This window comes from Manduca sexta, chromosome 19 (genome assembly GCF_014839805.1).
Source record: "Manduca sexta isolate Smith_Timp_Sample1 chromosome 19, JHU_Msex_v1.0, whole genome shotgun sequence".
Classification (NCBI taxonomy): Eukaryota; Metazoa; Arthropoda; class Insecta; order Lepidoptera; family Sphingidae; genus Manduca; species Manduca sexta.
This window is the reverse complement of record NC_051133.1, coordinates 6,466,619-6,754,976: the sequence shown is the minus strand read 5'-3', so window position 1 is coordinate 6,754,976 and position 288,358 is coordinate 6,466,619. Positions and strand designations below refer to the sequence as shown.

At 33.2% G+C, this 288,358-nt stretch overlaps 18 protein-coding genes across 31 annotated transcripts; 10 read left to right on the top strand and 8 right to left on the bottom strand.

Moving 5' to 3' along the window:
- The first annotated feature begins 24,996 nt into the window (after positions 1-24,996).
- Positions 24,997-26,625, top strand: LOC115445648 (phospholipase A1). Its single transcript, XM_030172001.2, has 2 exons — positions 24,997-25,361; positions 25,477-26,625. Exons 1-2 carry the CDS (start codon positions 25,220-25,222, stop codon positions 26,424-26,426), a joined length of 1,092 nt encoding a protein of 363 aa, XP_030027861.2. The 5' UTR covers positions 24,997-25,219; the 3' UTR covers positions 26,427-26,625.
- Positions 26,626-53,963: 27,338 nt separating this feature from the next.
- On the top strand, positions 53,964-76,614 carry LOC115445630 (D-beta-hydroxybutyrate dehydrogenase, mitochondrial). 2 transcript variants are annotated; one of them, XM_030171970.2, is made up of 8 exons: positions 53,964-54,087; positions 59,506-59,634; positions 61,199-61,378; positions 67,632-67,835; positions 69,566-69,719; positions 70,637-70,824; positions 73,811-73,984; positions 74,817-76,614. In XM_030171970.2, exons 2-8 carry the CDS (start codon positions 59,524-59,526, stop codon positions 74,973-74,975), a joined length of 1,170 nt encoding a protein of 389 aa, XP_030027830.2. In that variant the 5' UTR covers positions 53,964-54,087; positions 59,506-59,523; the 3' UTR covers positions 74,976-76,614. The 2 variants fall into 2 exon arrangements, with proteins under 2 accessions (XP_030027830.2, XP_030027831.2); XM_030171971.2 differs by having other exon boundaries at positions 53,972-54,206.
- Positions 76,615-86,039: 9,425 nt separating this feature from the next.
- LOC115445624 (DNA fragmentation factor subunit alpha-like) lies at positions 86,040-90,207 on the top strand. Its single transcript, XM_030171962.2, has 2 exons — positions 86,040-86,788; positions 87,179-90,207. Exons 1-2 carry the CDS (start codon positions 86,313-86,315, stop codon positions 87,291-87,293), a joined length of 591 nt encoding a protein of 196 aa, XP_030027822.1. The 5' UTR covers positions 86,040-86,312; the 3' UTR covers positions 87,294-90,207.
- LOC115445625 (guanine nucleotide-binding protein subunit gamma-1) lies at positions 90,198-90,727 on the bottom strand. Its single transcript, XM_030171963.2, has one exon. It carries the CDS (start codon positions 90,630-90,632, stop codon positions 90,420-90,422), a length of 213 nt encoding a protein of 70 aa, XP_030027823.1. The 5' UTR covers positions 90,633-90,727; the 3' UTR covers positions 90,198-90,419.
- A 1,016-nt stretch (positions 90,728-91,743) lies between these two features.
- On the top strand, positions 91,744-95,019 carry LOC115445631 (prefoldin subunit 3). Its single transcript, XM_030171972.2, has 5 exons — positions 91,744-91,947; positions 92,040-92,138; positions 92,489-92,731; positions 93,493-93,647; positions 94,123-95,019. The coding sequence occupies exons 2-5, from the start codon at positions 92,070-92,072 to the stop codon at positions 94,226-94,228; spliced, it is 573 nt and encodes a 190-aa protein (XP_030027832.1). The 5' UTR covers positions 91,744-91,947; positions 92,040-92,069; the 3' UTR covers positions 94,229-95,019.
- A 1,234-nt stretch (positions 95,020-96,253) lies between these two features.
- On the top strand, positions 96,254-100,961 carry LOC115445628 (E3 UFM1-protein ligase 1 homolog). The gene is made up of 6 exons (XM_030171967.2): positions 96,254-96,493; positions 97,258-98,243; positions 98,484-98,922; positions 99,529-99,987; positions 100,176-100,387; positions 100,667-100,961. Exons 1-6 carry the CDS (start codon positions 96,411-96,413, stop codon positions 100,783-100,785), a joined length of 2,298 nt encoding a protein of 765 aa, XP_030027827.2. The 5' UTR covers positions 96,254-96,410; the 3' UTR covers positions 100,786-100,961.
- A 7,262-nt stretch (positions 100,962-108,223) lies between these two features.
- On the top strand, positions 108,224-119,558 carry LOC115445616 (monocarboxylate transporter 10). Its single transcript, XM_030171952.2, has 4 exons — positions 108,224-108,240; positions 108,438-108,762; positions 112,866-113,990; positions 114,074-119,558. Exons 2-4 carry the CDS (start codon positions 108,513-108,515, stop codon positions 114,133-114,135), a joined length of 1,437 nt encoding a protein of 478 aa, XP_030027812.1. The 5' UTR covers positions 108,224-108,240; positions 108,438-108,512; the 3' UTR covers positions 114,136-119,558.
- A 1,617-nt stretch (positions 119,559-121,175) lies between these two features.
- Positions 121,176-124,984, bottom strand: LOC119189805 (solute carrier family 22 member 4-like). 3 transcript variants are annotated; one of them, XM_037440429.1, is made up of 7 exons: positions 124,895-124,984; positions 124,434-124,719; positions 123,441-123,544; positions 123,208-123,362; positions 122,679-122,847; positions 121,975-122,110; positions 121,176-121,474 (listed from the first exon to the last, which is right to left on the bottom strand). In XM_037440429.1, the coding sequence occupies exons 1-7, from the start codon at positions 124,900-124,902 to the stop codon at positions 121,343-121,345; spliced, it is 990 nt and encodes a 329-aa protein (XP_037296326.1). In that variant the 5' UTR covers positions 124,903-124,984; the 3' UTR covers positions 121,176-121,342. The 3 variants fall into 3 exon arrangements, with proteins under 3 accessions (XP_037296326.1, XP_037296328.1, XP_037296327.1); XM_037440431.1 differs by lacking the exon at positions 124,895-124,984 and adding an exon at positions 124,789-124,888; XM_037440430.1 differs by lacking the exon at positions 124,895-124,984 and adding an exon at positions 124,795-124,888.
- Positions 124,985-124,992: 8 nt separating this feature from the next.
- Positions 124,993-161,036, top strand: LOC115445632 (organic cation transporter protein). Of its 7 annotated transcripts, none has more exons than XM_030171975.2 (4): positions 124,993-125,165; positions 134,008-134,092; positions 151,609-151,720; positions 153,294-155,699. In XM_030171975.2, exons 1-4 carry the CDS (start codon positions 125,160-125,162, stop codon positions 154,792-154,794), a joined length of 1,704 nt encoding a protein of 567 aa, XP_030027835.2. In that variant the 5' UTR covers positions 124,993-125,159; the 3' UTR covers positions 154,795-155,699. The 7 variants fall into 7 exon arrangements, with proteins under 7 accessions (XP_030027835.2, XP_030027834.2, XP_030027840.2 ...); XM_030171974.2 differs by lacking the exon at positions 153,294-155,699 and adding an exon at positions 158,902-161,036 and having other exon boundaries at positions 125,077-125,165; XM_030171980.2 differs by lacking the exon at positions 124,993-125,165 and adding an exon at positions 133,666-133,806.
- A 135-nt stretch (positions 161,037-161,171) lies between these two features.
- Positions 161,172-164,143, bottom strand: LOC115445635 (protein sarah). Its single transcript, XM_030171988.2, has one exon. It carries the CDS (start codon positions 164,002-164,004, stop codon positions 163,333-163,335), a length of 672 nt encoding a protein of 223 aa, XP_030027848.2. The 5' UTR covers positions 164,005-164,143; the 3' UTR covers positions 161,172-163,332.
- A 480-nt stretch (positions 164,144-164,623) lies between these two features.
- Positions 164,624-165,685, top strand: LOC115445626 (histone deacetylase complex subunit SAP18). The gene is made up of 2 exons (XM_030171965.2): positions 164,624-164,852; positions 164,999-165,685. The coding sequence occupies exons 1-2, from the start codon at positions 164,778-164,780 to the stop codon at positions 165,401-165,403; spliced, it is 480 nt and encodes a 159-aa protein (XP_030027825.1). The 5' UTR covers positions 164,624-164,777; the 3' UTR covers positions 165,404-165,685.
- Positions 165,686-168,025: 2,340 nt separating this feature from the next.
- Positions 168,026-173,482, bottom strand: LOC115445627 (extensin). The gene is made up of 2 exons (XM_030171966.2): positions 173,376-173,482; positions 168,026-169,261 (listed from the first exon to the last, which is right to left on the bottom strand). Exons 1-2 carry the CDS (start codon positions 173,388-173,390, stop codon positions 168,221-168,223), a joined length of 1,056 nt encoding a protein of 351 aa, XP_030027826.2. The 5' UTR covers positions 173,391-173,482; the 3' UTR covers positions 168,026-168,220.
- A 7,028-nt stretch (positions 173,483-180,510) lies between these two features.
- LOC115445629 (organic cation transporter protein) lies at positions 180,511-243,301 on the bottom strand. 2 transcript variants are annotated; one of them, XM_030171968.2, is made up of 7 exons: positions 243,006-243,301; positions 186,320-186,498; positions 184,895-185,229; positions 183,535-183,855; positions 182,762-183,392; positions 181,988-182,115; positions 180,511-181,674 (listed from the first exon to the last, which is right to left on the bottom strand). In XM_030171968.2, the coding sequence occupies exons 1-7, from the start codon at positions 243,106-243,108 to the stop codon at positions 181,608-181,610; spliced, it is 1,764 nt and encodes a 587-aa protein (XP_030027828.2). In that variant the 5' UTR covers positions 243,109-243,301; the 3' UTR covers positions 180,511-181,607. The 2 variants fall into 2 exon arrangements, with proteins under 2 accessions (XP_030027828.2, XP_030027829.2); XM_030171969.2 differs by lacking the exon at positions 243,006-243,301 and adding an exon at positions 211,885-212,201.
- A 10,618-nt stretch (positions 243,302-253,919) lies between these two features.
- On the bottom strand, positions 253,920-256,166 carry LOC115445644 (ribosome production factor 2 homolog). The gene is made up of 5 exons (XM_030171997.2): positions 256,009-256,166; positions 255,729-255,944; positions 255,243-255,516; positions 254,716-254,857; positions 253,920-254,234 (listed from the first exon to the last, which is right to left on the bottom strand). Exons 1-5 carry the CDS (start codon positions 256,029-256,031, stop codon positions 253,942-253,944), a joined length of 948 nt encoding a protein of 315 aa, XP_030027857.1. The 5' UTR covers positions 256,032-256,166; the 3' UTR covers positions 253,920-253,941.
- Positions 256,167-262,659: 6,493 nt separating this feature from the next.
- LOC115445618 (organic cation transporter protein) lies at positions 262,660-272,667 on the top strand. 3 transcript variants are annotated; one of them, XM_030171956.2, is made up of 5 exons: positions 262,660-262,784; positions 269,361-269,745; positions 270,464-270,871; positions 271,040-271,283; positions 271,945-272,373. In XM_030171956.2, coding segments are annotated over exons 1-5 (1,467 nt in total). In that variant the 5' UTR covers positions 262,660-262,783. The 3 variants fall into 3 exon arrangements, with proteins under 3 accessions (XP_030027816.2, XP_030027814.2, XP_030027815.2); XM_030171954.2 differs by lacking the exon at positions 262,660-262,784 and adding an exon at positions 268,911-269,056 and having other exon boundaries at positions 271,945-272,667; XM_030171955.2 differs by lacking the exon at positions 262,660-262,784 and adding an exon at positions 269,021-269,139.
- Positions 272,668-273,562: 895 nt separating this feature from the next.
- Positions 273,563-276,771, top strand: LOC115445619 (organic cation transporter protein). 2 transcript variants are annotated; one of them, XM_030171958.2, is made up of 4 exons: positions 273,563-273,755; positions 273,868-274,219; positions 275,323-275,730; positions 275,807-276,771. In XM_030171958.2, the coding sequence occupies exons 2-4, from the start codon at positions 273,873-273,875 to the stop codon at positions 276,492-276,494; spliced, it is 1,443 nt and encodes a 480-aa protein (XP_030027818.2). In that variant the 5' UTR covers positions 273,563-273,755; positions 273,868-273,872; the 3' UTR covers positions 276,495-276,771. The 2 variants fall into 2 exon arrangements, with proteins under 2 accessions (XP_030027818.2, XP_037296201.1); XM_037440304.1 differs by lacking the exon at positions 273,563-273,755 and having other exon boundaries at positions 273,914-274,052; positions 274,136-274,219.
- Positions 276,772-278,220: 1,449 nt separating this feature from the next.
- LOC115445621 (lysocardiolipin acyltransferase 1) lies at positions 278,221-282,662 on the bottom strand. The gene is made up of 7 exons (XM_030171960.2): positions 282,372-282,662; positions 282,133-282,239; positions 281,770-282,055; positions 280,687-280,883; positions 280,284-280,462; positions 279,609-279,712; positions 278,221-278,634 (listed from the first exon to the last, which is right to left on the bottom strand). The coding sequence occupies exons 1-7, from the start codon at positions 282,421-282,423 to the stop codon at positions 278,390-278,392; spliced, it is 1,170 nt and encodes a 389-aa protein (XP_030027820.2). The 5' UTR covers positions 282,424-282,662; the 3' UTR covers positions 278,221-278,389.
- A 38-nt stretch (positions 282,663-282,700) lies between these two features.
- Positions 282,701-285,265, bottom strand: LOC115445620 (organic cation transporter protein-like). The gene is made up of 3 exons (XM_030171959.2): positions 284,208-285,265; positions 283,726-284,133; positions 282,701-283,640 (listed from the first exon to the last, which is right to left on the bottom strand). Exons 1-3 carry the CDS (start codon positions 284,522-284,524, stop codon positions 282,890-282,892), a joined length of 1,476 nt encoding a protein of 491 aa, XP_030027819.2. The 5' UTR covers positions 284,525-285,265; the 3' UTR covers positions 282,701-282,889.
- Between the last annotated feature and the right edge of the window lie 3,093 nt (positions 285,266-288,358).

Below are 288,358 nucleotides of genomic sequence, written 5' to 3'. Positions count from 1 at the left end.
CTTCTTAGTATTTTTTTATATAAACTAAATTGGTGTTTCAAAAAAGTATTTCTGTTTAAAGAATGGCTAAAAGTACCTAAGAGTTTTATATAAAGTACGCCTGATCAACGGAAGCAGCTAAGATACTAATGAAAGATGTATTTCAGATCGGATATTTGAAATTAAGAGAGGAGAGGATTTTTTGAAAATCGACAATACAATCTTAGCTAAAATACGATGTCTAGAGAAACGACCTTGTAAATCATACACGCGTGTTAATTTCGTAATTCGTAGTACGTATTCTATATAACTAATTAACTATTGATATGAAATATTATATCCGCACGAACTCCTGCACTTCCAACGACAACGCGACATTTTAAACATTGTATCAATTCATTTCCTATTGATTATCAGATTCAACTTTCAAACATATTTATATAAAACACATTTAAATAGTCATGGTCATCGTGCGCTGAACCGTAGATAGCATTTATAATGATGGCCTTTACCCACCCACTCTATCTGATTAGACGTACCTACTAAACTTAAGTAATACTTAATTGAACAATTAGTATAGAATTATACAGGGTCATTTTGACATTGCGTTACTAAATGAAACCGCATACTCGTCTTCACCTTTTCTGACATTGTGCTAAAAATCATCCATTAATAACTTATATTTTCACCAAAAATGCTGGTTTTAGTTTTCTGTTTTTTTTATCATTTTGTAGTTTAATGCGAATATGGTATGTATGGTATGTGCGTGGGTGTATTTCTGACTGAAAGTATGATGTTGTCGCTGCAATGAATTCCCTTAGAGTAGTAGTTGTGGCTTTAGGTCGCGTAAAATTAAAATTACCTTTTATTAATATTTATTTTGTATGAAACTTACACTTTTTTATTTTTCATCTAAAGCTCAAGTAACTTATTGTAAACTGTTATTTCCAGGTGGATAAGTATGTGGTTTCATTTAAAGCGATGTGAAAATGACCCTGTATAAAACTACATTTCTTTTTTTTTATTCTCCACTACCAATGAAAAATGCAGGTTCTTGTGTTACTGAGATTGGATTTTAAACTAATTTACTCACTTCGTACATACAAACGAACGTGCCGACACTGCTGCATCTGGCTGGAACATGCTTTTAAACTTTGTTCCGTTGAAATTAATTACCGGATAATATTCCAACACCGACCCCAAGTGGGTGTTACAAGCGAACTATACGTCAGAATACCCGTCACAGGTAACTTATAACCCTATATACCTATGCTCCAACGTGGCTTTTCATCTTTGAAACGGTAAGCCGATAATACTACTTGTTGTAAGAAACTTAATGTACACTTATAAACTCTGTGTTTTGCCAAGTCTTTTCCTCGTTTGTAATAGCTTAATTCCAAGAAATGTAAACTACCTTAACATTAAACTCTGGGTATTACGTTATTTACGCCGCCTTATAAGCAGCTATTCCTAAAGTATGCAGTGAATCATCACCTTCAGGTTTTCACATTAAATATTTTATATACATGAAAAGTTAATTGATGTATATGGTGCCCTTGAAGGTAACTTTTTGGCAGAAGGCCAATAAAATATGGACAAGTGTATCACCTAATGGAAAGAGATCATTGCCACCCTTGAACACCCATAATACCAAAAGGTTCCCGAATGCATTGCTGACCTTTAGAAAATGAAATTGGAGGCAGGAGTAAATGGTATATGAGCTTATAGCATATACAAAACGGCATTTCAACTGCTATCTTCTATTATTAAAACATTAAACTCAAAATACAGAAGTTTATTTTAAGACGACCTCAGCTCTGGGTGACTCCGTCGAAAAGACTCTTGTTAGGATAAAATTGAAAGAGGTTTATTTATTCACCAATGTCGCTAAAAATAATCACGGCTACGGAAAACTGACATCTTCTTGTTTGTAAATCTAAAATCTTCTCTGAAACTGTACACTAAAGACACTATCTATACTTATAATAAATCTGTAGAGAGGTCAATTCTGTACATGAAATATATTTCCAAAATAACTATCAGGGGGTGATTAGGGATCGATACTGATGCCAAAAATGCAATTAGTAAAATTTTTGTCTGTCTGTCTGTCTGTCTGTCTGTCTGTCTGTCTGTCTGTATAACCGTTATAGAAACAAAAACTACTCGACGGATTTTAACGAAACTTGGTACAATTATTTGTCATACTCCTGTGCTGGTTATAGTATACTTTTCATCACGCTACAATTAATAGGAGCAGAGCAGTGTAGGGAAATGTTGGGAAAACGGGCGAAATTACTCCATTTTTTAATCTTCCGTCGCGTGTGCAACCTTAATGGTTAAAGCTACGCAGAAATCATGTATGACGGAAATGTTCTCCTTAAAATTATGTAAAAATATCCCACGACAGCATATGTCTATCTTTTATGGTTGACTCACAATAACACGTGTAACTCCCGATAGCTTAGCAGTTCGAAGCATTCTTATTATATTTGTCTTCTCTTACGTTTATAACACTCTCAGTCATCCCTAATTAAAAAGTTAACATTATTAAATATTTCATAAAAAGAATCATAGAAATCGGTATAGAAACACCAAAGTTATACATGAAATACACTAATAATAAGCCATTACGTGTGAATACTGAATCATGCTATAAGATTCCTTCGATTTCACCAGGATCCCATCATCAGACCCTGACCGGATAATCGGACTACCTGCATACCACCATACATTAAAAAAACATCCCGACAAATTGAGCACCCCCTCCATTTTTGAAGTCCGAAATCCTCGCGGGCGAAGCTGCGAGCGGAAGCTAGTTTAATAATAATTTCATAACTATTACAAAATGACATTTTTGGGTCGCAATGTTGTAAGGGAGTGTTCATTGAACAGGAAAACGCCAAAGGCCAAGAAATGTCGTTTTATACAGAACGAAAACCTTCGAACTTTAGATAAACTTGTGTATCTCACTAACAACACGTATATTATTTTATTTTGTGATAATTAATACTACTTGCCTAAATTCTGATGTGTTGTAAAAATATTATGTATGTTTTTATATTTAAGTATTATTATATTATGATAAATTTGCATACCAATAATTATTGGTAGATTGATGTATTAAAAAAGGAATGGATAATTTGTTTTCATTTACTATATGTTGAAATGTCAAATAAATAATTACAATTTATAATGAAAAATCTTTATGAAAATAAAAATCAGTAAATGACAAAATGTATGCACACGTGAACAACAGAACACCCCAATAAACGTTGTAATGAAAATAATAAAGGCATATTAAGATCCATACTTTATATTCATGCAATTCATATCCATGCGTTCCATATACAAAATAGTAATCAATATTCATACTAACGTTATAAATGCGAAATAACAATGTTACATTTTTAAGACTAACCTGCTAAATCTAATTTGATGATTCTTATATATTTTTTGACAAACAGGGCCGTGTGACGTCATCACCCAAACGAAAAAAGTGAGACAATTATTATTTATTGATGCTAACTAGCTAAGTGGTACGTACAATTTTACAAGCAAATCTAAGAGTGTATGTGCCAGAATTATACCTCACGTGCACAACCTATTGATGTAGATCAATAGTTTTCTTAACATCAAATATATTTTTCTATTTTATTTATCTTGAATATTGATGATGTCAATCTATGACAAATCACTAATAAAAGCAAGTGTGTCTCCACTCTCTCGTCGCCAAACGGATATACACAAGCTGATTTCAGACCGCCACACGCATTCGCATACCTCTATGTCGAGGTCTACACCTTGTATGTGGTGGCAGCTATCTTGGCGGATGCAAATATCTTACCACTAGCTAGCAGGTATGGATTGTTTGTAAGGTATGGAATACTTATTTTTTTTTTTGTTTAATGTGCCATTCCTTCAAATATTCACAAGTGTATACTTAGTAAACGAAAAAGAAGAAAAAAGTTATGTAAATTAGATAGTTTTTACCTTAGCCATCAATTTATCATTTTGAAAATAATACTTATTTATGTTTATTATTAAACATAATATAGTACTTGAAACTTAGCAGTTACTATAGATTTGATTTTACTAATAAGATAGTATAATCGATGGTGTCGATAGTTGATATATTATTTTAAGCAATTAACCAAAAATAAATTTATTGTTATCTGAAATTTAACTTGTAGGTCACAAATCTCTTTTCACTCAGATATCGTGTTAAACGTATTCACAGAAGTTATATAAGGCGATGTTAGTGACGCCTATTCCCTGACAATTATTATAATGATTGATCGCAGAGCGTATCTACATAGGGAAGGTACGGGCACAAATACATCGACTTCAATTTTCTTTCAGATCAATATATTGCAAATTGTAACAGGACTGTAAGTATATATGATGTTATTAATATGTATACTAGAGATCTTGGATCAGCTTTTTTTTTATTTATTATAGTTTGAAACTTATTTTTATAACATAAAAAAGGCAGGAAACTAAATCTATAGATTAAATTTGTGTTCGGTTTGTGTGTTTTTTTTTAAACTGTAATATAAAAACTTAAACGGACTAAATCCTATGAATTAAAGCATAAGATCGATGAATATGTATAGTGTTCCTTGGGTACATTAATCTGAGGATAGAACAATTCTGTTACGATAAATTACATGGCCAGAAAAAGGCAAAGACATATAAACATGAAAAGACATTATGCTCACGTACGTCATACATTGGCCCTGTAAACTTTTAAATAAATATGAGTATGGAGTTCATTGGCATGATACAGAATAATCATGAGATTGCAAATTGTCAAAAGTACATTAGAAAAAATAAAATAACATTGACCTTCTAAGGGTTATTTTTTTAAATGGCGATCTCATTTTTATTCTCTATTTGTTTTGTATCTGTTATTATTACTCGACGTTGGCAAAATCACCGATAAATAAATGGTGGCAGTCACAATATAAAAGAAGAAGAACACCTAAGAAAGTGTGTAAGTGTGGGCCTGCTTGATGATTACTTTAATTAAAATATAATAATTACTAAACTTTAATAATACCTAGTATTATATTTTAATGATTTTTTTTTTAAAATACCACCCCAATTTAGAAACTGATAACTTTACTATTTATAATACCATTGCATTTTTTTTACTTTTGCATAATTATATTTAAGTGGAGTAAAGCATCCGGCGCTTTCCTTCACTTCCTGAAAAGAAAATAATTAGCAAAACTGTCGGCTTCATCTATTGCTTCGAGTTGTTTTAATAAAAAGATGGATAACAAAATATTCCATAATGAATTTCGTACTACTGCTTTTAAATTCAAATGCTAAAACTGAAATTAATTTATTCTGTTTTAAGTTAAATTATTATGAATAATAATAACAATCTGTCAGACTGAATTTTGATTTTTTTACTTAGCGAACATAAAACATAGAAGGCGTCGGATTATGATGGCGACACACCATTGAATAAAGCTTATACATTGGAAAAAAACATTTATCACTAGATTTGGAAAATCAACCCTGCTATGTTCCCATACAGTTGACCACGGCCGACATGGCTTGGATATCGATTCTTAATTGATCTAACTTGTGTTATTTCTATAAATACGAATTGCATTGATACAAAGATTCTTTCTTAAAATATGTCAATTTATAAAAATATCATAGATGCCTTTGAACCAAAATGTACATTTGAGCATATATCGGATGCCGGTTGCGGGCTAGAAATCTGTAGAACCTCGTGTAAACTCAGATTATAGTATCAACATTCACTCAGGTGCTATTTATGGATGGTCTACAAGCATCAGCTCAGATTCTATCGACGGCCAACTTATTGCCGTGACGAATATAGATTAGGTGATCGAGTTGTGATTAAGACATGCGCCTTGAGCTGAATGGCTTTTGACTTAGGATTCTCTGAACTCTTCATTTGATTCTCCTTTCACGATATTTTTCAGACTCTTCTTTACAATTAGTTCTACAATTTACTGTACAGAACTTGGATTCTATAATAATTTTTTTATAATAGATTATCTTCATGTTTTGACTCAACTTCCTTTATCATTTCGTGTTTTTGTATTACACGAAGTCTTATTTATATAAAATATCAAAATCGCCGAGTAGATTGATTCTTTGTGGGAATTGTTGGGCTAATAAATGGAAGATTCACCTCCGCAGCGGACTCAATTTGCACAGATATTGAAAATTTTATTCAGCTGAAATAGAGGTGTCTTTGTACGATATTTTCCACACTCGGTGGCGCTTTTTGCTTAACAAATTTACAATAAAAAATGCATTAATATATTACGTATTTTTGATACTTAATTGCATTTTAAAGTTTTAAAAAGTACATTTTATTAATTATATAAGGATTTGTAAAGCCTCTATTTAATATTTAATAATTGTTTTTTTTTTTAATTTCTACCTTACGCATGTCTAAGCTCGTTTTGAATATTTTGTATCTTATTGGTAGTTTGTGGAGTTTGGTAATATTGCGTAACCATTTCTGACTCGGAATAAACGTAAGAAAGATAATTGTGCCTTAAATCAGGCTCCGCCATAGTTATACATTAGGCAATCTAAAAAATATGGTTAAGTAATTTGTAAGGCTGTTTACTGAGTATTAAAGACCACGAAGAACACTATAAGCGTAAAGTTAAGAATCTTCAATATGCCGACATTCTTACTTTATTTTTAATTCTACATAAATACCAACTAAAAACTAAATATCCTTAATTAGAAAAAAATTACAAACATAACATATTTATTTAATTTTGTAATTGATTAATATTTATTTATTTTTTTGTGAGATCAGAATCTTGTGTTTATGACACAAGATTAAAATAAGTATGTAAATGGGGTTACAGCAGTTATACAGGTGATAAAGATACCATTGAGAAATATGGCACTGTCATAGAAATTAGAGGCATTACACAAATTAATAATGCCGAGGGCAGAGGGACGGTCTATTGACATTGACGTCAGGTATATTAACCCAAAACATTCGGTACTTATGATAAACATGTCGTGCTTTTATATTATCACAGTATTGTCGTTATGGTCATTAAACTAAAACGAAGGCGCGCTCGCGCGCTTTTGTATTATCATCCACATCAGTGCAAATGAAATTCAACTAATTAAACCACGCGGTGTATGTTTAAGTGAATCGAAATAAATTGAAAGCTGTGAACTTACTTGTTAAGCGAAAGCAGTGGAGATGGTGCGTGAATGTCGGTGTTCACCAACACAGTTATCGCAAGGGCACCGCGAGTGTTGTTGTGCCGGCGCGGTGGAGGCGGTGGCACGGGCGAGCTCGGCAGGGGAGCCTGCGAGCCGGGACGTTCGACTGGTGCGGCGGCAGGCACCTACTGGAGGCGGCGCGTCGCTGTCGCCGTCGCCGCGCCAGCCCGCGCAGCCCGCCCGCCCACGGCTGCCTGCTTGCCGTCACGCCACTTACCCCACAATCTTTACATCACATTATATCGCACCGAATTATTCTTCACATTATATTCCAAATATCAAATTGTTGATAATTTCCAATCGATTTTATTTACTGTTAATAACGGATAATTATTTTTATATTATAATTTTAATGTCACTTATGCTCTCCGTTTATTATAAAACTTCATAGTTAGTTATGGATTGTGTGTATTTTTTTAAGACGATGTTGAGGATAAAATGTTGGAATTCGTGACATACCATGTTTAATGATAAATGTTTATACAATGAAATTACTTTTAAAAATCCTGACTCTTAAAACAAAGTCTTCTCTATTTTAACACATGCTTACGTACAATTTATTGATTTGTCTAGTTCACCATGACGTACATTTGAGATGACTAAATCTGACAAGTCTTTTCAAAGAGATACATCTGGAATTCTAATATTTAAAACGAAGTGGTCCATAAAAGCTTTTTTTAGTCCGATTAGTACAATCCGATAGTACAATCTCGTGCAAGCGTCGAGTACAGCCTTCGACAAAATCTCGATACGTGCTAGTTGTTTTTATACCCATATTAAAGCCACATACTTTTATGGAATATAACTCATATTTATTGTATATTTTCCTTACTTTAGTAAATAAGAACACTGTAGTAATTTGCTCGATTAATACATATATATGAGTACTTATTTTGAGTTTTTTTAATTATTTTTGGTTCTAGAAAAGGTGTTCAGCCCAGTACATAAATCAAACCACCTCTGTCAAGCAGGAAATTTAAATTTAGTTTACACTTTATGCTTTAACTCGATTCGGATGCGGCATTAAAATGATGATCACAATTGTTATATTTACCGTAGCTAAAGAGCTTGAGATGCATATATGGCCTACCAATGACGATATATGCACCTACTACTACTAACTACCTAAAATTTGACTCTTAGTTTAAGTCATGCAATTAGCATTATAATAATACTTTCACACACAATTAATATGGAGTTTGTGTAGATAAATGTGCATTTATCCATGTGAAGCGAGGAGAGATTGTAGTCTCTGAAGACATATATTCTCAGAGACTGTGAGACTTAAATCCCTTTCTAAAACTAAGTGCAAATATCTGGGTGTGCCTGAGGTACTGGGTATTATAAGTGCAGATGTAAAACAATCGGTGCGCGAACATTTCTTCAGGTGCCTGAAAAAACTACTCAACAGTTTTTTTCTGGTAAATCGCGCTCTCAAAGATTAGATTATGCCAGAACTCGTATACACTTTTGAAATAATCAGATACACTAAGACCGAATTGACGCCCTAGACTCTACTGACAACACGCATCAACCACGATCATCGATGATGGGATTGTACATCTCGCGAAGATGCGGAGACCGAGAATTACTTAATACTAAAAACTAGCATAACCGCAAGGTGTGCAAGCTTATGGATTATTTCCTTAACAGTGAATTGGACATGCATAGGATTGTAGTTATGGCGGATAAGGGATTTACTCCCCTCTCTTTGGTGAAGGAGTACTGGTGGAGGCCTTTATTAGTGGGTATTAGATAACGCAGGGTAATATGGAATAGCAAAGCCCAACCAGTGTAGGGCTTTGCCTTGATTTCTATTGGGCCGTTCATAAGCCTATGTTCATAGGCCGGTCTTGATGCGGACCAGCTTGCATCTGTATTTTGACTACCTCTTGGTAATCGCATTGGGGAAATTAAGGATATTTTTTTTTCAAAATAGACAAAGTTAACAAAACGACCAATTATAGTAATTACATCCTTAAGGACGGTACGTTCGACATCTGTTGGCCATGCCATCATCCTGTTGAATCAATCAGGCATATAATTTCCGGTTGTTAATATCTTGCTGAGGACGAGTAGTACTTGCATAGTAGATACAATCTAGCAAGCTAGATCATCAACATAGAAAATTAAATTCAGAATCTCTAGCGTCGTTTTCCATGGGTCCATCTTAAAACCTTTGGGGGAGGCCGATGTTCAACAGTGGACATCCTGAGGCTGATGATAATGATGGTGATGAAGGTCGTTTTACAAACTTTCGTGGATATTGTTTATTTTTATTTCATAAAAACTTGAATTACCTGTATCCACTCAGTCAATTTTATTTCTTTGTCACTATCTTTAAAATGGTTTTGTAATTTGAGGGCATACTCGAAAATTTTACTAATGTACCGCTACAACATATAAAAATCACAGGAGCTTTTAACACAACAACCTTGATATATTGCACGCTGGTTCATTATAAGCCTCAGCTTAGCCTTTAAGAAGCATAGATGGATATAATTTTCGAGGATTTAAGGTAGTCAAAATTGCAAACCAAAGTTTGTGGTAAATAATGCTTTTAAACACTTTGTAATGATTTTGAAATTTGGCTTTTCGGAATTAGATACGTCTTTATATATATTGTGATCTATTCAAACTTATTCATAAGCTAGGTAATTCTTAGGTAGCTTAGGTATTTTGACTCTTTTATCCCGGCCAAGTATATTACGACAATTTGAACTTTATAAAAATATGAAAAGCAAAGTAAAAAATTACCGAAAATCACTACGCCATCCACTAATCAATACGTGAGAGTTATTCAAGTATTTCTTGAGGGCCTCTGGACTTCTGTTGGTCAATCTAAACTTGATAAAAACACGAAAAAGGAAGTCGAAAACTAACGATAATGATAGGGGTCTGCTAGCTTTACTGTACAGTGATATATCACATATTATGACCTAACACTATAGTGTTAGGTCATAATATGTGATATATCACTGGGTTGAAAATTATTGTAACTATTACTAGTTCAACGTGAAGTTTGTGTTAATTTTGTTGTTCATTAGTATAGTATAATACAAATCCTCAAGATATATCAAAATGTTTACTACAGAAGTATTAATACTGCCTCGGTGGCGTAGTTGTATTGCATGTCCGGTACAATAGCGCTCTGAGGTCCTGGGTTCGAATCCCGGGTCGGGCAAAGTGATATTTGGGTTTTTCTGCTCAGTATCAGCCCGGAGTCTGGAATTATTGCTCGATATGGCGATAGGCTCGCCCCCTATCACATCATGGGACGGAACATACTTGGCGAAAAGTGGGTGCCTTAGTATACCCCTTCGGGGATAAATGCGTGATGTTATGTATGTATGTATTAATACTCCGTGGGTGTTGATGTGTTAAAGATTAAGTATACCTTCTTCTCTAGAGATATTGCTTTAGCATGAACACATTATTATACATTACTATAATAAGTAGTAATATACATTATATTAGTCGAAGAGAAAATAGACTGAAATATCAGTATGTTTTAATTTGAATTGGTCGGGCTGTCTTAAAAGACATTTCAAAAAGTAATTAAGTAAATTATACTCTGCTTATACTAAAATAAAATAAGGCATCAACATTTTCAACTTTTAACAAGCACATTATTTATTTACTTATTTTACGAGACTACGCCAACGAAACATGGATTTTACAAAATAAAATATGTACCCGCTCACATTTCTAAACCACAAATAGTCCAGATCGTACTTCGAGAAATCTAGGCGACCGCAAGGATCAGCTCAAAATGCAGCTTCAATCGGATGCTCCATAAAATCCTTACACTTTTCGTTAAACTGAATGTTATTTCAGTGTGTTCCTACATTTCGAAGGAGCGTTGACGGGTAACATTAGAATAGATTATATAATGTTGCAGAAAGAAATTATTAAGAAATATTTATCAATACAGTCTGAGAATACTATTCTTAACTCTATGAGCGCAAAATATGTTAGAATATTGTAGATAGTTTGAGATGTTTACGCAATTTGGTAAGACATAAATGCGACTGGAATTCAAAGCGAGTGCAGTCGGTGGGCTAGTTAGTCTTTCTTAACGAAACAAAATAGACAAATGTTGTTTTATATATTAATTAAGAAGTTAAAGTTTTGTATAAAATCTAACCCTCTTATTCATAGACGTTTTTTATCTAACGACCGAGTAAGGCTGTGATAACAAGTCTGTTTGTCAGTGCTGACGGCATGGCAGTCTTCGCAGTGCGTAGACGTAGGGCCGTTGTGATTGGCTAATATTGAAATACAACAATAATAACCAATCACAACGGCCCTATGTCTGTTTCTCAGTGCCGCTGGGCACTGAGAAACAGGCTTGTTATCACAGCTTTACTCCGTCCTTAGATAAAAAACGTTTATGAATAAGGGGGTTAATGTTTAATCAAAGTTTAGCTCTCAAGAATATAAGCTAAGTGAATACTGTTGTGACTTAAATATTTTTAACAATGAAATAATATGTCTGGAGAATACTATTCATAGTCTCACTCTGGGCGGTTTTCGAAATTTTCTGCGATGCCAGTACTGCTGTGATCAAAATTATAATTTGCCACAAACCGTAAAAAAATGCAATATAAAGAATAATTATTTTATCTACACAATGAAGCATATTTAGTAATGTAGTATCTAAATTGATATGTTAATTTCAATAGCTTTATGTTCTGCTTGCTTTACCTGACGGCCCCGCCTGCGATCAAGTTTGTTCCTTGGACATAAAAGCTCTTGTTGAAATAAAAAAATCAGTAAGACTCCTGGGTAATGTGACTTTCTATTTGTGAAAGAATTTAATTCTAAGTTTTAGCGATTACCAGTGCTAGTACATATGTATCTATGTACGTTTCAAAACTTTTAATTTATGTGCATAGCATCACACCTTTTTCGCTTTACAGAAGTTGGCAGAGGTGTAACATCATTTTGGCTGTTACATTAAGTCCCTCATAATAGGGAGCGAGCCTATTTTCATTTCCCGTACATTTTAGACTTAAAGCGAATAATAATAATAATAAATAATATCAGCCCTGTATTATATACTTGCCCACTGCTGAGCACGGGCCTCCTCTACTACTCTACTACTGAGAGGGATTAGGCCTTAGTCCACCACGCTGGCCTAGTGCGGATTGGTAGACTTCACACACCTTCGAAATTCTTATAGAGAACTTCTCAGATTTGCAGGTTTCCTCACGATGTTTTCCTTCACCGTTAAAGCGAACGATAAATTCACAAAGAATACACACATGATTTTTTAGAAAAGTCAGAGGTGTGTGCCCTTGGGATTTGAACCCGCGGACATTCGTCTCGGCAGTCCGTTTCACACCAACTAGCCTTTATAAAGTTTTTCCTATTCGAGGACTGAACTCTAAACCTTTTGACGGAAAGCGTACCGTGTATGCAATACTACGCAATACTTGCGCATCCGAGGGTTCATAGTATTAGTAAAGATTGCAATATTTGACAACGAGATCAGTCCCTTATTATAAAATACCATCTGTAAAGTTAAAATGAACGTGAGACCTCCTGTTATACTGATTACGTTCACACCTTCATGTCATTCTTTTATTTCCACGTGAAGCTTCTAGATTTATTTATGATCGAGGATCATCTCGTTATTTTAGATATTTGTTTAGATTTGAAGTCCGGGACTATTTGACGTTTCGAAGTTTGCTAGTGGTTTGTGATTAACATGTTACAAATCAGGATGATAAATGCCACGCATTACTAGGCTATGAGTTCTGGTGTTATGATTGTTTATTAACATTCGCAGTCGCGTAATCAGCTAATTTTATCTTCAGGTCTCTAAAGTAATATAAAACAATACATATTATTATACTACGGTCAATTTATATGGTTATTACAACAGATTTATAAAGATAATTATGTGTCATATTAACTAATATTACCCCCTATCTCATTTAATATAATTTTGTTTTGTACTAATAAAAGTGTCGTATATTTTATTAAGTATCGCACCTGTCTGCTTAATGAAAGTGTCTTATTACTGACCCGCTTAATATAACACATTATATTGTTTCATACTCGTAACAAGATCTTAAATTAAGATATATTTACCTACTATTAAAACACCCACGAGTCCGAGTGGTTATCCGATGTAAAATATTTATTTCATAACTTTTAAAAAAAATATGTTTTGGGGATTTATTGTGTTATGGATTAAATTCTACTTCCTACTTATATACGATTATAATTACAAATATGAATATTTGTGAAATTGTTAGAATTTTTGTTAGGAATAAACATATAAATGCTAAATGGATTTAGATGAAATTTGAGACGCGGATAGATCATGTCTTGTATTAAACAAACAAAAACTACTTTTTAACCCGATAACTTGCTAATGTGAGAAATGTTTGGTTTTTTAAATAGATGGCGTTGGCATCGCAAAAATTAAACTTTGGATCGCTACAGCATTTTTTGTAACGGGAATGGCTTTTCACGTGGACGCAGCCGTGAGCAACACACAGTCCATGATTGACTTGAATGTTTTTCGCTTAAAATCTGAATATATTTTTAAAGAATAACTTTTAGAAAAGTATATTTTGAGTTAATACTAAAAGAATACCAAGCGTTCAAATGTTATAGGTCAAAAGTGACGGACGCAAAAGCACCGAGGCGACTAGTTCAACAAAATATGAGTTGTGACAAGTTTTAATTGAATGTAGACCTCATGGCAATAGTCGTGGTCGCTCGTTCAGCTTTGGTTTACCTGTATTGTACCCAAAACCGCAGTTGTAAAAAGTTAAAACTTTATCTAACGCTGAATCTAAAAAAGTACGCTCGAGTTTTGTCTAAGACCATCCTTTGAGATTTCTATCAACGATAAATCCTCAGTAAGCAACTATTTGCTACATAAAAACTGGAACATTGATAACATTATTTATGAGAAAACTTCATGGCTCGCGTAAGTTTTGGAAAAAGCGCATTTAGAATTTATTGTTTGTATGTATGTTTAGGTATAATAAAAACTTGGTGAATAGATTATTGAACTATATAATTGGTTTATACAGAAAAACTGGTTTACTCTACGTTGACAAAAAAAAGAACTTGACAAAGAAAATTTATACGATACTTCGTTAAGTCACATTCAAATAAGTATTGTTATTATCTTGCTAGGATTCATTATAAATATCTTAAGCGATGAAAATACATTTTTTTCCAGTAGAGGGAGGGCGGCAAATATGTCGTTCGTGCTAAGTGTAAGATAAGAAAGTCTTTCAGTACGAGATAAGTAACAATAGGTAGTGTAGAGCATCGAAGATAATTAAATAAACTAGAACTTCTTGCTATTTAAAAAATGTTGAGGGGCTGTTGCACAAGCTTCAAGTTAATTTTATTGAGCTGTTATCATAACAGCTAATGTATATAGTTTTAATTTTGTGTGTCTTTTGTATTTGATCGTCTTGTACATTTATGTGCCGAATATCATTTACACAGAAGTTATGAAACAAGCCCTTAAAATATTATTATTTTTTGTTTGTTTTCTTTACTTTTCCTAATCGCTTAGAAAGATATTTTTGGTTACTCCGCCATGGCCACTTTAATTCAACAACAAGGTACGTCTATACGTTAAATTAAGTCTTTCTGAGGAGTTCCCCATTCCGAATTTTCTCACGTAGAACACCGAAAGTGCTTTGTTTCATATCTCTTAGAGTCACACTACGTTTTATTATGAAGTATATTATATGGTTAGTATATACACGAACTGTTCAAACTGAATGCTAAAAGAATTTTCCTCTTGAATTTTATGATATTTAAACTTATAAAAGTTATGTGGTTACAGATAGTAAGTACACGATAAGAAGAAAATGTATCAACTATTGAAGATGTATCAGAGTAAAATATATAAGAGAAAACACACAAAACACACGTTACATGCGTCGAAAATGAAATATAGACATTTAAACATTAATAATATTTTCCATGTTAATTAAATACACGGAGAGTAATTCGATCAACGTACCAACGGAAGCCGACCAATTACTTCACCAGACAGTTCATTTATCGAGGAATTTAGGTATATAACAACACGCCATGGCTAATAGGAGCGGAGTATTAATGAAAAATGTTGAAAAAATAGGGAAAATCTATTCCTTTTGAAAGTTTCCGTTGCGTACGCAATAATCATATATGAAGGAATTGTTGCTCTTAAAAAGTTCTAAAATATGTATCATAGTCCCCCGCCGCATCTGTCTGCCTGTCTGAATGCGATAAACTCAAAAAAAACTTAAGAGATTTCCATGAAATTTAGTATGGATAGTTTAGATAGCTTAGATGAGACCTTAGGACGGACATGAGTTACTTTCTGTCCCGGAGAAATATTAGCGGGACTTTTATCTTGGAAAAATTTATCCCGTAACACTTTCTGATGCGGGTGGAGCCGCGAGCAAAAGCTAGTTTTTTTTATAATAGCTATAGAACAGCAGTTTTCACTGTTGAGATGTGGGGGGAGGGGGGTCGGGGTACACAAACTTAGCGTTCAGGCAATTTCACAAATAGCTTTTGCAAACAAATATAGTATTATTGTGGATTTTACACAGGCGAAGGATCCCAATTCCATGAACTTGCCACCGGTCTTTATGGGTGTAACTACGCCACTGATCATTAAACACCAATTAATAACTTAATCCCACTCATAAAACAACATTAATCTAGAATGTCTGATCGTGATGCTAGATCATGTATAAAGAAAATGCATAAATGGATTGATTATATAATTAACATTGACCTTTGTTCCTTTAAAACATAATGCTCTAAAGCACGTGTGACTCACAAATCGGGATTTATTTTACGAGCATGACAGTTAGTTATATAGCAGTCTCACGTATTGACCGTCTCACATTGTCTCTAAATACGGTACTTAGGCTATATAATAAAACCTTTTATTATTAGCCTTTCCTTGGATATTTTGACTGCTTTCCAATATGAGATAATTTAGTACGAATGAGGCGCTTCGATTTAAAAAATTGCTGCCGAATCGATGGTTTTGTAATTACAAAATGGACATTAGTGTTTCCTGAGTCTAAAATTCTATTGTGATACTAGCTAGATATCAGATAAACATATCAACTATATATGTCAACATAAAATGATGTGTAATCATGTATTCTGTATGTGTAGTATTTTGAATAATATTTGTATAAATACATATAAAAATTTAGAGTACTGCCTCTACATTCGTTTTTTTCCTTATAATCGGAATAAAAAAGACGCGTGCATTTATCTCAAACTATTTTTTAAACGCGTAACTCCTTTTCCAGATATCACTGTGATAGACCCATCGATATATATGTAACGATGGACCACTTTTCGAAAATGATTTTACCTTTTAATATTTATCTATATCTTCTATCTATATCTATACTTATAATAAATCTGTAGAGAGGTCAATTCTGTACATGAAATATATTTCCAAAATAACTATCAGGGAGTGATTAGGGATCGATACTGATGCCAAAAATGCAATTAGTATAATTTTTGTCTGTCTGTCTGTATAACCGTTATAGAAACAAAAACTACTCGACGGATTTTAACGAAACTTAGTACAATTATTTGTCATACTCCTGTTCTGGTTATAGTATACTTTTCATCACGCTACAATTAATAGGAGCAGAGCAGTGAAGAGAAATGTTGGGAAAACGGGAGAAGTTACCCCATTTTTTAAGCTTCCGTCGCGTGTGCAACCTTAATGGTTAAAGCTACACAGAAATCATGTATGACGGAAATGTTCTCCTTAAAATTATGTAAAAATATCCCACGACAGCATATGTCTATCTTTTATGGTTGACTCACAATAACACGTGTAACTCCCGATAGCTTAGCAGTTCGAAGCTTTCTCATTATATTTGTCTACTCTTACGTTTATAACACTCTCAGTCACCCCTAATTAAAAAAGTTAACATTATTAAATATTCCATAAAAAAGAATCATAGAAATCGGTATAGAAACACCAAAGTTATACATGAAATACGCTAATAATAAGCCATCATGCGTGAATACTGAATCATTTTTTTTTTTTTTTTTTTTTTTGATCCTGTCTTACGTTTGTTAGCCTGGCAAGGGCCGGCTTATACAAACACACCGGTCTTGCGGGTGCGTGCTTTAGGCACTGCGAGCCCTTAAGTGACCATGCTGAGGGCGACCCTCTAAAGGGTCACGACCTCGGCTCAGGACGGCCACTGAGAGAGGATGTTTTTGGGGACATCAGCGATTATGGAAACGCGAAAGGAGCGAAAAACGACCTAACCGTCTAACATGTTTACATCGGCGCCCGGGCCGGAATTATCAGAAGGGTCGGGAGGACGGGGGGACGCGGCGAGGTCCTCGACGGCGAGGACGGAGCAGCGGTCGTGTTGAGTGTTTGAGCTTTTAAGCAGCTCGTGCTTTCTACGTATTGCCAGAGTTATATCGTCCTCTGGATCTGATAAGACTGAACGCGGTCTTCTCCATTTGGCGCGGTCAAATGGAGTGTATTTAGAATTTAGTCGGATTAATGGATTCGGGTGATTGACCGCCTTATCGAAATAGCGTCTGCTGGCCATGTGCATAAAGTGCCTGATGGTCGGCATATCGGTGTCCACGTGGAAGTTGCGATTGCGAACGTACCACGGGGCGTCGAGTGCACGTCTGAGGAATTTGTTTTGTAACACCTGCAGACGCTGAAGTCGAGCAGGCGGTATATGCGCGAATACGGGGGACGCGTACGTCATGATCGGTCTAACGCACGTAGTAAAGATCCTAATCTTGTTGCGGATAGACATCTTACTTTTTCTGTTTAAGAGCCAGTGGAGCTGGCCCATCGCGAATGCGGCTCGCGCGCGTACCGCATTTACGTGTGGGGCGAAGGTCAACCTCTGATCAAGGATCACACCTAGAGATTTGACCTTATGGGTCCAAGGGATGATTTGGCCAGACAATCTAACTGAAGCGTTAGGCGCTTCTTTCTGAAGCTTCCTATGGAATAGGATAGCTTGGCTTTTGGAGGGGTTAACAGTGATGCGCCATTTGCGAAACCACTCGCCGAGCTGGTCGGCGGCGGCCTGCAAAATGCGCACCACATGTTCCGGTTCTCTACGTGAAGCGTAGATCGCCGTGTCGTCCGCGAAGAGCGCCAGATGGGCGTCTTTGTATTTAGGAATATCGCTAGTATATAGCGAGAATAGAAAAGGTGATAGCGCGGAGCCTTGCGGGACTCCGGCCGAGATGGTATGACGAGAGGAGAGGGTGCCCTCGACACGATATTTGAAACCGCGATTCGACAAAAACTCTCGTATGATGTGCACGAGCTGTGTGGGCACGTTGAGAGTGTACAGCTTGTACAACAAGCCGTTGTGCCACACTTTGTCGAATGCTTTCTCAATATCGAAGAAGAGAGCACCGGTATAGAATCCTAACTTAAATCTGGAATAGACATGCTCCGTGATGCGGAGTATCTGATGCACGCAACTGTGCCTATTTCGAAAACCAAACTGCTCTGGAGGGAGCAGATTGTGGGAGTGAGCTACTATTTTGAGACGGTCGAGGACGATCCGCTCATAAAGTTTCCCTATCGTGCTAAGTAGGCTAATGGGCCTATAAGAGGCCGGTTCTGACGCGGGTTTACCCGGCTTGTGAATTCCCTATCACGACTGCTTCTTTCCAGGCCTCAGGAAAGTAGCAGTTCTGGAATGCTGCATTGAGGATGTCAGCAAGAATCTTGACCAGATGCCCCGGTAGCATTTTCAGTAACCTAGTGGGGATACCGTCAGCCCCGGGGCTTTTCGCCTATTTAGTGCCTTGATCAGAGTGACGACTTCTTCGATCGTCACCGGCGCGAGGGGGTCGGGGGGCGCGTCGACGTCCGGGTCGATTGTTTGAAATGGTCGCGGAATAGGCGGCGAAGGGATCGCGTTCCTACTTTCGACAAAAGTGTCTACCGCAACAAGATGATCGTGGTCTACGGGAATTGTTTCGAGCGAGCATTGAGACTGCAGGGTGGAGGCTAATAATTCCGCTTTCTCGTCGTCGTCAAACGCGGGGCGTTGATTCGGACGATTGAGTGGGGGAAATGAGGCCACATCCTTTCTCTTGATAGAGCGGACCAGCTTCCAAAAAGGCCATGTGGGTCGGTTGGATTTCCGACAAGTGCTGCTCCCACCTCGAATCGACGGCGTCCTTTACGCGACGTCTGGCCTCACGTTGGAGGTAACGCGCGAGACGCCGTCGATCCGGGGAGGGTCAGACACGCAGGCCTTTAGTGCTGCGTTTCGCCTCCTCAGCACCCATCTCACGTCATCGGGAAGATGCCCTTGACCGTTGCCGGTCTCGGGCACCCTCTCGGAGCTTTCGCTCAAGACGTGGTGTAGATGGTTGGTGAAGGAGCGAATCGCGCCGGTCGTTTCCTCGCGAGTCACGATGTTGGGCGGAATAGAAGAGAGAGCATTAGATGAAGTATCGGCGAGTTTGGTGCTCAAGAGCCGCCAATTCGTCGACACTTTCACCCTGTCGTTAGGACCTGTGTCTGAGGGACCGTTATGGGGGCCTAGATCTAGGATCACAGGTCTGTGGTCTGAATCTAACTCGTGTAACACTCGCAGGGAACGCACGTTGAGACATACGTTCCTTACGAGTGCTATATCTAAAATATCTGGTCTGTAACTATCGTCTACGAAGCTATAGTGCGTGGGTTCAGAAGGAACCAGAATGCTCATGTCAATCTCGTCAAGACAGCTCTCGAGTACCGCACCCCTACCATTGGTAGAGTTGCAGTTCCAGAGAGTGTTCTTGGCGTTAAGGTCGCCCGCCAGAAGGACGGACTCCCCATACTAAGTAGGGTTACAAGTTCGTTGGAGTGAAGCTCCTTACTGGGAGAGAGATAGGCCGAGATCAGAGTGATCGGCGGGTGTCCTGTCATAGAAAGCCTGCACACTGAAGCCTCAATGCTGCTCAGGCTTTCGGGGGGGTCGAGAGGTATGCAATGCAGGGACCTTTTGTAGTAAATGAGAGTGCCACCTTTAGGGCCATCGGTGCGATCGTTTCGCACGAGATTGAAATTGGGGAGTTTGGGACTGCGTTGGGAGGGTTTGAGGAACGTTTCCTGGAGGAGGAAGACGTCCAATTTATGATCGCGAGCAAAGTCTGAGAGTTCGGCTCGTTGGCCGCGTATACCATTAAGGTTGAAAAAGCCCACTCTGAGGGAGCGAGGCTTGAGTCGCGATGGGTTATTTCCGTTTGGAGAAGCCATTACGGAGAGAAAATGGATTCCATGGTGAGGCTGGAATATGCGCTGTTGCGCGTTATAAATTTGGGCGAAAAGGACTGAGTCAGAGCGGCCCAGTGCCTTCATTTTGGACGAGCAGTCGTGGATCAGCGCGTGGAGTTCGATAATCTCTGGGGAAACCAGAGAGAATGAAGAAGCCGCGCCGCTAGACGCCGGAGTCGCCGCCACCTGGGGTTTGGATGGTGCGGGAGCCTTCGACTTGACTACCTTGGAAGAGGTAGCCTTGGAGGTCGAGGGCGTTGGGACGGGGAGCGGGAACAGTGGCCGCCGCTGCTGGTGTTGTGGCCGGGGTGGCGGGAGATCCTCCGGGAGAACCACCGCCCTGGGCCTGGGGACGCGAGTCGGCACGTACCGTGGCGGGAAACCACGGGTTACGTGTCGGGGCTGGGGCCAAAACGAATTTTTCGGCCTGAGGGGCCTTGGCCTTAGGGGCCTGATTGGTCCTATAATTGGACTTGTATTTGGGTGCCCGTGGGCACCCCGGTAATGGCCGGATGGCCAGATTGCCGGCAGTTGGTGCACGAAGGCGGCTCCGTGCACTGGGACCTATCTTTCGGACGCGGGCACTCAGACGTGCCGTGCTCGCCGAGGCACTTGACGCACCTGGCGGGGGAGGCGACAGCCACGCGAGTTGTGGCCATACTTCTGGCAGTTGTGACACTGCGCAACCTCGCTAGTCTTATGTGGGGTCTCGACGGTGAAGCCGCCAAGGCCCGAGATGTCGCGAAGCTCGTAAAGAGCTTTTACATCCGCGGGGGTAGCCAAGATGGCGAGGACCATCTCGTACTGTATGCCACGTCGTGACAATCGCGATTTACGGTGCATCCGGTGCACCTCTAGGGCTGCGATGCCCTTGGCCTGGAGGCCTTGTTGGACCTCGGCGGCCGACATTTGGAGGGGTATGCCACGGATGACGTACCTATAGCGGCGCTCGTCCGGGAGCGCAAAGGTGTAATAATGATAGCGTTTGCTATCTAGAAATTTAGTCAACTCGCGGTGGTCGCTAATTGACCCGGGCTGGAGGGACAGCAGTTTTTGGCCACTGTTCCAGGCATTGGGCGGGATTTTAATGCCCCACGGGTGAGAGCATCAAAAAGGACTGAAGGGAGGCCCCTTCGGGAAGTTGGACATTGACCTTCGGTGGCTTTTAGGCCCCTTAGGTTGGGTCGGTGGCGACGAATCCGTCGAGCTAGCGGGCGCGGGCTGGGAAGCCGCGGGTTTTGTTTGGGCGCGGAAGGCGCGGACGGCGCAGAAAGGCGCTTGGGGAGGCAGTAGCGTCTGAGCTACGCTGCTTTTTCCTGCGCCCGTTCCTCACGGTCGTGAAGCCGTCGTCGTCGAGGTCCGACGACGCGGCCCCAAACTGCGATTCGCTAGGGGCAGGAGAAACAGGTCGCTTGGACGCGCAAGCGACGGGGACGATGGATAAGACGGGTGCGCCTGGATCGGAATCCATGGCGAGGTCGGGATCGACGGCGCCGGCCGGGCTCCCCGGGCGGACTAGGTCCGTCCGAGGACACGGCCGACTCCGACGAGTCGGAGGAGGGGCTGACGCAGATGCGGCGGTAGAGGTCGCGGGTGACGCGGGTGAAGCGGGTGACTCCGGCGAGTCAGGCACCGCACGGGGGGCGTTGGCAACCACTAGGGAGTGGACCAGGGGAGCAGAACATAGGGTCGCTCCTAATGTATTCGGCGAGAGTTGTCAACATGGCGTGTTTAGCCTTGTTGACATCCGCCGCCGGCTCGTCAGTGTCCATAGGCCTAGATTCAGCCATTGCGGGCGAATCCGGGCCTAGGGGCACTTAAAAAAGAATAGTGAAAGGGCCGCGAGTGGGTTCGGGACCCGGGTGCGTTCCGCCTGGGAAAGAACCCACAAGAAACCAGGCGGCTATCGCACAGAGAGCGAACGCGTGATTTTAAGTGAAACGAACAAACGTCCCCGGGTGGGTGTGCCCGGGGTTGTGTGCGTGAGTGACCCTCCCCGCCGGGAGTAGGCGAGGGGGGATGTACTTAAAATTAGGTGTGCCCTAAGCTTGTATCCCTTTGCCAATCTTAATGTGCGAAAGGGTTCCTAACAATCCGTGCGACGTAAACGGTATTGGACCTTTTTAGGGGTCCGCACGCTCAACCGTCACACGGGATGGAGTGTAAAGGAAAGGTAGGGTTGGGAAGGAGATATGCGGGGAAACTGTGGTGTGTCTCCACAGCTTCCTTGTCCGCACCGTCCGGCTTCGCTTTAGCCCTGAGGGGCGCAGCGCGGGCCGGGAGTCACCGCTAGCCTCGGCTTGTTATCACCGTTAGGTTTACCACCGAGCTAACCCTGAAGGGGCAAAATTGTCGAGAAACGATACAGAAACGGGTTTGACCCTGTCCTGAGAAGGACGCGGCCGGACCCAAACAATGGACGCAGGTAACAACAGGGACAATGCCCTATTGTTTCCTTTGTCCGTGGCGTGCAGCGAGGTCGCTGCGGTCGTTCCGAGCAGGTACTCGGAAACGGGACAATGGCTTTACCGAGCAGGTACTCGGTAAAAGCCAAAGGGACCGCTCGAGTCGGGTGCTCAGAGCGGAATGTGTAAAAAAAAGCGGAATGTGTAAAAAAAGACTGAATCATGCTATAAGGATTATTTTTGTATATATATAAGGTCGCGAACGCACAGGCAGGTGGCTTGCTTGGCACCTAGAGGCTAGCGAATCACCTAGCGAGTAGCTTCGTAAAACGAACATTCTCGAACGTTCGCGACCGGCTCCATTTTTGAAGTCCGAAATCCACGCGGGCGAAGCTGCGAGCGGAAGCTAGTATGTAATAAAATAACTGCGTAATTTTTGCACTGACGTTTTCAACCCTTGAAATAGGATTCCATATCTCGATGGCTTTGTGTAGAAATAACAACATAATAATAACAAAGGGTCACTGCATGTGTGGGTAGAGCGGACCACAGTGACACTGATAGTCGAGGTTATTAATAAATGGTCGAGAATCGTTGTAGATTTTCTTCACCTGAATGATTGTACTGCTTCACTAGGGTGGTATCTATTGCTGTTTTTTGGTATTTACTAGTGAGTAAATACCAAAAAAATAATTGGCAAAATTACTGTTGCTTTTCATACAAACAGTGAGGTGGAAAGTACAAAAAATAAAACAGTGGCGTGCCAAACGTGAACATGAATGTTTATAAACAAGAAACGCACCGTCATCGTCAAACGATTCCAAAAAAGCTACGTACTTCTGGCTGTAGGTTACGCAATGTCTCCACAAATCTTTGATGGATATCTTCCTTATCGAACTATATATTATTTAAAATACTAAAAATAGGAAACGAACAAATTGCTAAGTTATGCTCGCGGCTTCGCCTGTTTGTAAGGCCTTTCTGGAATAAAACGTACTACTGTATATTTATGACTGGCTCGGTGGCATAGTTGTACTGCATGCGCGGTATAACAGCGCTCTGAGGTCCTAGGATCGAATCTCGGGTCGGGTAAAGTGATTAAGTGATTTGGGTTTTTCTGCTCAGTATCAGCCTGGAGACTGGAATTTGAGCTGGATATGGCGAGAGGCTAGCCCCTATCACATCATGGGACGGAACACACTTGGCGAAAAGTGGGTGTCCTGGTTGTGTCTCTGCATACCCGTTCGGGGATGACTGCGTGATGCTGTGTGTGTGTATTTATTTGTCGAGCAGTCGCTGTGTCTACTTCTAATAAACATTTAAACACCGTAATATCCTCAAAAACTTTCTCTTTTCTGGTTACGTACTTCAAAAGGAACCCTTACAGGGTCATTTTGTTCTCCGTCTCTTTGTCAAGAGTTATTTTGTTAGAAACGTGTAAAGATTTCCAGTACAAATATATTTCAAATACTCGGACTCACAGTGTCTTTCACTTGTGAAAAAATCAAACTTGTAAGTCAACGCGATCACAATATATGACTGTGTATGTCGCATTTTTTGCGATTTCACAGAAAAATCAAAACCTACAGTACAGATATTTCCCGTTGACTTAGAATCATAAAATGCAATGTCTTACAAAACTTACAAAGAAAAATCTAAAAACCGTAAATATTTACTTTAATAACAAAATAAAATAAGTTTACTATAACAAACTCATTATGTACCGTGGGTTACAGTGTCTAGAGATCGAACGCAAATTAAGTTTGTCGAATATATATACAAATTTGTATGGAGCCTTTGGTGCACGAGTCCAACTCGCACCTGTCCGTTTTTATATGAGGTAGGAATTAGTATTATAGTATTTTACTTCACAAATAAATCAAACAATAAATAATATCGATGTAGGTTAATTTCAAACGCATAAGCCTTAATTTGTTCAACTCAATTAGCTACAACACACCAAGATATCAATTAAATACATAACAGACGAAGTTAAATCTAACATAGTGTGCAGGCAACGCGAGTGTATACTTAACTTGTTGAGTTTGAATTAATCCCGCATTCAATTTTAACGCGTTTCGCAACAGTGACGTGTAGGAGCAGTATTTAATAATCGCTTGGTGTTTATTGATAAAAAGTAGAGTAAAGCGGTCAGTGGCCTTCTGACAAGCAGTGCGGCGTACGTAAGTCAGAGCAAGTAGCCCCCTCCACCGGTTGCCCCTTGTAAGTCGGCTGCTTGAGACGGACCTTTCTCTCTTTGCGGACAGTGACACAGTGACCGTGTTAGCGGTGGAGGGCTCGGGCCATGCACCACCATACTGTCGTAGTGCCGATAGTGGTTGCGGTGTTCCTGCAGGCCTCGGCACTAGCGGCGACGGCGAGAGTGCGCCGCGCCGACGCTGACCTCACCTTCGCCGAGACAGTCTATGCGCGACTGTCAGGTGCATGTGAGTGGACGTCCTTTGCCTCCAATATTATGTGCTAATAATACATGCTTGTGATTGTGCTTGTGCGCGTTCATTTATCACACCGCAGTTTTAACATTTGTTTGTACGTTTACAGGTAGAGCACTCATAGACTTGAGCTACAATACTATGACGGATCAAAATTATTTGATAAAAACGTTAAAAATTGTTCAGTTGGACGGCAATTCGATGAAAATGTTTCCTATCAATGAAGCATACGTAAATTTAACAAAACCCAGAATGTTTGATATTTCAAAACAAACCAAGATTATTATCCACGGATATAAAGATCATTCACAATCAGCGGTGCCCATAGAATTGGCCAAGGCGTATAATGAAAAGAACATTTTCAATGTATTATTATTGGATGCGGAAGAAATCATGAATAAAAGATATATGACATGCGTGCATAATACCCGTCTAATGGGTAAGAGATTAGCCAATTTACTAGCTAACTTAGAAAATTTTGGAGCTAATGCTGAAGATTTTCATCTATTGGGTATTAGCCTAGGTGCACACGTCGCCGGATGGGCCGGCAAATATTTCCGACAGTATAAAGGCCACAGTTTAGGTCGCATCACTGGCCTCGATCCAGCGGGACCGTGCTTTTCTCATGCATACAGCGATCAACGGTTAGACAAAACTGACGCCAAGTATGTCGATGTTGTGCATTCAAATCGACTCGTTCAAGGAATAATCGAGTCGCTCGGCCACGCCGATTTTTATATAAATGGTGGGGGTCCGAACCAGCCTGGCTGCTTTATGCCATCATGCAGCCATTTACGGGCTGCTGAAGTTTATACAGAGAGTGTTATGACCCCGAAATCCTTTGTGGGAATTCGTTGTCAAAGTTGGAAACATTTCCAAGCAAATGCGTGTGAAAAAGATACGTATGCAGTGATGGGTTATGGATCCTCAACGACCACCAGAGGAGAGTATTATTTGCGGACTATGGGACGGCCTCCTTATGGCCTCGGTATGGATGGTACTAAAAATTCGGATTCAAGTGTTGATGATTGGTTTACAAGGACTTTAAATATACCGTAATTTTAATAATTTTTATTTTAGTTGCCATATTTATGATGAATGTGTATAATAATAATATTGCATTTTAGTGCAATAAGTACAATATTCGAGCGTCGTGTGGTGCAATGCTGTGTATGATACTTAAATAAATGGTCTGGGTGTTGTTATGACCGTTTGGTCGTAGTTGTAATATATGGGGACCGATTTGCTTGCCCCTCTACTGTGTTGTTTATTAATACCTACTTTATTTAATATTTAAAAAAATATATGTTTAGAAATTTTTAGTTTCATAAAAGATTAAAATTTCATAATACACAAGCGTAGAAGCTTATTAAAATATTACAACTGCGTTTAAATTTGGTTTGCGAATTTAAATTAAATTTGTGATTTCAACCAGTGACAACTTTCCAAAATCTTAATAAGCATTTAAGGACTAAGGCGGCACTGAAGGTCATTTTTTGTAAATTGTGTTTTTATAGATTTGCTAGAAACAAACGAGAGGCTCAGATTTACGTAATCGTTTCACAAGATCTCTTGAAATTCTGCGACGAATGTAAAGCGTTATTGACATCGCGGAACAGCGTAATCCGACTTAAAATTTTATTCGTCTCATGGTTGGCAAACAATCGTTCCACTTCACAGTAATGAGAGGCTAATTTTATCGCTGCCCTGTTATTGGATGCTTTGTATAATATTAACATTTAATAAAATGTACAATGTTGCTTCGGGGATTCAATTATATTATGAGATAAGAATGTTAAAGAAATATGAAAAACATTTGAAACAGATTGTGCGTGGGTATTATGGGTCATTACATTCAACAAGTACACGATTAAACCAACGTTTAAACTGAGAGGTGTGAATGTGGAAACGGAGACTCGTAGTTACCGGTGCTGGCGTCTAACTGGTAAAATGACGACGGTCATGCGCTCCACACAACGGAGATAACTATCTACCACCTCACTATTCATGAACGTATCAAGGAGTTTTGTTGGGGGACTAAATCTGTGTACATTTACGACGAAGCATAGTTTTGTGGGACAAAATGAAATCAATTCGTCATTAATCAATTAGGGATAAATATTTTGAAAGTATACTTAGAAACTATTTGTGAAGGGGGCTGTGTTTTCTAGATTTCCTTGAGTACGGCCACGCAATAAGTCTGCACACCCACCATTCTCTAGAAGCCATTAACACTTGCAAAGATAATAATATGATTGTTGACATTTAAGTCTTTGTCAAAAGGGTGTCCAAATGGATAATCTTCGTTTATTTCCACAGCTGCACACCTACTTCTTGTTATTAATTATAATCGTTACTATCATAATAAATGAACAAATATAGTATTCATTATAAGGTTTTCTTATATCTCAAGTACACCTTACAAGGTGTACTTGAGAAAAACAAATTGCATAAGCATATTTCGTTGTATTTGAGACACATAATTATTACCACGAAAATATGCTTCATACTAAATGTATATATAAAGTCTGTAGCAGTAAATTTTCAAATTTAGCAAAGATAACGTATATTTTATGAGCTTTTTATGTCGTTTATTCAACGTGCGACGTCATTTTAATATCAGTAATCTACTATGATGCATACAGCACATATAATTTAGTACTAATCGCAAATAAATATAATATATTAAAATGCTTTTAGTATTACCTTAATACAATAAAACCGACATTGACCACTTTGGAGATATAATATCAAAATTGGGGAATAGTATTAATGAGATACTAATTTAAACAATTCCGATGTAACTCATGATTACACAGAGTAAGTTTTAATAATAGACAATGAAATATAACTATAAAACACCAATGACATTTTGTTTAAATTAAATTCAATCCACTCTTTAATGAAAATACACATTTTATTTGATATTTCGTAGAACTTTCTAAATTTTATCAAACATTGATATAAAAATATTAAAAACGTTTTTAATAATGATCAGTCTTTTTGTAGTAACCGCACAATATTATATTATTAATTTAATTGAGTCTTATATATTAATAAACACTCTGGGATTTATCATCATAACTACAAAAAATTTACTAAACTTTCTAGAACATTCGAGAACTACCTTCATAAACATATAGGTATACAATAATCACGTGTTTACTAACTGTTGCAATATACAAGCTCAAGGAATACTTCGCAGCCGATTGTCCCAGAGCCCCAATTTGAATACTTTTAGAAACAGTCATGATATTGAATTTGCAACTTAGTGCTTTATATTGCAATAGTGAATTTATGAAGTACTAATGTAATAGTTCGTAATGAGAAGGAACCGAATAATATAAACAAAACATAGACATACTAAGTACAGATTCTTGTCCGACCTACAAGTTCAGTAATTGGATGTTACAGTCAGATGTGAAAAAGTGTAGATTACTTTTGAATAAAATACATATTTTTTTAGGTGCGAATATGAGACTATTTTTGCGAATTTCATCACAATCTTGGTTTAATTTTTACTCCCGACGTTGAAAAGAGATAAACCGGATAATAAAGTAGGTCAAACGAATCTTTTTATATAAATGTGATATCAAAATCAAGTTCTACTACTTTTTTATAGCTAGGAAATTTGTTGCAAAGCGAATTATTTACAGTTATTTCGTATGAATAAGTAAATCAAGGTGTCAACAAAAAAATAGAAAATATATAGCACGCTATGTAGTATAATATTATGTATAATTCCTAAGTAGAAAATTATCTCCTACTCTAGTTACATACGATAATAGTAAAAATGAAAATATTTGTATTTTTATTAAATAATGGATTTGTTTGAAATTTGACACAGTTAGAGCAAGTTCTAGAATAACATTATAGACTTTTATCCCGAAAAAGTGCATAACGATAATATTATTCCGGTAAATTATTTTACCGAAACAATATTGTCATTGTAATTATTTTCATCTGCATTTTATGTATTATCTGCATTTATTATTATACCAGACAAAAACTTGTGATAAAATAAAGATGAAAGAATGTTGCTAAAGATAAATGTAACGAAATGTACTAAATAAAATAATTATTATATCTTGATACACAGCGGGAAAAAAAACATTTGCGGCAGAAGTTTTGTAAATTGTAAATGAAATAATAGCGAGGTAAGAATACATAGCCACTATTTTAAGGTGTATCCACACGAAACGGCAGTGGCTTCAAGCGATGCAAGAAATCGCGGCAAGATATTTTTTATAATACGAAAGCGTTTGAGGTGCTTTCTTACTACTAAACTATAATAATATGATGCACAATTCGCCAATACCATACCCTGCTACCATACCAATGCTGCTGCCGCTTAATGTGAATACACTATAAATAAAATGGCGATAATATACGTTCTTTAGGAACATGTGAAAATATGTGATACTATGATAGACGACCTATTGATGTAAGTTAGACAATAAATTGTAACTTTTTTATTTTCACCGTTAATTGTGTAATTTCTATGTCAAAATACTTGCAAGTTTTTGTCTCCTAATTAGATAGTACCTTTTTTATGTAGTATAAAATCATATTTAAATAAAGATCGTTTATTGTATATTAAAGAGGAAAGAGAAATGTACTGTTAAAGTATTTGTAGTGTCCAATGAATACACTCTAAACAAATAGTCTAGATTGAACCATGTCTTAGGATGATAATCAGTGTTCTATTTCAATCATACTTTAATGATTTCATTCAGCTAATCCCACATTGTGTCTTAATCTCCAAAGATCTTGTAGGTGCGTCACAGTAACTTTTTATTATAAATTTTGAGAATCGCTGCTATAAGTCAATGTTTCATTATATAGGTATAAAAACTACATATTAGATAGAAACTGAAATTTCTTGAGGTAATTGCAAAAGGCCTCCTTATTAAAACAAAGCTATTAAGTTAGCTTGGGTGTATATAACGACTGCTTTGCGAGAGGACTAATTGAGCAGAATGGATATTACGCGTCTTCTACGGATAACTAAATATAAAGTTTCGGGTTCACACACAAATATGAAACTTTGAGGAATTAACTTCGCCTAATTAACTACTGAAGCACACACACAAAATCATATAGCTGACACATTCATCTATAAACTTATAGAGGTATAATATATAAATAGCCTGTATAATATCAAAAGTGCTAGTGATTTTGACTTTAATAGGTACCTATATTATAATTCACATATAATAAATATTTTTATTATGTAGGAACCTACTTACGTTATATTTATATCAAAACATATTTAACGTGGACTAAGTTCGTGATTTTTTAAGTTAAAAATATTTCATTCTGTAGTTATTATAGTAGATTTGTATTCAGAAGGAAATCTACATCAGATCGATTACAGAACACCAAAAGATTTATTGGTTTTACGATTAACCCTCTTCATGTTCTCCTATAATTATACGTGGATTCAAAAGTTTCTATAATTGTTTAAGATGTTTGCATGATTGTTGAAAGTAAGTTCGAAAACCTCTGAACGTATTTAAAGAATATTGACACACGTATAGGTTATTTTTATCCGGCAAAAAGTCAGTAAAAGTTTTTGGACAAAGACTTTCATGCGAACGGCAACGTAAACAAAACCTAGTGTCAAATAAACGATCAATTCAATATAAACTGTTTGTTATTTTTCGCATCAACACATTAGGGTTGGCAGCGGTCGAATAAATACACTATTGTTGTTTCTTCACCGCCGTGACCAATTTTAAACAACATTACTAAACAGAAGGTAGATATTATATAAAGTAATAACATTAAGGCCACACTCGTTCCTTTGAAGACATTTTTAAAACTTGATCGTAACAAAGGTGACGCAAACATAACATTTCTATTTTTAAACTTTATTTGTTATCAAAAAGTTTCTGTGATTATTTTTTGTGTATGAGATCTTAATTTCTTTATATATATATTTTTTAATTGCGTTACAATATACAGTTGTTTATGAGAAGAAATCGTAGCGCGTAATGTATAAACCACTTCCATCTCAAGGTTATTGTTGCCGTTCTATTTTATGTTCACGCGAAACTTTCTAGGTACAAGTTTATGCCTAACATTTTTATTATGATCATATATTTTTTTCGTCCGCAATAAAATGAACGCATTATATACAAAAGTAGATACTCATGGCAGTCATTTCCGTCGATGATGATCATGACGACAATGATATTAAATATGAATTTACAAAGATAAATGAATAAAGAAACTAAATGAATAAAATGCTCACTAATCTGATTAAACTATAAATTATTGGCAATAAAATATATGTTTTATATTATTAGGAGTTTATTTAATAGTTTTATGAACGACGTGTTTGATAAACAAATGATTTATTTATTTAATAGTTAGGTAAAACACTTTACATAATATTATTATATATTATGTTTTAATGTCTTTTATTTACGTATGGGTCGTAAAAAATAAGAAACAATCTTTCAAATGGCTTATTAATTTATAATTCTAAAGCGACTTTAAAGAAAATGGAGATTTACGAAGTGGAAAAAATAATTCTAAATTAACCATCATGTAAATTTTATTTATTCTGAGAAACAATTGAAATATAATTCATAATTTATACTGTCAATTTTGTATGCCTCTTAACCTTCAGAAACTGATTTTACAGCATAGTATAGTAGTGTTGTTCTGTATGGTACAGTCACTTCTTAAAATTTATTTATAAAATATACATTCACTCTTCATACATACTATAGCCACCAAGATATTTATTTTTAAACTGTATATTATCCAAACAATAAAAGAAACGAGTAAGTATTGATTTTTGGGATATTTGAAAGTTGATAACTCATCATGAATCACCGCTCACATTCACCTACACCTCCTCATAAATATACTGCATCCAAATGATTGCGTTAATATAATCTATGATATACTACGCAAACGTCTATGTATTTCAGTAGATTTATTATTGGTCATTGTGTGCGATGCAAAAGTATTTGTTTACATTTCTCGAATGACATATAGTGCAGTGCCCGGAGGTTTTAACGTCGGATCTCTCAGGGGGTGAACGATTTTTTATATAACCTACGGGATATTGTTTTTTATGCTCTAAATTGCAACTTCTACCTATATTATAGTGTGCAATTAATTTTTTCAATGTTATATAAAAAATATATGAGAGCATAATAATTTTTATGAAAGTATAATTTTTTTAGTTATATGTAAAATTTTACCTAAATAGATAACATCTTTTCAACATTTTGTATACTACAGATTTATCTGAAGGGTCGTAGAGACCTTGAGCAAGTAGTCAAACGTAGAGGGGAGCATGGCAAGTGCTACTTAGACTGCGTACTACTCTATGCATTTTTTCTGGCTAGTTTAGTTATAGGTGTGGTGTCCAGTAGATGTTGTGTGCATGAATAGTAAAATTCTGTGATTTTGTTGAAATTTTAAAAAATTATCAAAGTTGTTTTTTAATCGGCGCTACTTGAAAATCCTTACATATTTCTACGCAAGTTTCATAAATAAAGGTTTTTTTACAAAGTGATTTTTATTATATCCTTTGGTAAGTAATATAATTAAAAAAATCTAGTTCATTATTATATGATTGACTAAAGTAAATAAAAAATAATCATGGCTAAAATGCAATAAATCTATTATAGGAACATTTAATTGTTTTCTATTCTAGCTTTCGAGTAACGCATCAACCAATGACCAGCAGCATTACTGATGAGCATATCTGTATAATATGAGAAAAATTGGGTTCATCTTCCGGAAAAAGCGTTGCAGATCTTGGGGAAATTGTAAAAAGTAGTAGAGGAATAACAACTCTGAGAGCTGCCTGAAGTGAGCGAAAGGATGGTTTGTTGCCACATTTGCAAGCTGAATGTGTATATGATCATTTAGGTTGTAACTTACAATTACTTTACAATGAAAAAATGGTCAGATTTAATGTACAATTTCACTTCACAAGCTTACCAATACAAGATTGCACCAAAATGGTATGAATGAACGGTAAATATCATCACCATCCAAAACAATTAGCTATCATTGTTTCAGAGAGCACAAGGAATCTGTAACGAAAAACACCTAGCCGTTGAGCTACAACATGTCAGGTACTGCGAGTCAACAAGCTCCAAATTCCACGCCGCCATCACAGAACCGAGTGAAACCAGCCATGGTTAAACATGTTCCGGTTGTATCACCATACGTAAAAAGAGTCACCGACAAGATTGGCTATATCCTGAAGCGTGGATCAATTAAAACTTATTTTAAGCCCATTAAGATTAGTAAATTTTTACCACCTGTCAAGTGTCATATACCTCCGCAAGAACCGTGCATATACAAGACATATTGCAACTGTGGTCTTCCTTATATAGGCCAAACGAAAAGGAATATGGGAACCCGCGTAAAAGAATATATAACTGATGTAAAACACCGACGCTCTACGAAGTCTATAGTTGCTCAACATTCTGAAGAAGGTTGCAACCATTATCTGCAACTAGACAAGCCTCAAATCCTTGCCAAAATACACGAATTCATGCATAGGAGTATTGACTAGGCTATTGGAATTAAAAAAACATCCGAATTTCAATTGAGAAGATGGTTGGAAGTTTGCACAAACCTGGGATCCAGTTCTACATTTAATTAAATCGGAACCCGAAAGACCGGCTACCAGACTTTAAGACACTATGAGCTAATTCTGCGCAGATCGGGCCATTAAAAGCTAAAAAAAATTAATAGTTGTATTATTGTAAAATATAGGTTGATATTGTAACTTTCACTTTGCGGATGACCACACCTCAGTACCCCCGTGACCACGAAGGCTGCAACGTCAGGAGGAATTTATAATATAAAAACTGTGATAAAATCCGAAAACTAGTTTAATTTTAATGTCTAACATTCGCGTAAATATAAAAAATTGTTATACTGCAATCATATTTTTTTTTCTATTATAAAATCAAATGAACAACTTTTAAATAGGTAGAGATTGTTATTTATATTATTAATGACACATTCCCGCAAAAATCATTTAATTTCATCTTCGCCTTGAGAATTCCGAGGTTGTAACGTTTTTAACGCCCCAGGCACTGCACTAATAATTTATGTTAAATTTGTACAGGTTGACGCCATAAATGGGTTTACACCTAATATATTTTAAGCAAATGAGTATTTTTATCAATTCCTGATGATTCAGAGAGCGCCACATTGTGATTGATTGAATTGCGACTGCTATAGTACTGCAAATGAATAGGGTAACGTCACAAAACGCGAAGTGTACTTTACCTCTTCACTGGATATTTTCTATGCTAAATAAATTACGCAAGCACCATTTGCGTCACGGGCATTTATCCTTTTTAAATTTAGAATCTCTCTTTTTTATCTAATGCAAAAATATTCGGAATACGAATGTAGCCGCTCGAACACCATGCCAGCACGACGAGCCAGTCGGTTACGATACGCCAAGTCGAGAGGCAAGTCTCGCATAGTTCTTTAATTTTACAAAACTCAATCCGCAATCGTTTGCCTTGACCGAGCGAATTAGCATTTGTGTTTAATAAGTAGTTGCATAACTACGTTAACTTCTGTAACGTGCTATTAGACATTACACTGAGAAACTCCTACCAACTATTGTTTACAAAGTAATACATAATATATTGTTTCAAAATTTACCTGACGAATAGCTAATTGCACTGACTAAGTTGTCGCAGTTCATTATCATTGTAGAGCGCAAGTTGCTCTACATTGTATACCAATGTGGTTTGCTTAAAATTATCTTTTATATTTTAACGAAAGGTATCGGAGCCATTGATACCCCACCTTATTTTAAAATGTTCATAAAGTTGTTGCATGAAGGAATAAAACCGGCCAAAAGCGAGTCGGACTTGCGCACCGAGGGTTCCATACAAACCTATAGGTATATAAGTAAAAGTTCACCCATCATGACAATCAAGTCATAGTTATGGTATTTTTATTGCAAATTTAAATTCATAACATTACAATATGGAAAGCTGGAGAAGCATAAATTACAGACAAAGGTCTTAAAAAAATGAGGATTTCGACATTTTTCCTTTATATGTGCTGTAAAACACTGCTTCATGCCAAATTTCAAGGTTCTAGGTTGACTGGAAATATCCTTTAGGTTTTAATTCCTTTGCGAGTAGTTGTGAGTTTGAAAATATGCGGCTTAAATTGCTGTTTATTTTGATTGCGTTAACATAGAAGTTTATTTTTTTTTTACAGCTTAAAGGAATTACAGACCTATGTATTTGATATGAATTTCAATTTAATACCTCTACGCGTTCATGAGGAATGGGGTAGTAACTTAAAAATTATTAAAATTAATTTTATTATATGAAATAACAAAAAAAATACAGTTTTCGCAATTTATCATTTATCTGTACTAAAAGACGTTGCTTCGTACCAAATTTGAAGATTCTGAGTTCACGGGAAGTACCCTGTAGGTTTTGACTCTTTTACGAGTTTGCGAGTCTTGACAGACAGACGGACGGACAACGAAGTAATCCTATAAGGGTTCCGTTTTTTCCTCTTGAGTTACGAAACCCTAATAAATAAAAATCTTTGATTGAATTGCAATATATTTCTTATTTAATATTAAATGAACTAACAAAAGTCGTATTGTCTTTTTGCATTACCAATTTTTTTTTGCCTGGGCCATTTTAGCGAGGTAGATGCCAAATTACCCCATAATATTACCAATATCAACCTAAGTATGTATGCTATTCACAAATAAGTATTGATTACGTTCTTATTGTAACATAAGGAAAGACTATTTTTCCAAAAAATCAATAAAGTAAAAGAAACAACATAAAAAATTATATAAGGTCACTGTCCCGAGGTCCTATAGATTCTTTTAGCTATATTCAAAAACCCTGTGCTTTAGGAACTGTTGGCAGATGCAATTTGTGTTTGTAGGCGCATAACCTTACACAATTTGAAAGAGATTGGTAAAGTTTTAGTATGATTTTTGAAAACTGGACTATGTTAGGTACCGGGCTATGTTCGGCTATAGAATTTTAATAAATTGTAAGCACATCAACTTTATCCCAGGAGGGATAAGCAGAGGTGTAACCAGGTCACCCACTTTTCGTCAAGTGTGCTCCGTTTCATGATGTGATGGGGGACGAGCCTATCCCCAATCGGGCACACATTCCAGTCTCCGGGCTAATTTTAAGGACAAAAACCCAATATAACATTTCCCGACCCGGGATTTGAACCCAGGATCACGTACCGCGGTGTCATATCGCGAGCGCAATACGATTACGTCGGACAGTCCATTCTTTAATACAATAATTGAAGAGAATAATATATCAGATGACTATTATAATAATAAAATGTTTAGCATAATAAATTGAGATAAAGTTGAGGCTTAAAACATTTTATGGTTTTAAAATGAAAAATCACTTCTATTGAGTTTTTGTACCGTTTTACATAAAAACTCAATAGAAGAGATTTTTCAGATGTTTGTTTTTCCGTGCGTTAATAAATCAAAAAATTTGGACAGTTTGATATGAATCTTTCATTGTAAAGACTTTCAAGTTCTTAGTACCATCTGTACTATAAATCATAAGGTTTCTGGACAGAGAGGCGACAAAAACATCTACCATTATAATATTATATTGTGCGTTGAATGAACGAAGAATAGATGGACTGGAGAATGAAGAGTGAATGGACTTTATTTCTAGCATTAAATTAAGTAAATAGAATTTGAGTGAGTGGCATCCCATGCATCGCAACTGTTACGCACCAAACTACATTCATTGTCACGTACATCGTGTGTACAAAAGGTTAATAGTATTAGTAATAGTACAATAGGTTTTCTAGGCATTAAGTATCGTATCATGTGCATATTTTTATATAAAAGGGTAGAATTAAGGAATATGTGCGTTTGCGTGTTCTGCTGTGACGTCAAGTTCAATCGTAGTATCTTCGAGAGTGCGTCGAACTAATACGGTACATTAACACAGTTTGTTTCATATCCTAAACGCCTAAGCCGATTACATCAATTGGCATACCTTTGATTGTCATGTGTCGTCAAATGTTCTGAATTGTTCCTCGAACTATTTCAGTATAAAACGAAAATACGGTGGTGTCCTGTAGTTATGAATAGGTATGCTTTTTAGTGATGTGGATAACTTTCTACGTTTATATTTGATAAACGTAGAAATTTTACATTTTTGATTAATGTAATACAAGGTATTAACCACCTACAATATAGTTCGTGAGAACGTGACTTTAATAAAGTTAAGGCGTATACTTTAAGAAATCAGTGTGGCAGAAATTATTCATATTAAATATCTTAGTAGACTGAAGTATATAAATATAATCTAGTGTTCTTTATAACATTGACGCAAGTGCGATAGGAGGCCGGAACTCCAACAACATTTATAATATTCATTATAAGAATTTACTAAAAATAAGACCGCATAGCATTTTGGCATTTATATGAAGTAGTGTAAAGTAGTAACACTTAGCTTAATATAAAATGTTCATTGCTATAATGAGAATATTCAAAATAAAATCACTATATAAATATTAATTAATTCATTATAATTTAGTTTAATGTACAAAAAAGTATCACATTATAGATATATATAATGTGATACTTTTTTTGATTTTACTTTGCCACTCGGCCTTTTTTTTTTTTTTTTAACGTAGGTAAATCATCAGATGACTATCTCCCGCTTTGGGATGGGCGGGAGGGCGTGTCAGACTTCTACTGACTAAAAACCTACGGTGTTCCCATCCTTTGCCTATGTGCCTAGGTCCAAGATCCGATGGCATTGAAACCTAGGCAGGCACCGGCCCTAAAGGGCCCCGTCAATGACACTGACACTGCTCTTCGAGGCGCGCGTGGAACACTACGCGCCGTACACACGGGCCGTTGGGGTGTTTCGGGCGACGAGTTACCCAATGCTCGTCACCCGACGGTCCGCGCCTACGGAGGCTGACGATCCTCAGCAGACGTTTGACGCCCGCGTCTTGTACGTCTGCCGTGGCGGATGGGACGTTGGGCGCTTTGGCGCCGTAGCCGTCCCGCCACCTCCTTTGCGAGCATCACGTCCTCGCAGAAGGAGGTGACTGCATCCCACTCTCTCTCGCCCCGGAGTATGGCTTCTACCAGGCCCCGACGCGAGAGGTCTCCGCCACCGATGGTGCCACTCGCCCTTATCCCACTTTTGTTGTAGAATCGGGGCGATATACTTTTCCACGCGTTATAATATATAGAAAGGACAAATGGGAGATATAATAAATCAATGCCACTTTTAAGTATAAATTCTTATTAGACCCTTTATTATACATTAGGTCTCACAGTCACATCTAAATAATAGTGTATTTTATGTCCCGACTTATCTAATTTTTTATTTACGAAGAATCCTACACAAACGAAAAATATATCGGAAAATATATTTCTCCTTACGGTTAATGTATATATAAACAATACTATACATACATAAACATTTCTGCAAATATAACAATTATCTGATTGTGTACAAGATCAAATTGATCGAGCTGAAAATAGCGTTTCACATTCTTTAACCTCAATCGTGAGATTAACAGAGCAAAACATTATTCTGTGGATAACGTTTCATCTAACGTCTTCAGAATCTGGTCGAGGGTGTTTATTTTTTATTTTGTATCCCTATTCATATATGCTTTTGAAGGCGATCACATCTTATATGAATAGTAACATATTCTGTGAACCCAGAAAGGAAATCCAATGAACTAATGCTACGTTTTGAAATTATATGAGATGAAATAGCAAAATAAAAAATTGGAGATTTTTTAAACAATATTTATTTCGAAAATAAGAACGTCATTCTGTGTGTAATGTGATACTTATTTTTGTGTTATAATTTTCTCTATCGCTTCTTTTATTTATGTACTAAACAAGTTTTTTATTACAAAAATTTAATGCATAAGGCACCGCTGTTACAAAAATAGAATGTTATAAAATGATCCCTAAAAAAGGTAATTTTTGGTTAAAAATTACAATGATTAATAATTTTAGTTTTCTAGTGTCCATTAGATATTTCATACAACTTAATAGTTTTTACTATGTTTTATTGTTCTTAATTAATTAATCGTTGACGAACATTTAGTATTCATTGATGAATGTCAATCATATATAGTATTTTTACTTACTACGTGTCGTGTCCATAATTATATGCGGGATTAATGAAATGTTTATCTCGTCATGGTATTGTGATTTACATACAAAAAAAATATGTATCTGACTGCATATATATAACGTCTTATCTTTTTTATATGCCCATTTTTGTACACACACATCATCACGCATTTATCCCCGAAGCGGTATGCAAAGGCGCAACCAAGGCACCCACTTTTCGCCAAGTGTGTTCCGTCCCATGATGTGATAGGGGGCGAGCCTATCGCCATATCCGGCTCAAATTCCAGACTCTGGGCTGATACTGAGCAGAAAAACCCAAATATCACTTTGCCCGACCCGGGATTCGAACCCAGGACCTCAGAGCGCTGTCGTACCGCGCATGCAAAACAATTACACCACCAAGACTTGTGCATCGAGATCTCGGCCCAGCGACAATGTTTGTGTTTATTACTAGTTATTATGATCATCGAGATAATGACATTTTGTGTAAAAAGAAAACAAATCGCTACATATTATAATTTAAAATTAGAGTTTTTTACAGCGCAAATAGATAGAATAGCACCGCGCGGCATAAAGTACTTAGGCTTTGCAGTATCTTTAAGGAACAGAACCCTAAGAATAATTAAAATAAATCAAATAAAAACAATTTAAAATGTCAGATAATATTATAACATCATATAAGTGGACTAGAGAAATGCTATGACAAAAACTATAATATTATAATGAAGACATTTACATAATCAGTCTTACCTATAAAAAAATCTCAAAGCTATGCTTAGTTAAAACACAAATTTACTCGATCAGCTGTAAGTCAAAACCCTCCATCTTGCCCCTCAATTAGGTTTAAACTAGCAACCAGTAATGTTATTGACAGCTATTTAAGCAATTCTTGACCACTTTTTAACGCTAAAATAAGTTTATAAGTAAGGCTGAATATATTTAAACACGTTATAGCCGCTTTGTCAAAGATGGTTATCCTTTGATCCGAATTTGCAAATGTTACACAAACTAAATTCAATGTAGATTAATAAGGCCGCATATAAACTGATATAAAGCTTAGTAGAAAATAAGACAATGTAACGTAAACAAGATTATAACGCTCGCAACACTTCTGCAAGTTTCGTCATCAACGTAGATTTAGATGTTACAAGAGACGGCATTTAGCAAGATTGTTGTTTTCAAAGAAATCTGAGAATTTACAGTTTAAACATAACTTTTAATTAAAGCGGAGCGTTCAAATATAATCTTAATTATTCAAGAATTATGTATCGTTATAAATTTAGAATTAAGATAGATATTAAGTTTTCGATAACATTTGTCTCAAATAAATTGGAATATAAAGTGCACGTCTATAATATTTTTAAATAAAAAGGAGCGAATAATAAATTATTCACTTTCATAAATCAGAGTATTAATAACGTGAAAAAATCAACACTGCATACAATATAAGCTCTCGCTTTCATATCCGAAGGGTTAAGCAGACACAAGCAAAGTGATATAGAAATTGTATACTCAAAACTATATTGTTCCCCTTGATCCCTTAAGGGGCAAGTCTATCTCTATATCAGATACCAACAAATAATATTTCCAGACAACAGATTTTTATATTTGTAAGAGAAATCCCGCATATATTTTTTTTACCTTGAAATCGATTCCCGATCCTTACGATTCACAGCTATAGCCGCTATGACTAAATCAATAGAAGGAATATTAATAATTTCGATTGATTGCCTCAGTTGCGTAAGGTGTATTACGGTACGATTGTAGTATCGAGATTTCAGGTTCGATTCCCGGGTTGCTAGTTATTTTGGTTTATGCTATTCAGTACCAGCCCGGAATCCGGAATTTGTGCCCGATATGGTGATAGGCTCACCCCATCATATCATGAGACGGAATACGCAACACGGAAATTCGGTGTACCAGTTGCACCTCTCTCTTCGGGCATAAAAGCGCGAGCGTGTGTGTGTATATGAATGTTTTTGACATAAAAATCTAACGTCACGGATACGCCGGCTTACTTTGTAACAATTGTTAACCAAAATACAAACAAAAGATATCTTGAGGGTAATAAGCGTCATCCTCTAGTTTCGTTCAATTAAAGCAGCTTCTTATAATTAAAGGAAAAAGAAAAAAAGACAATGGTTGTAAAGTTATTATGGTCGGAGTAATATCCGATTTGTTTTGAGTTACAAAGAAACATCACTAAATTTATTATTATTTAAACCTTTAAAGGATATTTGCGAAATGTTTATTCTGTAAAGAAATAGTATACGTCACAATGATCTGAGATAAATAGCAAAAGTATTTAATTTTCATTTATATTCACCCATATCCCTTTATTTTCAACTCCAGGTATTATTTTACGGCTAAGCAAAATCGATTCTATGTGATTCACTTTAAAACCCCTTCTTACTTTTTAAATAGGCCCTGCATAAATCACGATTCAAATTCGAAAACGATTTTATAACCAACTTCGTAATCAGAAACATACATTGCAGATACAATTGATGCAAGTTTGTTATTTCAAAAGCGATTTGTGCTATTGATTATATATCGTTTTATTGCATAACAGCAAATAAAATTATACAAAACATTACATAAAAATAACTCTTTAGATGTGTGTCACAATATTGGAAGATTTTATTTTACAACTTTTACATAATACGGATATTTTATAACATTTACGATATGATCATTGCGATTTCAGAGTTAAAAGTAATGCAATCGGCAGCCTTTATTATATTACTTTCCTTAAACGAAAAAAGTGAGAGACGTCAATGAGAAATGACCTCGATAAACGTCAGTATATCGGTGTCATTAATGTGCACCAGTCTTTGCACGAATCGGACCATTCGGCTGAATATTGGAATTCTGATTATCAGCACGTAATTACAAGTTTCTTCGACCATTGTTTACAACAAATTGTCTGTTGTATAAAACTTACAGTAAACTATTACTTTAGTTATTGGGTTTAAGGATTACTCCTAACGAGGATGACATTTAAAGAACTAACAACAATACAACAGTGTTGTGCGTAAATACACTCACGCTTGGAAAGGTAATTACCATGGTAGGTAGGCGTTTAGTTATTTTAACCGCCTTCATAAAACTTCCTTGGAATTGATACGTATAATCAATTTATATAAAAACAAACCATCATTTTAGAAGAAACTTACCGTTAGCAAATCTTTAGTAACAAAATCTTACATATAAACGTAGACTTTTGCGTCTAGTCTCTCAGCGCGAGGCTGATTTCCTGTGAAATTCACTATTTGTGGCATTTTACCTAGCATTAAGATACGTGGAGCGCTGACCTCATTGCGCAATGGAACCTGGTTTCTTGCCAGGGTTTTAATCATTACAATAGGTACCAGTGAGCAAGATATTAAAGGATTACCTGTTAGATTGTCGAATAGCTTTTTATTATTCATAGTGTTGATATATAAATGTAGATATTTATTTTGTCAATATAACTTTTAATGGAAATCGTAATAGGTAGGGGGGTGTAAAACATGCATGGTGACTAGATTTTTTATGCTTACTGTAATATGCTAGGGGATAGGTCAGTGAGCGTCCCTGTGATTAAATACCGCTGCTCGAGGTGCTTTTGCCATCAGTTCTAATACTCTGTAGCCACATTAATATTACTCTCTAACGTGAGCCTAATAGATTATAAATATTATACAGTATTAAATAATTTAAAAAAAATGGTTTGCGTAGTTATTATTTATTAGCAGTCATGAAGCGAGTAGATATAAGGAAAACTCTTAATACTAAGTTACATAATTAGATTGTTTTATACGTGCATAGTACATTATATCACAATGGAATCGAACACAACTGTTGCTGTGCCACTTTCGTGTGAAACAATGGATGATTCTTCGTAATAAAGTGATATGCACCTAAAGTAGTCTTTGTTTTATTGCAATATTTTGATTGAGGAACCTTGTATCAAACACGCAATGTTAAGATTAAAACCCTATTCTGTTTAAAAGGTAAATTGCTATGTTGCAATGTCAAGCATTACTAAGCCTACAAAAACAAAAATCCCTGGCCTAATCTCTAATCAGTAATCTCTATTCTTTTTAGATTCTCACGAATCTTTGTGGACGCTAAAAAAAACTTCACATCAAGTGACCGATTTACTCATTTGCTGAATTTGTAATAAAAATAGTATATTATACGTATTCATGTTTATTTCAAACATGAAGTTGGTATATCTTAAAAAGGATAAACAATAATTTCGTCATCCATTTCTATTTCTTCTCAACACTTTCTCGGTTACATGTAAATCTATTTTGACAAAACTTTAGTTTCAGACCCTGCGGTAGGGTTCAAGACAGTTTGAAATTGCACTGGATAATTCTAATAAGGGTCTCCTCGCTAAAAATGTTCATGAAGTGTGCGCTATTTTGATATAATTAAAACTCTTTAAACATATTTATAACTCGTATCATTAAAACATGATCGTATTATTATAACGAGTAAATTTAAAAACCAACTCAGAAATATTTCATAGAATTATTTTAAGTATACATTTATAGAAAATTACTATAAAAACAAATAACATAATTTACATAATATTATAGTCGAAAGGGTTAGCAACATAGACCCAAGGCCCATTTGGTATATCCAGAAAACAGAAATTACCAGCAAATAATGCAAATATTTGTGTCTGTGGCACGTGAACTTTGACTTTTAGTAACGAACCGACTTCAACACCGCACAGTTACGGCTTTGCTGATCGATCCGGATTGCTTCCACTTGCCTGAAAATTTCAATAATATAAATGTCAAAGTTTGTGGAATTATATATACTGGGGGTAGGTCTCTGATATGTGAGAGTCCGCCTGGGTAGACACCACCGCTATGTCTATTTCTGCCGCCAAACAGCACTATTTAATTACTGTTGTGTTCCGTGTCTGTTGTGGAATACCGAATATTCTTTGTATTTCAATGTATTCATTATATGTATATGTATTTACTATATCCGAACGGCAAGCTCGTCTCGTTATTTAAAGCAATAAGAAAAAAAATGATGTATGTTAGGAATTCAATGTAACGACACATATATGGCCATTGGCCACGCATTTCTCGATCGGATCATTTAAAATGGGGTTTATAATATTGTTTAACATCCCTATTAATATGCTACAAATTTTATCATATTTATTCTTATATTATACAAATCTGTGAGTTGAAGGAATCCAGAGCGAGAAAGAGTGGGAGTACCTTTAATATATTGTTTTGAATAGGAAGAATTTTATTTACCCTAGTTTTCGTCCCACTTACTTGTTTATTTACGCTATGAAAAACACTAAGTATAAAGTGATTCATGATTTGAAAACTGACTCATCTGTATGACGACAGAACCAGGCGTCATAGTCTAGTCAGTTTATGTAATCTCTCATTCAAATATCAAACTCGATTCACCCTACATTTGCCCATTGTACTCGCTAACGTCTGTTAATACTAATTCTACATAAATTTTATGATCGCACGTATTTTATGGGATAGTAATAACCTCGCAGGTATATCAAACATCGAACGCCTTTGTCTAAAACAGGCTTGTTTAATTTTGAACAACCGACCGCTTTGCCGGCGCGGCGTGCCAAGCGGGACGCTATCGCCATTAAACGACACGACTTGCGTCATTTAATTAGTTTCAGAAGCGGTCCTTGTAAAGACCGAACAAGATCGCCGTTACAGCGCCTGATTGTTTGGTCAGATTGAACTTACTTACGCTGGCAACGAAGCAGTTGAGATGCAGTTGAGACATTTTTTTAACAATGTTCAAAAAACATGTTTTTCACATGTAATTTTCTGAAAACTTAATTATACTTTGCTTATTAAAGTGGTATTTATATTTGTATAAATATGTCTGATTAATATCTAGTGCGTAATTATTGTGCAGCAGCACTTAAATGCAAGTACGCCGCAACACACTTTTTGAAGCACGTTGTAGAAATGAATTGGCTTAGCTTTTACTTTTTATAAAAAAAAAACATTATTGGATTGTAACGTTAGAGAATCATAAAAATATGAAATTATTTTCATTTATAGTTTCAAATTAATTAATTGCAAAATATGATTTAATATATAAGCCCTAATTAACGTAATTTCTTATTTAAAGCCTTAAATAGCCATGAATAAATATTTAATAGATACTATAGTATATTATTAATTTTTTATGCCACGTACATTAAAACAATTAGATTAGTTGCAGTTTGGAATAAACAACAGTCTTGTAAAAAGACCAAATTCAAAAACAAGTATGTAGATGACTTTTGTAAAGCACGTTCCGTTTGATATTGCAATCCAAGTAGTAATTATGGGTAGCAAGGAAACTACGCCTTAAATTCACTTATCAAAGAAAAGTGCAATACGTTTAAGTTGAGATTGAATTTTTATTCATAAAGATGGTAAAAGTAAAAACCACTGCGCTAGTTCTTGGCTTAAGAATGGAAGAGATTTACATCTTACGGCGTCAAAAAATTACTATTTTGTTTTTTATGCCTCGATAAATAAGGCTACTATATGGGAAAGGTAAGTTGCATGATTCAAAAACGTATAAGTTTTCATAAATAATTTTACACCCTATTATAAACATGTTAACAGGACTGTATATTATCTTAAACAGAACCAACAGAGGCTCTATCTGCTAGGCATACCGTTTAAAGTTAGATCTTTAAAACCTTTTGATAGAAACAATATTTTGTAGACATTTTCATTTTCATATACCGCTTAGGGCTGAGGTGAAATAACATTCTAAAAAAAAATATTTTTAAATGAATCTCTCAAATAGGTTATATAATAACATTTTCACCGATTATATTTTACAAAATTTGCCTGTATTCATGGAGAATTAACTGTTTAAATTTTATTAAACTCGCAGTGGGGCGCTATGTTGAAAATGTTTCGGACAGGTCAAGTACCAATATCGAGAGTTATTCGTGCCATTGAAGGGTTAAACCAATTAATAAATCACATTGCTAAGGTAATTGCCTTGACTAAGTTAGAAATAAAATTGAAATGTTTCCTGTGACATAAAATAATGAATATTTAAGACCACCTGCGCGTTTATAACTCCCGCGTTAACTGTTAACACAGAGTTAATTGATTTTATTTTTTTTGCACTTCTAAGAGTAAAACCATGGGCTAAATTATTAATTACGAAGCTCCCAATTTCAGGAGGTTTTATCACTATTTTTAATGGCATATTTATGTTACCGACAGTCTGTTTAATCCGGTATACTATAAAATACCTAGGTAGCGTATAAAATACCAAAAAAATGTGTAGGTCTTGTAAGAAATATACTTTATTTCTCACTTTACCTAGGTATAGGTAGAGTGAATAGAATACCTAGGTATTCTATACATTAACGAATACGCATTTAGTAATGTGAGTAAAAAAGTTTTATGCATAAAGTCCAAAGAAGCTTACTCTTAACACAATACTTCCTAAACCACCATAATAATAACGTGTTTTATTTGTTGTCATTTTAAAAGTAGGCGTAATATAATATTGATAAATACAAACCTATTGGGAATTATATAACATAATTTAGGTAAAGTATGTAATGATCAAGAAGATACATAACCTGGCTTGGGTAATACTTAAAATACCTAAATTCTACAGATTTCCGGTACCATTTATATTGGAAATTATATAACATAGAAGCAAAGAACTACTTATACCATGTAAACAAGATTCCTTCAACACAATATTATCAGCTATTCTTACAATAAGAGAGGTTAGAAATAATAATAATAATAGCAGGCAGATGTTCTTTTGTTCCCTAATGGTCCCTTGGGTATTTGGGTATTAATGAGAGTACAAAAAAGTATTATGAACCTTATAAACACACGTTCTGATGACGTTGCAATGGACATTGCTTAACATTGAATTTCTTAACATTTTCGCTTATAACTTTTTTATTTATAGTTCTACGACAAAAGTTACTAGACTAAAGTTGTAGAGAATTTAATTTGCAACAAAAAATGTTTATCCATTTTTTTTGTCAGATAAATAGTTTAAGAGATACATCGTAAAAACCATTCCAACCCCTATTTTCAAGATGGCGGCCGTGGGACAAGGGTGGCGACCCCACAAACTTGGTTTTAGCTTTAGACAGACCCCCCCTACACTTCAAAAAAATAAAATTGCGTCCTCTAAAAAACGCAACCCCAAATGTAACTTTTCAATGGACTAAGTCAGTTTGATAGCCGGATAGGTAGGGTTTTTTTTACTTTTTTTCCTATATGGCGGAATACAGCCTGATTATATTAAGAAAAATAATTATGCAATTTACTGCTGTGTATGAGATAGAAGAATACTTACGTTTCATTGTCATTCGTTCATTTGTATTCGCAAGGTAAACTCCGAGTTAAAAGTTTATGTATACTAATCTTGAGTTAACAAATTCGGAGTTATTAAATATCGAAGAATTAACCTGCAAGCGGCTTTTATGCGAGTGTATTACATCTTTAGACAATATGGAATTCGTGTCGTAATTTCAAATTTAAAAAATATTTCTTGAAAATATCAATGTAAACACATTGCATCTGAGGGCAAGTATATTATTATAAAGTAATATAAGTATTTTTTTAGATTCCAGTCAGTAAATAACACACCGATTTCTCCAGGGAATAGTTATAATTGTAGTTGCAACTTAATCGAGACTTGGGAGAAAGTTGGGAACATTTGCGGAGTTTTGTTATGTCGTAACGTCGTGGTGGCTCGCCGACACTTGTTGTAAATATCTAGCGCGGTTGCCGCTTTATTTTATTTAAATAAATAAGTTACGTCAGACAAAATGCTTACTTTATTATCGTTTATGTTGTTCACAAAGGTTATTCATAAAGTTAATAAACATTTCATACTCACCAACATAGATGTTAATAAAGCTCTATAAGATTGCATGGATGCATGTCATAAGCGAACAATGATATTTGCCTACATTATATTTTTCTATGAATTCTTGAAGGTAACAGGACAATAGGAACTCGTATGAGACGAGATCTTTAAGGTTGACGTGAATGAGTTAATAGTCTCTATAAAGGGGTATGAATAGGGATTAGTAACTTCATCATTCTTGAAGGACGGGAATAGATTCACTGTGACATCTAAAATGACGATTTGAAAATATTTTCGTAAAAGATAGATATTTATAACTATATTTAAAATACATTATACTCGATCAGAAACTTATCGTAATATGAAGTAACTGGGTGATTAGTGCAGAGTGAAAATTATTTCGGTAGGCAAGCGCCTGGCACCGGTTCAATCAGATGAGCGCGAGTGCGGGCGCGGGAGCGGATAGTTTCGTAGTGTTTTGCATACGTGTTCAAACCGACATTCTCGACTCCACACTGCGACAGTCGACATACTTACTGAAAATAATATTATCGATTGTGAAACATGTTCCATGTTCTAGTCACGAACGTTTCGGAATTATATTAATTGTGTCTACAGTCCTTTAACGTTATATTTGTACCAAAAACATTTCTTGGCTGCGTTTTCATTATTTTTTCGTACAAATTACTAATAATTATGAGCTTTGTATTATTCCCACAGCTAGTCACGAGCCTCTTCAGTGATTAAGACTTGGGGTTTTTGTCTACAGAAGTCCAATGCGGTTCCAATGTAGGTACTATGAAAATTATATGTGCTACGTGAAATTTTCAATAATGCGATTTTGCTCGCAATATTTTTCTTCTTTGGCTATTAAAAATAAAGGTAACTTACAATAAATTATCACTTAATATTGAAACATTAAAGGTGACTTTTCTGGGTATCGATCCTGAGACCTTCGTCTGCATAAGGGTTAGACTCTCGACGATTATTATTTGCTTTGGTCAATTATAACATAAATATTTTATTTAACTTATTAAAAAATAACTTTCAAGTTAGCATTCCTTGTAATTTTGCAAAAACTTTAAATTTAAGTTTAAGCTAGTTAATAAAAACCTCGCAGTGGAAGTCCAACTAGTACAACAAAGTACTTTAACTTTACTACAGAACGTAAATTGCGAACGGAGTACTAAACGAAGGTTTATTTAAATTTTATTTTTAACAATAGTATTTCTATGTCAGTAGTCACACGTATGATTGTTGCTAGCTACAACCGTTGCTAGGATTATGCAGGCGTTGTTGACACTTCGTTGAATTAAGAAATTGCTGTGAAACAAGACTCAGGAGATCCAATCTTTGTACCTAAGCCATTGTTTTCGATCTAGGCTAACATAAAAGATAGAAACTCAATAACTCACATTTCTTCAAGTTCCCTAAATGATACGCTTACTAAACATGTTTGGTTTCTTTTATGCAAAATTATTGTTTTACAGAAGTATAAAACAAAAGAATCCGTACATAATATTATTTCTATTGTAGTACAAAGTTGTAATCTAAAGGAATTTTTAACAACGTGAATAAAGTTTCACTGTGCGTTTATTGTTTAGCCAAAAGAAAAGGTTCATAATATAATGGCGACTGAGATTCATGCCGTTTCAAGCTTACCGCATGTTACCAAGCAGCAGACCGTTGGTAGAATCAGCCAAACGAAATTTTTAAAATAACTCCTTAACAGAGTTTTTTATTAATTTATGCAACCCTTTTAATGTTCCCCAGGTTCGAAGCCATAAAGCAATTCGATTTAAATATAACTCTCCGATAACTAGGCTATTATTTTTAAAAAGCATTCTGCGGAAAAAATTCTGAACGAAGTAGTAATTTTTAATGCAAACTTTTTCGAACAAAAGCAGGGGAAGTTTATTTTCCTTAAAATAAGAAATAAGTTCATTACTCAAATTAAATTTATAAATACGCCGCCCAACATATCACGTAACTAAAACAAAAATAAAATTTTAACAAACGTCATGGATCCTCTTGCCGTCAGAATAAATGAATATATTCTCCTTATTATTCGAATATTTTCTATATTAAGGGCTTCTATTTTAAATAGTTCATAGTATTCTTACTTTTTATGAAGTTTTTGTGTCTCAATCCTCTTTGAAAAGCTTACTATCACACTCAGTCTTATTTAAATTTCTAATGTAAATAGGGAATTCCAATCTTACGGATGGTGTTTCCGTACTTATAATTAGCAACAGCACCTATACGTATTGATTTTTTAAATAATTTGACGTTTTCTTGCGTTAAGATATGTAGGGAATATACGCATGGTAGGTATACCTACCTATATTTAGGTATAAATACAATATGATCATATCATCAGATTTTTATACTCCAACGAGATTAGCCATTCGTTCGCGTGTTAAGCTATGGTAATTAAGTTCTATGGTGGTCATAAATCGTAACAAGTGACTCAAAAATATTAATAAGAATTACTGTACGCCTCTTCACTGCGCTTGTCATCCTGAAATATTTGTGTGCGAAATATCTTGTTTTTATTAATAATTACACTTGTTACTATTACTTTAAATAAGAATACAATAGTGCTGCGTGGCAATAGAAATAGGTACACCAATGGTGCCTACCGAGACAAACTCTCATTCGCTGAGCTACCAGATACGTAACTGCTTTTTATACAAGGGCATTGAAAACTTCCAATTATTTTATTTATTTTAGCAGGGGTGATTGACTTCGCTCTATCTGATGTTAAGTGAACTAAAATCTAAAAATAATTTTGACGTACAGGAGATATTGTGATTGTATACCTACCTACTAAATGTTATGTATGTAAACCCTCCTGAGTGCGCGATAGCGTAGTTAAGGATGATATGGCTATCAAGTCTTGTAGACCCAAATCCTCTCCTCACCTCTAGACTTTTTGAAGTGATGTGTGTATTGTATATAGATAATTATCGCTCGTTTAACTAGTGAAGGAAAACGTTGTGACGAAACTTACACACTTAAGAGTTCTCAATAAAAAGTTCAAAGGTAGGTGAAGTCCCCCAACCCGAACTAGGCCAGTGAGGTGGATGGACCAGGGCCGAAACCATCTCAGTAGTAGAGTCGGCCGGTGTTCAGCAATGAGCAATATATAATAGAGAGCTGATATTTTAAATATTATACCCTTCTTGCTATTGCCTTTGTGACTATGCCTGTGATACAATATGATATCATAGCGACACAGTTATTCACGTATATTACAAAGTCATTTGGTTTACTTTTTCTGTCCAGCTGTATGCAAGGTATCAACCAAATTTGGGGCATTCGGATCTCTTGCAAAGTAATTAAAAAGATAGGTATGCTCTTTATTTTGAAACATGACCGAAGTAACGAAATATTTGAATTATAGGAATACATTTCGTTTTTTAACTATTTACTGCCCAGTTTTATATGCAATCAAATTTGCTTGAGTATGTTGGCAATTTAGGTCTTAAATAAAACGCAATGGAGACTAAAAGCAATCCTGACCGTGTCCAAACTACGACGTGGGAGTAAAACACATTTGTGCATTTATTAAATGTTTGCTTTGTCACACATTCTTATTTTGTAATTGATTGTTGTAAACATTTATAATAATGTTAAATTTCATTTAAAGACAAATATTATATACGTACTTACGATTTAATAGAAGGTATGTACAATAAATGTTAAGGAAAATGATTGTTAAATATTTTGTATTCATGATGAACTTATAATAGAAATATAATAATAACGTAAGTAGGTACTCAGAGATCGTTTTATTATTTAAGTACTTTAGGCATTGTACATCGAAAGTCGATGCCTCTTTGTGTGTCTGATATAAAAACAATATTAATTTTATTATAAGTAAAATTCATCCAACATAAGTGTTTTTATATAATTTTATACCGAGATATTCGCAGTATGAAAAATAAATAATATGCGCTATGCATTTTTATTACACACGTGAAATCCGCTAACATGTCATGTCATATGCACAACATGTAAAGATTTTAATTTTTGCAACCAATTTGTACGCCGATGGAGTATTGCTCCCGATAATGTATTTTTATGAAATGTATGGCATTTTTTATTTTGAACGAAATGAGCGAGTGGCATTTAGATAATTTCTGATAAACTTTCTGTAAGTACTAGGCGAGTTTGAAATACTACTCTATATATGTACATAGGTATGAACATATATGCTGCGGGAGTGGTAAGCTAATATTAATAACATTTTCTAATAAAATTGTATCTATTCTCGATTAAGAAGTTATTATCTACATTTATAATACACTAACCCACTTGTCAAAAATAAAACAGCATCTGGATATAATCCGTGCAGTATATTTAAGAAATTGATAATGAAAAGAGTTTAATGGTTTACAACAGCTTTAACGATCTTTAAAACTGCAATATTCTTTTGTGCCAATTGATAGTGATAAATAGAACCGAATATAAATTATAATAATTGCTTTTTAATCTGTATTGCATCCTGTTGGTGAAAATATAAGGATCTGGTTTATTATTTTAATAATGTTCAGGATTCAAATCGCTTAGATAGATATTCATAGATAAATTATTCTTAAATAAATATTCACTGACACCCAGTGTGGTTATGGTTTAAGTTTTCGTGTAATATTCAGAAAAGCCTTCGATGATCTGTTCCGGGTCTCTTTGATCCTAGAAATATAATTACGGTTCCTTACTTCAAAAGGAACTCTTATAAGATTACTTCGTCGTCCTTCTGTCTGGCAAGACAATTTTTCTAAGGAACGTGTAAAGATAACGACCTGAAATTTAGCACATACTTAAGTATAAGGTTTTTTTCAGCTGTGGAAAAATCAAACTTGTAACTCAATCCGATCAAAAGATATGACCGCTTATGACGCATATTTTGCTATTTTACAAGGGAATCAAAATCTATGGAGTTTTCCATTGGCCTAGAATCATGAAATTTTATAAGAAACAGTACTACACAGCACATGTACAGGAAGATATCTGTGAACCGCAAATATGCAAATTAACGACAAAAAATAAAAAAAATACTACTACAAACTTATTAACAATAACCGTGTGTGTGAAAAGTTAAGTTTGTGAAGTTTAAACTTATATATGCTTAGGATACCTAACCTACAAGTTTTTACGGAACTCTCAGTGTGCGAGTACAACTCGCCCTTATACGTTTTGTTTTTCTTTTACAACACCTTCATTTTATTTTTTACCGCTACGTCTTATTTTAGGCTATATTAAATATAGCTTTTCTAATTTTCTGAGACTTACTAAAAAAAAATTCAGCGCAAAACTCTATTTATATGTGTTATTTTGACACTGTTCAAAAACATTTGTTGTGAGGATAAATTAAGTATATTGTTTATAAAGTAGCTTTGTTTTGAATACACATCGTGCATTGGGAACATTCAATGTTTTAATGTTTCGATATCGCCAAAAGCATTCCACTTTTGAACGTTGAGTGGGGTACCTATCTGATTTTACAGTCTGTGCGAAAATGTAGTAATAAATAATAATGCGCATGTGTTTAATTTTAGCACGTATGTGTGTGCGTGTGTGCATACGCACAGGCGGCGGGCGTTTTTGTACAGTGTGAGTTGGCGACCGACTCGCGCCGCCCGCCCAGACTTGCGCACGCGACGCGGCACGATCTCTGTCTCTACCAACCATAACATATTTTCTATCCAGTACAAAGTACGTGCTATTCTATAAAAGTATTTTTTTAACCAATTAAAAAGTTTGTTCTGTAAATCAAAATTATTATGTTAAATTAAGTGATAAAAACGACATCGTGTAAGGTATCAATTTGTGGTGTAAGTGGTTTCGCATTGCAGTAGTGTATTAACGGTAATAATGAAAAAATATCGGATGTGTTTATAAGTTAAAATTGACACACCATCCAATTTTTGAACTAATAGGAAAATTACTTCTATTGTTTTATTATATTTATCAAAAATGTAGGTCAGTTACGATTTAACAAAAAGAGCACAATCAAAATGGGTAAAAAATCAACAAGATATATGAAAGCCTTTGAAATGGATGAGCTTAAATATCAAATAACGAGAAAGCACCAACTACCGGTATTATTAAGATTATAATTAACGTTTGTTTTTACTTACTTAGTTGTTTAGTTTTTATAAATTTGTAATAGTTAATAATAGGTAGTTTTTATTGTGTTAATTTTTTGCTCTTTGTTTGCTCACTTTAAGGCGCAACTTAGTTAATAGAAGCTTAGAATAGAAATAATGATTACATGCGTAACCTCTCCGGGAGGTAGAAATAATAACGCCCATAAATATTAATTGGTTAAATTTGAATGTAAATCTAAACACAACAGAAAAGCGAACTCAAATATTTTACCATATTCAAATAAAATTGCAACAAAGCAAATAAAGGCTGAAGTTCAAATGGCAGCGAAAAGAGGGATTTTATTTAGTAAAAAACCATGTGCTAATTGGTATCGTAACAGGGGGATACAAAAGTAAAACTCATTGATTTTTAAACGTGTTCTCGATTACGTCACGCCGTACAACAGCGCCAGTTGTTTTAAATACGACTGCACGAAGAAAATCGGATAATGATTTTCGGTTTCGCTTGTATACTTATAGATGTTATTTTGTGAAATATTGATTATATGTATTATGTGTATTGAAGTCTAGTCCTTTAATGTAACGGCTTATAAATATGATACTGTTATTATTATGATGATTGTTAAATATTTTTTGGTCTTTAGTGTTTTTGGGGGCGCTTTCATTTTTTTTTATTTATTGCTTTTCATTAGTAAGAAATAAACTCAACACAAACGCACTATATATACTTCTTCCAGTTACTTGAATCAAAAACCAATCTATTAAAATATATCTTTTACAATAATAAGAAAATTAAATAAAATCCCTTAGACGAATATTCCAAATGAAAACTGCGACCTTTTTGAACTCGGTATAGAAAGGAATCGTAGGCAAACACACGTTTCCCATGAAAAGTTGTCATTTTAGTAGCTCTCTGGCAAAAGAGACGGAGGAAATATCATATTGTAAAATATACTGCCTTACTTTATCATAAAAAGTTTACTTAAACAAGCCAGTATTTTCTTTATAATATTTAATATACATATACCTATGTTAACTTTGCGTACTCTTTGGATAAAGAGCATTCTCTCATGTACAAAGAATTATATCAAGCAGTATTCATTGATGATAAACACTACGAAAACTGTTTAAATTAACCTTCCTATATTACATTTTACTTCAATAAAAATGGCTATATTGTGATTTGTATACAGGGTCATTTTGACATTGCATTACTAAATGAAACCACATACTCGTCTTTACCTTTGCTGACATTGTGCCAAAAATCATTCATTAATAACGAATATTATCTCCAAAAATGCTGGCTTTAGTTTTCTGATTTTTTGTCAATTTTGTTGTTTAATGCGAAGCCGTGTGCGTGAGTGTATTTCTGACTGAAAATATGATGTAGCCACTGCGATGTATTTATTCTCTTAGAGTAGTAATAGTGGCCTTAGGACGCGTAATTTTTTTTTTTTTTTATATTTATTTTGTTCGAAATTTACACGTTTTTTATTTTACGTCTTAGGTGCAAATAAGTGTATTTTAAAGTGTTGTTTCTGAGTAGATAAGTATGTGGTTTCATTTAATAACGCAATGTCAAAGTGACCCTGTAGATGTAAACATAACAAAAGACAGGTTTTTACAAAATTGTATATTTTGAGCGATTTTTTCAAAGGATTCAGAAAGCCGTTCAAGTACATAACATTCAACACAAAAAAAATGTTTAAGAAAACGGAACAGAACAATAAACAATTGTTCTTTTAATTGGCTAACTTTTATGAAAGTACGTTTTCAAAAGAAAAACGAAGCACTGCGAAGGGTTTTGTTTCGAATGCGACATAAACAAGCGTTATTTCACAGAGTACCCGCTCTGATTTAGAAACGAGCCTTGTGATACTCGCATATACATTTACTTGATTCTTTTCGTGAATAATGCATCTCTTTGTATTCAATAAAAAAATAATATCCAATTTATAATCAATATTTTATAATAATTTAAAAAAATCTATGCCACCGAATGATCTTTGGACCAAGGTATGAATTTAAACTACGTTACAGAATTAGCTATTTTTTGGGTCTATGCCAATTCTCTGATTCCGTCATCGTTATTGATTTCCAGCATTTATTGACGTTCAATAAATAAACTTTACCTCCGGAGTCCGTGGTATGTATCGAGCTAATACTATATCACTCCACGAAGATATCTTTAATAATAAACATTTTCATGGTTCAACCTAATAATATTGTAATATGTGCGAAAACTTGTGTGTTTGTGATTCAATCACGCCTGGAATATAGGACCTATGCAGATATTTTGTGCCCTAGATTAATAATAGAGTTCTATTTTATTTTGGAAAAAGGATTTTTATCAAACAATTGCCATTCATGTAAATTCAAAGGATTAAAGAATAAAAAGTTATTTGACAAAGTTATTACCGCAATAGAATTGAATGCTTTAAAATTTGATGTCAACTGAATGACTAATCAAAACTTATACTTTCAGTCACACTATAAAAAATTCAGAGTGAGAGGAAAACCACTGAAGACGTAAATGATACATTATTTTGTATAAGGTAATCATTTAAAAAAGTACAAATAAATACGTTATGTTATACCTGGTATACTAAGATCGTGTAAAGCGTACAGTACAATAACTTATAACACAAAACCCTTATAAGTCACGAGCCCTACTCGCTCTTCACTTGTTTTTATATTTTCACAACATTATTACAAAAAACAAGAGTCTAAATGCGTGCGCACAGAACTCAATTTCACACGGCAAAAAGTACACGTATTTTTATTATTTCGCCATATTCAAGGTTCGTGTGGTAAAAGAAAGTGGATATCTTGTGCTTTACGTATCGTCAAAACTTAACTTAGTGTTTCATAAATGACGTGATAGCTTGGGGAAAACAAAATCATATCTTCCTTACCACTTTTATGCTATTAAGTTGTTTGATAAAATATATTATTCATAAAGAAATATGCTGACATCTAAATGAATACATATTAAATGAAACCTTAAAATAGAATTGAAAGTTTGAAGTAATGACTTGTAGAATATTAATCATTCGATCACGGCGTTGGAAACAGTGCGAATTATTTCTATTTTCTACATCATCAAATATGTAAAACAGATTCATCCGGTATTCGAACGACAGCTAGTTCAACTAACACACTATATAAATGCTACAATATCGTTATGCACCAAAGATTATCTACATTATATCAATACTTGCCGATAATTAAGCCGGAAGATAATTTAAAAAACATTATAATTGCTTAGTTACAATTCATACGTAGTAAAAGCATTTATATGACGAAATTTTTCAAAGAAATAATATAACCTACCTCTTAATTATGCTTAAATTTCCCACCGGATCCACAGTTGGCCCGGCGCACGTCAGCTTTATATAATTTCGGCACATAGGTACTAAACACGCATTCGTTTTATGATCACGTTGAATTTTACTTAATTTATTTGCTTTTGACTCGATATATTCACCGACTATCACTTTGAAAAGATTTTTCATAAATACGATACAACGGTGCTGTGATTATAATTGTATTACTGTTACTAGTAAATTCCAGGAATTTAATATAATAAGAATTAATTCTGCGAAATTGGTTAGAGGGAAGAATTTCAAAGTGCTAACAATAATTTACTTAACAATATATGATTCAATATAATATAAGTAAGCAATGATCGTAATATAAATAAATACCACACATATCATTTCACTGGTAGATTTAAGCATGTTTGAATAAAATACACGCAATTTAAGTGGTTTGTACACAATTTAGTGAATAAATAAATTTGTTTGTCTATGACGTTAGCTCATTAAACTTAAAGACTGTCTAAGCAAACATAAAAGAAACAGTGACTTTATTACTACCAAATTATAATTATTATAATTAGGAAGATATTTTTATTAGAAATGAAACAAATGAGCAATTTAGTAACCTAATGGTATGTGATAGGGCCATAAACATATACAATACTTAATAATTTTTGCAATCGGTATCTAGTACAAGGATGGCCATATTATAATACATACATACATACATAACATCACGCATTTTATCCCCGAAGGGGTATGCAGAGGCGCAACTAGGGCACCCACTTTTCGCCAAGTATGTTCCGTCCCATGATGTGATAGGGGGCGAGCCTATCGCCATATCGGGCACAATTTCCAGACTCCGGGCTGATACTGAGCAGAAAAACTCAAATATCACTTTGCCCGATCCGGGATTCGAACCCAGGACCTCAGAGCGCTATTGTACCGGACGTGCAATACAACTACGCCACCGAGGCATTATAATATTTCCTCTATAATCTATTAATCCAGCTGATTTAATATATTTAATATGCAATGGCCCAATGAGTAAAATAATTACGTGTATAAAATATTTTGAATTTTATGGAATCAATTATTTAGACACCTACAATGATCAAAGATATTTTGTTAGTTCCCATCAATCTGGTGATAGTTGTATTGTTTGTTTTAAATAGATCCAAATAAAATCTTTTTCAATTTAAATCTCAAGTAACAAATTGGCAGGTATAACGATTACAACCCTTAAATTACAGCTACGATTCGATCAAACGTTGAAACGACTCCACTCCCACGCTTCGTCTATCAAAAATCATATAAATTTGGCACTGGAACGTTTTAGGTCGGCACGGTGACCGATCGCTTAAAAATAAACGCGTGTCCGACCGACCGCGGCACGTTGCTCGCAGCTCGCCTCTCGCTGCCACACTCGACAGCAATTCGCGACATTTACTACCGCTGCACTTTCTATTTGTGACCCGGCACCCGGGCTCCCAGGGACATACATATCGAAACATCTATCACTGAATTGATACCTGCACACGCACAATAAATTCTGCAAGCAAAAACATACCGCCAGCCGGACGCGTGCTCTTATCATAGTTAAGCCGCTTGGCATGTGTTTTATTGAAACAATAACGGCGTTTTTTATTTAGAGTCGCAACCAGGTGTAGATGAAGTATTAAGAGAATAATTGTTGTCTCCAGCGCTGAGCTGCGTGAACAATGGTCGCCGGCGACGTAACGCGGCGCGCCTCCATAACCGCGCCCTCCATGCATCGCCGTCCATCGGCACGGCGCGGATCACTCATAAAAAGTTCACAAACACAGTCACAGGTAAGCTCAAAATATATTCGGCCTGGTACCTCGATAACATTTACAGCGAACCTTCATATCGCCACGTAATAAATTGGTGCATTTGAGTCTAATACCTTTTCACCGGACACGCTCGCCCACCTATCACGTCCCGACAATAAAATTCAACAAAAAATGGGTTTGAATGAAAAACATTTACGGCAATGTTGTATTTCCGAACCTTATCCATGTACATTATATATAATTTTATTTTACTCCTTTATTCAGAAAGAAATAGACGTTACTGTGAACTGTCGCAGTATTAAGGTTATAATTTACAGTATTTAACACTATCATAATGTTATAATTAAGAGTTAAATTGTCCCATTCTCCACCCAGATTTTTTTTCTAATCAGTCAATATAAACCCATTCGCTTATCACGTAAAGATAATGCTTATTAATAGTTTTCACTACCAATATGCATTATATTATCGAAATTCATTCTGTAAATTTTGCAGAATTCCTCACGACGTATTCCTTTACTGTTCAAATAAACGGTAAATAATTATGTTTACACACGTAAACGCGAAAAGTCAAAAACACGTTTTTAGATCAAGCTTCATCTGTCATATTTTTTTTATATCAAATATAACCTAGATGTATTTAGCATGTGTGTGGACAGTAAACATAATTACATTTTCAAAGCATAAATTGGTTGCTTACAGATCAAAAAGAAACTAACCAATAGTGGCAATTGCACTAGCCCTTTGAGCTGACACTATTATAATCATTGGTTGTGTAGATATTTTATTACATTACAGGCTTTATTCTAGCTTTTTCTTTAAAATATAAAAACTAAAATATTCCTTTGTACTATTTAGTATAACTAAGGATTTACTTTATATTCAAAGAATAGCAACTATGTAAAAACAATCTCTATCTTTTTCTCTTACTTAAATTAATCAAAGATTTTATAATTTTTTTATATACAATATAAAATAAATAAGAAAAATACTCATAATTGTACTTCCAAAAATGTATAATCGTAATCTAATTTTGTGTAATATTCATATTCATAATTAAAATTACATACAACGTAGAGCAACGTAGGTAAGAAAGAGGAAAAAAGAAAACATTAACATTATTTCTAGAAGTATATTCTAGACAAACGACGTCGACTGCATTATAAAATGTGGAAAGATATATTTTTATAATGTTATTGCTGCATTTTCTGGCACTCTGAGAAAAACAAAAATATATTCGTCTTCGAAAGGTTAGAGTATTTTAATACAGTACAAACATTTGTCTCCGCGCACTGTTACTCACAAAATCCTTTGAAAGAAAAGCAGATGTGCATCCAGCTGACCTAAATGTCTAAAGTGAACTTTATAAAGGAATATACAGTATTTTAAGGACATGAACGGTGTATAGCTATTTTTAAATTACCCTAATATATATTCTTTTGACTCGATTTTATTATACAATAACAAAATTTGATGTATTTACTCAAGTCCACAATAATAGTTTAATTGTACTCGATCTTTTTGATGTTAAGCGGACATTACGTAAGTATGCCGAGAGTCTATAGGAGAGTGAATTTTGCAGGAGGTGCCATGGGACATAATCGATCGATGCGCGTTGCCGATAGTGCTGTGCCACGCGCTCGCCGTAGTATTGTCGACTGTTCTAAACGCTCTACATCTCAGCCAAATATCAGTGTTCACACTGTTCCTCTGGTTTGCCATCTCCGTCACTGGGTCACTGTGGTTCTACCACAATTTACAGGTAATTATCAATATTATAATTTATATGGTTAAAAAAGCAATAAAAGAAATTACTGATTCTATCTAATCTATTTGCCAAATGTAATAAAAATCGGTATGTTCTGTATTGGTTTCTTTGATGATATTACGTAATGTTACATCTTTACCGACGTTTATTTGCCGCTCGATCATCTTCAATCCGTCCGATTTTACGCTTAAATTGTTATAAAGATGAACACCGAAGGGAAATGATCAATGAAATAACGATCAATGATATTATTAAAATACCTACCTATTTGTGATAAATAATAAAGGCAAATTACAAGATTATGGATATTGAAGTTAAGAATATATTTACTAAACACATCATTTTAATAATATATTGGTCTGGATCGAAGTACGTCGAATTGAAGAAAGCAATCACTATATTTTAATCACATTAAACACAATTAAGGTCAAACGGTCAACTATAAATAGGTGACCTTTTTCACTAACTTTTAAATAGAGATGCAGCGGAATAAGTTAAGCTTGAAAGACCGTATAAAACCTTCTTAGCAAAGTTTATTATAATTATTCTAATTAAACTTCTTATCTAATGCCCGACGATATGATGTATAGAGGCGCAAAGCAAACTTTATTAACAGAAGAGCAATTAACACGGTAGAAACATTTTAATTACAAGTATAGTAGGTTTTCGCTTCTGCACATCTCCATATGAAAAGGCTTCTATATTCTATAAAGAAAACATTTGTAGAACCTTAATAGACCCTATGAATATTCATCCACCACAGTGTGCCAAGCTTTTACAAGCAACAATTTAAACTTCCTTCGTGAGGTTGTGTACGAGTTTACTGAAGAGTTACTGAAATACCACTAAATCGTTTCTGTTATGTTTCACAACTAATTGTGAACGCCGCAAGTCGGTCAATAATGAACATATTTTATTTATGTATGTTTCACGCATTTAATATTATATTTGTACGCATTTTTTTTCTTGTAATAAAGAATGATGAATGTTGGCTCGAAGGCATGTACATAGAATGATATTACGAAGGTCCAAAAGTTTCCAGCCTACCCAATTTACATTAATCGGAGACTTGAATTTTTTATGTCATTATTTTACACGATTCTTATGACCTACCCACGTTAAAAAAAAATATATTTCGTTAAATAGATAGGGGTGCGTAAAGATAGACTATCGCAAAAAAAATCGAATAAAATTGAGTATCGTGCTGTGATCAAATTCTTGACAAAGGAAGGGAAAACACCGACGTAAATCAAACAACGTTTGGATGCCGTATACGGACACTCTTCTCCTTCGTATTCAACGATTAAAGAGTGGGCGAAACAATTTCGTTTAGGAAGAGCATCAATTGAAGATGAACCGCGTCCAGGACGACCTTTTGAGACCATTACAGATGAAAACATAAAATTTCTGGAGGAGAAAGTAATGGAAGACAGACAACTGAAGACTAGAGAATTATCAGCAATGACTGGGCTTTTCAAAACTACAGTGCTTAGAATCATGCATGAACATTTGGGAATGAATAAGGTTAGTGCAAGGTGGGTTCCAAAACTTCTTTCCGCTGTTCAAAAGCAACAAAAAAGTGAAGTGCTGTAAGCAGTTTTTATTCCTTCTTGAAGGTCGTCAGAAAGGAGTTTTGGATTCGATTGTTACTGGTGACGAAACTATGGTCCTTTACCATGATCCACTCTCAAAAAAGGAATCGATGGAGTGAGACCGCTGTTTCCAAGACTGCAATCAGGGAATGCGGCTTCACTGAGCTCGACCATCCATCCACCCTATAGTACCGACTTGGCCCCAAGCGATTACTATTTATTCTCAAAATTGAAATCTGACCTGCGAGGAAAAAAAAATTGACACTGATGTCTTCATCAGGTGACATCTGCAGTTTTATCACATTTTGAAGAGAAAAATTCAGAGTACTTTTTTAAGGGTATAGAAATGTGAGTAAAGCGTTGTGAAAAGTGCATTGAAAAAAATGGAGACCATATTGAAAAAAATTAATAGTGCTTTTATATCAACCCTACATTTTATAGCTCAGGCCAAAAACTTTTGGACCTTACTACTTACGTATATTAAACTTTACCCTGATTTAGTTATGTGGAGATTTTTTGTAAAATATTTAATTTGGACTTATATTGTATTATTGTTAAGCCAAATTTTATTTTACAAACCTAGATCTTACAAATTTATCACGCAACGGGTAATAAAAAGTAAATATTATAAAAAAAAAAAAGTTGTTTGCATTGTTTTCCTACAGTCTAAAGCCAACTATGCTTAATACAGGTGTATATTATGTATAAGTAGCAAAGCCAAGAAAAAATCATATAATATAGTATTAAAGAAATTTCCTTTAAGAAGGTCGTTAACACCCACGCGATCTCTTTTGCCAGTATCCAACGTACCGCTACTCCCACTAGATCAAGATTAAATGCCAAAACAATCTTAAGCGGGAACACACTGCGAACACCGCTTTTAAACGCCCTGAAAATTCTAGTCCCGCGCGTTATCGCAACATGTCTCAATTGAACACCGACAGTAGGCAGGTAACAAACACAGAATTCGTGAATGAAAATAAAATTACACTCATTTAGAAAGTTCACACAAACACTTGAAATAATACAAATGCTTGTCATTGACACCTGATTTAGTTCCATATTGAAATAATGCAAATTCAGAGTTACGAAACAGTACAGACCGGCATGTCTGTCGATTCATAATGGCGTTAGATTGAAATGAGACGATTTACTGTCGTATCACACAAACAGCCTCACCATGGACTAAAGTGAAAACAGGGACAAAAGAATTACTTGGTTAAAAATAAAAAGGAAATGTGATCGTTCAATCCGCTGGTATGTTTCCTCCTAAAATAGTTAGAGGACCAAGACATAGTAACCACCATAACTTTGTATAAAATCTTAGTTACGACTCATAGCTGAGGTTGGCACTTGGAAGCCATTATTTAACTAAGGATGACTCGTGCGTAGGTGGACAAATGTGCAATGTTTGTACGAAATATTTTTACTAATACTTTGACCAAATAGGTCAAAGACGTGAACAGTGAGCTGTCAACAACAGTTTTTCTTAATAACAACGAAACTAACTTCATAAATTTTATTGGTGAAAGTCGTTGCTATCATTAAATTCGTATTCGTTCTCAAGATAAGGTTATAACAATGTTAATAACAAATGCTTCATAAACAAGGAGAGTTAAAAATAACAACAAACTAAAATAATAAAACCCAAAACGAATTTAGTTCTTTTTAATCAGACGCACTGAATAATAATAAGTTAGCTCAAGAATAAAGTTAGTTATGATAAACTTAATTGCTTTTGCGTAATTCAGTAATTGAGAATAAAAAAATAAAATATTTGCATTATTCATAAAAAAATTATGAAACAAAGCAAGTCGCGCGGCTCTTTTATCTGTGTGTGTCTATCTGTGACGTCACTTTCTAGGCTCACGTAAATAGGCTGATATGGATATATTTTTTTTAATCTATGTTGATATATTCTTGAGATGTTTTAATGTATAAAATTTACAAAGGCTTTTGGAAACGTCATTTTAATGATTTCAACTGGTTCGTTATTAATTTTATTTGGACTACTATATACTAAATTTCATTTCCATTTTCAAAGTTTTACCTTATTTCCGCCCAAACAATACTTTTTGGGTAATGTCTGTCTCAAGTTCCACTTTTCTTTTAATAAACTTTGCTATTTTCGACATAGTTGTCAATTGCAATATGTAAATTTAACATACACAACGGTGTCCATCGTTTACATGTCTGGTAGAAAATAGCTTTCTTTGTCCTTATTTAGGGTTTAAATTAGTAATATATATGTCCTAAGTATTACGCTATGCTTAAGGCTTCAAAAGGATAAGATATAATAATATATCCAAAAATAAAGATCTCACAATGTTATTTTACTAGTTAAAAGTATATTTGCGAGTTTAGGTCATGATATATCAGTGTATTAAATTAATAAAATGTTTCTCTCTTTTATGGAAAATAAGTATACAACCGCGAAAGATTATCTTAGAGAGCGCGCCGCTAACTTTAATAAAGTTGGTATATCAAAAGGTATACAAATCCATTATATCTAATATAAACTTACTGGCTTTTCGCTCTCGTAAAAGTCGGGATAGAATTAGCCTTTTGCACTTCGGCATAATAAATAATTATACGTTGGAACTTGCCTAAAAAGAATTTTCAAAATTGAAGCAATAATTAAGATCAAATTCTTACTCTTGAAATGTTTTAATCTTATAAAAAATACAATTTTGCGACTTCCCTAAATTCTGCAACATGCAGTTCCCGTATAGCACTATTAACGACAAGATCTGCAATTAAATTTCTTGCTGTTTTGCACACCTATTAGAATGTCTATGTACCATCGAACTGAACGAAGAAAGGACTTGCGAGGTCTAGTTTCATTAGAAATATGAAGCATTAAAATTGACGGCTTGTGGACTCACTTTGAGTCTTGTGGGATTATCGCTTTAGGTGATACATTTAAAATCTGTGTTCTCACAATCTTCTATACATTGAAATTTATTTTTATCCGTAGACTAAATTTAATAGCTACAGCTAAAAAACGCATCGTTGAACGGATGTCATGCGATCGCCAAGGTATAACGCAAGGTGTATACAGTCAGCGTACTATTTGTAGAAAGCAGGAATGTAGATAACCAAATGTTTGGTTATACCTATGTGTACTTAATATTACATATACGTATTATCAATGAGTATTAAATATTGGTCGCGGCTCCACGGTATGAAATATATTTCTCGCAACAAAATATATTATTTACTGTTTGTTAGGTATTGCAAACATAATTGTTTTTGTTAATTTTATAATACACGTTACGCGCTATATTCAAAGTAGAAGCCAGTTAAAACTACTCCATATTTAATTTTAGAATGGCTCCGTTTACTATAAAATGGTCTTGAAATGACATCAATTGAAATTACAATATGATTCTTATACAAGCTGACAGTGTTCGTGCATTTCCAATACTAATAAAAGATTTTTCCATGTCGAAACGTATCCGCACCAGGCCATGAAATAACTATTATTACATGATATCGTATAATATTACCCCTAAAATGTCTGTGTGAATGTGTCGCATTATAAATTGCCAAGGAGATTGCAACAATTGTACCATTGTGCCAGCCGCTATACTTGCGTCATCAATCCATTGGAAGGTCCGATTTAAAATAGGTTAATGGTCGTGTTTTTACTGAATAGACAGCAGACGCTGGTGAAAAAATATTCATGGTGGTTTCTTACAGATTTACATCTTATGTTCGATGTTTGCAAACGTGGGTTTGGAGTGTATTTAGCTTTATAAATCACAAAGTTTTCTTAGAGAGTAAATTATAGTCAAAACGTGATGCAAATAGCGCCCAGAAAGCATACAGATATATTGATTATATTATTTTGATGTTTTCTATATTTACCACTAACCTAATGAATAAATAAAATAATAAATAATAAATTTCATTGCTTAACTTACCCTCTAAATCTGAAACTAAATATACTTAAGTAAGACGCGATTTCTTATAATTCAGCCACGTCGGAAATCCCATATATAAAAATAGGGTTTGTGATTTGTGCGTGACCGTGTTTGGGGAGAAGAGTGGCAGATTAAGAATTAACGATCAGGTAAACCTGAAATAGTTAACCTCGTTCATGCCACCGCGTCACGCATACCCGCGAACATACATTACAAATGTTTAAATAAAATATTCACTCAACAGTTATTATAACGGCCATCAATCAAGCTGTCGTCGTCTACTTTCGAAGAAAACTTAATTTCGTCGCCCGCCCATTATTCCTATCCAACGGAACGTTAATGCCCTGATGAGATATAATTAATTTGCAGATACAAACAATACCACGTGACTAAACCCTTATTAGCAAGCCTATTTGATAGCATCTAGTTGGTGCCGTGAGAACCAAAAGTAGACTACTTAGTCTTCAATATTTTGCTCATTTCCATTATCTGAGCGCGACGTCTTACACTTCAAAGGCCATCCTTGGAAGGCATTAACTGTTATTGCTTTTGTGTTGATAAGTTCCCCGAAGCAAACTGATCTTTAGTTGTCTTTATTGGTATTGAATAGATTATCCGACTTGATAACCGACACTGGTATATTTTAGTGTTCAATTTTACAAATCTACTACAAACCTAGCTTTTATAGCAACAAGCAGAAATAAACCTTTGCATAAACTTTGTGAACAGGTAACAGCGGCAGGCAAAGCGGTTCTCGTGACCGGTTGTGACAATGTACTCGGTAACGCACTCGCAAGAAGGCTTGATGACATGGGCTACCACGTTTTCGCTGGTTTCCAAACTAAAGCAGGCAACATCGATGCTGATATGCTCAAAGAAGACTGCTCTGGAAGACTTCACACACTACAGCTTGATGTCACTTCAGAAACACAGGTACATGAAGCAGCTAAATTACTACTTGTGGAAGGATTATTTGGATTTAGGTGATTTGTAACCACTTATTACATTAGACATGGTTAAGTTCGTTAAGATAGTTTTTTAAATATATAAACAAAATAGGTATAACTATGTCATATTTTGCAAAGAGTATCATAGATCATTTAATATCTGAAGTTATACTTAATATATTATTCTGTGATGTAAAATAATAAATACCTCAGTCTGCTATGTATGTAAACCTATCTCTTACTTTCTAAGTAATTTTCTTTGTGAATAGCTTCCAGCTAATACCAATTAAAGAATATAATAAACATATCAAATTAATTCAGCAACGTAAAAGAAAATGTTACAACCGTGAAGTCAGCCCACCCACGCTTATACCATTGTATTGCGCTAAACACGTTACAAAATGTACTAATTTGACTACATTACAATTTGTACCTCTCTATTAATTAACAGTCACTTTTTCATTCACATATTTTCTTTGACACGGGCGGGACATTATGCGCCAAGATTTTTATGTTCGCTATCGTATTTAGTCACATTAGGTACAATCAGAAACACCGTCTGATCGATGCGTCTGAACTTGTTCAAAGATTTATTGCCAAAATTTTACACAGAAACAAACAAGTCTGACACTTCTAAATTTGCTTTACATGATGTTTAAAATGACATCGTTATCTATCAATGTTTATTTACAAACATTCGAAAGTATATAATAACAGCCCTGTATTATATACTTGCCCTCTGCCGGGCACGGGCCTCCTCTACTACTGTGAGGGATTAGGCCTTAGTCCACCACGTTGGTCTAGTGCGGATTGGTAGACTTCACACACCTTCGAAATTCCTATAGAGAATTTCTCAGATGTGCAGGTTTCCTCACGATGTTTTCCTACATCGTTAAAGCGAACGATAAATTCACAAAGAATACACACATGTTTTTTTTTAGCAAAGTCAAAGGTGTGTGCCCTTGGGATTTGAACCCGCGAACATTCGTCTCGGCAGTCCGTTCCACACCCAACTAGGCTATCGCCGCTTCGAAAAGTATATTTTCCGTAAAATTAACTTAATTTTTGTAATATATAAAATTCAAATTTAAATAAAGCCGATATATACAGATACACCAACATTACAAGAACAAGTTAGAAATAATATTATGTCTTCTATACTAGGGGTCAATGGAGTCTTAAATGTATATTGGTTGAACTTGTTTGTCATATAAACAGAATTTCATTATTTAATTGTGAAACAATAATTAGATTACCCAGTGAGGTCTTTTTGCCTTGGTCCAATAAAAACATGCTAAATTATAACGTAAAAGATGTCACAAAATATCATAATATAACCATTGTCCACGCTCGGAATTGCTCAAATTAAATTACATCTCAGCGTTTATTATTGTGAAATTACTTTACGAACTATGTAAAAGAAGGACTCTGCTTCCTCTCTGCCTAAACAATTATGGTTCCGTTTGATCCCTTAGATTTTGTTTACTGAGCGACCTTCAGACATCTTAGGAATTATTTACTAAAATTCGCTAAACATATAATTAACATGTTCACATAAATTGCAAAACTAATAACCTGCCTCTGCGATGTTGAGTGTGTTGATGTGTTTATACGCGATATGTTTTACACAATACAAATAACAAAACAGTAACTGTGTCGAACTCTAGCGATAAAAATCGGAATCATTTATGGAAATGGGTTTTCTTCGTTCTTTAGATACTCTCGGCTTCGTTGTACATCGTGGATCACCTGCCAGAGGGCGCTCAAGGCCTTTGGGCGATTATCAACTGCGAGTCGTGGTGTGCCCTCGGCGAACTAGAGTGGGTGCCTTTCTCTGTCATCAAACGTTCCATGGATGTGAACCTTTTGGGTGAGCCTTTGTTTTACTTTTCTCGTCACCGCTTCACTAGATACCTTTAACTAATACTAGATGGCGTGCGTCATTCTATATAGGTATAATATTGTTGTTAAAAAAAGATTATATTTTGTTTATTCGTTTATAAATTGATTATGAAGTGTTTTAATATTATAACAATTTTTGAAACATGTTTCGTATTTTCGTATAGAAATAAATAAAAAGTTTCAGTAGTTAATACATCGGCAGTGATAAAACGTGATTATGTGTATAATATACTTAATTTTGATAATTAATTTGAGTTCTCAATTAACGCGATGTATTGCCTAGAGACTATAACAGTTAACAAATTGGTAGGTTCCGCCGTGTGGCGGAATTGCTCCATAAATCTTTGTCAGTCACAATCACGTTTTTCCTTTTACTTGATTAAACAACAAAACGTAAACGTTTACTTTACACTACGGATCCATATTTTAAATGTATGGGACCAAACGTATACCTATAATATTAATTGCGCGTTATTTCTAAAGAATAACTGCTGGTGAAGATGACTAGGAGAGTTCTTTGTTACTTACTAAGTAATTAAAATATAATGAGTCAGATGTGCGTGAGGCCGTAAATTTGTACTCAGTTAACTTGGACTACGCTAGTTTCAAAAGCGGCTATATTATTTTATTTATTATGCTAATTAGAAGAACAGAATATTGTGTACTTACCCATTTTACTTTTATCTGCTGATTTATTATATTTACTAGTAAAAATATTTTTTTTATTTACAATGTTAAGTTTAAACCGATTATCGGTAACATGACTAAACTTCTAATTCATATGTCTTCTTGCTGCTTAGAGGCTTTTATAGACGGCTGGTATTTCCATAATTTGTTGTTGAATAGTATTTAAATAATCTAACTGATATATTGATACGGACATAGGTCCCGCTAGACTGGTGCAGGTAATGCTGCCGCTGGTGCGGCGTGCCCGCGGCCGCATCGTGCTGGCCTCGTCGATCCTCACCCACGTCGCGGCGCCAGTCCGCGGAGTGCATGCCGCCTCTCTCGCCGCTCTGGACGCAATGGCCGCCTGTCTTCGCCGCGAACTTAAGCCCCGTGGGGTTGATGTCGTAAGTATTTATATCATAATTTTATAAATAATATGTGTGTTAATGCTTATAGAACTATATACTTTATCCAACCACACAGGAAAGGGTATATAATTTACACATTTAATAACTATATACCTATGCCTAGGATATTGTTTCTTGCATAAAACATCTAATATATTAAATACATTTTCTATCAGGTTTTACTAGATTTATCTTGTTAGACTACTTTAAAGTTTAAGGTACGAACTATTAGCACTTAGCATCAATAAATTTAATGTTGCAAACACGGCATGAATGGATAGATTACCTGGTTATTATAATATACAACTAGGGCAATCTTGTTAACTATAACTAGCTCAGTATACATACTTTTGTCCGCGTTTAGTCCTTTAGTTAATTACTGCCTGCTATCCGCTATACCAGAGGTATCATCGACATCTGCAGGCGTTTGAGGTAGGAATAAATCATAATATACTTACTTACCTAAAATACCTTTAACGACACCATCATTTATATGCTACAATTTAAACAGAAATTATTTTTTTCCTCGTTGTCGGGTTTAATTTTTTAATTTGAATATTTATTTTTGAGTATGTTGCTAAACTCGTTTTACTTTGAAACGCGGTTCGTGTATTATTTATGAACCCATTTTTTCTCAGTAACCTCATATTAAAAAATACATTTACGTAGAATATTATGTACAACTTACAAAGTGTTAAATTACTGACGCAATCCTTAACGGCATCTGTACGATGGCACCGCCATATATTTTATAATTTAGAATATAAAATTCAAATATTTATTCGGGAGCTAATCACTAGGTTAAAATGTAGGTTATATGTTAATCCAGGACATAGTCTATCCTTGTGCCAAATTTTATCCAAGTGCGTTCAGCGATTTCTGCATTTACTTCAAACAAACATCCAAACATTTACTATTATAATATTAGTGAGATACGATTAGAAGTAACATAAGACAAGATCCATATAAAATAAGAAGAGTTAGGTGATTTTAAAATTTATCTAGAGTGGAGTGAGGCAATGTAAGTAAGTTATCTCTATCTTCGATTTGTTTAGTTCTTCTTCCCAAAGGAACATAGTGCTAGCACTGGTTATTATCAGTTTGAAGGAATTGGTAAAGTGTAATTACCAACCGTTATCTATAAGATTAACATAATAAATACCTCGGAATGAAAATCGCAGTGAAGTACCAATTATAGTGTTTTAAAATCCGAAACTGGCTAGTGGATAATAGATATTGCGATTATTTATGGACATTTGTAGAGCTTCACAACAGAGAAGCGACATACTTTTCTCTCATTTAATTGCATAAAAATCCTAAGCGTAATATAAACGGTCCACGAACGGATTGCTTCAGTTGGTCCGCTGATCGTGTTAAAACCCGTGTAAGACTCGTTCTCTACCGGCATAAAATAATTGTATGAATATTTGCAGGAATTTCGACTGTATGCGCCTATCCTTAAAGTTCAAAAAGCCTCTTTGAAAAAGTCATGTTCTGATAAAACGGCGAGCTTTATGTAAGGCATAGGAATTATTCTAAAGCAGAAATAGACAAACGTCGTAGCGTTACTTAGATTATAATAATTAAATAATTTTATGAGTTGCTGTTGCTGTTCCACAACAGAACTTATGCAGTCAGTAGTGACTACCTACTTGATAAAATTCATATTTATCTATATCTATCTATACTTATAATAAATCTGCAGAGAGGTCAATTCTGTACATGAAATATATTTCCAAAATAACTATCAGGGGGTGATTAGGGATCGATACTGATGCCAAACATGCAATTAGTAAAATTTTTGTCTGTCTGTCTGTATAACCGTTATAGAAACAAAAACTACTCGACGGATGGACGGACGGACGGTTCGCGACCGGCTCCATTTTTGAAGTCCGAAATCCACGCGGGCGAAGCTGCGGGCGGAAGCTAGTGTTTAAATAATCATAATATTAGGTTATGTTAAAAGCCATGTTATTATAGCATTATTTCCTTGACCAGTAATAACGCTGTAATTGCTATACAAATATATAAGTACTCATAGCAATACACTCTATGTCTTGATTGACTGATTGCGTTGCATTATACACACATTAGAGCACGTTCATTCATATCATAACTGGCAAATATAATAACGACCATACTTATTTACAAATATACTTGTGAATTATATTGTTAACTCCAATTCTACTGGAGGCCATTGGCTACCCGCAAAAATTCGAGCGAAACGTTTTATATACTTATTACTTAATGATTTGGTTATTTACTAATTTCATAAACTATCAATTGATTCTTATACCCATACTATACTTTACTGTCGCATGACGTAAAAAAATCCTTAAAGTCATAGTGTGAGATTAAACCAATTTTAGAATTATGGCAAATTTCGATAGTCACCAATCATAAGAATTCAAAGTATATCGAAATGATCCCTTTGAGGACGGCTTCACAGTCTGATATGAACCATTCATATCTTTATTTGCACAAAACGACTTTTTACACTAATTACTATTTGATCCCAAAGCGCTGAGCATAATCATTTCAACTGCGATTCAGTTCACACATCCGTGACAGTGTTCATTATGGCAATGGATTGCGATTTGTGCTTCGTGCAACATCATCGATAATGCATGCAGCTGTGTGTCTGTGATGTGTATCTGCAGGCTGTTATTTGACAAAGTATTTTGAACGTTATTACTCTCTCGTAATTTATAGTTTGAAATTACATCAATCATAAAATATTTTGATTAATATTACTATATGAAACAATTTACAAAACCATTATAAGAAATTCTAATAGTTCCCTAACCATTAGTAATATTCATAAAATTCGTGTCGTCGTTTAACAAAATGTAAAAGCCAGGACAGAGTAATAAATCTGTCACGCAAATTTTTGTATACATCCAAGTAAAATTATGATCCGTAGCAATATAAAATATTTATCGTTTGTTTATATCGTAAGTTTAAATACAAATTCATGTTTTAGGTGGTGGTAGCAGCCGGTGAGTATACAACTGGTAGTGCCTGGCTATCGGAGGAAAAGCTTTTGGAACAAGCTCGTGATATGTGGAAGCGACTGAGCGATGAACAAAAGGGAGCTTATGGCGAGGACTACTTCGAACAAGCTTTGCGCAGCCTCGAGAAGTACACAAAAAGCGCTGTAAGTGTCTGCCGCAAAACGTGACAATGCTTAATTTTACAAACACGCTACGCTCTACCCATTAATGCCGAAAACTTAAAGTTTTACAAAAATAATCGCTGCTGTCAGTAATTATTACATTTTATTAACATTGTTTGTAATTACCTAGTTTATAGTTGGATAGGAACAAGTGTATCGAATCCGAATTCATCTAATAGAATGAATGTGCACGATTCCAATAGATTCTGGAACTAAATGCCTAAAGATATTTTGCAGATCGGGATGTTTAATATCATATAAAACCCATAAACAAATAAGCGGGAATTGTAGGTATTTGTGTGATTTCATGAATTTATGGCTGTGGGCGTTGAAATCAAATATATAGATACGCGTAATTGGATTTATTCCAACCAAATTTAAAGCTGACATTTCAACGACTTGAGAAATTTCCATTAGGTACCTTCTCACTCGTACAGTCGGCAACTCAAGTATTCTCTTTTCACCCACACACTCACTCACACACTCACTCACACCCTTACGTCATTTTATTGCTGAAACGGTAGACAGGTAGCGGTAGCAACTAATGCACCCATATTATGTGATGTATATTCCGTTTCATGATGTTGGAAACAAGGTTTTCAAGGTGACGAACCTATCGCCATATAAGTCACAAATTCCAGACATCGAGCTCATACTCAATACAAAAACCAGCCCAAACCGATATTCGAAACCGAGACCTCAGCACAGTAGCCATAATGCGAACGCAATAGTACTAGGCCACCGAGGCAGTATCTTTTCATAAATTAAAGGTAAAGTTTTATAATTGTACAATGTGCTTATTTGTTCGGATCAGGATGCAGATCTGTCGGCGGTGACTCGGGCGCTGAGCGACGGTGTGACGCGCACGTTCCCCCTCGCTCGCTACACTCCGGTCTCCCCGAGGGAGAAACTGAAGTCGTTACTCGCCGAACATATGCCTCGCTCCCTCTACGAAGGCTTGTACACCGACTAAGCGAAAAACTTGCTCATTACTATCGGCCTCAGATGTTACACTTCGTGGTTGTAGAAAAGTTTCAGAGACTCGTTCCAGCTTGTTCATTTATATCACATAAATTATACTAGTACTCTATTTATAATGAAACAGTGATATGATAACAATATTATGCTAATGGTACCTCAGTACGCCCATTCACTTTGTACTTTAAAACTTTCCTTAGACTTATCGCAAACAGTTCCAACGAATAAGTTTAGATGAAGCCTTCGGTCGAACTCATGGTGTGAACCTTACAGTAAAGTCTTTGAAATTTAGTACAATTTAAGAAGTGTTTCTTAGGTCAAATTAGCGCTCAACAACCATACGTATAGGAAATGGATAGGACTTACAATATTCCTACAGCCTAATGAGTTGCTATCACGAATCAATTAAAATGACCCCAGAAGCAACAAAATTGCTTATTGCCAAACGAGATCGACTATTCTCTGTGTGCAACACAATAGAAGATAATTTCATTGAATAATAAACGGACCCGTAGGCTTTGCCTTTGGACATGTACCACTGGGTAAGGCTGGTAAAAGTCTAAAAATATAAAAAGTCCGTAGGCATTGATAAATGGGCGCAGAATTTCAGCAAACCCTGTGTAAAAGTTATCCAGGCGTTCGATTAAACCGTTTAATGGTGCCGTTTTAATTAAGGGCAGAGCTAACGCCATTATTATTTTTCGTCCGAAATCTTGTTATTGTATCAGTAGATAAAATATTATGTTTGTATTATGAATTGTTTTTGTAAAAAAAAACTAGCCATTTTGGTTTAAATTGCTTGTTGTATTTTTTAATCTTTAAGTTGTTTAACTTCATAAAAAATATGTTGTCATCTGTATATTTATAGTATATTTGTGAGTTGAAACATAAACATCAAAGGTAATGTTAATATGAAATAATCTTAAGTTTATCGGTCAGTGCCTGGCGATGGTATCAATTTATTGCTCTTTTTAGAATATCCGGATAGTAACACCTAACTGAATACATAATATCTATTTGATATAGGTCAGTCATTTGGCACGAGACCAAATCTTACATGCACATACGAGTATTTCAGTATTCGGCTGATACATTTTAAAAGTGAAAATATGTTATGATTGTTTATTTCACAATGACCATCGCAAAACAACCAAATAGTTATTAAGTTAAATTGCTATTAAAAAATATAGTTCTACACTTTTATGTCATCTACTAAACTAGTCATACCTGTGAAGTTGCATAGCATACGATTCTTACATAGGTTCTTTTTATTTGTGTACATAATTACGATGTATGTTTTATTAATGTTATAGTAGTGAACATTGTTGTTCGATCGAAAATAATTTTAGTGAGTGAATGTAGGTAACCCTTAATATATAGAAGGGGAATCTTCTATTTTAGTAAATGTATAATCTGTAAAATAGTAACAGCAAGTGTACCCAAAATATTATGAAAAATGCAGCCAGTAGTGTAATACAAGTTGCGAAGTGACTCCGAACAACCATCTGCATTTTGAGATGCATTTACGTGCGACAAAAACACGGACCGACGGTAAAAAATTACCTACAAAATATAGTTTTATTGTGTGACATCATTTTTATGTGACATGTCGTTTTTATTAAAATAAATCAATACATGGTTTTTTATTACATACATTGACACCTAGATGAAAATGTAATTAATATGTAAACGCGGAATGCAAATCGAAACTTCCTAATATTCTTTTTATGAATAATTTAAACCCTTTTAACTATATAAGAATATATTTTATACAACGAGTAAATAACTCACATAATGTTAGACCTTATGACTATTCATTAAAATATCAACACTGCCCAGAAATTCAAATAGAACGTAGGTACGAAGTACCTAGCACATCCCTGCATTTTTAACCCTGAAATATTAGATCGGAGTCTTGCAATTTCCATTAATAACGCTGATCGCAATGTCCTATCGTACCCAAATATACTTGGTTGCACATTTGTATCAACCTAAATCCACTCTCGCATACGACGGATAGAGCTGCCAAAAGCAGCCATGTGGAATTCGGCTCGTAGGTAAATCGATCTCTATCAAAAATAAGTGTTATCTCAATTAGCTATCTTTCCCAATAACTCACGACTTCAGATTTAAAACTTTCATAAAAATGTGAAGCCGATAGAAATATTACAAGTAAATACGTACAGATTATAATCATATTTTCGTCTAAGATATTCATTGTGTTTAGACAAAATGACATTACCGGTGTAAACAAAAATGTTTTTAGACTAAGTTTTTTTACAATTTACCTTTCTCAAGAACGTTACAGTACAATAGTTGGTATCTACAGTTTACAATATAAGTACCTCATGAATTCAGACTAATCTACTTGTATGAGTACAAACATTTTAACAATTAAGGTTTTATTTTTATATACTCTTATTACGCTTTGTCAAACTTCTCGAAACCTGTGGTATAAGCAATTTATAGTTAGCCATCTAGCAGCCTGTTGACCCACTTTCGGCCACTTTTAATTTCTTTTTGACATGGTTTACCAAATATGCACATTGCACTTGCACATGCTCTATTTTCCACCCTTAATTAATTCAGGAAATTATTTTTGTTGTGATAAGTGAACACTTATTAAATTCATATTTTTTCAAAAGATAAATTCAATAAAAAAAACATTAAAATTCAACAATATCGTGCACAATATTACTTTAGCAACTGATAGTTAGGATATACTACATAAAATTATTGCGCACAGTGCGTATTTTGTTGCAAAGCCATGTTCGGGTAACAATATATCTGTAATTTGATACACTTTTAACTCTCTCATCTTTGTAGAGCGGAGTGAACAATTTGTGACGCAAACTGTAGACACTAATCGTATTTTACGTAGGTACGCTTTTCAAGCAATCACATGAGCAAACTAAAATAGAGTTTACTTATCTACAATACAGAATGGTAGACATACATATCTGCTTACCTTCGCATTCAGTTTAGTTAGGAAACAAACCCTCATATGCAAAACATTAATCTCAATTTATCGGGCACCTAGATATCGGTTTTCGATACAAAACCTGGCTTTCTGCGGTGTGCTGGGGCAAATTGTGCCATATTAAGCAGAGACGTAATGTGCCCGCGAGAGCTGTGGCTCAGATGACCTCGACCTGAATACTATGCTACAAAGGTCATACAACTGCATCACAAAGACTCGGTCACACGAACAATAACTTGGGAGTTTGAAACAGTTTTCATCAGAGTTACGTAATACTTGTACATACGCAAACGTATCAAGTATAAATTAGGTGTATTATAAAGCATAGGGAAAGCGGCTGGCGTGACACGTGACGCACGTACTAACTATATTTTTCACTGCTTCTAGATAACGTATTGAAATAGTACTATAGTTCAAAACCGACCATCTTCATGAAAGGCATTGTTATAGCCAATGGTTTTATGAGAAAAAATATAGAAGTAATAATATAGAAGTCAAAATTCTAGTACTACCATTATGACCAATATATAATATTTTTACAGTACTGAGTGATAACACAGACTGGTTATCCTCATTAAGGCAACATTTACCTCTTTATATTGAATTTGATATGTCCGACAATTTAACATTATGATGTGTACATGGCACCGAACTGTTTTGTTTAGGAAAATCATGAAAAGTCTCAAATGACCACAAATTGTAGTAGCTGAAGCAAGGTCATTCAAACTGGTATACACTATTGCTTTTCTTTCGCTACTTGCTGACATATAAGTAATCAAATATAATGTTTATTTAATATCTCTTGTGTCTGGTTTCTGAATAGACACATCATACGAATATTAGGAGCGTTCATGTACTAATACTTATAATAAATAGACAAGACGTGATGATTGTCGACAGTCGCCGTCATGTACCTACCTGTTGTAATATTCCGCTGATGCGAGAATCTTGTCGACGCAACTTTATACTACACCGTGGAGACCGCCCACTGCCTGCCCAGATACATATACAGGCAGATTTATTTAGCCAGAGATCTGCATGGCAACTGCCCATCGTAATTCTCAGGTGAAACAGTTTTTTAACGTATTCTATTGCATTAATTCAAGATTTTTGACAAACTGATTGTTCCGTTAATATATTTTTCACGTGTTAAAATTTTATATCGTGCTTATTGTCTAGATATCACAACTTACCAAATATAACAAAAAAATATATAATATATTCAAGTTTGTCATATATCTCCAACTCAATTTGTATTATTATTCAACTTCCAAGTACTATTCACGCGACGTCGGGTCGCAGAGACGTAAGTTTGTAAGTAGTTTATAATAAGTCGGATCAACCGAGGTGGTACGCCACATAGCTCCTAAGGAACTGCAAACATATTTTTATTTAGATCTTGTAATAAGTATAAACACCTATTACGACTGCAGAGTACAATAACTCGAGTTTAAGTGAAAATGTATGCTCAATATACTTACATTACAATGTTTTATACTCCAATTCTTTACATTATCTGATTAAAAAATGATGTGATCAAAAAGGAATATGATGAAAATCACAGTTTTTCATAAAATCTAAAAGCTATAATGAGAAATTACTATGAGTTGTCCAGCTATATCCTGTCACTGAGTTTTCTGCAGGTTAAAAAAGAAATGCGCTCACCTCCGACCTTTCGTTTTTTCCATCAAAAGTCCGCAATACATCCACAATTCCGTAGTAAAATGTTCATAGGGAGTGGTAATCACTTACCTTGAAGTAAATGTCTATGTATGTATTTTTTTAAAATGATAGATGGCCCTTAGTGGTAAGCGCTAGACAGATGGCCGGGAAAATGTTTCAAATCATATTGTACTAAAACATGATAGATTATGAATTCAAACACATTGGGTGGTTGCCTGTTTCTAGACCCACTTTTGTTAATATAATATTTTACAGAGTGGCTAAGGATATCCAAAAGAACACGAGTAAAATACAAATCAATATATTAACTCCGTATAAACATACAATTCGTTGAAAACGGTATATACAGTCCTACTCTAGTAAACTAGTCTTCTACACAACATTGTTACCTCACCGAATCTACATTCAAATTAGATAAAAACGAGATTGTGTTTACTGCGAGATAAGAATTTAAATTATTTTACAAAACGATGAACTGTAGTTACATAAATTCGGAATAAATAAAAAAAACATGAATTAACTTTAGAAATTAACCGGTTACATAAATCTAAAATACACAGATTTTTTCCTTTACCAGTTTCAGGGCCCACCTAAATTTTAAATTAATAGATAAGTATTTGTTTCTTGACTACGAATAGATCACAAATATCACCACTTGGTTTATTTCTGTCAATTAGCAACGATATGAATAGACTCTTCTATTCAAGTCTAAAGGATAATGTAGCTATTGTAATTACTAAGGCTTATAACTCAGGGTAATAAGCGAAGTCAGTGCCATGCGATTCTTTGTAATTAGAACTTCTGAGTGTCATCGCAATTGTTTATGGCTAAGCGTAGGCTTCGTTAGGTTCTGTCAGGAATGTGCAGTAGGCACATTTTCCAGCATTCAGTTTTATCGTTGTACCTACATACGGGTTTTTGATAATCATTTCCCTAAGGAGTTTGATAAGGGACTAAAATGAAATGTTTGAAGTTTTTTAAGGTTTGAATTGATATAGAATTGAATAAAAGTACTTAAATATAATGTTACTTATTCTATCACTAGCTTCCGCCCGCAGCTTCGCCCGCGTGGATTTCGGACTTCAAAAATGGAGCCGGTCGCGAACGTTCGAGAATGTTCGTTTTACGAAGCTACTCGCTAGGTGATTCGCTAGTCTCTAGGTGCCAAGCAAGCCGCCTGCCTGTGCGTTCGCGACCTTATATATATACAAAAATAATCCTTATAGCATGATTCAATATTCACGCATGATGGTTTATTATTAGCGTATTTCATGTATAACATTGGTGTTTCTATGCCGATTTCTATGATTCTTTTTTATAGAATATTTAATAATGTTAACTTTTTTAATTAGGGATGACTGAGAGTGTTATAAACGTAAGAGTAGACAAATATAATGAGAAAGCTTCGAACTGCTAAGCTATCGGGAGTTACACGTGTTATTGTGAGTCAACCATAAAAGATAGACATATGCTGTCGTGGGATATTTTTTATATAATTTTAAGGAGAACATTTCCGTCATACATGATTTCTGTGTAGCTTTAACTATTAAGGTTGCACATGCGACGGAAGCTTAAAAAATGGAGTAACTTCTCCCGTTTTCGCAACATTTCCCTTCACTGCTCTGCTCCTATTAATTGTAGCGTGATGAAAAGTATACTATAACCAGCACAGGAGTATGACAAATAATTGTACCAAGTTTCGTCAAAATCCGTCAAAATCCGTCAAGTAGTTTTTGTTTCTATAACGGTTATACAGACAGACAGACAGACAAAAATTTTACTAATTGCATTTTTGGCATCAGTATCGATCCCTAATCACCCCCTGATAGTTATTTTGGAAATATATTTCATGTACAGAATTGACCTCTCTACAGATTTATTATAAGTATAAATAGAAGATAGAAGATATAGATAGATAGATTAATTCAATTTTATTTAATGTTTATACGATAACACCTCTATTTACCCACAAAAGAGAAAAGATTATGTAAATAAACTTTTGTTTATAAATGAAAATAAATTATATCAACTTTTTAGAAATTCATCCCATATGAGCTAAAATAATGGCCTAAAGTTAGGATCCAGGATCGTAACTTATGAAGTTAGATAGAATATGAAAATTATATGGTCACATTTGTACAGTATAACCGGTGGGAAGTTCCACGGCTAGTAATTTAAGGAATATATAATATATTTATTAACATCTGACATCCCCATAGACTTCTAGGATTTAGGAAGAAACGATAATAATACGTTACTTAACTTGTGGCTGACTTGACATAAACGGTATAATATGGAATTCTTACGAGACATTATAAACTTACTCACGGTGGAAAAGATCCATACTTCCATACTTGTAAATGCGAAATCCTTTTTGCTGCGCTTTCACGGCTGAACCGTTTAACGGATATCAATGAAATTGGCTATGAAGATAGTTGGCGACTTTTTTCCGGGAAATATATAGCGGCACTTTCGTGCCGGAAAATCTTTTACAGACGGACGAAACCGTGAGCAAAAGGTAATACAAAATAAATTCACCCGCTTTCTTAATTTTAAGCAATGTGGTGTGTAGCTTAACTACCCTCTGATTTAAATGCCTGTTTGTCATGGGCATGATTGGATGCTGCAAGTTGGAATTGAGGAGGAATGTGGTCCTCTGGTGTTCAGTAGCGCGGGAGGGTGCACCTGCCGGAGTCGCTGTCTGCGCTGCAGCTGGGCGTGCCGAAGGGCCATGTTTGCACTCGACGCGTGCGCTCTTCCGCCCTCGAACTCCACGTACAAAATGTGTGCTAAGGTTTGCGCAGGCCTTAATATTATTTCCGAGAAGGTAGATATTATTATTTTCAACCTGCAGGAAGTTTCCAGAAGTCGCCCACAGGTTTATTGAAATCAATTGTTAAATACCTACTTTGTCTATATAACACGCTTTAGTAAGTACCTACTTTTAGAAACTGTTACGGTGTTATACGTACCTATAAATAATTATTGATGTTAATAAATCAATAAATATTTTATGTTGTACGTATAGTCAGCCAAAAAAGTAGCTGCTTAATTTCATTAGTTCACCGCTTCTACACATTAACTTAAACCGAAATATAACTCTTGATATAAATAAAAGTATAATTTTAGTGAAAATGAAAAACAAATTGTTGTTAATACGGAAAAAAAGGGTGAAAAATTTTAAAGACAATGTCAAATAATTAACTTGTTTAGCTACTTTTGTGATTGCAACAAATATGTTGCTTATGTTACTGAATGTTTTTAAGCTTTTGTTTTTGTATAAAGGCATTTTATACTAAAACAAAAGCTTAAAAACATTCAGTGGATTCGTTCATCTCTAAAATTAACAATATTCAAGTGGCATCAATGTCACTCATAGACATCTGGTTCAAGTGTAAACCATCCGCCCCTGGCTACTCTTCAACACATAGAAAAGAAAATAACTTGTTATTTAGGCACAAAGGTAATATGAATATATTTATCCAATGCAATAAGAGCACTGTGGCCTCTATAGCCATGTTTATTTTAGCACTCCAGATGCGTCGTTATTCCACACGTGTAACTTGTAAGTCCGTGAACTCCAGTAATGCATGTTACTACTTGGTGCATAGATATTAACATAATATTATTATTACCTAGACGCCACGCTGTGATCGATACTGGCTCCATATCACATCATGGAAAAAAATACACACGTCGAAAAGTTGGTGCTCTAGTTCCATCTGTGCCTCCTGGATAGAGTCACGGTTTTTATTCCTGAAGAGTGCCAACTCTACCTTTTCAAGGATAAAAAGCGTGAGTGTGTATATAAAACTAATTTGAAGCTATTCAGAGAAGTGGGTATATATGTACAAGACAGGTGATCTTGAATCTGTTATAGAATATTCAGTTTTAGACAAATTATTATCGAAGTAGGTACTTATAGCATTCATTGAGAGATTAGGAATATCAACGTTTGGAAAATTACCTTATCTTACTTCTTATTTTACTCTCTTGCTAATTTTATAAATGTAAATCTTTGTGAAAACTTTTGGATCCTTGGGATGTTTATTTGAAGAAAACGTAAAAACAGCTGAACTGATTTGGATAAAATTTGGCACACAGATAGAACATGTCTTCCGTTGATATATACTTAGGTAGGTAAGTAAATTGCTTATCTTGAGAAATTGCTCCCATGAAAAATATTTGGATTTTAATCTGTTTCTTTAAATATTAGATGGTGCTGCTGCCGTATACATTAGACTTTCGTAGTGGGAAAGGCTATTCGACAGAGAAACCGCGAGTAACTACTAGTGGTAAAAAAGAACTAGTTCAATAAATAAAATGCATGGAGCTAGTACATAAAGACAATAAACAGGCGTCCTTTCCTTCTTCTTCTTTTATATTAGGGCTGCCACTGTTTATTTATCGGTGATTTGCCAATATCAATTAATAATAGCAGATACAAAACAAAAAGAATCAGGCGCCTTTTTATATCTTAAAGATAGTTTTTAATACTGACAGAGCCCTAAATACCCCAAGCCTAAATTAACTCACCTAGTAGTTGAGTAGGTAACAATATCTTAACAATACTAATACATTTAGTCATAAAGATTGTAGGTATTAACTGATGGTCACATTTTTTGGTCCATTGGATAAGTCAGTAAAATTCATAAAAATCCAAATAAATTTAGAACTGCGAAATATCAAATTCGTTTTCACACGCCTAGATGTAAGAAAACGTTTTTATAATAAGTTTATTAAGTATATTAATATACTAAAAAACATGAATAGGGGATACCCAGCAATTCACTAATACCATGGCAAATGCAACTGTATAATTATTTGTCATGTCCCTGAAGGCTTACTATTGAATGAAACGAAATTGAGATCGCTTTTACATGTCATATTATTCAATACATATAAATAATATTTAGGTACCTATGGAATAACAAAATCTCATGGTGTACTGGACCGAAAGATCTTTTATAACAGTTAAGGCAATTTTATATTTTTCTATTAAATGGTTAAATGTACCCTACACGTGTGATAGACAGTCCTCAAATGGGACAATTGTGAATCTTATTATCTTAATATCGAGTATTATATATATGTCGTAAATCAAATGGTGTTAAACCTAAAGAATTTCGTATAAAATTTGAAATGATATACTTGTACATTCACTCACTTTATAACAGACGAGCTGCAACTATAAATAAAACCGATCTACACTAGTTTACTATTGCGCCAACTGGGTCAATTTTGTTTTCAATTTCATTCACGAGGATTGCATAATGTAATATTCTAAACAATGAATATTAATAACACATGGGTATTATAAGCAATTGTATTATTTTTCTCATGGCTGCACCCGTCTGTTTATCTATTTTAAAATAAAAGTTATAGCTATTACCTAGTTACGTAAGGATTCTAAGTGAATCTAAAGTCAAAATTCAAAACAGAATTTTCTTTGCTTCTATTTAAATAAGTTTCTTGTTTCGATTAAATTTCGTTTATATACCATCCATCGGATAATTATTCTTACCTTGTTTGACATATTATCCATTTTTAAACTAACAGAATATTTCCAGCTATTATTGTTTCTGGAAATCAACTGCTCTCCTCTACACATCATGTTAGTATGTTTTTTTGGTAAATTTAACCATCCATCCAATATTTTTAAAAGCATTTTAGGCTAGTTATAGTTATATTAATATTAAGATTCCGTCAAATATACTTAGTCTGCTACGCAAGTACAACTGGAAGCCAGAAATAGCACCTACCTACCTATGAGTGTATAAATATTTATTATATGGAATATCTACGCACCTGACGACTCTCTAACATCGTAATTAATTATATTAAGTATAACTCGTTAAATGACATAAACTAGTAAGTGCCTACGTATACTTATTTTATATAGCACAGAACAGGTGATCCGTACCTAAGTTGCAAATTGCATTCCCGAGTAGGCATGTAAGAGGGGGTGAGAAGGAAAGGGGAGCATATTGATCCTGGCTTGTCGCGTCGCGTTCTGACCGATCGTGACCCCACGACCGGCCTTGTGTACCTGCCCCTCAAATGTCCTATGTTGATCGTCTGCACTATCAGAATCATAAAAACCTAACATGATTTAATTTTTTATATAGTAGTAATTTCAATAATAAGTCCTAGTCCTAAACACTAGCCTTGTAAGTAGGTAGATAATAAATGCTTATGTAAATAAAAAAATCATACATATTCGTTTAGAATATCCTTATCTACCTAGATTAAGTACTCATTTGCATTTTTATGTCGGCTTGCTAGCTACTCACAATATAATAATATAATATCTAATATTGTACTTACTATATTATCTTACTTCAGTCTATATCTTACTCGCATCATGAAACCCGCCGCGAGCGGTATCGCGCGGGAGTCGTATTCAGAAGGTTGCTAGGGACAGTCGCTCACATGAAAATATAAACCAACAGTACGCCAGAGGAATAATATTTTTTTTATCTGTGACCGAAAATAATAATCCGCCAATATAATCTTTTTTCTCCTGGCAATTGCAGCTGTCATTGTGGACGTAATTTTTGTCAGATTTCGTCCGTGAAAATTTGGAAAAAAGGAAATTGTTTAGAAATTCTAGAAATCTACGTGGAAAAAATTAAAACATTATTTATACATTTATTACATACTATAATAATGGAAAACGATATTAAGCCTTACAAAATATGCGACGTCAATCGAGACAAAAAAAAGGGTATTGTGGCTTCATCTCTCGAGGACTTGTTAACAAAAGTGCCGGAAAAATTAGGTTTACCATCGGAAAATTTAACAGTCGTGTTGGAATTAGATGGAACGGAAGTTGATGATGAAGAATACTTCTCTACGTTGGACCCGGACACATCACTTATGATTTTGCATGGTAACGAAAAATGGGCACCAAACATGCCCAAATGCCAAGTGTCCCTAGACCAGACCGACGACGTTGCTCTAGGTGATAAAGGACAGGTAGCAAGCCTTGTAGGTCGGCTGCAACATAATCTCTGCCACATATCTTTGCTTGGTGGCCAAGACTTGGAGTTATTGTCAGATATGGATCCAGACAGTTTAGCTGATATAGTCACAGACAGAGATAACCGAATAATTTTGGAACACATCAAGGAAGCTTCAGGGAGGTAAGTGTGGCATTTTTTTTTATTTAACCTGCATTCATTGCAAGTAAACACATCGTAATTAAAACCATTTAGCTGTGAAAACCTTATAATTAAATTTAATTAGAGTATATTGAGGTAGATAAAAAAACTGTCGCCTAATTTTTTTTTTTTTTTTTAATGAATAATATTCTTTATACTTTCATCTTTAGATGTTACAAATAAAGAATATATAAAACCTCAAGTATACTTCTCTTCTCAACTTACACTTATTTATCACTTTTTCTATGACTTAGACATAGAAAAAGTGATTTTAAATACAAATCTATTTACGATACATACTGTTTATTGGCGGTTTGCAAAATTTTCACCAAATTTTAATTATTTATTTAATACATTTATTTTGTTCAACAGGATATTACTTGAAAAACGTCAAGCGCAAGATGCTATGGAATTATTAAAACTATATCATCAGAGTGTAGCCAATGGTACTGAGGATGTATCGTCACCTAAACAGGAGAGAGTGTAGAACATCACCCACCAGGTGCAGTGGTAACTTAAACAAACCCTCAATTTGTTTTTAAGGGATGGTACATCTCAAAAGTTTACAAATTACTTTGATGTACATTCATAAGTTCCCAATATATGTTATTTCTTCTCTACCTTCCAACAGTGGGTTTAGGTATAATGTATTCTATGATATTTTAACCTTGTCCACAATTCAGTAATATTGTCTTAACAAGTTGACTGTGGTATCAAAAAATAAACTATTAACCAGTGTGGCACACCACACACCCAGTATGTTGTCCTATACTGGTGTTTTGGCTACTCTATGCGAGTGAGTGAGACAGTCTTAGGTAATTTTTTTTCAATGCTCCAGTTGTGTGCAAGCCACACAACCATTGTACCCAAAAGAACACCACTGTTGTGTTAGGTGCAGTAAATGTACTAATATAACGGATTATGGTCAGACTATAAAATTATTGAGCCTATATAAATGTAGGTGAGAAAGAATAATAAATAAAGAAAATCATTTAAAAATAGAACTTGGATAAACATAGTTAATATTATTTTGCATTCTGATACTGTATGATAATCAGATTTTGTTTTCTTTGATAAATGGGTATTATAATTGAAACTGCTTTTTTTAATAATATTTGTGCAAAGAATTTAGTTTATTTGCTGTTATGCTGACTTATTGAGGGCATAATTAAAATAATATTGGATCTCATTTGTATAAGTATGATATCAGACAGATAAACTGACCTATTTGTAATGTTAGTAAAGTTTAAGCAAATAGAAGAGGACATAATGTAGCTGTTAGAAATAAAACGCTAATCTTATGAATTTGAGCTGAAATTGAAAATAATATTAACAAAACATTGTAAGTGGACAGTATTTAGTCACTTTATGTATATAATTAAGTACTTAGTGTAATATTTAGTCAGTTACACAATGTTAACCCATTGTTTTTTACTTTAAGATGTTAGATGGCAGAAAGAAATCTCTCTTTCAAGAAAACCATTATTTGTCTAGTTGTTTCTATTCATAATTATTATTACTGCTATGGCTTATACTTCCCTACAGCCTTAAATAAGTCATCACCAAGTTACATACATAATATTTTGCCATAGTTAATTTCTTTACACATGGAAAGGTATCTAACAATATAATCCATCCCTATTTTTATCTCAAAACTACATAATATTCAGAATGTGCTTGCTGCTCATTTGATAATAAAGCACTAAATTAATAAGTTATATAACACCATGCACTCACAGATTTTCTTCTTTTAACTTAGGACAAAATTAGGCTCATTTGCTTGTCTATTATAGACTGCAAGTATTGTATTAGTTATGTGAAGGGAAGTGGCTGAATTGCATGTGGTTATTGTCACTGTAGTGATTAAATAAGACATTGCTCTATATATACTGTATGTCTTTAAAATAATCTGACAATAGATATGCTAACTTGTATAAGCATTTATGGCCTTTGTATTTTTAATTTTGTAAACTTTTGAGAGACAAATTGCCACAAGGTTGATAATCAACATCAATTCAAAAGACTGATAGTTGGTAAACATTTTTTTTTTATATAGTTTTACCCTAGTATAAGATTTATTCATTTAATTCCAAATTTGCTCAAACATTTTACAAATATTTAATAAGTTTCCCCATGTTTAAACCCACTGCCAAGTCAACAAAACTAGAAAAATTATACTTTATCAATTTATCTCATAATGGTAATAATACTACAAAAATTGTATAATAACCAGAGTTACAATTCTGTTAGTGTACATTTTTCTGCTTATATAAACTCTATGTATGTGTGATGCCAAATGGTGGTGAAGTTGTAAGCAGGGTTAAGACGTTATATAAAGAACAAAAAAAGAATGTAAGAAAACACTTTTGGTTTAGAAAATCTTAAACATTCAAATACTTTTAGAATATTAAAATATCCCTAGAGTAAGTATTTTAATCCCAGAGACTAAAGTGACGATTTCTGCATGTAGGAACTTTAGTTTAAATCAAAAATTATTCATCATAATACCAAGTATAAAAATTAAACAAAAGGTGTACAATAGCCAATTCCTTTCTAGTATATGTGTCAGATTAATCTCTGGGACTCAAACACTAACTGTAGTCTTACTAATCTTTCAAGTTATAATCACCGTAATAAATTATAATCACATTTTTAGTTGGAATAATTATATTGGCATTTGTCAGTAAAGAAATTAGAATTATTGTATTCCACATATAGGCAAATTTCTGTTTAAAAAAAAAACAAAAAATCTAATAAAAACTGTAGTGCACCAGCTTTCTTGTAAAGCTCTGAATTTTTTATTCACTTAAAGTATTGTACAGTTCTAAGAGTGCTAACATATTTTTTGTGTGCATTTTATACATTATTGTTTTCAAGTATCGCAATTTTGTTAGTTATGTAGCATGTTGTGTTGCTATAAAAACTAATAATATTGTAATATAATTCACATTTCCCATGCAGTCAGTTATGAAAATCAGTGTTAAATATAAGTAATAGACAGTAAGTAATGCATATGAAAAACAACACCAAATAGATATTATATACTTTCATAATGAAATTATTAATTTATATTGTAATTAGTATAAATAGCTGCCATATAATTTTTCTTATGGAAGAATATATTTTGCTCATGAAAGAGCAACATAATTTGGGTGATACATTTTTGTACTTTCTTTTTATTGCTTTTGTATCTCTAGATATATCCATAATTATGAAATTACAACCAAATATTGGAAATAAAGTAAGCACATTATACAAGCTACCTTCTCACAGAAATTTAATTATTCCATTTATTCCAATGCCTATTTAACTTGGAATTGGAGGATTTCTACATATGTAATAGAGGAATTGAATTATAACTTTTGATTTTACTATGCACAAATAAAAAAAGTTAAAATGAATTAGTTTTATTTATTTCACAATAATTACATGTGTTGGAAATTATTCAAAAGATGATGTGCTTAGAAATAAATTATGAGAACAAGCATACAATTTCTCAACGAACTTTACAATTAGCCTTTGTGTTGATTGATAACTCACAATGACATTGAATAAAAATATGCAATTCCTGTGTAAACAACTATCACACAATTATACAGAATAAAAAAATATTTTACAATACTGTGCAAGAGCTTTTTTCACGGAAAGGGTTGACTTTTTGGCTTGAGAAGCCAACAAGAAGGCAGTCTTCCTGTTCGTGTTCATTGATGTATTTGACGATGTCGTTTACGGCCACGGACACCGGAATCCTTTTGATGGCTGCCTCCCGCCTCAGCTGTTCGGTCACAGCTCGTTGTTGTTGCAACGTCGATACCATCATATCCATAACGGCGGTGTCGGATAGGCCTATGTTGAACGAAAAAACAAACTACTGAGGAGAAATGAAGTTGGGCGTAGGCTCCGTATAATTCGTGATGTCACCTAAAAATATAATATAATTTTAAACAGAGTAACGTCACAATTTTAAAGTATCACATATAGATGTTTCCTTACGAAGCACGATCAAATTGCGTAGTAATCTTTGCAATAATAGGCAATTTTATCCAATTTAGATCTGATTTTATTAAAAATGACACTGACTTGACCAAAGGGGACTTGACAACTGTAAATTACCGTAGTCGCAATGTTGCCAGACGCTCTAGTCGCAGTAGTAGCAAAGAGAATGTCAGTGTTACCAGGTGGATGGTGGACTAACTCACAGAATAACTGCTTATTGCAATAGCTCAGCAAAATACATTTTCACATCATATTTATTATATTCATTTAGAAGTGAGAAAGGTAGGTTGTTGTTTTCAGTTAACCTCTTTTGTCCAATTTTGAACTTTATTCCAGAAAATAACATTTTTATAAAAAAAAACAATAGCAAGGTTAATTTGAAACTAGATTGAAAGACTAATGTTCAAAGATGAAAGAGCGATATTAATAGATCTGTGTTGCCAATTTTACTTTTAAATACGGTTTTCTGTAATAGTTACCCAATATTCTTAATATATTACCCACATCGTAGTTACAATAATTTATTCTCAAATTATAAAAGGTTGATGAGTAGTAACGTATTTTATGTAATTTATCAGCGTTATTATATTTACTAACGAAACTATTTATCAATCATCATTAAGCAAATTTATATTATTAAAAATAATTTCTGAAAACAGCACAAGTAAAACTATAAACCACTATTCCTATAGTTTCGTGATTTAGTAGGTAGTTAACAGTTGAATACAAAATTCCCCCCTCGAAACTTTTTGAAATGATCAAATGAGCGTGAAGTCAATATAATATGGCGACATACTTCGCGCGCACTGTACCTACTCATTTATCCATTTAAAAGAAGGTGAAACATTACATTTAATAATAGCTCAGCAAAATACATTTGATAATGCCATGTTTATTACCTGCAATAATAAATCATATTTTGACATATTTTTTCTATACAAATTAGTTTCAATGATTTACAATTACCAGGTATCGCGTTCCGCGACCATTATAGTAATCTTTATTATGGTTTTTCGAAAAAATGTATCCTTTTATAAAATTTCATATAATTTTAGGTATTTTTTTATGTTTCATACTGGCGACTCTGGGCGACGGCCAGAGATTTTAAAAACATCTACTAGGTGTTTTGTAAAACATTTTATAATGTAATTGTATTTATTAATTTAATAACACTATTTCTTGTATCATAAATAATACAATAATGCTTATAATAGCAATTATTTTATTCATTTTCCAGCTTACAGATAACATTGTACGATAATCGAGAATGGAAGGCGATGGAGTGGAAACATCGAATCCTAAATCTTTTTCCGGTATACCAGAGGCTGAATTTGTTGTAAGTAGGCATATTTCTAGTTTAAGATGATACAGTTTATTTTACAGTCACAAATCTTTTGAACGACAATTTGTCCATAGGTATTTTTAGGTTAGAGATATTTCTGTCTTGTACCCATCTGTGAAGTATTTTACAGTTTCTCTATTTTAATAAACATTTAACTTCGCGGTACATTTTCTCAGACCACCTATCTTGTTAAAATTACCATTTAATAAAATAAGATAGTGTTTATTACCCACCATTTAGGTTTATTAACATAATTGTTATGGCATGTAAATTAATGATATTCTTTCCTTATTATATAAGAAAACTATATGGTAAAAGTTAATTTGAGCACAAAATATTTTTAGGACAATGTAGATGCATTTATGAGCCAATTGGCAAATTCTAAAGGAGTTGATGGAGTTCTTAAGGACCTGGATGAAAAACATAGCAAGTACAAATTAATGGAATACACCCTGGCAACAAAAAGAAGACGTCTGCGGCAACAAATACCTGACTTAGCCCGATCTATAGAAATGATTGAAAAACTTAAAACTCAGAAGAAAGAAATGGAAACCCAATTTCTTCTCAGCGATCAAGTGTTTTTAAAGGTTATTATGTTTTGGTGTTATTGGGTTTTATTGGTCTACCATATAGGTTGGTTCCATTATAATGCCTATTTCCAACAGCAACAGTGTGCATACTCTCTTATGTATGAGGTTGATGAACATTGTAGCTAAAGTAATCACTGAATGTTATTAGTCTTTATATCTTATGACTCGAGATGATGAGCACAGTGGAGTGTGATTCATTAAATATAATATTTTGTTACCACCGGTCAAATGGCATACCAAATTTATCATAAATGACTATAAAAAAAAATTACCTTTTGAATGCAAAATTATGAAGATTCCATACAGACCCCTTTACATTATTGTAACAATTTATTGTATTAATGTGCAAGGAGATTCTTAATTCACTATACATATTGAAATTCAGACAATTTTTTTATCATTTGAGATTTGTCCTGTGGCAAATGTTCAGCATAAGGTTAGGAATAACTCATTGATCTATGAGTGCAGTTGGTCAAGTGAGGTGATTGCTTCATGTATAATATTCTCTATAAATCTCTAGGGCACTTCCATTTTAGCCTGTTGAATGTTGAATGACTATTAAATGCATGGGTAGTATATTTGAATGTTAATGATTTCTTATGTTTATGCTAATGTCACAACATTTAAATAAGAATATTATAGGGCAAAATAGTTTTATTTAATCTTTGAATGATTTTCTATTCTAATTGTGTATAATTTTATAGAATGTTTAATGTTTGTTTAAACACATTTTTAATACAGTTATTTTGTTATTTCAGGCTAACATACCTCCTACAAATACAGTGTACTTATGGCTTGGGGCAAATGTCATGTTGGAATATTCTTTAGAAGACGCTGAAAAATTATTAAATTCAAATATGGCAACAGCAAAGAAAAATTTGGGTTGTGTGGAGCATGATCTAGATTTCTTAAGGTAAATAAGATAAAACCTATTAATAACAATTGCCATTGCAAAAGCAGTCTGCATGTTATCAATAAATTCTTACACATAGTAGGAGGGATTCACACATAAATGGCGAATGTAACTGGTTTTGATATTATGTATAACAATAGTATTAATGGTTGATAAGCTAATTAACTTTTTTTATGACATTGAGATTTATAATTTATACACATTCAGAATTAGTACATACCTTTTCCTATATTTTTTAATCAAGTTTGAATTAATACAAAAATGAACCATTACTAAAAATTACATTAAGTATATTTATTTTTACTTCATCAATATCTTAAATTTGTTTTAAATGTAAACATCATGTTGATTTTTTAAATTCTTTCAATGGTATTAATTTTTAATACTGACCAATTCCATTTATGATGATGATGTTTCAGACCAATTTAGATGGCTACTAACAATAATGTTTACTAAAATATTATTCATGTTATAGGGATCAATGCACCACAACTGAAGTGAACATGGCAAGAGTTTACAATTGGGATGTAAAGAAACGTCAGGCAACAAATCGAGGCAACAGTGACAAAGCAGATCTTTAACATTTTACTTTACATGTCTATTACTACTACAAACACATGAAAGCAATAATTATTCTGCTTGTCTTCATCTATAGACAAACTTGCAAGCATTTACACATAAATTACATATTTTGTATTTCCTAAATACAAGTGTTTTGTATATTCAACTATTAAATATTACTAAAAATAAATTAACATGTTAAAAAAATTTACTATGTTGAATTACTTTGATTCTAACAGGAATTGACGCAAATTTTAGGTTACAAATGTGTCTAGTGACTAAACTTTTTTACTTTCAATCAATAGTAAAATATAGGCATAGTGCTTAACTGAGTATATTTCTGTGGTGGAATGGATGAAATAATGAAGGTGAAACAGCGCTTTCACGCGACATTCATAAAATGGTTACATGTGGCGTGAAGTTATTCTTTCAAGACCTATCCCACGCCATGGATGTCTATTCAGTTACATGTTACCCCTATAACAATGATAGTAAGATGAGACTTATGTAATTGTTTGAGTAAATTTATAGCTTCCTAATATTATTTACTTTTAGATGTTACTGGATCTCCAAGAATCAGATCACAAACACAAAATTTATACCTTAAATAATATTTCATTTATTTTTAAATACTATGTTAACATAATATAAAATAGGGAAAGAAATTGTTATTCATTTAAAATTATTGCTAAGCACCGGTTATAAAATGGTAAATGGATTGCCAGAGCTTATCAATGAATTTGGTATTGTGTTTGATAGTTTGTTTCCTTTAATTACACTTTGCTATGTATTAATTAAATATTTATTCACAGTCAATAGTTTTAATAAAATTGTCTTCTGTTGCCTTATATGTAGAATCAGTAGAGCTTGCCATAGAGGGGCCCTATACCTATATTTGTTGGGGGCTATTCAGGGCAGTGCGAACTTTTGGGCGCCCACTTAGTTTAATGTAGGTATGGGCTAAGAGGGGCCCCAAAGCTTGGAGGCTACGTATCACTGATACGGCTGATACGGCGGTAGCTACGCCCCTGCATAGGATGCACATTGTAAGTACCCTATGCATGTGCTATGAAGCGAACATCTCGACCAAATATAAATAACTAGCTTTTGCACGCGGCTCCGCCCATGTTATAAGTTTTTCAGGCTGAAGTTTTCCGTTATAAAAGTCACGCTATATATTTTCCCGGAAGCCTATATTCTTTCCAGGGTCTCAAACTGTCTCCATACCAAATTTCAGTTTACGCAGCGCACGTAACGGAAGCTCTCAAAACTAATAAATTTTCCCCATTTTTGCAACATGTTTCATTACTGCTCCGCTCCTATTGGTCATAGTGTGATGATAAATAACACTCCAACAAAGGGCTATCGAACACAAAAAATATTTTTTTCAGTTTGAACCAGTAGTACCTGAGATTAGCGCGTTCAAAAAACTAAAACTCTTCAGCTTTATATAATAGTATAGAAGTATAGATTTATCAAAATAACGTGTACTAAGATTTCACAATTTAAAAAAAATCACATATCCATAATTTGACATGACTTGATTGGTGGCTTGGTTGTACTTTGATTAACTGTGTGGCAGCAGCAAGCATGTGTGTAGATTGCAGAGTTTCAAAAAACTTTTTTTTATACAATATATCAATGATATACACGAGCTAATGCTTGAACTTAACTTTAACTTGAGTTACGTGGGCCATAATGGCGGATTTTGTACCTTGTGGAGAGTGGTAGGATTACGTATCCGGGGGATACGAATATGCTGCATATTATCATATTTTCATATACAGTATGTATGTACTCTTATAACTATTTGATTTCTCAATTAATTATATCGAGTTTCACTTCAAAATTGTTTAAACGTTGAAGATGAAGTTTCAAAAATCATTTATATTAAGTATTGCAGGTAAGTAGTATTGTGGCTTGACTACTTTTGCAAATTGAAGTCAAACGTATGATTATGCACCCCAATCGAATCATATGATTATAACGGCTTATCATTCGTCTGGTTGTTATAGGTACATCACTAATAATTGCTACTGTCAGTCTTGTGAGTTGTCACCATTAGACATTTCACGTTGTCAAATTAAAATGTCAGCTGTTGTCACGTCAGAGATCACTTTCAGGCAAAAATAAAATAAATTTGTGAATTGATTATTGTACGTCCTTACACAAATAAAAAAAAATATCATTTTCAAATAAAAAATGGCACCAGCGACGGATTGGGAAGAAATAAAACGCTTAGCTGCGGATTTCCAAAAAGCTCAGCTTAGTTCTACAGCACAGAGGTAGGTGCATCTCGCTCAAGTTTTTCTTTGCAATCTAGGCCGGTGTTATGAGCAAGAGCAAATTTATTAAGAAGGAGCGGTGTACCTTATTACTTTCGCATCGTAAAAATGTTTACTTCTAAATAAAGTTGTTGCACTTGTCAAGTTCCATATGTGTATATTAATGATTACCTTAAAACTACTTTTATCATTGTGTCATAAAATTTACATTGGTAAAATAAAAAGAAATTAACATAGAAACTGCCTATAACAACATTGGTTTTAATTATAAAAACTGAGGAGTCCTGACCAAAGCTCTAAATTCATTGGTTATAATAACTAATAATTATTTTTTCATGAAGTTAAAATCATATTTGATCCTAATTGTAATGTAAGAACCGTTGTGATAAAAGAAGCATTTGTTTTTAATAAACTAATAAATTTCACAATCTTTATACTCTCTTATTAAGACCATTCATGTCTGATGTCTGTAGGAGGTGCATAAACATATAAAAAAAAAAATATCTGTTGTTTCATTTAAAAATCTGTCCACATACACAATCAAGTATTCATTCTGATATTAAATATGAATGATACTTTAATAACTATTGTATATAGCAACCATATTAAGCGGCACATTCAATTTTGTTGTAAGTAGTTAAAGGAGCATTCCATTTGGCCTTACAAACAACATGCTTATTAGTAATACATATTATTGTATTAATTAACAATATTAATTATAACATATAAGTAGTATTATACAATATACTATTTTTATTTTTTAGATTGTCAGAACGAAATTGTGTGGAAATTGTAACAAAGTTGATTGAACTAAAGTTAATAGATGTTATCTTTACTATCAACGGAAAAGAATACTTAACTTCACAGCAACTAATTAAGGAAATTAAAGATGAGCTATATGTACATGGTGGTCGCATAAATGTTGTTGATCTTGCAAAAGAGTTAATTGTAGACCTTAATCAGATCAATAACCATGTAGCTGAAATAATTAAAGGAAAAGAAGTGCAGCTTGTGGCTGGAAACTTGATCACTCCTTATTATTTAGAGAAAATTGCAAGAGAAATTAATGAAAAACTACATCTTCAAGGACAAATAACTATTGGAGAGCTAACACTTCAATATGACCTCCCTGCTGAACTGCTTCAGAGCAGTGTCATGGAGAAGTATTTGGGCAAAATAATATTTGGCAAACAAGATCCTTCTGAACCTAGAACATTTTATACTGAAGAGTATATTACTAGAACAAAAGCAAAAATTCGTGGTGCACTAATGGGTTTGCTAAAACCAACACCTGTTGCTGTCATTGTTAATCATTGCAATTTATCTGATCGCCTGTTTTTATCTCTATTTGACCAGATTAATGCAACTGGTGTATTAACTGGGCGCCAAGTTGGAGCATTGTATGTGCCATCTTGTTACACTAAGTCACAGAATGATTGGGTGTTAAACTTTTATAAACAGAATAATTATCTTGAATTTGATGCTTTAACAAGATTGGGTATATCTGATCCGAAAGGTTACATAAAAAGGCTCTTTTCAACTGAAGATATGACCTTCCTAAGTAGCTGTGTGATTGGTTCTCAAATAAAGCAACAGTTGGAGACAGCATTAGATGAATGTATAGCTTCTAAAAGTTATTTAGATGTTGTGTCCCTCTTGCCATCAGTGTTGTCAGATATGGATATTGAAAACATTCTTGATGCTTTACTCAAAAATAATTCAAAGTCAACAGTTTTGTTTGAAAATACAGGTAAACTTACTTTGATATTTTATAGAATCTTTGAAATTAACTATGCATAGAATTTGATTCATTCCCTTATTTTATTAGTAAGAATGAATAATTAAATAAGAAATGTTGATTTTCCCCTATATTGATAGTGCTTTCTTTACTGGATTTTAAATGATATCATTTTATTCATATGTTATTATTGTTTTGCAAAAAAGTTTGAAATTTTTTAATGCATACACAAGTCAATTTGTCATATTTTAGTTTTCAGCACTCATTTTTTGGATAGTTTGAAACAATTATGCATGCCCATGACACAGAAAAATGCAGAGGCAGTTGTAAAATCAGGTGCATATCAACAGTTTTATTTAGAAAAGCAACTATCAAAATCTGCTGACTCTGGCCAGTCAGGTCATGTTGATCATAAAGCTGAAAGGAGAGAAGAAAGAAGGAGAAAAGCAGCATCAGGCAAAGGTGGTGGTGGCACACAGGGAAGGGAAACAAAAACTAAAACTGTTAAGAAACATCCTCGGTCAAAACAAGTAGTTAATGATGCAGACTCAGATGATGGATCCAATGTGGTTAGAAAGCCTGATCAACTTGAAGTTGTGAGTCTGGAAGATGTGGAAAATATTATTAAAGGGGCATTGGAAAGTGAGGGCCTTGATGATTTGCTGGTACAGGTTGCTGAATACCTTCAGGGGTAAGACTTTATTTTATTAATCGTTTATATAGCTTTTTATTCTATAATTTCGAATCTTTCGCCATATCTGGAAAGAATTACAATCCTAGATAACTTAGATCTATTGTTTTAGAACTAAAAAAAATGTGCTTATTAGAAGATTGAGATTTAATTTCCTTCATTTTTTAAATATATACAGGTAGTAACTTACAGCAGATATGGCGTTTTAGGTCTCATAAAAATTGTTTCAATGAGTAGGTATTAGACAGTAGGTGACAGGTCCATGGTATCAAAAATAAAAAAAAATAAGTTTGAAATAAAAAAATCTGATAATAGAGATCTCAAAATTTACTGAACCCCGGACCTGGGCTATGAAATATTTCTTTAGAGGTTCCCCGATTTGAGGACACTTAGTTTAAAATATTAAGTTAAGTACTTATAATGAAGTTAAAAGACAAGCACATTTATTTCTTACTTTCGGATTTTTTTTATTCTGAGAGTTTAATGTTCAAAGTTTTAAATGTTGATTTTAATTAGTTAATAGTATTAGTTTACTTTCATTGCCGTGGAATAATAAGTATGGCTATAACCCTCGAACTTACCTATTTGTAACTTACATATTTACAGAGGTTTAAACCTAACGGCGTTAACCATAGCAAAAGAAACTGCTGATAAGCTACTGCAAGATGCTAGTCAGAATAGAAAACAGACTCACAGCTCTGCTCAGGACAAGATAAACATTTTAGTTAATGATATTAAACTGTATGAGAAAGGAATAAAGTCATTTCCACCTGATCAACAAGTACAATTCATCAAATATTTACTCAAAACATTGGGAAGTGACATAATATGTGAATTCTGCAAGTATGCTGCAAATCAATGTAATTTATCTGTTCAAGTGGAAACTTTGTCTGTTGAACAAAAGAACAAAATTATTAATGACTTGACTGAAGAATATAAGAAACCACTAACTGCACTAAATGCTACTATATCTGATCAAAATATGGAGTTGTTTTATCAAGCAATTGATACCTGTTTGTCTGATTTTGGAATGATTTTGAAAAAGGCAGACAAGAAGAAAGATAAGTAAGTACCTATACAAAATATTATTATGTAGAGTCCAGAAATTAATCTTTAAATTGTAAATATTAAATAAATTTTGACGAAAATTAATGACTTGGTTTCAGTAGCGAATAATGAAAATGTGCAGTCTAAATGTATCAGTCTAAAAAAAATATATATGTAGGACACTAACACATTTTTTTTCATTACAGGCTTTTAATACAAAACCACAGAGAGAAATTAATATCAGAGTTGGAAGCTTGTGAAGATCCTGCTTTAAGTCTGCATCTAGCTGTTTTGGCAATATTCACAATAGCCACTCAAAGCATGTTACATTGCTCGGGCAGACAAGTCCCCACAGTAATATCATTTTTGAAATCATTATTAAAACAAGAAGACTTTGAAAGACTGCAACTGTGTCATGGTAAGACAGTTTTTTATTTTATTATATTTAGTGAAGAACATTTTTGATCTTTTTATAGCCCATTCGCGTTGAGAAAATTGTGACATAACAGTACAACTGGAGAGCAAAAGTGTATACAGCAGAGGAAAATAACGAGAGGAGATTTACGAAGCCCTAAATAATTACATATATTTCAAAGTGATTAGATGTTTATTTACATTATGTTACACTGCAGGTTATTACATCGAAAATATGACTATAATAGATACATTTATTTGACAAACACAATTTATTTTTCAGAGTTAGTTGGAAAATATTTAAAAGCTTCTGACGAAGAAAAACCTAAACTTGAAGATGTACTGAAAACGGAAATGCCCGTTTTAAAAAATATGGTTCTAGAAATAAAAAAATATAAATGAATGTTACACAAATAATCCGCTTATTATATTGTAGAACATTGCGATATGTTTAACATGCAGTAGCCTACATGACAATGTAACCGCGTCATATATGTATATCAATATAAGTGAATGTATTTATAAATATTCAATAAATGGGATTTGGTTTCTAAAATGAATCTGGTTATTAAAATGAATATTTTATATTTGTTTTAAATTCATATGTCCTAAGTATTCATTATATTATCTTTTAAAGAAGTGTTTTTTTGTTTAACTTTTCTGTTTTAAGCGCACTACAACTAGATTTTCTTTATAAATACTTAAATGTGTGCTTGAAAATTTGCTCCTATACTTTAGCAGTAAGAAAACATACAAGTCGCGTCCTCTCAAGTACATAATAGTACTTATTGGCGCGCGATTGCAATGTTGCAGCCGTGCGGGTAATTTTAAGGCACCCTAAATTGTAGCTTTTGGGCACAATAGGGGACCGTCCTGTACCATACCATACCACTTGATTTGTACATTATTCTATATGTAATGATTATTAATACGATAAAGAAACCCTCCTGCGAAAATGCATTAAAATTGGTTAAAAAATGGGCCAGTAATTCATATTTCAATATTACTATGTGCCGAAGTGGGCGCAAAGTGGGAATATCGCTTCATCTCTTTCTTTCGCACGCGTCGTAATGCCCGATGACGTTACTCATGGGTATTGCGCCTCTTTTCTGTTTCTTGTTATTTTCTACCGAAATTGAAAGACATAACTTGTTGATTTTTTACCGGATTTAAATAATTCTTTCTGTGTTATAATTTATATAACGTAAATATTTCATAATAATAAAGAACAAAAATGAGTCCGGTCCCCTATCTATACTATTATATAAAGCTGAAGAGTTTGTTTGTTTGTTTGTTTGAACGCGCTAATCTCAGGAACTACCGGTCCAAACTGAAAAATTCTTTTTGCGTTGGATAGCCCTTTGTTCGTGGAGTGCTATAAGCTATATATCATCACGCTATACCCAATAGGAGCGGAGCAGTAATGGCTAATCTCAGGAACTACCGGTCCAAACAGAAAAAATCTTTTTGCGTTGGATAGCCCTTTGTTCGTGGAGTGCTATAGGCTATACATCATCACGCTATACCCAATAGGAGCGGAGCAGTAATGGCTAATCTCAGGAACTACCGGTCCAAACTGAAAAATCTTTTTGCGTTGGATAGCCCTTTGTTCGTGGAGTGCTATAGGCTATATATCATTACGCTATACCCAATAGGAGCGGAGCAGTAATGGCTAATCTCAGGAACTACCGGTCCAAACTGAAAAAATCTTTTTGCGTTGGATAGCCCTTTGTTCGTGGAGTGCTATAGGCTATATATCATCACGCTATACCCAATAGGAGCGGAGCAGTAATGGCTAATCTCAGGAACTACCGGTCCAAACTGAAAAATTCTTTTTGCGTTGGATAGCCCTTTGTTCGTAGAGTGCTAAATGATATATATCATCACGCTATACCTAATAGGAGCGGAGCAGTAATGGCTAATCTCAGGAACTACCGATTCGAACTGAAAAATTATTTTTGTGTTGAATAGCCCTTTGTTTGTAGAGTGCTCTAAGTTATATATCATCACGCTATGACTAATAGGAGCGGAGCAGTAATGAAACATGTTGCAAAAACGGGGACAATTTATTATTTTTGAGAGCTTCCGTTGTGTGCGCTGCGTAAACGGTTAGAGTTATGCAACAATGATGTATGACGGGATTGTTCCTCTTAAAAAGTTCTATAAAATATATTATAAAACAAAGTCCTCCACTGCATCTGTCTGCCTGAACGTGTTAAACTCAAAAACTACCCAACGTATTAAGATGAAATTTGGTATGGAGACAGTTTGAGACCCTGGGAAGAACATAGGCTCCCGGGAAACTACTACTTTTATAACGGAAAACTTTAGCCTGAATAACTTTATAACGCGGGCGGAGCCGCGGGCAAAAGCTAGTTAAGTATAAAATAAAAAGAATTGTGAATTGGGGAAAAAAATTAAAGAAGTTTAAATTGCTGATTTACTTATTTATTTTAAAATTCAGGTTGCTTCAACCGGTGGGCGCGACGGTGCCTAATCCACTTAAACTTATATTTTACAAATGTTAGATGCAAGGTACAAGTGCAGCTTAATTAAGGTGCCACTAGCAAATATTAAGTATATCCTAATCGAGTTGGTATTTGAAATAAAAAAAAGGGATTATTAATAAAAAGTGGACGGAGCCCAAGCTAAAAAAAATACTGATTTATCCTTTAACTGTGGACGCGCGGTCTCACAGGCCGCTCGCAGTTTGAAAATTTCGTGTTTACACCTTTCCACTTGCTCCCCGTGTATAAGGCGCTCAGTAGCTTCAGTTTTAGTGGCGTAACTTATGTTAAAATGGGAGACTGTGTCGGCGGCTGCAAATAAGGCCAGTTATTTTTCTTTAAACTTTGACCGCGGTCTGTGAGACCGCACGTCCACGTTTCCGATACAAATTTTTACGCCTATTTTGTTTTTTTTTACGTTATTTTCATTTAAAATGTTAACAAATATTAATGAAAGTGCATCTACGTCAATACAAACGCCAACGTCACAGCTGCAACATATTTATGATCTACTCTTAGAGTCAGAACAGTCTGATAACGAGGAAACTATTGAGGATTGCTTTTTATCAGAAGCTTATTTTATTCGAAAATGTATAAGTGACTATGAAGATAATACCGATATCTCTAGCATAGACGATAACATTATAGGGAGTATCAGCCCCAAAGGGGGGTCCGCGAAAATTTATCTAGTTTGCTAGTACAATACTAAAATATTGGCTTGACGTCACCTATCAATACAGGCAGAAAATATTGATAGGAGTCGTAAAAGGCACGATGACCCCAACAAAGCACCCCGCGATGTATGGCCGGTAGTTGTAATGCACTTTCTCTGTGAAACCTAAAAAAAATATAAAGATCCACCGGAACCAGCAAAAGTTTTGAAAGGGGTCTATGAGAAATATAAATTTGGAAACCTCTGCTCTAGACGAACCCCCTAGTCAGGATTCTGGCTCGTCAAAGCGCACAGCATGTCGCCTTTGAAGCCAAAACTAAAGAGAAAGTCCAATTTTAATTGTATAAGTTATAAACAGGTCATACGGTTACAGTGTTCCAAACCCTAGTGTAAAAACTGCCAATAATTTGTTACATATTGGACCATTGTCAAAAAATTTATATCTGAATTTGAGAAGACGTTTTTTAACTTTATGTTATAATATGCCTTAGATTTATAGATAATAATGTAATTTTTTTAAAAAAAGTTTAATTTATTTAAGTTTCCAGCCCTAAAACCGATCTCAAGTAAATTTATGCCAAATAGTGCCTTTAACTGTTAATATGATTTAATTAGGTGAGAAATAAATAAAGATTGATTAAAAGCTTCTAAATTATTTCATTATAATATACATAGAAAATAATAAATATAATAGCGTACAAACAAAACTAATATTTACGTTGTATTTTAACTCAAAACATAGCGGTCCGTGAGACCGCGCGTCCATGGTAGTGTAACAAAAAAATGACGTCCATAGTTAAGGGTTATGTTTAGAGAAGTTTCACTGTGCCGCCACTGGTAGTACTATAATCAGCGATGATGTAATCACAAGACTTTAGTTTGAACCACTAGACTGGGCTTTTGGTCCTACTCCCAAAATTGGCCCTGCCCTTAGAACAATGACAAGCATAGAAGTAACACTATGACATTTGAGTGTACTCTGTCTTAGACAGCAAGAAATTTAATTATGTTGCGATCCCTTCTAACATCTTATCGATATCGGTTGGTGCTTTGTCTATCGGCTATGGTAAATTCACAGACCTGCTAAAATAAACACTTTTCGGTCAGTCAACTACAAACCGTTCCAAATTGCTATTTTAGATAAAGGCTAAAAAAAAAGATATCAAAACCCTGATTTGGTATTCAAGTACCATAAGAAGTCTGGGTATATAAAAGCACTCGTTAAGCTGTTAAATTACAATAAACTATAGAACTACCGGCTTTCTTCGAGCTAAATTTTGTCCAATTTTCATTTTGCTATTTATAGCAGTTTCCATGCCTTCCGAAACGTCATGCACACAAAAATGGTTTAGCATTTAGACTATTAAATTAAGAAAAAGTTAGAAATTTCGGAAGGAATGGAAACCGCTGTAAGTAACAAGAAATCGGCCGGAATTTCGTCTAGGAGAAAGCTAGTACGCCTTCTGTTCTTTTCTGACTTTCTTAGGGATTAAAAGATACCCAAGAGGTGTGGTTTGACAGAAGCTACTAAAATGGGACAGTAAAATTAAAACTCAGCGGTATCATTCGTGTCACATATGTTTGATAACTTATTTCAAAGTTTATAAAATAATTTTTGTCGAAATGCTTAGAGCAAACACGGTGTTTTTTCTTCCAATGTCAATTGGGACGAGCTATGGCAACGATCCATTTTTGCTTCATAGCATCATCTGTGGGGAATCTGCAATGAAACACATTGTATGAAATATACTATGAAAATCAGATAGCTTCCTCGACCCCAGCCTTCGCGCACGGTTTCCAAGTGGCTTTTACCACTACACAACCGTATATTGAAATTAAAAGGCAATTTATGCAAAATAGTAAACTACAATATACTAACATCTATGTTATCGATAAAATATGCAGTACAACACTATTGAACACGACTACGTAAATTGGTAAAAATGAAAAATACTTCATAATGACTGTATCAAATGGCCAACAGCAGATTATAATATGACTACAGCATAATAAAGTATAATTAATAACACTTTTTGCATTTATGTATAGGGTTTAAGCAAATATATTAGGTTTTTTGTTTACTCACCGATGGAAGCTGATGATTTCAGTCTTATTTTCTTTACGAGAAGAATGAGATTTACATCCCACAATAACGCAGGCCATTGCTTGTTCCTAGGGCTATATTTTACTTAAACAGCACTGTGTATTTATTACAATTAACAACAAAAATATTACACAACATGTAGCCACTTTAGAAAAGTACGCGCTGAAGTATAACGTAACTAAATTGTGTGAGCGCGTTTGTGACATTGTTTTGAGATTGGCAAGTTGGAACATTTGACATTTTATTTGCTTTTTAATTCGGCATCATAAAGAGGACCAAAGGTAACCATTTGGTTATTTTAAAGTGTACGCAAGCCGACCTTAGCAACATAATATTTGTCTCGTTCTTTTCAACGGTTTTGGCCTATTTGAAAAAATAGGATAAGTATATGAGGGTAATTTAGATTCCTTCTATGCTTGTTCTTGTTCTGAGGAGTGTTACTGTGTCTTAGACAGCAAGAAATTTTATTGTGTTGCGATCCCTTCTGACATCTTATCGATATCGATAGATGCTTTGTCTATCGGCTATGGTAAATTCACAGACCTGCTAAAATAAACACTTTTCGGTCAGTCAACTACAAACCGTTGCAAATTGCTATTTTAGTTAAAGGCTAAATAAGATATCAAAACCCTGATTTGGTATTCAAGTACCAAAAAAAGTCTGGGTATATAAAAGCACTCGGTAAAAAGCTGTTAAATTACAATAAACTATAGAACTACCGGCGTTCTTCGAGCTAAATTTGAGCAATTACCCGGAATCTCGCACGATGTCAAGGCCGCCACTGCACACTTTGTAATATGTATTTACTTGGAATATTCACCAGCAAAGTCAAATTTAATGCAGGTATTGACGAGTTTGGTAGATTCCGACGGTGTTTCGTGTAAATAAAACAGTGTCCAATGAAATGCCGAGAGCATATGATACTATGTATTGATGGGAACCAGTTCTCTCGTCTTATTATAACAATGGATTGTTATAACATAAAACCCTGATATAAAAATTAAATGGGTTTAATTTTTATATCAGAGTTTTATGGATATCTAAAATTAATAACTATGTTACATAATCACTGGATTATAAGTATTTAAGCTAGCAAAACGAATAAAAATCTTCTACTTTATGTATTTTTAGTTTTATTGATAACACTTTCAATAAATCCTTACGTTGCATCTCTTATTTATAACGCTAAATTGATTCTTTCCTTACTGAATTTTGTTCACGGCGGCCAATCTCAACGAAGGTCACTCAAGTACGCAAGAGATAGTATAGTGCACAAGTTTGTGCGCAATATATAGATGCACTTTCAGTTCCTTCACTCTCATTCAATATTCACACACTTGAAATAATTTTTAAATTAAGTATATTCATGTTGACTTTTCATACATTGAGTTTACATTATACGTATGTATAAGTTATGATTTTTTAATACTTGTAATCGTTGTGCTATGTTTTCTGGAAAATCTAATAAATAATAAATAAATAGTCAACCGGAGTAGACTGGAGATAAATAATGTAAGTTACTCTTGGTAACTGAAAATATTTGTTGTTTTAGATCGACCGCTGTAGTTTTGCAAAACAAATCGATATTTTAAAATAATATAAATTTGGGTAGCAACTTACAGTGAATGAAATGACAGCTCGAGGGGCACTTGGCGCGAAAATTGGATTGGAGCGCGAACATTTCACCTCTATTTTTTCGACACAATGATCGCGTTGCTTTCAGTATATATTTAGCAATTAATTTGTTTAAGTGTTAAATAATAAAACGAAAGAGAATAATGTAAAATATGTTTTCGTTGGAAAGAGATGCATATATAATAAGATTGAAAGGGGCCTCAACTTGACCAGTATTACATGAACTCTGTAAAAATTTAAATACAATTTGATTATGTGTCATTCTTAGATAAATTAGGTACTTGAATTATTGATTTGCCTGTGAAATATAGTAAATTTTTTTTTGAAATCTCGAATTATGTTTTTTTTTAACATCTTAAATTGCAAAAGGCCACTACAATATTTAATTATTCGCCAACGCGGAACTGTTTACGGCTCATGGAGGTGATAGAATCTGGTAAGCGTAGCTTCTCTAAGTAATCTGTGAATCTGATTTAAAGGTTTTAAATGGTAAGTTACATTGGATCTTCTTGTCAGATGTGTTAACACAAGCCAATCGCTTGTTTTTAGCTGTCTAGTGGTTATACCATCCCTGATCATAACAATATTATGGTCCAGAAACAAAATGAAGTTTTGGTGTGTACACATCTGAATATGTAACTAACCTACTAAGTATGTGGTTGGACTTTGGAGTGAATTACTATAGACCGAATTTATCACGAATAAAGTATGTTATTTTTTCAATTTACAAATAAAATGTTCGTGTGGTTTCTATGGTTCTCTCTAAATCCAACCCTTGAATATTTGACGGTATCTTATATCATAATCGAGATATTCTTGTGTTCACAATCGAATGATACGTTCAATCTCTATTCACTAGCCTTGTGCGCCTAACATGAAGGAATCGTAAATATTGACAAATGACAGTTGACTAATACTCACTATCCTATCACTAGCATGTAGGTAGCTTGTCAATTGTCAATTGTAAAATTTTAATTTGTTCAAGTAACAAGAGACGTATTGTAGGTACATAGTTTGGAATATCTTGAATATTATTTCAATGAATTCTAAAAATAATTGAAAGTTATATAGACAATTTTAAATATTATTTTTAATAGTTAACGTAAGTCATTGAAATAGGATTACATTTTCATAGATCATTTTTGGAGATACCATGTGGTTATGAAGCGGTGAAGTAAATTTCTGAATTTTCAATATTTTATATCAAAACATGGATACAGAGCCAAGAGAAAATTCTGATTTATTGACTGACCAGAATAAAACCGAGACAAATGGCTTCGTTCGAGAGGAAGAACGAAGAGAACCTCCTGATGGAGGTTTCAGAGCTTACGCGGTCATGATTGGGTCTTTTCTAACAAATGGTCTACTATTTGGCGTAATTAATTCATATAGCGTGATATATACAGTGCTGGAAAAACAACTAAGGGATAAAAATATTCCAAATTCAGAAAGTAGTGCTTGTAAGTATTCAAAAATATTTTTATGTTCGCTTCTTATTTAATTGAGTAGAAGATGTCGTCATATTAATATCGCCACAACCATTTCATTAGTTCTGAGAGGTATTCAAATATTGTTGAAGCCTTGACATTTTGAAATAAAAATATTTAGTCTATATAAATAGATTTTTTTTAGGTGTAACAAAATTGCGATTTGAACATATTTAACATATTTTCCTGTTGCTTATTTAGTCGACGCAATACTGTAACCAAAAAATAGGTACATAGGTAATATTTAAAATAAAACTGGTTTTTATTATAATAAATTTTATATGTAACTAATTGCACAGTTTTTAACAGTTACTGTTATATATTTAGTACTATCAATAACTTCTAACAGTTATTTTTTTTAGAAGTAGCTTCTATATTTGGTTTACATTTAAGTATTTATCTAATTATGGTAGGAACTTATAGCTCCTATGTATGGTTTAGTATTATAGGAATTATACATTTTAAAATATAAATATACTGTGTTTATATAGGTTCCAAACACTATTTATCTTTCTTCTAATTGATGCTCAGAAAAATAAGTCATTAGCTGTTTAAAATTGATTTGTTTTTAATATTTTATATTGTCTTCTCTGGACCTTGTATATGTTTGATATTTTTGAGATAAGGACATGAAGCCATAATTTCAATTAACAATAGAAGATAAGTTTGATAGTTAAAATGCTTATTAATAATACAGCCAAAGTTAAAATATATCATACTCATAATTTTCAATTAAACTTGCTAAGAGCAATTGTCATTTTTTAAATAATTTAAAACCTTTATTCTATTGAACATTTATTTAATAGTAGGAACAAAACACAATAATATGAAATGGAGGCTTATACCAATTTTGCATATTATCATAATATTCTCATTATCATAACATTTGTTTTATAAATTGTTGGAGGGCATCAAATGTTATCAAGCTGACTTACTTGTACTTTGTTTCAACCAGATTTATGTATGCACAATGTTGATAATATAATGTTTCATGTTCATTGTATGTGATAATAATGAACATGTCTTCTATCAGTACCTACATTATATAACATTTCTATTAACATATTGCACTGACTTTTGCTTGTGGCTCCGCTTCTTTGAAAAAGTATTTTTAGGATAAATGTCCCACTATATATTTTCCCAGGATAAAAAGTAGTTTAAGTGCTATTCCAGATTATAATTCGTACCTGTGCCAAATTTTATCCAAATTTGTTCAGCCAATCTGGTGTGATGAAGTAACAAACTTTGTAACTTTCATATTTATTATATTAGTGTAGATATAGATTAATAAGTTTCTGAAATGAGATTAAATGCTATAAGCATAATATAGCCTCAATAATCTCTAGGATATTGAATATAATGGGTTTTCCTAAATTGACCCAAAAATAAAAAAAATATTGTTATCAGTCTGTTTAATGTCCACAAGTTTAAATTATTTCAAAATTTTAAAATATTGGTACATACTACATATGTAAAAGTACCTTTCAGAAATGTATCCAGGAGAGCTTTTTGCTCCAAAGGCTAAAAAACACATCCACATTATTATATTTGTTTGTTTATTTTTTGGATATTAAAATAGCTTTTTATAATTGTTGATGATACACTAAAGTTAATATGTTTTTTAAATAATTAAGTAAATGGGTCACAAAATTCTGGCCACTACACAAATATAGGCAGTTAGAAACCGCCTAGCCTCCACTTAAGCTGGACCTATGCTTAATAACAAAAATTCTCAATGTCGCATCAGTTTAGCATAACTGCCCAGATATTTCGCGATAGTTCTCTTCACATTCGTTCAGTCAAATTGTTCCTTGTCTGGCAAACGTATTAAAGATAATATTGTCTTGTGGCGCCAGATAGAAGTGCCGCGCATGATGAATGTCGGCCGCTGCGTCGAAGGCCAATTCATTGCGTCCAATTTTATTACGATTTGTCGACGGGATGATTATATGGATTCCAAATCGACTTACTAGGATACATTTCTTCCTAGATTTTGAAATTTGTTCTATGTTTATAATACACGATTTAAAAATATTTAAAGTAGGATGTATCTTCGCTTTCTTTATAAAGTAGAAACTATACCTATATGTTATAAATCGGAAGTGCGTGTTTTTCCTAATGCGTTACCTTAGGAAACTACTGTTATTATTCTGAACATTCTTTCATTAATTTAAAAGCTATATTATTACCGAGTCTAAACATACATACACACACGCACGGTTTTTATACCCGAAGCGGTTGGCAGAGGCACAACCAGGGCACCCACTATTCGCTATGGAACACACCATCCCATGATGTGATATTGGGGGTGAGCCTTTCGCTATATCGGGATTAAATCCCTGACCGTTTGTTTCTAAGGTACCGGGTTCGAATTAATCCGAGATTTGAATCCGATACCTCGGAAAGGTGTTGTAACGCGCACGCAATACAACAGCGGTATCGAAGCTGTCTATAGTTTTATCGATAGATCTGATTTGAGATAAGTGGTCTTCCCATATGAATGTTATCTTGTGATGTCAGCTACGTATCGCGTAAATAGGGACCAGATATCTACTAAAATTGATTTTTGTAAAAGTAGGTGACGCCCGTTACCCACCAGGAGATTACAGCTCTAAATCCTAACACAGTGTTAACGCTTTAACGAAACTCCAGGGACCAACCATTTTCTACGTTATACAAAGTTTTAGTATAGTATAGAGTGAGGACAAAAGATACATTGATGTATTTAGTAACAAAGATTTGTTGAAGACAATCATATTCAAGAGCTATGGAACTAATGTACTAGGCAATTCATTTATTTATTTATACATATAATTCAGTATTCACTTAAAGTATCAAGTATGTACGCTTAAGTAAATAACATAAACAACAGCGTGGCTGTTAACGATTTCATACTGTGTTTTATAAATTTCGGCACCTCAAAGTTTGGTCGGAGTCTTTTGTAAATTGATAACACAAATAAAAACACTGATAATATTTTTTCTGACGCATAACAATAGAACATATTTCTTCGTAATAGAGAGTGACTGTAGAGCTATAAAAAGAATTATATGTATGTTTTAACACTAAATATAATATTAAATGAATAAAACGCCGCAGGGCATTTATTACTCTTTTTTATGCGCTAGCGGTACAAGTACTTTCCTGTTTATAAAAATCATTTAAATACGTAACACCTTTTATTTATGGTTATCATAATACATATACCATAGTATGTTATATATTAGGTTTTAAGATTTAACTTGATAGGAATTAGGACGATGTTTTGTTGTTAACTCTATGATGCGATTGGCTCTATGTTAGGGTTCTAAATAATTATGACATGTTACAGTTTATACAATACCTCCACACTTCAGAGGATTGACAAAAGGATTGGTTACACGAACCCACACTAATCATGCGTAATACGATTCGATTTTATTAATTCGCTGAGCCACAGAACGATGTACACGTCCCGCCATTAACGATTTGAACAATTCCACTAAATCAATTACTAAGATAAAGCCATGCCCATACAGAGTGATTATTAATTAAATTTTAGGAAATGTAGTTTGGCCTCATATGACCTTTCATAACACGCAAGTTTAAGTGATAATGAGGTCTGACTATACGATAGTACATATTAACTCCATGGGTTTGAGTTAGTTCATGATGTTTTGCCGAACTACGACTATTTAATTTAAATATCAAATAAAGAATAATGTACGCGTAAATGTTACGTAATGACACAAGGTCACACCTGTATTCTCGAATACATAGGCGAAGTTGTGGCTACTGCAAACACGATTCGCCAATTTTATTTAATCTTCAATTTCATGACAGGAGTTCTGTACTGATGTATTGTAAACCCACATCACCCAAGAATTTACCAGCTTTACGGTCTTGATACTTATTCTGTAGGCTGCAAACTTCAAATACTTATTATAAAACATATCCTCGAAAAATGCAAAGCAGGATGTTATTTTTGGCAAATGTCTTACGCGGGGTGCGCAGGCCAAAGCTAGATGTAATGCGTATTATGTAATGATATTGTATATCTAACGTAATCGGTTAACACGTTTCGTCTTACTTTTCAGCTTTGGTGGGCGCGTTGACAATGGGAACGACATTTTTCCTTTCCCCTGTCTCGGGAGTGCTGACGGGACTTATGGGATTGCGTTTGACTGCGGTATTAGGTGGAACTATAGCTACCGCTGGTTTAATTATATCTTCCTTCGTTGTGCATAACGTAAATGCGCTGTACTTCACCTACGGCATTATGTACGGTCTTGGAGCTTCTTTTGCTTATACACCGTCCCTGGCTATTCTCGGTCATTATTTCAAAAAACATCTTGGATTAGTAAATGGTATTGTTACTATAGGCAGTTCCGCTTTCACGGTTTGTATGCCGCCTCTCATGGGATATATGATAAAAAATCACGGTCTCGATTGGATGTTTCGACTTTTAGCCCTGTTTACGTCTGGTATAGCTCTCTGCGGACTATTATTTAAACCTATTCCATTAACGGTAATTCCAAAACCTTCTAGGGAAGGTGACGGCTTTATGTCACTTTTTAAAAGTGTCATTAATATTGAAATATGGAAAAACAAAAAGTACAGGCTTTGGGCACTCTCCATGCCTGTTGCGCTTTTTGGATACTTCGTTCCTTACGTTCACATAAAAAAGTTTATAGAAGACAATTTTACAGACGTCAACAATAATATAGCTTTACAATGTATCGCTATAACTTCTGGTCTCGGTAGATTGATTTTTGGCTTCCTAGCTGATAAGCCTGGCATTGATCGAATTTTATTACAGCAGATTTCCTTTTACGTCATCGGTACATTAACAATCATTTTACCTTTTGTGCGATCTTTCCCATTGTTAGTAGCGATATCTCTAGGCATGGGCGTGTTTGATGGTGCGTTCATAGCGTTAATTGGTCCTATAGCTTTCGAATTATGTGGTTCTGCGTACGCAGCACAAGCAATAGGATGTATGCTGGGTATGGCCGCCACCCCTCTGTCGGTCGGACCTCCAGTAGCAGGATATCTGTTTAGCATCTACAAATCTTATACATTAGCGTTTGTCCTCGCTGGCATATCTCCGTTATTGGGTGCTAGTTTGATGTTTGCAATACGCCTGGTCAATGGGGGTCGAAATTCGGACAACACAACTGTAAATGGCCATGCTACGTCAATGACTTCTGCAGCCGACGTCGGTGAGTGTAATTATCGCACATTTAAGTAAATATTCGTTATTTAGGATAAAACATGGATGACAATATTGTTAATGCGTTTTCAGAAAAATCTTCACCGCCGCTGCTATCATCCAACGGAAATTTAAAACAGCAAACAGCTTTATAACATTTTATAAATATAATATGCCGCCGAAAGAACAAGAACGGCCTATGTGCTAACTTGATTTCGTGAGACTGTTACTGATGGATTTTTTGTTATCAAATCGAATATTATTATTAAATGTATGCAAAATTTAAAATTTTGCGTTAAGATTTCATTTCATAGTATTAGGTACTTTAAAAAAATGTAGATTACCTATGCTTTAAAAGTTTCCAAATGGTAATATATTTACTGACTTGTATGAAATTTTCATTAGGTCGTTCTTGGTCAATGGTTACAATTTTACATATTCTTTATGACTGCCGCAATAATACTTTTTAGTCTAAGGTACAACTATACATGACGTGTGCTGTATACACCTGCGACATATCTCTGTATATATCTACCTCTACAATATTATGTATAATTCTAATTATAGTGCAGGTTTTTAATATATAAGAATAGGCATTTACCTAATTGAATGAAATGTCAATTGAATGAAACTATTGGTACTATTTCTGCATACGGATGGATATTCGCTGTTGGATGTATTAGCATTTTGTCTGCACATAATAATTATATATTGTTTTCGCCTTTTAGTTACCAATGAAAGTTCCTAATATAACGATTTATGACATGTCATTATTTTAAACGTTATAATTATTAATAAAATTAGTTTTAAGTATATTCCTTATTGGGAGTCAAAATATTTTTATTTCATTTGAAATAAAGCTTTTACAAATATTTATTTTATTTATGTATTAACGTTTTTAATAATTCTAATAGAATTCTTTACCAATAATATAAATCTGTTTATAATTAAGTTTATCATATATTTTAAATTGGAACGCTCTTTACTGTCGGAACATATTATTTAAATCATAAATGATACTTGCGGTAAAACTGTCTTAAAATTATATCTGTACATATATCACTTGATATTTTTTAAACGAAGATGTGGTAACTTACCGGCCTGTTCATAACAAGAGATATCGCTAGTATAAAATCGGACTCGACATCTCCGAACACCCAAACACCTCTTTAAACTTTTTCATTTATTAATACATGGCATTAGTTTAATAAGACTATTCCGTGCACCAGTTAATATCGCAACACGTATTACAAGAATAATAATATGAATACCTAAATAATGGTGACCGTGAGTCATACACTTCCTACTCGTGCCGAATTAATTTAATAATTCCTTATAAAACAATACATCTAAGACAGTGTATCTTATATACGTGTGATTTAGAACTTTATGTACTAAATGAGCAAAAAAAAAATATAATTATTTTATTTTTCCAGTTTATGATTGTTTATTTTGCATAATGCACAATTTACCTGTTGCTTACATGCATAACATTGTCTCGACTCAAGGCATTTAATATTGAAAATACTTGGCAATAGGTAATGGATTTGTAAATAAGTACAGATTTAAGACGGAAACCGCCTCCGACTTTCTATGATTAGTTCTATAAATAATTGCAAACCAAGCAATGGTATGGGCCCCGGAATACAGATAATAACTATTACTGCAGTAGGAAAATTATACTTAGAAAAACCTTTTTTATTGTTTACTTGGTCTACTTTTTCGAATTTGAATAAAGTACTATCCTATGATTTTATTAAGCTCACTGGGTATATGTAAGAATAATTTATGAACACTTAATGGTTAGTTTGCCTAGACTCTTAGTGTTTCTATGTCGCCATTCAGTGTATGTCGCGCGTCATGTGCTATTTGAATGCATTATTTCACTCCATGTAATCTATAAAATATTTTGCTCTAAAACCCATGCCGCCTGGTCGTACTATTTCCGCGCGTGGGTAGAAAACTGCCGGTGTAATCAATGGGTCCTTCCGTTCCATAGTTATCCACGTACGGATGTACGCGAATGCCTTGCTTAACGCAATTATACACTACACACGAACATGTTTGTAGGTTCACTTCTAAAAATTCCCCGTGAATAGTTTTAAAATAATGTTAAAAAATATAATTATAACGTACGTCCTACTGCGTTTAAATCAAATCGTCTTTGAATTGAGTTATGGAAATTTTAATTAGAGGCAATAATATAAATTTTCTTAGAAATTTTCAGTGGAGGAAACTAGCCCATAAGAAAAGAGCGCATTATATATTTTGACAAGCACACATATATAAAATATTTAAAAAAAGATTTACCGCCTGCGAACTAAATGTTCATGATTCACTGCGCAATTAAAGTATTAGCTTTAAGGATAACATAAAACATGAAAGGCTTCAAAATTATACATATAATGATATAAATATTTTTTTACGATTGTAGTTTTTATTTACCTTTGAAATCTAATGGGCGTTACTATTTAATAAACTTATGGTTTCGCTTAGGCCGATTTTGCGCACGAGTTCAGATATTCGAACGGTACCTGCGTGGATTTTCGTATGAAATACATAATATGATGCTAAGGTTTAGTTATCTACAGTCTAATACGATATGGCTACTTCCTTTTATTATTAATTATTTATTTATCAGATATTACGTAAATCAATTATTAAGTTTGTACGTTTTAAAATACGTCTAAATTCTCATATTTAACACTCTGTTTTTTTTAGTTCTTGTTCTTTCCATCATTCATAAAATTAGCCACCATGGGAGCTATAAATGTAAGATATGCCTCGAATAAATTATTGTATGTTAAAATATTATTTTTGATTATTCTATGCTAATATTATGACTAAGATATTTTAATATTATTTGGACCTGAAAAAGGTATTAAGCCTTTTTTCTACCGTAGCTTTAATAAACGAAATCTGGATTACATTTTTTTTCGGTAGCGTAAAAATTCGTGAAACTAGATTACAATAAATTATTTTTCAAAAGATTCTTATATTTATTTTTTAAAACTCAGACAAAAAATATTTTGACATATTGACTAAAGGCAACTTATATTTTTATTATATCTTCGCAATATGTTCTTGACAATTATATTTTATAAAAATTTGGCTATAAAAGTCAATATTCTCATCAAGATCAAGACCACATTCCTAATATTTTGGATAATAAAAAGAAAAATAGTAAATATTGAGATTAGGCGATCTTAATCTCAACAATTAATAGTTTCTATTTTTTTTTTATTTGAATGATTTCTATGCCATTATTTTCGTCTTAGCTCACTATGAACCTTATGTATTATTTTTATGAATAACATCAAAGATCACGAATTGCAAATATTTATTTCTTAATTATTAGCTACGCTTTATCATAACAGATCTGAGAAAAAAATGTTACTTATATTAATTTAAAAAATTATAACATAATGACTATTACAATGATGAAAAATAATTTTTAAGTATCCTGTGATATGAAAATCTACATATAAAATTTATATAAAGTTACATATATATTATATAGGTAGGTAGGTACCTAATAATTTTAAAACATGATAAGTAATTAACCAATATAATTTATTTAATGTTTATTTTTTTATAAGCCGATCATGCGTAATAAATAGGTATATGAAAATGTGAAAGAGGCCAATATTTCATTTCCGTTCAAATAAATCAAACACTATAAATATATAAAAAGAAATATATATTAACACGTTTATCATATCTAAATATGAAAGAGTAAGTAATCCTCAAAATATTTATAATATTTGGACAAATTATCCTACGAATATTTGTGGGGTATTGTCTCGATAATATTTGTTTTTGATCATCGACAAGCATTTTATCGAGATAAAATATTTCCATTTGATAAGAATTATGATTTAACTTTTGCGAATACCATTAATCTTTGTCCGAATTCAATGTCAGTTCAAAAATAATGAACTTGTTCAGATTTCAATGAGTCAAGCTAATGTGCCTCCAACTTAGTGTTAGTTCATGAGATGCTTTACTTTTTTATTATGCATACCTATTATGTTAAAATTTTCTTTATACTTTTACCATGGCTAACTACAATTCTCAATGAGAAACTTTATTTTTCTGAAGAAAAACCACATTAATGGTCAATAACTTCTCAGTATTGCGAAATTTTCTGGTAAAATTGATCTAATTAGCTATCTTACCGTGTGTTGTAAAATTCCAATCATAGCGATCGTGATGTGAACTCTTGTAGATAAGTATGTGAATTTTTTAAGAATTCCCGGTGTACTTGCAGGACTATAGTTAAGTATCTCTATTTACTATACTAACCTTGATTACCACGTCTGTTATTATAAGGTTAATATTATTTAAAAATAAAACTTAAATTTACTTAATTTGCGATTTAATGCGTGGAGCAATATTGTAAAAAAAAAATTGCATAATGTAGTCGCGAAGATGTTATTATAATCATCTATACATATTATTACACTGATATATACGCATTCAAACATTAATTAAAGTCAAACACCGGATTCTTGTTATTGTCAAAAATTTTAATATAGTAATATTTATTACCTGTGTCTGGAATCAAGAATATAGGTAAGCCTGAAATCTTGTTCCCGGCTTTTGTTCCTTGTGTCTAAGTATTTTTTACATACTCTATATAAGTTTGCTAAAGATTAGATTAATATAAAATTTGAAACATTTAATGTTAAATTCTTATTGCCAGACCTTATGCATGTTGGCATAATAATTTTAAGTCTTTAAATTTACAATATGTACCTACCTACTTAGGTATTATAAGTATGATACTTATTGTATTTCATAATCATAACTCAATTTAGAAACATAGTCAGGGATCCATTCCGTCTACAGATGTATAAATATCTTATTGTAATTACGGGCGTTCTAATCTAAAAAAAAATCTTTAATAGCTGTACGGTAAAAGACTCAAAAAACCGCATTTACCTATACGGTTATCAAAGTTGCCCTTGGATTAGAACTCCGGTAATTGCTAGTAACCGATTCGCCACCGTATATGGAATAGAGCCCCCTGACTAAATCGAAATATTGTCATTATTGAAAAACAATTCAGATTACATAGCAAAATTTACTTTATCTGTATGTGTATGTACTTTTAAATATAGAGCGGAGCTATAAAATAATATACAAATACCTAAATGATTTCAAGAAATGTAAACCCTTACACGATTACAATTGATTATATTTAGTGATATTTTATTGGGGTCTACGTTGTATAAGACAAACGTTAGTTGTGTATTCCTGATAAAAAAAATCAATCCTCATTTTTTAAGTTATGTTAAATATAAACCTCTTACCTATAAACTTTTTAATCTACCTTGTAATAAATCAACATATTTTTTGTCTCTTTAAATCATTGTTAAGAAGAATATGACAAAACTGTGATTAAGTAGTTCAAAAACTTATTAAAATGTTTATAAGTAGAAGGATTGATTATTATAAGTACATAATGTTATTAGTTTATTAAGTTATAAGCATTTAAATAGGTACCTTTATACTACTAATATATAAATGTACTCAGATATTTTATTGTTATATAAATAAAATATGTTTTATAATTTTTCGTTGTGATTATTTCCTACCTCCATCAACAATATCGCCTTCCACGTACTACGTGAGTGGTCTCACAGCTTATAAGACAGGGCTGCCGCGGTGGCGTATTGTGTGCACGGGTACCTACGATAGCGCTCTGAGATCACGAGTTCGATTTCTAGGTCGGGCATAGTGATATTGGGTTCTTTTTGCAGGCAATTTCAACATTAACACATTAAAAAATAATTAGGTACTAAAAATCTCACGATTCCGTTGCACCGTTGTGATAGACGGTTTGCATGGTTGGACGCACAGAGGCCTAATCACCTCGTCTGGAGTGCGGAACAAAGAACAGTTTTCTGTTTTTTTAGGTACATAATATACAGTTACTATGGCGATTTAAATAGTTCAATATCTTTTTACTTTTCGCTCTAGGTATCGAGATGTAGGTATACTAGGTATAAACCCCAAAGGTTTGAATATGTGAGACATTGTCTGATCTTCATTAAATTTGTAGAGAATTTTATGATGTACACAACACATTGTAATAAGTTTTCAGAAAAGAAAACAAAATACCTGTAAAAGTAATCGGAATTTTATTTAATCCATTATGTATAAAAAGAGATTTAAGATTTTTCGAGTTCATATTTATTTTTAAGGAGACCGAATCAATGTGTCCTTCGCATAAACTTTACGAATCTGCGCCACAGTTTCAGATATCCTATAGGTTGAGCAGGTTCCCTTTCTACTAAATTGCTTGGCGTAGATAAAGATCGGCCCGCGCTGCCAAAATGAATATACCCTTATTTCCATTTCTTCTCTAGAAGGTGAGCTTGTCTTCTGTGAGACCCAACGAAGAGGTTTTGATAACCTACAATAAATAGATTTTTTAAATCTACCTCCTCGATAACGAACTATAAGTAGGTACCTAACCGTCGTTATTGTATAAGGAAAGAACGGTTCACTTTGTTGGTATGGGTATACAACGTGAGTTAACTATATGTAATTGAACGGATTCTGTATTTAACTGGTAGATATTTATCTTTTTAACGGCGTATCCATTAATTGCTTTTTGAGTTAGCAACAACATGTCTAAGACAGATCCGGAAACCTATGTAGGTAGAATATTGTTTGTTATTTTACGATGTCAAATTTAGTAAAAATAATTTCTTACAACTTACCCGAAAAAATAGTCCATATCCTCAATGACATCAGGTATCTCCCTGCCATCGACATCTAGTAGCGCCAAGCATAATCCTGCCAGACCTAATGTTACTACAATATGTACAGCCATAGATGTTATGTCTGTCAGCGGATGAAACATAAAGAATATGTAGCTGATCATAGATCCCAGCTGACCAGCGGCGTGGCAGCAACCTAAGATTGTAGTTCGGATATTGATAGCGAAGAGTCGAGGTGTTATAATCAGTAATAAAGCTTGGCCGATGACGCCTGATCCAATGGCGAATGCGGATATAATGTCGTGTAAAAACCCTAGAATTCGAATTTTTAATTGCATATGTGTAAATAAACGGTATAGTGACATATTTAATTCTTATTTTAATTAAACATTAGGTATATTATATGACGATAAAATATTAAAATATTTTAATAAACTGTATAAGTAATGTCGTAGTTACCTTGGAAAAGAATATAACGCTGCTAGTGCAAACGCCTGCCACAAGTACATGTCCCAACAATAAACATCGTAACGTCAACTTTGCAGATAATATAGCTGTAAGGCACCCAAGAGTTCCGATGAAGCAGAATGTCTTTATTAGCAATTGACTGGTATCTTTCTCGCTGTATACTCTAACATAAAGCGAACTCCATGAGAAATAGTAGAGCAGCCAGAACACACAAATAACCAAAACTATTACTCTGGTGTTGTGGGTACTTAAAACTCCCACACATGTAGCTGATTCTGTCTATGCTATTGTACGCCTGTAATTAATTTTGTTACTTATAAGTCAAGAATTACTCATCTCATTTAGGTAACCCATCACAGTCATCCATTCATAGTTCATAGAATTTATTAGTATACTATGTAGTACAAAATGTACAACCCAGCGCCAATATTATTTTGAAAAACGCACCGTTCCGCATTGTAGGTAGGTACCTCAATATTATACCCATGCATGTCTTTTATCTCAATAGAGGTACGTGATAGTTTCTAGTAAGCTCATTTTTCTCCGAGCTTATTTCCTATCCCGATCTGGGTAAGTAACTACCGAGTTAACCATAACGGTATGATTATATTTTATCCGTAACCGTATGATAGATTTTGTTTGCCTGCATTGGTAATCCAACACGGAAACTAATGGTTCATAATTCCTTGTCACTTGACCAGACTGGCGGTTATTAAAATAATGAACACAGAACTGTAGTACACTACAGAATTAATCATTTAGTAAAAATATATTTAAAAAGAAATGTGTACATACTCTATGATTAATTGGGCGAATTTTGAAATCATCACATAGTTTAATGCCATTTCTTTTAGCAGCATCCAATAATATTTTTTCAGCTAATTCTACTCTCCTGTTAAACAATAACCATTGCGGAGACTCTGGAGTCCATCTGTAAAAGTAAAGTTAGTAGGCTAGCGTTGTGTCAGCTACAGGTAATCTGGGGAAGCTAGAGGGATTTGATATCTACTTTTATAAGTAGCAATTAAATAGCATCTTAATTTGCAGCACAGGTACCTTGAAGGTTTGACTATATTTTTTAAAGTTATCAAGGTAGCTGTAGCGACCGTAACAAATGGGCTAAGCCCTGAGAGGCTAATCTTTGCGACCCCTAATTGCTGATTGCTGAAGGCCTTAAATTTCTTTTTTTGTGTTCCTTGAAAACACAAGGCACACACACACAAGGCCCTGTGCGGTTTTTTCGTTCGTCGCTCCCCTGAGGCTGTCACTGACAGGTAAAGTCTATTCAGTTACAGATTATGTGAAGGTATTAATTTCAGCTTTAAATTTAAATATGTTAATATTTAATATTACACATAATTTATTTTAAATACTAATGGCGCTTCGTTCTCTGTTATATATGCACATGCACGATAACTGCGTATATAATGTATGCTATACCTACGTATTACTGCAGCTGACTAAACTTTTATATTTGAATTCCTTTTCAGGTAACTTACCTGAGTAAAATAATATATACAACGCACAGAATAGATGAAACAAAGTTGTATGTTTCAGAATTTAGTGCGTGGTTTCCTAGAGGCACCATACACACAGAAGCCAGCAACCGGGGAGTGATTACAATCATGCTTAGCCGAGAGCGCCATCTGTTGCTTGCAATCTCGCAAACTGTGGTCAAATATATTGATTAATTTATATTATCTAGTTTAACTGATGTAAATGTGTAACTTCTTTTATTTTGTTGAAGTCTAATCTAAAGTCTAAGTGAATGTCGAATCCGTCCATCGGTTCATGCGTTGGCAGAAGCCAACTTTTAGAAACTGTAGTATATATTAATTAATAATTAATAATAATTATTTATTTCCCAAAAATATTTTTACATAGTAGTGTTTGGTCCCCTGACACCCAAACTAGGTTAACCTGTATTTCGGGTGACAGTGTTCCTCCACAAGTATAACATTGGCTTAAGTAAATGACACAATTTGGGATTAATATCTATATGAATAACATTAATAACATTAATATTACCTATTAAAAGTCCCATGTAAAAATTTGCGCTATAAAATAATGATTTTAAGAACACTAATAGTCGGAACCAGCCTTCGGAATCACAAAATGTCATAAGGAGTCCCATTCCTAGATCGGAATATATATTTATTTTAATAGCAGTTTTTCTTCCAAAACTGAAATAAAATATATTATTTCATTGATATACAATGGAAAAGAACAAAAATTATCAACTATTAAAAAGTTTACTTCACCTGTCTGAAATCAATCCATAAATTATAAATCCGAACACTAAACCAAAACGGCTTATTAATGCTGTTGTTAGAAGTTTCAACTTATGATCACAAAATACAAGCCACTGTTAAAGAAATTAATGCATAAATATAAAAACAAATTACATAAATTATTTGTATAAGATAGTTTTTTTTAATTTACCATGATACACAACTTTTATTTATCTACTACATGTTCTATTAGTATTTTTTTTTACATTATCAACTACATAATAGGCATACTATAATGTTTCAAGTTATTGTAGGTATAATTTTCATGTAGATAAATTTTACCCAAACTGGTTAATGTTACGTCGCTTAACTATTTTCTTGTAATCCATGTTTTTTTATCTTTGTCTATTATATATCTTTCATGATAACTAAGTTTAAAGATAATTTTATATACATACTTATAATCTATACATCAATAACTACTTATTTAATTTACTATTTATTTACTATGTATATACCTACTTATTTAATAACTACTTATTCCAATTCTTTGTCTATCTTTGAAATCAGTCTTTTGAAAAATGTATTTTTTGCAGCTGCTTCGAATTAAAACATAGTCAATATCGGTTACTAGGTAAGTAGAGTAAATATAATTATCAACTTCTATAAACATGGATTACCGAGCAAGTTATCAAAAATTTGCACTGAGAAAGTTTCAGATTGTAGTAACTTTTGAATCAATTTAATGATTATTAAATTTGTTAAAAACAAGACAGTCCGTATTTATACGTAAATAATTTTTTTAAATTGAGGATATTAGACAAACTTTTTTCTCAATTACGTGAAGCAGTATTTTTGACTGTCATTTGTTGACTGTATTTAAATATAAATTTACAGAAAACTCTACATTTATAGTGTTATCTAATCGGGCTGAAATTTGAATTCCACATAAAGCCACTGGATTAATTCGGTTTCACATATTATCTACAACAAGTAAGAACATATCTAATGGCTACTTCCCACAGTTTTTTTTAACCAAATAAGCCACAGCAAGTTCACATTCCATTTGTTACATTGAAGTAATGACTCGTTACTTTTGAGAGAGATGAAACAGAGACTCTTGTTTGTTACTTCGGAGTGTTGAGACGTTACGCATATTACTCCATACGGTTCCATAAGAAAAATATCTTCGTAATGATTAAATATAGTTGATAGCATAAATGTGCTTGAAACAAATGTTACTAGCCACTGCCAAGAACCGATTTTTCCAAGGACATCGCTAGTCACGTCTTCGTGTATAGTACCAAGACTGTAATTGAAAAGTAAATTTGATAACGGACATAATTATCGTATGATACGAAATTAATGTAATACACACACACACTTATAACATATAGTAATATAAATTTGAAAACAATGTGTGTTTATGTACACATAGTTATTAATACATTTATTTAAATATAATTGTAAAATATGTTACGTACATTGACATATTGAATTAAATTTAATAATTAAAATGAATTTTCTTAGCCATGTAGAGTTGAATATTAAAGCGGCTACGATTATTCAAAAAGACACTTAGTGCGGAACCAGTCCAAAATTTACAAAATATTTTATGAAATCGAAGAACACACAATATGTAAAATTTCCCATATTAATTGACAAGGAAAACATTGGTATTTCCCCGCTATTGGCCGAGTTATGTTTTACATTTTCCTTCAACCGACGCACAAGAGACTGCCTTGAAAGATGGAGGTATTTATAGCATTGAATAATAATATAATATTGCATAATTTATGCTTTATCTGAATATATTTAAGGCTGTATTTGTATTAAAGTAATCATGAAGATGAATGACTGTCTGAAAATCTTTGAGGTCATACAAAACCATTTAACTTGAATTTAATCTCGTGTAATCCCATTCGTTGCGCACTATTTATTTAAATCGAATATTAAAAATAAAACTTACAATTAATTAATAAGCAAAGGCTACTATATTTATATATATATTATGATTATAAAACTTTCGTTTTGGATATACTACAGACATTGTTTTGATAGCATTCCAAATTCTATTTATTACTTATTTATTTAAGTTTCAATCAATCATATTTGATTTCAGTTGATAAATTTAACCGGTTTTTAATCCCTGATTAAATTCATATTAATGTCCTCGGAATGATCAATATCTTCTTTGCTCTATCTAATCCTCGTTTATAGAATTCCGGCGCTCTAATGGTGTAGCCAAAGTTGATCGATGATTTATATTTTATTAATTTTAAGCATAGTTTTTCGTTCATTATGTTTCTTTGGAGCATAGGAAGTTGGTTTTGTTCTTCAATAGCCTTTATGATCTTTTTATATACGCTCTAAATTTTTAACTTGCATGTTCATGTAATCTTGGACTGTGCTATTTTTAATATGCTAAGAAACACAGGTTTTAATTTTCTGAAACAAACTTTGTCCATGTTATATTGTTTATGCCTTACCGCTATCAATGGATTCTGCCTCGATTTATCTTAGAAGCCACCTGCAATACATTTGTATCTGAACACACATCTTATTCGATCTATCTTCTGAGTTATCACGATTTCAATGTCACGATAGTTTAGTTTTGTATTTGGCTACACCCGTATTAGTTTCGAGGGATAGCTTGGGCTCGGAAGTTGATAATTAACTGCGGATAATATTAATACCGCAAATCACAAATCCTACCACTTCTGATAAATGCAAAGGTTTAAGATATTTAAATCTTATTTCTTATCATTATCACTAATATTACAAACGCGATGTTGTGAAAATGTTTGAATGTTTGTATGTTTCTTAGAAGAAGAACGCGGAAATAGCTGAACGCATTTGACGAAATTTGGCATACGGATAGACCATGCCTTGTATTTCCACATCTACTACTTTATATCCCAGTAATTTAGTTTCATAGGACATAATGTAAATTTGATCCATTTTTTGTTTCGATGTTTTACAGTGTTTTATGGACTTTTGTAGTGGGAAAGGCTTCTCACGCGGGCAAAGTCGCAAGCAACACCTAGTGTTTCCTAAAAGTTTACGCATTGTTATACATATAACATATTACTAGACCATTTCCTGGATAGATAGGTACATTATTCTAGGCGACATTAAACTTTATATCCGAGAAAAATATACAATGGAACATTTAATCCGAGAAAAGATTTTCACAAGGCCGGAGACGCGGGCATAAACTATTATGTCTTAGTATTCATGCGCACATTGATCCCATGATCTCTAAAAAAACCCAAAAAATCTTTTCCTAAAAAATGTAACCACGTGATTATTATCTTCGGAAACAAATAAAACTGGTTTCATCTTCTTAGTGCATCGTAACCTTTTGTTTTTCCTTGTCAGTCAGTACTTTAGTCATCATAGTATTAATATATAACGTTATCTAATCAACCTATCGTTTATGTCAATGTCGGCATATGATTTAAGTAAAATGATGAAGAGGTTTTTTTTCTAAAGGATTCAATTCCTAGAAGTAATGAAAGGCGTGAGAAACCGTCGGTCATACGTCTATTTTAATCCTCATTGTTTTGTAAATACGTGATGATGTAAATATATGTAAATTATTGACTTGATTACGTAGTACAGGCACACGGGCATAATATTATTGCTTCTCCAATTTAGCTGCCTACGTATGGGTTTTCTAAACGACAAATTACAATACATTTATTTATTTAGGATAATAAATGTTTAATGATGATACAATTATTAGTATTATACAAATTTATGTTACTTATTTTAGACGAAAATATATTCATGGTAGGTCAAATGGTGGTGAGGATTCTCCGTCTCGTCATTGAGAGATTTTGTTAATTCGAAAATGTTAGCGACTTTTTAAACCTATGTAGACAAGATTGTAAAACCTTTGATCTTTTATTTCTTATCACTGAGAAATATTAAAAATGTTTTTTGCTTTAATTTTCTTTCGTAAATATTAATTAAATACTTTTTCCGCGGAATCAACGAAAAATGTAATTTATCCTGATAATATTTTCTATTAACATGACGTAAAACTGTAAACTATAACAAATCCGAAGAGCCTAGGAAGGCTGGTAGCCCTACACCGATGTCGTCATAGCGATTAATGACAATAGATTACGATTATCGTATCTGTATCGTTTCCTCCCTACAAAGAAAACCTTTTAGTATTTGTCCGTCCGTCCGCTCGTAATACGCATTTTATTTTAGCACATTTTTTTAACTTAACACGAGTATAGATAATAATATAATTAAGTATATTACTTAATTATTTTCTGTACATTTGTATTCCGGTAAGATTTCATATAAAAGATAATCTCTTTGATATGTTTAGTGAAGATAAGTTAGACGTCCGTCGACTGCAGTAATGCGGAAGGGGAAATTTTAATAACATTTTAAGATTTTTTAGGCTTCCGACCAAGCCTAGAAACTCCTAGTACCAACGGTACTCTAGTATTAAATCTTCGTCGTATATCCGACCTTATTAAAGAACTCTAAATTTGAAAATAATAGATAGCGGACTGAAATCATCTCAGATTATGAGGTTATATGACTTTAAAAAATGAAGCAAGCACTAAGCAAAACCTCTATTTTATTGAGTTTTGACAGACAAAATAGCGTAAAAAAATATTAATGGTTTTGAATTTATATAAGAACAATTGTCAGAAACTGAGGTCAGAAATTATGTTTTCTTAAAAATATACAGTTCTTACTAATAGAGAATAATTGACGAGACAAAGCTATCACGGTTATGTTAATTTGACCAAAGACAACTGTTAGAGAATAAAAAAATATATTTGGAAGGATATTTTTTTAATCGTATTTTAAGCTACGGAACTACATTATACATGGGTCGATATATCCATCGCAGGTTATTCCCGCTGCGTTACATTTTTACATCATTATTTACCTAAGTTGCGGATAAGTCTTGATCATATTTATGACTATTTGGCGCTTATTTCTAAAGATAATTTGCAGTGTAAATATATAATTTAAGGATCTGTAAAATCCGACGAATATTTCCCGACACGAGAATCGAATGGTCTTTATCATTCAAGGTTGATATGGCGCATTGGCGCTAGTTTAACGGTGTGTAGCTAGTCTCAATGTGGTAATACGTCGAAGTTCGTCGAAGTGGTTGCGAAGGTCATTCTTTGAGGTTGTCTACCTTTTCACCCTAACCTATTTTTGTTGTATTCTATATCCATTCGACTTTTACAGGGCGAATAGGAACCTACGCATTAGAAAATTATGTTTTTGTTATGATTTTATGCGGTTTGAGCGTTGATTATTTGTTTTATTTACTTATTTTTAGGTTTCAGATTAGTGTAAAGCTGACAATTGTGATAACATTGTACAACTTCTTTATTTTAGTACCTACCTATGATAGAGATTTTTCAGCGAAATCTATCGAAGTGGGTACCTATCCCAACATAACGCACTCTTAATAAAATAATGACCTATTTCAAAATTGTTAATTTGTGGCAGTCGTCGGTAAACAAATTTTTCTTTGCTACTTTTTTTTTTTAATTTGCTATAAAGTTGAGCTTATTAAAGATAGGTTAAAAAATTAAACCTATAGCATGAAAATAAAGGGACAAAACTAAAAGGTCGTCAGTTAGTATTCTATTAAACCCTACTACACTTACTATCAGTTGCAGTGGTTCATTTTGTCGTGCACGTAAAAAAATGTTTAAATGCGAAACAAATAGGATAATTTTGAACAAATTCGTTAATGGTTATTTAACTGTATTGTACCATAAAAAGATCGTAAATGTGCTAACTCAAAGATAAGTTCCACGAATTACAGGTTAAATGGAACAAGTGAATAAGTGACCTCTTGGGCATGTAGTGTTTCTAATAATGTAATTATACGGTTTTATGATTAAGGACACAGACAGAAAACTTGTTCTATTTGCTTATCTTTCCTATTAGATTTAAGTGTAGCGCTATTTCTTTCAGGGTCACTAGATCCAAATTATTTTAGCTGTATTAATCGAAAGCTACTTAAATACATTAATAAATATTTTATTTAAACTTTTCCTGCTTCCCACTTACCTCGCATTTTGGCTACCTGCAAATTGTACTGCAAAGCAGCATTAAATTAATAAATAAAATAGCTGTGACTTGCACCTAGAATGTATGTAATGCTTAGCAGTTTATCTTCCACAAATTGAATAAAACGGTGTCTGGCGAAATAACAGTGAATAGGCAGGTTGCTGTTGCGTTTTATAACGTCAATGAGATTGTAAGCACTAATGGTATGAAACCCGGTCATCTTCTCCATTCCACTACTTTACATACCCAAACTCTTCAGGCAGATTGGGTATCGTAGGCCTAAGTTATCTTTAACTAAGGTATCTCATTGACACATTGCTTAATGTATATAAAAAACCTATTGAATGTGGTAGAATTCTGGCGTCTGTCATAAATGAAAACGGGTATAGTTTATTCCATAGTTCTATCGATCGCCTGGCACGGTTATACTACCCAAACGTCCCAAGGACAGGAAAAGAAGGCGCGGATAAAACAATAGGCCAAAACCTTCACATAAAATAGAAGTATAACTCATTTGTTCAGTAGACGTATCCAATTTGGTACTTTAGATCCTATTTGAATGAATAAGTGACTTAATATTAAATTTTGATTCCGCCTTAGTATTATAATATTACATAAACAAGGAAAAGATAAGACGCATTATAATTATAAATATTTCGATTTTCAGTAACGAGTATTGGTTACGGTAACTTATCTCCCTTTTGTATTCATATATATATTAAATGAATATGAAATATAAATGCAGCACGTATTTAAGACCTAAGGGAAATAGGTAATTAAATATTATTTCAAGTTTATCTAAAACCAAGGGTTGATTAAAATAGACATTATTCATAAGTACTATACAACTTACTTTAATACGTCATGATATTTTCTATCTAAAATAAATCTCATCACCAAGCATTTAGCGACAATAGTGATGAATGTGAATTTTTAGATATTTTATAATTATCTGAAAGAAGAACTATAAATGTTAGTACTTTTCCACAATGAGCGGATCAAACTTGTAAACTTATTATGCGGCAATGCTGCTATGCGATAAACGAGTGCATAGCACTTTCGATAAATTAACGCTACAGACATCTATACAAACATATTTTTAGAAATGTGTTTTTATGGTTTAATCAACTATTTTTATTATTTTACAAATATCTATGTTTATATTTTTTTATTAAATATTGTTTACGGTATAAGCATTAAAATACTATTATAAGTAGTGCTTCATATATCAAGTTTGATAGACCATTGGCCATTGCGCCATTACGCAACGGAGGATTCTTTATTTACATATTTTTATGTTATCATATTTATATTTGTCAGTGGGTCTGTACAAAGTAAGTACAAAGTTGGTTATATTTTATGTTACTTTATGGTTCTGACTGGTATGTGATGGCGATGTGTATGGTCAGGTGTAAATGGAATGCTCTATTTATCTGAAAACATGTGACCAAACCTATAAGACGGAGGATTCGCCACGCTATTCAAGACGTATGCGTAAATTAATACAGTTGGCGACAACCATGATCATTCGATGAGTCTATCGACATTTCGAGTATTTTCCAATCCTGGACGATTGTCGTATTTTGCTGAATAGAATAACTTTGTTTTCTATCCCGTTCTCAGGAGTAATAAATAAATTTATCTGTACTAATTAACTCGATTAAGCTTTCAGTGATCAGATATGTTTACTTACTTAATTATTCTGTACTCGACTAATAAGTTAGTCCGAACTAGGCTTAAGAGTAGTCTGTCATTCAATTAGTGGATTGAAGAGTAGATTTACTTGCATCTGCAATAGACTGCTGTAGCGATACGCAAAACATTGGCTTAGTGTGGTGGCGTCTTAATTCGAGACATTTTGTGTTTATGAAATAGGTACAGTCAGCCACAAAAGTAGCTGAACAAAGTCAAAATTTCAAATCACCTTTTAACTTTTGTATGCTTATCGAGATTAGTTTCTTCTATAATAAAATTAACTTCAGCAGGTTGACTTTATCTTAGATAAAGAAACAATAATTTATCGTTTAAAGTTAATGTGTAGTAGCGTTATAAAGTTTAAAATGTGTTTAGTTACTTTTGTAGGCGACTGTAAATTACAATAGTTGATCTCGGTAGTCTCAGATTGCTTGTGGTTTGAAAGTGTTTTGTTTGTTCTAATAAATATTACGTAATGTTTGGTGCATTAAGAAGGAAACCGTTACGGGTTAGGTGTATAACTATACAACAATTTATAATAGTTTTAAAAATTACCAAGGGAATGAATGTGAATTTATATATTTTTTCTTATGGGTTTCAAAAAAGAGTTGCAAATAAAAAAGGTTTTAAAAACAGAACCCTTTCTATGCGGAGTTTTTTTACCGTTCCGAGTCTTTCATCACATAGAACGGGAATTCCAAGACCGGTTTACTCACTTGATCTTTTAGATCAAAAACATATATGTATATATATATATATATATATATCTTTTGATTGTCCGAATTGAATTCTACACCTATCATTATATTCACAGTCCATTCATGCTCATAGATCAACGGAGCCTCCAATCACAACAGTAACTAAATCCCACTACCACTATATTCTCAACGAAGTCAGGTAGACACAACCCCCAATCAGAACCTCGCACATACATAACCACTCCCATTAGAGACAGTGACAAAATCTCCACTATAATTATTCACGTCAAATTCTAACTGTAAATATTTACAGTAAGTATTTTACTTATAAGAACTGATATTACACTTCTCTGAAATGTCTAAACCGCGTTTTGTTACTTAGATATTTTAAAATAGTCTGTTATGAATGTCGAGCATAGTGTCCGTATCTAAATATTATATTACTAATAAGAATTATGAATGCGAAGTTTGTGAACATTTCTGAAGGTTTGGATATTTGGACGTTTGTTGGAAGTCAACGCGGAATCTACTAAACGCATTTAGTTGGAATTTGGCACACACATAGATAATAAATTGGATTAATATATGGGTTACATTTTTGCTCTGGTACAAATCGGGACTTTTATACTGGGAAATGAATTTTACGCGGGCAAAGCAGCAAATAATGCATTGTATAGATATGATGCTCTATGACGTTCACGGGGGCGAGTCCGTCTTTTTGCAATCACGGACGGTCTAATCGAAGGCCGGCTGTGATGGGCGTATTGATAAACAGGGGATTTTTTACTCTTTTACCTTTATGGCAATCAAAGCTATGTGTCGATTAGAATGCTCGTAATTGCAAAAAGACGGATTTGTCCCGTAGACAGAATAGAGCCCCTGAAATTTTATCTCTTTTAAATCCAAAATTTATTATCCTGATACCATCCTAGCTGCATCAAACTGGAAAAACGAATTAATTATCATAAATAATTTATCTACATCTATACCTATTTTGTACTCATTCGTTGGAATTAATACAGTGATATGACACACTTTTGTCTCATGTACGAAATAGTAATCATGACTCGGACATATTTGGAAAATTATAATTAAAACAGTTTTATTATTTTTTGGTCGTTGATCTTGTTTGTGTGTCCTGGGCTTATAACTGAAATAATCATTGTAAAAAATCTCATATTTATCCATACTCTTTAACGATAGTCTTCTTATTGCAACATATAGTGGAGTAATAAAACTTTCTTACATTAAATTGAACCGAATTGAAAAACCATTAGAAACCAAAAAATAATTTAACTTATATGAATATACTTATATGAAGTTTGTTTTTAGAGTAAGTGCCAAATTTTTTATTAAAATGTTTTTATTTGTTGTCTTATTGTTAGATAAAATTTTATGAAATGCTGTAAACAACACATAGATATACGATCGCAGCATTCGATGGTCATTTGTTGTTAATTATTGAAGAATTTCATTGTCTATCTCTAAAGATCTTCATCAAATTCTAATATATTATATACTAAAACCTGTCCTGAAAATAATACATTTAAATAACGAAAAGCCTATTCCAATCGTATCAGTAGTTTTTGAGAAAATCGCTGACATACTAATATAGATTCAATATTCATATAGGTTGAACACAACCTATTTTTTGACGTCGATTAAAGTGATAGATATGCCCGACTGGGCATAATTGTTTTCCGCCGGTTAATAATAAATAATTAGGTATCGACTGTCGCAATATGATAAGGATATTAGCCGCGTGGCAGCCATCAGTTTATCATGATTGAAGTAACGTGTAAGTAAGGAAAGATTACAATCGCGAGTCCGGCAGTGGCATCGGTGTTTACACGTTCGCGTGCAGACGGTACCTACACCGAACACAGTACAGGTAACGATCACCGCCGGGGCGTCGCGTCGGCACTCGGCAGGTATGGCCAATGGAGATAAGAGGTTAGGTTTTTTCGCGCGATTGCGGTAAGCGACCCACGATCGGCGCCACGACACGCCGATTGCCATCCATTCGTTCGTCCGCCGGCACGCACGCCTGGCGTTTACACTTTACACACGCCGTCGCGCGTTCATTACGAGTTACAAACTACGACCATCAATGGTTTTTGTGATCGTTACAGAGCTTCGGAAACAGAACAAGACAGCGAACAAATCTAACAATCATGGACAAGGATCGCGCTATGGAAGAAATGATGGCGAAACTCGGTGAGTGCGGGCCTTAAAACTTGTTTCGAACATATGGTATCTGTAATTCATATTCGACAGCGAGTTGAGGTACTTTTACATTTTACACGCGTTCTTTTTATTGGTGCTGTGCGGGCGGGCAAGTGCAAGCGTGTTGGCCCGCTTTTAACTGCAACTGGTCAGTCTTGTCTTGTGTGAGTTTGATCCGTGTCAAAAAAGTAAATCTTCATGAACGTATTGAGATAAAAGTTAAACCGACAAGTCGCTTTCCTTTCTAATGTATTGCTAAATAAATATTGACTCGCTAATAAAGTACCTTAAAGCAGTTTACACTATGTCTGAGAACGGACTGCGAATATTAGCTTGTATGTTTATAAATTAAACAATCGCACATCTACAAATTAATGTAATTAGTGTGATAATGGTATAATATTGTTTATATTATCATGGCAATGATGTAATTAGCTTAAGTTACTGTACTAACCACATAATCCAATAAATTTCGTTAGTGGAGGACCTTCACCTTTCTCTTTGGCAGTGTTAATGTAGGGCACGCAAATAGGGACAATAGGTGTTTACTTTGGGACAGTTATGACGTAGAAATAATTTTACTTAAGCAATCTGATTGTATTTGTAAGTATACCATCTTGCGACCGAAGTTATTTTCGTTCGTACATTAATAGACGTCAGATAAATATAAATGCATTGTCCCCTTTGCCGAGGAAGCCCTTTTACTTTTCTTCTGCTTCTTAAATGTCTCTGATTGATTTATTTTTATTTAAAACCTCCGCAGCATTTTTGTAGATGAGTTAAGTCGGTAGATATTTGGTATCCTTTGCTAAATATTATGCGTAATCTTTTGGGTAAAAATGTGCGACTTAGGCATTTATGAAGACGCCACTTGGTAATTATACTCATGAATATGCATACATCTAACGTAGATAAGTTATTTACATATTTGTCGCGTGAGGAGCTTGTTTAATGAGATGAAACAATTTTTGTAAGAATTAAATACCTACTCCGTTTTGCGCATTGCGCTAATATTGAAAAAGTTGCTTATTCGATCAAGTTTTTTATGGGTATATTAAAAATTTTATTGCAGTTAAACTAAAAGTGGTGCAATCAAATACATACCTGACCTGGTTGGATTTTTTTAAGAAATACTATAGGATTTTTGGTATCGGCTGCAAACGTCAACAATGGCTCACGTAATTTCAATGATCATTGCAACTCATAGTCATCGTTAGTACAGTTTAAATTGTGCCAACCTTGAAAAGTAAAAAGGCGGTTGCGGGAAGTCATAAGGGCACCTGATGTGTAATATCTAACTTCTGTAAATAGCCACTAAGCTAGAAAATCGTGGATGCGTAGCTGGCATTAAAGGAGAGAAATAGGGGTAAAGGAAGACAAGATAGTTTGTCATTCCCCCAAGATTTCTTTATGCTGTCACTTTACGTTTGTTTTCTGTGACTATGGCCTTACTCTAGTTTATTCTCTATTTAAATATTTCCTCAGAGTCTCAGAGTGACTCTACGAGTTAACATTGATGAACTCCACTCTCCCCATTTCTGTGTAGAACTCAAACATGGCTATACTGAGTATTTATGTACCTACTTAGGTAAAACTGCTTTCCTGCATACTTAAGTTTAAGAAAACACAATAGTAATATGCCTATATGGTACCGTTAAATAGGCACACTAAACGTGGAGGAATGGACTTTTAGCTAAGTTTACACTAAGGAATTTCATTTAAATAAATTTATGTATTTGACTAAAGTCGGGAAAAGGTTTATTTATATTACTCAATAGAGTAAATAGACAAAGAAACATAATATTTTCACAAACCCTACTGAAAATGAAATGGAATAGCTTAGGGGGCGTTTAACTAGGTTACGGTTTTAGTTTGGCCTAAAGTTTGCCCTGTAGCGTTGTTGCCAATTGTAAAAGTGAAGTTCAGAGGCTCGTAATATATTTTTTCTTTAGGAGCAGTTGAGGTATACAATTGTCTAACACAAATTAAATATATACAAATCCGATAAAAAATATACTAAAATCTTTCCCTGATACTACAATCATAAAACTAAAAATTAATTAAGAACTAGTTTCAAGATGTCAGAGTGAATATTGGTAGTCATTTTAATATTTAGCCGGTAAAAAAATAATAGAACATTAATTAATAGAGTGGGACAAGTGCAGTGAGATATTTAACCGCCATCTCGTGTAGCATCGGTGTCAAGCGTGTGAGACCCTCTTCTTAGCAAACGGCCTTGAGCAAACATTTCATACATTTACGGCGTACGAACTACGGACGAAATATGCAAAGATTTACGAATAATTAATTTAAACATATATTTATTTGTAGGTCTTTTTTAGATCTTTATATTATCGAAGTATTTCTTATTAAATTGTCTATAATAATATAATATGCTGGTTGCAACTTTAGGAGGGCATGCACGGAATCAAACATTTTAGTGGCATTTTCATGATGAAATTAATGAAACAATACCCATATTATAAGAAATTTTAAACAATCCAAATTACGGTAATGTACTTATAACAAAAATACGATCTTTAATTATTTTATTCTATATAAATTTAGGTATAAAAAATAATAATATCAGCCCTGTATTATATACTTGCCCACTGCTGAGCACGGGCCTCCTCCACTACTGAGAGGGATTAGGCCTTATTCCACCACGCTGGCCTAGTGTGGATTGGTAGACTTCACACACCTTCGAAATTCCTATAGAGGAACTTCTCAGATGTGCAGGTTTCCTCACGAAGTTTTCCTTCACCGTTAAAGCGAACGATAAATTCACAAAGAATACACACATGATTTTGTAGAAAAGTCAGAGTTGTGTGCCCTTGGGATTTGAGCCTGCGGACATTCGTCTCGGCAGACCGTTCCACACCCAACTAGGCTATCGTCGCTTAATATAAATTTCGAATAGATAGTAATATTACGTTTGCACGCCGTTTTGCTGGTGGTAGAGTATGCCGTGTATTCAGTAAACCACGATCGACGCGGTGTTCATGGTCGGCAGAGTTAAATATTTCTTTAGCGACATTTTTCATACATTAATATTTATTCTATAGACTCGAACTTCCATATAAACTATTAGTTCACAATTTGTTCCAAACTAAAATGGCACCAAAACGTCACTGTTATAATAACCTATTTATTCACTTGAATAGCAAATAATTTTACTTATTTGACTAATATTTTTTTATTCAAATTCAGCTTTAACCTTAGAGTCGACTTCTTGTATCATGAGCGCCACTCCGTACACAACCACAAGTTGTCAATATTGACCATACTAAAGTCAGTTTGAATGGATTGCAGTTCAATTCAGTTGAACACAGTGAATGTTCGTAACGCCAAATCTAGTACGTAGTACATATACATCGATGTACAAATAATTAGATAAGCGTTATCATAATATAAACACAAATATAAAATTTCCTATTTAAACATTGAAATAAAACTACTTTTCCGTACCATTGAGAAACTCAGCAGTAGTTTTTCGTAAAATATGTAAAAAACTTAGGCGTATTTTTAATGAGTCAAATTAGCAAGTTTTATTGCCTATGAATAATTAGGGTACCATTTACACAATAATATTTAACGAACCGTATCAATGACATTTTACCCAAAACGTCAATACAAATGGGCAAAAGATGTGCTAAAATTAGCTTAGGTATAATTTGTAACCAAATCTTAATTGGGTGTAAGATAAGCTTTTTTTTAAAGGAAATAAATAAGTACGGCCTCGTTAAACTTGAAAAAAAAATCTTATTTACTATAATGTTGTGAAATATTACGATGAGTTAACAAACTGGCAAAAGTTGAAAGACAATTTTTAAGATATTTTTTTATCTCTCTTTTATTTTAATGTGCTAAATCTGTATATATATTATACAAATTTATATTTCTAAGTAATTTTTTTTTTGAAACGGTTTTATTCTAATTAGGATGAGATTTTGTATTTTGATATCATGCGCTTCAAAAACAACTAGGTAATATATTTTTATTGATTAAAATAGTGGTGGCAATGTATAACACTAGAGGTTGTCAACCGAAAAAAGCGGTCAGTTTCCAACATTTTGGCTAATTCTGCACTTTCCACCTTATTTTTCATAATTTATGAATTGAAGGGTAATGTTTTGGATTTTGTTTCAATTTATATGGTCGTGATCTATTTAACATGTAAAATACATATATTCCGAATTGTCTAAAATTAACAACTGAACTAATTGGTCGCTAATTTGGCGCAATAGAGTATTTATATTTATACGTATTATTATAGCATATCCAATATCTTATTATATCGCAAGTCACACGTAACAAAACTATGACGTCCGAAATATCCTTTAGAGTTAGGTATCTAATTCTGCCAAATCGTTTTTAATTATGGTATATCAACTTGCAGAAAATATATTATCTAATCTTATCAGCTATTATTAGGTCTTGCCTAGATTTATTTTTTAGATAATATTACATTAGATAGTTCATGATAAAATAAACAGGGCAATCAGAATTTAACGGTCAAGGAAAACATCGTAAGGAAACTTGCATACCTGAGAAATTTTCTATAGGAATTTTGAGGGCGTCTGAAGTCTACCAATCCACGCTAGGCCAGCGTGGTGGACTAAGGCCTAATCCCTTTCAGTAGTGGAGGAGGCCCGTGCCTAGCAGTGGCACAGTACATAATACAGGGCTGATATTATAGTCAGGATTTTTGCCATTATGATAGTGCCTCACTATAATGGGTGATAAGTACTTGACACACTTTTTTTTTAACACCTTGAATTTGAACAGTAGTGACAATGACTCCAGCGACATCATAGATAACGTTAGTCTATGGTCAGTTAGAAGCGATAGATTGTGTGTTTAAAATGTTTTGTTCTCATTTACATAAAAAAAAATGTTGACTCGCCTTGTAAAGATTTTGTAAGCAAATAGTGAAATTTTGAAAAACCTCTTCTTTTATGAAATTTTCCATTTTATTTATAATGCAAAGCAACGATAAAGAAATTTTGACCGTGTAAAAATTAGGGTTTGTAAAAGGCGACGTAATTCGTATTAGTCGCGTGCTTGCATCAAAATTGATGCACGGGAACCGCATGGGCGAAATTAAACGTATTCTGATCTGATTTGATCAGTCTACAAAGGTGATAACTTACGTTATAATAGATTTGTTAGAGCTGTGTTATTAGTTAGTATCTTCTAAGTACGTGCGAACAATTGGTAATGCCATCTTGGGAGATCGTGATTTCAGTGACCCCGTTTCCACTTACAGTTTATACCTAAGCTGGTCTATGTAAACCGTTTTAAAAATGCAATTATTTAGTTTCACGAAGTTTACTAGTAATAACTTTTAATTACAATAAGTTATGTCTTTCGAAGAACATAATAATAAATTATACATATGTATTTTCTTTTAATGCATGAGTTTGTAAAGTAAAATTATATCAATAAATTCCCTTAGGTAATAGTTTCTATTGGATTTTTTTTGTCTCATATTGCAGATTTAGGTTACATAATTAGCTAATATTTGTGAATCCTAAAGTGACATACCTACCTAATATTACATATGTGGTTTAAATATAGAAAAATAAACGTACGTAGACATGTTATCTATAAAATATTACGATATCATAAAGCTAGTATTAAATTGGTTTAAAATTATCTGATTTATGTAAACTTATAATCTGTTAAAAATATATATCAAGAACAAAATAATTATTTTTCAACCTTATTTTCAAGGTTGACTTTCTAGATGGTGTTACATAAAATACAGAACGTCACATTTGTTTAATAAACTTGAAACCAATAAGAGAACGGCGTCACAAGGCAGGTTGGTAACAGAATTACTTAATTCCCGCCCTTTCCGAAACATGCAACCGTAACACACGCTAATCGACCTTGTGATGATTTTACTTTGTACCCTTCACCGGTAGGTACTCGTAATTTATGTGTGAATTATCTTTCTATGCGTCATATTACTTTTCCATTCAGTACTTACTTCTTCTTACATTGCGTTGCGTATACTTATTTGGTGCACAAATCACGTTTTTCATGTGATAGTTGATATAGAATGTTAAATATTCAATTCTGTAACAGATTCCAACGATCTTGGCCATTTGCCATTGCTTTCACTGTTTTCCAGTGAACAACATTTCAATGTATTTATTTAAATGTTTATTCAAATCTTCAATTCAAGCATTATCGATAAACAGTGTCCATGACTTAACTGAGTTTTAATTTTATCTGATACCTACGTATAATGTAGGAATGTAGATTAATAAATGGCCTACTTTAGAATTATTGCGGATTTAGGAGGACATAATCCTGACAAGTTTTTGATATCAGTAGCTGCTATAAAATTCATATGATTAAGATCTAACTCGCACAGCGAAAAACTGTGAAATACTTTTATCCCCATAATAATTAAATAGGTCGATCTGGAAATCTTTGGGGAAGGCCCATTTTCAGCAGTGAGCATCCTGCGGCTAATTATGATAATAAAATTGAATAATATTATACAAGTAAATACACCCACTTGAGATATAAATTAGATTACATAAAAGACAGGTTTGGTAAAAATCTAGCGCGATAAGCTTCTTAAATTTAACGTACCGCTTTTTGTGTAGTATTAAGTTAGAAGGCGTGTTTTACACGAGATCTGAGATGCAATTTACGAGGATGGATAATCTTGTCATCGAGTTCGGTGTTAATGAGTTAAATTGGTCAATCAAGTTTTTGAACTTACCTTTTGTAACAGAAATTTTAAGTCTGATGCTATAATCACAATACTAAAGAAACCTAATATGCCTATGCATATTACCATTGTTTAGTAATTCTTTTATTATAGGTATGTCATCTCCGATAATTATGTATATTTATAACATAACTATGCATTACTATTTTATGCAATGTTTTTATTTAGTGGGATGCAGTAAACAGTAATAAGATTTTAATTAGTATTATAAATGGTTTGACAAAGTACCGGTCTGTCGCCATATTCTAATTAAAAAAAATTACACAACAATGAAATATAGCTTTTATTATTATCTACGTATAATTGATATACATCTATTTAACTCGAGACTTAACAAAGATGGGGTAGATACGGCAAGTTATTTGATTAGCACCTCCATTAGTGTCGATAATGCGTCATTTTATCATCTGTGTCGTGATCTATCACTTTACTTGTTAGCAAAGACACACAAGTAAAGGCTTTCGTAATAAACATCATTCATTTATTATTATATGCTACGTGTTTTAAAATCTACGAGTATGACGTATGGAAACCCGGGCATATTGAATAACAAGTTTATCAATACATGTTATAATTCTTTAACCAGATTAACCAAAGAAAATAGATTGGTAAATGATTACTCAATTTATTAAGACGAGCTGATTCGAATTTGTGGCACGGAAATAAAATGTTCTTTTTACGTAACATTGTCAAGGTTCGATGTGCTTTAATAAATCGATCTAAATATAACTTGTTACTGATATATTAATGTTTGAACTCGATATGGTTTCTAATGAGTAGATATTACATAATCCATTTTATTTGCGGACTCTACATGTTTTTCATAACATGACTTATCGGTAAAAAAGTGTTATTTATATAAAACAATTGCATAAACTATCGTAATTAATGTGAGTGCATTAAATGAACTTGAAAATGTTATTTGTCTTCAATGAGGGCAAATAGGATTTTTTACTCGCAAAACGTGGCGCTACGAAGATACATATTGAGGTGACATTGGCGCTTGGCACACATCTAGCTCTGTTTTGGTTTACAAACAGTATAGCACGCATTACCCTAATCATTATTTTTAAAACTTATTTTCGTAAGATACATATGGAAAATTTTAAGAAACAAAATCCAATCTCGCCGATTCGTCTTATATCGGTGATATGACAAGTCGTGACGCACTGTACTCCAAGTGACCTTATTTTTGTCGGCATTTGTGGATGGTTATGATGGTTTATTTTGATCGTTGTCAAATGTTACGGGTGATGACCGTTTGTTCCGAAGTTTGGCGGAGTGAGCGTAAATTTTATTCTAATATTGTAAGTACGAAATTTTCTGTAGGTATGTAGATATGCGATATTTGTTATATATGAATGGAGAAGTACGCAGAGATAATTTTATATCGGGAAAAGTTTTCCACGCGAGCAAAGCCGCGAGCATTATTGTATCTTCTAAACCGAGAATGTGCTCGGTAGTTACCATGGTGACAATGGATGTAACATACGGTGATGCTCATTCTTCTGAGTACGGTGACGCAAAAAATAAAAAATTCTCGCCATGTTGCGGTAAAATATAGAACCAATTTCTTGAACTGGCAACGTTAACTTTAAAACGAGTAAGCATGAATGGCGTCTTTTAACCAGGATTTGTTTTCTTTTTCCGGTCTAAATGATATGCAAAAAAATCAAAATGTTGTAAAAAGTAAGCGTAAAGATACAGCTACAGGACATAGCAACACTAGTAGGTGTGGTTGGTACAAAGTCGCAACAGTCGGTAAACATGGTAGTAATGCGAATGATAAATTATTACAGTTCATGGAACTTTACTAAACAAAAACAGTATCATAAGATCTTTATAAAAATATTATTATATTAAAAAGAACAAATTATGATAGCATGGGTCAGTGATAGTCAATCTCGTCTCGGGTGATGTTAGCTTACGAATAATTATGTCTTTGTTGTGATTTGATGGTCTTTATAAGTTCGAAATCAATTTCGTTATCGTAGAAGAAATTACTACTTTATCGATTGGTCAAATAATATTTTTTACCTGCTCCGTGTAGCTTAATATCTTAGAAAACTTAAATTTAAAAAGTTTCACTAAATAGCAGTTGTTCATAAAATTGCGAGCAAAGTCAGCAGGGACGAATAAATAGAACGGCGAGTGCACAGGAAATGTGTCTTCCGTTTCTCTTATTATCTTCATTCGCAGACTAGGAATTTTAGTGTTAACGTACTTAACTAGACAAACTACGAGATAAAAATAACTTCGAAATGTTATCTTATTGATTATATTGCTGTAATTAAAATCTAAAGTCTAAACAAAGGGATGTCGCTTATGGTTAGATACATAATGAGTAATAACATACAAAGTTTTGTAAGTTATATGTGGAAGTCACGCATGTAACTATTATTGGCATTCTAAAAATGCTTTCTTATACTTTCGTATACTACACATATTCTTGTGATACGAACTGAGGGCGTGCGGAAGCGCAGGCAATTTAAAAAAAAATGTAGTTATTTTCATGCAATAATATATTCCAGAACGTTCTATTGATCTATAAAAATACTAAAATTCCCAAATCCAAAAGCATTTCATTAAAAACGTTTCATACCACCATCTGTCCGTGGTAACATATTATCTTACACATAATAATAATATACATATGAGTATCTACGCGCTTACCCAGTAATATATAATCCTCTATGCTGTACACAACTAAAAATCATTAAGCCTAGATTCTAGGACAAATAAGATACTAACGATTAACATTTATCATTTGGTATTAATGACATTCTGTATTCTTTTAAGCCAGATAATGTTAGTTAATTATGAATTAGGACTTATTTACCAATTAACTTATCTCTAAGAACAATTATTTAAGTTAGACTGTAGGAAAATAGAATATAACCAGTTTGCGCATGTTTATCCTCAACTAATTCTTTGTATCACTGTAAGTTAACAATATGCGATTTTTCAAGAATAACGTTTGTGATTTACGTAAATATCTATCTATGGTTACATGCCTTCGGTATATTGTCTCGTGAAGCCTTGGCTTATAAAGCAAAACTAATTACCGTTACAAAAGTATTAGTTCAACTATAGGTATTGAGGATCTAGGCCTTGAATGTTTCGTTTACTTACGGTTTTTGTAGAGAACAGGTTTTAATGTAAACTGAAGCTCGGTAGATAAATGTTTATTTTACTTGACAACAATTATCAAAAATACTTTATGGCGATGATACAGTATTTATTTAAATATTAATAGAGATAAAGCGTTTGCGACTTGGACAACACTAGAGGCTTATAATAAGCCTTCCCTAATCTCCATTTTTCAAAGTTCATCAACGCAGATGCGTTTACTTGCGGTGCTATTTTCCTGATAGTCATTGTGATATCATCTTATTCAAGTTTGATCCTTAAATCAGGTAATAAAGGCAACTTTTTAGCATCTAACATACCAATTTTAATATGTGTCTTTTCGATTCCAAAAACATACGTGAACGAAAGATTGGATATAGCCATTATCAAATATGATAAAAATAAATTGAACAAACCAGGGACATATGTGATGTATTCATAAGCTCATGCTTATCGTTCGTAGTACTCGACTGTACAAAATGTATAAAGCATCCGTAATAAAAGGATTTCGATATAAGACTTAACATAAATATTAAAAATCTACGATAGCAACATGGCCAACTTACTTAATTTTCAATTGTGTAGAATAATATTACATGAAGTTATCTTTAAATCACGCTTTTTTAATCCTTTTACTTAATACCTATATGGTAGAATCATGATAATATAGTTAATACTGTCTATCGGGTGAATAGTGATGTCTGATAAGGGTCTCCTATTACGAAGTGCCTCATTTAATTCGACCGTCTGCTGGTTTCTGCTACAACTTCACATTTTCGCATTCTGTTTCTTATTTTAAAGTAATGATATCAATGCGTCTATTTCATTGTTGTTATTACACGTATGCAAGATGGTTTATCAGCAATCCCCAGCTCTTAAAATTGTATCCGTGGAACTGTTATATTAAAGCGTAATATAAATAATGAAACCTTATCATAGCATATTTAGTACATCTCTAGGACTTTGTTTGACAATCTGCTTTGGAAACAGATAAAATATGAACTGATAAGAAATTCTTTGTATGCGGCGGTTTTTTTCTTTACGCATTCCCAATTTTAATTAGATACTTACAATAACGCAAATATTGCTTAAATGTATGTACATAATATAGGAACTCTTTCATTTATATCATGCGTGTATAATTAAAATAGGTGTGAAATTACAACTCAAACATCAGTTTACGATAAAAGCAAATAAAATAGAACGTAATAAATTTATCTATCTATAAAAATTTAAAGAGATAATCCTACTAATATAATAAATACGAAAGTTTATGAGGATGGATGTATGGATATATAGTTATGGTATATATGTTTGATCCTCTTTCACGAAAAGAACTACTGAACGCATTTGGATGAAACTTTAAAGTAATGTTGGTTATACATCATAATAACACGTAGGCTACAATTTCTGATGGTTTTGTGTAATTTGGTCATAATATCAAGTCAATCGAAAAAAAAAATATCCCGGAAAACTCCATCACGCAGGCGAAGCCGCAAGCAAATGCTAGTATTTAATACGCCATGCAAACGCAGTCAACTCATTCTCTAACAATGATAGTATTAAGAAACTAATAACAGTTAGTTTGTCTTGTTTACAGCGTCTGTGCTGCGCCTAAGTATTGGGATAGATGCATTTAATTTAAATTCTGTTTTAGATTAAAAATAATGCAATCATTGTAAAGCTTATTATGTGTGCACGCTGAAAGTGTTACAAATTGTCGCAAACATTTTCGTTTTTTGTTTTAACTTGAAGAATCACGCTAGGACTACACAAAATAAATAGATAATGAGTTTATAATAATTATAAAGGTCGTTGTACTTTAGTATTGCACTAAAATTATAAGTGGAAAGTTAACGAACATGTTTTTATCTTTCATAGTAGTTAAAGCATAATTTTTTAAACGATTTTGTACAAATTTGGTACACATTTATACCTTATTGCTGGTGGTAGGATACATCTTATATCCGCGCGGATAGCGACCATCGTACACAAGGTGTTAAAACACGCCATACTGACACATTTAAGTGTTTCACGTTCCCGGATCAGCTTGTGTATATATTCCAACAGGCTGTTATAATTGTGTAGATTGTCGAGGGATAATCACCTCTAGTTAGTCAACATTCTATTGGACCCCACTCCACTTACCATCGGGTGGTCACTCTGCCATGCTTGTATAAGAAAAAAAAAATCCAACTCCTTGATTACCGCGTACCGTGCTATTTACTATTCTGAAAAATGTCATTTGGGATTTTTTTCTGGGAAAATCCTCTATGCAGGCGGAGCTACGAGCAAAAACTTACTTATAAAGTACCCATGTACAAGCCATATTTTTATTACACCAAAACTTCTTTGTCACATTGAGTAGTGTTTATCATTGCATTAACTAGATAATATTTATAACTAGATCTAGATCATACATTTATTACGGATTTCTTTCCTTATTGTTCAGATTGTTTTTAAACTAGTTTAAGCGTTTATGGGACCTACTTTTACACTTTATCATGTTTATTAAAACTAATTTCTAGATTTTGACAATGATAATAATTTTGAAATTGTTGTCATAATGCGGCTACAATAATATTATTACTTTAATATTCGTATACTTAGGTAAGTGACAGCGCTGGCTGAGACGCAAAACTTCTCTGTGGTTTATTTGGTAATTAACGAAATAATAATTCAATTATATTTTTCGTCACGGAAGACGTTCGTGACAGTGCTGACGATGGCGTGCCGTCTACAAAACGAACGATCATGACTTCATTTCTGCATTGAAATATTATGACACTCTTTTAATCTCATCAGTACCTAGTTCCTTTTTAACTAATATCATATAAAAGTAGTCTTTAAATTTCGGTTTTACAAATTCTTTTAGATCCGAACCAGAACTAGTGGGTTTACCAGTAAAATTTCAAATTATATTAGGTGCTTAAAAGCACTAAGGTAACAGAACCCTTGAAGGCCCACCTAATTTTAAAATATTTATTAAATCGTGCAAGACAAAATACAATAAATTGCAACATCTCAAAATAACAAATAAACTATTTTGTTTTTGTATTACAACATAAAAAAATCACAAAAACATCGTCTTTCTTCGGTCAACTGCGTTATATATTTTTCTCATTAATAAGTTAAATTGGAATAAATACAAAACACGTTACATAATGCATAATATATAGACAATTCATCTATCGATTCTATTGGCATACTTGTTAAACAAAATAATTAATATTGAGACAACATGTTATTTACAACGTTTTGTCTGCATTGCTTGAGTTTATTTTTGTTTTTTGATGTAAATAACACAAAGCATCTGAGCGTGGTGAATGCATTTATAGGACAATGACCCAATTACAAAAAACAAAACATTCCGTTGTACTAATTTTAGTACTGTTATTTATAAAAGTTATCGTCTATGCACTAGTGCATTGGAAACATCTAGGTTTGTTGATTAGCGTACATGATATTCTGTAGGTAATCGCCCTGTCTTTTACTATTAGGTACAGTCTACAGACTTATTGTTCGCGTTTGCGCTAGTTGCGTTAATTAGTCGTTTGCAACTGGTATGAACATGCAAGTATGTGAGACGTGACGAGATTGCGTTACGACAAACCTTTTTGTTCTTTATGCTGGATTGTGGGAAATACCATTTTTGTTATTTTTTTTATTCCATTCACGTATTGCTTTTACGTGTTCTGAATTAAGTAGATCACTAATTGCAAAAAAATGATTAACGGGACCCATTACAATTTTAAATATTTAGTTATAATTGCCAAAACTAAAATTAAGTACTTTATTTAATACATTATTTATGAAGACGTACCGCATATGTCCGTGATCGGCTCTACATATTAAGTATATTCTTTGTCTTTAGCATGACAGTTTTAGAGAAGGCTATAACATGCAACTCAAACTGAGTTGTGCAGAAGAGCAAAATCCGAAGTGGGCAGATTCCGCCCGGGGACATAGTACTATAGGTGATGGCATATATCGATAAATTTTGACAATAATATAAAATTCCAATAAATTTTTAGGGAGTAGACCGTGCACAGAGAGCCCTGCATACTCCTTAATGGAATATCGTTAGTTCTGAAGTTTGAGTTAAAGATCGCGTAAAATCCTGACAAAGAATGGAAGTCATATGTTTTTTATTAATACGTTGACATACGTGTGTCGAAAATTGTCAGAGAAAATAGCGACATCGCCATTCGGCAACGTCAATACGATAGAGTCTACGTCTTAGTATCAATTGTATTACCGACATAATACTCAACATCATCGATAGACATTCATAAGCATACACGTTGATTCTCACGTAACATAATATAACGTGGGCATAAAAATCACTGTACCCGGGCATTCGTTAGTAATGAACTATAAAACCTTCATAAAACGTTTATCAGTGACATTGTTATCGGTCGTATTGGACACTATCGGGGTCTCCATCTGTGTCAATAATTATTGTTGAGTGACGCGTGGCCCGTCTTACTTGTCTACACCATTATTAACAAGTCCTTGTAAGTCGGGAAGTGAATAATTTTTAATGATAATTAATAATTTTATATAAATATTTTGTTTAAAACTGCTAATAATTTGATGTTTCTAGACGTTCTGGCAGCTGTTGTTTGAATTTGATCATGTGACCAGACTGACTGATCGATAACTTATATTGGTAACTTATCCTGTGTCTAAACAAGGGCGGTAACTGTTATATAAACAAGCTTTGTTGTCATATCGATTAATTATTCAATAACGACATTAATGATTCAAGGTTAACAAAATAAATAATAGACGTAACACGGACAAGGTCATTTAAAAATAATCTGGTTTTTAAAGTGCGATCTAGTATGGTAGTGAAAACTCGTTTGGACGCTCGTAAAAATGTGATTAATGTGAATAATGAAGTTAGAGTTTAATTCAGAAAAGTAAAAAAAAAGCCACCCTTAAAATCAAGCAAGAAAGTTATTACAGAACTTACCACGCGAGTGACCAAAAGCTAATAGTTATGCTAACGAGGGCGTCAATAGACAGCTAGAAATTTAAAACTATGAACCACGCATATTATGGATTCAAAAAATAGCCAGTAATAGTCTTAAATTTTAATAATAATTAGAAATTTATAAATTTTAGTTCCAGGCTTAATTTACTATTTTTGGATATCTATACATTTATATACTTCCCTACCCACTTTGATTAATTTATAATTACCGTCGTACTACTGGAGATTAGGTGTCAATATCACTGTATACAAACACCTGTAATAACGTCTCAAGATACAGGCTTAACCTAGTGTGGAGAGGGGATGGGGTGCTCGATCCCCGGCACTTTAAACATTTTACCTTTTTGTTGCATGTACCAGTCGTTAAAGGAGAAAGCAAAGGGAGGGAGTGTGACTGTTATTTTTTGTTGAAATAACTCTTTTTTGCTCTAGCCCGATTACTTTTAAGGGCTAATTTTGGGTCTCCTGCGGGCGACAAGAACCCACGTTATGTCACTGTATTTTATGATAAAGAAAGATAATAAATATGTTGTCGTTTACACTCAATATGCGTACTAACAAGTTAACCAATTAAACCTAGTAGCTGCTATCAACGTGTAAAATTTTACATTGAGTAATTATTTAACCATTTCTAATTTTCCACTCTCAATAATGTGCAAACAACTTTCAGCTATCAAACACAAAACAAATACTATCAGTGTTTCAAGACGATCTTATATTAGCGACATCAATTAAGTACTTACAGATTTAAGTACACGTGAATTAACTTTAACATAAAGTTCATGTTTATCTTAAAATTTACTCTAAGCTTAAAAACATACATACTTACATCACGCCCTTATCTCCGAAGCGGTAGGCAGAGGTGCAACCAGGGCACTTTCGCTAAGTGTTTTCTGACGCCTATCGTCTTATCGGGTAAAAATTTTTGACTCCGGGCTGATAGTGAGCAGAAAAATTCAATATAACTTTGTCCTATGTGGAATTCGAACTCAGGACCTCTGAGCGGAGTCGTATCACGCAGGCCACACACCTACGCAATCGGCGCACGAAAGCTCGAAGCTTAAGTATAAAAACCATAAAATAGTTTGTATTAGTAGTACTGTTCCGCTACGTAGAATGGCTGTTTTCTAATACCAAGGAAGTCGTGCGTTATTCTAAACAAATACAGTTTGGCAAACATCACATACATAACCGTGAAAATTTAACGGATAATTTTCAGGCATGTTGGTTTCCTCACAATTAGTTAACGATGAATTAAGGCGAACAATTTGTTATAATTACAGTTAGCTGTTCGAACCAGTAATATATATCTCAGTGGTCCTTTTTACTCCTCAATGGGATGTCGGCTCTTATCAATACACATATTGACAGGAAATAACTCAATAAAAACAACTATTCCTCGATTATTTGTGGAAATAATAAAATTTAATTTTATAAACGGTGGTCGACATCAGTCTAGTTTGACTAAACGATACACAATATTAGGGCTTTTGAATTAAGGCAGAGGTAAAAGAATACTTGATTTGGCTTTTTAAAATGCCCTAGCAGATCTTATAGGTACTTGAAGGTGCCTGAGCTTCGAGTGCTTACCCAAAATGTTTCATTGAATCATTGAACACAAACATAGAATAACTAATTCGAACGTTCAAGGAAATATGCTTCACGTCAACTTCAGCAATAAAATGCAATAATCATAAGCCGCACTGTCAATATTAATATTATGTGATTAATTGTTAAAACATTGAACAATTATAGATATTCATCACGTGAAAAGACGTTATATGTAGGGGGCGTGAGTCGGTCGCGACAAGTACTGAGCGGTGGAGTTCGCAGGTCACGGGAGGCCAACGTCGATAGCGTTTAGGTACTCTATTGTATACAATGACCAACGCATAAACATTATTAATTGACGAGAATGTATCAATCACACCCTTAAGGACTATTAAATCTTAAATCAAAATATTAGTGCTTAAATAAAACCTTAGGGCAATTAAAGTTAATCGAAAAACTAGAGCTTGAAGCTAGATAGCTTTATAGATATAAAGCATATACATTTTGTTACGGTAGATACCTTAGGTGACGGTTTTATGAAACAAGTTAATAACTAATTAAAGATATGGTAATCACCTTAATTACAGTTTTTTTCTCATTGACTTTGAATTGATTTATTTCACGCAAGGTGAAAGAGACGACAAATTGATTAGATTAAAACTGACTTGTAAAAACGATTATTGGTAAGAGAAAAATGTTTAAAGAAAATTTAAAAATACCTTTAATAATTCTTAAACTATGGTATATTTTTTGAATATATTTGTTATTCGACACATTTTTATTTTTTTATTTCATAGGTCGCCAAACAAGTAAGATAGTTAGTTACTTAATGTTAAATATCTTTCTATTTAACTTTCATTACAAAAGAATTATACATGTGTAGGTAAAGTATAAATATATTAAACTGTGGTACTACTGAAACTGAATCAACCTATTTATTATGTGGAAAAATGTAACTACAGTTTGGTTCTAACATTTTAAATGACAGTAATTAAATTTAAAATAAATTTACATTTCTTAACTGTTAACAATTTGCTTGCGGATATTCCGCTAATTTATTTTCTTTATATATTTCAGGGGACTTCGGGCGCTATCAATGTTTCCAGTTCATACTACACATCCTGGCCGCGATGACAGCTGGCATGCACATGTTGTCTCTGGTGACGGTTGCTGCAGTGCCCGATCATAGGTAGGGAAAAAAAACAAAATATGTCGCCGCAATGAACGTCGCAAAACGTGCCCGTCTGATGCTTAAAGATCTTTGATAAATGTATATGTATACCACTCGCTGCAGCAAAACGTATCCTGAACCGTATTTTATAATTTAAAGATTGAATTTACAAAAGTTTCGTTAATGAGAGTGGTCCTTATATAAATGTGTAATGGGTTATAGATGTCCGTTTATAAAATGCCTTAAGTGTGAAACCAATTAATGAAGTACCTACGAGGGGCAGGGTGTCTTGTTTGAGAATGTCCATCTAGGTAAATATTCTCGTTTTGTTAACCAGCTGGTGCTGCCTATACGAAGATAATTTAATAAAAAAAATATCATAACATTGCGAGTTTTCGAAACTAGATACCCAATGCATCTTGTTCATAGTAATTTCATTCGTTGGATCATACTTAATTAAATATAATTTTATACATATTTTTGAACTCAACTGTACTTATATAGTTGTTAAATAATTATATCAAAGATTTTTATTACTTATCTACTATTTCCGCGCGTAGGTGCAACACACTGGTTTTCTTGCATGTGCATGGTTGGTTGGGAAGTAAGAGCAAATATTGAAAAATATGATATACTCTCTAATTAACGCGATTTTAAATCTAATCACTACATTTACATATAAGAAATACATTTTTGTGTGAAATATAAAGATCTAGTTTCAGATACAGATTTGTTACTATTGCAAGAGTGTGTGAAAGGAATGGGTTTGCCTTTATAACATATCCTGCTTTCGGTTATAGAGAGTGTACAGTTTGCTTGTTTCGGGTACCAGGGTGACACAGACATGAAGTCAGCTTTTTTGTTCTATATGTACAAGAAGGGAGTGATATTATATTCGGTGCTACTCTGTTTGGTATAATGAACGTAAGTACAATCTTTTGTAACGTATCACATATTGTATTATGAGCTGCAAACCTCGGTGGAGGGTTATGCAATTGTTGCTTCGTATAATAAACTTTGTCATGTCTTTTTCGTTATTGTTTCGTCGGTGGCAGTCTTATCAATAAAGTTGTAAAGCATTGGTTAGGTTCGAGACTACCAGTGTTTACAATATATTTCAATATTATTTATGAAAATCTAAAATTTATATTAATCTAATTAAAACATTTCACATCCACGAACGATTTCCGCATGAGAAATTAATTCTAATACTATTAACATACTTGCAATATTACATTCCATAGTTATATCGTAACATCGACGTAGTAAACCATTAACCTAACAGGGACTTGGAAACCATGTGTCGAAATATTTTAATAAAGTACTTATTTATAATCAACCACAAATTGGGGAAAATTAATCTATATGAATCGTTCAGGATCACTTCGGCTTTTGGTACCCTTGAGACACAATGAAGAATTATAGCAGTTCATTGTTATTATTTTAAGGGTATATGATTGGCTATATTCAGGAAATTATTGCAACAATAAGGAAATATCTGCTTGTAAATAGCACACATCATCATCACACACATACTAGATATAAAATTAATGTGTTATAAAAATTATAAGAAACATCTCTTGATTTTCAGATGTTTTCTACCCGGAATAGACAGTGCAAATCATACGGAACCATGGAATTCATCACTGGTCTTAGGGGCTATACCGCTAACTGAACATGGCAAGCTAGATAATTGTAGAATGTTCGGAGATAATAAGACGGTAGTGGAGTGCCAGTCTTGGGTTTATGACACGACATTTTACACGTCGTCTCGTGGCATTGAGTGGGATTTCGTATGCAGTAGGCGATGGATGGGTGCTGCCCCACAAACTGCTTATATGTTTGGAGTTATTGCCGGTTCACTAATCTTTGGTCGACTTTCGGATAAACTTGGAAGAAAAACTGCTTTCGTTTGGTCTGGCGTTCTACAGCTTCTGTTGGGCACGGCCGTCGCTTTTACTACTAACTATTACACGTTTGTAGCAGTTAGGTTCATTTATGGTATTTTTGGATCAGGCTCTTATATAGCTGGATTCGTGTTGACAATGGAAATCGTAGGACCCAGCAAGAGAACAATATGCGGTGTCACATTCCAAATTATGTTTGCCGTTGGGATAATGTTACTCGCCGGTTGGGGATATCTTCTAGACAATAGATTCTATTTACAAATTATTTATGCCTTGCACGCAGCTGTATTACTTCCTCACTGGCTAATAATGGACGAGTCCCCGAGGTGGCTTTGGTCGCAGGGACGTGCTAAAGAATCCGTAGCTATTATTGAGAAAGCCCTTAAAATGAACGGAGTTACGGAGCCGGTAGACACCGCGGCGTTAGTGTCTCTATGTAAAGCAACTAATGCCAAGTTCGAGGACGAACAGTCGGCTGGAACGGGTGACCTCTTCAAAACACCAAAGATGTTAAGGAAAACGCTAATTATTTGCGCATGTTGGTTTACCAATTCAGTGGTATATTATGGCCTTTCTTTAAACACTGGAAAATTAAATGGAAATCCTTTCTTTATAATATTCTTAATGGGCATAGTGGAGTTGCCCGCTTATGTTATCATTACATACTTCTTGGATCGCGTTGGTCATAGAGCCCTTATAAGTGCAATGATGTTGTTGGGCGGAATAGCCTGTTTAGTCATAGTCATACTGCCCCATGGATCTTCTTCGACCACTGGAATCGTGATGGTTGGAAAATTATTTATATCTGGCTCATATTCTATAATCTACAAATATTCAGCAGAACTCTTTCCGACTGTAGTTCGCAGTTCGGGTGTAGGCCTTGGAAGTATGTGCGCCAGCGTGTCTGGGGCTCTCACGCCTCTAATCAATTTGTTAGATACCCTCAATCCCAAAATTCCAACAATTATTTTTGGATTTTTGGCTTTGCTATCAGGATTTTCCACATTGTTCTTGCCTGAGACGGTCGGTCGTAGTTTGCCCCAGTCAATGGATGATGGTGAAAAGTTTGGTGTTGGAGACACATGCTTCACTAATTGTAGTGGTCGGCCAATGACTGACAGTGTTCCAGATATTCCGGAAGCCATGGTGCCACTTGATTCAACAGGAAAGAAAGAGAAAGAATAATAGAAATAATTGATGCAATGAAACGTGTTTCGAACGTTAAACTGAGATGAGCAAGCTTTTTTATTAAATCTAAACTATTGATTTTTTATTTTAAACGCATAAGCGCCCGTGCATATCATTCGGAGTACTACTCTCGTACATTTTTCTACCGATGTAATATCCAATCTGAATTTAGATTGAAGTAAAATATCATTCTCCTAGATCAAACTATAATCTATTATAAGCTATTATTTGAATTACGTTTACATACTTAATCTTAAATCATCTCTAGAAAAATGCTCGAGTGGTTATCTTCCTGGGAGTTTAAAAGTACTACTTGGGCAAATCATATTATGAAAGATTCAAAGTTTTGTAAGAAACTTAAATAACATGAGGTACCTTTTACCTTATTTTTTTTAAATAATGTCTTTTCAAATATGAATCAATTAAAGTGGCTTTTTACATCCCAGGTAGAAGTTTACACTAAGTCAATATAAAAAGTAAGTCCGAATTAAGTTACTTAATTTTAAATCTTGATATTATTCACATATTTTTCCATTTTGGTCGTATGAAAATTGTTAATAATGGAATGTTAAATAGTTTCATATTACACCTTTTCTGGTCAAATACAATGTCATATTATACGTAAATAGGGTAGTGATGTAGGTACTTAGTTTTAATCCGTATTTATATGCTTAAGATTATCTAGTCAGCAAAAATATAACTTAAGCAAATCGTTCTTGCAGAACTGTTGTTGCTTGAGACTGGATGATTTTATATTTCTCAAATAATCAATAGACAGATGCTTTTACACTAAAATAAAGAACTAAAAAAAATCTACGTAAACTAAAACTAGAAGGGACCGTCTAAATTATTTAACCTTTATTTACCTTTATAAATTAGATTTATTGTTATATTAATAGAAATTTATTTAAAAGAGTGGATTATAAGCAAAGAGGCCATTAAATTATAATACGAATTGATACAGATCGTTCCCATAAGACTGTTTTAAACATGAACGCATTGAGTTGATATTTCTTGTGTACAGAACAATGAGCCGCAGTGGACATTGTTGGTATGTTTACCTCTCGTTATCAAATGCATTGATATTATGATACCACATATTGTATGTGGGCTGTTTAACATACCACATTTTGAGCTCTGATAAGCTTGTATCGACCAACAACGGCCTATGTGTAAATGCATATACATATATTAATAAATAAATTGTGGTTAGAATGACGCGATACACGTAGCGGTCACATGCTCAGTTAGCAACGTGCACTAATCGCAGCATAAACCAGATTAAGAGTAGGTATTCAATTATTGCATTATACAGCAACCGATGAATGTACCTATTATTTCAACTGTTCACATACTAATACATAGTATATATCTAGTATATTGATCACGGCTACTACCCTTAAGTGTAGTCTAATGTAGATACGAATATGCTTTGCTTACAATTCGGCCCATTGTTCAGTGCCATACACTGTAGATTTAATTTTTTATCTATTTCGTTGCAATATTCCGAAGAATAGGTAATGTGTGGTTTAATAATTTATGTGTATATTTGTATGTTTTTTTTTTATTAAATGCTGCTATGTCCTCTACATGTATCTGCATCTCTATGCAGCATTCATCAAAATTTATAAAAATATAAACTTACGAGTAAGTGTTAAATTTAAAGTAGAGGCTGGAATTTAAGTAAATTAAAACAAATTAAACAGTTTTAGACTTGATAATAATATTTATTAATATTATAATAAAAATAGTTTTTCCATACTAGTTGGTAGTATGGAAAAACTATTTTTATTATAAATAAAACCTATGAAATTGTTGTTTATAAAGTTTTCATACAAGCATTTAAAATTAAGCCAGAGCAATATAATTTTGAGTCATTTTATTTTTGGCACTACAATTTTACCAGTGCGCGTGTTATTTAATCTGCTAAGTTTTTTCTAAGTTGAATATGAGGTCACTATTGAGGAATATTGTTTTTTTAATATAAGTATAGAATAAGATATTAGATGTAAAAGATTGTTAAACATGTGACGGCAGAACGGAGGTTGATTCTACGTTTTGCTGTGTAACTACGTTATATTTATTAATGTACCTAAGTACATTTATTATTTTTGTAGTGATTAAAAATATAACTAAGTCATTAACGTTATTAATTTAGTCATCTTGCCAAATCAACGAACACTTAGCACTCGCATTTATTGACTTTTACGTAAAATTTAATGGCAACATTTATTAAAATCGATTATTTACATCTATAAACTAATTTTTAAATTATTGTTGACTGTATACTAGACTATTCAAAAATTAGCATTTATGTCGAATCAAAACGAAGCATGCTTTACTTATCAATTTGTTATAATATCACTATAACCAATTTTTATCAATTGATATTATTTCCAGCAAATTAAATTAGTATTAGAGTGGTATATACTTTTAATAAATAAACTTATAACTGTGACTTTTCGTTTCATTTCTTATCTTGTAAAATATTTATCTAACCCACAAAATTAGACACTTATGTACATACTTCGACAACCGAGTAGATAAATTATTCATCCTTATGGAGAATAATATTAAATTTACAACTTCGAATGGACAACCTAATTCGTGTAATTTGTAATACTCGATGTTTTTATATTGTATCTAGTAAGCTATAACTTGATGTTGCTTGCGAATAACCTTCTGACGGTTTGATGTTTTGATTCTAGTAAATAGCACCTAATTTGGAACAAAATCTATTGAATTTAGGTAATTTTGAATATAAACGTAGTGAGAAAACCCCGTTGATACAGCTAACTCTTAAAAATGTACCTACAATAAGCAATCTAGTTAAATCATATTTAGCTTCTTCTTTTTTTTGAAAATAGGACCTACTTATAATAATTAGTAATTTATACCTACTTACATATTGTACGTGGAGGCATAGGCCAATCACTGATGGTAGAGTGAATGATAAAACAACAAAAACTCTATTTTCTATTTTGTTGTTCAAATAAGAGTTCAATGGCTTAAAACATAGCTAGGTTGGTACACTTACTATTTCGATGTATTGCGGAAACTCCAACATTATCACGTCAAAGATAATTTAGCGCAGTAAACTAACTAACTTTTACAGCATAAACAGCGTAAAATTGAGAATTAGGTTTTATTAAACACTAGATGTTAGTGTGGGTACTAGGTGTTATTATGACAAAACGCTATAAAGTCCCTCAAAAACTGTAGCGATTCATAGCGCAAACTATACTACACCTGCGTCATCTACTTAAATACTCAGATTTATAAATTACATTATTTCCCATGGGGCTAAATTACTCGGAGAACCCGAAATCCTATGTTTAATCTAGGACTTTACCCGTGTGTAAAATTTTAGGTATTTTTTAAAAAATAGATGGTGCTGGCGTCATAAATTGTTTTATAATGTAAAATAATGTTATCGCAGGCGAAGCAAGCGAGCAACACCTAATTTACAATATTATTAAGAAAAGATAGGACAAGTAAGATAAGATACCAATAACTTTCATTAGATGGGAAGAATAAAAGATATTTGTATACAATTTAAATATAACTAGCGAGGTTATAGTATTTATACATACGTAGCAGTTCATTTTCCTCGCAGTCTCTGTGAACTTTACCAAACCAAAGAATGCATTGTTTAGTTGCATATGAAAGTTCAGAAAGAGCACGAATTCTGTGAAAAGTGATAAATTATTGGAAATTTATATCTAACTTTTATCTACGCCCCGTCCTATTCATATGCATAAGTTTGTTCCACACAGAAAACTAGCTCGTATCATTTCGGTACAATGATCCCTATCTTCATAATCAAAACTTTCAAAATTTTATTTAGTAAGATTTACTTTATAATAATATAAATACCAATAATAATATAATATAATATTTTTATAGATTAGGTAGTATAATACCTCTAGGAAAGCTTTGGCACGCATTACAGATAAACCGACAAGGCAACGTATAAAAGTTATACAAAGTTATTCATTGACATTTGTGTACTAGCAATTATTAATAAAAACATTGTTACTCTATTTAATTAAAAATATTTTGTTATTTAAATATATTTTTAATGTTATTATTAAACGTTTCTAGGTGCTGGATCGACGGAGTTGATACAAACGAAACAGTTGCGGCTTGGAATTCTACGGGGATATTGGATGCAATTCCTAAAACAGCATCAGGAGGTTTACACAATTGTCTCATGTACCAAAACAATGAGACTGTCACTTGTACTCAGTGGGTATTTGATACTACCTACAGATCATCGTCGCGCTCTATGGAGTGGAATTTAGTGTGTGAGAAGAGATGGATGGGATCCTTAGCACAAACTGTTTATATGTTGGGAGTATTTACCGGGGCGGTAACACTAGGAGGCATGGCTGATAAATATGGCAGAAAAACAATTTTCTGTTGGTCGGGAGTACTACAGTTAATCTTTGGCGTCCTAGTTGCATTCATTCCTGAATATTGGTCGTTTTTAGCTATTCGATTTTTATATGGCGTTTTCGGTTCAGCTGGATCTTATATCACTGGTTTCGTGTTGACTATGGAAATTGTAGGACCGAGTAAAAGAACTGCATGCGGTGTAGCTTTTCAAGCAGCTTTTGCTGGTGGTATCATGTTGGTAGCTGGATGGGGGGCTTTGATTGATAATAGACAACTTCTTCAAGTCATATATGGACTACACAGTCTTCTACTAATCCCACACATTTGGATAATGGATGAATCACCTCGCTGGTTATGGGCACAAGGACGGGCTAAAGAATCGGTTGATATAATCGAAAAGGCTTTAAAATGCAACAGATCAGAGGATACTTTAGATAGAGCAGAATTAGTTTCAAGAGGAAAGGTTGAAGCTTCAAAGGGTGCGGAGGCTCCTTCAGCAGGGACGACAGATTTGTTCAAAACTCCAAATTTAAGAAACAAAACCCTTAATGTATGCTTTTGTTGGTTTGCTAATTCTATAGCATATTACGGTCTCACTCTCAGTACTGGTAAACTTGAAGGAAATCCTTACTTAATCACTGCGATCTTAGGCTTTGTAGAGTTGCCCAGTTATGCTGCAGTTATATATTTTCTTGATGTTTGGGGTCGAAGGCCGCTTATATGTTCCATGATGTTAATTGGTGGAGCAGCGTGTGTTGTAGCCACTTTTCTCCCAGCAGGAACTACTATATCCACTGCCACTGTCATAGCAGGTAAACTTTTTATAGCCGGGTCGTTTGCAATTATCTACAATTATTCAGCTGAATTATTTCCAACTGTTGTCCGTAATTCAGCGTTAGGTTTAGGTTCAATGTGCGCCAGGCTCTCGGGTGCCTTAACACCACTCATTACTCTGCTTGATTCATTTAATCCCAAAATACCAGCGGTAACATTTGGAGTAGTAGCTATACTTTCTGGATTTTTATGCTTTTTCTTGCCTGAAACGATGAATCAACCCATGCCCCAAACGTTAGCTGACGGTGAAAAATTTGGAAAAGGCGACACGTTGTTTACAAGTTGCTTAGGAAAGAAACAGCGTGATAATGATACCGAAGATGACAAGATTCCTGAAGCAATGGTTCCTTTAGATGACATATCTAAGAAAGCGTGAGATGTGATGAATGGATTTTGCTAATAGTTTTGAATAGTGTTTATATAATAGCGTTTATTTAGTGAAATTATGAAACCATCCAAATATTGTTAAATTATATTATATGGTAGGCTTTTATGATTGTTAAAAAACAGTATTTTAGGAATCTGCTAGATATATGAAATGTGCGTAGGGTCCAAACGTAAATGTAGTTGTATCACTGCCAAGTTGTTGATTAATTAATTTGGTATATTCAGAAGAAGCCCCATTATTATTATTTGTAATGCGTTTTATATTTAGGTATATGTGAGAATAGCATTTCGTTCGACGCTGATTTGAATTAGTATTACTTAATACATTTGACGAGTATCAGATTTTAACTTTTTAATAGTTAATCTCTTATATATTTTACATGAATATACACACTGAATTGTGATGTTAGTGTCTGTGAAGTGACTAGTAAAGTAATTAAATAAGAATTGTTGACTTTTATTTTAGTTGAATATATGTACTGTGTGAATATTTATAGGTATTCACTATTTTTATGTGCCTTAAACGAAACTGAAATATATTTGTATATATATAGAAACTAATAATGTATTGATTTTTATATATGAAATGTACATAAATAAAGATATATAGATTTGCAGTATTTGAATTCATTTATTTGAGACCCCTATTAGGAAAGCAGAATGCTGTTTATTAAGTACAGCTTTAGGATAAAGCTCCATTCATTAAATTTTCCATGATTCTCTCCTTTTAAATTAGGAACATGAAAAGACCAATATAAAACTCAATATAATTTTATATTTACACCAAACAATGGAAATCACAGCAAGATTAAAAACATCACATCAACACATGGTACATCGATGTATAAACATTTAGTATTAATAGATAAAAGGTAAGTATGAGTACTGTGTGGTCTTAAGATCCAAAACACCGAATATTTTGTACAAGTAAGGGTGTTACACCATTGAGATAGATACACACATTTAGATTTTTGTGAAATTACAGATTACTTAGTAAGTGAAGTAAGTAGCATGAAAATTATTATGAACATAACATTTCTCGGATAGTGCTACCAAATATAAGTGTATAAAATTTTATAGCACATAGCAAATAGAAAAAAAAAGATTTAATATTTATAAGATTCGAATTGGCCGCTTTAACAAAGATGTATTTACAATAACAATTTATAAAAAAATATAAACTTAAATAAAGGAACTTTCATAATGGTGTCACCATAAATCATTATTTTTGATACATTTTTGTATTTATATAAAACGACTTTTTATGTACTTTGTAAATCACTTATAAAAACTACATCTAATAATATTAAAATTTGAGAATTACATTTCAATTTCGTTTGAATTTTGATTAACGGGAGTATACTGAGTAATTTGGATAGTTACAGTATTCCTAGCAATTATCTAAGGTCAGCAACAATATTATCTGCACAATTTTATAATGAAAAATTAAGCAGCTTGTTACATTACAGCAAATTTGTTACTTATGTTCAAAACCTGAAAGTGCAGTTTCATTAGTGTATATGTAATTTAACAATGGACATTCATAGAATATTTACTTGCACATACCTAAATATTGACTTGAATTTTCCACAGTTGAGATTTTTGTCAGGAAGTAATATTAAACAAGTGTAAACTTGGAGCACACACCTACTTACACAGTAAGCAACTTTTATTGTAAATGAAAGGTCTGAAATATTATTAAGCAATTAGCTCTTTACTAATATTATTTATGAAATTGAAATCTATAAACCAATAATATATTTCTGGTGAACATCAGTAGATGGTCTGCTATTCATTAATTTTAAATAATAAGAAATAGAAACAAAATACTATAGTTTCACAATAAATAAACCAAAATCGTTGTTATCTACTTCCTAATTTTGCCTGTTGTAAAAATAATTTATTATTTACAAAATATTATGTGGCATTTTCATTTATATATAAATATCACAAAATACTAAATCTCTAAGCCTACCGATTTAATACATCGCCTAATTGTCCTAATAATTCAACCAGAGATGTAAAAAAAATACATGAAACTGCTAAGTCGTTTTCTGTTTACACCAATCAGACAAAGTTTTACAATATAAGAATATGATTTAATTAAAAAATAAATGTAACAACTGATAAGGTATGAACAATTTTTTAAATCTAATGTCAGTTTGCAGAGGACAAAATGCGAGGATAATACATCATCTTGTTGTCAAATTAAGTAATGAATATTTAAATAGAATAAACAACACTTTACATCACAACAATTACATATTCATAATGTAAACATATAAATATTTCTTAAAATAAATTACCATTTCATGGATGGTGCTGCATCATAAACAGTTAAATGCTACATGTTGGGAGAAAATAATAAACAATATTTATTGTTATTCTCTATGCACATGGTGGTGTTTTGCAGTAAAGAGACAATAATTAAGAGTATTTGATCCTAAGACCTTTTTGAGCAACCACCTTACAATAATACTATGGGGTTAGTGAAATAGTTGAGAAGTCACAAAGACTGATATGTTTCCAACTATTGTCAATTTTGTATATTTACTAAAAAATTTCAACATAGACTTAAACCTTAATTTTTTCAATGACGTGTCAAAATTCGTATCAATGCTGCTAAATGAATGATAAATATATTACTAGTGTAATAACGCAACAAACCTTATGTTTCTTTAATAAAATGTAGCACCAATTCACCTCTTTATGTGTATTGTTAAATTTAATCAGCAAAGCTACAATTTTTATCTTCCTATTGCCATAAACTATTCAGTTTTCTGTTACTCATCTATTTTAAGCTGAACAATGTTACCTCTTTGGCTTCACATATGCATATTTTCATGTAACCATTAAAAGTATTCATATGACTACTCTAAAATATAAAGTTGCTAAGTAATTTAAAAGGCATGTGTATCAATAATCGGGACAACGGGTATGAGGAATTTTTTGGGTGAGTGGTGATGCTGATGTATCTGATATGGCAGTGTGCACAACAATAGCAGGTTGAGTAGGTGTGGGTGCATGGAGTTCATGACTTTCTCCTGGAGCCAGGCTAGCCAGCGCTGCCAAAAGATCATGATTCACTATAGGTTCACCCTCTTCACGGGGCTCCCATCCCACTGGAGGACTAGACGGTGGAGAGATCAAGAATTGTTTGACAGGCGCAGGCGGTCGGAGATTTTTCAACGAAACCGGCGTCACGGGTTGCGCGAAGTAACAATTGATGCATGAGTTATGGAACTGATACTGGTGTAGTTGCACGCGAGCATTAGCCGCTGCTAGCGGATTGTCATAATTCACACGTAAACGTTTGAAACTACGGAGCCACTGAAACGTTATGTTGTCTGAGAAAGTACGAAACAAATCTTCCATTTCTTTTTTCAGCTTCTCGTCAGCGAATATAGCGCTATGGATATTCGTCACTATAACAGACTTGGGTAAATCATCGAACTCGTCAACCTCCTCCTGGGTGTCGTTTTCTTGTTCTAAATTGGCGATATTGGGGTGAATATTAGGCATTCCATCTTCTGGGTTAATATAAACGTCGCCCTCTTGAAAGGAGTCGTCGTCCTCTTTGTGTGCCATTATAGCTTTAGATTTAACAAAACTATAGGCTTAATTTACCGGTTCTCAGCTTTATTACTAAAAATCAGAAAAAACATAATATTTATTGAATGACAGTGATGGATTGGCAACTTTTCAACATCAACAGCTGTCAATCGTAAGACTAGGCAGTATGGTCGAAAGACTATAGCTCTAAGGACGAATTGAAAAAAAAAGTCTTTAGCGTAGGTAATGCCAGCTAAGATATTAGTCACGTTTATAGAATATCATCTTTTATTAGTAGCATTTTGTTACAGTCGGTTCCATTCCGTTACATTAAACTTACATACCAAAATAAAATAAACCTTACGAAATATCAATATAATTCATTTCAGATAATACAGTTTCTATAGAACAATGAGAGAACCAATGCTTCATAGTTTTTAATTATTTCTAATGAGTCATCGGGTATAATTCTATTTGGATACCTTAAGTTAAAAAATATTTATCTAAATATAAAGGAAGTGTTCCTTTCATATTTTCAATTCCGATTCTGAATTCAGAACGCCATTCCGGATATGTAAGCCAAGTTTTGACCATCGAAGCATGATTGTATGTGTAGAATATCGATAAATAATCGATTAACTATTGCCGTATAATTTACACCTGACATCTCTATAGTAAATAGTAATCACTAGTTACTACTCAGTATTCAACTTTCTAGGTTATAAAAATAACAAAATAATATTGTTTTTATCTAACGAAGATATAATTCTTTAAACATCGGGTTCATTTAACGGTTTGTGATAAATATTATGAAAATGGCTGGTTTAGAGTCCATGATTGTCGAAGAGGTTAAACCTACAGAGAAACCGGTTGATCGGGAAAAGGTAAAATATATTTGTTTGTTGGATCGAAATTGATCTGTGTTTACAAAATACATATTATGAAGTTTTAACTATTTCGTATCTCATCGTTGGTTGTTACGAAATGCTTAAAAAAATTAAGCAATAAATACCCGTCACGATATTTTCAGACTTGCCCACTTCTGCTCCGAGTATTCTGTTCCACCGGCAGACACAATTCTCCAGGAGACTATGCACGAGGCAACGTACCACAGAACGAGTTACAAATTTACACGTGGATGGATGCTACACTACGAGAACTGACTGGCCTTGTTAAGGAAGTCAACCCTGAAACTAGGCGTAAAGGAACATACTTTGATTTCGCAATAGTGTACCCTGATATGCGATCTCCGACCTACAGAATGAGAGAAATAGGTGTTACCTGCTCAGGACAGAGAGGCGGCGATGACAATAAGACATTGGGTCAAGTCAAATTTCAAATTGGAAATTATTTGGATATTTCAATAACTCCACCTAATAGAATGCCACCACCAATGAGACGTCCCCAACCATATATGAATAATCGTCAATATTGATTAAAGTAGCGTCTTTATAATTTTGATATGTTATAACAGATGGCTAGTTAAATTACATTTTTAAGTCCCTGTTTCACAATATTCAAATAAATGTTATATGCCAATTAACCTAAATAAGGCAGTTAATGCTGAATGTGCATTAAAAAAATTAAAAATTTAAAAAATTATTGTGTATTGTGTTTACTCACAAATTGTGAAACAGGCCTTATAGTCCATTGAAAAGTTACATTTGGGGTTGCATTTTTTAGAGGGACGCAATTTTATTTTTTTGAAGTGTAGGGGGGGTCAGTCTAAAGCTAAAACCAAGTTTGTGGGGTCGCCACCCTTGTCCCACGGCCGCCATCTTGAAAATAGGGGTTGAAATGGTTTTACGATGTATCTCTTAAACTATTTATCTGACAAAAAATGTATAAACATTTTTGTTGCAAATTAAATTCTCTACTACTTAGGTTTAGTAACTTTTGTCGTAAAACCATAAATAAAAAGTTATAAGCGAAAATGTTAAGAAATTCAATGTTAAGCAATGTCCATTGCAACGTCATCAGAACGTGTGTTTATAAGGTTCATAATACTTTTTTTTTGTACTCATTAATACCCAAATACCCAAGGGACCATTAGGGAACAAAAGAACATCTGCCTGCTATTATTATTATTATTTCTATCCTCTCTTATTGTAAGAATAGCTGATAATATTGTGTTGAAATTGTCCTAAGTAAGTTTTTCATTAGCATTTTGACTTTTAAAAGTCTTTTAAAAGTCAAAATGCTAATAAAAAAAAAGTAGTTTTCACTAAAGTTAAAATCGTGTCTAAAATCATTCGAAATCGTCTGCAGAATTAAAAATAATAAAATACATTCGCACGTACAGAAATATGTAGCACAACTAAAAGATATAAGTTGAGCGACAACTTCAACACAATATTATCAGCTATTCTTACAATAAGAGAGGTTAGAAATAATAATAATAATAGCAGGCAGATGTTCTTTTGTTCCCTAATTGTCCCTTGGGTATTTGGGTATTAATGAGTACAAAAAGAGTATTATGAACCTTATAAACACACATTCTGATGACGTTGCAATGGACATTTCTTAAAATTGAATTTCTTAAAATTTTCTCTTATAACATTTTTATTTATAGTTCTACGACACAAGTTACTAAACCAAAGTTGTAGAGAATTTAATTTGCAACAAAAAGTGTTTGTACATTTTTTTTGTCAGATAAATAGTTTAAGAGATACATCGTAAAACCATTTCAACTCCTATTTTCAAGATGGCGGCCGTGGGACAAGGGTGGCGACCCCACAAACTTGGTTTTAGCTTTAGACTGACCCCCCCTACACTTTAAAAAAATAAAATTGCGTCCTCTAAAAAACGCAAGGTAAGGCCTAAAAAATGTAACATTTCAATGGACTATTAGAATAGATTAGTAAGTAGGTTTATATTTTACCTCTATGTCAATGATGATCCTGTATTTCTTATTAACAGTAACAATTTGGGTGATTAAGATATAACAATGTTAATCTAATGTGAATTTGCATGTTTCATGTCCAATTATTGTATAAATCATTGTAAACACTGTCTAATCCAAGGTAAAAATTGATCCATGAGAATAAAGTTTGTTTCGACATGCAGATATCATTTTCATTGGTTTATTCTTTCCATTAATTGCACCTGTTAAGGTGGTTATATCATTATAATATAAATAATTTACATGTTTTATTGTTCTGTTTCGATGTCATCATTTTAGGACGACAATGTCCTACTCATGGAAGTGTCAAGGAATTACTTACTACTTTATATACTGATTAGCTTTTTAGCTGCGGTCCCGCCTGCGTGAAAATGATTTTCCGGGGATATGAAGTAGCCTTTAGCACCCATGAAAAATGTATCTGCCTATGAATGAAAGTATTTTAAAATTCGGTTCAGTAGTTCAAGAGTTTAGCTCCTACAAGCTTCCTGTTCACAATATTAGTATAGATAATAACTTTACTGATCTCATTAATTACTTACTTATTTAATAGATATTAATATGCTACCACGGAAACTACGCATGTTATTCTTCACACTAAGTGATAGTCCTTCACTCCAGATATTCCAGTCCCCTCACTCAAGATAACTCACAATGGTATCTTGAACTCATTCAATCTTCAATAGTGTTTCGAGTACGCTTTTCGCATAGTATTTAATGCCTGATGTTTTATCTTCTCGAGTCGTTGTAGATATATGAATTAACGGTCACTTGCCTTTTGTAATGCAACATACCATTCTAGTTCGTTGTCCAATATATCATTCGTATTTATCTGACCCTGGACATAATTATGATGCTGTGTCTGGCATATGAACAATGAACTATTTTGTGCAAAATATTGCATACAAGACCTTGGGAACACATACCATTTTGGAATTCCGGATTGGATCAAGGCCATCATGGTCAAGTCTCAAGAGTAGGTATTACAAGTACCTACAGTGTTCTATATTTGGAAGGATATGGCATTTACAAGCTTTACTTTGTGTAGGTAACTGGATTGGAGTTTGAACTTGTTTTTATTTAAATATTATTATCTTCTGTACTAGGTACTAAGTAGGTACCGGATAGGCGCGTAGGTAAAATAAGGATAATAAATACAATTTTGTCATGTTTTATTCATTTTAATGTCACATCTCATTTCCTGCGACGTCATAAGATGTTCTGCTGGATGACGAAAAAATGTTACGTCTTAATACTAGACCACATATACTCGTACTCGTACACAACAAGACATTACAAATATCTTTTCTTATATTATACACCCTAAAATAAATATACAATACTTAAATTCTAATGATTGGCCGTTGATCTAAATGGCCTCTTGGTTTTCTTACCCATAGCATTGAGATCTATTGTAATACCATTGGGTAAAACGGCTTTGTTCTCCTGATAATCCACAAAGCCCTTCTCCTCTTGTTCCTCTTTGGCTTTATCGCACGGGATACCAGTTTCGTAGTTGTATTCACGTTTGAGGCCGTCGGGGTCAACGTATCCATATCTGCCGCGAGTGATACAGTCTACGCCAATCGTCTCCTCCTTGAAAGAACCATCATCGTTCTCGAAACCCCATGTAATACTTCCGTCATCGTTTTCTTCTCTGTATTTACGGATAATTTGGGCAACGGGTTTCTTCTCCCTGGAGTTTGATGGAGTATATTTCTGTTGAGGGGCGCTTTTTACGGGAGCACGGTTAATAGTTTCCTGAGGCCTAGAGTATCTGATGGGCTGGACATCTTCATCTTCAATGAATGGTTTAGGTTCTGGTCTGAACACAGGACGCTGTGGTCTGCTAGAAAGAGGTTGAAGTCTAGCGGGTTGTGGTTTATTAAGTGGCTCGTTCCTTATGGGGTTAAAGGGTTGGGGAGCCAATGGTCTGTATTGTGTAGGCCTCACAGGTTCTGGTTTCAAAGCTGTAGGTGTCGGTTGTGGGAATGGCGATGGATTAAAAATGATCGGTGGTTTCGGTTGAGAAGTAGTCGTAATGTCGTAGAAATCGTTTTGTGGTTCAGGCGTGGAGTATACGCTGGGTGAGAAAGCAGTCGGAGTGTTGATTTCATATTCATCTTCCGGCTCTTCTGTAACGGGTTTTGCCGGCTCCTCTAGTGATTGAAGGCTGGGTCGTGGTGACGCGTCCACGGATTTGAAAGACGGTCTGGCCAGGCCGGGCCTTCTTGACCTGGGGATCGCGCCGGGTACTGGAGATATTCTCCCCTGTCGGAAACCGCCTTGTCTAATGGGTCCGCCTATCGGGATTGCACCGGGGATCTGCAATCTCGGTGGAGCAGGTCCTTCATTTTGAGCATAAGCTGTGATGGCACACAGCATACATATCTGAAAAAGAAACGAGACAAATTGTATTAGTTATTTATCGTGATCTAGGCACGTAAGACGTTGTTGTAATGCTATTAAGGTCTTGTTTCATTTTCAACGCGTGTTAGGTTGCTAACGGCGCATACAAAATTGGAGTGGTACATGTATTTTACGTTGTCAACGTGTGTTTCATTTGTGATGAAGAAATAATGGGTATTGCGATACATAAATTATATATATTCGTTTAAAAAATGATTATGTTCGGCTCAGTTTGACTGGCGGAATGTAGTCGTGCAACGAAACACGGCATACTTTCCAGTACAGACCTTGCTCGCGGCTTACACTTTATAGTTGATTTATCTACTCAAACGCAATCGTAGTGTAGCCTTTGATTCTATTGTATCACAAAGGTCTACGGTCTGTTATGAAACATCCATTGAAAGCTTACAAGGTTTATAAGGGCGATGTTTTGAGACCTTTAAACATTGTTTTCGACCATATCATAAAAAATTATAAACAACTTTCTGAATATGTAAAGTATGTAAAACTTATCAAATTAAGATGATATATCTCAATTACCAAAAGTCCCGGTAATCGCGATATGTGCGTTTCTATCATTTCACAATAATTCCGAGGGTTTCCGACAATTAAAACAATTAGAAGCGCAAAACATTTATCAACGGATTAACGGTTTCTGCAAAGGAAGGAATAGTTAATAGCCGTTGGTAGCAAGTAGCTATATCTAATTTATAAATACCAAAGTTTCTAGCAATTAGGTTACTTAGTAGACATTGTAAATGTAGTAAAGTACAAGTGTATGCAAATATGTATAGTCGTTACGTTGAGCTCTGTTACCTTGAAATTACGCCTTATGTTCATGTTTTGAAATGAAGTCGCCATTTACAAATGTTTTGGGTTGTCAAAATAATTTGATAATTTATATAAATAGTTTTATTATGGTCTTTCCGGTACTTTACTCTGACGTCAAGGTAGGTTGTTCTATCGATCCAACTCGTTACGTTGAACTCAACATTGTCGCAATTGTTCATGCAAATGATCGAGTAAGTGTATACATAACTACCAAAGCAATACAGTTTCGAAAATCGATGCGCGTTGTGCAACGTACAAATCTTTTGTTTTGTTTACGTCGCCGCGATGAAGTGCATCTTCACGCCCATGAAGTAAGAGGGTGTGAATGCGTGCAATATAAATGTCAGGTGTTTCATAAAAAGTATTTTTTTACGCAGAAATAGTGACGAAATTTTTTTATAGTAACTCAATACCTTTTTAGAAAATTTGGAAATCAACCGCAATTTATTGAAAAATTACCATCAATAAATGAAAAAAAAAGTAATAAATCGTTTGAAAGACAAACTTTTCGATAAATAAATTCACTATATATTCATTACCTTTAAGGCAAAGTTATTGAACTCGTGAATCGTTTAATTATAGGACCTTATAAAGACATCTTAAATTATATATACAGTTATTTGAGCAATGTAAGTGCATGACCAGCGGATAGGGCGGGTGCAGATATATCTGAAAGTGGTAAGGACGCCCGGCGAGCCCGCGCTTCCGCAAGTCAAGGTGACTCGTTGGAATGGCATAGACTAAATACCTAATTGTCATGTCGGACATAATAAAATATCGCAAACCTTTTAATATACAACGCAAAGTGAGATCATTGCCGTCACGCTAAGACATTAAACTGTATAACTTAATGTAACGTAGGTGTGTATTTAAATATTGTAATTTTCATGCTTAGGTGCGGTGCATTCAGTGCGGCTTGTTGGAATTCCTAAAAATAATTTAATTAGAATCAACTTCAACTCCAATTAACTAAAAACTAGTTTAATGTGCTTTTAAAAATGGCGCCCAAATTATTGGCTCTTACACAATTAAGTAACCACTAATATAGGATTAATATTGTCTAATGATATTTGAAATAGTACGACGAATACATTTTCTAATTATTAGTTAAAATATTTCTATAAAACGAACTAATTAATAAATGTCTGAGCTCATGGAGGCGTATGTATAGTTTAAAGGCAACAGAGCAGCGCTCGTTGATGTCTTTTGTACGACGCTCACGCGATTTTAGTCATTTAACAATTCTAGTGGACTCTTAAATCGTATACCGTTCGATAACACCGGTAAAGTAGTTTGGAAAATGTGCAATTATCTTTGCATGACTATGTTTATCATATAATAACGAGGCGTCGTAACCGTCACGCCTTGCTGAACAAACTCTAATAAAATGCTACTTGGCACCGGCGCCTACATGCCTGCATACTAGTGGACACAATTGTTCCTGTCTGCTAAAATGTGCATAATATTACATTGTACTTTTAACTATCCATAGTTTTGATTTGGACAAAGGTTGAGAAAGGTTTTTCGTACCAAATTAAATTTTACGACAATTGATGAATTATATACTTATAATGTTGATTCAGCTTACATGATTTCATCAAGCATATACGTATGATATGATATTGTGATAAGACTATATCACATTCTATCAGTAATAGCACGAAATGATGCGATGATTAATGAGATAACAACTGAATAGTGAAAGCCGAGTAAAAGCTGGAAAGTGCCATATCTCACATCACTTTTTCACATAATTATTTTCTTATAGTGAATGTTATTGTGTGCAAAATGTATCCATGTTGTCTCCTAAGTTTCTCTATTTGCGCCTGAGTCTAATAAATACGTGTAAAATAAATAAATGCTTCAATTAAATGAGAAATTAGTCATAATTTAATGGACTCGATGTAGTATTTTTAATATAGTAATTAAGTTACATTTGTGTAATATGATATTAAGTAAACTAATCGACATGACACAATTTACGTAATTAATCGAGTACAAGTATTTTGAAAACCGGGCGTTGCGTGAAATTTTGGCATAACGCAATGAAACTGTTACTTAATGACCAGTCATTTATGTTTTAAAATTAACTCATCAATTTATTTACTACAAAAAACACTAATGCTTATTACTCATGTCAAATTACGTGCTTAGAGGTCAAGAATAATTGGCAACTTTTTAATGTCTACTTGCAAATTACTTTTGCAGTAACCTTATTCCTATAAAGTATAATACATGAAGTTTCTAAATTAATGCCTAGTAAAATTATCATAAAATCTATGAGTAGGAATACGTAATGAGGTCGCTATAAACGCATGCAACAAGGTTACATTCATCTTGCTCTAATTAGTTTTAAACTAGTATTTTGATATTTTAATCACTGACAAATAGCTAGAAGCCGTGTCGACGTGACCAGTAATTATTGTTTAAACGTTTCTGCAGTGAATGGATTTTTATTGTAACTGTTGACATAGAACAAGTTATGCCTATCTAAATGTCTAGTCGCAGTAATATAACAGTGGCCTGGGTAACGTAACTACCCAAATAACGGGGGTATCGTAGTTACGCGATTTACGTAAGTCACCTATTAATATGACAACAGCCTACGGAATAATGTGCTTGAAATAAACAATCTGTTCCGCCTTATGAATTAAAAAGGGCATTGTGTGTGTGAAGGTGTGGCGCAAGTTTGACAGAGCGAGATTTGTGGCCACACTGAAATGACCTATCAGCTCACGATCAGTTTCAAGGTTGGCACGCGAAACCGATACTTCGAATGCCCGTTGGGTTATGTCGACCTGAATTCGATATTCATATTAATTTACCTGTATGAATTTATTATTCATTGAAATGCGATCAAACTAATCGACTCCATCGCAGTTTGCTTCGAGTTTGTGTTTACTTTGAACATTAGCGTTGAACTATCACATTGTAATGTAACAACATAATGCCTTTATTTATAGTGGTTCTATTATTATAGAGCGAGTGAATTGAGCGCAATATTATTGACAGGCTTAGACAACATTTAGGACTTTGTGCAAAATGAAAGTAATGCCATTGCAGTTATCAATTAAAATGTTTAATTGTATAAAACACTGAAATATTTCAAGGCTCACTAAGCTACTAAGATTTATTTTTTCTAAAATAAACTTAAAATTGTCAAAATTAAATAATTAAATTAAAAAAATATCAAAATTAACCCGGAAGGAAGAATAAATAAATGATGTAATTGCCCTTTTCGAAGGCTAAAGTATTGAAAACTCACCAGTAATGTACGCATGATGTCCTGCGGTCACACGTCACTATCACGCAGCGTACAACCAACAAATAAAGGAAACGCCTCCCGCGCAAGCTATATGAGGTCGCCCACTCTCGCCCTGCGCCAGACGCGACCACCATACCTTATTGCAAGGTGACCAACTATGAACGCATGCCCACAACAAACGGACCTAATCAAATGCACTACTATTCAAATTGGCGGTACTGGCCGCGAATATACCGCTAAACGGGCTAATTAATTAAAAATTCGATTCATTTTTCGTATTCTCGGCATCAAGTCTTTATGTTCTGCTTCAAGGAATACAGGGGAATATAAATGATATGACATATGTGACGCGTTGCGTAACTGTTCAGTATCAATTGGTATTAATATATGACAGGAATTTTGCCCACACGGTGTGTTTCCTTACTACAAATAATATAACCATAAAACATGGAATACTAATGGCCACAATTGAACATATATCTTTATAAATTACGGTCTCGATGCATCAGACTCGACAGATAATCAGTCATTGTTTTAATGTGATTGCGGCCGTATAAAATTATATCGTTTATTTTGCATGTGCACAATATGACCACAATAAGGGACATGTATTGTATTAAAAGTTATTTATAGGTTTTAAATTTGCGTACTTTTGCTATATATTGGGCTGCTTATTGTCGCATTAAATTGTTGGGAAATATATATTTTGATACTTTATAACGGCAAAGGAGAGAACAAAGAAAACAGTAACAATTATCGTGTATATGTGCACATAAACATTGCTCCTGCGTGGTTCGCAGCATTACAAAAGCATGGTAATGCCATCTGATTCGTCGCGTTGGCTGCAACTGTTGACACTAATTGCATTGCTCTTAAATATTTGAATCAATCTATAAGTTCACTGCCTACTATCTATATGTCAGGTGTGGTAATAGTTTGTCCATCGTAACTTTTTATCACGATATCTTTGTTGATTGTTTGGCATTTGCGAATTTTGATGTTATGGGTAGGCATTAACTTTATATGTGAATTTGAATCTAATGTATTTTTTTAAAATATAATATTGAATTAATCTTAACTTGCTATCATGTTATATACATTTTCCAATTGTATTATCTATGATTCGATTTTCATAAAGGTACGCATATGTACTGATTATTTTTTATACAAGGCGAAATATGTGTGCCTATATCTAATTAAATAAAAAATGTGTAATCGCTAACAACTATCGGCATACGTAATGTTATACGCGTAATAATTATAAAGACACGCTATTTTTATAATTCAATAATTAATTCTAATAGCTACTTTTTTAATTGTTTATCTATAATTATTACTCGTAATCCTTGTTATTTATTTAATCTTAACTAAGACCGTAAATGTATCGATATTGAATAAAAAAAAGGATTAACATCTTAGCTAGTCTACCAAGTTGTGGACGACATATTTCAAAACTAATCCATTTTAAATTTCGAATCTCGGTCGTATCAAAGCAGCGCCTTACATAAAGCATCATTGACCATTGTTTACAAGCGATACAAGTACAGGTTTGGTATGTGCAGATCGGCAGGATAATGCATTTTCGGTATGTTACATCAGAGTTGTTTCACTGACGCATGCGCAGTCCAGTCACGCGTCCGCACAGGAAAGTATATCGGCAGCATCACAACAGCCGAGTGAGAGTTACATGCGCCCTAGTATTAGTAACTTAGTATCGCAATAACGAAATGGCCTTTGAAATAAGCAGATTAGTTATATAGCTGTACTAATGAAGATGGTTTTGTGATGTCTTATGAACAGCACCTGAAGTGTATTGGTGGGAGGAAACATACTTTTGAACTAAGTATTTATAAAAGAAAATTATTCGTAGGCACTACTAAACATATTCTAATATAACTATGGCAAAGCCTGAAGACATTTATATGCATACGTATTATATTTATTTACATATTTATGCATCCTGATTCAGTCGAATGAATAATTTTGAATAAAATTGTTTTTACGAATATAAATTTTTTTTCGAATTTTGTTTAAAAAGTGAAAAACCTTTTTTTTATTCATATCATAACATAAATTAACTCATAATTATTTATAATAAATTATATAAATACGTCTTCTATGTACTGTGACAAGGTAATATTTCTAAGTTGCAAGTCACGTGACGCATACGTGTGGCGACGTGCCCAAGCTGCACTACTACGAATTTCCTTTTACTGTATCGTATCTATAATAGTTCATTCGCCGCATTAGCACAGTCATGTACTCGATTTTATTTTCAAACTAAGGAAACTTATCAGTGTGTGGAGAGCATTTTTATTTTATAAAATACAATTATATATCTAATACGATTTTTAGTGCCGTCTGTGCTTACGTCGACTATTTAAATATTTATAAGTTCCAAATAAGTACGAGGTAATGTACTGTATCAGTCAATGACCACAAACGAATAAAACAGTAAAGGTTAAATATAACATTGAAAATACGTTCACTAAAAATTATCAGAGATGCCAGAAATATCAAATATCGCAAAAGGTAAAATAATTTCCGTCTATTAACCAGTTAAAAAACAATTTAAAAAATAGGTAGTTTTAAAAAATCCATTATAGATTTCAATTGCTTTAAATTTCCGCTACTATTATTTGTATTTTCGGTTTCATATGACGTCAGGTATTTAAGTAATTAGGAAACGCATAATAACTTGCATATTTGGTGAAGTCATGTCGCCGTACCTAGTTCTACATTTTTCTATTTAGGTATATTTTAAAACATAGATTAAATAGTTCACATTACTGCAATATACTTGTGCTTTAATGTTTCGTGGGTACTAAAACTACGGGAAGAAATTAGTTACGTAGCAGGATTCAGTAATATGTACACAACTGTTAATAATGGTACGTATACATGGAACTCGAAGTTGCGTCCTTCATTCAAATTCCTCTGTTGTGTAAAAACGGTTATCATAATCTACTTTTTATATACATGGAAATAATCTGTTAATTTTTTCGCATATTTTGTAAAACTACTCAACAAATTGATTATAGTTATGTAAAGGGAAAATCTAATAAACCTAAAGGCTTAAAAAATTCAATAAATGTGAAAATATTACCACACGGATGCAAAAGTATTATGTCGCCACAGCTTATGATAAACGGATAAACCTTAACATACCTATCACGTATGCTATAAAAGAACGTGTTTCTTGTAAAGCTAAGGATTAAGAATAAAATTAATATAGAACACAAAGACACTTGGAGTATGATATTCAATAAATATAGACAATTGCAAATGAATACCTTGTAATTTAGTTGCTATTTATAGCATATAAAAGTTTCATGTATGCAATTAGCACAATGTGTGATTAAAATGAATGTATTAGTAAAATATGTTCTTAATTTGAATCCATGTCAATGTGATCTGGTAATAAATGTCGGAATCCTTTACTTTCATTTATCAAAACCGTTTGATAACGTCTGCAATGGGACAAATTACTTGCGAAATGACACATAGGAATGGGCGAGTTGGCATCGATCACACACAATTGCGTGAAACTTCAATGTTTATTATCTTGGCAATGTCTTACTGATGTGACCAGACGTGTATTATGTGCCGGAGTTGTTCCAAACTTGCCTAATCATAATATCTTCACGTTTCGTCGCCGCAACAAGAACTCCGGAATGACCTTCGCGACAACTCCTGTTTTAGCTGGTTTGTTATATTTTAGACAAATTCAAAATATTTGTATGAATTGCCTTTTAAAATTGTCTAATATTAGCCTTTTTTCTGTTACAGCCATCATTCACCTTTTGCGGCATTAAAATTTGATCGACGGCCATATTGTGTTTCAAGTTCTTAAATTTTGCCAGTGAATGAAGATTGTGGTAGAAGACTAGATTAGTCGAGTAGATAGCATCCATGGTTCAAGGTGAAAGTCTTCAAAACAGCTCGTTCGGGTTGCGAGTTACTTATCAGATTTAGTTACCGTATATCCAGTTTAGAGTAGGTGCCATTGTCTTGACGACCGTGGAGTCGTCCGTCGTAGGTCAACGTTAGACTTGTTTTTCGACTGTATTGCACTTACATAATATGTGTCATTTTGCAATGTCAAGATAAAAAGAACTGAAATATAAATTCTTACAATAAATTTTACGAGGTTAGTTAGTGACCGGATTTCCGGTTCCAGTTATCAAATCGGCCACTGTCACGGTTGAGGACTATTTTGTTCCAATTATTCCCAAAACTACAAGGTTACTTACCTGCCAGGACAAGTCAGACGCCAAAGCTCCGTTACCTGTCCTGTATCGCCTTTTTGAATAGTTCGCTTCTGATTCGACACGTACTCCATTTGTCTGTACAATAGGACTTGTTACCGGGTCATATTCATATCGGCTAAATATTATGTATTTGTGTCAGGAGTATCAGAGGTTAACGGCCGAAAGTTGAACTGTTTTTGCTATTGAATCATATAAAGAGTACTTGAGCCGCGTGTGTGCGGAATGTTTTTTAATCAAGTAATCTATATAGTACTATTAGCACTATGTATGACTTAAGGTTTTGCTAAATGAATTTTAATTTTATTTGTGATGAATAATTGTTCAGAAAGGAATCAGACTTATTCAAATCATAGAGATATTTAGATACTCAGTTTAAATGAAATGAGTGTGACAGGCATAATACCTATCGTTTATTATGTTTTGCGTTTATAACTATTACATAGAAAAAACTACACTAATGCATTACAAAAAGTATGCTGATTTCGTTCTAGATAGAAAATTTATTTCCATATCCGGACTAGCAAATTCAACCGCCATTAGCTATTCAAGCACAGTAATGTTACATACAACTATTTACTTTCTTAGCATTGTGAAATAAAGAATATTTGAAGAATGAAGTCTAATGTAAGGCGTTAAATTTGCCTTTAGAAAATTGGGAGCACGTAAAGACCGGCGGATGGTGATGAGAAGGCAAGTCACGCGCGGTGTCGGCTCGTCACCGTTACCGACATTTTGTAATGGCAACCACCGACCAAGGGAATGCACCGCCCTGGACGACGCCGGCACGGGAGTCAATGTCCCGAGCACGCATTCGTTTTAGGTATAAATAAACTGTTATTAATATCAGGTATATTGTTCGCATAATTAGTAATATTTGATTAAATATTGATTCTATTTAGATAAGGATGTTTGGTATTTGTAATAATGATTGCTGCATTTTAAGATTACTCGAAAATGAAATCCTATACATTGTTTGTTTATAATGGTTTGGAGTCTTATATATTTAGAGACTTCGTATACTGTCAAGATACGTATACGATATAAATAACGTTTGAGCTTTTCGCAGGTATGTTTTTTATTAAACTGCTACGAACTGTTTCCAGTTTAGACAACTTCATAAAAAAAAAATTTATTTCCAATCACACATATCATTGAATACTATATTGGGACCATGATGATTATAAGATTATAGGAAAATTAAAAAAATGGATTATTGTATAAAGATAGACCATAGCACATTCTGCCACTACAGGCTTTGTTGTTCCTTATCGTGGCTTTATTTTGTTACAGTAGAAGCACGCGCCTTCTCAATAGGTACATATTTATTTGCATAAACATAACGCACCAACATCTTTGACATTAAAGCATTCATGGGGGGTGTCAGGGCAGTCATGGTTCTTCGCTATAAAAATATTAAGTGCAAGAACTGAAGATATTCGATACTTTACTAATTAAATAAATAATCATAGCATAAACACTTAATAAGGTATCTTTTATAATTAACTAAATGAAAAATGATGTCTACGAATATAGTACTTACTAATATAAATGAATAAAAAAATTATACATTTTAGAGGTTGTGTAGGGAAATAAAACCACATTAATATATGTTAGAAAAAAGTAATGTGCATTTCAGCACACATCATTAGAAAACAAACGAATTACGCTGTAGGTAAAAAAACTTGTTAACATAATGAGCGATAATTTCCAACGGCTGCCTCTTTTTGTGGATGTTTATTAGGTAATAAAGAAGACATAGTAACTGATTATTACAAAATTATAATTTATTAATTTTCACATAGCTTGTAAACGTATTGTGCAATTACAGATATTTAATTAGACAAGGAGTCTATAATTGGTATTTTTCAAAACTATTTAAACAGTAATTAAAAAAACGTAAGTACACCAGCCTAATGTTTCAAAATGCACAAAATTTTCAATTACACAATCGCTACTTCTTATGTATTATACATTGGTAACTTTACTCGTAGGTATCTAGTGTCTTAATATTATGTAAATTAACCTAGAAATTTGTGATGAAATAAATAAATTTATGACAACAAATACAGGTACACTCGCAACTAATATTCTACTGTACACAATATAATAATAATACCTTACGTCAATGAAGCTCTAGTAATGCGGAAATTTAAAATATTACAGAAAAATGTCAAAGATCTAAACCATAAATATGGTAATTTATATATGGTTTATATTAAACCATATATTTATAGTTTAATGATTATATATATATATATATATATATATATATATATATATATATATATATATATATATATATATATATTTAGAATTAAATATTATACTAATATATTCTGGATAGACTGAAACAAGAGAAAACAAGAGGCATAAAAGTAAATTATTCGTAAATGACAACCAAATTTATACTACTTATAAAATGATTTATGTTGTTACTGTTATAACTTCACTGACGATTTGAAGAATCATAATTAGTTAAAACAGAATAGTCTAGTATATAGGTATATAAATAAATTGCCATCATTGGAATAATAAAAAATAACGAATACATTACATTTTAAATAATGAATTCTTCGCCTTAAAACAATATACATGGAATCATCTTGAAATGTCTCCCACTTATGTTTATTTTTTCATTTTTATTGTTTACTGTGATATATAAAAATATAATATATACAAAATAAAATTTAAGATAGAGACACTAAAAGTAAGTCGCTAGAAATACAGGTATCTACAGTTCACCTAGTATTTTTTTTTAACACAGTAGAAGTTATTTCATTAAAAGTTTGGAAATCGTTAAATAAACTTTCAATAAAAACAATTGTCATTAAGTATTTGTAATTAAATTTATAGACATCTTCACAAAAAAACAGATAATTCTTTTCGAAGATTACTATAACATAGACAATCAAGACCAAAATTATTATGGTCATTATTCATGACATATAGTAAATTCATGAGATATGTATAGTATAGAATAATTTAAAGTTAATACATAATATAATTTCTTAATGAAGAAAGTTCAAGCAAGTGCCTAAATTTATCTACGTGAGAAATATAAATTTTATTATAATATTTCCATATTACATTATTTATTTTAATATGTATAAAGTAATGTCAAAGAGGAAAATTACGAAGTTAGAAATGATATTACCATTATTATAGAAAAAGTATTTTATGGGTATTTACAGACGATGAAACAATAATATTTAAATGTAAGATACATCACATTTGAAATGACAATTAATTTCAAATACGTTTCGCATTTACACAAAATGTAGAGTTACAATTGTTCTACAGAACAATCAAACGTTTTACTCAGAAGTCAACATAATGGTGCAATCATAAGAGCCTTAAAATAACAATACTATTTATTATATTATTGTGTTGATCATAGCTCTATTTTTAAAAGTAATAATTACCTAACGTAACGTCAAAAAATTAAAGAAACAGTATTTTACACTTGTACTACGATGTTCTTTTATTTACACATAAAATACCTGACTGTGTCACATTGTTTCTCTGTTTCATTATGATACTAACGTAATTATAATAATTGTGTCTATTTATTCTAAATTCGGAAAATCTCACTATTCACTGATTGACCCAAGTTTACGGGGTTAATAATACAGTAAACGGAAAAAATAGTCAATATGTTTAAACCTACTATGTTATTTTATATACGCCAGAAAACACTCCAGTATTTAGTTAAAATTCATTGAGACACAGTAAATTTTGCAACGATGGATTGGATTGGATTATTTTTTCACATTGTTTTTTATACGATGTTGCTAAAATTTGTGTTGGCTGTTTGTTACAGATTCACATAAGTCAAGAAAAAAGGTATCAATATTCTCTATATTTGTCCAAATGTATGTTTTCCGTTTACAGTATCATAGTGCAACGTACAGCTCATAAGCCATATCTACTTCTGAACCTAATCATTGATGGTGTTTGGCTGCTAGTGTCCTCTATCGTCGGTGACAGTAAACGTGCCGTTGCATGGCGAGTTGTTCTCGAATGACGGCCTGTGAAAGGAAAAACAAATTACTTCAATAATAGTTCACTGGTACGTACAGATGGCGTTAGTAATGCAAAAAAATATGCAATAATATAATAATTATAATTGTAATATATGTTGAGATTATTGTGTGCAATAAAGTTTCTTCATTAACTTTAGAAGTAAGGCATAAAAGTTGCTACATTAAAATGTTGTAATTTAGGTAAAAGTAAGAGTTAATGTTACTGTTATTTTGTTATACATAACACCTTTATTCTTTCGTATGTGTTAGGTTAATAGGTATCAGGAATGCGTAAACTACTCGTCAATAAGCAACTTACAATTTGCTATCCACAACTGGATCGGGTTCGTCAGGTCTGGCGGTTTCTGGTAGGATCAGTACGATGCCGCCACCCATAGCCGCCAACGCTGCAATGGTCACCATAGGGAGATGCTCGTTGAACATTGTCTGGAATAAACAATTATAACACATGTAACTGTTACACATTACTAACTCATTTTGAATTTATTTTTGAAAATTATATGTCTGTGTATACGTATTCTAAATAGACATTATTCTTAAAAAGTGGTAGAAGTAACTTCAATGCTAATTTGTAATTGTATCTTCTTGTGCTATGTCCTATTACTAGCTAGTAAGCGACTAATTGCCTTGGCTTACATACGTGCAAAGCATTAAATTATAGTAAAAAAATACTCTGAAGAGGATAATGGTATGCTAGAGTGAACCGGATCCGAGCCGATCCGAGGGATGACATAATATCGTAACGAATGCGTCCACACCATTATCTTATTAAAATGCAGCCACAGTTAAAGTAACATATTTAATATTTAAAGTATGAAGTGTATAAGCAAGAAGAGAAGAAAAATGAAGGTTATAAAAAATAACCTCCATTCCTGTCTGGCCTACTCTACTGTCACTAGTAGAGGAGACCCGTTCCGTATTTTTATGAGTTAAACTAACACGTGGGTGTTATTTCCTGTTTAATTATCGAAGTTAGATACTACTTTTTTAAGCACACTATATTTCAGTCCTTTAGAAATTAAAGATACGTTTTCTTTATATACAATAAAATAAATACTGTTTGATAACTCACCAATCTCCATAGATATGGTATGCAGATCAATGCAAGTCCCGCCGATATTTGACTTGCACCAACTCCCAAGTTTCTCACCATCGTAGGATACAGTTCTACAGTGAAAATTGGTAACATCATGTTCGTGGATCCAATGGCAAACTTGCCAACCATAAGGCAAGCTATCATGATCCATTCGTCTTCAAAAGCTATTGAAAACAATTCACTTGCAATACAAGCGAGTCCACACATTAGCATACTGATGAATATTGGGAATCGTCTTCCAGCTTTCAGAAGTATGGGTATGCTTATGGCAATTGCGGGAATTTCAACAATTGCAAGTATGATCGAGGTCACGTGTAAGTTTCCCAGGTTGAAATTTCCAATATTTAGTAACAAGCCGTAATAGGCAATCGTCATCGAGAACCAAGCCAGGAACAAACAGATAGTCCGCATTCGCAGAGCTCCCTTTAGTAGCATGGCGACACTCGGGCCCTCGTCTTGATTTTCGGATTTGTGAAGCATCAACAATTTATCGATATCAGCCGGCATGTCACGTTTGTTAAATTTGGCTGCCTTTTCTAAGATAATTTTCGCTTCTTGTGTTTTTCCCATGCTTAATAGCCATCGCGGCGACTCCGGTAAAATAAACCTGAAATAACAATGAGAATATAAAACAGTTCCATGTTATTCAGTCATAAAAAATATTAACACAATAGTCGAGTAACATTTTGTTTAAATCGTCGTGAAACTCTACTATTTAATTCTACTTTTGAAATTTATGAAGATCTTACCACAAACCAAGCAGAAAACACCCGGGCACCGACAGAGCCAGTTGTAAGTCTCGCCAATTAGGCATGACTAGAGACAGCAGGGATACGATTAGGTAGGCCAGCGGTAGTGGGAAGAAGTTGCAGACGCCCGCGATGGTCACCCATTTGCCGCCCACCAGTTCCACTGAGAGCACAAATGCTGCGTACACCACTGACACCGAGACGAAGCCCATAATAAGTCTGACCACCACATATTGTACGTAAGATCGCACCAGTAAAGAAAGGATTGCAAGTGCACTTTGAGCTACTATCATTCCCATCAGTATACGTTTACGTCCAAATCTGTAACAAAAAATGCACGTATTAATGCTATAGGTACCTAGACAATACAAGGAAAATAGAACAAACTAAACGAGTTATCTAGTTTCCTTGACCTTTGTGAGTTTAAAAAAATATCATGACTACTCCTTAGCATGTTTTAGTTTCATAATCTCTACCCAACTGAAACAATCAAATAACTAAAAGTATTTTTGAGAAGAATACGAAAAAGCAAAGAAGGAAATGTGTATTTTTGGAGACACCGTTTACCTCAACATAACAAAAATCTCGACGATTGAGTAATATAGGTAACGCAACTGCTTATTTGATCATTATGTAATTATTAAAATCATTATAAACAATCGGAAGTTTTTCTTATTGGAAACCACAAGGATGTATTTTACAACACTTTTATGTGGAAGTTAAAGTAATAATCACAAGTCGTGTGTGGGTAATAATAACATAACTAATTTACTTATGAATTCATTACTAATGAAAGGAAAGACAGCCAAATAAATACCATACCTACAGTCTTTATTACTTGGATGAAAAAAGTATAAGTAAAAAACTGTGGTTTATGAACCTAATTACCTCTAGTAAGTATAAAAATAATACCAGGTTTTTTTTATCTTAAAGTTTTATGGGACCGAAATGTAAATAGATATTATTATTTTTTTCATTGATCTCTGTAAACAATTCGTAAAGTTTTAACTAAGCCTTTCTTACCACGATTGTTTTTAATACAATGTTTTTACTAACTGCATATTATACGGATCTGCTATGACAGTCACTTCTGATCTCTGCTCTAGTAACGGTGTACCTATGTATATATATGGTCTACGGATTGCAGAGCCTGGATTAGATTTTCAAGTCGGAAAATATTTTATTTGTGGTGTTAGCATCTATTGGTTAGGAATAAATCACCAAATGGGGATGATGGTACGCGACCGCTCGTAATAACTAAACCACAAATTTATTACAAAGAGGTGATTAGCGGCCAATTTGTAATAAAATATAGAGAGGGATATGATGGGAAAAAATATATAAAAGAATTAAAAATTACTTGTCCGAAATCCATCCGCCGATAACGCCACCCACTCCTACGCCTACCAAGAACACCACTTCAGCGAGACTCGTGAGACCAGCTTTGTCGCACACCAAGTTCCATTCTGATATAATAGTGTTGCCCACTTCTGATCTGTCGTATTCCCATTCTAAGCATTTTTGAAGTGGCGTGACGAGTGATGCAGTATGGTTCATTATACTCTCAATAGTAATTGCGGCAGATAACATGCGCACACTGCAGGCGCCTTCAGGCTGGCTGTAGTTAATCCAATCAGTTAGAGGCAAGCTTGAAAAGTTGTCAGGCCTTTTACACCAGAATTTTGTTTCTTTTGCCTGAAATATTTAAAATTGCGTTATGTGATGGCTTTTATATGTTTGCATTTATTATTAAAATAATCAGCATATTTAGAAATAATATATTTTTGTTTACTCATTATTTTCTGCGGATTTAAAGTAGTTCATAAAATTTTATATGTAGCCTAGATAATAGCCTCTGGGCCTGTTTCACAACATACAAGTAAATTTAATTTAAAATTTACCGTATGACTTTTGTATTTGTTCGTCTTATAAGTTGTATTCATGACGAGTAGCATTTACTCAGAAGTTATGAAACAGACCCTTGCTCTCCAGTTGATAAATAGTTTTGAGACCCGATTCCATAGTTACAAAGATCTATCTATATTATGTCCTTTAATAATTTATTCAAAAATTTTCGATTTTACCTGTATATAATTTTTGTTTATACATTTAAATACCTAGATGCGTAACGCGTTACATTAAATATGCGCAATCATTAAAATTAATTAAATTCTTTAATACGGCTCAATTTACGGTTTAGTAATCCCAAGAAAATAATATTAATTATGTAAATATTTTCTGAAAACTACTCAGGTTTTATTGTTATTTATTCACGATTTCACCCGCGTTTGAATCTTTTCAAGGATAAAACTTACACTAAAAACTTTTCCTGTATAAGATGTAACTCATGTTAATATAGAATTTAATTTATGCGCGGCCGTCTATCAAACTATTTTCTAAAATAGTATCAACTGCGGCGTAGATTCTCCCGAGGCAATTCTTGTGCACTCTGTTTTCACACCGAATGCACGCCCGCCCATGCACGGTGGGAAATTTACCGCGGTTTTAGGCACACAGTCCAGTTTGTATACCTCAAGATTGTAACCACACATTAAGGTCTATGAGGACTCGGAAACATTTCGTAGCCTTCTCCCTTCCGCCATCCTAAAAGGGTTCCTCTTTATTCCTCTTCTCTTCCCTTCCCAGATATCCCCTCCCTACGTTGCAGTCGCTAAGGCGAATGATTACAGTATCTCATTCACAAGTTTCACCCTGTGTTGACTGCAAGGTCCGATTAAAAAATAATTGCGGGATGGAATCCGTCTGATATAAGTGTTATACTCACGGTGAAGGTAGGCAGGTAGATGTGAAATGTGCACGGCAATGAGAACAGCGATAGCAGGAACGTCATTAGCAACTGCCATCGGCCATATTTGCCGATTATCGTGGAAACCACATCGGGGCCTTCATCATCGGTGAGGTCGACTGTCCGCGACTTTTCCTTGTTTGTTTGACTTGGGATTACTGAAAGAAACGTGTATTAATTGTTAATAGGTTGTTTTTTTTATACAAGATGTTGTAAATCATATTTCATGCTCTTCGTGAAATAAAATTTTACACAGACTTTTTACTTATTATGTATGGAAATGCCATTCATAACTCAGTAACGAGTTGGTGTTAAATCATGTATTAAAATGAGAATGTTAAATCAAAATAAAACATATGAAACCTACTTTAAAACTTCGAAAGTATAAATAATATTTTTTGGTAAATATATATTCATTGAGTCTTTAAAAAGATTGCAGTTTGGGTTTTAATTTGCCACTGTTAAAATGTGCATTTACCCTGATAATACATCGCAAAAACAATATTCAGTTATATTATTAACGTTAATGGTCAATTCAAGCTAATAAATAATTTGTATGGTCAATGCAGACCACGTGCGCGCAATGATATGGCTGTAAGTATTTCGCGCGCAATTAAACGACACGCTGCTGCCCGCGGGCGGCGCGGTGCCTTGACAATGATCTTCATATTGATGCTATGATACCGACCCAGCACTCGCGCCCATGTTTAGATAGGTATTTCATTTAAACGACTCGCATCAATTACATTAACTGTCAGAAGCAACGTGCCTTCATATGTTATTGAGATTGAAACATAATTATGCAGTTTTGTTACATTGCTTTCTTATTTTCAGATATAAATTGAAATTGGTTGCGTTAAGTTTATCGTGTGTTGATATTTTAATGCATTATGCGTTTCACTTGAATACAAATATAATGCTCTATTAATTTCTATTTCAGGATAGTCTTGTGTTACATTACGGGTGCGTAGTTTTAACTAATAAATAGTAGCTAGCCGTCATGCGTTGTACATAATTCTTCATCTGGGAGATTGCGATGTGCATTTGGGGCCAAGGTTGGGCATATCGATTACATTGGTCGCGATTTGCATGCTCGCTCGTCTCTTTGCTAGATCCCAGGTGGCTTCCAGTGCGAAACGAATATGCACTCGCTATTGTCTCACAAATCCTATGAATAATGTTTATTTAAACAGATTAGTCATGCCGTTGCGAGTGGGAGTTAATTTAACGCATTTACGCTAATAATGCGTTATCTTAGGAATGGTATAAAATAGGGTAAAATAAAACCACGTCATACTAAAAATAGTATTAATATCCTGAGTACTTGGTATCAATTACAGATAGATCTAGGTCTAGGATACGAAATCACGTTGAAAAATATGTCATCTTAATTAAGATGGACCTTCATTCATTGCGACATGAGGCGATGATCTTGATAATATTCCACAATGCATTGGATTTCCCGGTCACATAAAAGATTTTGTAATCGGATACATAAAATCTAAGGTCATATTCTACGAATTAAGCTGTCTTTGCTTATTTTATAACAGTTATAAAAAATGGATAAAATAGTGCATGACCAAGCTCAAGTATTTATACATATTTTAAGATAAAATCTGTCTGAACGTGATAGACTTAAAAACTTTCGAACTGAGTTTTTTACGGTTTTCATCAATAGACAGAGTGATTCAAGAGGATGGTTTATATGTAGTACAATTCATTAATGTTTTGTGTGACAGAAAAAGCCTAGACATATATGTTCTCCTGCCCGTGAGAACCCGGGCCGGGCCGCTTGTAGAATAATATAAACAAAATAAAATGTATCAGCCATTGCCCACAGACATGTACATTTAAAAATCTTTAATCACTACAATGACAACACATTTCGTTGTGATTTTTTGCTGCAACGATTCCACTAGCTGTCTGTGCTTATTATTAAGAAACCGCCATAACTTTTGTTATAAAAAGCATTCTACGTAGGTATTGTGTTCTTTTGTAATGAGATGAGTTTTATTATCAGGATCTTGATTTAAATATAGGGAAAATCCGGATGTCTAAAAAACACTTTTAATATTAGGATATTGTACCATGCCATTGTTCTCGTGGCAGTGTAGGTAATATAGATGTGAGTCGTGTGGCTCCGGGTTTAGTTGCACGAACCGCCAATCTTGTGTTTTTAATGTAGTTTTTTTTTTTGTACCTCGGTTAATCCCTTTGGTTATAACTGTGTGATATTATAATAGTGTGTCCATGGTTATTTACTTGTGCTTACATTAAATGCTGTAGGTTGTGGCATATAATCTTCATACGTGAAAAAGTAACACTATTGTTCAAAACAGCGTAACAATAAAACCTCTAAAAAAGAATATTTAAACTCACGGTATCTTAGAAGTAGGTGCAATGCATTTGCAGTTTTGTTTCTTAACTGTGCGAGCATTTTAATATGACAATGACCTACTTTCTAACTTTATATTTTTATCGAAGATTGCAACATCCCTCTATAAAATCAATTTTATGCACCGAATATAAGAGAAGTAACATTATGTGTATAAGAATCAATGAAGCCTTGTTCAATGAACAAAAAAAAAACAATTAACAAACCTTGCTAGGTTAGGTTTCCTGAAAAAAAAGTTTTAATCTGTGACGGTTCCAGTTCATTCATCGCTTTAATAGAAGTGTCATAACCCAACTAGTGACCTGTTAAATTACGTTTAGCATACGTAGGTGCAGATGACTTCCTGACTAGTCATAACAACTGTAACGCGATAGATGGCCTGGTCAGTGGAAGCACTACGTCATTTTTCCTTTAGTCAAGTTTGAGTCATAGTTCCGTAGGTAAAAATTAACCTGTGTGGTACAGTTGTTTTCGTCAACGATATTTTTGGTACTTATTTCTTATTTGGTAGGTTATTATTATGTACAATAGGTATTTATTACAATGATAAAATGTGTTCGCAAAAATAAATTGCATGAAACGTTATTGCTATTAGTATAAATGAGTCAATAAAGGAGGGCTAAAATGACGGTAAGCGAAAAAACGTATTTTACATTTGAGTAAGTATATTAAAGTACTTATGACGGGTATCACCATTCCCGACCCTTGACCGCCAATATATCGGTTAATTGTGGGTCATTGTACCCCATACTTTTTTTTTACAAATAACGATTGTTTATTTACAAAATTTGTCTTATAAATATAAAATTACGCTTTGTAAAATACACTCATCAATATGGTACGAGAATGTAAACAAATAAGAATAAAACCAGGATATGAAATTTTACGTACTCTTAGATAAGTATACGATTGGCTATAATAGAATTCACAAGTAATAGTTAAAAAAAATACGTATATATTATCGCATATATGGTACGGTTCGGCATAGCATAGCGGCTTAGCGGTACGGCAGCGCTCTGAGGTCCTGGGTTCGAATCCTGGGTCGGGCAAAGTGATATTTGGGTTTTTACTCAGTATCACATCATGTGACGGAACTCATTTGGCGAAAAGTAGGTGTCCTGCTTGCGCACCTGCATACCCCTTCGGGGATAAATACGTGATGTATGTGTTTATCGCATGCAAGAAAAAACACTATTGTCATTTGATGTTTACATCGCCGTAACTATTTAAATCTGTGTAAAGCCGGGTCGGGTTGCTAGTCATCCTAATATAATTCAGTAGTTCCAGTAACGATTTAGCATTATAGAATGCGAGCGCGGTGCCAGCGTCTGCCTGGGGGACGCGTCCGGAAGTAACCGTACTCAATGAAACGATTCGATGTGCGCGCACCGCTAGGTCACTGTTCTCGTTACTCTTACTATGTAGTATGTACCCAACGCACATTTGGATCTGTCGAATGTAGGGAAGTTATGGTTGGAGTTATGCAATTCGTCATATACTTGTAAGGGGGGTAACCTTTTATAGGGAGTATGTGAGTGTCCCACAATAATATAATTATATGTGAATAAAAGTTTATTACAGGAAACACATTTTACATAATTATTTATACGCGTGTACACAGTACCTGACTCCACGTTACACTACTCTCTCCCGACCGACTACACTCCGTATACATTACGCTTACAAAGCAATATGGCCGTTACACCACTCCCCCCCTTTTAAAAATATTTTGGGGGTAAAAATAGGACAAATTTTAATACCGATAGTTAAACATAATACAATAGTACAATATTATACCTACAATAACAATAGCATACTGAATACAGCAATAAATGTTAATATAGTTGCAAAACATAAATCAAAAAAATCAAAATATTGGTTGTATATAAAAAAATATAAGGGTTGTATAACCCATTCATAAACTTAAAATTTTACTTGTACGATTGCTAACGAATCATCTCAGTATCACCACTGTGAGAGAAAACACTGACACTTTTACACAATATCAAGTTTAGTAGAAACCTTGCTTGAATTGGGGTCTCTCCTTTTCGAAAACTAGCTCTTGTTGCCTCTACCGATTCCAATACTTGTACTTGTATACTTCGTACATGATCATTCAACCAGGTCCTAGCCTTCGACATACAGCGTTTGATCACGAAATACATGATTATGCTCAAAACTAAAAATCCGACGATAGACCAACTGAAATAATTGTTCCAAGTTGTGTCTTGTAAGTTAGCAGTTGCCCCGTTTTGGGCGATAACAATTTCTTCCTTTGATACAGCTTTACCCATTATTATATAATTGTTCAATGCGTAATATAATTGCACGGGTGTTTAATCGTAATTATAATACAAAATATATGTACGACTTGCCGATGTGGAAACTTTATACTTACCCAAACTCACAAATTGAAACGTACGGGCTTTTTACTTATTCGGCCGCTACGCGTAGTGTAGCTGAGCGTTTTTTTATCGCTCTTCGCTACTCTAGTCGCGTTATGCTGTTGACTATCGCTACTACTAGTAATATTATCCTTCTCTTTGTTCACATAATTTTTATTATTAGTATCTAGGCAATTTTTTTTAACTTCAACCTCAAAAGCTGGTTTTAACCTATCTATTGATACGTTAATTACGCGATTCGGAAGTTGAACTACGAAAACTTTATCGTTTCTCTCTAGCACTCTAAATGGTCCATCGTAAGGTGGTTGTAATGATTTTTTAACACCATCATTACGAATGTATACATGACTACAATTGCTTAATTCTGGGTACACAAAAACTGTGTGACAAGCCTTATGTGTATTCGGTTTCGGTTTTAAATTACGGATTAACGAACGTAAGTTGTTTACATATTCGCAATAATTAGATATCTCTGTGTTGTTGTCATAGAAATCGCCAGGTAGCCTTAGGGTTTGTCCATAAGTCAACTCGGCAGCACTTACACTAGTATCGGTGCGCGGTGCTGCTCGGAGTCCTAATAACACTGTAGGTAATTCTTCAACCCAAGTCTTCGAGTCTAATCTGGCCATCAAAGCTGCTTTAAGCGATCTATGCCACCTCTCTATCATACCATTGCTTTGAGGATGGTAAGGTGTGGTACGTTTTTTGCATATACCTAAATATTTCATGAGTTCCTTGAAAAGCGAACTTTCAAATTGTCTGCCCTGGTCGCTAGTAAGTTGAAAAGGACAGCCAAAACGTGAAATCCAACCTTCATAAATAGCTTTCGATACGGTTTCCGCGCTAATATCTTTTACGGGAAAAGCCTCCGGCCATCCTGTAGCTCGGTCTACGATTGTAACTAAAACCTGTAATCGTGCAAAGAAATCGGCAATGGCCCTACTATGTCAACATGTATGTGTGTGAAACGTTCTGCCAATGGAAATTGGCGGTATTCCGATTTAACATGTCTATGGATTTTTGCACGCTGACATGCATTACAAGAACGTGCCCATATACTTATGTCCTTATTCATGTTGACCCAGAAAAATCTTTGTTTAATTAATTTACCTGTAGTACGAATGCCTGGATGGCTAAGGTTATGTACAGACTGAAAAGCTAATCTCCTAAACTGTTCTGGTAAGTATGGTCTAGGCTTTAGTGTAGTCATATCACAAACAATGCTGGTGTCATGTCCCGGTAATACTATCTCTAGCAAATTCCACTTACCGGTCTGCTTACGCAGGTTGGCCAGTTGCTCGTCGTTTCTTTGAACACGAGCAATGTCAGCGTAATCCAATGCAATGGGAACAGAAATGGATTCGACCCGTGATAATGCATCCGCTACTACATTATTGTCACCTTGAATGTGTTTAATGTCAGTAGAAAACTCACTGATAAATAATAATTGCCTAACTCTACGCGGTAACTCGTTGCTACTACCTATTTTTAAAGGCAAAAGTCAAAGGTTTATGGTCGGTATAAATTACTAATTTTTGTCCTTCAATCATATTCCGGAAATACTTAATAGAGAGATATATAGCTAAAAGCTCTCTATCATAGGTACTATATTTTTCTTGTGCAGGTGTCATTTTCTTAGAAAAATATCCTAACGGCTTCCATACATTGCCTTCGCGATGCTGCAAAACTGCACCCACACAACTACTCGATGCATCCGTCATTAGTGCAAGTGGCATATCGGGTTTCGGATACGATAAACCAGGCGCACTTTGCAAACTTAACTTACATTGTATAAATGCTTCATTTGATTTATCGTCCCAAATAATCTTACTTTTATCCTTCTTTTTGGAATCTTTTAAATATTTGTTTAATTCTAATTGATACTCTACTGCGTGAGGTAAATGTAACCGATAAAAGTTAACCATTCCTAAAAATCGCCTTAATTGGTCTACGGTTTCAGGTTTGGGAAAAGAGTTAATTGCATCTACTTTTTCTTTAAGTGGCCGAATACCATCAGTGCAAACTTCGTATCCAAGAAAATCAATTTTAGTTTTACCAAATGAGCATTTCTTTAAATTAATAGTAATACCGAATTTGCTAAGTCGTTCAAAAACTTCTGTTAAATGTATTTTGTGTTGTTCCAAACTCTCACTAGCTATTACTATGTCATCTATAAACGTATACAAAAAATCTAAACCATGCAAAACAGAGTGATTCATAAAGCGTTGAAAAGATTGCGCTGCGTTGCACAAACCAAAACTCATGCGTGGGAATTCGAAAAGTCCAAAAGGTGTGATTATTGCGGTCTTTTCTACGTCCTCTGGAGCAACCATTATACAATGATACGCTCTATTAATGTCTATACGAGAAAAACTTTCTGATCTGCAAGTATGTAGGTAAAATCGTACAATCTCGGAATAGGGTATCTATCCGGTTTGGTGATTGCGTTAAGCGCTCTATAATCACCACAAAGACGTAAATTACCATCTTTTTTTTCCACGACATGTAATGGGCTTGCCCACGCGCTTTTCGACGGTCTACAAATCCCCATCTCCTGCATGATTTTAAATTCTTCTTTAACTTTAGCGTATCGATGCGGTGGCAACGGTCTCGCTCGGCAATGTACGGGTGATCCGACTGTCTCAATATGATGGTACACTGAATGTTTAGGTGATTCTTTAAATGATGCGGGTTGGGTAATATCCGGATATTTCGCCAGCAAATCGTAAAATGGATGACTTATATCTACGGTTTTAATGGTCTGGCTAATGGGCGAACTTACAATTGAAGCTAGCACGTTTAATTGCGTTAATTGGTCAATAAGCTTACGGGAATTTAAATCAACTAATAATTGGTAATATTTTAAAAAATCGGCACCTAAAATGGGTTGGCTTACCTCAGCTATAACAAAAGTCCAACGTAAGGATCTTCTTAAACCTAAATCTAGATTTAAAGTTTTAGTGCCGTAGGTTTCTATAGTCGTGCCGTTAGCGGCATACAACGTATAGTCTGATTTATTTTTACTTAGGTTACTCTTACTAACTACATTGCGTGGTAAAACAGAAATGTTCGCGCCAGTATCCACTAAAAAATTTAGGTTGCTACATCTATCTCTTATACTAAGGCGGTAATTACGCGTTCCGATGCAGCTGTCGTCCGCCGCTGACTGCACGGCGCTCAGTTTTCCGTATGCTTCTGCTGCTTGTTGGCCCAAGCACACGGCGGCACGCACTTACGCGCTTGTTCCTTGAACCGGTAGTGATAAAAACACATCCAGTCGGCACGAGCTGGTGTACCACGAGGTGTAGGATTTCGACGCCCGCGGGAAATGGATCGCGCCTCTCTACCGTAGCGCTCTCGAGTCTTGCGTGCTGAAAACCTGCTGCTTTGTCTCGGTGGCCTTGACTGCATCTCATCGAGCCGGACATTGATTCTGGCTATTTGCGCTGCTAATGAGGTCGTATCCGATGTGCTGACCTCTCCGACGTTGATGGGTTTGACGGTCTCCATCACTTTGTCGGCTACTGAGGCCAACGTATTCAAATCCTTGCTGTCCGTAACTATAAGCACAGCTCGAACCGCTGTCGGCAAATGATTTTGCCATAAAAGAAGTAACGTGTCATCCTTGATTTTATCTCTGGCTAGGTCTTTCATCCGTCGAAGAAGTTGTGACGGTTTCTGATCGCCGAGTTCCATTTCTCCTATTAACTTTTGCAGCTGGCGACTTTCCGACTCTTCGTATACGGCTAAAAGTCTAGCCTTAAGGGCATTATACTTATTTTCTTCCGGCGGATTGAGTAAAATGTCTGTTGCTGCCTGAACCACATTTTACCTAATTTTGCGATTACTAGGTGATATTTCGCCTCGTCGGATAACTTACGGCTGAAAAGGACCGATTCCACATGGATAAACCATGTTCGAGGTTGATCCTCCCAAAATTCTGCAATTCTTGAAGTAATGGTAATTTGATCTACCTCACCCTTTACGTCTTTTTGTTCATTTTCCGCCATTTTTCTATATAGCACGTATAATGCACACACTCCGACTGGATACTGTTATTTTATTTGCGCAACACTTTTTATTGTTATATTATTTTCGGCACTGCACAGGGGTCACCATTGTAAGGGGGTAACCTTTATAGGGAGTATGTGAGTGTCCCACAATAATATAATTATATGTGAATAAAAGTTTATTACAGGAAACACATTTTACATAATTATTTATACGCGTGTACACAGTACCTGACTCCACGTTACACTACTCTCTCCCGACCGACTACACTCCGTATACATTACGCTTACAAAGCAATATGGCCGTTACATACTTATTATTTCTTACTCTCACGTGCAGCAGGTTTCTTGTGTGAAAGGGCCCTCTGGGTGGGTACCTGACCATCGCAATGTCTATTTTTCCGCCAAGCAACAGTTTGCGTGGTCGGATGTATTCCGGTGTGATTAATGAGATAGGTTGTTGTTTGTATTTACGACAATAAAATACTTTCATTCAATCATTCATTAGTTAGATAGTTATGGTTTTGTTGGAATCAGAATAAAATTAAGATATTGAAGGAAGTGGTAAGGTAAATAAGCTACTGTATGAACTTATTATAGTGACAATGATTTCTTATGTTTACGCAAAATATGTTAGACATCTAAATAAAATTAGTTTTCGAATATTATTACTTTGACTTTTCGGATAGCCAAAACCTCACTTCGCCCCGTAACCATGGAGACTGTAGTCTTCGAAACGCGCATCGGGAAAAAATGATAATATAAAAAAACCGCGATAAACGGAAACTAGGTATTTCGGTTATTGTGAAATATATTTAAAGTTATAAGAGAAATCTGTGATTGTGAATAGTAACAATTTACAAATATACATGGTTATAATGTTTATATGTCCCCTTTTAATAATAAGTTCCTGGTTCTAAGTATGTACGTAATATGATACTATTATTTTATTAGTACCTAGACACATTTATAAATCTTACACCGAATTGATATAATTGTTATATGCATATTGATAATAGATTGTTTTAACACAGCATAGTTTTATTTAATATTTTATTAAGGTAAAACAATCCTCCAAATAACATACTCGTTAAACATGACTAATATGAAAATTATGTACAACACCATTACTAAAGACCGTAAAAATCTTTATGCATATAAGTTTCAAAAAAAGAACTTAAACGATAATAAAATACAACTAACTCAGCTTTGTCCACAATCCGAACATCCGTAATATTATCATGTTATTAAGAAAATGATTCTTTAATTGTATAATTACTGACGCCTCTAATTGATATAATTGTGTCACGTAACGCCAGTTATGGGCGTTTTAAATAAATGATAGATTCCAAATTATAATTTAAAATCGTATTGAGATACGGCAATAATAATAAACGGAGCAATCAAAATTAAACTACCATTAAACCGTAAGCCAAAATTTGCTCAAACTTCAAAGATGACTATGGGATATCATATTGGCAATGAATGAATTAATATCACATTAGCACAAAATTAAAACAACAAATGAATTGTATCATATTTTTAATTCTAAATATAAGAAATAAAACACTGATAGCTATTTTTAAACTTCTCAGAGAATTGTTTATTGTTTTGTTTAGCAATATGAATGGATCACGAGTGTCGCTACGTCAGAAATCGTTTTTTGAACGCGAATGCCAAGAAAATAAAATAATAAAAATAAAATACTTTATTTATCACGTAGGTTAACAAAGTTGAACTTATGATACGTGAAAACAATTTATAAGAATAATTATTATTATTTCTGAATAACACTTAAGATCACTTATTTAACTACGGACATTTTAAATTATGATCAATGAAATTGAACGGTTGATAATAACAATATTTCGATTACCCTTTTCTCTCCAACAAATATTATCTAATATTGTTTTATTATTAAAAAAAAAGAAATAGTCAAATGCAGACATAAAACGCGCTTTGAATGGACTCCTTACTCCTTCCATCTTATCTTAATATAATATACTATTTTAAATGCGAAAATTTGTTAAATATTTGGATGTTTGTTAGAAGTAACCGCAGAAAGAGCTGCACGGATTTGCATGTAATTTGGCACACAGGTAGACTATATCGCACCCTTAGAACTAAAATTACCTAATTTAAGTTTTATTTTCTGATTTTGTTAAAAAATGACCTCCCAAAGCATGCCATATAACCCTATGATGATGAAAAGACAATATTATAGAATAGAAACAGAGATTCTCATTTTCAATGACCACCCAAATAACTGCCTTCTAAATTGTTTTCAAATGTTTTTTATTCGTTTCCCATAAATCGTGACTTTTGAGTTAAGTAACCTTAGTTCTAAGAGTGCGATATAGAAACTTGCTTCCATGGAAAATCATAATCGTTTTAAATAGATGGCCTGTCGTTTTTAAAATTGGCGCTGCGAATTGCTTCAGTCTTTTAGGTACTTCTAAGCGGGAATGGTATTTCAGGCGGGCAAACCGCGAGTAACACCTAATTGTATGTAACAGATTTATATACACTAAGCACACCAAACATCATAGCATATATTACGTTTTACCTATCTAATATGATCTTCGTCTTTTATGGCGGTATTGTAGCGGGTTAATTTTATTAGATCAAAAAATATTAAAACGAAATAGTAAATTTAGAGAAACTAATAAAAAAAGATTCAATACAAGAACATTTATTACTTAATTATAATTAATCTACAATGGATTCATTAACAGAAATAGCATCTCAGGAAAAGTAAAAAAAGGTCATGACAGGAAGCAGGAAAATACATTTTGTACTTTACTTTTGACGTCAGTATTAATTTATTATGGTTGATAAATTGTAAATATTTATTTTTTAATAAAGTTTACTACATAAACCTGTTAATAAATAGTTGATTTTATACCAATGTTTTAAATCATGACTTGTTTTTCGTTTCCGATTTAGTAATGAAAAGCCAGTGGTAGGTTACGGTAATTACTTCCTAATAATAGGAAGTCAATCATCAAATTAATTTTCCTTTAAAAAAAAATGTAATACTTATAATAAAATCATGCTTTCGAGAATTTCAACTTGTTAATATTGGAGGCTTTAAATTGTGATGACAGGCAAATTAATCTATAAATTAAACAGACATTTCTTAAATTGTCAGGAACGGGTATTTTGTCTTATTTGAAGGCCTTGTTTTACTTAAGACGTCATACATGGGATCGTTATTTTTTTAAGGTACTGACCTTTTTTCGCTGTGATTTCAATTAACCTTTAAGTAAATAAATTGTCAGTAATTTTTACGGATTGATACGCAATTAATACATTAAAAATGATGTAATTCCTTTACTGCCGTCAGAGCCACTGATTTAAATTGGTATAACATTATATTATTACTTAATACTACATTATTTAAGACTAGCTTAACTTAAAAGGTAAATTAAATTAAAAAGCTTTTCATCCAATCTACCATTATTCACCGACCAAGTATAAAATGAAATGAAATTATAAAATTTAAATTTGGTTTAGACGTTTGTATACAAATTATAAAATTCAAATTTTTTGAATATGTTTGTATACATTTATGATGTCAATAACTTTGTTCTGAACAAGAATTTGAGGGAGGTGGCGCCCCTAGCAAAAGTTACTTTTATATAATGTAGTCCAGAGGTGTGAATGGTCCATATTTATTTATTTTATCTTAATTACATTTCAGGTAATATTGTTTAAGTGACCTACGTATTCTGTGCGTATATCGTGCAAAGGACAACCACTCCAAAATTAGTAATAACCCCGAAAACAAAACTTTTGCGGGATGACCTTTCATAATAGTAGGTATAATATATTATAATTCTTAATAAAAAAAATATTTCGCCTAAACGGATTGATACTTCGTCCGTCCTTAAATTGCTTGTGTGATTATTGTTCGAGTCATTAACAATCTTTATTTTATAAAACTACAAATTAATTATAATAATTATAGTTTCAATTCATATAGTTAAAGCATTTTAGTCCTAATTACAACACACCAGTTTTTACTAAATACAAACCAAAATACATATAAACAAAACCTTTAAGAAAACATTGCTCATTTTGATAATAAGCTTACAAAGGGTGTAAGCTTTAAGCAAATTGCACTAACGGAGGAGTGTAAGACTTAGCATATTTAAAGTTCGAATAAAGGAGTGCACAAAAATAAAATTTATCTGTAGTATTGTTTGAAGAATGTTATCTGTAGAATACATAAAATTCGACGTCGAATTTTGTCCACTGGATGCTCAACTAATACTAATAAATAAGTGTTCTTATCCTATCTGTATTTACACCATGTACCTATAAAAAGAATTGGCCTATTGCTAAACTCAAAAAATACAATATAAGTATGTTATGCAGTTTTAATGTGTTATTTATTTACATGGATTAATATTGAATGCTGAAATGAGAAATGAGTTCTATATTTCCTAGATAATTACTTTTTAGGTGTATCGCAACTCTCCACATAATAATAATTTACTTAATGTCTTTCTGTAAGTGATCATAAAATATAATTTTCATTGCTTACATTTATGTACCTTACATCTGTAGCCGTGTGGTAATTTTCTTTTGAAATGACTTCTAAATATTATAAACTTTAGGGCAAAGGGTTACATTGAGTTGAACATTTGGTCCAAATGATACTCTGGGTATTTGCGAATAGCAGACTGTAATGTCAATTTTTATAGTAATAGGTATTTTGTACTGCCCAAAATTAATTTGTTTTTGAAATATTATAACATAGTGTATAATGTTAAGAGGTATTTAAGCGCCGCGACTATCTTTAGATCATATCTCTCATGGCCTTATGTTTTCCAGTTATAGTAATAATTTAACGAGAAAATATAAGGTTCTTACAATATTATTATTGTAACAAGAATTACATACAAAGTGTTACTAAGTTGTATGCATGTATAGAAAACAAACCTAGCAATAGAAATTGAATGACACTATTATACAAATTAACAAGAATATCGTTTAAAATTTATGTCATAGCTCATCTTACTTCAATTTTAAAAAAATAAGGTAATGTGTTAGACTTACTACATAAAAAATACATTATAATGTTTTTAGTGCGTCAGTCATATAGTGGAATTTTCTTTATTCTTTTATGTTTCGCCCTTTATTATTTATGAATTAAATTTTATTTCTTTTTAAGCGCAATATTTGGAAGTATCAGTACTTAAGTAAACTGCAATTGGCCTTCATTGTTTTGAAAGGTTAACACAGAACATTGAGAGAAAAATAAAAGGGCGCTCTAAATATACGGTCTCGAGGGAGCGCATCCTCTCTGAATAGCTGAGCAGTTTGTGAAAAGAGTCTGCTGAGCGACATCTTATTTATTCAAACCATCTTTAGGGTAGACACGCCCGAACACGTTCGCCTCCTAGACCCTTTTTATGCACAGCCAGTAGTTATTTTTACAGTGAAAATGTTTATAACACAGTGTAAATAATAAAAAATTAGATAACGTCCGCAAAATACGACAATACACGATATGCCAAATTAAAGTGTAATAAAAGAGATTCTAATATTCTCATATATGTCGTCGTATAAAATAACGCTACACGGTACTTCAAAATTATCTAACAAAGCACAGCCTTCATTATCGTAACAAAATAGATATTTATTCAGAAAAGATGAAAGATGGAATAATATTTTCTGTAGCTATGATAATAGAAAGAAAATATTAATGTCTGTGTCGACGTTTACTTTTTTTAGTACGTAATGTAGGCAGATCACACGCTAAAGGCAGTACAAATTATCTTGAATGTGTAGTACGTGCCTTCGAGAAATCTTTCATGGAATTGGAAAATTTCAATGGAAAAATTATAATCGCCGTAAGATCTAAAAATATATTTTAAATAGGTAGGTTGTTGTTTTCCTGTCGTAGCAAAGTGACAGTATGCCTGTTGTTATTTTCAATTAAAAATATTATTTCAATAATTAATCCGCCATTTTTCTTGTATTTTTTGGAGGTCTGGTTTCAATTATGATTACTTTAAATTGAATAACACTTTAGGGTAAAAATAAATACGATACACAACAAACAAGCCTTGTCATTATAAGTGACCTGCAATGTAGGCAAGGCCTGCATAAGTAATTCAAGAATGAACAGATTTGATCCCAATAACTTGACATTTTGTACTTAGGTACTCAAAGCCAAACTATACCAACGACGCGCGTTTAAGGGAGTTTTCAACCTCGCCGCGCTGCAGCCGTGCGCCTCATTTGTTTGTTCACTTATATTTTGAATATTTCAAATTTCTAATCTCACTTTTGAGTAGGGTTTTTTTTCTTCAATCATGTATTAATGATTATGTTAAAATAATATGCATATAAATTAAGTATCTCATTCATACTCCTGACTAATTTTATAAAAAAGCTGTAGAAATATATATTAAGTATTTTGTATAGTTCCAAATGAAGACCTTTTATTATGACGCCCCAAATTTACTGTAAATAATAAATATTCAACTTATTAATCTGCTTTTATGTCCTTTATTTTGAACATTGTTATAACAAGAATATTTATTTTGGAAAATGTTTGTATCGAATATTAATTAAAAAAAACCTTCAGGCCGTTATGGAGATATAAAACAGACAATAATAACTTAAATGTTTGTAAACATTAAATAACTTCCATTATTAATAATTTATCACGTTATAATTGGAATAGTAAAATAGGAGGACTATTTTACTAAGATTAAATCATAATGCCAATAGGTTAATAAGATATTATTTAACTTGCTACTGTATCTCTGATTATAAGGTTCATTCATATTGCGTTATAACAGCAATTAAAACATTCGTAAACAATTCTAACATGTATTTAATTAAAGGCAAGGATGCACCTTGACCGACGCATTAGATTTACGATCTTATATGCACATTGAAGAGACTTTAAGAAATTAATTTGTTTTGGTATAATATTTCGAAATTGAAATCTATTAAAACGCAAGGTTGAAATATGTATATGGATGTATTACATCGTTCAATCTACGATTTGACATAGCTTTAGTCTAAGATGTTTTTATTACATAGATACGTTGTCCGAGCTCAATACTGGCAAGACGAAAGTAAGGTAACTGCCCGACATTCACTTAGTCAACCTCCAACCACTGTCGCGGCTAGTCGGCTTACTAACTTCTTGTATTTTTATAAATAAAAAGCCTTCCTATGTTTTTAGACGATGTACAAATTATACTCCAACTGTGAATGAAAAAACGTTTCATTTCATACGTTAGTAATAAGTATACACTATTTAACTTATTTTTAAACTAATAAATGCATTTCATTCGACTGTCATGGCGACGGGGCGGCCGACGCTCGGGCCCATTCGGAACCACTCGGGCTCGCTCGGGCCGTATCGATGCGAGCCGCTAGGGCTGTGACTATAGTAAATACTCCGCTGTTTTTATGTGCAATTTTGTTAGGGTATGACGCGTCTATTTGTAAAATGTCATTGGCTTTAGTAGTGATCTTTGCATTCAAAGATATTTTTAGTAATCTATAAAAACTGTTAAGATTTTATGTTCCACGGGTCATTACTTTAATTGCTGTTGAGATTCTCGTTGATGATACATTTACGTATTTTTATTCTAAGAATCAGTATCATAGTGCAAAGTGACACCAATTATAGTGTGAGTGCGTTATTACTCCTATCATCACTATTAGCACCCACAATAATGATGATATTTCTTATTGTCATTATCAATTACATAAATAACTCAACATTAAAAGTGCGCTTGCATTTATCACGTGTTTAATAAGGAACTAGGGTAGCTCGCGGTTCTGCCTGCGCGGAAGGTCTTTTTTTAGATAGAAGTATCAGTAGGTAGTAGGTCTTTTTTTTTGATAGAAGTAGAAAAGTATACATATATTTATATGTTAACTCAGTGCGTGGTCTATCTGTATCCCAAATTTTATACAAATTCGTTCAGCAGTTTCTGTATTTACATCGAACGAACATCCAAACGTATTCACTTACTCTCGTATTTATCATATTAGTGGGATAATCACCTACATCTCACTGAGTGTCATTTGCATCGCACACGGGGAATTGAATTAACGTTTGGAACAAAGACAGATTGACGAAATAAGGACAAACTCATAAGTGGCGTAATCTAGCATAAGTGGTTAAACAGTATAGCTATTATTATAAAGAGTTGCATCAAGCATAGTGAAGGGCGACTCATGGAAATTGCACGTTGCACCGGATAATAGGTGAAGGGATCTTGCGTATGAAAACGACAATTCAGCAACACAATACATGTAACAACTTTACTTAATCGTGATTGTGTTATTTGAACTATTAATTTGACGTCATATTGTTTATATTATCTAGGGTAACGACATTGTAATCTAAATGATTTGTTTTTATTTTATGTAAACATTTGCTTAATGCTTTTCTTAACTCTACAATGGTATTATTTGTATTAGAAGCGAATACAAGACTCATTTGCTTTGAAGAAACCAAATCAATCGAAGACGCATCGCATTAGATAGCTAGGGATAGTAAGATAAATCAAAATGCTTCAGATAAATGTTGCTAGTTTTTTGAACATAATAATTACATTTAATTCAACTATATATAGTCTATTGTAATATTGTGGTTGGATCCTTACCAACTCCAATATTTTTTTTTATAAAAAAATGTAATCAACATGCAACAAAAAAAACATTACTGTTTGATCTCTGCGATCTGTTATGATTCCTTATTTATTAAACCTATGCACTCTTACGTAAATAAAGCATTAGTAATCTGCGTATCGTTAACTAAATGTTCCTAGTTCTTAGAGTCATAGTCAATGTAACGTATATTTGATAAAGTAAGTAGATATAATGTCGTATTAGCTAACCTTAAAGCATATCAATATTATTTTAGACGACGAGTTTTAGATCTATAACTGATATCTATACAGGGTCATTTTGATATTGCTTAAATAAATGAAAATTGTCTTGAAAATGACTCTTTACACTAAGTTACTCAAATGTAAAATATAAATGCTTGTGTTTCGAAGAAAATAAATTTGAATGTAAGGTAATTTTACACATGTCCTAATGCCACTACTACAAGAAAAAAAAAGAAAAGAGACAACGTCAAACTTCAAGTCAGAAATACACTCTTGCATACACCACATTCGTATTAGACTTCAAAGTGATACAAAGTACATTTAGAAATACATACAGGTTTATTTCTATTAAATTAAATACTTTTATACATGTATATAATATATATAATGAAAATATATATACTCATCCACAAAAGCAGCTAACTATATATAATAATAATAAATTATTTGTTTATTTGAAATATTTATTTTCTTTGTGTGAAAAAAAGTAAATTGCCTTTTATTTTATTTTTATGAAATAATTGTTGGTCAGAACACAAAATTGTATGTACGCGATTACAAATTTTAAGGTTGTTGATCTACCTATATGGGTGACAGTGTTTAAGTATCCCCAAATCTTATTAAAAGTATTAATTGCTCAAATATCCTTGACTTTTAAAATTTCGGAAGTTGTTGCGGAAGCGTCAAGCTTCCGTCAGAATATAGTCCAAACACTCTAAGGTTAGCCACCCTACCAATAAACTTTGTATATGTCTATAATAGCTATTCTAGAAACTACTACACTTTTAAATAAACGCAACAAAATATTGTATAGCCTGACCAGGAATATAAAAAACTACTTTGGAAACGCTTACTTGATTCTTATAAAGTTAATGTTGTAAGTACAAGAATTAAGTTCCATATTTTACCATAAAATGGCGAAATTTTTTCCCTACGACTATGACATTTGTATACAGGACTACTTATAGTTATGATAGCGTTTATAAGTCAGCTTACTACGTCAGAGTACTAATCATCCTTTCAAGGAATTGAGAATCGTTTCTTGTACAATTTATGAAAAGACGTGATGGAACTCAAGACAATTTTTAAATTTAAGGAAAATATAGTCTTATTTGCTCTGCACCATCGTGTGGAAATGATATAAAGTAAACAAAAATCTGTCTTCTGTTTAAAACACGCAAGATGGATGATACGACCTAGAAATTGCAGTCTGAGGTGCCCAACAGACAATTTATAGGTATGTTATGCCCCCTTTTATTTTCTTGCAAAATTACTTACTATCTTGGATGTGTGATAGTAAAAGTACAAATAAATGTTATAGTATGAGCTACACATTGACCCAGTAAATAATGCTGGTCTGATTATTATTGTTTTCTTTTAAACATTTATTATTATTTATATTATTTATTATTATTATCTATACTATTATGATATAAAGAAAACGAGTAGGTATTTTTGCTTAACGTTGTAATCTTTCGAAATACTGGAGCGATACTTGTTTTTACTAATACGTTTTTTTTACTATATGGTATCTTTTATTCGGAGAACGGACTATAACTTAGACGGAATCGTAAGGAAAACTACATATACTCATATTAGTAAAACCGCAATATGAAAAAACATTTATTTACTTTTTTTAAACACGCAAGAAATTGATGATGTTGTAGATGTATTTTGCGCTACTGAGCTGTTAACTAACATAATATACAATAATACATATCGCTGGTTGAAAGCCAATTGATTAAAGCGACATTTTTTTAGAAACATTTTAACTAGTTTAATAAAACATAGAAAAAAGAGCTGATTTTAAATATGTATTAAACTTAATGTCGCAAAGAGAAAGAGTGACGGTACAGCTTGGCAGGCTTGGTTATTCCATTAGTTTTACCTTTTTAAGTAGTACGTAGTGGATAAATATAATGAGTAAGGTAGTGTGACCAAAGACAGCTCGGTTCCTAACACGTCCCGGCATCCATATTTTTGTTTTCTTTTTGTATTGTAATGCGAAAAAATACGATGTAGTTCTTTTATTATAACATTTTATAAAATGTAGTGATATGTTAAGCAACAAATTCTTGAATGACATGAATAAAAAAATATCGTAAAATTAAGTGGGCCATTATCTTCGTTTAATTTTAAAATATCTAAGTTTTTCAAGTTTAAAACTTTAAATTTTGATAAGATTTTAAAAAAAATACTTCACTGGTTGGCCTTTACTTAACTGCTCACGACACAATTTTGACATAAATTTTATTTATTTCATACATTTATTACCCAGCTTTTAAGTACGAATTCTATTTAAAGTATAAACATATTTATATAAAACAGGAAATAAAAAATATTATTTACTGAGTTATTATTACTTAAACAGGCTAATGTAACTTCTTAGAACAAAAACAATAAAAAACAAGTTAACTAACTATATTTTTGTTGGGAACGACACTCATAACTCCATTTAAAACATCTTTTCTTATTGTTGAACAGAAAATGTGAAAAAACTGATTATCTTAATCTAAGAGCAATCATATTCACAAGCATCGTAAATGATAGCGCGCCTTATTGAAATAAGCTCTTAGAACAACTCAGCATGCTACAGTTACCAACTGATAGAAATAAATAGTTGCATGTGGTTGCGATAATTGGAGCCGTTGTTAATGTTCTTGACATTATCTGACTGCATGACATTGTCAGTTATGTTTTACTCATAGTTATAAACATTTCTAATGCCAATATTATGTAAAGAACCAGAGTTTTGTAAATTGTTTATTATTTACAATTAATAACAGTGTTTATGTAATAAATGGAAGTAGGGCAGATAAACGTAATCCGATATATTTTGCTCTTTTGTATCATGTACTTGAAATAAATGTACTGATGCGATTATCCATTCTCTTACGAATGCAATTGTAAACATTGGGTATTGGATTGCGTTTAATTGTCACCAACGTTAGCGAGGAACAAAGTCTTTCTAACGCTTTAAGCAGTATCCACAAAACAAGATTTGATGCTCAACACAGAATGATCAATTATGACAATTTTGCTTCAGAGAGAGTGGCTTTGATGAAGGTGCGCATCATGAGAAAACTTAACCATCACTATAAGCACACGGATATTAATCCGTTGTTGTAGTAGGCTGATAAGTCGCGCGAGAAATATTGTGCATCAATTGCTGTCTAGAAAACGGGACTATTATTTTATTGTACATTATGAATTCTTATGCATAATAAACTTGTTTTTAGTTCATTGTCTTTTAATGATGAGTCGCGTGTTTAAACTAGTTTTTAATAAAGATGTTAAACAATATTAACAAACTAGTTTTCTTTATCTTTAGTCGGAATAAATGTTCCGTTTTTAAGATAAAGAGTAATAAATTCAAACTATTGTTGATGAGTGAAATATGTATAACTATCTTTGTTAATAATTGAGTTGTTAAAATACACATGCACGTGCGAGTAGATATAAATTAAGGGAAATTAGACATTGTATAAGACTAAAAGAAGACGAATAGTATACTATTCGAAACAATGTCTGTGTGTGTTATCTGTACTTATAAACATAACATTGTAAATCGTGATACTACAAAATGTAAGGCAGTAGATACGATGTAATTAATATCGGGACTTCCGGCATATTATATTATGTCGACTACGGATGTCTTAAATCTATAATAATATATTATGCGTATTTGATTAATAAATAGTAACACTGCTTAATATTTTTTTATGCCGCAACAAACCAGTCACGTTTTTGAAACAATAATATTTCATATCTGAGTTGCTTTTGTAATATATATGGTATGTAGCTACACCTAACCGTGATTTTCCGAGGTTATTTTGTGCTAAAATGTATACTATTACGTGATTTTATATTCCGTAGGCTATTTAAAAAAAAAACTATTAAAAAATGTGTAAAGTTCCTATTTTTAGTCATAAAGTCGTTGAAAAAGCTATACATTTGGCTATACATTCTTTCTTTGGAAATAAGAAAGTATGTAATTTAAATTAAATACCAATCTTTCATTATTAGTAATTACTGTAATTGATTTGTAAGTAACTCATACAAATGCAAATAGGCTTCGAGCCGACCATTACAAAAACACCATTCAAATTGATATTATGCTTGCTCAATCACATCAGTTATAATTTGTTCTGCTTGTAAATGTAATACTAGTACATAGTTTCTATTTAGTTTTTGTAACAAATGACTGCTGGAAACATTTTCTTATAAAATTACGTACGCTTGACACAACGTTTGAGTAAACTTCAACAATATTCTGATCAAATAAATGAAACGGCATTTTAGAATATTAACCAATATTTTTACAGCAATTCTGTTATATGAGCATTTACAATACTTACAAGTATAAAATCAATAATTGCATTGGCTCCTTAATTATTTACGAGCATAAATGTAGTCAACATAGAGAGCAACGGCCGGTCGAAACTTTTCAAACTTTAATCATTATTTATCAAGGTGCAATTTTTTATTAACTAAGTACTGTTTAATAATTCAAACAATCTAAATATGTACTCGTTGGTTAGCCTTTAAACCATGTTCGGTGACTTAAATTCCAACTGTCTACTTCCGCATTAACACTTACACGTGGTGGCATAAATCCTGTCAATTGCTTGTTGCGTATTTGAGGTCCTAATTGAAATACAGCCCATTTAAAGTTGTACATTCTAGTCGATACGCACTTCATACATGACTAAACAAGTGTCGAGTATATTTTAAGTTTAATGCTGTAATCTAGACTTATATTTTTATATCAACCGAGATTGGCGGATGTTATAAACATAATTTTACATTTTACCGCAATTTCTCAGACATTGGCGCATATTGCTCAGAAGTCGTTCACAATTGCGTTTCTTGCACAACGCAGCCAGTGTGAATTCCAAATCACGATTGTGCCGCAAAAAGAACGGGCATAGAACAACACCTTTGTATTTAAGTCTTAAATAAATATTTTACAACCAAAATCGATCTATCAAATATAAAAAATAAAGTGTTCTTTTTAAGATTATTTTTATGTTTTATTCCCGGGAAGGAAGTTTATTTCTTATTTCATAAAATGAACAGATTGAATGTGTAAATGCATGTACATTGCATATTGTATTAATGAGAAGGTGTTGTAACAATTAGACCTGATGAATTTATATGTAGACTACGTTATGAAGATCTATATTTAGCAAGGCGAAGCAATTAATGTTGTCATTACTAACAACCACGTACGTGCTTAATTTGAGGGACTTCCTGTTGTAAAGCATAAAAAATGTTTCGTTAATTTTGTAATTAACTGATGTAAACACAATTTACTGTTGTGTTGCAGACGGGAACCAATTGGACACAATTAGTAAAAAAAACGTAAGGTAATTGAAAATTAGAAAAAAATAATGGTATACGTAGTTTTTTTTCTGATAGTATGTAGCGAAATAATTTAAGATCATCCCCTTAAGTTGATATTATTTTATCCCCTTAAGTTCTTCAGCTCAGAGTGCTATCGGCTCAGGTGGGTAAAAAATAATATTCGGCTTGATTTAGAAAATTATGGTCAAACAAGTTATAAGTAATTTATGCTAAATAGAATTTAACCTATGGTGATAAATGGTACATTATCATATTGTCAGACTGCTTCGACAATGTTTTCACAATAAGTATAATAAGACATAACCGTGAGAAGTGAAACAAAATAAAATTGTTGTACACATACAGCGGCGTTTAAGCAATGATTTGTTACGTTAATGCGACTTAAACCTTTTTTGTATCATTGAATATATTTTATATATTTAAGTACATTATGTTTTTTCGATAACTCGCTGAAACGAAACACCTGCTCATGTTTAACGTCATATTATTTAGTTATATAAATAAGGGACGTATACCCTTGTGGATTTGCCATTTTAGAGTATTTTACTTGACTTTTAAGTTTTAAGCAATGACAATATTATCTTGCTATCAGTGACAAGAGTTTAGATTTCAAAAAAACTAAAAAAAGTGACAACCATAGAAGTACAAAACTAAAATTATGTCGAAAAGTGACACCGGACGCATTGTATTTTATAGTGTACCTACCCATCGTAGGGTTGCGACGATGCATGCCGACCGCTGATTGCCCCGCTGTTGATCAACGCGCGCGCTCAACCGCGTAGATTGAAATTTCTGTATTTTATATAACGTGTTTGTTATACGATTCAGGACTTTAAGTACTTTAGATAGATACTAATTCCTAGCAATAAATCAATTAAAATTTAGGATTTCAGTTTATTATAATATTTTGTTTTATTCCCGTATTATTAAGAAGTGTATGTTTCCACTAATTAATGTTTTTATTTTTATATATAATTTGTCTTGCATTTATACATGGCTACTTGTATACATTCTCCACTACAAAACAATGAGCCACTATTCCTCAAATTTGATTATTTACGAGACATGAATGAATTTAATACGATAAACTGGCTACAATAAAGAGACCAAATATGAAAAAATAGGAATTTGATTTTATTTCCACTATGCAATTTTTATATACTAAAATAAAATTTCATTATTCGGTAGGATGAAAATATGTCCCTGTAAGTTTGACTCTATAATATACATCCATATGTCTTTCCGGGGATAAAAATTAGTCTGCATGATAATCTGGGACTCGGTCGATCTGTATGTCATACATCTAAATACATTCGTCGTTTACATTTCTTCCAAATATTTTTAACAGACTCTCATATTCATCGTCTAAAATTTGTTAGATTCTTATTTAAAACATAGTTCATAAACGTGTTAAGGAAGTTTTTATTTAAAGTAGAAAGTAAAGATCACGTCTATCTCAAAGTTAAGCACTAGTAGATATTATTGTGAAGTAAGTAAATATATTTGTGGTAACATTGTTGGAGTGCCTAAATAAATAAATAAAGAACTTATTTATGCCTAAACCTATTTAGATTCGTTCAACTGAAGATGTAGAAGACCTTCAATCAATTATCTATAACAATGGATGAATAATGACATAATACATAAACAAGATATCAATTACTTACACAAGATAAATAAAATTATATTTCGCTTTATTTATGTTTATGCGTTGCATATATTTGTAGACTAAAATAAAATTAATGTCTACATTTAATAATCTACATCCATGCGATCAAAAAACTTATAACATTTCCATTAAATTCTGTTAAATAAATAAGAAAAATACTAGAAAATAAAACTACAAATCATTTATGTCTTATTATGGACAGAACCCATTCGTAATATCGTTCTACTTGTATGAAATAGATTAATATTTATGTAATAAACGTGCTGTGCATATTGGAATGTGTTCGTATTTTTAAAACATTTAAGCGCAATTGTTACACGCTCGTTGCATAAAACTAGATAAATTTAATTGCATTTAAATAACATGAATCGTCGTTTAAATAATGTTATGTGATAAATTACAGTGATATTTTTATAGCGTGTATGTTTTAAATAATATATCTGATTATAGTATTAAAATTAGGAAATACTTTGAAAATATTTAGTAGTTTTGGAACAATTGTAAAAGTAAATAGTACTTATAACGGTACATTTGTTAATATTTGATTTATTCTTCCATATCAATTTGCGGTTTATCATTATTACATCTGGTACCCACATTTATAAAGGTGAGAAAATGATGTTCTCGCGTACTAAAATATATCATGTCTCGGCAATATTTTTTCATAAAAATATCAAAGCCAAGCACGCGCTTTTGTTATTACCTGTGACATGAAATAAACTCATTTATTTCGGAGTAGGTACGAACTATAAATTACCTAAAATATAGAGAAAGCATTTATAAATGGCAGTAAAAGTTTCATCTACTCAAACGGATACTCACTTTTAAAAAGGCCCATTTTAAAACATTTCCTCATGATGTCTGAAATTGTATTTTGCCTGTTTAATTCACCCATGTATCACTATTACTTATATTGTCACAACGCGTTGGTATAAAAACACCCCTTTGAATAATAGAGGTATTATAATGAATTTAAATATTAAATACGCGATGTTTATTTTCGGGAAATGTTCATAGTGAGCGTGCAGGCGGCTGCGAGGTGATACAATATAGACTGATCGCTGAAGGCAGCGCAAGCGCAGCCGGCACGAGTCGGCGCCGCGCGCTTGCTCTTGATACCACACAAATCAAATCACCAAGATTATCATACTAAATGGATTTGAATAATCATCTCTCAGATCACACAAGCACATATTATAGACATCACACTGACACAAGTTCAGATGTTTTACTGTGCTCTTGATTTAGTAATTAATCTCGAGTGTGCTCCGTTAATGAAGGTCTAGTATTGCGTGTTTTAAGCTAATTTCAATAGATACGCACTATTATTAAATACAGACATTATGAGAATCATTGATTACCTAACACGATATTAAGTTGCCGGCTATGTTTTGTGTTCGTGTAATTAGTTTATTATATTAGATATGAATTTTTGATTAAATTGCTTTTGTGTTCGCAGCTATGTTTTTTTTTATGTATTTTATGGCGTTACCTTGCGTTTTATTAGAATTTATAATTATTTTATTTTTAACATAAATTTGAATTTTACGTCATCACTACTTATCGTAAATAAATAGTGACGTAATAACAATGACGATATTATAGTACTCAAATATAATTTAAATTATGAAACAGTAAAATTATATTATATGTAAAGACTGTTGAATGTTAATCTGCAATATCATTAAAATATTTAACATTAGATAAGTATCTTCGAGGAGTATGTCGGTATACTACGTCGTGTATGAGGACGTTAAGGGGCGACCTATGCTATGGTTTGGCAACGTATTTATTTCCGAACTATAGTAATAAGAACCGATTCATTTAACACATCGGGAACAAACAATTAATAACGTGTTTGGAAGTCGCATAACTCGCATAATATGCCTTTTTAATTAGGGACCGTATCCGATTCTAGCTGGTTCCGCGTTATAGAATTACATTATTATGATGTTAAAAATGGCAATATATTTAAATATTTATTTTTTGAAAAAACTTTGCACATTATAAGATCATATACAATGCTAAGCAACGCACCTGCCTCGTTTGGAATCACTTAATAAAGCAAAAAAGGATTAATTAGCGTTGTTCTAAAATTCATTAATAAAAAAAATCCAAGTGGGATAATTCCGAACTATATTGTGTAATTCAGTGACAGACGTAACGACAGATATAGTACCTATATTATAGGCATGTATGTAATTACTGTAGTCTTGGTAAAAACAGACTAAGGACTAAAATACTTGAAAAATATATATAATTTGTTTACATATCGTACAAGGTCAGTGTACATAACTCGCCTCAGTTATTTCCAAATAAGCTAAGGGTCTCTATATATACGTAACAGGGTTACGAGGTGAACGACCGACATACTGAACAGACAGTTGATATTAAGCACATGATAATTGTATATTTGTCACGAGCAATAAAGTAACAAAAAGAAAACGTTTATAAATTAAAGCATATATATGAGCAACGTGTACTTAAATAAATGAATAGCCTAGTTTACAATTATGTAGTCAATTAGGTGTACTTATATATCTGATGCTCGTGATGTTGAAATAAGCCAAGAATGAACGATGGACTTCTAGATTGCCATAAGTCGATCTTTCCTCCGATCATATTCTTGATTCGGTGGATAGGCGAACGTGCTCCTTAGCGTACTAAAGGCAATGCCAGCCAGGCAATTAATATTGTAGTAACAGTGTAAGGGCTTCAGCTTCTGATAAGCAATCTATCACATTGACATTACAGTCAGTGTAATTACTGGACATAATAAGACTTAACATCTCATGTCTCAGGATGGCGAGCGCAGTAGAATAATGTAATTCAAGGTGTTGGATGGTGTTTCTATTGTTTATGGGCGGTCATATCGCTTACCATCAGGTGAACGGCAAGCTCGTCTCGTCATTTCAAGCAATAAAAAAACATCACTATTTTTTTATCTTATGAAATCTTAAAGTTCCATGTAAGAAAATTAAAATAAGGTAATATATACAGGTGCAAAAAATAATCTATCACGAATTTTGTATTTCGTTACGGTTATTATTTTCTATTAATATTTATTTTTAGCGGGGCAATAAATAATTTAAATATATATATATATACGCATTAAACCTTTTTTGCACGGTAACAAAAACCCGGAAGAGTAAAACACGTTAACTGCATACTTGATTTCGTTTAAATTTATTCTCATAGACTTAATGTTTATTTCGTGTATACAGATTATGCGACAATTCCATGTTTTTTTAAATAAATATACCTTAAAAAGAACATTAAGTTCTAAAATAACTTCAAAGACTCTGCCTATCACTATGTAAAATCATGAAGATAATTGATATTACATTACGTTAGGAAAGCAATACTGGCATTTTATGTTTTACTTTCATGAGATGACAATACCGTGAAAAAACAGCTTTCCATAATTCCTATTAAGTCTACGTGAACTATATTTTAAGAAAAGCCAAACTACCCCACTTCTCTCTAATTCATATTTAAATATTAGTAAATTTAAATCTTTAAAAGCGTTTGCGTCAATGATTCTACTAGTATATACCGTGACTGTTAATGATCAGTAATATAATATAATAATAATATCAGCCCTGTATTATATACTTGTCCACTGCTGAGCACGGGCCTCCTCTACTACTGAGAGGGATTAGGCCTTAGTCCACCACGCTGGCCTAGTGCGGGTTGGTAGACTTCACATACCTTCGAAATTCCTATAGAGAACTTCTCAGATGTGCAGGTTTCCTCACGATGTTTTCCTTCACCGTTATAGCGAACGATAAATTCACAAAAAATACACACATGATTTTTTAGAAAAGTCAGAAATGTGTGCCCTTGGGATTTGAACCTGCGGACATTCGTCTTGGCAGTCCGTTCCACACCCAACTAGGCTATCGCCGCTTCGCATGATCAGTGTAGATAGCATATTATTAGGTGACCTATTCCCTAATTTACCAGCCTATCTTAAGAAAAAATAATGCCACCTTTCCGGAATATCATAGAAGTTATATTTTTGGATGACTAACAGTAAAAATATTAAAAGAATAATGACTAACGATTATGTAACTTTCTATTCAATATAAAAGCATTATCAAATAGGATTGCACGCTAATCACTATGGGGAAATGCATAAACTATGAATCAGAATGACATAATTATAACGAGCGATTCATAATTAGGCAGACCCATATAAATGTCGAATTTGCTGTCCAAACATCATACTTGGACTTTCCAACTTAACGTAACAATTTGAAGATAGCTCAGCTTTAAAAGGTAAGCCAATTAGAATTTGACTTCAAACTCCGACTCCGTTTGTGGTTGATATTTTATTTTATTATTACTAGTCAACGAACATGGGCGCCGGTGCCCATGTCAACGAATATTAAAAACATTTTAAAAATAAAATAAGTAGGTACAAACACTTATTATATGCAATTATATTAATGCAAAATTATAAAATTTCAGATGGTTCGTGTGGTTGTTGTTGTTTTGATGGTTGTTCTAACAACTGTTGCGTCTACAAATGTGCCTGAATCATCAAGACATAAACGGTCCTTTATGATCGAATATGACAGCCTACCTCAAGAAATTGGGTCGATTATACTAGGAGTGAAAAGTCAAATAACGGATCTAATTTTGGACATCATATTCCAAGCATTAAAGTTTTTAAAAGACTTGATTATAAAATTCAAGTTACATCTTCTGAAGAAGTTGGAAAAATATACTTTGTCTTATGTGTTTAAGGTTATTTTCGATTGTATAAATAGTTTTGTGGTAGAACCATCTTATCAGGTGTATTACGAAGCTGTTAAGAAACCAGTAGTACTTAAGCCAGAACCACACGTACAAAATGTTTATAATAATAATCCGTATGCTCTAGCTAATTTGTTGAATGCTTATAGAAAGTAATTTTGTGAACATTCGTAAAAATTATAAGTAGTAATAAGTTTGCAAATTGTAATTTATTTATTTAATAAAAATAATTGAAACAATGTTTTGTTTCCATTAATTTCAAATTATTATATGTATACTTAAAGGTTTTCTATTTAGACAACCAACAAGATTTTGTGCTATGCAAAATATAAAAATAAAATATTGTATATCGTATATTTTCCTACCCGTGAAATAATCTAGTAATTTAAGAAAAATATTAATGTAAACAATATCTTAATAAAAAATATAAAGATAGATATAAGCAAGAACATTAATCCAATTAGAACCGTAGTAATTGATTTAACCGGCAAAATGTAATTTATAATATTTGAATGTAGAAACGGCTAAGAACAAAAGATTGTTTAGACTCGTAATGAAATTTGTCATTTTATGTATTTCTCTTTTCAAACGTTAGTAAAATATATATTTTACAAACAATACAGAGAATAAAACATTTGAAGAGGGAAAACGTATTATACAAATTAAATAATCAAAATATTTTTATGCGTTACATTTGTTCAATCAATCATAATAACTAAGAACAAAGCGCATGTGTAAAACTTTATACCAATAGGTATTCTGGAGTTCCTTATATTTGTCAACATTAAATGATTAAATAAATTTAGGGCACGGCCTTAACATAAACAATATTTTTATCATGTCTGACCATAATAAAATAATTATTTAAGCCCGTAGATACGAGCAATACCTTTAAAGCGCCTACTTTAAGTAGAATAGCAAATACTTCGAAACAAGATTTCGTTTTTATATATGTAATGATATATCAGTGCAGTATAGTATCTGCGATTTTGTATCTAATAACCACATTGGCGTGTTTTTTTCACGTTTTATTTTATGGTAATGTACTACAAGGAGATGTAGAGAGAATCTCCTTTTTATGATAAAAGAATAACGTGTCTCGTAAATTCTGTGTTTGATTTTCGTTTGTGATTGTTTCTCGAAGTTTGTGAGGGATACGCTACGAGCAATACGTCCAATTGTAATATTTTGTGTATGGCAGAACTCTGCCCGGTCGCGAACGGTAGTTTATTGAATATATAAGACTAGATTACTAAATTTATACCTAGCCAATATTGATCTAGGTTACCTCGAGGTTATAAGGAGTAATAACTAACAGGCCAAGTCACTCAAAGAACAGATATCAGGAAAATAATATATTATTTTGTGTCGTGACACGTCGAATCTTAATGAGGCACTATTTCCTTAAAATCTATCTATATATATAAAAATCAATTGCTGTTCGTTAGTCTCGCTAAAACTCGAGAACGGCTGAACGGATTTATCTTATCTTGGTCTTGAATTATTCGTGGAGGTCTAGGGAAGGTTTAAAAGGTGAGAAAAATTCGAATAATTGCCGGGAAAATCCTCAAAACAGCATTTTTCTATTTCCCATACAAACGTTTTCTAAATAAAATGGAGAGTCAATTTGTAATTTATTACCGCTGCATAAAGTTCAAATTCGCGTGCGCGTTGGAGGATCTAATATCGCGTTCTGAAACTCAACAAAAGTGAGTGAATCGCGAATGCGACAAAATTGCATAGTCTCAAAATATATAGTACATAAATAGTGGTCGGCTTCGAGAAACTCAATTTTAGCTAACTTCAGTTGTTAATATAATATATAACTCAAAGGTGACTGACAGTGATATATCAAGGAACAGCCCAAACCATTGGACGGATCGGGCTAAGACTTTACATGCATAAAGCTACTATGACGTAGGCATCCCCTAAGAAAGGATTTTGATAAATTCTACCCTTAAGGGGATAAAATAGGGGATGAAAGTTTGTATAAATGTTCTTAGATTTTCGACTGATTGAACTGAAATTATAGATTGGGGATAAAATTAGTTTGAACGTATAAGTACCGGGAAAATATGTAGCAAGACTTTTATCAAACAGTGGAATTTTATCCTGGAAAACACCTTCACGCGGGCGAAGCCGCGAGCAAAAGCTAGTATATATATAAAAATGAATTGCTGTTCGTTAGTCTCGCTAAAACTCGAGAACGGCTGAACGGATTTATCTTATCTTGGTCTTGAATTATTCGTGGAGGTCTAGGGAAGGTTTAAAAGGTGAGAAAAATTCGAATAATTGCCGGGAAAATCCTCAAAACAGCATTTTTCTATTTCCCGTACAAACGTTTTTTAACTAATACGTAGAGTCAATTTGAGCTTTATTGCTATTGTATAAAGTACACTGTTGTCTAAGCAATGTAGGTGTGTTCCTAACATCAAAGCAGTGTGCGTTGGAGCACAGAATATAATAATGTAATGTCGCGTTCTGAAACTCAACAAAAGTGATATCGCGGACCCGACTAAATTGAACAGTCACAAAATTTAATATATCATTAGTTATTTGGTTGGCTTCACGATATTATTTCTTTTGTTTTACTTTAAAATGCATGTTTTCGTTATGGACAATTTTTGAGCTACTTTTGCATATCTATACTTATAATAAATCTGTAGAGAGGTCAATTCTGTACATGAAATATATTTCCAAAATAACTGGGGGTGATTAGGGATCGATACTGATGCCAAAAATGCAATAAGTAAAATTTTTGTCTGTCTGTCTGTATAACCGTTATAGAAACAAAAACTACTCGACGGATTTTAACTTAACTTGGTACAATTATTTTTCATACTCCTGTGCTGGTTATAGTATACTTTTCATCACGCTACAATTAATAGGAGCATAGCAGTGATGGAAAATGTTGGGAAAAACGGGAGAAGTTACTCCATTTTTAAACTTCCGTCATTTCGTGTGCAACCTTAATGGTTAAAAGTTCCTTCGATTTCACCAGGATCCCATCATCAGACCCTGACCGGACAATCGGACCACCTGCATACCACCATAAATTAAAAAAACATTCCGACAAATTGAGCACCTTCTCCATTTTTGAAACCCGAAATCCACGCGGGCGAAGCTGCGGGCGGAAGCTAGTATAAAATAAAAAAACTGAGCAAATAGCTGTAAAATTAAACTTTTAAAGCAGGTGCATTCAGTTTAGCTAGGTAATATAAAAACCGATTATTTTTTTATGAATTTTTTGAAAATATGTGATGCAAATTACAGTTTTGTTTTTTTTTTTTTTATTAACAATGGTTGTGCATTATAAAGTTTGCCAGTCGCCAAGAATATTGGCGATATTAAATGGTTTGATTGTCTATGAAATAATTGCAGACGCGTAGCGAACAGCTATCGATTGTATAAAGAATACCACAAAGTTATTCCTTAGATACGCCAGGAAGTTCGAAACATATGCGAGAGTTATTCGTAACCAAAGAATTCTACGATCGTACTTACTTGAATATCTTTGTTAAAATACAGATAAGTCGAATATTATACCATTCTTTTCTAAGTGGGCTTCTTAATCTCCTAAAAATCTTGCTAATAACTGATAAGTTGTGGACGATAAGACTTATTATGTAGCGAATGAATAGATTTGCAACATGAAACCTTGTGTGAATCTTATGAACATCCTGAACTCTCGGGCAATATGGCTTTTCTTTTATGCTTTGCGACAAATTAGTTTTGGGAGAGACATTAATGGAAAAAAATCACTAAACTGGAAATTGATTAATTGTAGCCATAGTCAACTGATCACCAAGTTACAAGTGTATATTATTATTAAGTTCAAAATACTTTCCAATAAGACGTACTTGACCGTTAATTGAGCAAGATGTAAAGAAAAAGTAAATTTTATTCTATTGCTTGATTATTTTACAGGACAGATTAAGACAGTCGCTCGGATTGCGACGCCGAACTGAATGGGTAATATTTCAAAAATTCTGATCACAACTAACAAAAAAGATTGCTAGTAAATATTATATTATTTATTTTGTTACAATTTCAATATTTTTATATCGTTGAAGAACACAATATGGCTCTACTACGACTCTACTGGTAGTCATTTAAAAGTACTGTTGGTAAGTATTAGATTTGTTTGCAAGTATTGTAAAAATAAATTTTAGGTGTTAAGATTTGAAGACGTGTAACTGTGATAACGTGTTACTTTTACGAGTCCGAATCTGATAGTTCCACTTATCACAACCAAGCTACATTTCTAGTAACACCCTTCTCACGATCGAGTAGTAAAACTATCCCTTGAACCATCGGATTTTCCTTTTCAACTAAACCGCTGCGAACGCTTGCTCAGCAATTCGAATATCGATACCGTTTCAAAAGCCATTTGTTACTGCCGGCTATAAGTAGTTCTCCCGAAAACAAGGTAAACAAAATATTTCCGCCCTAGATTTTCTTAAAAAAAATTAATGTATCTTTATAATACTGGAGTATATTAAATTGTATTTTTATAAAACGTTGTGAAATTGATATATAAAAAAATATTTATACCATTAAAAAATTTAACGCAATAGGTAAATCAGATCAATTGCTATTACTAATTTGCAGGAGCATATTATCTTATTTTGCAATTTCACAATACCTACTTCGAAAATTTATTTCACAGAAGCTATAAGATTACGATTTACAACGCAAATTTTATTGCTAATATAAAATTCTCAGGCGCTATGAAACTTATTGACGGATTAAGTTATTGCTGATAAGACACGGTAGGCGTTATAAACATATCCAAACCATGTATGCAATACATTAAGATCATCATAACACTTATATCTTGGAGAAAAATAATTATTATTATGTTATACGTCAAGAATATAAAAGCTCACTATAATTGCAATTATTGCAATTACCTAGTCTTGCCATAAATATTGTAATAAAGAAAAAAGAAAATTGTTAACTGCAAATAACATTTATTACTTTTACAGTGTGTCAGTTTAATACATAAATATAAAACAATTAAAAATATAAAAAGCTTATTCGAAGTGGTCTCCATTGGCTGCAATACAGTCCTTTAAACGATGAGGCCAGTTATCAATAGAAGCACGCACTCTTTCCATGGGAAAATTCTTCACTGCCAATCGTATAGATTGTTTTAGGGACTCCAAATTATCATGGCGTTTAGAGCAAGCTGTACTCTCTAAAACTGACCACAAATCATAATCCAGCGGATTAAGATCGGGACTAGACGACGGCCAGTCTTCAGCTCTGATGAAGTCCGAAACGTTCGATTCCAACCAAGACTGCGTGGACCGAGCTTTATGACCCGGCGCCGAGTCTTGCTGGAAGGACCATACTTGGTTATTGAACATGGTGATGTTAAGGGGCTTAACTACCTTCTCAAGAATGGTATCTTGATACACTTGTGCCGATGTTTTGATACCTTTTTCACAAAAATATGGCTCAGTCACTCCTTCATAGCTAACACCCCACCAAACCATCACTGAAGTCGGATAATGTCCACGTTGCACTCTGTCGACTAATTGGGAAGCTTCCTTAGAGCTTTGAGCATAAATACGGTCATTTTGTTTGTTAAAATGTTGCTCAATTGTAAAAATTTTCTCATCCGTAAACAAAATTTTTCTGTGACCTCCCTTTGCGTACCGCTTCAGTAGTTGTTTCGATTTTACCACCCTATTCTTCTTTAAATTATCAGTTAAGAAATGGCCAGTGCGTCTCTTATAGGCTGCAAGTCCTAAGTCATCTTTTAAAATACGCGACATGGTTCTAGGTGCTATCTTCATTTCCCGAGATAAAATCTTTTGCTTTCGGACAGGATTTCTTCGAATTCTTTCCCTTACTGCTTTGACCACCTTTTTCGTACGAACACTACGTGGACGGCCAGATCTTTTCTGTCACAAACAGAGGAGGTCTCATTGTACCTATTAATAGCCCGGTACACAAACATTTTACTAATACCAAGTGTATGGAGAGTTTTTAAAAATTGCATTTGGCTCCATACCTACTTTGTGTAATGCTATCACAGCGATTCGGTTCTCTTTATCACCCCACACCATTTTAATATCGCAAAATATTTTACAATGTATTGGCGCCAAAATGAGAAAACACAATGAACAATCGTATAAAAATGACAGATTCGAAATTCAAATGTAATATTTTTTTATAATTAAGTGTAACAGTATTTATGGCCAGACTAAGTATAGTGAGCTTTTATATTCTTTTCGGTTCTGAGTCTACTGACCGGGTAAATAGCCAGTCAAATAACATTAGTTGCTGTTATTTTCTAAACTAAACTAGAATAGCGGTTATTAAAAATATTAATTCTGTTACCTTCATACGTTGAAGATTATTTATTACCGAAATAATTACAAAAAGTGGTGTCCACATTAGATCGCGTCGAGTATTCTGGGAAAACCCCAATATTTCCTGTTCATGTTTCTTCATATCAGAACAGAAAAATGTTATATACCTCCTATTATCATTTTAATTATCTCCTCCAGAAGATTGTATTTTTAAAAGTCAACTTTTATGCCTCACTAGATAAGAAAATATACCTATAGAAATATTTAGTCGCCTTGCAAAAGATAAAAGATGATTGCTGAGCTGATTGCCAAGCTTTACCGGCGGGAGAGGCTCTGTAAGAAGAAGAAATAGGGATATGTACTGATTGTGTTATGATATGGAGTGGGGGTGTGGCGGTAAATTTCTTATTACTTTGTGATCAGAGACGTGTAATGGCAATGTAATGTTTTTGAGTTGTAAGTGTGATATTACGTCGCAGTGGTATTGTGCAGGCGCAACGTTTTTACACAATTCTTTAAGCCTATGTTCCTGGGTTCGATTCCTAGATGATTTATATATCATGAATTCTTAAGGTTGAATTTCTTATAGTGGGTTCACTTCAGGGATACAAACGGTCAAGAAGTATGAGAAATCATTATTTTACATTTTTTTACGTATATTGTATGTTTACAATAATGTGTTTACACCAAATTGGTGTAGTATATGATAATAGGACGATGAGCTAATTCAGAAAAACTTCTCAGCTTTAAGATTACAAAATTCTATAATTATATTGATTCTTTAAATAACTGTGATACTATAAATGTATATATTTTGTAACTTCCGTGAACTGAGTATTTTCACTGCTGATTAACATATTATAACAATTATTAAGATATAGTTAACTGCAGTTTGTATATTGATACTATACATTATACAAGGACAAATTTTTAAAATCAATATTGATAGTCATTTATACGTCCATATTATAATATAAAAATCTGCAACAAAATCCGGAAAAGTGATTTATCTGAATGTCTAACATTCGCGTAAAAATAAAAAAACATTATTACGTTCCGTAACGTGATCGTGCATTAATTTGTCCTTTATCTTAAATACTTTCATTTCCTACCAATTATATTATTTACCTACACGTTCCCACTTATGTAAATGTTCCTTATGCTCATTAATTGACAAAATAATTTTAACATGCACATTGGACGTTTATTATTTTAATACGGTTTCCATTTTAATGTACTTCCACTTCTATAGATTTTGTTTTCTATACGATTAAATATTATACCCAGGTGGGTATAAGGCCACAATTATGCCGGCCTGTTGGAACCGGATATACAAAGGTTGATCCCGGAACGCGACACACTGCGAGAGTCACTATGGCGGGTTTTTACACCTTGCGTACGGTGGTCGCTGTCCGGGCGGATATAAAATATATCCTACCATCAGTAAAAAAACAAAAATCTTTTATCAATACTAAAAAATTAAATAAAATTATTATTAATGTATAAAATATGAACACACGTCAATTTACCCCAACACTTCTTTATTTTAGAAATGAAAAACAGAAGTTAAAATGTTTTTATTTTAAACAACGAAGCACCCACAGGAAATTGTTCACCTTCGTTTTAATTTATCCCTTTCATATTTTAGACGCTTACACAGATTTATCATAAATACTTATTAGTACATGCCTGGTTGCGGACCTTACTTACTGAAGTTGAATTATTTAAAACAGCATTTAGACTTGCGCAGGTGTGAAACAAATCGGTTTAATACAAATACAATGCAATAACAAATAGGACATTAATACATTAATATGCAGAACAATAATAAATCTACGTAAAATATAATCCATTTTAATGTATTAACATAATATAGTAAGTATATTTATTATGCTGAAACTTACACAATAAATCATATTAAAAATCATCGCATTGAGTTATTAATTTTCTATTATTATATTTTTCTACCACGTATTATTTCACTTCAAGGAACGTTTATCACAATGAACAGAAGGTTGCTATTAAATCGGTCAGGCAAATTATAAAAATGAGGTGACAAAAAAAATTAGGACGAGGTTTAGTTTATTCGGATGTCGATGACTGGACCTGAAATTATGCCGATTACGAGCAGGAAACTGTTCAAAAAAGGATTTCCTTGTTTGGGCCTATGTTTCACAATCATTATTTTTGTTGTTGAGATCACTTATCCCAATTATCAAATTAAACGACAATAATCAATTAGAACATAACAATAGCCTGAAAGAAATACAGTTGAATAATAACCAATGCCATCGAGTGACCGTTCATAATTCGGGTTAACCTTCGTGACGTTATGAATAATTATTATAAATGATTTAGCGAGATGCAATGTGCATACACTACCGTAAACAATTAAAATATCTTATAACTTATGTCTTATACTCTTATACTTAAATAGAAGGTATGGGCGTAGCCAGGAGGGAGAAGGGTCCATAGTCCCTTTCCCGCGCCGAACTTTTAGACTAGAAAATTAACAATGAATTGGTTTTAGACATTTTAAGACTAAAAATCACTTTTTTTGTTCAAATGAATATAAATGTCATTTAGTGTACATTATTGTAGTAAGTAATTTTTTAAACCCGCTCCGATACTAACTTGTGATTATGCCCGTGATGGTAAGTGTAGGTTATATTTATATCTAAATTGTTTCTGTGAGACAGTGATGCAAGCACTGCCGAGTAATGTCCTGTCACTTTTAAATGCATTTTACCTACTAATCCAATATAAAAGTTACAGCATGTGCAAATAATAATAACTTATTATTTAAAAATTATTCAATTTATTGAAATTAAACTGTACAAACTAATAAAAAATATTAGGAAAATAATTAGAAAGTATTAGGTGATGCTTCCGGCTTCGCACGCATGATAAGATTTTCCCGTTGTACTTTTGTTGCTGGAAAGGCTTGTCATCCCTAAAACACTAAATGACGCCAGTGCCATCTCAATAAATAATTCCATGATTTTTTATTGCTTCTATAAGATCAAATTCCCGAGACAAATATTTAGGTGTTAATCCAGGACATAGTCTACTCTTGTGCCAAATTTCATCTTAATCTGTTCAGTTCTTACTACGTTTAATTATAATAAACATAAAAATGTTCAAACATTTTCGCATGTTGCGCATAGATATAATAATTAAGACTATAGACACAAAAAGACCTAGAACCGTTTAAGCTAATAAGAAATATTTTAGTAAAGCCTGGGAATAGTTAACACTAAAAATACAATTAATTAAATAACGTAAATTGTTCATCATTAAAACATCACGCAATAATCACAATGAATGTTTAAAAGACAGCTATTTCATTACATTCCTATTACCACGCATTACACGTTGACCTTTAAGTGAAAAAGGTTATTTAAATATTGAATTAGGCATTTAATCACAAGATAATCATGTACAACTCATGGTAACTCTTTCTAATGCGAGGGGCCGAGTCTGGGTAGGTACCACCGCAATGTCTATTCCACTACCAAACAACAATGTGCACTGTTGTCATCCGGCTTGAAGGACATTGCAGTCAGCGTAAATACTGGACATTATGAGACTTAACATCTTATGTGTCTGAGTGAAGGCAGATTTTATAAATACAATAATCTGTATGGTATTGCTGTTGTTTATGAGCGGTCGTATTGTTTATCATCCGGCGAAAGCAATGCGGATCTCATCATCGAAAATTAAAGTGTCAATAAAATTTTTGAAGTTCCTAATAGGTAAATATTAATCAGGGCTTAAATTTTCCATTTATTATTTCTCCTTTCTATTCTGTGTGAACAACGATTGTAAGGTAAAGGTTAATAATTGTACTAAAGCTAGTGTCCTATGTCTCAATTCATTGTCCTTTCTCCGTATTATTATAAATCTGTATAGGCGTTTTACTTCAGTGTCTTGTTAACAAACTACTCTTAATAGGTAAAAATGCTCTAAAAAGTTATTGTCGACTAATTACTACGATGATAATTAATAACATCAATTTCTAATGATTAATTGTTTCTGTTAAACCATTTTATTGACTTTCTGGGCCACGGGTCTAACGACCCTGGATATAATTGCAATGCCATTTCTTGTCGCAGAAGATGGCTTTCATAACTTCGATCTCATTATGCAAATGCTATAATGTATAATTTCAAATTAAAACAATAATAGCGATAGGGCTGTGCTCTCGCTTTATATTTTTTAACAAACAGAAATTTCAATACACAATCTCATGAATATTTTTTATACGTTACTCCTACTTAATTACGAACAGTGACGAAGCATAGCAAATCATTTTCACTATATAATTAACAATCTGTATAATTACAGATTATAGCCACTACTTACCTACTTACTCATAAGGCTTGTGTAATATAATAACATTATATGTATATATTTTTTATTTATTACTACCTAATCGCCGAAAAGTGCGATAATATACATATAAGAAATTAATAAGTATAAAATGTTGTAAAATGTTCCATAGATCTCACCTTACAAACAGGTTTAACTAGTGGTTGTACGTCTCAAATTCTATGTCAATATTATCGGAGTATCCGCAGCAAATATTATATTCAAACAATTTCTAGAGACAAATTGATATTATGTATCGAATATAAATAGGATTAAGAATTTATCAATAGCCAATTATGTCACCTTACCTTTAAAGCTCTTCGAATATTTCAATAATTGGTATGCGGGTTGGGTTTTAATCGACCACAACATGTTTATTACTTACTCAAAATGTGAGCGTTAAATATGTTTACAGAAGGGGAATCCTTATTTTCGATGCTTGTTTTTACTTCCTGGTTTCTTTTTATTAATTCATGGAAGAATCTAGACTGGACCCTTTCCTGATATTGCGACGTCATGGGCAAAATATATTACAAATAACGTATGGTTCTGGAAGCTCTATTTATATTCCACTCATAATTACATCAAGGTTTACAAACTAACAACATATTGTGTGCATACTAAATTGCTCGTAATCTATTATATAGTTATTAAATTATTGTTTTGTTTCGTTGAGTGACATTCCACGGAAGAAAACTGGACAATATTCATTTGTCCAATCAACGTTCGCCATTGTTTATTTGTTTTGAAATAGTGATATTATTATAATTGAATACCAACATATAAATAATAAATATGTATCATAATTGCATTCTCCTATTGTAAAGTACAAGGAACCGTATGCGAATTTCATAAAAAATGCAGATACAAAGAAAATAACTACTTAATAAATTTAAATATCAACTACAAATATGGGCTTATGGGTAAAGATCGATTCATATGGTTACCTTAATATGCACGCAAATAAGCTTTGTACTAATATACAAAAAACAAATTATTTTCGTGAATTCTTAACAATGCATTACAATTATATATATTATACAATTCGCAAATTTATTATATCGCCCGCGTGTAAGAGCCTTTCCGAGATAAAAGACCAGCTATATATATAATTTCCCAGAATAAAAAGTAGCCTACACCCTACGTCTTTCCCAGGGGTTCAAACCATCACCATGCTGAACATCGAAATTCTTTCTATGCTTTTTGAGTTTATGGCGCTCACACTAAAAAATGCGGCGGGACTTTGTTGTTTAATATCTAAGAATTATAATTATTACGCGCATTTTACAATTCTACAGAAAAAAATCATAACAAAGATTCAACAAAATGAAAAGCAGATAATATGTTTTATTCAACTAGGTACTACCTATTTACACAATGCTCTATTTACAAACTATGGCGTTATGAATGATTTTGAAACACACGACTTGGCCTTCTTGAGAATTGAGATAGGTCATTATCTTAACCCGTTTTCCAACAGTTACTTCTAAGCATTCATGTTGTGAAATAGCTTCTTTATACGTTTTTGTTTAGGATTGATAAATCTATGTATGTGTATTGTGTATAGTATTTAGGGACAGCCTTAGCTATTCGGCTGACATGGGCGTTGGAACCCACCCTAGGACTTGGTGCCCAGACGCCTGCCTGACCCGTCTCACCATATAGGGGGTACTAGTTGTGTATGCAGTCGAAAAATGATGATAATCCACTATATTTATCACCATAATCTGATTAGATATCATCACAGAATATAAACATCATCGTGCCGTGAATCATAAATTTATTATTTAATAAAAAAAAACCGATATCCTGCAAGGATTCATAAACACGGAACTTATTTAAAGGTTATTTAAAATTATTAATCTTTATAATATAATATTATGTCCTTGGTATTTGAATTTATGATTACGTTTCGTCCTTAGGGTGAATAATATTCTATATGGATAGGTATGAGGAAATTGACTATGTTATGTGCATTTTATACTTCTAAAATATTTTATGCATTGAAAATACCGCAATATACAAAATTATAATTAGAAAAATATTACATATAAACTTAGGCGTGGCGTAGATGCTGTTTACTTGTAATAAGCATAAAGTAATAATTATGGCTGTTTTGACAATTTAAGTTTATTCAAATACTAGCTTCCGCTCGCAGCTTCGCCCGCGTGGATTTCGGACTTCAAAAATGGAGCCGGTCGCGAACGTTCGAGAATGTTCGTTTTACGAAGCTACTCGCTAGGTGATTCGCTAGCCTCTAGGTGCCAAGCAAGCCGCCTGCCTGTGCGTTCGCGACCTTATATATATACAAAAATAATCCTTATAGCATGATTCAGTATTCACGCATGATGGCTTATTATTAGCGTATTTCATGTATAACTTTGGTGTTTCTATACCGATTTCTATGATTCTTTTTATGGAATATTTAATAATGTTAACTTTTTTAATTAGGGATGACTGAGAGTGTTATAAACGTAAGAGTAGACAAATATAATGAGAAACCTTCGAACTGCTAAGCTATCGGGAGTTACACGTGTTATTGTGAGTCAACCATAAAAGATAGACATATGCTGTCGTGGGATATTTTTTACATAATTTTAAGGAGAACATTTCCGTCATACATGATTTCTTTGTAGCTTTAACCATTAAGGTTGCACACACGACGGAAGCTTAAAAAATGGAGTAACTTCTCCCGTTTTCCCAACATTTCCCTTCACTGCTCTGCTCCTATTAATTGTAGCGTGATGAAAAGTATACTATAACCAGCACAGGAGTATGACAAATAATTGTACCAAGTTTCGTTAAAATCCGTCGAGTAGTTTTTGTTTCTATAACGGTTATACAGACAGACAGACAGACAAAAATTTTACTAATTGCATTTTTGGCATCAGTATCGATCCCTAATCACCCCCTGATAGTTATTTTGGAAATATATTTCATGTACAGAATTGACCTCTCTACAGATTTATTATAAGTATAGATTATTATAAGTATAGATTATTTTTAATAGATCACTTGCTTGGGTTAATAATTATTATCAGAAGAAGGTTCTTATGAAAGAAAAAATTCAAAAAATTGCGCGGAAAATTTGAAAATTTAAGAAAACTTACGAAAATATTAATTTTATATAACTATCAATTGTTTGAAATAACTGTCAGCGATTAACAGAATGCGCGCTGCAAATTCATAGTTGACAGGACATCGTCTATCGGGTCTTCTAGTATGTAGTTTAAAGATGTCGAGTTTTCTAGCCCATAGAACCATTCGATATTTTATACTTGAACAATACTTGACTTTGATCATATTGTTTTATGTTTATATAATGATTGTTTACCGGTTACATTGGTTTACGAAGTAAATATTTGAAAAAGAAAGTCAAATTTTATTAGATCCGCTACCACGTAAAATATAATAAGATAAATATGTATCCATGAAAATATATATTCTAATCATAGACCTTTACTTTTGGTATCTAATTCTATTTACTATTATTTAAATATAATATTATGTTTGGTGTGAAGCGAATTATTCACGGCATGGCTGGCCGACCACCTGCGCAGGCGCCGCGGTAGCAAAATCTGCGTAAATCCAATGCCACGCTCGTGTCTAGTAATACTAAGACATAAATTGTGCAATTTGATTGATACTGGTTGATTTGTGTAGGGTTGACAGCTGTAATACCCTGTCATTAATTTTGCAATTAATATTGCATTTAATTAGTTATTAATATTTATAAATTTTTGCAGTAGCGAAAGTAAGCAATAGTTATTTTTGGTTGGTATTTATTCAAATACATCACGTGACTTTTAACGGTATTCAGCTATGACCAATAATGACGAGTGACGACTCAAAATAAATAAGAACCAAATGGCAGTAGTGCCTTGAGTTATGTAATTTATAAACTAACAAATTATTTGCTTTTTGACTTTAATGATCTTAAGTAAGAATTGAAAAGTAACCCGAAGAATCCCGGGAAACTTGGTACCTCTTAAAAATAATCTATCTTTGGCTATATAAGGTTTATTTTGTTTTGTTTGCGAACTCTTGCAGCGATTTCTACCTATATAATATAATAATAAGACATATATTAAACAAAACTGGAAAACTGCATTGTTTCAAACAAAGGAAAACAGGTTTACATATAATATATAGATTTATTAATATGATAATAATGGACATAAACAGTCGGTACCACTAAATAAGAAGAATATCTTACAACCCGTGAAGTAAATACCCATTACTTTATGGTTACTGCTATTATCTTGTTTATGATATTGTATTCAAGTGTTTTGATATCTATACGTAGTTTTATGATCAATCAATGGAACCAGTGTCGGTGTAACACGCGCAAATCCATATCTACCGTGCCTATCGTACTATGATTGTACAGTAGGCAAGGACGTCGTTCTATGCTCTTGTAACGATTGGCGGCATTTAAAGTTGTTATACTGGTATCTTATATCAATAGTTATTACTATATTACAAGTATATATTTAAAGTAAATAACTGAGAAGTTATGTTTAAAATTATACGAAGCAATAAAATTCGGAATCGCATAAAAAGTACTTATAATGGGCGGAAAGAACTATAATAGTAATCAGTCAGTCGGTAATTTTTGAGTTTATCTATTTGAAACACGTTTTGTAGTATCCTAAGTTTACAGTAAATTATTTTTAGAGAAAATTACACGCTACTTTGCTACATAATGATTATGCAAATCAACAAAATGAATGCGCGACTACCTTGTTTGTAACATTTTCTTATCCAATAATTAGACGTAGCCCGTATCTAATAAAATGCATAGTTTATTTAAAATAACTAGTATTTGTGTTAAGTATTAATACATACTTTATACTGAAACAATTGGTCATGCGATTTAACAATTTATGTATTTGTTGTTTATGAAACTTACTTGGTATTTTATGCACCTCAATTATGAGACGGAAAAGCCGCTCGTCTGATGGTAAGCGTCACAACCGTCCATAAATAACACCACCAAAGCTTTAAATTATGCACCACAGTATAACACTTGACAGAGCTGAATGCTCGTCTCATGATGCCCACTAGATAGTGTCTACAATATCCTTCAATCAGAAAGTCAGTCCTTGCGCAAGCTACTTAGTGTTAGATGGAGCTTTTGTAGTGGTACTGACCAAACAGAATCTTGGTTAGATACAAGAAACCTTCCGCTTAGAACTCAGAAGAAGTCATATATTATAAATTTATGAGGTAGGTGTTGTAAGCGGCTTCACCCCCGTAAAAATTCTTTACTAGTACAAAAATTCCATAATTACTGTAGCTATCCATATCACCATCTCCATGACGCTAGCACCATCTGTTTCGGTAAAAAGTAGACTAGAGTATGTTATTCAAGGACATAGTGTGCCAAATTTCATCTAAATTTAGCGGTTACTGCGTTTACTTTCAACAGATAACCTAACATTTCCACAAACATTCGCATTAGTAAATTCTTAAGATGATCTGGTGCCTACGACATATTTCAAACATATTACTAATTAGTAAAAAAAAAACAGTGGTACAGAAAAAAATTACTGAGTATATTATTATGTAATAATAATATCAGCCCGTATTATATACTTACAGAGAACTTCTCAGGTATGCATGTTTTTCTCTCGATGTTTTCCTTCGCCGTTAAAGCAAGCGATAATTAATAGACATTATTTTTTGTGTGCCCTTAGGATTTGAACCTGCAGGCACACGTCTCGGCAATCCGTTACACTCCCAACTAGGCTATCGCCGCTCTATCTCAATAAAGATGTAACTATGTGTGATACGTAGTTTGTTCTGGGAAGATTAAATTATCAGTAAAGAAAGTTATTCTCATGCTTTAAATTTAAAATTTGTAATTATAATCGTCGAAGTTTATATTCAACATAACATTTTTACTCTTAAAATGATTTAATATTATGGTTACGAATGTATACTTAGTTCTTTTATATGTGGGTAACAATTATTCGTAGGTATTATTCGTATTGCAAGTAAGTATAAGATTTAATCTTCGGTATGAGTTATTTAATGTTTTATAATAAGCGTTTAACATTTGTTTATTAATCATTTTTATAAATGTAAGAATATCTAAATGATTTATGACATCTAAACAATATAAGTCAATAACATTACATTAATAGATTCATTATGGAGGCATGAGCGAATGTCAGATACGAATAAATATAAAAGTTCAATGTATGTCCGCGCATACACACCGAGGTCATTCTTGTGTGTGCGTGAGTAAAAATAATTACTACTGTAGGTCAGTTATGAATCAAAAACTATGAATTGTTGGCATCTTGATTAACATCTACTAATAGACCTTCACTCATATTTACTATTAATTTGTACTCAAGTCTAGCCAAATCTTATTTCATTATACGATCAATTTATAGTAGGTTCATATGTGTAGTTTTCAATTATTATTTTTGAGTCTTGATACAGTTGGAAATATTAATTAGAGTGCTGAATAACTCATTTAAACTATCTGCTCGAAGCTATTCTCGGCAAAAGCTAGTAACTAATTAATTTGCGGTATTATAAGTTGTTTTTGCGGTTTATTATTTTATATATATAATTAATTTACAACTAACTTTACAATAGTGATTTTTTATATAATGATAGCAATTAAGTGCATTTTGCACATTCTTATTTCTGAGGAGCGCTTCCATACTATCACTGTGACGGCGCACAAATGCACACTCGAACTCTCCGTTTTCCGCACACAGTATGGAATTTGCGCGCGAAATATCTGACCGCGAGATAATCGTTCACACGTTTAATCGCCGCTTCAAAACAAAAGGCTTTTATTTTGTGAATGACATTGATTTGCACATGTGTAGTTCGCAGGACGCGAGCGTTTTAAGAGCCTTGCATGAATTGCGCAAATGATGTGCGCAATTATGTTCAAGATGTATCTTCGATGTTCTAAGTCTGCCTTTCAAATCTTGTATTTAGAAAAAAAAACAATATTATTTCTAGGAGCTAAATATAATTTTCTTTCATTGGCTAATTTTGTATTTAAATCTATAAAGAAAAAATATTTTTAAAAGACTTCGTGACAATAGTTTAGTTACCCTGAAACGACAAAATGAGTAATGACAAAATATTGAAAAGTGCCTTGTAATCGAAAGTACTAACAATGAAATTAAATTAAACCTACACTTTAGTATAATAAAATATTATCAACTAGGACACTAACTGTCAACAACTCGTTATAACACGGAATACAGAAAAATAATGTACCTATATATTGTCATAAACGGAAATCCTTTGGCTCTGTAGTTGTGTTAATTAATTAAATGACCTCTGTCATTTGTTTTCCAGTTTTGAGATTTATTATTTTTAAAACTTGGGAGCACATCACTCACAAGTCTTGTGTCGCATATCAACTGACAGCAGAGCATCGTTAAAAGTTTTACAAGGAAACGTTTACAAGCCTTCCAAGATGATATTTAGTACCTCTATAATTAAAAATTAAACTTCTTTGATAGACCATAAATAATGACCATACATTCAGCTCAGAAGGAGAGGTTAAATTTATATATTTAGTTGACCCGACAGACGTTGTCCCGACTTAACTATGAATTTGCAGCGCGCATTCTGTCAATTGCTGACAGTTATTGCAACCAATTGACAGTTATGTATATAAAATTAATATTTTCGTTAAGTTTTCTAATTTTCCGTGCAATTTTTTTTAATTTTTTCTTTTATAAGAACCTTCTCCTGACAAGAACAAACACAACAAAAAAAATGTGTAATCGGTCCAGCCGTTCACGCGTGATGGGGTGACCAAGGAAAATAGGGATTCATTTTATATATATAGATATAAAACTTTATATATGCCAAAGGTATTCCCAATAATGCAACACAAGTACATACAAGAGTCCGTTTTTGTGTTAAATCTAGGAGCCCTCCTATCTATCACTACCTAAGCAACTATCCTCCCTTGCCCCTGCTCCCTGCCTCTGGGTACGCCCATGCATACGACCTTTAGTTAAAAAATCTGACGACGTACTTCAAGCGCAAAATACACGAGATGCAGTCCGGAACAGTATATATTTACATCATTTTACATACATACATGCATCATCATGATGCAGAGAGCGAACGTATCAAAAACAGAGGTCCTTCACACGCTTAAAAAGCTCATGTTCTAGAGCCATAATCCTTCTTTTAATATTATAATTTACAGTATTTAAGTCATCATTATACACAATGGAGGCCATATTAATCTAAAGTCTATTTTATTATTATAATTTGAATTTATGACATCGAGACTATACAAAACTTATTTGTTTGATAAATAAAAAACAATTTAAAAGTATTATTAAGAATATATTTATTATGTCCCTGAAATGATGAGAATATCTATATTTAAAATGAACTGGCAGCAATATTGATACTATTTCTTATTATAATAAGGCCTAGGGCGTATTTATGTCTTGTCTTCAATTATGGTGACACGGTGAGTGAACTACTCTAAGCGAAAAGTTGAAGTGGTTAAGAGATTTTGTAAGTCTTATATTACAACTCATTGCAACACTTAATTATCACCGACAAATATAATATTATTGCAAAGGCTTACCTATTAGTAAGTACATAGAGTGTATTGTTACTTTGCTCTACATTGCATACTAGCATTTACTCGTGGCTTTACCCACGTAAAGATCCATTTTCGGGGAAAAATAGCTAGTTATTAGTTATATGCTACTTATAATATCAAATTATGAATAACGTATATTATACTGGAAGACCTTGCTGGTAACATTTTTTTATACTAAACCAGACGAAGCTTGAAGACGTAACATTGTAAACTAGTACCAGAAATTTATAGAAGATAAGGGTACGTATATTACGTCTTAAAGAATAAAATTAACACACTTAGATAATATGAATTCCGAGGTAATAGAAAGTAGACTCTGTTCAATGACTCAAAATATACTTGTGCTATCGTTGGGTTACTGCCAATACTCAATCCCTCGAACGCATTACGATCTAATGCCAAACTTAGCTCTGACGATACATGCTCCAAACGAGCAGATTACGCCCATTGCCCCATACAACTTAATGTCTATATAACGATATGACGTCTGATTATTTTATTAAATATCGAACGTTATTTTAAAGCTGTAACACATTATAATATCGGGGTTTTGGATATAATCATATTCACGATCTGTTTTTCGCGTAAATATTGTATTTTTTACGGTCATGCGATGTATAACAGGATATCAATAGTTTCTATAAAAATACTAGTTTAGTCATCTAAATGAATGGATCTATTATTTAAAACCGTCGTATTTAAAATTTAAATAAACCGGTAACAAAAGCTATAGTTTCCTAGAGATATAGGTGGTGAAGCGTCAATACACGTCATAAAAAAATTGTCAATGAAATAAAACAGCGCGATTTTACGTGGTAAGTTAATATATATCGATGGCGCGATTTCTTAGAAACCGTTTTATGTTGAATTTTTCCAAATACTCTTGACTACGATTTTATTTTAGGGCGGTTGTGTGGCGGGAACTTCCCAATATATGAAATTGAAATAGTACAAAAATATGCTAACACCGTATTATGTGACGTATTACTTATTTGAATAAGAAAAAATATAGTTAGTGACAAAAAGCTGAAACAACTAAACTCAGGATCAACTTGATGGTACTTAATGTTGAAACTTAGGAGAATCTTGCATAAAATTCTCATTAAGAAACGACTTATTATCCCTAAGGGATTTAAATAAAATGTTCAGTATAACCTCGGAATAAAAGGGACTTACATTTTTATTTCAGTTCATGCATTTTAAAAATATGATCGCGAAGCCATTAATGAAAGTTGTGATATATTATAATCGTAATTCTGTATTACAAAAAATATATGTCTACAGCTATAAATATTTATTACTTACTTGAGTACACATAATGTACCTTGTATGTTTTAATTTGTCATCGTATCATGTTGTATTTATCAACGACTAATTTATTGATTGACAGTAACAGTTAGTTATTGTTGCCTTTGTCTATATTATAACGTTTGTGTTGTGGCAATTCTTATGGATTTTAATTTAGCTGTTACGTGTTTTATTACATTTCAGAAAGAAATTTGCTGTTAAGTTTCGTTTTCTGTATGGACGGTTTTTGTGTGTTGGTTTTTGTTTCTTGCACTATTTAAATGCGACGTGGGCATCTGGAGTAAGAAATTATTTTGGAACAAATGCTATTAAAATATTTCGTTGCTTTACATCATATAAGCGAAAGGTTTCACGAGCTTTCTCAGAAAGACGTTTGTTCGAATTTAAATTCTTATTAAAGATCAAAAATGTCGAATTTATTCTAGCGCAAAATTCATTTTTAGGTATCAAAGTTAACATTGTTATATGTCTAAGCATAAAATGTGTAAGTATTACCTTGAATAAGTAATAAAAAAATGTCTGTCGTGTAATTAATACCAAAATTCACAAAATGTGATGCTACAATCATAATACTTGATGTTAATTAACCAATTCAATATAAAACGAATAATACTTAAAAATTAAGTAATAAAATAAAAACACGTGCGGTGCGAATTATTGTCAATTAAACATCGTTGACGTAACACTTTTAGTAAAGATGTTGCCGTCAAAGTGTTTCATTGCTTTATTATTTTCGCTACTCCTATTAGGCACGGGTCAGTTTACTTTCGATTGATAGAATTTATGGTTTTTATCATGACAATTCCATGCTATCTTTATGCAGGCTGATAACAAAAATAATCGGCACGGTTTGAATGGGTTAAAGAGGAAGGAGTGTTTGGGCTTTCGAAATCTCTCCTCGAACGTATCAAGTCGCAGAACCTCACTCCCCTCTATGTTAAACACATAAGACACAACAACTATGGCATAATTTCAATGGAATTTTTATGACAAGTTTGTGAATCATTCGGAAAAAAATTGACATTTCCAATACGAAATTAAATATCATGCTGCCACTTCATGTCAAATTTGTGTAGACAGTGGTGATCTAGACAGTCCATTAATGCTTCTATATTTTTTAAATTTTCGTACATTTGCCTTTGCCGTTATAAAGAAATAGAATGAAATATGTAACTGACCTAACAATTCAACAGCAACGTGTGGTCAGCGGGAGTAACGACAAATATGTTTAAACCGTGGTTTTACCGCTTTTAAAATATTACCTACCAATTTCATGAAATTATAATAAAATAGACTAAATATGAATGATAACGTGTATTCAGCATGAAAAGCTCGGGTAATGAGTCATGATAAAATACTTCCTATAATATGTCGAGTATTATATACTCAGCTATAAAAATAATATTTATTTATCTACTTTTTATATGAAGTTTTAATAAATTACAAATTGACAAAGAAATATAGCTTAAACGGTGCGGATTTATTTAACCAGGTATAAAAATAAATAGTATTATGTTAAGTTAATATTACATGAGTATGTAGTTAATAGTTATACAAATGTAACGTCATAAAAATTTCGCACATTGCCAGGATTGGCTGTTTTCATATGCCATTTGATTTTATTATAGTAAACTCTAGTTTTTATAAAAACTAGCCAGTTTTTCGAAGGATGAATAATTAAAATTTGATGAGTCGCTACGGTTTCACTTAGAAACCTTAAAAGAGGTATGACATAATACATCATTCAAGTCAATGCTTACCTGATCTATTTATATTTCTTTAGTTTATTAGCGACTAGCTATCCGTAACAAAATTCATTGCATGATTCGGTCCCATCAATAGAAACTATTTAAGTATTTTTTTTCCCAGAATTAAAGTCTTTCGGTTATTTCGCCGTCTCTCAAATAAAGCTACAATGTTGCACTTATCAACGAATTGTCTTCATTTAATGTTACGATGATATAAACTATAAAACCAGCTTTTTAATAAAATTGGTAGTTTTTCCGGTTTGTTACTTTTATTATGCGGTCATATTTATTGTCATAGACATACATTTCATTTGGATTCTTCACTAGTAAATATAGCAATTCGTTTGTTCCCGATATTCGGTAGTGGGGGACAATGTTCAATATAAATTGTCTTTGTTTATATAAGCTACTTTAATAAAGTAATAATTAAACATTCTTATGTACCTTGACTTATCATAAGTACAACTATATTCGCCTACGTAATGAATATACATATATAATAATATAATATAATATATCAGCCCTGTATTATTCGAAATTCCTATAGAGAACTTCTCAGATGTGCAGGTTTCCTCACGATGTTTTCCTTCACCGTTAAAGCGAACGATAAATTCACAAAGAATACACGCATGATTTTTAAAAAAGTCAGAGGTGTGTGCCCTTTGGTATTTGAACCTGCGGACATTCCTCTTGGCAGTCCGTTCCACACCCAACTAGGCTATCGCCGCTTCATACATACATATATATAGCATTTATTTTATTTTAATGGGCAGAAAACTGTTGCACGGATCCCCAGTTGAGTACAAGAGGAAAGATTTCATTGCATTTTCCCCCACAAGGAAGCATTGCAACTTTTTTACCATTGCCCTTGGCGGTGGACAAAACGTTGTGGACAACGAGAATAGAAAGTAAAAATGAATTTTAAAATCTCGCTGTCATTAAGCTTTACCTGGTCGCAAAAATACCTTCTTTTGGATCAAACTAGTCGCTCGAAACCTATTCATTTTGTATAGTATATAAAATGTATTGTTGTTCGTGCGAATACTATTTCCTTTATAAAGCTGTTAAGCAATGGTATAACGACGCTTTCTCTCATATGATTTTACATTTCGCAAAACTGACCTCGCTTTCTAAGTTATCACTACTTAATTTAATCGTATGGTAAGAATACATATAATATATATGTAAATACATAATATCTGCTTATAATATTAAAAGAATATATAGAAATAATATTTGAGAAATTTCTGTATAATGTTTTTCTCGCATTAGCAACGGACGGGGAAAAAATCTGTCTTCAATATATAATTTATATCTTCCATAGTTAAGTATATGTACATATTTATCTGCTTTCAATAAAAACGTCACATTAGAAATTATTATTTATAATGTAGAAGTGCTGAAGTTGGCGTTGTTCGCGGCTTCCCCCGTTTGTAAAGCTTTTACCGCTACAAAAATCCTTAAATCACACTGTAGCTATTTATAACGCGCCCTGAAGGAAACCTTGGCCATCAATAAAAAAAATATGATTACAAAATTCCATTATTTCCCACGGGGGAAAATTACCAAGATAAAAGTATCCTATATGTTAATACAAGACATGATCTTATACATTTGCCAAAATATCATCCAAACCCATTCAACTATTGTTGCGTTTACTTCTAACAAACATCCAAACATTTTCACGAAATTTCGCATTTATAATATTGATTAGAGTACCTATTGAAATAAAATTATTTACGGATTTGATTGCGGTTCCTTATATTATTATTTTCTACTGACGTTTCGAAGACTTTGCATATATAAATAACTGAGAGAAAATCCGTAAATAGTTTTATTTCAAAGTCTAACATTCGCATAAACATAAGAAATCATTATTAATTAGATTAATTAGAATTACCCAGCCAAAATTAACGAGTGACTACTATTAATAATACAGTATTAGCTAACCAAGTTGGCTCCGAAGAATTCGTCGTATGTATCTGTGTTGCTTGCTGCTAAGAAAACAAATGCGCCAGCGAAAAGGTAAATGTCCGAGCCAAATGTTACCAATTGGTCTGTACCGGGATTAGGTGATGTTGTAATTTCGCTTGACAGTTTGACCATGTTGCAGTACTTTGTCTACATTTATACAGTAAATTTCCTACTCATACTAAATGTGTCTAATATTAACGGATAGTTGCAAATTTATTGTAAAAATTGTGTTAAATGGCGGTGCTGCATTTATTGAAAAAAAATCTAGTATTTCTTAAAAAAAATAGTCATCTACAATTTTATAACGTAAATCTAACGATGTCAGATGATGAAATGCTAAAGTTTTCACCACAATATTCCTAAGTACACATGAAAAAAAATGGCCTAGCGTAAAACATATTCCCGCGCTGATGGATCCTCCTTCCAATGACGTCTAATTTTAACACTATTTGTGCAGAAAATATTCGTACACGTTACAGCCTACTATCTATTATGAATTAAATCTATTTTGTGTTACAGGACTCATAGTCATATAAAGTAGCCTAACAGACGGACAGGCGCATAGACTTGATTAATTGGGTTACTTTGGTAGTCCTAAAACACAGAGTTCTAAAAACAAAGCAGGTGGACTTACCTCCTTGGTTTATAAGGTGAATAGTAGCGGTTAGCATCGACACTAGTTACGTGTGAATTATAAACGAGACAGTGTCGGAAAGTATTTTATGACCGCAATATTGCGGAACCTTAGAATTAAGAAGATAATATTTCATTCAAATAGGTACAGTCTATTTTTAAGTAAATTCTTAATACTTATATAAACGCGTATATTAATAGCATAAAATAAAGACACCTCTAGTTATTTATCTACTATCATCTTAATATACTAAAACGAATCATTAAAATTCTGTGTACAATTGCTTGCAACACTAGTCCGCTATTTTTCCCTGATGGTTATGTCACGAAAAGTATGACCGTTTGCTAGTGGAGGACAAAAATTACCATGTCCTTGCCTATAAAAACATCGAATTCCACGATCGTTGTTTGTCGTATATTAGTCATAATTGACTGTGAGACTATATTTTATTGGCATCAATAATTTTAGGATATATATTTTTTTTTTATTTCTGACGCAATTGTTGTTCTGCCTAAGCGGGCCAGGTAGATAACCGGTTTTAAGGACTATGTCAAACCATTTCTGCAACATGGGTGACGAAGTGTGTGCGCCAAACCCATATAAGATTGGGATAACAGAAAAGGATGGGTGGAAGACACATCTGTGTGAATGCCTACTGACTAATTTACATAAAGTATATTAACACGACAAATTTAACCACCGCAAACAGCCAATACCATTCAAATAAACGTAAGAATTTTCCATACCGTGTTTTTTCTTTCTTTGAATATAACGATTTTATTAAAGGCAGTCTTATTAGGTATCATATTGAGTTTAAGATTATGTAAATATTCAAGACATTTAGAAATATTTTTATATATTAATAAAACTGTAAGCTCATGTAGTACAATAACTTAAACGCCTCCCTCATCAAGCTTAAGTAATAAACATGAAGACTGGATTTTAGACGTAAGAATGATGAGGAACAAGTGCCTACTTTATTTACAAAGCCATATTTATATTGAAACTAAAAGAGCAAATATCTTTTTTGTTTAATAATCAAATTGCGCTTAATAAAAAGTAAAATAAAATTGTGTTTTTAAACTACAAGCTTTAATGACATTTTGTTCCCTGCGCACCGCAAATTCAATTTACTGCGCAATATTTTTCCAAAGTTTTTCACAAATTCACTTGCTCTGTAAATTCTTATTATTTCAGGCCACTTGATTAGGTGATGGGCAGGTGCACTACCGAAGTGCATATCTAAAGGTCGTCGACTGCTGAGAGACAGATCTTTAAATAGCCAGATCAATGTACTTAACAGGTTTTACTTTTGCATTTTCTACGTGATTGATCTTTTATTTGTTCGAGCAGTTAATGACATATTCATGGTAATTAAATGTAGTTATTTACTCGATAATTTACAACAACTTTACTATTTCATAATATTGTTGATTGAAAAATTTTACTTACGTATGTAGACATTTTTTTTGAATCGTTAAAAATTATTAGTTCATAGTGTGTAAAAAAATATCTAAAATCGCATAATATAACGTTACTAATGTCTCAAAATAAACCTTTTTTTTTCGGATTTTACTGCGGTTTTTAATAGTACGAATTGTTTCCCGACGCTTGGAAGACTTTGCAGCCTTAAAATCCGAAAAAATAGTTTTATTACGATGTCTGCTAATATTGGCGTAAACTTAAGAAATCGTTACGAATGTCTGACCGTCAGTTGGGCATAACAGGTTCTTTGTAAACTAAACAGAACATTTCAAACAGGCTGTGCTTTATTAGCAGCCTAGGTAGGTACTGCATTCCGTAAGTTTTGTTTTATTAACATATTATAAGCGTATGTTTACTTCCTACCAATAAAATCGCGTACAATCAATTTATACCGATGGTTCAGGTAAAATCAAATTCAAAATTAATTATTATTAAGTTTTATGGAATGACGAATTGTTATGAACTTTACATTATCAAGAACAATAATTTTATTTGTTTTACTAATGTTTGTGTTTAGTAAGATAAATTTAAATATTACGCGATAATAACATAGTAAATGTGGAATTATAATTGTTATTGTAATATATACTGCAATAGTACGTTTAAATATTAACTAATAAAGACGAATTGTCATGCGTGATTCAAGACGTACGTTCATTCACCGGAACAGATTTCTTTCAGACGTCACTCTGTTTTTGAAAGACCATTATGAACCTGAAACATACTTGTGGCGTGTTTGTTTTTTTCAGCTATCATCGGCAAGTTGCTGGGCTTCTGCAGCAACTCCTGCAGCTCTGGAGCCTCGGGACGGTCATTCTTGGACTTCATGTTTACTTTCACTATCACAACGACTTATCACAATTAGTCATAAAACGGGGTGAAAATGATCGCGTGCGGCACTGCGGATATAAGATCCCGTATCCGGCGGACGCGCATAGCTTCGGACTGCGGCGGCGGTCGGGGCGAACCGCCTTTATACTTGCTCGCTTCTGTGAGGCATCGACGCGAGAATACGAGCACAGAGTCGCGCGTCGACTGACTGAGCGCGACCGGCATCCGGTCAAGGGTACAACGCCGAATGGACCACTCCGCATAGACGATGATTAGGCTGTTGGCCCTCTTATTTTCCTACACAACCACTCAAATGTTGAATGCCGAATAGATGGAGAATATAAAATAAACATACAGTTTTTTTTGTAAATATGACGTAATCATCGGATATCAGTAAGTTTTTAAAAGTCTATTCAAGCTTATTTTGTTATACTTATTTTAATTATTATATTTGTAGTGTTTACGTTACGACAAACTGGATTATAAAAGGTGCTTAATCCGCAAGAATTTGAGAAGCTTAAAAAAAATATGTATAAAATGTATATACAGGTTATGTCGTCACAAGGCCTCTTCAGGCTCTTAAGGAAATATGTTTGTCGATATTTAGATTAGATTTTCGAATATTCGGACATTCATGAATAAATTACTTATAGCAAATATTTAAAAAATATTTAACTAACGCACACACCCAAGCCTATATAAAACCAAACAGACATACACGTAACCTAACTGTGGTTTGATCAAGTTTTATTTACAAGGAAACAATAAAATATTAAAGCACTTTTTTCCACTGGTTATTTTTTTATTTTACATCTTGGTCGAAGTCTAGCTAAATGTATTGAAAATAATTGTACAATGAAATATATTTTATTATTACTAGGTATGTGCACTGTCTAGTAGTTATATACTTGTATGGCACGGTTGACAAGAACCTATGGGCGTCTATCAAGATTCATATTACATTACTGTGCACAGGACATGGCCGAAAATACACAATAGGAGTACCCACCCTGGGGCGACGCGTAGCACTTTCGTAGCAATCGCTGAAGTCAACTGCCTGCCGGTTTTGGTGTTCTCTGCGAAAGGCGGCCCGTGCGGCAATCTAGTGAATAGAGTTGTGTGAATTCCAATGCCTGTTCCGGCGACACTTTATATGGGTTATTTTCAGTGCCGTACATATGCTTGTAGTATAGGTCAATCAGTTTGCGCCGCCCTGCATGAAGGCCTAGTGTAACTTTGTTGCACACTCGGCCGCTACTGCCTATTTACAAACTTGGCACTGATTACCCTAGTATAATGGAATAACCGGAGAAGTTTAAGGACAGACGCTTCGTAAAATTACGCAAAATCTCAACTGCAACATGCTTGAAAAATGTGCTGCGCGGACTCTATGATGACAGATGTAGACATCTATAAGACCAAGTGAGAGAAAAGGGAATATGTAAAGGCGATTAATTATATAAGAAACTGTAAAAAAATTACTACTCATGAATGATAACTCATAATAGATGTACATATATATGTATGTACGTAGTGTATTTGAATTAATACAAGCCTGGGATTTTATACACTTAGTCAAAATACCTCGTGAAACGCTTAGGTATAGTAACTGCGACCTCTGTCTGGTTAATTGGAATTCTTTTTTGTTTTCTTCTTGGAAATATCTTTGCTCAAAATTTCCGGATAATATTAAAATTTAATTTAGGTATCTACATTCTAAGGGATTAGGGAAGACCGGGGATGGTTGACCAAATTTTAGTTTGAACGCTTATATTTTATTATTTTAGTATACAATGACATAAAAACTAATGGGTTTGATAGTAATACTAATAGGCTTTGGAAAAAATATGCCAAAATACTCACTATTATTTATGATACTCAGGGACATTTGATCTATGAAGTACTTATTACTAAATATGGGGATGAAACAAAAAAAAACAACAAATATTTTTAGTTACCAATGAATTTTATTGAAAAAATATATCATTAAATACGCAACAAAATTCAAATTTTGTACCACACTATTTCACTTTTTAACACTTTAAGCTTATTATTTTCAAATACATATACCTTCAAACGGCAGATAAGAATAAAAACATCAATAACCAAACTCTTGCCTTCAATTAATTGAAATTAATTAAATTATAAAATCTAGTAGCATTAACATTCTGTATTACTGTATATCTGGAGTCGCGGTTACTATTTAGCATCGACACTTTGCCGTCGAAAATGTTTAGTTTACCCACTCAGTCTTTATATACATAATCTTAATTTATTCTTACTCTTATTTAAAATTCTGTACGCTCGTAGTTAATCATGATTTTATTTTATAAATAGTTTTCTCAGCAAGTGAATTTATATAATTGTTTATGAGGTAATAAAAGATTTTAAACCAAAAATAATTATAATAATATTAAGAGGTATATAACTACTAACATGTAGTAATTATAAACTCTTTTTCGTATATGTTTTTACATATACGAAAAAGGTTTTATCGAAAATTACTACAATTGCGAAATGCAAAGTAATTGTTCTTAATTCATTAAACCTATTTGACAGTAAAATTATTTATATTTTTAATAATACAAGTAATTAATTAAAGTTGACAGCCTCCGCGGTGTAGCTGTCGATGAACCGGCTGTTAAACGTGAGGTCACGAGTTTTGTGATATCGCTCACCGCTTGCGTCCACCCGCATGAATGACCAGGGTCAGTAAAATGCAACCGATCCTATTACTGTCAATTATCTATATCAATTCAATCTAAATTAAAATTTCACAGTAATTTTCGGTGTAATCGCATCGGTATATCGTTACATTATATAAAGATGAATACCCCACCAGCTGCATTAGCAGAGACATGGTAATTTTATGTGAACAACCATTTTATGTGAATTTACCTTCCTGGTTTATAACACTGATGCCGTATGAGTACGTACCTACGTCCTACTGAATGTCTTAAGCGAGTAACGAACGCTATTCTACGAAAAGCTTTATTTCCCTAAATAATAAACAAACTTTTTTCGTTCCGCTTAGTCACTTCAACGTCAAAAATATTTTAATCTATAGTGAGTGAGTGATTTAACCGTGAAATAATAACAATCACTTTCGCGATATTATGACACGACAGAATCTTATTTAAAATAATTCTTATTTCATTTAATAAAGTTTAATTGCAATTCAGTGCAACCATTATTGAAGGTAGTTGAGACATTATACCAATAACTTTACTTTTTTTAAAAAAAATGGACGGCTTTACACTAATTTCATTTTTCTTATATATGTTACTCGTGGATACTAGCTTTTTTTTTTAAATATTATCGTCAATAGTATGTTTTAAGATTAGGTTACTATAAGCGTCGTTTCGATGGAAACAAATTAGAAAAATTGCTACATAATTCCTCAACTCCAGGTGAATTTTAGCAATGGGCGCATCTCTCAAAACCCGTTACACCACGCTGTTCAGGTAGCTCTTCTTTAGAATCAGTAGCCAACGAGGTCAACTCATCTCTGTACAAATATTTTTCGTGTTTATCGCATTACGTGATCTTAAAAGGTATTTACTTTTCCTGAGAGTATTAAAGTCCGTATTTGTTTCCGTGAATAAACTATTTATTTAGTGTCCTAAAAATCACTTAAGTAGTTTTTCAAGCAGCGTTTTAATTTACCTATATAAATTTGAAATACATATTAGGCCGCAAATGTGTACCTACCAAGGTTTTTTTTGAAACGCAATTATTCTTCTTAACGGTCGAAATTCCACCATATTAAGTAGTTATTTTTTATCCTTAAACGTTACTGAGTTCTTTTAAATATTCCTATGTACATGTAAGTTTGGCGCAGACTTAGGAGCATTAACTGCACTTATTTCAAAGGCACATTGTTTTGTTTTGCTCGCATTTAATAGTTATCAAGGAAAGATTCAGTAGGTAGGTTCGTACCTACAATAAACTCCAAATAAATTTTATCGTTCCATATTTATAACGTTCCAATTTATAGATTTGGTCTTAATTTATGTATGGGTGCATTCCTTTGAAGCTGGCTGTACTACACTTCTGGCTACACTGCAACTAGACCGGTAGTGCTTTTATATAAAACGATATAAAATTTTAGGAGAAGATACGAGGTCGGTATAATTTTGTACATCCAAATAGCTTATGTAAGTATATATTAAATACAGATAAGAATAGGACTATAACATTGCAAAGCATAGGTATTATTATTATTTTTTATGCATTGCTAACTATTCGATCACATAAAATCATTAATATAATCTATTGACTTCTACGATTTATAAATTAACCGGTTTAATCTATAGTGATTTGTTTCAAAGTAACGTTTCTTTTTCATATATATTTTGATAGATACTTATTCGAAAAGATTTATATTTTATTATCATAATCTTATAAGTACTAATTTCGAAATTCTTAATTATAGTTGTCTTTTCTGAGAATTGACTTATAATAGTTATATTTTTCTTTAAGCCTGGGAGAACTTTGATTTAAAATCTCATTAAGTATTCAATGAAATAGCTAATAGTAATTATTTAGCGCAATAGGTTAATATTATTTCGCTTTTTTTATTTCTAATAATATTTTTACCTGTTGTATTTTAAAGCTCGAATTTTTAAGTTATGTAAAGACTGCAATGCAAAATAACTTAATTTTTACTTCTTACATCACAAAGTCATAAAAGGTAAATTATACAAAGTCACTGAATAGGAATTGACTTATTTTTGCTGATGGTCAATATCGACTTAAATGTTATGAAACTCTATCTTATTACCATAACTAAGTGGATACTTTAATGTACCTTTTATGCCCATCATTTTAAAAAGACCTTGTGTTAAGTATATATAAGTATATAATATGACATAGTTTAAAGCTAAGCCATGGGCGCTAAGAATTGATAACATTTATGACATAATAATAATTATAGCATAGCAATATTATAATGACATATTCAGCTAGCTAGATTGATATAATATAAAACCTTCAACAGTAAAAACTTGGTTGAGAGGAAACATTTTAGAAGAGAGGCTGACAGTTTTGGCTTTTCTACATATTCATTCAGAGATAGCCTCAGACGCCTCAAATATTATCACCCGATTTTCATTTGGTTTAGCTACTTCCTTTACGTGAATTATGAATAGTGACTTAGAACAGATAGACATAAGGCAGAAGGGTTGATTGTATTTGTCGGCAAATATTAAATATAGGTACAATGTACATGTACATAAGGTCTAAGTAGTTAAAGCAAAACATGTATTATTATAATTTATTTCCTGCCCAGTTGGATACCATAGACATTAGGTGCAATATTATAGCTTACGCAAATAAATAGCCTAAATTTCAATGCCATAAAAAAGGGTTTTTGCGTTTGTTCCTAATTATTTTTCAGCTTGTATTTGAATTGTAGAGAAGACAGCCTATTTCAGATCAGAGATATCATCTTCCTCTATGCTAGATCGGCAATGGTAACATACATATTTATCTTTATACTCAAAAAACAACTATTTCGACACATTCACTTTTAATAAAACTCTTGTGATTTTTGAAAACCTCGGGCGAATTAAGGTCATTTCCGCGTTTCCTGTACCTGCTGTCTATAAGTTAATTGAGAAAATTAATCACATGTGTTACAGTTACGAGGACACTGCGCGTGAGTATCTATATTATGATATTATCTATCATTCGCTTGTGTTTGTTGGCTATGTTGCTTAGTGAGAAACAAAAATAAATCAGCTGTATTAATAATTTTTAATGTATTTATAAAACAATAATTATAATTTTCTTCCATAGTTCACCTTCATTTGTAACAATTGATACTGATTAAAATAAATACTAAGTATCGGTTTACAAAAAAAAAATAATGAATTTCTCAGTTGCTACAAAAACTTCACGAAAATCTTGAACTGCGCCAATAAAGTAGCAGTTCAAAGTAACAGTCACGCTTCATTGGTTAGGTTAGGTCACAGACTTAACATTTCACAGTGTCAATTGTGATTCATGCATCATAAATCATTGTAATTTATTAAACGAAAATTCAAGGAAATTAACAAAAAACATTATTCAAGATTACAGAAAAATAATTTAGGAATTATGAACAATAATCATCATAACATAAGAGTTCTTAAAACCCGTAAAACCTCTTCCTTTTCTACCTATAAGATAGATCCATTTTACATCGCCTTTTAATTTTAAATTGTAAAGATCATGACGATTTCTTATTGCCTTTACTCAATATTACATTTAAGTCACCAAATCCTGATGGGCGCTTATAGAGACAAACGTCATGCTGTAAAAATATTTATGACTGTTTTGAGCGATCGTTGACTATAATTATTATTGCCGAAAGCACGAAAAAAATGGTTCCTCCGTACATTAATGAAAAATATGTACCCATATTTATAGAAATACAAGTAGGAAAACTTCGGGGAAGGCCTATAAAAATATCTTATGGTAGGTATAAGCTTAAGAAATATATTATAATATATTCATAGGTTACATTTAACCGCAAGTTGTGCGATACCTACATTGACATAAATGGGTAGTAAATAGTTTTCTGGGATGGAAAAATTAGGTACCTAGTAACTGGTAAGCGTATTGTATTTCAATCGAATAAAAAAGCGCCTTTTCTCACTATTTTAGCAGCTTGTTTAATGCATCAGTCAGCGTTATCGATTCGTATTTTACTTCTATGTTAAAATTTATACAAAACTCAACTAAAACAGGTTTATTTTAAAGGCGCCTGCTGAGTACCTACTTATTTTCGACGATATTAAATTAAACAATAATTAAATTTATTTGTGCTGCGCTTATTTTTTGCAACATAACGAATTATTCCCCTAAATAACAATAATTGAATTGTAAAATCTATATGAAAAAGATTAATTTGATATGGTGGGATGCTGTAGCTGTGCTGCAGTAGAACTGATAGAGCCGAAGATCTAATCGACACTATATGATTTAACAATTACTAGACTTGTTTGATTATTTTTATAATTTACAGGAAAAACACGTATATGTACCTACCTACCTAGGCACATAGGATTTTATTAATTATGACTGCTTCGTCACTAGGTACAGTTCTCTAATCAGTGGTTAGAGAAAATGGTTTCTTTTAATATAACACAACTGTTTACCTTTATAAAGTGAAGCTAAGGTTTTTATTAATGGTCAACAACTAACCGCATCTAGAATCAAATAATTTATTTATTTGTAATGGTATGGGACATGCCTATGACTAATGGAATAGAAAGAGTTGCGAATAATTTATTAAGACAATCGGCCTGGCAAAATAGCGCGCTAACCGGATTTTTAAAAGTTATCTTTATTTATGATACAGATAGAAAAAAAAGCGGCGATAGCCTAGTTAGGTGTGAAATGGACTGCCGAGACGAATATCCGCAGGTTCAAAACCCAAGGAACCACACCTCTGACTATGCTAAAAAATAAGTGTGTATTCTATGTGAATTATCGCTTGCTTTAACGGTGAAGGAAAAAATCGTGAGGAAACCTGAATAGCTGAGAAATTGTCTATAGGAATTGAATTTTGTGTGAAGTCTACCAATCCGCACTAGGCCAGCGTGGTCGACTAAGGCCTAATCCCTCTCAGTAGTGGGACAGTATATACCTAATACAGGGCTGATGATAGAAAAAAAATATTTCTAGAATATATTATATTTACTTCAGTGATTTCGAATTGTTTATAATGAGAATATTGTTTTATTTTTTTAATAATAAAAATTATTGACTCCATACATCTCCTCCTATAGACAAGTACATCATTTTAATTGACAACCAACACAATGAAATAGACAAATTAATAAGAAATATTGTAATAAGTTAAAATTTTCAAAAGGTCTAAAATTGATTTATTGAGAAATGTGTTCAAACCACAAGGTGTTGAAATCTGAAATAGTGGACTACATAGGTACCTAAGTTTGTCGGTTCCTGCAAGCCGGCATAATTGTGTGGACTACCGAAGGAATCTCTCGTCAGGTGACATTCTATTGGACCTCACTCCATCACTTACCATCAGGTGTAACAGGGTTACATTGCCGAGCAAATATTAAAAAATATACTTATATCCAACAGTCACTAACAAACTAATTGGTATTATCAAAACCCATTGTCTGGTTCCAATGTTGCCTATACTACCTACCCCACTGGGTCTACAATAGTTTTGTTTATATCACGACTCTACTTATTATAGTATTGAGCTCTTGTTAACTAGATGTCCTCTAGATCGTTTTTCAATTTGGTTTGTTTAATTTCTCATTCTGAATTTTTAAGAACTTTTACTAAACTGTGGTAGAGCCACATATATATATTCATAATCCTTTCAAAATTCTAATTTCCTTTATGACCGGCAGTATTTGTATACAAATATTTTTTTATCATCGGATTACGTAAGAACTAGCAAAACAAAATTAACGTTGACAGAATATGACACTTCACGTTTAAATCTATATATATAAAAATGAATTGCTGTTCGTTAGTCTCGCTAAAACTCGAGAACGGCTGAACGGATTTATCTTATCTTGGTCTTGAATTATTCGTGGAGGTCTAGGGAAGGTTTAAAAAGTGAGAAAAATTCGAATAATTGCCGGGAAAATCCTCAAAACAGCATTTTTCTATTTCCCATACAAACGTTTTCTAACTAATACGTAGAGTCAATTTGAGCTTTATTGCTATTGTATAAAGTTCACTGTTGTCTAAGCAATGTAGGTGTGTTCCTAACATCAAAGCAGTGTGCGTTGGAGCACAGAATATAATAATGTAATGTCGCGTTCTGAAACTCAACAAAAGTGATATCGCGGACCCGACTAAATTGAACAGTCACAAAATTTAATATATCATTAGTTATTTGGTTGGCTTCACGATATTATTTCTGTTTTCGTTATGGACAATTTTTGAGCTACTTTTGCATATCTATACTTATAATAAATCTGTAGAGAGGTCAATTCTGTACATGAAATATATTTCCAAAATAACTGGGGGTGATTAGGGATCGATACTGATGCCAAAAATGCAATTAGTAAAATTTTTGTCTGTCTGTCTGTATAACCGTTATAGAAACAAAAACTACTCGACGGATTTTAATTTAACTTGGTACAATTATTTTTCATACTCCTGAGCTGGTTATAGTATACTTTTCATCACGCTACAATTAATAGGAGCATAGCAGTGATGGAAAATGTTGGGAAAACGGGAGAAGTTACTCCATTTTTTAAGCTTCCGTCATTTCGTGTGCAACCTTAATGGTTAAAAGTTCATTCGATTTCACCAGGATCCCATCATCAGACCCTGACCGGACAATCGGACCACCTGCATACCACCATAAATTAAAAAAACATCACGACAAATTGAGCACCTTCTCCATTTTTGAAACCCGAAATCAACGCGGGCGAAGCTGCGGGTGGAAGCTAGTTTACAATAAAAATTAAGGGATAATGTTAGAGTCGTATCAATTTTCTAAGTAATAAAGTATATTAATTATTGCACGTCATGAAAAAAACGTTTTTGTATAATAGATTTTCCTAGAAATAATTGATCAAGATCAATTGGCCACAAACGATTTGTACCTATTTCTGCGACAAGAAATTTTCCTGTTTTAAATATTGGGTATATTTTATGAATCATAAGTACCTGCTATACCTTTAAAGTGATAGTTTAAGGAAAAAGGAAACCTTTTAGACGAATTAGCATTCTTCATTTTATCCGGTAAACGTATTACTTATAGTTAATAGTAAAGGAGTACCTATACCATAATCGTTGATGGAAAAATCCTTCACGTACCTTATTTTTAAATGCCTTTGTTAGAATGTATCAATTACAGCAAATAAATAAAGATAATTGAATAGCACGTGGACATTTGATTGTTTAAGTATATTTTCTTGACTATTAAAGTGTAACATACCTGTATTCACATCATTTGTATTAAACAATATTGACAATTAATCTTACTAATATTAAAATTGCGAAGATTTGTGAAAACATATGGATTTGGAAGAAATTTCGCACACGAATACCCTGTATTAATACATAGAATACTTTTAATCCGGATACTTTGCTCCCGCAGGAAGTAATAGAATTATTTATTTGTTTTTAAGTGGATGGCGCTGGCATCGTACAGATGGTGCAATGGACCGCTGATTTAGTCCAGCTCTTGTATCAGAAAAGGCTGTTTATTAGGCGTATCTCTAGAAGGAGAGCCGTGTACACCCCAGAGACGTGTAGTGCTCTGCAAATTTAACAACAAATACCCTTTTTAATCTGGAGTGTAGCAGCACCCAATCTGCCTTTTAACCTCAAGTGTCCAAGCCTACAATCTAGAACAAAATATATCATAAACATGCCAACATTATTATTTAAGGCGATACCTCAAGGTCCATTTTCATCAAATTTCGTCATATTAAATTTTAAAGGCCGAAATATCCATGATTATTAATTATTTTTACGTTTTTCTTTCAACTGCGAGAACTAATCACTAACTAGACGTGAATTTAAATTCTTTACTTGCCAATACTTGTTTAGTTACCCAGATTAAAGCCGAAACAAAATGTATGAAAATGGACCTTGAGGTATCGCCTTAAGGGACAAAGAGGTTAATATATTGCTGTAGTTGTTGACCACGTCAACATCGCATAATTTTTTCCCGAGATTCTCTGCTGGTATGGCAAAAGAATACTTCAAAATTCCAACATTACCCGACTACAAAGTTGAAATTCTGCAACTCAAAGCATATTGAACAAAGAATTTAACTTTAAGTTTATATCATAAATAAAAAATAACAAACAACCTAGAAATTGTATTAAAATAATATATTTATGCAACATCATTAATTTGAGCTGCTTTCGCTGCTTTTTTCGCCTTCTTCTTGTTCATCAACATCTGTTTCCTTTCCTCAGGGGTCTTTTTCAATCCCTTCATCTTGCGAGTTTGCAGACGGTTAATATCCTGCTTGCCCATATGAATACGACCCATTTTAGAACCAAATGCATCCCTTGAAATATTCTTCTTTTTGATTGGTTTCAGTTCGCGAGGTATCTTACAAGCCTCCTTGTATAGATCGTCAGAAGCTAACTTGGTCCTTCTCAGCTTGAAATCTATTGATGGTCCTAGAATATACACATTTGTAATTATTTGTAGCTTTATTATACACTAAAAACAGGAACACTGATCTGTAGATTAAAATTTTGAGGCAGTCTCTTTTAGTATTCATCCATTGGATGGAATAAGAGAAAATAACGAATCTAGGGATTGACTAATTTAGCAGTAGTTAAGTGACAGCAGACCTTTGTGAGAATCCATAGGAACAGAAACCCATACTTTAAATTTTTTTACCAAAAGTAAACATTGTTCATGTAACAGCCAATTTGAACTAACAGTCCCAATTGCTTATCATCAAGTAAACAACTTAAGTTAGTTCTTAATATGAATACAAAAATATGTAATATCCTAATGTTACACATTGTACTAATATGTAAGGACACTAAATATCAGTAACAATTTTAACCAAGTATAGTCTATATTTGCAATAGAGACTTCATTCAAATTTAATTATTGTAATAATTATATTGTTAGTCTGAGTAAACTCACCAATTTCCTCCAATTCAATTCTGGGAGTGCGTTGACCACTCTTTTTTAATAATATCCTGTATGATCTGAAATAGATCTCCCCTGAGTCAGTTGCAGTGAAACTGAGCACATGCTCTAAGCCTTGTAGTCTGATTGTTTCTACCTGAAAATTTTAACTATTAATTAAGATCAGCATAATATTATTTATATTAACAAAATCTCATTATATAAGTACATAATAGAGAGATTCAAAATCACAAGTAATTGTAATAAATATATAACTTTGTAAGCTAGTTACATCATTTAATTTCAGAAATTAATATTATTTGGAAAATACATAATTTATTGTACAAACTACCCCAACCTCTGACTGCACATATTATGGTAATAGTAAGAAATAGCTTACAAAAAATATTCTAATCACTTTTTACTATGAAACTGATAATGGTAGCTAATACATATTATTTATAAGAATTGAACATAATATATTATAAACATTTAATTATCAATTATAATAAAGTAACTATACAAAATCATGTGATGCATACTTTTTCTCTATGGAAATAATCAGTAAAAAGACACTTTAGTCTTTTTAAGTCTTGATTCAAGTCCCATGCGGGTCCATTGAACAGTAGACATGGCTTTATACCAGCCAGCACTTTTACGTTTTGGAATTCTGACATTGCCTTATATTTATCTGCTCCTAATTCAATCATATCCAATATTCCATAGTTGAATGTCCGGCCAAATATAATATTGTGTGGTCTTTTCTTACTGTGTGACCCAACTCCAAATATTGCTGCATCTTTTTTGTTGCACAACCTAGAGATAAAATTATAATTAGTTACCGATTTTCGTGCACTTAGTTTTGTGGATATAACAAAAATACGTTTAACGTTTGTGCATTAAACATTTCTGATAATAGGTGCATGTCACAATTAAAGGGCTCTTTCACAATATTTTGAATTGAAATATATAATTGTTCACATCCTGAATACTTTCTCGACTTTTTCTTAAAAATATTTAGTACTCACTTCTCAATGAGGGAAGCATCTTCAAAGGGAACGAAATCATTTTTCCGACTAAGATATGCTGCGTCCGGTTTCTTCAAATTATATATATCTTTTAATAGTTTCCTAGTGCGTTCTGATGGATTTCGCCCTTGCATAAATAAACATTGTTTTGGGCCTTCAATTGGTTTAGGTTCCTTCGCTAGAAGTGCTTTCTTTCCTTTACGTGTAGTTGGTTTCCTGCAAAATCGTAACTGTAATATTGATTTTTAGAGAAAAGACATATACAATCACTTATACTTACTTTATCCTTTGTATTACAGCCATTATAAAAATATTATGATAAAATAAGCCAATTCAATCAATAATTGAATATATATCTAAAGAAATACGACCAAAAACACGTGGGAATTAAGCTGGGAAACATCAAATTGACAATTGACGGCAAAACTGACAGTTGGCATTTGACACTTAGGGACGCGAAACGTACGTAAAATGAGACGTAAAACTAGGCAGAATGGTCGAAAGACTATCCTGCCTGCCATCTGGATGAATTAGTAAAAAGAAAATAGGGACGCGAACCAAGAAGCTTTTACCCACGCGAAAGTAAATGGAGAATATAAATTTCTTCGTGTACGGACACTGAGACGGAGGCGAAATAATAATATAATATGATTATTTCGCAGCCTCGGTTGCATTTTGGCAACACGAGATGCACTGTGACACTACAATTTTTTCCCATAGATATGCGCATGCGCTTTATGCCGTTATTGTGATTCTTTTATATTTAAATTTTAAACAGACAATAAACAGTTACAATCTTAGAATTCTTGGCGTTTAAAATAATTTAAATTGACGAAGAAGCCCACATACATTTTATTTAAATAATATTATGGATTATTATTTAAATTTGCTACATAATATGTAGGAAGTTATCAATGTATGTAGGTTAATGAATTTACGTTTTATCCTGGGGCACCATACTTAGACGTCTTCGTGGCCTGATTATTTTAAAGGTTGAGTAGGTACATCTGGTTTAAAAAGTTTCCTAAAAGTAGTCAAAGCTAATATTAGCTAGCCGGATTTATTGAGTAGGTAATATTATATCTATGTTGACGAAGAGGCCGGGCGCTTGATCCTAACGAATGCGCTGTGGGCTTTAAGGTAAACAAGCGGTTGAATTTCGGAATAGAGTAAACTTAGTTGTGGAATAGACAGCGAGCAAGCATACGCATAAATAAAACGTTGTTCTGTAAATAGTGATTGGATTATTATTTTATATTATGCTATACCTACACAAGAAGATACTGCCTCTGGTCGTATACTCATGATATCACGATACATGATTTTTCCGTCTTATTTTTTTTAAGACTGTAAAAATATACCTACATAAGATAAAATTTGTATCTTATGTGGATGTTGTTAAATTAAAAAAAAAAAACATAAAACGCAATGCACTATGAACGTGACTTTTTGTATGTAGGTATTTCAAGTAGGGGAGAGCGGGGCTGAAAGGATTCACTCCTGCGGTTCGATATAAACCAAGACTAGTGTTTAATAAGGGCAAGAAGGACTACTGTCGTGGTATATCTTAAAAAGCGCTTCTATTTACTTCGGTTTTCTACCGGAAGAAGTAAGACAACTTGCACACCGGTGTGCTGTAAAATTTAATGGCCAAAACATCCCACAATCTTGGCATAAAAATGAAGAGGCCAACAAGGATAGCTTCACAAACTTTTTGAAGAGAAACCCTACACTTTTTATGAGACACCTGAAGCTACAAGTGCAGGACGTGCGAGCTCATTCAACCGACATAACGTAAATCAATTCTTCGACAAACTTGACGACCTGATTACAAAACATAATCTTACGCCTTCACGCATCTGGAATTTGGATAAGACTGTGCTGAAACCGAAGGAAATTTTATCTGAAAAAGGAACAAAGCAAGTGGGAGCAATAGTTTCCGCAGAGCGTGGAACTTTAGTCACTGTTGAGCTCGCGGTTAGTGCCTTAGAAAACGCGATTTCCCCAATGTTTGTATCTCCACGTTTAAAATATAAAGACTTGTTTAGTATTGGGGCTGGTAACCGCTCCGGTTGGATGACAAGCATAGAGTTCTTAGTTTATAGATCATTTTATAAAATACACTAAGCCTAGTCCTGAATAATTTATAGAAAAAAGTTTAACGAATAAATATATCATTATAAAATTATTTTCTTTTAAATTATTAATTCATATTAATTTATGTAAAACCCTTTATTTACTAACGGTACCACCGACCTCAGCTGCGGCACAACTCGCCCCTGAGTAGGGTTGGAAGTGCCTTTCCGCCGCTGTTTAAAAAACGCTTCTTTTTAAAAACTATTAAAGATATACAAAATCTGTATGTAAATTCATATTGCACACAAAATTTTACTTATGATGAACCACAACTTCCAGACATAGTACTTACTTATTTTATCTGCTTGATGTAAGGATTCGTCAAAATCGACACTTCCAGCTCTGCTCTCCCGTAAGTAAAACTTACTAAATTCTGTATGGCTTATAATGCCTCTTTACATGGATTGAATTCGCGGATCCTTGCGCTATACAAGATTGCATCACAAAATATAATCTAGGCATGTGCAATTTGACTTGGGAATATCCCCAGATTTAAAGTAGTACTTACTCTTAACTCTTCTCAACCATATCGGAGTATTGCTTATAAATAAATAAGGTTCATTATCATTGGCCAAAGATTCGTTTACTTTGAAGTGGTAGAGTCATTCTGTACAAAATTGTCTTTAACATAAATGGGCCGGCGCGGCGGCGCGACGAATATAGTATCGCGGTTTTGCAGAAAACCAATGTAACATGATTGTTTGCCGTTGCGTTTTGCATGATGAGTTTTCATATAAAACCGACAGTGCGTTTATGATTCTTCTGGCGTTGTAGATATTTATGTGTCATGCAGATCAATAAGATCAGGTGAATGGCTTGCTCGTTCATTGGCCTCCGTCATAAAAAAAGTTGTGTTTAATAAGGATAAACTTAGCTTTTGCAATAGATTCCTGTGATCTACATTACTCTGTCATTTTAATGCCAATAAATTACTGGTTTGAGACTTAAATGTACTTATAGTATAATGAATACGTATTCAATGTGTAGTAGAATTTTATGCTTCGCTGGTCGAGTGCGCCGGTAATCCCCGCCTGCAGAACGGAAAACTTGAATTAACGTAAGTGGGGATTTAATAACCTTGCAAGCTTAGGTACTTTATTTTGATACACAGTCACAAATTTTAAGATTTGGCGGAACGTGGGTACATTAAATGAAACATAATGTTATGTAGGTATAATATTCTAATTCTATTAATTATTGCTTCGGCCGTGTGGTTGAATTACGGTACGACTGTAGTGCTGAGGCCTCTGGTTTGATCCTCAGGTTGGGCAAAGTGATATTAGATTTTTCTACTCAATATCAACCTCGCTCCCAATGTGATAACATTATGGGACGAAATTCGCACGCGCAAAAAGTGGGTGCAACAGTTGTGCCTCTGTCTACCCCTTCGGGGATAAAAGGCGTGAGTGTGTGTCTTATTCTATGGTTTAATACTAGGAGCCTGGTTACCAAACAACTACTTAGCTTTTAATAATAAGTGATCACTTGCCATCAAATTTAAATTTCAGAGCGGTGATTACCAATGTTTATGAGCATTAAAATTCGACAATAATTATAATTAAATATTACAATTGAATTTTTTGAAATTTCATTGAAACCACAGTGCCTAGTTTACACATTGCAAGTTGTAACTTACGTTGTAATTATACCTAATTTAATCTATGGGCATCTTTATTACAAGGATAAAACTATGTTCGTCAATGAATGTGGAAATATTGAGGGAAAACCTTAAGGTGCTATTTTATGGGTAATTAGTAAATTCAACAATTTATCTCTTGCACGTCGCTATAACCAAGTGCTTTATTTAATTAAGTTGATTAACAACATAATGAATATTATAAATGAACGGTACTTATTTATTCATTGCACTTCATACATATTATAATTATATAAAGGCGGACTTAATGCCATAGGCATTCTCTTCCAGTCAACATAGGGCGGGGCAGAGATAAAAACCACTACTAACTAACTACTTAGTAATAATTATTAGATGAAGAATGAATCTAATAATTGCAACGGCGGACATTATCATATTACTAAATCTTATTTCCTGTTAAGCGCTAATATTAGAAATGGTATTCGCGATGTCTGATTTTGTGTAGAAGTTAACGAATCAACCATTGATTTGATTTACATAGAATCGGTTTAGTGCACATGTAACTCACCCCGTGTATTGAACAATAAATTAGAAATATTAATAGAGATAGAGATATCTGATTTTGTGTAAAAATTAACGAATCAACCATTGAGTGGATTTACATAGGATCAATTTAGTACACAGATAACTCAACCCCTAAATTGAACAAATTACCTAGATATTTATTCAATGTGCAGGCGTACGGGGCCATAAACAAAAGCTATTATTTAAGTTGTAATATTTTAACCAATCAATAATACGATAGTGGTAGTAAATAGTCAAACCAAGCTTACTTTTTCTTACGCGCAATACAATCAAACAACGATATAGAACAGTAGCTGACAATTGGCAGATAAAAAATAAGTACCCACAGAAAATAATATACAATTCTATGTACAATTATAATTTGTTCACGAGTTTTAAGTGGTCTCTAAGTAAAATCAAGTTATGATAATATGTATGCATACATATGCAAAAGTAACCGGTAATGGTTAGTTAATAAACTAAGAACCGATGGAAGGAAATTTACAATTTTTCAATTAAATGAAGAGGAGGATGTGTTAAGTTCATGTAGTAATAAGGTGTAGGTCACAGGACCGCTGGCTCTAAACGAATTAAGTATTTCACACAAAACCAACGTGAAGTATCCAGATTATTTGTGAGTTGTGTATTGGGGATGAGACTTCCATGTATACCTTTAATGATTTTGACACCCAACCGCCCGCCTTCATTTTTAATTACTATGCCTTTCCTTTATGACCACCATCTTTTATACTATTTTTAAAGTGTGTGTTATTATGGTTGATAGACAACCATATTGGTGAGTCACTTGCCCATTTGCCTGACAATGCTTAAAAAAAAGAATAATTAAATCGTTGCGTAAATTTCATTTCCATAAATGATAAGCCATTTATTACAGGTGCTTCACCGCTGATATAAATATAAAAAATATCTTTTGCTAACAGGTACGTCAGAGAATTTTGTTGTTTTCCTTAACTAAATCTTGAGAAGAAACATGGTATTCTTGATTTAGTTTTTTCCATTACTTATTTAGTTGACAATGAATATTGTGTAGGTTTCTGTATTTAGTATAAATTTATAATAACACACACATTTATATGTTGTTTACCAGAACTGCTAATATTAGAAAAACTTATTGACACTAACTCGATGTTCGAAAGGACAGTGTGTTGGACTAAGCCCTAAACCCTCTTAGTAATAGAGGAGTCTCAACAGTGGACAGTATAAAACATTACATTATTACTCATAACTGACTAACTGTACATACAGGACAAACTTTACGACTATATTCACCAAAAGTTAGGTGCAAATAATGCCCTCATAATTTATCGTCATGGTATATTAAGTTTATAAATTGTATATCTAAGAATCGAACCCAATTCCACATAGTTTATTGCCAAAAACCATTGGTCCAATAGGCGGTAAATTATTTACAATTATAACGAATAATATTAATCAGGTGTCGTAATATCTTTTATTAAATGTGATTTAAGCAAGCTTAATTAAATATTAGCCTTTGATATTTGCTTATTCGTTTGACGTTAAATTACATGTGCGAAGGTAATAAATTTTCAAAACAGCTATCATCATTACTTTTAGCAGCATTATTAATCATTTTACGCCATTCGCATAGTAGAGATCCTAGGCATAATTATATGTAAATATAAATAATATTCTTTATTAATTATAATGTTATGTGCAAAAAAATGTAAACAAAAAGAATACTGACCTCACACCATCAATAAACCGGTTAGAAGTACAAAAACACGTTCAGTTCCATTTGTGCTTAAGGAAAATATTTCAAAGTATAGCTGTAATTATCAACAAATATTTGAAAATATTTGAAATCGCTTTTTACACTTTAATCTACATATAAGTTCTAAAGTAGAGCTACTCTATGATTGTAACTTATCCTTACATTTTGTAAAGCAAAGTCCCCTGCCGCATCAGTTTGTCTGAATGCAACTCAAGAACTATCAAAGGCATTTCGATAAAATTTGGTTTGCAGATAGTTTCATACCAGATGGGTAGGACGCAGGCTTATTTATACCAGGAAAATCTATAGCGTCTTTTAATCCCGAAAAAAACTCTTTCACTTGAGTAAAGCCCCGAGCAAACGAGCATACGGATCCCCTGATGGTAAGAGCTCACCGCCGCCCATGAACATCTGTTCTACTTAATTGAGTATAGTTTGTATACGACATGATTCGTATGGCTAGTACAGAAGTCTGTATCGCAGAAAATTAACGACAGCTTGGTGTCGCGCTTTATACGTTGAGAGTCTTCGTTAAACCCTATTCCTATTCTTGAAGGGATATTTCTTGATAGTGGGTTCATAACTCTTTTAATATTGTGGTTGTTTATGGTATCACTTAACAACACGTGATATGTTTGATGATACTTGCTATTAAAACTATAAATACAAATTTTATTTTGATTTATTGAAGTTTAGAGCAGTGTTTACGCACTTAGATAATAATATTTACAAATGCGAATTACGTAGATCATCGCATAAACATAGATGATCGCGTTGTATGTAAGCTGAGTGACGGTTTTCCTACGTTTCTGTGTGGTTGTTTCGTCACAGAGGAGTGTCCATTCCGAACCTCTATATACTGTCAGCGGAGGTCTGTTGGTTCAATGCGTGTTGGAGCGCGGCGCGGAACGCTGTGGCACACGTTGAATTACTCTCTGAGCGTATTTCTCGCCGTTTGTGTGATATCACTTCAAGTTCTGTATCAGAAATAGAAGATCAGGCAAAAGTAAGTAATTTGTAAAATTGTGACAATCATAAATTTTATTAACAATAACAAAATAACGTTACTTTCGTAAGCTTAATGTTAGATATTTTTTTAATGAGTTTCACATTAGTAATTCAGTCCTTGACTGTGCAAAAACTGTGCGAAACTAAAATGGTTTCATAAATTATGTTTGTTTATTTTTTATTTTTAGTAAACATTGCATATTTAATGTATGAAGCGTGGAAATTTGCTCCTGCAGGATTTACGTTTGACCGTAGGAACATAATACTGTAATAGTATCGCTAAACATCTTAGAGTAGCAGCTGATACTAAGTGTCAAGGACATGTTGACATGCATCTCTCAGGAAATGTTCCCATTTGTTTCAATGCAAAACGGCTTCCGTAGTCGGTGAATGTCAACTTCTTTCGTGTAACGTAACCTTTTAGAGTAACCAGAACTTAATTCATCGTGAAACACACTTCCTTGTTAGTTGATATTAATTCATACAGATTATTATAATCACTCGTTTAGTTTTTGCTTTGTTGGTTTTTGCTAATACAGCTCAGCATATGTATTGTCGACAGTAGGCCAAGAAAATGATGAAGTTTTAATGACAGAGTTAGATATCACAGTTCTAAGTAAATATTGTGAGCACGTGCATTTGTAGAAAGCAACAATTGCATGTTGTTTTTCGTGCGTTAATGATAGAGCACGGCAAAATGTGACCTATCTCTGGAAGCAATCTTAACGAAATTATTTTCCACTGCCAAGTGTTTAAACAATACATTGTTGACTTTCTACAGCAGGTGAAGTGACTAAAACGTATTTTTAATATTCCAAACTACTTACCTACTTATATTCGAATTATGGTATAAATGCATACCGATAGAAATGCTCTACATTTATTTTAAAAGATACATTTCGCCACAGGTTTGAATTTATGACCACAGAGGCTTGTATCGTATTACGAGAAGGAAACAAATAAAATATTCCACTAGTTGTCTCTAGGTAGGACTCTTCAGGGGTACAAGCGCGAATTTAATATTGTATTTGTGTAGATTATCAAAACGTTATATTAGCTAAATAAGTGTGACAGTAATAATAAGTGTTTTGGAAGAAACAAACGCATATTCGAGTAGATATAATATTATTTTGATACGATTTGTGTTTATCAATATTGCAATTTAATTATATCATCACACAACTAACAAAAAATACAATGCCAATAAATATACACTTCATTTAATATTACTGACATAAAAACATTTTAAAAGAAGGTGATGATTATCTCATATAGGTCATTATCTATTAGGTACTAATTATGCTTGTCACAATGTAATTTTACTATAAAATTACATCATTCGTTTAACTGTAATGTTATCTCTACACAAGGATGAGAGTTCGAGGCACAATGTGGACACGGCTTTCCGTATTATTAATTATAAACTATACAAATAAACCAATAGGAAATAATCACACCTACTTCAAAGGAATAAATAATAATTCATTAATAATGTACGGAATCCATAAAAAATCCAAGTTAGCATATATTTGAGAAGTTTAAGACTCTGCTATAATTTATAAACCTTTTTTCTTCATCAAAGTAACCATCGTGCTTTTTAAGTCTCGTATCGATTTAAAACTTGCAAAGTTACAACTCGATACAATTAAAAATAGGCTGAAACCAAGATTTGTTTACATATAACTCGCACAAATGATACTAAGAAAAACGTTATAATATAAACTTATCGATTAGAACAAGACTCGTCCGGTTTTTGAATTGAGTTCCAAGAATAATTAAGAATTCACGATGTTATAATTCCAGAAAAAAATATTTTTGTACAAAATTGCATGTATTATTGCAAGTCAGACGAGTGAACAACCTAACCGACGTAGTTTTCCATAATTATGTAATACACGCACTCAACACAATGATTGCTGAAGATTTAATAATGAAAGCATTTTTGCAGCTTCGGCTATGTTTAGACTTATTATTTTATGAAACGCGTGATTAACACCCAGTTATTTTTATTGTTTATTACTATTAGTTAGCTTAGGATTATATTATTAATTATAAGCAAGGTTAAATTACATGACTGTGAGAACCAAGGTATTTAACAATACCCAACCGAGAATAAAAATAATATTTGTTTTTTTGTATGCGCATAATATGTTCAATGTCCAATATTAAGGTAAGACTAAATAATGATAAAATTACATTTACTCAACTTTCACAAACAAAATTTATAATAACAATTATATCATTCGCTTTATAAAGAAGCGTTACAAAAAAACTGTCTTGTATTGGAATTTACGAAACGTAGATCAGTAGTTATAAAATGATGTCTAGTCATTCTGTTCACAGTGCTACACTCTACTCATTGTACCACATTCATTACGTAGTCTATTGAATATAATTTGCGCGTTTCTACGAAATCACAAATCAGGATGTGAATGTTTTTTAAATTCGTAGGAACGTTTGTTCCTTCGTTAAGTATTCCAAACTCAATCTGTCAATCTAAAATTCCATCTGTTTACGTAAATCGTAATACGCTATTGGATTTCTAAAAAACATTGCGTAAAATATATTATACATTTTGGTGAAGTAAATTATTTTATTTCCTTTAAATATTTACTTCTTTAATTGAATACGGGGACAATAATATCAATGTCTCTTCTAGTTCCGCAAATCTCTTTTAATAGCCACAACTACTTAATTAGTTAACATATTATGATATGATCACATAATCAATTTATATAACTTTTTAAATGTATTAATGGAATAATCTTTAAATTGATATTTGTTAGAAAGAAGATTGTATCTATTTAAATTTAATAAGATTTTGGATAGGATAAACACATAATACCTTTATTTCCGGAGCTGTATTTATTTCTTTATTTTTTATTGTAAATGATATTGATATATTCGTCTAAGTACATGAAAGAAGTCACATAATGACTAAACTGAATCTTCTAAAATCAAAGCAACAAGTAAGCGAAATAAATAAATTGAAAGTAAGTTATCGCGATATGTTCATAATTTCATTGAGTGTATCTGGACACATTAATACTTATTATTTTATTTTACATTGAAATTAGTAACGCGATTTGTGTTATTGCAGTATGCGTTCCACCTGAGGACGTGACTAATTTAATAAAAATAAACATCTTAACATAAATATTCCTGCCAGGTAATAAAATGATATTTATACTTAATTTTTAATTATTTCTCGAGTATTAATATCAATAGATTTAGCAAAGTCTCATATGAGTAAAGAAATTAAATGACGCATTAGGTATAGTATCTACAAATTATGTCATTTATATCAATGTACTTCTAGTCGGTTCTTGGAAACTATTTAACAGGGAAACACTATCTAATTTTGCATTAATGGGACGGTATAACGAAACGAACGATGAAAGTTGTGTGTGCTTGAACTACATAACGCCTTAATGATCAGTTCAAAAGGGCCCCAATGTGAATAAAATTTACGCCTTTAAGTACTTATTTACCCGTCATACAAATAACAATCACTATTTGCATCTCTGTCCATCCCCACGTGGTAGAAGCGAGAGCTTATGTTACAAGTATCTTAAAAAATAAGATAAAAAGGATCTTATGTGGGAGATTACAAAAATAAGATAAAAAGGAACTTATGTGGGAGATTACATTGTTTTGCTTGCCTCAGTGTTTTCCTTTTAAAGTCATTATTAAGTATCTACCTCGATGCACACATGCTACGCGTTAAATATTATGAAGAGAGAGATTATATTTGAAGGTTATTTTAAATACATACTTACACGCATGCTTTTTGTTATCTATTACATTACATATCACATGCATCATTTTTCATCATACTATTTACATAGGAAAACAGCATCGTGCATATGCATCATTATCAACGTCCCTTTATTATCTACTTTGTAATCCTCAATCCAATATCAATAAAAACATTTACCAAATCAAAATAGTAAGTAATAACTAAATAAGATAGAATTGATAAATAGGATAAATAAGTTAGGATACAAGTAATTGTGAGTTTATGAAAATATATATTTACTTGCACTTCTGCCACGGAAGATTAAATTACCTATTTATATTAGTGTTATTAGTTAATAGAAAAACCGTGCCGCAATGCATAATTAATGGTCAGATAGAAAGTGACTTGTTTTGTGCGTAATTTTAATCATTTTTAATTGCCTATTGGTATACTTTATGCGGACATTGTACACCGCAAATTACCTCCGATTTGCAATATACCTGCAATTTTATGACAGCGATATTATAGCCTTTAAAGTGTGCTGCGATACAAAAAATATCTACAAACATAAGTTATTTTTTTGTCAGAAATAAAAAGAGTATAAAAACAAGTTTAGCGTGGATGAATTATGGATTACTTACCATGGAAGTAAAAAAACTCTTTTTCCCATAATCACGGACGGAAAAAACAAAATGTGAGCAAATAAAAACTTTGCACATTTATTATGCCTTCGTAAGGTCTTGTCATTACATTACAGCATATATTATGGCGCTTATCCGTACATAGGTACTTTAACATTTAGTTTTTACATTTGGCAATACGAATGCCACATTATGTTCAGCAAAACAAAAACTATCAAGAATTGCATACTATAGATTTAAAAGGTGTGAAAGAAATAACCATTCCTTAGTATTTGGTACCTACAATATCACTGAATTCATCTATATAAGCTTACAATTTGCATACCATATTGCTTTTGGTTAACGTATAGTGACCATTTCGTCTAAAATTCGAAATATTACCAGGGCAATAATTCACTTATAAAATCTCTTATTTCTATTATCTGATAAATTTAAAGAGATTTATCAAGTTCTATACTTTCCTGCAAATGCGTGCCGCTGTCGATTCTGGTTTATTAGATTGCTGTGGCAATTTTACTAGGAGAATAATCGCTATCCTTTATATCTGAAGATGTGTGTCAGAATTTTTGTCTTATGTTATTATAGGAAAAAGTGATAATATAGTTCGCAGCTTTTTTTACTGACTGGTAGAAAATAAAATATGCCTTCCAGATACCCGATGAACTGCATGGCTCGGTGTCATCAAATGCGTGCAAGATTGCATCTGGTTTAACGAGTTTATGATATAATGGCGTCAATGTTGAAACAATTTAATTTTCAGTTTAATTAATTTAATTACTACGATTATGATAAAAGCATTTCGATGGCAGCCACATGCTAATACTTAGTGAGAGAATTTCTTACCAATACACAGAATTTACAATTACTATGTTATTATAATTTAAACGTCCTCGGGGACATAGTCGCGAACAATGTTATTGGAATTAACTGTGAGTCAGATACACCAATTAACCGTCACTATCGTGGAGGCTTGGCTCTGAGATAATGGTGCGAACATGGCCGCGGCCGCGACGACGCGCAGACTATTGCATTTGATAACAGCGTGCCGGGGGCACTCAGGTCACGAATGTTTAACTTAAATTTTACTGCTAACAAAGAGCAGGGTTTACTGAGATAATACTTTAGAATTCAGCGCATGTTTCAAATGAGCTAAATCTTTCGGAGCGGATTTTTTTCCTATTATTTACCAGTCAATGTGCATGTTTTATTTTAGTTATTGCAATTGAATCATGAAAAATAAATATAACCTCGCTTTTCCGGATTTGCCGTAATTAAATCATATTAACTATAACTACATCTACTTAACTATGTTATGCGCCTGTTTTTATGTAATTGAGTTTGTATTTAGTTATTTAAGTAATAGTCAAGTTTTATACCATCAATTATTATACTGAGTAACGAGTCAAGAGATACGGATTACAAAACCACAGCTGTCACACCGCTACATACGGTGTGAATATCACGCGCGGGTCTAAGTACACGCGTGTCTAGACATACGATAGTATTATCTTACTGCGTGTATTAAATACAATAATCACATTATCAATCAATATATTTCACTTCATAATACGACCTTTTGAGATGATCGTATTGACACGTTTAAATAGTAAGCATAATGCTAACGAAAATATTGACACACTTGTATTAAAAGATCATAATATCCGCATTAATGTATATAAGTAAAATGTTACGTTATGTTCATTTAATTATGTTTATAAATTTTTCCCGGCATATCAATAACTTTACATATCTCTATAATGACACGCGCTGCCCAATAATCGTAAAGATTACAGCGTTTTATTACTTTTATGAACTTTTTGGATCTCGTATGTGAATATGGGTTATCAAGCGATCACTCTGAATCAATTCTAGAGCTCGTGATGTATGTAGGCAAGTACCAACACACAGCAATTATCCAATTCTCTTTTATACATCATTCAATATTCCTACAGTAACGACTGACAGACACAAAAGTGGGTGCTAGTGTAAAGAATTACCTTCAAAATTTATTTGAATATTTCGTAATACTCAAACATTTAAATCCTACAAATATTTTATGGCCTTTAAAACACGATCGTTGTGTTTCATTGACTAGTTTTAAACATATTATTATAGCGATTGGATTAATTAGTTTTGGTGATCACGTTTGAATTTGTTTCCATGTTGATAACTCGTGACGTTTGTTTATTTTCAGTGTTGGAGAACGATACGAAGGATGTTGAGAATCACAAAGTTGACGAGGATCCTATAACGAAGATTATCGGAGCTATTGGAAAATGGCAGATTTGGATATGTTTTGTCGTGTTCCTCGTCAAGTTTCCCGTCGCATGGCATCAAATGAGCATCATATTTCTTGCGCCACCGATGAATTTTACGTGTTCCCACCCCGCTGAAGAATTTGACAATGTCTGCCACGCAAATTGCACTGATTATGAGTACGACCATAGCGTATTCAAGGAAACCATCGTCTCACAATGGGACCTTGTTTGCGACCGACATTGGCTGAAGAACTTGACTCAAACCATATTCATGCTCGGCATTCTTGTTGGGAACATGATGTTCGGTCATCTCTCTGACAGGTTGGTGCATCTTTTCATATATAATTTAACACTGAATGATTACATTAAACTTGAGGGGACTCTCGGATAAATTGGCATATCCGGCGCGTTATTATGAGACTAAATCACGTTTGAACTCCGGATGAGCTTACTTTAGCGAATGTAATCTAATGAGGCAATGTCCCAGTTGTAAAGTGTCGGCACAACACTTTTACATGTCAATCAATGCGATGACAAAGAAAATAAGCTACACAGTGCTGCATACGTTAATACTTAATTTTACAATTTAACGACTTTATGCCTTTATACGTCTCTATTAGACACGTTTGCACACTGAATAATATATAAATAATAATATAATATATGGTCTATTCATAATGCTTCATAACAAATTAGGTATAATGAAGTGTAGAACTTAAGTTGTATTTCCTTATGGTTGCGTCTAACAACTTGATCAATGTTATGTGGGAAAATTTCCAGCGCATTGATTACTTGCCTATATAATAAAATCTGAATCTGAATCTATCTGAAACCATTCTAACCTAATTTTTTTTGTATGTGGGCAATCAAATGATAATTATTTATTCATCTGTATTAATATTCGCTTCCTCGAATTTCTTATTTCCGTGTTAATTCTTACTTCTGTGCCAATAAACATAGTGTACAAATTCATATGTAGCTAATGTTATAAATAAAAAATATTTCACATTTTTCATATATTTTTTTTTATCTTCCACAGATTCGGAAGACGAATGCCATTTCTCGCTGCGGTGTTTCTTCAGTTAATATCTGGCGTGACAACTGCTTATTCTGTCAATTGGTATATGTTCACAACCCTTCGATTTTTCCTTGCTGTTGCCACTGGAGGAACCATGGTCACGAGTTTTGTCCTCACCATGGAGCTAATCGGAGCAAAATACAGAGAAACTGTGGGAATTATCTATCAAATACCATTTAACCTGGGACATCTTACTCTGCCTCTCTTTGGATATTATCTTCGTGATTGGAACACGTTTCAACTAGCCATATCGTTGCCATCAGTTATATTCCTAAGCTACTATTTCTTACTACCCGAATCACCAAGATGGCTCCTAACTGCTGGCAAAGCGGATGAAGCTGTGAAAATTTTGGAAACTGCTGCCAAGAGGTTGGCTATTCAATTTATATTCGTAATCTTAGAACAAAATCGACCAATTTATTTAACAGCTAAATTAGTACATAACTTTATTTTTAACTCATATAAAACTCATAGCAAATTTTAAAATTACACATAACGTCGTATATACGATTGTTAAACATTTTCTTTGATTTACAGAAATGGTCGGTCAATAGAAAACATCGCATCTATGACGCAGAAGATGGTAGTGGAAGTTACTAGCAAATCTGATGACCACGCTTCGTTCTTAGCTCTATTCCGCACTCCTAAGCTTCGTGCTAGAACTATTGCCATCTGTTTCAACTGGTTCGTGTGTGGGCTATGTTTCTTCGGAGTCTCTCAGTACATTGGTCATGTCTCCGGAAACATCTTTACTAATGTCGCTATATCGGCCGCTATCCAGGTAAACAGAGGAATTATTTATTACTTACTTGAATTAATTACTTAACGTATTTATGGGAGTCTATTGAGGTTCCAGTCCAATCTGCTAGACGTACATAATATCAAATACCTACAACAAAAGCTATTTGAATTCACGCATGTGTTAATAAAATATATTAATTTTGCTTTCTTATGGATTATTTTTAGAATAATTATTTGCTATATTACCCAAAGTGAGGTGATAAAAAATTTACCTACATAGACGTTCTACATATTATTAGATCCTAGTCTTATTTGAAGTTTAAAAATAAATGAATAAAAAAATATTTTTATAACAATCTTGTGAACAACCCGGATTTCAATACTCGCAAATAACTACTTTTAATTATTATAATTTTTATAGCTCATTAATTGCGGTGTTACGAGATTTACATATCAGAAATTTGTTTGTAAATAATCGATATTATATTTTATCACATTGGGATGTGGCGAATTCACCATAATTATACTTTTTGGATGATACGATATCTCATAATTTACACACTAATTATTTGACCCGTCTTATCAATCCCGTGTTTCTGGTTGTAGGTAGTTTTGTTTGGTTAACAAACTAAAATTTATAGATAATTTAAAAAAATATATTATAGATATTTTTGTGAACATATGATTTATCTTTGTTTCAGGTTCCTGGTACATTAATATCTATATACGCTAACAGAGTTTTGGGACGTAAAATAACTCTTATCAGTGCCAACTGCATAACAGGACTGAGTTGCCTTCTCATCATAATCATACCGCAGTCGGGAGCAAGCCATTTGACGCTGGGATGTATTGGACTATGGGGCATGAGCATAGCATTCGCTACAGTCTACTTATACGCTGGAGAATTATTCCCCACTGTGGTCAGAAATTCTGGAGTGGGATTATCTTCAACAGTCGCTAGAATAGGTTCTATGGTAGCTCCGTTTGTTGCGACCCTCGCTCATACATACGCCTGGCTGCCACCTTTGGCATTCGGAATAGTACCGTTAATAGGAGCTGCTCTTTGTATTATATTGCCTGATACCCGTGGAAAGAAACTGCCAGACACCCTAGAAGAAGGTGAAGCGTAAACTAGGATCTCCTAAGAGCCATCTGAGGGCTAACTTTGTTACATAAAGTATTTATAACATTACGCTAGATGAATTTTGTTTGATTTATGACAAAAATGTTACGTACAAGAAGCGTATTTTTGTTATAACCAGTGATATGTTATGAATCTGATAATGTTAAGCATGATAATGTAGTATCTTACGTATCGTCATATCGATGTATTCTTCCTCGTCTGCATTTAGGCGATAATAATGAAGTTCTATTTATATAGGCTGTGATAATTAAGAATTGTTTATTAAATTTTGATAATCATATTTTTTTTGTTTAAATGATAAACCCATTTTTTAACCATAATTAAATGTCGCCACGGGAACGGTAAGTATATTATAATGTAATAGAACTTATACATCTAGAACCCAAACGTTCCACAATTACAACGTTGCCTATTTTGTTTACGGCGTGAATACGATGTAACTGACTTCATCAAATAAAATGAGAATTAAAATTAAATAGTTAAATAAAAAAAAACGGAGTGGTGCTTTTTCTCACAATATCAAAGTTGAGTAACAGTTCGAAACGCACTACTAAGGCCTAAAAATCTTGGCACCCATGCAATTACCACCTTCGGATACAAACTGCGTAATACATCAGACTTATTTCTTCAGCGTACTCCTATCTTTTACATAGATTATATATAAAATTACATGAAAGTTTGTTCGGCTTTGGGATCAAACTCAAGGCCACACAAGTAACAATGTTTAGCAAACGCGTCGCTAGTCATTCAGGTACAAAACATAAAAAAGTTTGCATATATTATATTACGACAAGATAATAATAAGGCAAACAATCTACTCGTGACGACTAACTGATAAATATAGGTAATGGTACAAGTTGTTACCCGCGGATCAGTTCACGTGAACTAGATAAATAATTTAAACGATAGCGAAACAACTCACGAAAATCTATTTACAATCCTACGAAAGGTTTGGGAAAGTTGTTATATCAAATTCATAAGTGTAGAAAAAAAATGGAACAAAAGAAAATAGCTAGAATCCTACGCCGGGGTATAGAGAAACATTCACCAAAGTTTCATCAAAAACCGATGAATTGTTCAGGCACGATTGTGCAACGAACATACAAATATTCTTTATTTATATACATGTAGAGCTATGTAACCATTCATTCAATTACCTTAGTATGTAACTTGGAGTGATGTGTGACTGACTGCTATGAGTTTTATAGTGTTATGACTTTCGTATCTTCCTTAAACATAGAATCGATTTTTTATATTATTTTATTTAAGTAATGATGTTACAACAACACATGATTATTTAAATTTATGTTCCTGATTACTTATTTTTACCTTTTTCAAATAATCAAGTGAATATTTAACTTCGCTAAGGTGTGAAACCAGTTTGTACTTTAGTTTAAGTGCTCATAGATCTATATTAATTAAATGCAATATTATTATTAGGTGAGTGAAGAAATGTAAGATCTTAATTGTTTATTTACAGATAAAATGTCAGGAGCAGATGCTTTAGAAGCAATTATTGGTAGTTTTGGTAAATACCAAGCATGGGTGGTATTTTTAGTCACAATAGCAAGATATCCAGTTGAATTTCAATTAAATAACGTTGTATTTATAATACCAGGCGTCGAATACATATGTTTAGATGAGAATGCATCTAACGGTACAAAGGTATGCCCATGTAGTAACCCAGAATACGATACAAGTGCTATAGTCAGTTCCGTAGTCACAGAATGGAATCTGATTTGCGACAGGACATCTCTAGCGAGTTTAGCTCAGTCCATGATGCAAATTGGTATATTGGGAGGCAGCCTTATTTTTGGACACATATCTGACAGGTATTATTTTATTTTTTTTTCTTTAATAATAGGCATGATAAATAGCTACCATATGTATACCATGTATCGTAAATACATTAAGGGCCCATTTCGTAAGTTTCAAGTAAATTTTATTTGAAAGTTCTCGTATTAGGTATATATCTAATGTAGAGTGTACTCATTTTATTACCCTTTATTTGGGAGTGTAGTTAAGAATGTGACTTTTGTATTTTGTCAGCTTAAACATTTATGTGAAGTTGTGAATCAGGCCGTTACTTAAGTATTTTCTGTCATATTTTCTCCTCTATAGGGCTGATAATTATCTACATGTATATTTGACTGCCTCGGTGGCGTAGTTGTAAGTGTACACGGTACAAGTACGACTGCCGCGCTGAGGGACTGGGTCCGAATCCCGGGTCGGGCCAAAATAATTGTGACTGGGTTTTTCCATCTTAAAAATTACTCAGTCGCAGCTCGGAGTCAGGAAGTGGGCGGTGTAATACCCTCGTGCCTCGGAAAGCACGTAAAGTCGTTGGTCCTGCGCCTGATCTCACTCCAGTCAGGTCGGATTGCCGTCTCACCGGACTATGAGAGTGAAGGAACACAGAATGCACCCGTGTATTGCGCACACACTTGTGCACTATAATATCTTCGCGTACCTGGCTGATCTCCGTTGAGATTGGCCGCCGTGGTCGAAATTCGGCTAGGAGGGATTCACATGTATAAGTTAATCAGTAATAATTTATGCCATTTTCAATCGCAAGACGGCTTATTTTATACGGCATTATTTTGCCTACTTAATAATTCTGATAAAAATTATATCTGCAATCGTAACATAGGTCATGAGGTTCTAATTTCGTCTATACTCGTATACTAAAATGGACTCAATGTTAAAATCAACAATCCCGGGTATGTGGATGAATCAAAATTTTATGTAAATCTTATTTAAAAAAAAACAGTAGCAAGCGGACCATGGGAATAATAAAAAGTTAAAGTGACATTATGTCACTGACAGGTCCAAACTGACTGACTAGCTATTCTCCTATTATGAATTTTGGAATGTCTGATTAACGATTATTGAAACAATCGAGAGTATTATATTACACGGACTATTTTATTTTCAGATATGGCCGCAAATTATCGTCATTACTGTCGCTACTACTCCAAGTTCTATTTGTTGCGATATCAGCTGTAATTACAGAGTTCTGGATGTTCCTTGTGTGTCGGTTCCTCATAGGTGTTACGGTTGGTGGAGTAATGCTCTGCTGTTATGTACTCATCATAGAGTACAGTGGAAAATCCTTCAGACCCTACCTTGTTGGTCTTTCCGAAGTGTCTTTCATCACTGGTTATATGGTACTTCCCTTGATAGCGTACTATGTAAGAGATTGGAGAAACCTTCAACTATGGACATCTCTGCCATGGATCTTTCTGATATCGTATTATTGGCTCTTACCCGAATCTCCAAGATGGCTTATATCAGTCGGTAGAAAGAAAGAAGCTGTTGAGCTTCTAGCATATATAGCCAAAAAGTATGTATCATCAATTTTTTATAGAAATTTACATTATTATGATTGAAATAAAATCATTTTTATTTTTGTTTTACAGGAATAATCGATCGGTAGATAACATTGAAGAGATCGTCGAAAAAATAGAGAATGAAAAGCCAGCATCTTATCCAGAATTATTTAAAACTCCAAAGATTAGAATGTATGCGTTCATTACGGCTCTCGTGTGGATGCTCTGCGCGCACACATTCTTTGGTATCAATCAATACATTGGCCGACTTCAAGGGAATCTCTATTTAAACGTTTTTCTTTCAGCAACATTTTTAATACCAGGAATATTTTTAGTTGTCCTCGCGACCTTATATCTCAAAAGAAAGATTAGTGTGACAATGAGTTTCTGTACTGCAGCAATATCACTGATCATAATTATTTTCATACCAAGCGAAATGACAACTGCTATATTAATATTTGCTATTATTGGTCAAATGGGTGGTTACACGACATTCGTCCAAGTTTACTTGTATTCCTCTGAAGTATTCCCTACCGTTATTAGAAACTCTGCAATGGGGTTTGCTTCAGTATTTGGGAGATTTGGTGGATTTATTGCACCGTTCGTTGTAAATATAGGCATAGAGTGGGTATCCCTTACAATATTTAGCGGATTAGCATTTTGTGCTGTTATTTTAGTGCAGTTCTTACCTGAAACGAAGGGTACGGTGCTAATTAATACTATTGAGGAGACCGAGCGAAGGGGTAATAAAACTGAGCCTCAGTTATCAGCCCAATAATTTGTATACAACGAGTATATTATAAAGCTAGTGATACGATATTAAAATATATAATCAGTTTGATATTTGGGTGACATGTATATGGCATCTAATATACTACGATTGCACGATCGCGGGTGAGGTCAGTCATAGCGTGCCACAATCATAAGACGTGTATAAAAACAATCTTATCTTTAGATATAATATGAATTAAAGGTGTTTTGGAAAATAAGTGTGGAAAGGAATTTGTTTGCTAGGTTGTTTGAATGTGAATTAATAAACAAAACATTTGAAAATATGATTTATCTTTAAGTTTTTTATTCGATTAATCTGTTTAAAAATATGACACAACTAATAGTGTTGGTTAAGTCGAAGTGGGCAGACATTGCCCATGGGTTGTTGTGTCAACATAGCATAATATTATTCTACCCAGGCGTTATAGAATAATTTTAGTTTCATATCCGTTTTTACTACATTTAATTATATCTAATCGCCAGAATTAGCAACGTGATCAAATTACTTTAGTAAGCTCAGTACGACCGAATAATATCTATCTGGTCACTTTCGTACTGTCTAGGCGATATGCAGTAAGCTTCGACAATATATGTATGAAGGACGTGGCTTATATGATCTTTCACTCTGTCAAATGACCATGCACATGTTCATAGAATGATATTAGTGTGTGTAAAACGGATCGATGGTGAAAATTTATTTGTGTGGGCCTGCATAGCATTATAATACTGTTTGTCTGTACCTATAGTACTTTTAATATAGTAGTGACACTAAATATGACAGATTATTTCGCATTAATTGGCGAATGACCCGTCCTTTCTAGGTGTTCTAAGGCAACAAATAAGTAAAATATCAAGCAGGATATCTGCGGTGGCTCGTAATTGGCGTATCTATTGTGTTAATTTCGTCCTATATCTGTTGATTATTGATAGCTGGGACGTGTGAACCACCTTAAAAAAAGAGCCATATACCTAGTATACTTGTCTGTTACGTTATACATATTATATTATGAATATATCTTTTTATGACATCACCGACAATTCTATGATCAGTTTAGATCAAAGACAATGAACAACTCGCTATAATAGTTTTTCACCGAACACCTAAGAATATGTAAATTAAATATTAAAATACAAAAGATAATAAATTATGATTTAATGACACGCTGTCGTGTAAAATTCGAACTCTAGCGACAATTTAAATCGTAAATGTGTACTTCCAAGACCAAAATGACAATGCATTTCTGTATGAACGCGGTAATATTATATACTAACTAGGTCTACATCAGAACTCTGGTTCTAGAAGAGAAAAATCAATAACTGATTCAGTTAGTAATGGCCTTACGGGCTGGCAAACTCGACAACCGGGCTTCGAGTTTCTCGCGTTTACAACGGCCACGAAAATAATATTTTTCTCCTTTTGGCAAATCGGTCAGAAAGCCTCGCATAGATGTAGATCTATCGATATCGATAGCTCTATGGGGTAGCGCCTAGAACCTCGTATTAATTAAAGACGTGACTGCTGCTCGGTACCCTCATCCAACGATACCTAGCACGTCTGTGAGACAGACGCTTAAACTACCTGCTTTTGCTGTTTAAGGTGTTGACGATTTAAATGTAGACCTATCATCATAAAGGCTAAGTTTTGCTGCATTTAAATAATTACGTTACCTAAACAGCTATCAAAAATGGTGGGACTTTTAGGTAATTACGTAAACAAAATAAAAGAAAACCAATATAGAAACGACTATTTACTAATACATTTTACAGCTACTTTTACAACGACAGGTATCAACTAGCAATATTAGAACTAACACGATTACTATTATTTACGTTTTTGGCATCATCGAGAATTCACAGAACATTAACAAATTTTAATACAATAATCATATATCGACTCTTACATTAAACTATATCTTTTTCTAATAGTTTATACTGAACATTTTGGAAACCTCCGAATTTCCATGTCACAAATACAAAAAGTAGAGTATGGTATACAACCCAGAATTGAAACAACACATTATTACAAATGGAATATGTAAACATAATGTCTATTATAGTCCAAAATATGAATCCTATCTTAGCCACCATCATAGATCTTGGAGTTCGATATAAAGGTGGTTTATTTGTTGACGGGTCCACAAAATTACCTGAAAAAAAATACGATTGTATTTTTTTATTCCAAAATTTTCTTACTAGCTGTCTACCCGGTGGTGTTTCTCATTGGCAATATAATAACATCCGTACAGTTAGATCAAGGGATTAACTCGTTTAAAATTAAGCTTGTTGATCTGCTAAAGCACTGACTCTGTGAATACTCTGTTATTTAGCACAAAAATATGGGTGTATATTAATTTCTCAAAAGATTTGTTACATCGACACATTATGCATACCAATATTTCAATATACCATTCCTTCAGACGTATAATTTTATTTGTTGGTTTGTGTACTTGAGAAGCCGCATACAAGGTTCCGCGCATGCCATTCTATTAGCAAATAAAGGTGTAGCGATGTAACCAATCATTTTAATTAACTTTTGTTGAAAAGGTTGCTTATGGTTTGAAATGTATATATTGACCTTAAAAACTTGTTTACTTAGTTCATAAGCCAATAAAATCTAAATAATTTAAGAGATCAATTAATGTAACTCCGAAAATTGTATTTTATTGTATCTGTCTCTGCTATTTAAAAAAAGGGTATTAAAGATCGACCATATTTTATAATAAATAATAAAGTAATTACTAAATTAATACGAGGTGTGTTCAAAAAGTATCGCGAATTTCGAATTTTCGCGGGTTACGTATATTCGAATTTCGATTTTTTATGGTGTTATGTAGGTACATATGTCTCTCACTTATGCTGACTGACTGACTTATAATATCCCAGGGGGATTACTTTGAAGGGGACAAAATAGATATTCACGAATAAATAAATAACTTTTGAAAATACACAAAATTCGCGATACTTTTTGAACACACTACGTATACTTTTTTTTATTAATTTTATTATCATTTTAGTGGTTTTGTCGCTAAGAATTAAGAACGCGTTGGTGATAAAGCTAATCTATCTGAAATTATGATTTGCCTTACAGACGGAAAAAGTGTGCTTGTAGTCAATATCTCACCCTCATTGTGGAACTTGCGCAAATTCATTTCCTTCTCTTGCCAACGATCATTCAGCCATCTTCTTGATGCGTCTTCTTCTATTGGTATTTGATTGATATTGTAACTGGAGAAACAACAAACAATTAGCATTATAAATTTTAAACAATAAGATATTTTATTCTAAAACGTATAAATATATTATTTGATAAATCTTATAAACTTGGGTTCAACGAGCATTAAATATTCAACCAAGTCTCGACTCAAACACTAAATAATGTGTACATGCCAATGAGTGTTTTAACTCTACGAAAATGTAAAAGTTATGAGCACTCAAATCAGGTTACATGTTATCCAAAAATGCTTAATTTTTCAAATAAATTTTAAATAAATATTTAGCATAGATTTGTTTTTTGTTGCAATGAAATGATGAGACGAACCCATGAATGGCAGCAATCACACAATCTAGACCTTTGAATTACTAAAACATAAAATGTTAATTTTCACAATCTCTAGTAATTACATTAGCTACAATATCCTTCAAACCGGAACAAAACTATGTATGTACTGGTGTTTGGCGGTTGAAATAGACATTGCGGTGGTACCTATCCAGATCGACCTTAGTACCTATATGAGATATTTTTTCTATAGAAATAGGAGGGAGAGTAGGAAAAAAAGAATTGCATCACAGACCATACCGTTTAACGTGGAAATAAACGTTCGAAGGTATGTTTCCTCGGAGCAAGTCAAGCTCGGTCTGTGCTGGGTTGTCATAAGCTATGGATACATCGTACACTGACGTCAGCCCAATCTCTCTAAGGCGAGCGCACAACACTACCCAGCCTGTGGTACGTGGGTGCAGGACAAAATCGTATTGCTGCAAGTATGATGAAAAGTTAAATATGATGCTATTACATAGAATGCAATAGACTTAATATCACATAAAAAACATACATTAGAAATATATCAAATATGGAACAATTTAACTTTGATTACTATCGTCTAAAATCAGTTTTAAATCTAGAGTGGAATTATATTGTAAATTCATAGGTTATAAAACATAAAACACGTCTCAGACGTTATGTACACGTGTGTACTCACAGGCAAGTTATGAGCAAGAGCGAACTTCGCGCTACGACGTTTATTATCCGCACTTAAATCGGTACCTTCAGGAAATAAAACAATTCTGCAGTCGTAATTAAGTTTCTTGTAATAATCTACAAATTGGCTCATATTTAACTGATCTTCTTGCCAGTTCCTCTTTACGTAAAGGAAATAATTTAACTGCATTATCCACCCTGAAATGTACATAAAAAGAGATTACTTATATAGAAAACAAAGTCCTTCACCGCGTCTGTCTGTCTGAACGCGATAAACTAAAAAATTATCAAACGGAATTCTAAGAAATTTGGTGTGGAGATAGTTTGAGATCCTGGCAAGAACGTGAGCTTTTGATCCCGGGAAAATATATAGCAAAACTTTTATTCCAGAATAACTGTAACAGACGGGCGAATCCGCGAGCAAAAACTTGCATGGTTATAAAATTTGAATGCCTCAAGACAATTTCAACCTCGACATTAACTTTTATTGTTTAACTTTAATCTTTTAACAAGGAAACAAGAATGCTGAGATTATTTGCAAACATGAAAAAATCATAATAAAAAATGGGATATAACCAACGTAATAAAATAAAACATAATATACATGGTACTAATCTTTGCAGTGATATCTTTTACCTATTGTCAGGGTAACATGCAAGTTACCTATTGTATCTTTTATCACGTGTCCTGCATTTTTACTGCAGTCGTAAAGTCATATTAATTGTAATATTTATAGTTTAATCACTTTAATTCATTTATGATATAATATTGATCATAAACATAAATACCAAGAAATTTTAAAGAAATAAGTATAAAATAATATCACTAATATATATGACCAAAATTGGTTACTTCGTTTAATTAAATTAATTTTCGTCAATGTTTAAAGTTAAAGTTTCACTGATTTTTATGTATTAGAAAATAAGTACGTTCTAACTTAACGGTAGAGCAAAAATTAAAGAAATCTGAAATTGCATGACGATTTACGGTTTCATAAAATATTTTCGTTTTGTTCTCATTTCATTGATTCATATACCAGTATAAGTAACATGTGAGAAGTTAAAATGTATAATTTGTAACTCACCCATAGCAGGAACGGTCTTTAATTCATCTTTTAAAACAAACTTAATTTTTGATTTCCCTCCTATATCTAGTATACTATTCGGGGTAGATTTATTTGCGTCTCTTGCATCTTCTTTACAAATACATATATCAGCTAAAGGATCCTGTGTTGCGTGGTACAATCCAATCCAAACATAGTTCCAATCTACTCTCGTTCGATGGTTCATCACAATTATTGTTTTCTCGTCAGCGTTTACGTAGTCGCCGAAATGATGGAGTTGGGTTGAGCATAAACATTGGAATAATGCCTACAAAATAAACATAAATTTCAATATTCAACAGAGACCTTTAATGTTTTTTTTCAACTTAGTGGACAGTTACTTACCACTGGATATAATTCCCAAAGAGCGAAAAGCGCGTCGACTACATTTCTATACAGTTTGTGATTAATAAACATGAGATACATAACAGGACAATATAGTACAAAAAAACCTGAAATTTAGACAATTAATTATAACCTTTAATATAACAAGTAATATATTAATCAAACACAAACATTTTGCTTCAATTTCGTAAAACATTCACAAACCAATGTGCACAGTGTACTGATTATTTGTCACATACCAGAAACTATAGTGTAATACCAGGCTAAGCAGAGCAGGAACCCTGCCGCCATGGCGGCGGCGACTCAAATCGAAGCCAGACACCAGAGAAGCCATGGAACTGCAGTGCCGCTTTAGATTAGAACCCTTACGTGACCTACTAAGCCTGGTTACGTGACACCTCATCCTAATAAATCGACGTATTTAATTTGCTTCCTATAATTGCATTTGTTTTCTCCCGAACATGTAGGAAGATACTTCCTGGATTTTATTCTGAGGATATAATTTGCAATTTTTACGTCGTACTTACTTACAGTAATAATGGGTTTAAAAAGTAAACAAAAACAATGATTGATGCAAATAACTATATAATATACTATAATACTTAAGTAGCACAGTTTAGCATAGACAATATTGCTATTTAATTTTGCAGTATTTTACTAGATTACTATGTAGTAGTAAGTGATATACAGAATATTAAATTGATTTTCAAATTACGAATTAAAAAATTACGCTTCTGGATAGATAAGTCTGATGAATTCAATTTCCAGTCATTGTAAATCTTCGTATAAAAGAAAGTTCTCTTGAAAATGTCTGACTTTTTAGTCTCTGTTCTTTACTGAAAGTTTCACCTTCTTCTATAGTCATCATTAATTCACAATCTTTTGTTTCTGGCAGCAAAAGACAAAACAAAGCTGCTAAGAGTGGTAAAACTCCAAAAGCGACCGGCGCACACCATTGTCCATAGGGCCTTAAATCTGCCACAAAAGGCGCAATCATGGCGCCTATCCGAGCCATCACCGAAGTGAAACCAACAGCAGCATTCCTTACTACCGTTGGGAACATTTCTGAACAATACAAATAGACAATAATAAATGTTATATAACAAAATAGTACTCCAAAGCATCCAAGAACTACGGATACTTTTCCTTCGGGTACAAATGCTATGATCAGTAAACTAATACTGCAAAGTATGTTTCCAATGACAACCATACTTTTTCGGGTCATGAACTTCATTAATGGAATGACAATAATACAGCTACATAAACATACTCCACCGCTGGCAATCACATTGATGAATATGTCTCCAGTCAAATGACTTATGTAGTGGGAGATCCCGTAGTAACAGTAACCGCTAACGAACCAAGTAAAGGACATTATTAATATATTTCTCCTCAGATTTGGGGCTCGGAATAAATCAAGCACGGTAGCTTTGTTTTGCCTTTTACTAAAATGTTCCATTTGATACAATTCTATTTTACGCTGTATTTCTTCAGTTGGTAAATTGTTGCTGCAGGAAGAATGTCTGGTATTATTTACCGTGAAAAATTTAATTATTTCTTTCTTATTTCTACACAACAATAAATGATACCTACATTTTTGCAATCTTTGTCGTCAATATAATTGCATCAAATGTTTTCCCTGTTGCTAATAACCATCTTGGTGTTTCGGGTAACACACAAATGTAAATTAGTAAAAAAATGCACGACAGTGATATTGCTAATTGAAAATACATGTAATCCCTTATAAAGTAACCAAATACGGCTAAAGTCATGTGACCAATAGTGAAAGGTACATGATAGAGAGCCGAAACGACATCTCTACTTTCGTTTCCGACGTATTCCATGACCATTACGAATCCAATAACCATGATGCCACCCACTGCGACGCCTAGAAACATTCTTATAATCGTGAAACTCCAAAAGTCAGGTAAGAACGAAGAAATGAGACCAGTGAATACTTCTAGTACTACTGCTATTATTAATGTTGGTTTCCTGCCATATCTGAAAATATACACAAATTAACTATTATAGGGAATGAGTCTGGCTCAGTGAATGTTAAATCAAACTTTTCTTACTTGTCTGAAGCAACTCCAAAAATAAAACTGCCCATGAGGACACCAAACTGGAATAACATTTGAGTCAAGTCTTTAAGCCAAATATTCTCACATATTAAATTCCATTCTGTTACTATAGTTTTGGTAAACACTGATAAGTCATAAATGGGATCGTCGCAACATGTTTCATTCCTGGGACATTGATAATGTGGTGGTGGTGCCAAAAATATGATTGCCATTTGATGATATGCTACGCCAAATTTGCTCATAAATATAAGGAAGCAAAGCCAATAGTGATATTTTCCAAAGTTTCCTATTAATTCATTTATTAATACCATCTTGGTTTAGAACAAAATAGAAGATATATTGAAATAGAAATGGTATTCGAATAAATGATCTTTAATCCAAATCATTAATTTAAAGTTTAGACCAACAATAGGTTAACGGACATTACACTAACGTCATTTATTGCTATATGAAAACGAGTAGGCTTCGGTAGTGTTATAGAGTATAATATTATATAGATTTCTGGTGAAGCACTTCTATCCGTAGTTAGCCATCTCACTGAAAGCATCAGATATAAAGTGTTATGTTTAATTTTAGGTGGGGCTATTATTAGTGACAGTTTCCATTCCAATAAACCTATATGTATAATTTTAAGCTCAATTTCGTTGTATAAAGATCGTCAAATTGTCATAACTATGATTTGAATGTAGGCACGTAGCATAGCTTGGATTTACACTGCATCAAATACCGAGTCAAGGGCAATACAGCTTTTTTTGCAAGTGAGCTACTTATCAAGGTTCTGTTGTTTTCCTTTACATTGTTTTGCATGAATTGCTTTCAACACCCGCTATCCAGGTCAACTCCATGAACGGGTAGGGATTTTCAATGTTATTTTGTGTATTTATTATGGCCAGGACCCTGTCCTGCCGCCGAAATTAACTACACACGGTACTAAAGCTGCAGATGTTATTTGGTGTTCATCGGACTGTACCAAAGATCTTTTAAGTTTAGCATAAATCAGCAAATATAGTAAGCGGGTCACTTGATTTTAAAGTCATATTCCATCTCCATAATCACCTACAATATCAAAACAATCATATATGTCCAGGAGGAAGAACGACATGCAACGAACAGGGAGAACAGAAAAGGTATTTACAATTCCAGAACATATATTGTATTTAATAACAGTACTGTTTATGCTCATAATATCCATAGTATCCTATGATAACTTATACTGCAAGGATAATATTGATTACAGTTTTAAACGCATCAATGCTCTGATACAGCGTTCTTGGAAGGAGTGCCCGTAGGTAAGATCAATTCATAAATGTGGTAATTAAAGTACCTATGAGATATGAGGGTGTTAGAAATTTACATATTAAGTAACCTGGTTCGAATTCAAATACTTGACTGATACGAGTTTATATTCGCTTCCTTTTACAGCAGAAAACGGAAATAAACTCGGCAAATCAAATATATGCTAGTTGTTACTCTACCTTGCTCTGCAAAAATATAGCTAAATAAACCTACACCTGCAAAATAATTGTACACCTATTTGTAAAATTCAAAACTTATGTAGGTACTAAAATAAAATAAAGAAATAGATTTAGAAAAGGCACAATGTTGAACTAGTTACATATTGTCTTAATGAAAAGCAAGTTTAATTATATCTTTATTTGCCAATGTACATTGTACAGTCATTTGAAGATCATACTTGATACATATTTTTATAATTTCTATGTTTTCTAGCAATGTTCAGTGTATGATTTCTTTACAATCGTATACTGTGCTCATCTGTGTTAAGCAGCTAAGCTAAAAGCGACCATTACAGGCGCAATCCTCTTTTAAACTTACTTCGATCTCTCGAAATAGATCTAGATCGACAGAATCTATCATAATAGATTAACTAGAGTGTGCGAAATCTGCATAAATATCGCAATAACAGAAAAATATTTTGCTACAAATATAATCTTCAATTGCCCTGTTATCCTTGTTCTTATTTAATCAAGGCTTTTCTGTTTATCCTTATTTTAAAATACTAAAGTGATCGCTATAAGAAGAGTGCCCGAATATTTATCTCTCGCTTGTACCTACTGATTATTCTACCCACATTCGTGGCATACATATTTTAATAATTTTCGCCGCCCGCAACGTGTCTGATGCATGGAATTATTATGTGCTACGTATAACGCCTCAGCCACTCAAAATATTATATCAAGGATAAGTCAATTTAAATAGCAAAATTTCATAGTTATAACGAAATTATGTAGTTTTCCAAAAACTATTTTATATTGTAATGAATTATTGCACGTAATACTACACATGGGGTTTGCTTAAGACAAATATTAAAGCCAGTCTCTGAGTCTTAGATCTCCGTGGGCTCCGGTGGCAATAAATTTGCGTCCTCTTTAGGACCTGGCCCCTCCGGCGATCGCCCAGCATGCTCCAACCTAAAGCCGACTCTGAGTCTTGTTTTTTTCTTTAACTCCATCAAAGGCTCCTTTAATAAGACCACTCATCTAGTTGCTGTCACTATAACATCACTATATAATAAGAGAAAGGAATTTAATATAGCGATGACATTTTATTATATAGGTATTATCAGTATAAGAGTAACCGTCCTAATGTCCAACCCACTTAAAACGTGTTTTTAACATTCTTGTTTTATTATTTTATATACGAAACACCTATTTATTATACTTAACACATAAATGTCGGTCACGTGATTTCGATCTATTTTTGATCTATTAATCACGTAATTAACCAGAATATTTAATGCTGTGCTTTAATAGGCTATTTGGCTAATTTCTGAAAAAATATCTCACGTTATTTAGTGGTAGACTTCAAAATATTTTTATTTTAAATTATTATAATATATATTTCTTTAAAAAAATAATAAGCACTGAATAAATATACTGTTGAAAAGGTTTACTCCGGCATGACGGCGTCGATTTAGTGACATGATGTCATATTTCTGTAAACACTAAACATATTAGTTTGAATGACAGCAGATGTTTACAAACTTGTGACGTCATTGCAGTTTGCGCCAATCGGACCCATTCCACTTGAATAAAAACATTACCCTCCTTCGGTATTTAGGTAAAAATGCCTCGCAAAGATCTGCCGCCTAGTCTCCCATTAGTCAAGGAACGCCACTGATCATTATATTATTTGATTACCCAAAAGTCGGACCGCAGAATAATCACTATTCCAGCTGTGCATATTTGCATATTATACTTTTTTTATTTGGCGTTATCTCTATTTATTGCAAGATTCTACTTTCCTCTTCTACACCCAGCCAAAAAATAAACTTCTAATGTCATCGATATATCCGTAATCTTTCATTGCTATACGGTCAGAAACAAGTAATAGACGATTACTAAAGCAGTTGCAGTCGCCATTTATACCTGATCTTTGGCACCCTCTAGACGGAGGTTATTTTATTATTAAAACCAGCGGGTTCAAGTCTTTTATCAAAATAATCATTATTTTCTCCGATTTCCCTTATACCATATTTCCATTACGCCAGCCTAAAGGCTAAGGCTAGGTCAATTTGAATGCAATTTGGGTAATAGAAATGTACGCAAGCTGCAAATTTAATGCGGGTAGTTTTGGCTTGCAAAGTTGCACGCAAATGTGACGTCATACTACGACACAATGGAAACACAGCTTTAACATATTCCAGCTTGAGCTACGCAACTTGAGATTTGCACATACACAGCATCATCTCTACGATGTAGTTCTCCTTGAAATCACAAAGGGAAAGGTCATACAACGCAAACTAGTTAAATTCCATCGTATCTATATAATTTATATTATTTTCTATTGTATAACATTTTCTCCAAAGTGTTCTTTTTTCTCTAAAAGGCATTGAAAGCATAGATTGTGCAATCTGTACAAAAAAAAGAAAAATATGTATAAAGATATTTATACAAAATATCTTTATAACTACACAGTATTACCGGGAAGTTGATAACGAGTAACCCGACTTATCGATGTCACTTTACATCATATTCACCGGAATTCACCAGTTCAATAAGCCATACAGTGAGTTTTATAGATTCATGAATAAATAAGGTGGTATCTTGCTTGAACTCGTACAATCACAACTATGTCCATAACATTTATATAAAATACTTATAAATAATATTAACGATGAAACTGAT

What these genes read in the sequence shown, in the direction of transcription:
- LOC115445648 (XM_030172001.2), top strand. Translation starts at nt 25,220, where the DNA reads ATGCACCACCATACTGTCGTAGTGCCGATAGTGGTTGCGGTGTTCCTG. An exon ending in TGCGCGACTGTCAGGTGCAT is followed by an intron (nt 25,362 to 25,476) that starts GTGAGTGGACGT and finishes GTACGTTTACAG; the next exon opens with GTAGAGCACTCATAGACTTG.
- LOC115445630 (XM_030171970.2), top strand. Translation starts at nt 59,524, where the DNA reads ATGGTCGCCGGCGACGTAACGCGGCGCGCCTCCATAACCGCGCCCTCC. An exon ending in CATGGATGTGAACCTTTTGG is followed by an intron (nt 69,720 to 70,636) that starts GTGAGCCTTTGT and finishes ATACGGACATAG; the next exon opens with GTCCCGCTAGACTGGTGCAG. An exon ending in AGAAGTACACAAAAAGCGCT is followed by an intron (nt 73,985 to 74,816) that starts GTAAGTGTCTGC and finishes TGTTCGGATCAG; the next exon opens with GATGCAGATCTGTCGGCGGT.
- LOC115445624 (XM_030171962.2), top strand. Translation starts at nt 86,313, where the DNA reads ATGGAAAACGATATTAAGCCTTACAAAATATGCGACGTCAATCGAGAC. An exon ending in ATCAAGGAAGCTTCAGGGAG is followed by an intron (nt 86,789 to 87,178) that starts GTAAGTGTGGCA and finishes TTTGTTCAACAG; the next exon opens with GATATTACTTGAAAAACGTC.
- LOC115445625 (XM_030171963.2), bottom strand. Translation starts at nt 90,632, where the DNA reads ATGGATATGATGGTATCGACGTTGCAACAACAACGAGCTGTGACCGAA.
- LOC115445631 (XM_030171972.2), top strand. Translation starts at nt 92,070, where the DNA reads ATGGAAGGCGATGGAGTGGAAACATCGAATCCTAAATCTTTTTCCGGT. An exon ending in TACCAGAGGCTGAATTTGTT is followed by an intron (nt 92,139 to 92,488) that starts GTAAGTAGGCAT and finishes AAATATTTTTAG; the next exon opens with GACAATGTAGATGCATTTAT. An exon ending in CATGATCTAGATTTCTTAAG is followed by an intron (nt 93,648 to 94,122) that starts GTAAATAAGATA and finishes TTCATGTTATAG; the next exon opens with GGATCAATGCACCACAACTG.
- LOC115445628 (XM_030171967.2), top strand. Translation starts at nt 96,411, where the DNA reads ATGGCACCAGCGACGGATTGGGAAGAAATAAAACGCTTAGCTGCGGAT. An exon ending in CTTAGTTCTACAGCACAGAG is followed by an intron (nt 96,494 to 97,257) that starts GTAGGTGCATCT and finishes TTTATTTTTTAG; the next exon opens with ATTGTCAGAACGAAATTGTG. An exon ending in AGTTTTGTTTGAAAATACAG is followed by an intron (nt 98,244 to 98,483) that starts GTAAACTTACTT and finishes GTCATATTTTAG; the next exon opens with TTTTCAGCACTCATTTTTTG.
- LOC115445616 (XM_030171952.2), top strand. Translation starts at nt 108,513, where the DNA reads ATGGATACAGAGCCAAGAGAAAATTCTGATTTATTGACTGACCAGAAT. An exon ending in AAATTCAGAAAGTAGTGCTT is followed by an intron (nt 108,763 to 112,865) that starts GTAAGTATTCAA and finishes CTTACTTTTCAG; the next exon opens with CTTTGGTGGGCGCGTTGACA. An exon ending in GACTTCTGCAGCCGACGTCG is followed by an intron (nt 113,991 to 114,073) that starts GTGAGTGTAATT and finishes ATGCGTTTTCAG; the next exon opens with AAAAATCTTCACCGCCGCTG.
- LOC119189805 (XM_037440429.1), bottom strand. An exon ending in TTACATGGGACTTTTAATAG is followed by an intron (nt 122,848 to 123,207) that starts GTAATATTAATG and finishes ATTTGACCACAG; the next exon opens with TTTGCGAGATTGCAAGCAAC. An exon ending in TTCGCCCAATTAATCATAGA is followed by an intron (nt 121,475 to 121,974) that starts GTATGTACACAT and finishes AATTAATTACAG; the next exon opens with GCGTACAATAGCATAGACAG.
- LOC115445632 (XM_030171974.2), top strand. An exon ending in AGAAATGATGGCGAAACTCG is followed by an intron (nt 134,093 to 151,608) that starts GTGAGTGCGGGC and finishes TATATATTTCAG; the next exon opens with GGGACTTCGGGCGCTATCAA. An exon ending in GCTGCAGTGCCCGATCATAG is followed by an intron (nt 151,721 to 158,901) that starts GTAGGGAAAAAA and finishes AAACGTTTCTAG; the next exon opens with GTGCTGGATCGACGGAGTTG.
- LOC115445635 (XM_030171988.2), bottom strand. Translation starts at nt 164,004, where the DNA reads ATGGCACACAAAGAGGACGACGACTCCTTTCAAGAGGGCGACGTTTAT.
- LOC115445626 (XM_030171965.2), top strand. Translation starts at nt 164,778, where the DNA reads ATGAAAATGGCTGGTTTAGAGTCCATGATTGTCGAAGAGGTTAAACCT. An exon ending in AACCGGTTGATCGGGAAAAG is followed by an intron (nt 164,853 to 164,998) that starts GTAAAATATATT and finishes CGATATTTTCAG; the next exon opens with ACTTGCCCACTTCTGCTCCG.
- LOC115445629 (XM_030171968.2), bottom strand. Translation starts at nt 243,108, where the DNA reads ATGAAGTCCAAGAATGACCGTCCCGAGGCTCCAGAGCTGCAGGAGTTG. An exon ending in AAAAAACAAACACGCCACAA is followed by an intron (nt 186,499 to 243,005) that starts GTATGTTTCAGG and finishes CGTTTCTTTCAG; the next exon opens with TAATCCCAAGTCAAACAAAC. An exon ending in TGTTTTCTGCTTGGTTTGTG is followed by an intron (nt 183,393 to 183,534) that starts GTAAGATCTTCA and finishes TTGTTATTTCAG; the next exon opens with GTTTATTTTACCGGAGTCGC.
- LOC115445644 (XM_030171997.2), bottom strand. Translation starts at nt 256,031, where the DNA reads ATGGCTGTAATACAAAGGATAAA. An exon ending in GCTGTAATACAAAGGATAAA is followed by an intron (nt 255,945 to 256,008) that starts GTAAGTATAAGT and finishes ACGATTTTGCAG; the next exon opens with GAAACCAACTACACGTAAAG. An exon ending in ATTATTTCCATAGAGAAAAA is followed by an intron (nt 254,858 to 255,242) that starts GTATGCATCACA and finishes TAAAATTTTCAG; the next exon opens with GTAGAAACAATCAGACTACA.
- LOC115445618 (XM_030171954.2), top strand. Translation starts at nt 268,975, where the DNA reads ATGAACTTTTTGGATCTCGTATGTGAATATGGGTTATCAAGCGATCAC. An exon ending in AGAGCTCGTGATGTATGTAG is followed by an intron (nt 269,057 to 269,360) that starts GCAAGTACCAAC and finishes GTTTATTTTCAG; the next exon opens with TGTTGGAGAACGATACGAAG. An exon ending in TTCGGTCATCTCTCTGACAG is followed by an intron (nt 269,746 to 270,463) that starts GTTGGTGCATCT and finishes TATCTTCCACAG; the next exon opens with ATTCGGAAGACGAATGCCAT.
- LOC115445619 (XM_030171958.2), top strand. Translation starts at nt 273,873, where the DNA reads ATGTCAGGAGCAGATGCTTTAGAAGCAATTATTGGTAGTTTTGGTAAA. An exon ending in TTTGGACACATATCTGACAG is followed by an intron (nt 274,220 to 275,322) that starts GTATTATTTTAT and finishes TTTTATTTTCAG; the next exon opens with ATATGGCCGCAAATTATCGT. An exon ending in CTAGCATATATAGCCAAAAA is followed by an intron (nt 275,731 to 275,806) that starts GTATGTATCATC and finishes TTTGTTTTACAG; the next exon opens with GAATAATCGATCGGTAGATA.
- LOC115445621 (XM_030171960.2), bottom strand. Translation starts at nt 282,423, where the DNA reads ATGGCGGCAGGGTTCCTGCTCTGCTTAGCCTGGTATTACACTATAGTT. An exon ending in TTTGGGAATTATATCCAGTG is followed by an intron (nt 282,056 to 282,132) that starts GTAAGTAACTGT and finishes TTTATTTTGTAG; the next exon opens with GCATTATTCCAATGTTTATG. An exon ending in CTCTTGCTCATAACTTGCCT is followed by an intron (nt 280,463 to 280,686) that starts GTGAGTACACAC and finishes TCATACTTGCAG; the next exon opens with CAATACGATTTTGTCCTGCA.
- LOC115445620 (XM_030171959.2), bottom strand. Translation starts at nt 284,524, where the DNA reads ATGGTATTAATAAATGAATTAATAGGAAACTTTGGAAAATATCACTAT. An exon ending in TTTGGAGTTGCTTCAGACAA is followed by an intron (nt 284,134 to 284,207) that starts GTAAGAAAAGTT and finishes GTATATTTTCAG; the next exon opens with ATATGGCAGGAAACCAACAT. An exon ending in ACGACAAAGATTGCAAAAAT is followed by an intron (nt 283,641 to 283,725) that starts GTAGGTATCATT and finishes TTCTTCCTGCAG; the next exon opens with CAACAATTTACCAACTGAAG.